This window comes from Enhydra lutris, unplaced genomic scaffold (assembly GCF_002288905.1).
Source record: "Enhydra lutris kenyoni isolate GAN:26980312 unplaced genomic scaffold, ASM228890v2 scaffoldscaffold17, whole genome shotgun sequence".
Taxonomy (NCBI): domain Eukaryota; kingdom Metazoa; phylum Chordata; class Mammalia; order Carnivora; family Mustelidae; genus Enhydra; species Enhydra lutris.
The window spans coordinates 28,846,156-29,134,513 of record NW_019154101.1 but is presented as its reverse complement, the minus strand read 5'-3'; the positions used below and the strand labels follow the sequence as shown (position 1 = coordinate 29,134,513).

General features: G+C 39.3%; 2 protein-coding genes across 4 annotated transcripts; both read left to right on the top strand.

The window, feature by feature from the left end:
• Positions 1 to 57,423: 57,423 nt before the first annotated feature.
• Positions 57,424 to 141,756, top strand: LOC111147527 (HBS1 like translational GTPase). Of its 2 annotated transcripts, XM_022503590.1 has the most exons (18): positions 57,424 to 57,632; positions 61,333 to 61,398; positions 69,042 to 69,170; positions 69,671 to 69,865; positions 106,921 to 107,029; positions 111,687 to 111,946; positions 112,406 to 112,571; positions 115,284 to 115,401; positions 119,722 to 119,868; positions 121,674 to 121,748; positions 122,526 to 122,643; positions 123,775 to 123,843; positions 126,604 to 126,708; positions 130,434 to 130,524; positions 130,950 to 131,058; positions 137,113 to 137,213; positions 140,067 to 140,211; positions 141,313 to 141,756. In XM_022503590.1, exons 1-18 carry the CDS (start codon positions 57,590 to 57,592, stop codon positions 141,322 to 141,324), a joined length of 2,058 nt encoding a protein of 685 aa, XP_022359298.1. In that variant the 5' UTR covers positions 57,424 to 57,589; the 3' UTR covers positions 141,325 to 141,756. The 2 variants fall into 2 exon arrangements, with proteins under 2 accessions (XP_022359298.1, XP_022359299.1); XM_022503591.1 differs by lacking the exons at positions 106,921 to 107,029; positions 111,687 to 111,946; positions 112,406 to 112,571; ... (9 more) ...; positions 140,067 to 140,211; positions 141,313 to 141,756 and adding an exon at positions 71,105 to 72,583.
• A 7,041-nt stretch (positions 141,757 to 148,797) lies between these two features.
• Positions 148,798 to 169,683, top strand: LOC111147721 (aldehyde dehydrogenase 8 family member A1). Of its 2 annotated transcripts, XM_022503942.1 has the most exons (7): positions 148,798 to 149,004; positions 152,972 to 153,119; positions 154,230 to 154,385; positions 155,993 to 156,142; positions 160,103 to 160,359; positions 163,746 to 163,907; positions 169,109 to 169,683. In XM_022503942.1, the coding sequence occupies exons 1-7, from the start codon at positions 148,867 to 148,869 to the stop codon at positions 169,559 to 169,561; spliced, it is 1,464 nt and encodes a 487-aa protein (XP_022359650.1). In that variant the 5' UTR covers positions 148,798 to 148,866; the 3' UTR covers positions 169,562 to 169,683. The 2 variants fall into 2 exon arrangements, with proteins under 2 accessions (XP_022359650.1, XP_022359651.1); XM_022503943.1 differs by lacking the exon at positions 163,746 to 163,907 and having other exon boundaries at positions 169,109 to 169,589.
• Positions 169,684 to 288,358: the final 118,675 nt, after the last annotated feature.

The window sequence follows — 288,358 nt, the reverse complement described above, 5'->3', positions numbered from 1 at the left end:
CAGAAACATTAGCCTTCTTGCTCCTTCCTGAACATGCTGGTGTACTCTTATCTCAGGGCCTTTGTACTTACTCTTCTTCCAGCTTGGGTCTCCCTACCCCCGATACCCATGAGGCTTTCTTCCTCACTGGCTCAGATCACTGCTCAAACATGATCTTAGAGAGAGACTTTCCCCAACTCCCCTTCCTAACCCAGTTCCCCTTTTGTATTCCCGTAATAAGTTTTATTTTTTTTTATAGCACTTACCATCTTTTGTTATATGTTTGTATATTGTCTATGTTCTCAATCAGAACATGAATTTCATGAGTTTGGATTTTGTTGATGGCCTATATTCCCAGCACTTAGAAAAAGCACTGGGAAAAAGCAGGCACCAAACGAAGTAGATGTTGTCTGTGCCCCACCCTGTATCATTGAAGCCAAATCCCAGCTGCCAATATCTGTGTCTTCAGATTAGAGGATGCTTTCCAGAAACTGTAGAAGGTCATTTTGCCCATGTAGGCATCAGGCTTGAGGATTTACAACCCCAACCTCTGCCAAAGAGCAGCCTTCAATTGTTAATTCTCAGCATTTGCTGTACAAATATTATAGTTTCCTTGTCCTTCCATGGAGGTTCAGAGTAAGGAAATGGAGGGAGGACTTCTGGGACTGAAGTAACTCTCTTAACAACACACAGTTTATTGGCTTCCTTCCCTTCCTAGTATCGTTTCCCCACTCCCCTTCCTTCTTGCACGTCTCACATAAATATTTACCCTCAAATTCTTGTCTCAGGACCTGTTTGGAGCAACCCAAACGAAGATGATAAATATTTGTTATTGTTGAATGAATTATTCACAGTGGAATCTGGATATACATTTAGAAACAAGATAGAGAGGGGACCGTTGCAGCATAGTTTCACAGAAGGTAGAAAGTTAGCACAGCAACCAAGAGATGGGGCTACCACATCCTAGGGAGGAGACAAAATGATTGTATTATGGGGGAAAAAAAGAAAAGTAAAGAAAATGAGTTCTTGGTAGCATCTGAGAATCAGTGTCTGCAACTGGGGGCTCAGAAATCTCCAAGGCTAAACACAGAAACAAATACACGTAACGGTGACTTCATGGGTGTGAAGCCTAGGGGGTTGCACAGGGCTCTGGGTTCAGAATGGCCTTGCACTTGGTTTGAAGCTCTGCTGTTGTCATCTTCAAATTGTTAACAGGGTCTTTAAATTTTTTTTTTTTTAAACATGGAGTTCTGCGCTTTGACTTTGCATGGGTCCTCACAAATTATGTAGCCAACCTAAGGTGCACACCATAGTTTCTCATGATATTTGAGGAAGAGGAATAGAATATCGAGTGTTTGGCATGAGAAAAATGGATTTTATAGAGCTAGGTGGTAGAATTTCCTTCTGGTGGAAGTTGTAAGGATCTTCCCATAGTCTGCTTTAATTAAGAGTGCTCATTTCTTATTTCAGATAATTATAGCAGTCTTGAAAGCAGAAATAATTGATCTAGAAATATTTCATGATAGTGTTACTTGGTATAAATTATTAAAACATTTTTGGATAGGTGTAATGTGAATTACTACTTACAGGTTGATTTATATAGAGAAAAAATACAATTGATATGAGTTAGAAAAAGCACTATGGAATACTTACAAAATGAACATATTTGTCATCTCCATTGACCTATAGTATTTTGTTTTTGTGATGTGTGTCCTGTTTGCTGCTGGTGACTTTTTAAATGATCGTTCATCTGCCTTTCCAGTTGGAAGGCTGCCAAGAATTTTTGATATTTCTAGTCTGACAACTGGCCTATAAGATACTATTTTTAAAATATGCCATTTTGTTTAAATACTTAAAAAAATCTTTTGATATAAAAAAAGTTACTTGAGAAAAAAATAATTAGCCCTTGTGAGAAATTTTAGTTTGTGGATTTTTAAGCAGGGTGGCAAGTAAGTAAAGTATTGCAGCATTTTCCACTAACTAAAAACAGCTGTCATGTGATGATGGGTGTTGCATGTGCAGCTGACACCCACTTCAAAGAACAGGTGCTTGTAGATGTTTTAAAAAGAAAAAGCAGCTCTTGTACCAGTCTACAGCAGCCTTCAGGAAATGATGAGTGGGAGCAATGGGAAGAGTGGCTCAACGACAGCTTTGGGTCACTTATGGCACAGAGGTGCCTCAGGGCACCTGGGTGCTCACTGCACTCTCTCCTGGGTGAGTCTTCAATGTCAGAGTCTAAATTGCTGGAAGATAACATTTATTAAAAAGTAATGACTTTACATGTAAAAGAATGAAGTTGGACCCTTACCTTGCATCATATACAAAAGTTAGCTCAAAATGGATGAAAGATTTAAATCTAAGAGATAAAAACAATAAAACTTGTAGAAGAAACCAGGAAAAAGCTTCATGACATTGGATGTGGCACTGATTTCTTCTATAACATACCAAAAGGATAGGCCACAAAAGACGAAATAGATAAACCGGACTTCATCAACATTAAAAAGTTTCATGCATCCAAGAACACAACAGAGTGAAAGGGCAACCCACAGAAGATAGACATTTGCCAATCATATATCTGATAAGGAATTAAAATCCAGAATATATAAAGAACTCCTCTAACTTAACAACAACAAAAAGCTAATGATTCAATTCAAAACTGAGGAAAGGACCTGAATAGATTTTTCTCCAAAGAATATATATGAATGTCCAATTAACACTTGAAAAGATCATCAGCAAAACTAATCAATAGAGAAATGCAAATCAAAAACACAATAAGTAGCCCTGCTTATCCATTACTGTGGCTTTTATTAAAAATAAAAAACCAAGGACAAAACCTGTTGTGAAGGAAATGGCAAACTGGAATCATGCATTGCTAATGGGAATGTAAAATGGGATAGCCACTGTGGAAAACATTATAGCAAAAATGTTAAGTAGAAAAATTAAGTAAAATTATTGTCATCCAGCAATTCCACTTCTACGTATATGCTCAAAAGAATTGAAAGCAAAGACTCCAACAGATACTTGTACACCAATGCTCATAATTGCATTATTCCTTATAGCCAAAAGGTAGAAACAACCCAAATGCCCATAAACAGATAAATGAGTAAATGTAATGTGGTATAGACATGCAATGGAATGCTATCCAGCCTTAAAAAGGAGTGACATTGACACAGGCTACAATACGGATGAACACTGAAAATATTACGGTGGGTGAAGTAAGCCAGACACAAAAGAACCAATATCATATGATTGATTCCACTTAAAAGAGGGACCAGAAGAGGCAAATTCATAGAGACAGAAGTAGAATAGTGGTTACTAGAGGCTGGAGAAGGGGGGATTGGGGAGTTATTATTTAATGGGTACAGAATTTCTGTTTGGGATGATTAAAAAGTTCTGGAGATGGGTAACCCTGATGGTTGCACAACATTGTAAACATATTTGATGGCACAGAGGTGTGCACTTAAGCTTGGTTAAAAGGGCAAATTTTATGTTATGTACATTTTTATCACAGTTTTTAAAAAGAAATCTTTATATCAGTCAGAAAAATGTAATGATTTTTAAAAAAATTTTGTTAAAAATTAAAAAGAATAGTTTTTAGGGGTGCCTGGGTGGCTAGGTCTGTTAAGCGTCTGACTCTTGGTTTCCACTCAAATCATGGTTCTGGAATAGAGCCCCACGTGGGGCTCCGAGTTCAGCAGGGAGTTTGCTTGGGGTCCTCGTTGCCTTTCCCTCTGCCCTTCCCCCACCTCCCTTTCTCTCTAAAAAATGAAAAGTTTTTATTTTGTTTTTTTTATATTGAAGTAGAGTTGACACACAATATTACATTAGTTTCAGGTGTTACTGGGTTTTTTTTTTAAGTGATAACATGCATATGAATTTTAGGCAATAGAGAAAATTACCAAGTGGAAAGCAGCAGGTTTTCTGATTATCTTACATGATGATAAGTATGATTTAAGACATCTCTGTGCATCTCATTAAGATGGTTGAATGAATGAATGCGTGGACTGGCAGTTGTGTGGACTGGGATATGGAACATAATAAGCAATTTAATAAGAATGAGATCATACTATACATATATTTTAAAAATAGACGTGTTATATTTATTTAACATGACCTAAATATAACCCAGGGGGGAAAAACTACAATGAAACTGAATTATTGAAATTCAGATTTATTTATTTTACCGTAAGAAGGCAGTTAAGACTGGTTCCAACTTAGGTTGGATCAAATTTTTTTTTTTTAAAGATTTTATGTATTTATTTGACAGAGAGAGAGATCACAAGTGGGCAGAGAGGCAGACAGAGAGAGGGGGGAAGCAGGCTCCCTGCCGAGTAGAGAGTCTGATGCGGGGCTTGATGTGGGGGCTCAATCCCAGGAACCTGAGATCATGGCCTGGGCCGAAGGCAGAGGCTTAATCCCTGAGCCACCCAGGCGCCCCTGGATCAAATTTTTTTTTTTTTTTTTTTAAGCCACATGCCTTAATTTCGGACAACAGGTGAACTGACTTCGTGCAATGAAAGAAAGGTGATTAGCACACTTATTACCTCCATCTCCACTACACCAGTCTCCCAAGTTCTGTTACTTCTACTATTTTTATTTTATTGGAGTTTAGATCATTTATACTCTATTCTGAAAAATACAGTCCCCTAAATTGTTTAGTTTTAAGTTTATATCTAAATGGGGTGTGTGCCTGGATGGCTCAGTCTTAAGGTTCAGCTTCTGCCTTCAGCTCAGGTCATGATCTCAGGCTCCTGGGATCGAGTCCTGCACGGGGCTCCTTCCTTAGTGGGGAGTCTGCTTCTCCCTCTCCCTCTGCCTGCCATTCTCCCTGCTTGTGCTCTGTCTCTCTGTCTCTCTGTCAAATGAACGAACAAATGAATAAAACCTTTGAGAAAATAAATGGGCTTAGTGATCACCAGTCTTTTCCCTCTTATTTCTCTTGTTGAGACTTGGGTTTTGATTCACTGCAAAGTTGGTTAGCTTTCATTGTTAAAGAGGGTTTTTCAGGATAAGCTCTAGTCCCTGAAGGCCTTCTTACTGAAGAATGCCTGTATCTCTATATTTGAACATCAAACTAGCAAAGTACGATATTCTTGAGTCATATTCTTCCTCTGCAGAGCACTGTAAGCACTGTTCTACTGCCTTGTGGTGTCGAATATTGCTGAGAAGATAACCAGAGGCCTGACTGATACACCCCTCCTTTCCCCAGTAGATGACTTCTTTCTTCTGCTTGGATTCCAGAAGAAGTCTACCTTTGGCTTTGAAGTTCAATAACTTAGCCTGTATATGTTCCATTGTGGGCAATCTGCATCAACCTTTTCTAGTACATGGTATATTCCATTTGACCTGCAGAATTAGCTATTCCTTCATTTCAGAAGAATATTACTGAATTATGTTTTAAAATAAGTTTTTCATGAGGTTTGTTGAGGTGGTATTTCAGGGACCAAATTATATGTTGGATAAATTCTTCTTTGTCCTCTATTTCCCTATCATTTTAATTTCTTTCTTTATATTTTGGATTCACAAGGAATATTTCAAGCTTTTTTCATTCAAATATCAGATAACTCGATACTAATATGTATATATGTCTATCCATGCATATATACTTAAATAATCCCATTTGTTGCAGCCTATAGATTATAAAAATCTTTAACAGTATAATTTTATTCTCAATTTATTTCATTGCTTGAGAGCAGGAGTCAACATGCTTTTTCTCTAAAGGATCAGAGGGTAAATATTTTAGGCTTTATGAGCCACGTATCATTTCTGTCACATATTCTTCGTTTTTTGTTTTTATAATTCTTCATAAATGTAAAAACCAATCTTAAATTGCGGGTAAAGGCCAAACAAAAAGAGTTGTAATCTGTAGACTCCTGGTCTTACAATCACTTTATCATCTCATTCTTTTTTTTATTAGCTTGGCCTTCTGTTCTTCTTATTGAATCTGTACACTTATTACATTTTTTCATATAATAAAGTGCTTGAGAAATCTGCCTCTGTTTGTTATTTTATTTTTCAAAAAAGTTTCTTCACCTAATTTTGCTGCTAAAATATTCTCCTCCCTCCCACTATCCCTCCCTGTTCTCCGTTTTCTTCCCTCCCTTCCTTCCTCCTTCCTTCCTTCCTTCCTTCCTTCCTTCCTGTGTTTGTCTAATTGCTATGACATTTTCGCCTTCCTGTTCATGTTTTAGTTAGATGGCTTAGTTCAAACACTCTGCCTTTTATAATACAGTGTGGGTGTGTTCTCCCTAATTCTCTTCCTACTTACCTCTGGAACTATTTATTATTTCCCCTCTGGACTAATATTTGAGAGTAGTTTTATTCTTTTAAACCACTTTTCAAAGAGGTAAGGGAAAAGAAATAACGAACTTAATCTGGGCTCATGCAGCCCTTACTGGGAAATCTTGTTCTGTAGCCTTTTTAGTGTTTGAAATGTCTTGTCCTGTAACTCCATCCATTTAGCCAGAAGCATAGCCCATGTATGGGTTTTGGGCCCACCCTAAGACGGCATAGTACCCTGCAGGGTGACAGCTACTGATAGCCTTCTGCCTCAGTCGAACTTCCAGTTTAATTGTAGGGGCTTCTACTTTTGAGGAATTTCTCTAGACTTTTCCCATAGCTATCAGTGGGTACCCTAATGCTGTTCTGCAGGACTTTTAGCTCCTTGCTGATTATGCCTGGGGGAAGATTTAGAAGCTATGCAGTGTCATGTTGTGCCCCATCCCAAAGTTTTGTCCTCTTCCTCATCCCTTTTCTAACTTTATAGTTCAATTTTATTTGCTATGTTTGGAAGAGACATTCTACAGTCCTGCTTTATTCCATAATTTTCCCTCAGAAGTCCTTTAAAAAAAATCTTCACAGTAAAATTCCTAGATGATCTACACACCAACATAATGCTAACTGGTGTAGGTTAATTATAAAAGCTATGATATTTTAAATCAAATAACTAGTATAATACTCCAATACCAGTACCAGACTATGAGGTACTGAAGAAATGAAAACACACACATGGAATGGCAGGATTGGAAATGATCCCTCAAAGGTCACATTTTGAGCGTATCGGCTCTGGGACAGTGGGTGAATAGTGTTTTCAGTCTGCTATAGAGAGTGGATTCATCTGGCTACACGTGCGTGCGCGCGCGCACACACAATCACGCACACACACACACACACACACACACACACACACACACACCCTCCTCAACAGCAAACGCAGTATATACCATGAGACAGTCTGATAGCTGTTCTCAGTAAAGAGAGAATTCCAATGTCTGGAGAGAATGGCAATGGCTAAGGCTTCCTGTAAGAAAGTGAATGTGATCTGAATCTTAAAGGAAGCATAGAACTCATGTCCCTTTCCTAATTTTTAAGTAAAAAAAAAATTATTCTTAGCTTCAAATTGCTCTATTTTAAACATACCATGATTCTAGACCAAAATGACATAGGTCATGCTTTCAGAAATATTGTGGGGCAAAATCAGCAGCTTTATGATGAAGTAGAAGTGAGTCAAACACATTGGTTTCATGTATATCTTCATCTGAAGGACTACCTTGAAATTAAAGACATGGGAAAAATCATTCACAGCTTTCCCTAGTACTATGTTTTATAATCTCCAACCTTGTTTTCTTCTACTAGTCAAAAGTATTGCAATTTTAGGCATTTTGTGGAAGAACAATCACTAATAGACAAATTGTGAATCCTTAGCTATAAAACTATTATTAAATTTTAAATTTATTTGGAAGAAAATCTGAATTAGACTTGCCAAGAAATTCTAAGAAATGAAAAGCAATGAGAGAGATTTGTCCCATTAGTTTTAAGAAGTAACATTAAGTCACTATAATTAAAATAATGTGGAATTGGTGGGGCGCCTGGGTGGCTCAGTGGGTTAAAGCCTCTGCCTTCGGCTCAGGTCATGATCCCAGGGTCCTGGGATCGAGCCCCGCATCAGGCTCTCTGCTCAGAGGGGAGCCTGCTTCCTCCTCTCTCTGCCTGCCTCTCTGCCTTGTGATCTCAGTCTGTCAAATAAATAAATGAAAAAAAATCTTAAAAAAAAAATGTGGAATTGGTATAGGAATGATCAGAGCAATAGTTTGAAGAGTCCATAAACACTACCAGAATGTAGTATGTGGGGGCACGTGTGTGGTCCAGTCAGTTAAGGGTCTGCCTTTGGCTCAGGTCATCATCTGAGGGTCCTGGGATTCAGTCCTCCAATCAGGCTCTCCCTCTGCCCCTCTCCCTTGCTTGTGCTCTCTCTCTTTCTCTCTGTCACACACACTCTCTCTCTCAAAAATATAAACAAAATCTTAAAAAAAAAAAGAGCGTAGTATATGAACTAAGTGGTAGTTCAAGTCACTGCGGGAAAGGATAGTAATTCAATAAATGGTGTTATAGCAAATGGCTAATTATTTGAGAAAGAAAATATAAAATGTATATTATATATATACTTTTATATAGGGATCTCTATGTATGTGTATATTCCTACCTCCAGGAAGGTCCAAAAACAGATCTCAGGGATAATAACTTCTTAAATATTAAAACTAAAACCTTTAAGTGCCAGAGAATAACTTAAAATCTTTACAATCTCTGGTAGGATGAGCATTTCTAAAATTGGTGCCAAACGTAGCAGATTAAATTACATAAAAAATGAAAACAAATAAAGGTTTGTTTGTTTCTTTGTTTTTTTTTTGGTAAAAACATTAAAAACTAAAAATCAAAAGAAAAAAGACTAATGAAAATACTGCTATTTTTATAGTAAAGGACTATTACATAAACAGTACACAGAAATAAATAGTAAAATATGTCCCATATAAAAGTGATTAAATATGTGAATAGGCCTTCACAGGATAAGAATATAAAATGAAAGACAAATATATTTTTAAATTTGGGTATCATTAGTAGGCAAAGAAATTTTAGGTTTTGAAAGGCTAGCGAGATGTCATTTAAAGAAAAACAGCAACAAAGGGACAAAGATGGATTTTTATTTGCTGGCAAGTTTCATTCACTTGACAGAAGCACTGTGGCAAGTGGTAAAAATATCTAAAACCTTGACCAAGTGATTCCACTTCCAGAATTTTATCTTAACTATATCTGTGCATAGGAATCTTCATAGCACTATTGCTCATATTAGTAAAAAAAAAATTGTAAGCAATCGTATGTTCAGTTAACTAAATTATTGTGTATTCATATAATAGAATGCCACATGGCCTTTTAAGGTGATATTATACAAGAATATTTAATGACATGAAGAAATGTCTATTACAGAAGTAAAACGCAAATAACAAATATTGCATACACTTTAGAACAGTTCCATTTTTTTCCCCACAGGCCTGTGCTTTTCTCAGTGCTGGCATTTCTGGAGAATTTTTTTTGACTGTTTTTCTTTTCCTTTGTACTTTCTAAAATTTTCTACCATAAACTCTTATAATGAGAAAAATGTTAAATTTTTTGATAGTGTCAGAAGTTTTTTGCCAGTAAGTGTCTCCTGAGGGAACCGCCCTGATAACGTTTTGTGGTTTTGATATAATAACATCTGCTTTCCAAAGTGAATTTAATCCTGATGTAGTGTCAGTAGAGTTCCTTAATCAGAAAGACCAAATTGCTTTGTTCTCCTGCAACACTGCAAAATTGTTTTTGCAATCGGGCTGAAAAACAGCACTTAAAAATGGTGTGCATTGGAAATATGATGGTAGTGTTCAGTGGATGTTTGTTATTTAATTTACCCCTAATAGCCATAAAGGAGAGGCAGAACAGTGAGCGTTTGGACAGGCTAGATTAGAAATCCGAAGACCCAGGTTCTAGTTCCATTTGTTCAACCAGCTTGAGGTGTGCTTTAGAGCTAATGAGATAATAATAATAATTGCTCGTATTATTATTATTAAGCTCTTGATTACTACAGATTACTTTCTGCAGCACTTTATTCTCTCTAATTCTCATAGCTTCTTTCTCAGGGTACTGAGTCTTCCTATTTTCCTGATGAAGAGAGAAACTGGGGTTCTGAGAGCGTGCTGACTGGTACCCAACTTCAAGAGCAAGCTGCAATGGTCGTTCCAGTTCGTTTCATTCACTAAAGCCCTTTTGCCCCAGTAAACATCAATGAAAGGTAGTAGCTTTGGTTTACTTTGGAGATAGTGGCTGGCAGAGAAAAGCTCAGTAACTTGTGTTGACCCAGACCTTTCATAGACCAGAGTTATTTATATATGACCAAAACCTGTCATAATTCTATTCGGCAAATACTGAATAAATGCCTCTACGTGCTGTGTACCATGTTAATTATGGCAGAAATGCTTCTTGCTTTATAAAGGCTTAAAATCCAGAGTTCTGTGTTTGGCTCCCAGGCCCTTCACTTACTAGCTGTGTGGACCTTGGGCTCTGACTTCTGTGTATCCTCGCTTCTTCATCTATAAAATGGGAACAATAAGAATACCAGCCTCAGAACGTCTTAAGAGGACTGAAAAATTACAAGTGATTCAACATTATTGAAATAGTGTTTGGTACTTACTAAAATACTAATACATATTTTTGAAGAATTCATAAACAAGCAGTCTGGTGCCTAATTAAGTAATGTTGATAGTGTTCACTGGTAGAACTACCAGCCTACTTTGAACTTTGTGCATGTGTCGTTCCTTCTAGTTACCTCTAATTCTCTTGAGCAATGCTGCTGTGTATATATTGAACTAACTGATGCCTTTTTTACTACCTGGTCCTCTGCTTAATTACAGAATCTGAAAAATAGGATCAGTAATATTACCAAACTCATCAGTTCATTGGCTAGGTTGAAGGTATTTGAAAAGACTTTGTATTAAAAATGCATGTTTATTACCAGTATGGATCAGTTGTTTTCTCAGTAGCTTTCTTTAAATATAGAGGTTTAAGAGAAAATAAAAGGACTAAAAATCATAATTAGGGTCAAAGATAGAATTAACTCTCACAACACGATAGTTCGTAAGTGTCTGAGACATTTTTTTAAATATGTTTCAGACATACAAGACAATGTGAATATATGTTTCTTTAAAATCTTACAGCATTCTGGACTAGGTAGTAGCTTAAGTCTTGTTTTAGTATTTTAATACACTTGGACTTCAGCCTTTTAATGAGTTCGTGACATCATACGAAGTTCTGATTAGTATCCCTACCTAGGTTGGCAGGTACAAAGAATATACTCATACATTCATAAAGTCAGAAAAGACAGTCCCATCTCACAAATAGTAAAAGAATTATTAAACAAACCAACATGAGGAAACAGAAGAGTAAGTGATCTGGTTGAGCACATGGTGTAAATTAGTAGCAGTGCTGGTTAATTAAATAATGAAATTCTTGGCAAAGTAGTTTAGCTTTCTGCCCACTAAGACAGATTAGATTGTTAAAATAGGTGTGTAGAAATGCACATTCCCCTCTCAGTGTGGTTTATTTTTCAATGAATTCACTTCAGTATAAAAAGAAAATCAAACAACCAAGTATGGTGTGCCAAGTACCATGGAAGATGTAGAGAAGTACAGGAGAACAAGGACCAAGCTCGGGGGGTAAACTGGTCTTTGGAGGATATAATTTTGCTATTCTTTAGAGCATTTCAGGTTATTTCCTTTTTCACAAATGACCAGGCATTAAAAATATATATAAATTCAGTTACTCAATGGAGAGCTCAGTTGCATCTAATCTACCCATCACACGAACGCATTTATTAATGAACAAATGTATTCAGGATACTTGAGGTGGTTAGTGTTTCAGATGATTTTCAGCCTCAGGCCAGGCCATTTTCACTTAAATGTAACCATAGTCATGCACGTGTCAAAACCTCATTTACTCTGAATCTGATACTGGTTTGGAAGTAGGTTAATACTTGTTTAAGTATAGACAGTGAGAATATCTCATAGATTTTTCCTTCCGTACTGTTCTCTCTTCCTTCGCTTATCTTTAAGTGCTCGGTGTTTGAATACATTGTTTTAATATATATTTTGAAAATTCTACTTTATAGCTAATTTACAATTTAAAAAAATCTTTTTATCCTTTCAAATAATGATCTAGAATGGAAACTCCAAATACATCCTGTATTACAAAAGTATAACCAAGTCTCATGTTAGACTTGAAAGGCCCAGAGTATTTAATCTTATTTACATTAAACAATGGAATAAAAATCCAACAAAGCCTCAAAGGTTTTAAAAAATTGTTTTTGGAAATAAAAAAACTTAATTTAAGCAGTAAAGATAATTATCATGCTTAAAAAAAATAAGTAGCAGTGAATCACCAAGGACCATTTTACTATGAGTCATAATGATATGTGGTCAGAGTCTTTGGTAGGTTTGCTTTTTTTTTTTTAAAGAATACCCTTTGGTGGTTTTCTTCTGCCTCCGGATTTTTCATAATTTGGCATTGCTTTCTGGGGCTGGGACTTTTCATCTCTAGAAGATTCACTACGCTATAAATACAGTTCTTGTGGTTCACATGGTACAACAGAGTTGTTCATACAGTCCCTTTCAGTGTCACCTACTCAGCTCCTTTCTCCACCCCATCCTGTCGCATGTGCAGACACGTAAAACATTCAGTTGGTAAACAGGATGGCTTAAGGTGAAAGGTGAGAAGGGAAAAGGATCATATGAAGGTTTTTAAGGGTAGACGCATTACATTTTTGTATCCCACTTTGTGACTAATGTACTCTGCCTGTAATAGAACATTCATAATTATTTGTTGATAGAGGGAATGAAGGGATAAAAGAGTGATCTTTGAGTATAGTTTGCAACCTTTTTCAACTGTATTTGGGAAAGCGATTTAATTGAAACAACATTATAAATAAGGACACTGGAATAATAATAACCTATGTTAATGGTACTTTATAAAACATAAAACACTTTCACATAATTTATCTCATTTGAACTTCACAAAACTCTTGTTAAGGAGGCAGATGTTATTATAGTTGGAAAATATAAGGTACAGGATCAAAGATGACAGTGTTTTCCTTCAATATCTCACTAACAAAGCACCAACTTCTGGGAGTGTCTGTCCTCTGGATAGCATATCATTAGTTGTGGTCATTGTGGTGAGCAGCAAACCATTCCAAAGATTAGAATTACACCAGTTTAGGGATGAAATAATTAGTCTAACCAGTAGCCTTTATGTAAACATGGACTCAGTGGCGGGGACTGAGATGGGATAGAAGCTTATAAACTAATATTAGGCAACAATAAATATTTAATGAGGACTTACTACATGCCAGGCACTTCGATAAGCTCCTTCTCATACATTTTCTCCATTTTGCAAATGAGGAAATTGAGGCTCTTAGATATTGAGCAACTTTTCCAAGGCCACATAGCAAGTACGTGCCAGGGATGAAATTCTAATATCTAAAAAGTATGATAAAAGTTTTGTCTTAAAGAGTTTAAATTTTGTTGGAGGAAAAACTAATGCATTACATGTACCAACTAGATAGCACAGAACAGACTCAGTTGTCCAAATTAATAATTCAAACAGTGCTGATGGCATGAGCTAGAGTGGCTCAGTTTTTAGGCAAAGTAGGAAACTTGAGCTGACCCTTGAAGGGTGAGTAGGTTACATGTAAGCAAAAGGTGTTTCAGGCAAAGTAAAGTGCATCGGTAAATTGCCAATTGAGAGGTGAGCAAAGCAGAGTCAAGGGACAATAAAAAGTCTGGGACCATTTTCACAGTCATTAACAACTGCCATCTTATATGATTTAGGGCACGGTGCTAGCAATATCAGCAAATTTGGAGGCCTTAGACACCTGATACAAGGAGTCAGAGGGGGCGATCAAGGACTGTGGTGGTTGATAATAGTTTCATGGAGGAGCTGAATCTTCAGCTCAATTCTTTATTTTTTTTTTAAGATTTTATTTATTTGACAGAATGAGAGAGTACAAATAGGGGGAGTGGCAGAAGGAGAGGGAGAAGCAGGCTCTTTGCTGAGCAGGGAGCCCAATGTGATCCCAGGACCCTGGAACCATGACCTGAACCCAGATGCTCAACAGACTGAGCCACCCAGGCGCCCCTCTTCAGCTCAATTCTAACAAAATCTTAGCACTTAGATATACATAGAGGAAGAGAGTGAGGCCAGGAGAATGCTCTTGGGAAAAACATGCTGGGTTTAGGTGTGTTTTGGTAAAGAGCAGCATCGTGATGGGCCTCAGGTGCCAGGGTGAAGTGTTTGTGCTTTTTCAGTCAAAATGTAGGACCATTAAGAGTTTGGAGTTTCCAGTCAGGAAAGACAGATGTAGATAAGACTTTGTTTAAAAAAAAAAAAAAAAAAAAATTAGCCATGTAGTTGTTTATAAAACTGACCAGAGGAGAAGAGAAATAGTAGGTTTAGAACCGCATTTCCTGTCCATAAAAGAGGACGCTGAAAGATTACACCAGGGCCCTCAGAGGCCAGGCAGGTAATGCCCGTGATCGTGAGGAGCTGGTGGTGGGGAATGGTGGGGTCTGTGAAGAGCGAAGAGCACAGTCCCTACCTTCCACATTCCATAGTTTCTATTTGTTCACACTCCAGCGTTTAGGAAATGGGGCTGTGTCTTACCATTCTAGATCACCATCAGTGAGGGGGCGGTTGTAATGTCATCGTCATTGCCTGTACATGCCTGAACTTGGTCATGGCTCTTTGTATCACGGCCGATTCCATTTAGTTACATGCATTATTGATACTACATGTGTTGATTTTAATTGTCATACGTCCTCTAAAAGGGTATGCTCTTATTCGGCATTGAAGATCAAGGTAAGTAGGTACCCCCCAAAGGGCATGCCAACAGAGCAGTGGGGCATAAGGGTGGGGTTAGCTGCATCCACTCTTTACTGCTTCCGTAACAAGTTTACACAAACTTAGTGGTTTAAAACACAAATTTATTATCTTATATCTCTGTACATTAGAAGTCTGGCACAGGTTTTATCAGGCTCAAGTTAAGGTGTCTGTTAGGCCATACTCCTTTCTGGAGACTCCAGGGGAGAATGAGGCGCCAAGTTCAGGGACTCCTCATATTCCTTAGCTCATGGTCCTCTTCCTCATCTTCAACAGCAGCGGCAGGGGGTTGACTCCTCCAATCACAGTTCTCTAACTCTCCTGTGTATTTCATACATCCCCCTCTGATGCTGACCTAGTTGGGAAAGGTTCCTGCTTTTAAGGACTCGTGTGATTAGGTTGGGTTGGCCTAGATAATCTTCCCTTCTCGAGGTCCTTAACATTAATCTTTACATCTGTAAAGTCCTCCTTTTCCATGTAAACTAACATACAGTGTCCAAGGATTAAGATTTGGACAACAGTGGAGGCCATTATTCCACTTACTGCATTGGTAATGACTGGAAAAATTCATCTTTTGAGAAATGACCGGAGCTCCAGATTTTCTCGCAAAGTAGCAACCAAGAGTTTATGAGACCCAGAAAATGAAGTTATCATAAAGTAGATGCCACTGTAATTTTTTGTACTGAGAAATAGTACACAGAAGATTTTATTCCAAGCCAACCAGTGTAACTAAATGAAGGAAAAATTGCCTAATCCCTCAGAATAAATATAAAATATTTCAAAACCAAGCAGCTTTCCTGATAGAGGTTTGGAATATCAGAGGGATAACAGACTGTTTAAAATCTAGACTGCATAACTTCTCACTGTTTTGGTGTCTGAATTAGTTGGGCATTTTTTGCCCAGTTCAACCTGGATTTGTTAGAACTGTGTTGTCCTCTCTTTGCCCCTTGACCTCTTTCTAGTATAAAAGAACAAGACAAGCTTCACAACTCAAGGTATGTGTTATTCCTGGGCGAGAATACGTTAGTGACAATTTCCAGTGTGGGTGGATTTGAGCTTCTGAAGGGTGAATATTTTCCAGTTTGCCTTTCTATCAACATCAAAGACTCTATTGTCATATCTGCCCCCATTTACTGCTTCTATCTTGTGCCTATTTTAAATGTTTTCAACCTTAAGATCTTTTACAAAGGTCTTGTTTCATATATTTAAGTTATAGTTAATTAAATGGAAGCTTTTTGAGTACCTACCTGTGTCAGAAAATATGCTATTCATTCATTCATTCATTCATTTTTGACTGATGTTAATCAAAGAATAACATAAATGAATGTAAAATTCAGCTGTAAGAGCTGTGAAGGAGAGATACATAGCATTACCAGCCTTTCTAAAAGGATTTGACCTAGTCTGGGAAGGAAGTGATGATTCACAGAGATTTAAAGGAACAGCAGGATTTGAATAGACAAAACTAGGGAGGTGCATAGTACTTGGCACACAGTAGGTCTCGAGAAAGAGAAATGGTGAGTAAGTGGTGTCCTGCTCATGTGCTGGAATCTCTGTTCAACTGTGATGCCAATTCTCTGGGAAACCCAAGTTTCTTCCGATTTCAAAGCATATCACCCTGGGATGACAGCTGACTGTGTCTTTTGACCCTTCTATAGTCTCTTTTAAAAACTGGTTTTTAAGGACCGTTAGCACCTGCTCCCTGGAAGAACGCCAGCTCTATTTGAGATCATGTGATAGGAGAGCCATGGCCTTTAGCTACACAGCAACCACACAAGTAGCTGTGGTTTGCCTTGTACAAAAGAAAAAAAAAAAAAAGAAAAAGAAATGATTCTACTTTAGAAACTGCCAGCCTCTGGAGTTGTTGTGACGCTGTCTGTCTTCATGTCTGGCTGTTTGGCTGTTTGTTCCCATGTGTCCTGTGACTCATGTTCTGTCTTGTCCCCTAACCATATGGTTTACAAAGGTGTAACTCCCTCATGGGAAAAAAAACATAATCACATGACCATTTTTAAAGTAGTGGAACTTAGGTTTTGAATCTGCTTGTAAGTGAAATGTTTTGTGGAATGTCTTTTGCTTAAAGAAATAAAACATAATCATGATAGATAATAAAGGTGTTTCCTTAGTGGTGGTGGATGGGCAGGAAGGCATGGAAAGGAGGCAGGACACAGGTTCTTATTTGGTGAAAGTCATTGCTAATATACTCACTGGGACCTGTTTGGGGAGATCCTTGCTTGCTTCATACATGAAGGTACAAAGCTCACCCCAAAAGGCATGGGGTTCTAGGTTTTACGGGTTGGGAAAGGGAAGGGGATGATTGTCCTCAACCAGCTGGTTGTCCTAATCAGCCACCTGGTCCAGCTGTGTTAATTCAACCATGGGCTAGCCCTCAGCACCCTCAGATTTTTCTTTTTTATTGAGTCTCAAAAGGATATGTAAGTTTTTGTCTTAATTCCTATGCTATGACATCACCATAGAAGCCAAAGTCTTTCTAGGTAGTCATCATAAATACTCTGGTCCAGTGCTTAACCTCTGTCTGTATCATGAGCAGAAAAAGGCTTTCCTAATACTAACAGCATCAATACATCGAGTGCATCCTGTGTGTCAAGTATGAGAGTTCCCCATCATGTTGTAATTCTCACAGCAATGCCATGAAGGAGTTACCATTTCCATTTTATAGAAGAAGCTGAAGTGTAATGGTATCTCTAGCTTAACACAATGCGCTTACCTAGGGATGTGTGTCTCTGTGTGGCTCTTTGTACATGCCAAGCAGTATTTCTGTTACTCAGGTTTTTGTCTTTTTTTTTTTTTTTTGCCATAGTCTAGTTCAACCATGATAAGAATCTGGAATGAATCATTTTTGCTGCTCTTTCCAGATCTCAGGCTAATTTTCCTTAGTTTCAACAATTAAGTAACCATTATAATATTCGAGTGATGGAGTTCAGAATAAATTTTCTTTTCTTCTTCCAGATGTGGCTGAAATTAAGTAAAAATAGGTGTGATTGTCTTTTTTTAATGCATCATTTGAATATAAAGATCTTCAAGGGTCACTGAGAGCTGGGATGTTCGAGTGAAACTTATCTGTGCTGACTTCCTGCGGATGGAATATTCTAAACGGAGCCACTGGTATTGACACTGTGATTATTTCTGAGGCTTGAAAATCCAGAGTGCAGAACCATAACAGTAGTAACAGACACAAGATGTGGAATATAGAAACACGAAGTTCAGGCTTTCACCAAATTCACAATTCATTTAGAACCCAGTCAATCTGGAGGCAATTATATTAAAAAAAAGAGAAAATGCACTAGGAGAGCTACCTCATGTGAAAGCAGTTGAAGTCATCTTTCTGTGGTATGGTTGCATACATAGAAACACATGAAAGCATTGGCCTGCATTAGGTGAACTTGCTCAGGGCATCTCTAGAGCCAGTCCAAGCAGCACATCCCTCTGTCTGCAGCCATGGGTAACTCGTGCAAGAAGTGTGTTGTGGTGTGTGGGGGGTACGACAAATCAGCTTGTGCCTTCCCAGCTCCCCTTGCTGAGGGGCTCCCCTGCTGGCCTCAAGGAAGGGTAAAGTAGATCTTCTGAAGTTGGCTAGGGAATACTCAGGCCTAAGCCTAAAGGTTAATTTGTAAAATATTAAAGACATTTATTAATATTATTTTGAACACAAACCTACCATTTTTTACTTTTTCCCCAATATTTGACTGTAGAAAGGTGCATTTCTTTTTGTAAGATCAACTACCAGGGTGCCTGGGTGGCTCAGTGGGTTAAGCCTCTGCCTTCGGCTCAGGTCATGATCTCAGGGTCCTGGGATTGAGTCCCGCATTGGGCTCTCTGCTCAGCAGGGAGCAGAGCCTCTCTGCCCCTCGCCTGCCTCTCTGCATACTTGCGATCTCTGTCTGTCAAATAAGTAAATAAAAATCTTTAAATCTTTAAATAAAGTAAATAAAACCCTTAAAAAAATTCCTCTAGAGCTTACATTCAAAGGCAGTTTGGTTCAATTCTTGCATTAATTGGCAGTAATTTTAAAGCCTCACTTGTCTTTTTGTAGAGGAGAGAGACTTCCAAGTTTGACTCAGAGTCATATACCAGTGTTGCCATTTAAAAAATGGGCTGTAATCAGCCACCACCTCATATTTATCCTGGGTAATCTCTGCTTTGACAACCGGGGTCAGCCACATAGATTTTCTTTTTTAGGGTTTTCTCGGTGAAATTTCCTGTATGTAATTTTTAGCAAAAGGTTCCTCTCAAGTTATAGTGATTTTACTCCCCATTATTTGATGATTACAGCATCTCCACCATGTTTATAAGATTTTTCATTAATTTTGATCTTTCCTTGGAGACCACGTCTTAAATTTGCAGCACAAATTTCGTTCTCAACAGATCAGGTAGAGTCAGGCTGAATTTCACAAACTGCTATTTCTTCCTTTCTTCCTACATTTTTGTCATTCTTCACCAAATTATGGTTTCCTACATTTGATTAACACTGTAAACACTACCTTTAAGGTTTTTTTCATGGCTATACCATCATAGATAAAATGTATTGATTGTCAGTTAATATTTATTTGGCACTTTTCTTCTAAGAGCTGAAGGGTTGAGGAGCAGGAAATATATATTCAGGAAATATTGCAGGAAATATATATATATATATATATATATTTCTTTCTTCTGAGAAGTTTCTTTGGTCATTGATTTTGAAAATCACCTTGCTTTACTATCTTTTTTAAATATATATTTTTTTATTTATTTGAGAGAGTGAGAGGGAGAAACTCCCTGCTGAGCAGAGAGCCTGATGTGGGGCTCAATCCCAGCAACCTGAGAATATGACCTGAGCTGAAGGCAGTTTCTTAACAGGCTGAGCCACCCAGGAACCCCAGGAAATGCTTTTTTTTTTTTTTTTTAAGATTTAATTATTTTATTTTTAGAGAGAGAGAGTAGGAGGGTAGGGCAGGGGGAGAGAGAGAGAGAAAGAGAGGGAATCTCAAGCAGACTCCCCGATGAGGACAGAGCCTAATGTGGAGCTCCATCTCATGACCCTGAGATCATGAACCTAAAATCATGACCTGAGCCAAAATCAAAAGTTGGACGATTAACTGACCGAGCCACACAGCCACCCCAGAAATGTTCATTTTAAGCCATCATACTTACTGAACTTAGCTGGCTATAAATTAGCTGGCTGAATATATCAAATGCATGAAAATACTCAATACTATTGTATATTTCCCTCACAGCAGGAAACAAGCTAACATCTTTGCTAATTACACTGAAGGGTCACCTTGAGTATTAGCCCAGTAGATAGTTTTAAGAATTTTGAGCCCTTGAAAGCATACCTTGTAGTCTAGGTTTGGTGAAGGAGAGTTCTTTATCTCTGAAGAATGTACTTACCACCAGTTTTTAGTTTATTCTTATATGAAATCTCTGGTTCATGGCAAAAGATGAGGAAATACAGTACTCTGAGAACTGACTTCAGTTGTAGTTGTTCGGGACACGAGAGCAGAATAAGGACATTTTAGGCAAGAGGATATTGGATAAAGAAAAATGTAAAAAGAGGTTTCATTATAATTCTAGATTCAAAAAAAAATAGAAAAGGAAATAATCAGCATGTTTCCCCTAGTCCATGCTGTGTGTCCCTCTCTAAGCCTGACAAGCCTAGCTTGCAGCACCCGTTTGTAGCATCTGTCACTGCCTCTGACTTCCCCTGGCATCTGGTATTTCAAACAATTTCTTTAAAAGAGCATAAACCATATTCTCTGCAGTTAATGACTATGCAAAAGTGGCTTTTTTTTTTTTTTTTTTTTTTTTAGTTTCTTTAAGTCTCTGCATTTTTTTTCTCTGTGCTAGGTCCTCCAGATAGTAGTTGTTTCAAGAATGTGCTATAAATCAGTCCTCTCATATGTCAAACCTTAAAAAGATAACCATCCGTACTCTGGATGGCCTTGCAGAAGATCTGATTATAATATTTCTTTACTGCTTCACTTTTATTTTTATTAGAAAAGTATTTGTGTATTTCTTCAAAGGGTAAAAAGTCTATATAGCAATAAAAATAGACATTTAATATGATATACAGTGACATTAGGAATAATTTCAGACAGCATCCAACACTAAGAGTATGCATGAAAGAAGGTAGTACAAGGAAATATGTGGAAGTCATGGTAATCTCATCATCTGTCAGAATAGTTTTCTTTGTTTTTGTTTGCTTGTTTGTTTTTCTCTTTAAGGAATTGATAATGGAGGAGAGAGAGAAACCAGAGTTTTAAAAAAGAGTTAGCAGTAGGTTAAGTAGATATACAGCTGTATTTGAGTAACTTTTTTTTTTTAAGAGATTTTATTTATTTATTTGAGAGAGAGAAAGAGAGCACAAGCAAGGGGGAGCAGGAGGCATAGAGAGGGAGAAGCCGGCTCTCTGCTGAGCAGGGAACCCAATGCGGGGCTCAATCCCAGAACCCTGGGATCATAACCTGAACCAAAGGCAGGCGCTTAACTGACTGAGCTACCCAGGTGCCCCTTAAATAAGTTTTTTTTGAACAAAATATGAAAAATCTCTGGCAATTGAGTAAAAAAATTGGGTAGCTGCATGTCCATTATGCAAATTCAAAAGGGACAAATAATTGTTTTGCAGACTATGGATACCTATTCTCAAAGCAAGACACAGCTTTAGAAAGAATAAAGAATAAATACTGTTTTGCAGTAATAAATCTTCAAGAGAGTTTTCAGCACATATAGGATCTGGAAATGAAATATTATTGGTGTACTATACAGTCCTTTGCTGAAATAGGTTTTTCCTGAAGTCAGAGAAACCCATTGAAGCTAGCTTAAGCAAAGGATGGATATACTACTTAACCACTCACCTATTGGTCACATCCACTTCATTTCCTGCCATCACAAAGGAGAGCTGTAATCAACATCTTTGTACATGTATTACACGGGCTATGAAACAGATTCCCAGCAGTGAGACTGTTAAGCTAAAAATACATGTATGTTTGAATTTCAATTTTAATAGATGCAATCAAAATATTTTCCCAAAGGGCATTAATAATTTACATTTGCAAATACAATTTCCCTGCATCCTCATCAGTAAGTAAGCATTGATATTTTCAAATATTAGTCTTGTATAACAGGATAAAATGAAAACTACAAAAAACTGCCAGAACTAATAAGTGAATCTATCAAGGTTGTAGAACACAAGGTCAATATACAAAAATAAATTCTCTTTTTACATTAGCAATAAACAAATTGAAAACATACAGATTACAATAGCATAAAAAGCATGAGATGCTTAGGGATACATCTAACAATATATACACAAAATCTGTATCATGAAAACTGTAAGACATTGTCCTTAAATTGGTCTATACAGCCAATACAATCCCAGACAAAATATTTACCTGGTGGTAGTGGCCATATTTAAATCATTAAAAGTAACTTATCGGAGGAGTCAAGATGGCGGAGAAGTGGCGGGCTGAGACTACTTCGGGTAGCGGGAGATCGGCTAGATAGCTTGTCTAAAGATTGCAAACACCTACAAATCCAACGGGAGATCGAAGAGAAGAAGAACAGCAACTCTAGAAACAGAAAATCAACCACTTTCTGAAAGGTAGGACGGGCGGAGAGGTGAGTCCAAGGCGACGGGAGGATGGACCGCGGGGGGAGGGGCCGGCTCCCGGCAAGCGGCGGAGCAACGGAGCACAAAATCGGGACTTTTAAAAGTCTGTTCCGCTGAGGGACATCGCTCCAGAGGCTTAACCGGGGTGAAGCCCACGCAGGGTCAGCGTGGCCTCAGGTCCCGCAGGGTCACAGAAGGATCGGGGGCGTCTGAGTGTCGCAGAGCTTACAGGTATTAGAACGGGGAGGCCGGCTACCGAGACAGAGCCGAGGAGTGACTCTCAACTCGGGGTTACCTTGAACCGGTCGCAGGTTCGGTCAGCTCGGAGCGCGGCCGGAGGCAGGGTGACGGGAGTAAATCGGCGCTGTTCTCTGGGGGCGCGCTGAGGAGTGGGGCCCCGGGCTCTCGGCTCCTCCGGGCCGGAGACTGGGAGGCCGCCATCTTCATTCCCGCCCTCCGGAACTCTACGGAAAGCGCTCAGGGAACAAAAGCTCCCGAAAGCAAACCCGAGCGGATTACTCAGCCCGGCCCCTGGTAAGGGCGGTGCAACTCCGCCCGGGGCAAAGACACTTGAGAATCACTACAACAGGCCCCTCCCCGAGAAGATCAACAAGAAGCCCAGCCAGGATCAAGTTCACCTACCAAGGAGGACAGTTTCAATACCAAGGAGAGCAGCGTAATTCCAAAGGAGGAGAAAGCAAAGCACGGAACTCATGGCTTTCTCCCCATGATTCTTTAGCCTTGCAGTTAATTTAATTTTTTTTCTTTTTCAATTTATTTTTCTTCTTCTGCTAAATTTTTTTAACTTTTACCCTTTTCTTTTTTAACGTTTTTTAACTAGTTTATCTAATATATATTTATTTTTTTCCTTTTTATATTTTTTTCTTTATTGGTTTTCTTTTTTTAATTGTTTCTTCCTTTTTTTTTTCTTCTTCTTCTTTTTTTTTTTTTCTTTTTCTTCTTTCTGAACCTCTTTTTATCCCCTTTCTCCCCCTCATGATTTGGGATCTCTTCTGATTTGGCTAAAGCATATTTTCCTGGGGTTGTTGCAACCCTTTTAGTATTTTACTTGCTCCTTCATCTACTCTTATCTGGACAAAATGACAAGGAGGAAAAATTCACCACAAAAAAAAGAACAAGAGGCAGTACCAAAGGCTAGGGACCTAATCAATACAGACGTTGGTAATATGTCAGATCTAGAGTTCAGAATGACGATTCTCAAGGTTCTAGCCGGGCTCGAAAAAGGCATGGAAGATATTAGAGAAACCCTCTCGGGAGATATAAAAGCCCTCTCTGGAGAAATAAAAGAACTAAAATCTAACCAAGTTGAAATCAAAAAAGCTATTAATGAGGTGTAATCAAAAATGGAGGCTCTCACTGCTAGGATAAATGAGGCAGAAGAAAGAATTAGCGATATAGAAGACCAAATGACAGAGAATAAAGAAGCTGAGCAAAAGAGGGACAAACAGCTACTGGACCATGAGGGGAGAATTCGAGAGATAAGTGACACCATAAGACGAAACAACATTCGAATAATTGGGATTCCAGAAGAAGAGGAAACAGAGAGGGGAGCAGAAGGTATATTGGAGAGAATTATTGGAGAGAATTTCCCCAATATGGCAAAGGGAACAAGCATCAAAATCCAGGAGATTCAGAGAACCCCCCTCAAAATCAATAAGAATAGGTCCACACCCCGTCACCTAATAGTAAAATTTACAAGTCTTAGTGACAAAGAGAAGATCCTGAAAGCAGCCCGGGAAAAGAAGTCTGTAACATACAATGGTAAAAATATTAGATTGGCAGCAGACTTATCCACAGAGACCTGGCAGGCCAGAAAGAGCTGGCATGATATATTCAGAGTACTAAACGAGAAAAACATGCAGCCAAGAATACTATATCCAGCTAGGCTATCATTGAAAATAGAAGGAGAGATTAAAAGCTTCCAGGACAAACAAAAACTGAAAGAATTTGCAAACACCAAACCAGCTCTACAGGAAATATTGAAAGGGGTCCTCTAAGCAAAGAGAGACCCTAAAAGTAGTAGATCAGAAAGGAACAGAGACAATATACAATAACAGTCACCTTACGGGCAATACAATGGCACTAAATTCATATCTCTCAATACTTACCCTGAATGTGAATGGGCTAAATGCCCCAATCAAAAGACACAGGGTATCAGAATGGATAAAAAAACAAAACCCATCTATATGTTGCCTACAAGAAACTCATCTTAAACCCGAAGACACCTCCAGATTTAAAGTGAGGGGGTGGAAAAGAATTTACCATGCTAATGGACATCAGAAAAAAGCAGGAGTGGCAATCCTTATATCAGATCAATTAGATTTTAAGCCAAAGACTATAATAAGAGATGAGGAAGGACACTATATCATACTCAAAGGAACTGTCCAACAAGAAGATCTAACAATTTTAAATATCTATGCCCCTAACGTGGGAGCAACCAACTATATAAGCCAATTAATAACAAAATCAAAGAAACACATCGACAATAATACAATAATCGTAGGGGACTTTAACACTCCCCTCACTGAAATGGACAGATCATCCAAGCAAAAGATCAACAAGGAAATCAAGGCCTTAAATGACACACTGGACCAGATGGACATCACAGATATATTCAGAACATTTCATCCCAAAGCAACAGAATACACATTCTTCTCTAGTGCACATGGAACATTCTCCAGAATAGATCATATTCTCGGTCCTAAATCAGGTCTCAACCGTTATCAAAAGATTGGGATCATTCCCTGCATATTTTCAGACCACAATGCTCTGAAGCTAGAACTCAATCACAAGAGGAAATTTGGAAAGAACCCAAATACATGGAGACTAAACAGCATCCTTCTAAAGAATGAATGGGTCAACCAGGAAATTAAAGAAGAGTTGAAAAAATTCATGGAAACAAATGATAATGAAAACACAACGGTTCAAAATCTGTGGGACACAACAAAGGCAGTCCTGAGAGGAAAATATATAGCGGTACAAGCCTTTCTCAAGAAACAAGAAAGGTCTCAGGTACACAACCTAACCCTACACCTAAAGGAGCTGGAGAAAGAACAAGAAAGAAACCCTAAACCCAGCAGGAGAAGAGAAATCATAAAGATCAGAGCAGAAATCAATGAAATAGAAACCAAAAAAACAATAGAACAAATCAACGAAACTAGGAGCTGGTTCTTTGAAAGAATTAATAAGATCGATAAACCCCTGGCCAGACTTATCAAAAAGAAAAGAGAAAGGACCCAAATAAATAAAATCATGAATGAAAGAGGAGAGATCACAACTAACACCAAAGAAATACAGACAATTATAAGAACATACTATGAGCAACTCTACGCCAACAAATTTGACAATCTGGAAGAAATGGATGCATTCCTAGAGACATATAAACTACCACAACTGAACCAGGAAGAAATAGAAAGCCTGAACAGACCCATAACCAGTAAGGAGATTGAAACAGTCATCAAAAATCTCCAAACAAACAAAAGCCCAGGGCCAGACGGCTTCCCGGGGGAATTCTACCAAACATTTAAAGAAGAACTAATTCCTATTCTCCTGAAACTGTTCCAAAAAATAGAAATGGAAGGAAAACTTCCAAACTCATTTTATGAGGCCAGCATCACCTTGATCCCAAAACCAGACAAGGATCCCATCAAAAAAGAGAACTACAGACCAATATCCTTGATGAACACAGATGCAAAAATTCTCACCAAAATACTAGCCAATAGGATTCAACAGTACATTAAAAGGATTATTCACCACGACCAAGTGGGATTTATTCCAGGGCTGCAAGGTTGGTTCAACATCCGCAAATCAATCAATGTGATACAACACATTAATAAAAGAAAGAACAAGAACCATATGATACTCTCCATAGATGCTGAAAAAGCATTTGACAAAGTACAGCATCCCTTCCTGATCAAAACTCTTCAAAGTGTAGGGATAGAGGGCACATACCTCAATATTATCAAAGCCATCTATGAAAAACCCACCGCAAATATCATTCTCAATGGAGAAAAACTGAGAGCTTTTCCGCTCAGGTCAGGAACACGGCAGGGATGTCCGTTATCACCACTGCTATTCAACATAGTACTAGAAGTCCTAGCCTCAGCAATCAGACAACAAAAGGAAATTAAAGGCATCCAAATCGGCAAAGAAGAAGTCAAACTATCACTCTTCGCAGATGATATGATACTATATGTGGAAAACCCAAAAGACTCCACTCCAAAACTGCTAGAACTTGTACAGGAATTCAGTAAAGTGTCAGGATATAAAATCAATGCCCAGAAATCAGTTGCATTTCTCTACACCAACAACAAGACAGAAGAAAGAGACATTAAGGAGTCCATCCCAGTTACAATTGCACCCAAAACTATAAGATACCTAGGAATAAATCTAACCAAAGAGACTAAGAATCTATACACAGAAAACTATAAAGTACTCATGAAAGAAATTGAGGAAGACACAAAGAAATGGAAAAATGTTCCATGCTCCTGGATTGGAAGAACAAATATTGTGAAAATGTCTATGCTACCTAAAGCAATCTACACATTTAATGCAATTCCTATCAAAGTACCATCCATTTTTTTCAAAGAAATGGAACAAATAATCCTAAAGTTTATATGGAACCAGAAAAGACCTCGAATAGCCAAAGCAATATTGAAAAAGAAAGCCAAAGTTGGTGGCATCACAATTCCAGACTTCAAGCTCTATTACAAAGCTGTCATCATCAAGACAGCATGGTACTGGCACAAAAACAGACACATAGATCAATGGAACAGAATAGAGAGCCCAGAAATAGACCCTCAACTCTATGGTCAACTAGTCTTCGACAAAGCAGGAAAGAATATCCAATGGAAAAAAGACAGCCTCTTCAACAAATGGTGTTGGGAAAATTGGACAGCCACATGCAGAAAAATGAAATTGGATCATTTCCTTACACCACACATGAAAATAGACTCAAAATGGATGAAGGATCTCAATGTGAGAAAGGAATCCATCAAAATCCTTGAGGAGAACACAGGCAGCAACCTCTTCGACCTCAGCTGCAGCAACATCTTCCTAGGAACATCGCCAAAGGCAAGGGAAGCAAGGGAAAAAATGAACTGTTGGGATTTTATCAAGATCAAAAGCTTTTGCACAGCAAAGGAAACAGTTAACAAAACCAAAAGACAACTGACAGAATGGGAGAAGATATTTGCAAATGACATATCAGATAAAGGGCTAGTGTCCAAAATTTATAAAGAACTTAGCAAACTCAACACCCAAAGAACAAATAATCCAATCAAGAAATGGGCAGAGGACATGAACAGACATTTCTGCAAAGAAGACATCCAGATGGCCAACAGACACATGAAAAAGTGCTCCATATCACTCGGCATCAGGGAAATACAAATCAAAACCACAATGAGATACCACCTCACACCAGTCAGAATGGCTAAAATTAACAAGTCAGGAAATGACAGATGCTGGCGAGGATGCGGAGAAAGGGGAACCCTCCTACACTGTTGGTGGGAATGCAAGCTGGTGCAACCACTCTGGAAAACAGCATGGAGGTTCCTCAAAATGTTGAAAATAGAACTCCCCTATGACCCAGCAATCGCACTGCTGGGTATTTACCCTAAAGATACAAACGTAGTAATCCGAAGGGGCACGTGCACCCGAATGTTTATAGCAGCAATGTCTACAATAGCCAAACTATGGAAAGAACCTAGATGTCCATCAACAGACGAATGGATAAAGAAGATGTGGTATATATACACAATGGAATACTATGCAGCCATCAAAAGAAATGAAATCTTGCCATTTGCGACGACGTGGATGGAACTAGAGGGTATCATGCTTAGCGAAATAAGTCAATCGGAGAAAGACAACTATCATAGGATCTCCCTGATATGAGGGAGAGGAGATGCAACATGGTGGGTTAAGGGTGTAGGAGAAGAATAAATGAAACAAGATGGGATTGGGAGGGAGACAAACCATAAGTGACTCTTAATCTCACAAAACAAACTGAGGGTTAATGGGGGGAGGGGGTTGGGGGGGTAGGATTATGGACATTGGGGAGGGTATGTGCTATGGTGAGTGCTGTGAAGTGTGTAAACCTGGCGATTCACAGACCTGTACCCCTGGGGATAAAAAGATATTATATGTTTTAAAAAAATAAAACTTAAAAAAAAAAAAAAGTAACTTATCATAATCAGATTGTATCAAAATGTTAAATCATAGTGCCTAATTTGCTCTAGGAGATTATAGCCAGATATATCATATGAACTAAATTTTTCAAAATACTTAAGCATTTCTCTTAAAAGCAGGGTATTGTATATCCTTTAACAAGAGACAGTTCTGACTTATGCCTTTTGTCTTGACATAATTATTAATAATTTCCTCAGTCACTCTCAAAACTACTTTGATTTTGATATAAATTTTGTGATCATCTTACCTAATAGGAACTCAGCAGTTTAATTTTATCACATTAGGCCAAAAAGTTGAATAAAATGTAATACTAATTGCCCGCTTTTATGTTAAATTGGCACATTCTTGTGTAACATTTTAATTCCCTTGTTTCTCTCTCTCTCTCCCTATATATATATACATATACATATGTATATATGTATTTGTTATTTTTCTTGGAAGTTTCTCTGGAGATTGTCAGTAGCATGTAAATTTAAAAACATTGGGTTAAAAAAAAAAGACATTGGGTTAAGAGTGAACTAATTTCAATATTATCAAAAATTTTGCTCAAATATAGCTCCATCCCCCCTTTCCATTGTGCTGTTAGAAGCCTATCAACACAGTTACATGATTGTTTATACAATTGTCTTTTAAATCAAAGAAGAAAGAGAAGAAGAAAAGAGTTACCCCCAAAATGCATGTGTGCTGTCTTTATATTCACTTATATATTTTTTTCCACTGATGGTTTTATTGTTTCATGTTGATTCAAATTACTGTCTGGTGTTCTTTCACTTCAATTTGAAGGCCTGTTTTTAGTGTTTTTAGTATTTTGTTTATTTTGTAGTGCCTCAATTTCTTCATTTTTGAAGGACAGTTTTGCTGGATATAAAATTCTCGGTAGACAGTCATTCCCTTTTAGCACTTTAAATGTGTTATCTCACTGCCTTCTGGATTTCATGAGTTCTGATTAGAAGTCAGAATGTAACTCTTACTGAGGATCCCTTGGACATGGTGAACCACTTTTTTCTCTTGGGCCTTCAAGATTCTTTCTTTATGTTTGTCTTGCAGTAGTTTGACAATGATAAATGACAGTTTACCTAGCTCTTAATCTCTTTGAGTTTATCCCACTTAGTGTTTATTGAGCTTCTTGAATGTGCAAATTAATGTTTTTCATTAAATTAGGAAAGTTTTAAACAGTTACTTCTTCAAATATTCCTTCTGCTCCTTTCTCTGTCTCCTTTCCTTCTGGAACTTCCATTATACTTATCTTGGTACAACTGATTCCACTATATTTATCTTGGTACAACTGTCTCTGAGGCTCTGTTTATTTCTCTTCATTCTCTTTTCCTCCATGTTCCTTAAACTAGATAATCTCAATTGACTTATCTTCAAGGATACTGATTCTTTCTTCTGTCGGTTGAAATTTGATACCAAGCCCTTCTAGTGATATTTTCATTTCAGTTATTGTACTTTTCAACTCCATAATTTCTATTTGGTTCATTTTTATAGTTCCTACTAAATTATTGATATTCCGTATTTGATGAGGCACCATTCTCATACTTGCCCTAATTCTTTAGCATGGTTTCCTTTAGTTCCTTTTTGTTGTTGTTTTAAAGATTTTATTTATTTATTTGACACAGAGAGAGACAGCAAGAGAGGGGACACAAGCAAGGGGAGTGGTTGAGGTAGAAGCAGTCTTTCATTGAGAAAGGAACCTGACCTGGGGCTCAATCCCAGGACCCTGAGATCAGGACCCAAGCCAAAGGCAGATGCTTAATGACTGAGCCACCCAGGTGCCCTGGTTTCCTTTTAGTTCCTTAATCTGATTTAAAGTCTTTGTCTAAGCCATCTAATGTCTGTGTTTCTTCAGAAACAGTTTTTGTGGACTACTGTTTTTCTGTGAATGAACCATGCTTTCCTGTTTTTTTTGTGTGTCTTCTAATTATTTTATATTAGGAATTGGACATTTGAAATAATATACTGTGGCAAACTGTGGAAATCTGGAAGCCCAAGGGTTTGTTGTCACTAATGCTATTTGTTTATTTGGTGGCTTTCCAAACTAATTATATAAAGTCTGTATATTTTTTTGTGTGTAACCACTTAAGTCTCTGCTCTGTTAGCCCAGTGCTCAGCTAGTGAGTAATCAGAGATTTCTCTCTCTCTTTTTTTCTTTTTTAAAGATTTTATTTATTCTTTTGAGAGAGAGAGAGACAGAGCACAAACAGGGGGAGAGGCAGAGGGAGAGGGAAAAGCAGATTCCCCGCTGAGCTAGGGAGCCTAACATGGGGCTCGATCCTAGGACCTAGAGATCATGACCAGAGCCAAAGGCAGATGTGTAACCATCTGAACCACCCAGGTGCCCCCAGAGATTTCTTAAAATGCCTTCAGCTAGTAAATATTCTACCCTTTCCTGAGGGACTGTGTGTGTGTGTGTGTGTGTGTGTGTGTGTGTGTGTGTGTATGTTAAGGCATATTTTCAGCTCTTAGGGAGAGAGTTTTTATTACGTAAAAAGGAAATTACTTTTTGTACCATATACCTTTCGTGTCTTAAGTTAAAAGCAATGTAAAAATCCATGAAACATTTTAAATGAGCAAAACTCAACAGTGCTTCTCTCTAGTCTACGGATTGCCTTTGTTTCCTAGTTTAAAAAGAAAGGACTGTCTTATGTGCTCGGATATCCTAAGGACCATGTGGCAATGCTTACAAACACCTTCTTTCTACATCAAAATACTTGCTGTTCACAGAAATAAATGTGTCAGGCATACATTAGACTAAGACTGTAAATAATTGAGAAGGCAGGAGTCTTGAGCAGATTGTCTGCTTAAATATCATTGTTAGTACAAAAAGTGTTACAGGGAAACCATGCTTCTGACAATTCTCTGCAATACTACAGTATGCCCTCCAGCATATGGAGTGGCAGCGTTTCAGAATGTTTTTTAAATGTTCTGTTGCATTTGACATCTTTTTATGTATACCCCAAAGCAAATGATTGGACATTTAATGTTCTTTAAATTAATAAAAATTCTGACTCCATAAAGGCTTACTTCCTCTAATATAAGATTAAAAGATTTTAAGGGGAACTCATGGTTAGAATTTGGTGGCATAGCTTCCATGTTTCTTTCTGGACATGTTAGCACACCACTTTTTATGGTAAAACAAAGGCTTTAATGCATGGAAGCCACTGACTTCTGTGGTTCCCTATGTGAGAGACTATGTGGGGAATGACCTCCTGAAAAAATAAGGTATGTTGTCAATACAGGCATGGTATTAAATTACTCTCGATATTTGTGACATGTGTTTCCCATATTTCACATAATTAGTAATACCTAATTTAATTACCACACATTTTAACTGAATCAAAATTTCATGGCAGGGACATGTGTTCTCAATGGATCCTACAAATGTTTCTGAATCTCACACAAGACTTTGTGCTTTAGGCTGAAAATATCAATAATGATTCAATGAACACCTCACCAAGAAATCAAAATGTTACTTCAAAATCCATTTGTAGAGTAGAGAATATTGAGGGAAGGATCTAACATCTGTGGAAGAACTTACCTTCCAGTTACACCTTTAAGACTGTTCCCCTATTGAACACTTGGATTCTCTGATTTTCAGCTTGGCAGTAGCAACACCCGGCTGAGCGGCACCACATGCAAGTCAGCTTTTATCAGGTCGTCGTGACAAAGGGTCGTTCTCAGAAACTGGGGGACAGAGCACTCATTTCCTACAGTTCACGAGATACTTTGTCATGTGGAAGTCTAAGAGCTATTCCTCCTGCCTTGTATTTTACGAAGACCCTCATGGAAATGATCTCTGAATCCTGATCTCTGAATTCGATTCAGATCCTGAATCTGAAATGAATCTCTCTCTCTCTGACTTGGCAGAGACCTTGCTAAGAATTAAATGTCGTGCTTGCTCTTCGTTCACCCATCTTTCCCCTTAGGCATTAGGTTACTAAATCCTATTTCCTCTTCTGGTACCAAAACAAATAAACAAATATGCTTAGCTATTCCTGGATCACAGCAGTGGACACAGCCTAGGCTCACACTGAAGATTCTTTCTGTACGTGCTGTCCCAGCCAGGCAGCACCCACTTTCAGGGTCTGAGTCCCAGCTCTGTGAACTTCCTCCTCTGAGCTCCTGGGGCATTAGCACCAGCCAGGCACAGCCCCTCCTCAGAGGCTCTGCTGAGCCCTTCCTGTAGGCCTCTAGGTTCTGATAACTCCCACTTCTTCCTTTTTGCCTTTGGGTGGTAGCCGCTTCCTGGGGCTGCTTATCTCCCTTTCACTTCAGTGGCCCCTTCTTGCTTTCCAGTTCTTTAACACTCATTCAGTCTCTGCGTATATTAATTTGGCATAGTTTCTGTTTTTCTGACTAGACCCTGGTGGTTAACAGTGCAGGGTCAGGGGTGGGAGGCGGTACGGTGAGGCTAACAGGACACAGAAACCTTTGCCTCTGCCAGGGTGACAGACCTTTGCTGAGACACCACCACCAACAAAACAGAAAGCAAACAGGAAGGAGCAAGTCCTTTCTTCAGCTCCAGCATCGCTGCCTCTTTCTAGTATCTTCTATTGGCTGAGCTTAGCCAGGAGTTAGATGGCAAAGGACAGTGTACTTTGCAGAGTCTCAGCCCCAGCATCACAAAACAGGGTTTTGAGCTGAAATAATGACATAATAATCAGTACACGTAGTTTTGACCATTGCTTTTAAATATTTGTGATCCCAGCTGGACTTCTGATCAATGTTAGGGAGTCAAAGTACATTAGATGTTAGGAAGAGAGGCATTCCACAGTATACACAGAACAACTCATTTTTTTTTTTGTCTTAAGTAAGTATACAGAGATGTACATTGTTATTTCATTACAAACAACTTTCATTTCATTATAAACAACTTTCATTTAGTAAAAAAGAAAAAAAAGAAGGTGATTGTGTGCCTAGACTTTCCAAGATAATTTGATAGTACTATAATCTAAAACGAGGACTCAGAAAGTAGTAAAGTTGGAGTTGTAAAACTTAGTTGTAATAACACATTGTAGAAAGATTTGAGAGGGCATGTGGACTCCAGGCAGCAGGGAGCAAGTTAAAACACTGGAGTCATGAACCAATCATGTTTTTATCTTTGCTTTAAAAAATGCTTTCTATTTTACTCACCCTATTTATTTTTATTTATTTATAAATATTTTATTTATTTATTTGACAGAGAGATCACAAGTAGGCAGAGAAGCAGGCAGAGAGAGAGGAGAAAGCAGGCCCCCTGCTGAGCAGAGAGCCCCATGTGGGGTTCGATCCCAGGACTCTGGGATCATGACCTGAGCTGAAGGCAGAGGCTTTAATCCACTGAGCCACCCAGGCACTCTCTCACCCTATTTATTAAATAAACATACCTTTTCATTTATCAATGTTGAATTGCATCTATTCATTCATTTGTTAATTCAGAAAGTATTTATTGAGCACTTACTATAAGCCTGGAAATATGAAAGGTATTAAGAATATAGTAGCAAACAACAACAACAACAACAAACAAACATGTTTCTTTGTTAAATTTCCATAGATAGACATTAAGTGAGTAACATAATAAAATGGTTGAAATTAATTATAAGGAAAAATTGCAAGGACACCTGGGTGGCTCAGTCAGTTGGACGTCTGCCTTCAGCTCAGGTTGTGATCCCAGGGTCCCGCATCTGGCTTTCTGCTCAGCAGGGAGTCTGCTTCTCCCTCTGCCTGCCACTTCCCCTGCTTGTCCTCTCTTTCTCTGACAAATAAATGAAATCTTTAAAAACAATTGCAAGTTCATAGCTGGTATACCTCACTGAGTCTGTGGAGTTGGAGAAGGTCTCCCTGAAGGAGTGACATTTAGGTGGAAACCTGAAAAAGGAATAGAATTTGAACAGGTGATGGGGAGTGGAGAGGTGAAGGAGGAACGCAGGATAGCATGAGTGAACTCACACTGGGAAGGAGTCAAGAGCAAGGGGAGTGGGCGTGAGTGTTTCAGGTAGAGAACAGTTGGTATTCAATGACAGTGTTATTTTCTTTAGACTGTATCCTCATAGTTTTATATTACTTTTCTTTTTCCAGTGTGTATCTCCAGTTTCTAATAAAAAGCTCATCATATAGTAAGTGTTAATAAATGCTTGGACAATGTATGCACGAATGTGTTTTCCCTTTTCCGAGAGTATAGAACCCCACTGATTTTTCTGTGACCAAAATGCCAACTACTAGGCACTCTTACCTTTAGGTTTAGGCATTTGGTTTTAGGAAGCCTGATTTAAAGTCCAAAGATCCCACCACCCCCCAGAAGAAATGATGCATTGAGTCATAGTCAGTCAATAATAGAAAATTTTGAAATGATACTAGCATTTGAAAGTTCACAGAGGCACTACAGGTTCAGGACCTCAAAGAGGAAATCAGATATAGTCATATTTTAGCTTTGCCTAAAACACAAATATAAAATATTAATATTATTTGCTTAGTTTTTTAAAATGGAATTAGAAAACATTGCATATATTCATTTAATGTTTTTTTTCTAAGATTTTATTTATTTATTTGACAGAGGTGACAAGTAGGCAGAGAAGCAGGCAGAGAGAGATGGGGGGAAGCAGGCTCCATGCTGAGCAGAGAGCCCGATGTGGGGCTTGATCCCAGGACCTGAGATCATGACCTGAGCTGAAGGCAGAGGCTTAACCCACTGAGCCACCCAGGTGCTCCTCATTTAATGTTTTTATGTTTGCATTTTAAATGGACATAGGAATGGAAAGCTATTAATTAGTCTGTGAATTTTTCTAATAAAATTCTTAAAGATGTGAGAAGTGAAATGATATTCCATGAATATAATAATAACAAATAACATATGAGTTCTTTCACAGGTCTATTTAATCAAATTTCTAGCTAAACAAATAAGTACAAATATACAATAACCAACCAAAGAAAAAAAAATATTAAAAAGTGAACCAAAACAGGTGCTTAGTTAAATTCTTAACCTCCTAACTAGAATAAATAACAAGAAGAAAGGAAGAAAGGAAAGGAGGAAGAGAGGGAGGAAGGAAGGAAGGAATAACTTCTATTTCTGCCAGCTAAAGTTACAGTAAGATAGTAAGGTCAACTCAAGGTCAAGTAGAAATGAGAAAAGTCAGGTAAAGAGCAATTAATTATCCATCTACAAAGCAAGGATAGAGATCCTAATTTACTATAATTAGAAAAAAATTAAGGCCCTGGGAATACTAGGGTCCCCTGATCAATATATCAAATAATATTCTTGTGTGACTGTATGCGTATGGATTTGGTTTCTGTGGTAGGGAGGGGCTGGTTGAAATAATTAGGAAAATGTAGCTTTTTAGAGCTGGACTTTGCAAACATTAAGAGATTGTTCCTACCATAGAATTGTTTAAGTAGTTTTCAGAGGAACAGATTCTCATGTGAAATTGGACATAGTTAAAGTGTTCTATTAAAGTATTAAAGAATGCACAGAGAACAACCTTCATTTTCAGTTACAGGCTATTGGACATGGCCAGTATTTCCTACAAGCAAAATCATATTGCATTATATTGACAAATAACAACAACAACAATTGACAACAACAACAAAGACTCTGGAGCAAGAAAATTGGAGAAAATGAGAAATGGTGGGAAGTTAGAACACATTTTCTGCAACTAAAAAGTTAGGAGAAAGGTCTTCCTCCCCACTAATACACAAAATTAGATACATTGTTTGAAGCATAGAAGAATTATATTCCCAATTTCAAACATACATTTGAGAATGAGTCAAAACAATATGCATAATCTCCATTTTAGAAAATAATAATAATGCCAAAGTAAATGAAACCTCTTATAAGATTTACTAATTTTTCAGGCAAGTTGACACTTTGTCTCCTTATACTCATGTAAGAAAGTCTTAAAAAACTTATTAGACAGTATTTTGCCTGCAACTTCAAAAAAAATTTCTTCTTTTCATCTTGTGGTTAATGTTTTCATATTATCAAGACTTTGCATGCTTTTAACACCCACCCAGCCCCATCACATTATTATTATTATTTATTTTTTTTTTTTTGGTTGAGGCATGAGTGACAAGTACATTGATACAACTGAATCACCCTTCTGCAGGCATGTCCTTGTTATCAGATTGGTTTTCAATTAGATGTATACATTTTAAAAGTGCATCTGCTGAACAAGATTAGTCATTGCAAGATATGACATTTATCCCAGCAATGGGTAATAGAATTTCATACTTCAGACCATAAAGGAAATTGGATAGTAAGCTGACATATTGTTAAGTAGTTCCTTTCTTTCTGGTTATCAGATTAAACCACCAAAATGAAGCTGAAAGAGCGTTATCATGAAAGTTTATTGGATTAGGGCCAAGTTTCCACCCTCCTGTGATGCCAGGATTTTCCAACAACCAGGCCAAGTTACGTCTTGCCTTAATATAAAAGAGAATTCAGAAAAACCCAACAGCAAGGAGAAGTTGATGTTTTCTTGGATTTCTATGGTGAGTCCAAAAAGCATTCCAAAGAGAATTGTGTAAAATACAAGAAAAGTTAGAAGTTGCTTTCTATCATGTAATTTAAGGGAAGATGCCACATTGCTCTATAAAAGTAATTATATTAAATTTTATTTCCTAGTCATGATGCTCTATAAACATATGTTAATTACATAATAGAGATCCAAAATGTTAGTATTTGGCAAAATGCTGGCAACCTCAATTTAGAGTCTTTTTTGAAGGATATAAAGAGTTTGTGGACTTTAAAAAAAGCTGAGAATCCCATTATACCACATAGTATAATTGTGTGAACAACTCCCGACATGTTTTATTAGCTTTTAAGGAAGTAAAAATGAAGTATGACTTCCCTCAACAGCAGAGGATTTAAGTAGAAAGAATGAAATTATTTGACTTGGAATTTGACCAGGATGTGGGGATATTAGCATACTTTTTTCTTGGAATAGTGTGTAATCTTAAATAAATACAAATGTACAAAGGGCTCAGATTTTACTTACTTTCCAGAAAAGAATTCCCTTTTGCTTAATGGAGAAATAATATAAAAACAAAAACAAAAGCAAAAAAAAGTCTAAATTCTTCAGGTCCTTTGGAAAGTCCTCTCCCTAACCTTCACAAAAACTGACCTCACATCTCCCTTTCCCTCTATCGTTTCCCAACTTCTCACTTTCCTGTCCCTCCCCTGACTGTATCTCATTCATTGGCATAAATTATGCAAAAATACCTGGTCAAGGATTTAGCCTGTGTCCTGGTCTTTTCCTACTTAAATTGCTACAATCTCAAAGTCATTGGATGCCTGACCTATGTTTAGCACTGGGTCTTAAGTGCTATTAGTCTTAATAGTCTTTACCTACACTCTTCTATGGCATCACATCGACCTTCTGATTTGTTCCCTTTCCCTTCTTGTTAATCTCTCAACTTCTGGTTACATTTTGGTGCAAGGTCCCAACCCTTACCCTGAAGGTCAGTGTTATGCCTGGCTAAACCTATTTACTCATCTTGTCTTTTCCCATTTCATATTCCCTTTTCTGCACAATTTTCTAATTGGAAACCTATTACATTCCCAAAACTGAGCTTTTCTTTCAGTGTCTATTTTTTTTTTTTTTTGCTGCAAATGTTTTCTTGCCTTTGCTTACTATTTAATTAAAAACAGAATCACAGACTAGAGATGCATGAGCTCATAAAAGGATTTGTAGTCCAGTCTTTTCCCAAATGAAGAAATATTCTTAAAATTTTCTCAACAAGTTATTTTCCATAATGGGAAATTCACTGTCTCTGAAGACACGCCATTCTACTATTGAAAAACTTCATTTAAGTTGTCCTTATATACTCAACTGAAACTTTTCCTCTTTATAAATCCCACTCTTCTGGGGCAACACAAAATAAACTGATCTGTAACCTATAGGCAGTTCTCAACATATTCAATAATAACAGCCACAACTTTCTTCGGTCTCCTTTTTCTAGACTAAATACCTCTAAGCCATTCAAAAAATTTTTTTGTAAAGCACAGTATTCACCCTCTTACAGTTAGTCCCTGAATCACTCTCAGTCTTCATTGGCATCTGTCTATAATCACCCGATTCCCACGTTTCCCTTTCATAAACTTCCCAGAAAGCAAATTTTTCAGTATTAATATTTATTTGACTAACATTTTTTATATTTTACTAATGTTCAAATTTATGCATATTGCTTATAAACAATTTTAGAACAGAGACTATGTTGTTTTTTACATTTCATTTGTATAGCATATATTAGAAGGCAGAGAGAAGTGGGAAAATTTTTCAATTCTAAAATTATTATCCAGATAGATAATTAAGATGAGACATTTCAAACAACTTTCTATATGTGGAAATGAGCACATTATTTGCCATAATCTATAAGCATTTCCTTATAGAATGAGCAGGTCATACCAGCACTAAGTGTTAAAGCTAGAAACTTGCTCTTATTTTCAGATCTAGTGAAGGACACTATATATATATTTCTTTCACATTCAAAGATGACAGAGCTGGTATTGCTGTTATTCAAAAATCGTAGAAGTGTTAAACTTAGAGGTCATGTAGTAAAACCTGCTTAAAAACAAGCAAACAGGCAATCGAGGGTAGAATGAGTTCTTCCTTAAGTTGCACAGTGACTGTTGATTAGTAACCAGAACAAAGGCTCCTAAATGACAACCAGTTATTCTTTTTTTGTGCCAAATTTCTCCTTAAAAGGAAGCAAAACAAAGGAGTCTTCCTATGCATTTCTTCTTGACAAAGTTTTCTCTAGTCACTGCTTATGTTAATAAATGAAGTCGTGTACTAGGTCCCCTGAGACCCATGCTAAATACTGGGAATCTGCTGACATGAAGGACTCCAGGATTCCATCCTACCACAGCTCAGAATGATCTAGATTCTTTCTCAATCCCCCATTTACCACCTACTCTCCAGTGCCTATACTAAGGCACATTAACTACTTCTAAATATCTCTCTTTCTTAAACATGAGTACATTCCCCAAAGGTTCTTTTCCTGAATTAGAAGCAGCCAGCCAAAGGCAAAATCTCTGTACAGGTTCAGACTTTATCAAGCAAATACCCCTGGGTCCATGGCTGAGAAGAAGAAAAGGAGGTCAATGTAAAGACTAGTCGGTACTAGGGCTCCTTCTGTTAGCCTTGTTGGCCAGATTGTGATTTTTTTAAAAAAAGATTTTATTTATTTATTTGTCAGAGAGAGAGAGAGCAAAGCAGGGGAGTGGTAGGCAGCACAGGCAGAGGGAGAAGAAGGCTCCCTGCTGAGCAAGGAGTCCGGTGCAGGACTTGGTCCCAGGATCCTGAGATCATGAGCTGAGCTGAAGGCAGACGCTTAACCAACTGAGCCACCCAGGGTCCCTGTGATTTTTTTTTTTTATCATAATTTCAGCATCATTTTCCTCTCAAACTTTTTATTGCTTTTTCTTCTTTATCAGAGGCTGCGACTTACCTATACTTACCTAGACATTAAAACAAAAATACGTACACTAATATACTCTGAGTGTGGGAATGACATTGCCTCACTTTCTGTCTAGTCTAAAATGCCTGGAGGGGACAAGTAATTCTTAAGAATCTTTTTTTTTTTTTAAAGATTTTATTTATTTATTTATCTGTCAGAGAGAGAGAGAGAGAGAGAGAGGGAATGAGAGAGAGCGCACAAGCAGGCAGAGGCAGAGAGAGAAGCAGGCTCCCTGGCAAGCAAGGAGCCCCATGCTGGACTCAATCCCAGGATCATGACCTGATTCGAAGGCAGCAGCTTAACCGACTGAGCCACCCAGGCATCCCAATTCTTAAGAATCTTACTGAAGGTTTAAAAATATTCTTACAGAGAATGTTGTGTTTATTGAATTTTATGAAGACTTTCTTGGTGATGCGGTTGGCTGTAGGCTGCTGAGTTTCTTGCCCTCTTTTTCATTCACTCATCAAAAAATGACTTAAGGAACAAATAGTCCTTGTGATGAGTCTGAATCAATTATTAGCACAATCAACATGTAATAACACTGTAGTAGTATTTTTAAGAAAAGCCGTGAAGGACCCACATTAACATTACTTGGGAAGAAGACATGTCAAAAGTTTCTTTGTTGAGCTGTGGTTTTTTAAAAAAGCATAAACCTTTGAAAAAAAAAAAGCATAAAACTTTGAATAAAGTATTTGTTCCTTAAAACTTTTCAGGCAATTGCTATGTTGGGTAACATGTGAAAGAGTGGAAAGGACACAATTTCATAACATACATTTTCCAGTTGGAAAATCAAGGCCTTGTTACACCAGCCTTCCTGAGTAATTTTAGTGTAAATTATCAACAGAAAGGAATAGAAAGATCTTTTGTGATTTTTCTTGGTATACCTAGGAGGCAGTTTTCAGAATGGTGGCTAATGATAAAAGAAATAAAAAAGGAAAAGAAATCTCACTTATCATTAATTGTGTTTAAAGATTCTTCTTCTTCTTCTTCTTCTTCTTCTTCTTCTTTTTGAGAGTAGGGAGGGGCAGAAGAAGAGGGAAAAAGAGTCTTAAGCAGACTCCATGCTAAGTGCAGAGCCCTACACTTGGCTTGATCTCATGACCCTGAGATCACTACCTGAGCAGAAACCAACGGTCAGACGCTTAACTGACTATGCCACCCAGGTGCCCTACAACAATTAACATTTTTATAAATTATGAGAGTCCACAGGCACTCTGTGGAGATTTTTTTTTTTTTTAACTTGGAGATATTTATTGCTGTCTCTGCCTGAAATATTTTTGGGTTGATAATTATTCTGGCTATTTATTGTTACATAACAAATCATTCCAGAACTCATTGGCTTAAACAAAGACATTTATTTTTGTTCATAAATCTGCAATGAGTATAGGATTAGTGAGGACAGATATTCTCAATTTCTTTCAGCATTAGCTAGGGTATCTGGAAAGCCGGGAACTGGGATCATCTGAAGCCTCAAGGTTGTGGATGCCGGCTGCCATCTGGAACCTCAGCTAAGGCAGGAACACCTATGCTTGGCTTTTTCCATGTGGCTATTTGACTTCTTCACAATATGGTGGCTGGGTTCCAGGGTGAGCATCTCAAGAGGATCAGGAGGAAGACGCATCACCTTTCATGGCTTTGCGTTGGAGGACACAAATGTTGCTTCCGCTATAGTCACAAATCCATCCAGTTTTAAGCAAGGAAATATAGACCCTCCTCTTTCGATGGAGGAGTGCCAGCCTCACATGGTAAGCGAAACAGGTTAGATGTGGAATACTGATGAGGGCATCTTTGAAAACTATAACCCACCACAGTGGTAATGGGTAATCATTAGGACTAGTTGTTACTCAGTGTTCTACTTGAAAAGAACTAATGCTTTTTCTATTTATCTAAATGCATACATGACTATAAGCCTTCTAGCCCTATCAACGTGGTTATGTATATCTCAACCAAAGTCAAAAGTAACTCTTGCTTATTAAAATCATATCTGAGAATCACAAGTCAGTACATAAGAAAAATTTGAAAAAATAACCGATCACATTGAATGCTTTCCTTAGGAGCCAAAAGTCTTTTAAACGACCTTTGGTCAAGTTACACTAAATTAATCAGTATCAAGGGGCCTCTTATCAGTGTGATTTTTTTCAGAACTGTTAATATTCTATGGGATAGTCTACAAAATCTGTGGTCCTATATATAGGCAGCACTGCTGTGTGACTGCACCATATCCTAATTTTCTAAGAGGACCAATGTCTCCAGCCTTATACACATATTGAAATGAGGGAGAAAGAAAAGCTTCTCTTCTGTTTTCCTCACTTTCCAACTTTCACCTCTGAAGGAATTCTAAGAAGAATGATCTCAAGTAGCTTAAATGGTTTTGATTTATATTATTTTACTCTTTTCTTCTGAGAGTTTTTCCAGATTTAGGTTCCTAAACAATTCATAGACACTGTACCCCATCTACTGCCTTTTCAAAGAAAACAGCATGACAAGGCAAGGAAGGGAAATTCCTCAAACAGTTCACTGTTCTAAATGACTTCTGATGAGAACCTATTTCACCTTTTCAAACCCCACCTTTATGTTTATGCTTTTTTCTCCTTTAAATTTGATTTGCAAATTTTCATTGCTTTGAATTTTCCCTTGGCATTTAAAAATGCTTTGCCCTTTGATTTGTTATTTGTATTCTATTGGTGCCTTGGAGCATTTTATATAGTGGATTTATCTCTTTCCCATGGCAAAGGAACAGTGTGTATCTCTAAGTTAAACAAATACAGGCAGCATTCAAGATGATACACATCAATGGACAGTGTATAGATCCTAAATGCAGTTGTGTGTACACTAACAGTGTATGTCTAGCAAGCTTGGATTTAAACCAGGATATACAAATCCACATTTCATCTTTTCACTGAAATACTCCCACCCAACATTTTTCTTACTCAGCTTTCTTCAACCCTTCAATCCAAACAAATACATTTTCCTTGGTCTTCCTTTTTCCAACAACACAACAATCAAGCACCTCTTCCTTTCTTTTTTTTTTTTTCCTGGTATCTTCCCCACTACCTCTGCATTATTCCTTGTATAAGAAACTATAGACTTTTAAACTGCAGCTTCTGACTAATGCTTGAAGAAGAGGAATAAAATAGAGGGAGCTGCCATGTTATTTCAGATTATTTATCTGTGACTTATCTTTTTTTTTTTAAAGGTTTTATTTATTTATTTGAGAGAGAGAAAAAACAAGCAGGAGGAGGAGCAGGGGGGAAGGGAGAGGAACAAGCGACTCCATGCAACACACAGAGTTCAAAATGGAGCTTCCTCTCCTGACCCTGAGACCATGACCTGAGCCAAAACCAAGAGTCAAACACTTACTTGACTGAACCACCCAGGCGCCCCTCTGGGATGTTTCTTATCAAAGTAGATTCAGCCTTGGTGGAGTCTTTACTTCATTTAATTTGGGGGTCCTTCTTGAAAAAAAGAAATATGAAATTATTAAAAAATTATTTCAAAAAGTATATTTAGTGTTCAGTGTTCAGATTTAATAAACCATTGAAATAAACCAGATTGAAAAAGAGAATCTCAAAAAATTATAAATTCATTTTAAAAGCTGACAAATATCACAAATATAATAAAAATCCATAAAAATAACATATTTAGGAACTCATTGTCTATCACACTTCTGTGATACTTTTTCCTACATTTTTTGCTTGCCTGTAATTTGATCTCTTCTTTCCGTGACAATGATTTTGTAATATTTTCTGTAGAAGGAATAGAAAGGTGATTCAAGCAGCATAAGCTGACTGAAATTTCCTTTCTGGTTTTTTCATTGTTGAAGATCTAGAAAAGTTTCTTTCAGTTTCACAATGCATAATGGTAGTGTCATATAATGTTACGTGACCCTGGTAATGTCACGTAAGTTTTAGGACTGACTAAAATGCACTTCAGTGCATTTTGTGACTTCTTGACTAATTGCCAATATCCTTTGAAGTGATGATACAATTAATTACCTTGTTGATGTCCTCCTCATAAAGTAGAGGTAAGTGTGAACAAAAGAAATATGTTTCGCTAAACTCAAGGAAAGCTATCCCCATCTCAACTTTCTCTAGGCAGAATCTAAAAATGTATGTGGCCACATCATTGACATCCAACATGAGAGGAATTATTTTGGAAGAAAGTTGAAGCACAGGGTCATTGAGATCTTTACCATGCATGAGAGTACACTTTAGTTTCGAAATTTCACACAACCCAATGACTGTGTGAACAAGCTCGTATGGCGCCTCCCAAGGCCTCTGCGGGCGGGGTGGGGGGTGGGGGTAGTTCATGGAAGTGAGGGCTTCTGAAGCTTCATCTTCTTAGTTTTATGGTAAACCCACATCTGTTCCACTTCTGATATTTGTAGAATTTTTTCAGTATGTATTTTTAAAAGCCTATTAGGTGCCCATTATCATGGAATACAGATATGAATATATAGTTTGGGTGAGTTCAGATTTCTTAAAAACCTACTTTAAATTTTGATTTGTTGGTATTTTCAGCGTGCTTTCAACATGTGTCTTTCAAATGCATGGATGATTCATGGTAGAATTCCACAAGTCTAATTAAAGGTGTCACCCTCATCATAAGGCAGTGAAATTCATGTATTAACTATCAAAGAAAAGTACAAAATAATTTTGTATAAAATGTGTTTAAATACTAAGTGAATGATCATTGTGCAATGAATTTATATAGGAAAAGGGTCTTGGAGTTGTCCTAAAAGAAGTGACAGGCATGGAATGAAGAAAAGGATAAGATTGATGGGAAATCAAAGAATCAAAGAAAATACTACAGAGGTAAGTTTCTCAAGGCCCTTTATGATGCATTTAGGAAATTGGGGTCCTCAGGAATCAAGTTACTTGCCCAAGAGTCTATCAGTACTAGAGAATGAACAAGTTCCAGCAGCAGTGTGTTACCGTGTGTTTTTAAGTGTCTCTAATGTGGTTTATTAAATCTGAACACTAGCTAAACCAGTGAGGCTAATTCTATAGAAAACCAGTGGATGGAAGGCAGGTAAAGGACTATTTTTTTGAGGTATACTTGACATACGATATCACAGTTGACCCTTGAACAATGTGGCAGTTAGGGATGCTGACACCCCACACAACTGAAAATCTGTGTATAATTTTTGACTTCCCCAAAACTTAACTACTAATAGCCTATTGTTGACTGGAAGCCATGCCAATAACATAAACAGTTGGTTAATATATTTGTGTGTTTATGTCTATTAGATACTGTATGCTTACCATAAAGTAAGCTAAAGAAAAGAAAATGTTATTAAAAATTATAAGAAAAATACATTTATAGTGCTATATTGTATTTATTTTAAAAAGTCCCCATTTAATTGGGCCCATGCAGTTCAAACTTGTGCTCTTCAAGGGTCAATTGTATATTATTTTCAGGTATACAATATAATTATTCAGTATTTGTGTATATTGTAAAATGATCACCACAAAAAATCTGATTAACATCTTTCACTACATAGTTACAAATTCTTTTTCTTGTGATGGGAACTTTTAATATTTATTCTCTTAGCAACTTTCAAATATGCAATACAGAATTATTGACTATAGTCACTATAGACTATAATTATGGACTGATATATTTTATAACTGGAAGTTTGTACATTTTGACTACTGTCACTCATTCAGTTCTACTTAATTCCCTTCACCAGTCTGTTCTCTGTGTCCATGAACTTGGTTGGGTTTTTTTTTTTTTTAAAGATTTTATTTTATTTGACAGAGAGAGATCACAAGTAGGCAGAGGCAGGCAGAGAGAGAGAAGGAAGCAGGCTCCCTGCTGAGCAGAGAGCCCGATGCGGGGCTCGATCCCAGGACCCTGAGAAAATGACCTGAGCTGAAGGCAGAGGCTTACCCCACTGAGCCACCCAGGCGCCCCTGAACTTGGTTGTTTTTTATTTTTGTTTTTATTGTAATAATTCTACATGTAAATGAGATCATACAGTATTTGTCTTTCTCTGACTTATTTCACTTAGCAGAATGCCCTCAAGTTCCATCCATGTTGCCATAAATGGCAAGACTTTATTCTTTTTTGTGGTTGAGTAATATTCTGTTGTATATTTTTAAACCATTTTAAACCACATTTTAAACCACATTTTTAAACCATTCATCCACTAATACACGTTTAGGTTGCTGCAATGTTTTGGCTATTGTAAATAATGCTGCAATGAACATGGGATTGCATATGTCTGAGTTAGTATTTTCATTTCTTTGGATAAATACCCAGAAGTGGAATTGCTGGATCATATAGTAATTCCATTTTAAGATTTTTGAGGAAACTCCATGCTGTTTTCCAGTTTACCTTCCTGCCAACAGTGCAGCATTCTCAACATTCTCAATAATACTCATTATGTCTTGTCTTTTTATAATAGTCATTCGAACAGGTGTGAGGTGATACCTCATTGTGCTGTTAATTTGCATTTCCCTGCTGATTAGTGATATTGAATGGGTTTTCATGTACCACCTGTAGTTCTTGTTTGGAAAAATGTCTAAGCAGATCCTCTGCCTCCTTTTAATCTTTTTTTTTTTTTTGGCTACTGAGTTATATGAATTCTTTGTATATTTTGGATATTAATTCATTATCAGATACAGGTACCCCCACTTTTTGAAAGTTCTCATTATGCCACTTTTCTTATGAGGGACCTGGATTAGTACTTGTTTCATTAACTGAAAGAAATCAGAAACGAATTTTTGTTTTCATGAAAAAAGGTGAAAAGCGAAAAAGGTGTCCATCCTTTGTTTTGTAGCGAGCCACTAGAGGGGCAGAGCGCACCCCTGGCAGCGAGTGGCACCACCAAGCTGCTACCCCAGGAACTACACTCAGCATCTTAGTGCCAAGCCGCCATAGCTTTGAACTATGTGAACATCTGTGCTTCATCTTAATTTATGTTGTGCATCCATTAGCAAGATGTGTCCTAAGGTATCAGAAAAGCCTAAGAGAGGGTTTTTAGGGTCTAAACATTTTCAAAAGTTTTTCTGTATAAATTAATGACATTTTGGTTTACGAAAGCTTTCATAAGAACATTTTCTACTTCCGGATAGCGGAGGAATACAGTATATAGTTTGCCACTATTTTCTCCCATTTGGTTGGCTGCCTTTTCGTTGATGGTTTCCCTTGCTGCGCAGAGGCTTTTCAGTTTGATGTGGTCCCCCTTTAAAATTTTTGCTTATGTTGCCTTTCCTTTTGGTATTAAATACAAAATCATCACCAAGGCTAATGTCAAGGAGCTTAATGACTATGTTTTCTTTTAGGTAAACAGAGCTTTTCAAGCACATATTGCGATGCCTAAAATATGGCAGGTGTTAAATAAACATTAGATATCTTTATCTCACTGATGATTAAAACACTAATTCTATCACATAACAAAAACACATTTAATTGGGAATATCCTCTAAATATCTCCAACTTTCTAACCGTATGGCCTTATGTGTTCTTTCAGGCTCTGCTCCTATACATTGCTACTTTAAACATTAGTAATCTACACTGAATCTTTCACATGACAACAAGTTTGGGAGAACAATGAACATAACACAATTTAAAACCGGAAATCTATGTTCAAAATGGTTGTTCCCTTCAACCTGTGTAGGAGCCATTATGTTAGAGGTTTCCAGGTGGATCGGATAAATTCAGGAATACTGAGAGCTGAGCTTTGATTTTTTTTTTTTTTTTAAGATAATTGGGAGAAGCTTTAAGTTCCTCAAGAAAGCTTCTTAGACATGGTGTGGAATCCAATGCTGAAGGTTGAGTAGGGGATGGTGCAGTATTACCTTGACAGAGACGGAGAGCTATGACTGAGTACAGACCTACTGAGTCTCACTTGCTGCAGCACAGAGCTGAGAAAACATCTGAAACTCATTAGCCCTGCCAAGGAACCGGAAAGTGCTAAAAGTTGTGATGGACCAACACACCTGTACTAAAGATGGGAAGGCCTCGTGGGGGTCTTACCATTGGAGGCAGTGGTAAAGTTCAAGACCATCAGTGGTAGATGTCACCACCAAGGCACAAAACCAGACCATCCCCATCTCCCATCTCAGTGGGGACCAACATTGCATTCAAGGGCCAGATGGCCTCTGTCCCACTTTAGGGGTAGTTAGTGGGGCCCAAGGAGAATTGCTGGAGTGCATTCTGTGTGTCAGGAGCTGTTTAGGTGCTTTGTGGAATTGAGACGTTCAAATCCTTGTTGCTATTCAAGGCAGTTCAGTTTTTATTCACCATTTTGCAGTACAGTAGCTAAGGCATCAGAAAATGAGCAATTGGGGGTGCCTGGTTGGCTCGGATTGTTAGGCCTCTGCCTTCAGCTCTGGTCATGATCCCAGGGTCTTGGGACTGAGTCTCATGTCGGGCTCCCTGCTTGGCTGGGAAGAAGTTTGCTTTTCCCTCTCTCCCTGCCTCTCCCCCGCTTGTACTTTCTCTCTCTCTCTCAAATGAATAAATAAAATCTTTCAAAAAAAGAAAAAAAAAAAAAGAAAAGAAAATGAGCAATTGACCCACCATTGCAGAGTTGGTAAATGGTAGAACAAGGCATTTTTTTTTGCTCTGGTGGCTCATAATTACTATAGTAAGCTACGAAGGTACAAAAGGTTCTCACTGCACCATTTCACAAGAGGATGACTGAATATTTATCTAAAACAGATAGAATTTCACTAAAAGAGACTTTTTTTTTTAAATAACAGCTTTATTGATATATAATTAACGTATATAATTCACACTTTAAAGTGTATAATTTAAAAAGTGGTTTTCATATATTTTCAGAGTTGTATAACTATCACCACATAAATTTAGAACATTTCTCTCACTCCCAGAAGAACCCCCCACTGCCTGTTAGCAGTCGCTCCTCATCTGCCCCCTGCTTCCTTAGCCCCAGGCAACCGCTAATCTCCTTTCTATCTTTACAGATTTGCCAAGCTGGCATTTCATATACACGCAATATATGGGGTTTTTTTGTTTGTTTGTTTGTTTTTGTGACTGGCTTGTTTTAGTTAATGTAATGTTTTCAAGATTCATCCATGTCATAGCATATTATCAGTATTTCATTCCTTTTTATTGTCAAATCATGTTCCATTTCATGGATATAGCACATTTTATATATCCATTTATCAGGTAAAGCACATTTCAGTTGGTCCTACCTTTTGACTATCAAAAGGTGGATAATGCTGCTATGAACATTTGTGTACAAATGTTTGTGTGAACATGTTTCATTTCTTTGGGGTTATTAAGAGACTCTTAGAGTCTAGAAATTTCTACTCACAGCCTCTTTCCATATTACCCACTCTCTCATTCCTTGCAAACAGTTTCTGCAGCACCCTATTGATACTGAGGTCTAAAGAGTCATGAAATTCTTCTCCCTTACAAATATGTTTTTCCTATTATAGATTCATTCAACAATCACTCAACAAAATATATTTTATTTATTCCAGACTTATACTAGCCACTATTTTGCATGCTGAAGATACATGACAAACTAGAATGTCCTGCTTTAAGAAATTTATATCTGGTTAGGGAGGGGGAGAGGGTTAGAAGCAAACATAGACAATTAGAATATTATTAATGTTTTAGAGCTGAGACAAATAAAGGGCACAGAGTAGGGGTGCTTATTCTGTGAGAGCTAAGGAAGGCGTCACAGAATGTATGATGTTATTGAAGATCCCCCTGGGCAATATGCAAAGGAACAGAGTGTGCAAATGTCCTACAGCAGGAAAAGCATGGCTGGACTCAAAACCCTAATAGCAGGAACTGTGGCCTAGAGTACCTCAAGTAAGAGGGTGGAGTGGTGACAGGTGAGGTGGGAACCAAGGCAGCAGTGAAATCACAGTATCTTTCTAAGGATCTGGACCTATTTTGTAAGTAATGTGGCTCCAATGATTTTCAAGTCTAAGATTTTTAAACTGGAGAATTAACTATTACTAGGACATTTAAAACAACATGAACTTCAGAAAAAAATGAATCTTATAAAGAAGTCCTGAACTGCATTTATTATTATATTTCATGATAAAGTGTTTGACAACCAGAGGGCCCAGGATTGGTGATTAGAAGAACCTACCTTTGGAAGAAGGTTTTCTCCAGGCATTATTGTTTTTTTTTTTTTTTAAGATTTTTATTTATTTATTTGACAGACAGAGATCACAAGTAGGCAGAGAGGCAGGCAGAGAGAGAGGAGGAAGCAGGCTCCCCGCTGGGCAGAGAGCCAATGTGGGGCTCGATCCCAGGATCCCAGGATCATGACCTGAGCCGAAGGCAGAGGCTTTAACCCACTGAGCCACCCAGGCGCCCCACCAGGCATTATTGTTTTGCTGGTACTCCCTGGTTAGTAGTTCATATCTAAATGTAGAGCTCTAAAAAAATAAAATAAAATAAAATAAAAAATAAAAAAAATAAATAAATGTAAAGTTCTTTGACTTCTATTTTGTTTTTGTCAGGAATTATTCTGCCTTATGAAGTTCATGACCCGACCATTGCCTTTCCAAGGTTTTGATATGTTCTGCACTAAGCTCCATAATACCACAGAGAAATTAAAAACCAACCACTGACTCTTCTTTGAAGATCCATTTCAGCTTCTCTAAATACCTTCTTGTTTGTTTAGTTATGCTGTGAATGCTTCTGTCAAACATAGAATCCCTGAATGGCCTCAAGCCCTTTGAGGGAAAATCTTTGTCCTGGTGATGTGCCTATTCACTGGATCCTGCCAATTTTCACTGAACTAAATTTATGCCTTAAAAATAAAAGAAGAAAAATGAAGAAAGAAAAAAATAATATGTGAGGGAATCTAGGGGAAACTCCATAAAGGAGGGTAAGAATATCATTAGGTCAGACAGAATGATCTAGAATTAATTTAGAAGGTCGGGGGGAGGGGGCACATGGATGGCTCAGCTCGTTGAGCGACTGCCTTCAGCTCAGGTCATGATCCTGGAGTCCCTGGATCGAGTCCCGCATTGGGCTCCCTGCTCGGCAGGGAGTCTGCTCCTCTAACTGACCTCTCTCCTCTCATGTTCTCTCTCTCATTCTCTCTTTCTCTCAAATAAGTAAATAAAATCTTAAAAAAAAAAAAAGGTCAGGAGGAAAATCAAATAATATCTTTATAGATACTACAGATATTTGGTAAGAACAACCAAGATGAATAGATTTATGTTATTAGTTTATAATCACAGTCACAGAACTACAAAGGACCCCAAAGGGATCCTTTTAGATATCAAAGTCATTTTATACTTTGTAGTATAGGCCACATTTTCCTAGGCATTTAATTCGAAAACTCCAGAACTTTTCTTATATACTGTGTTTAATGTCACAGTTACAACCATTCCCCTACCCCTTTTCTTTCCTAATGATTATGACCAATTTCTTTCATTCCTTTTTAAGAATGGTGGACTACAGGGGCACCTGGGTGGCTCAGTTCGTTAAGGATCCCATTTTTTTATTTCAGCTCAGGTCATGATCTCTGGGTCCTGAGACTGAGCCCTGAGTTGGGCTCCCTGCTCAGCAGGGAGTCTGTTTAAGACTCTCCCTTTCCCTCTGCCCCACCTCCCCAAATAAATAAATAAATCTTTAAAAAAAGATAATCTTGGGGTACCTGGGTGGCTCAGTTGGTTAAGCATCTGCCTTTGGCTCAGATTATGATCCCAGGTCCTTGGGATTGAATCCTGCATCAGGTTCCCTGCTCAGTGGAGAGTCTGCTTCTCCCTTACACTCTCCCTCTATGTGCACATACACTCTCTCTCTTTCTCAAATAAATAAATCTTTATTAAAAAAAAGATAATCTTGAAAATTCCATGGATTTTCCCTCCCATTTTTCTTTTAATTTGTTTTTACTGAGGTATAACTTTTGTATTGCAAGCTGCAATATATATAAATATATATATTTAATATATAAATATATTATATATAAATATATAAATATACAGCACAAAACATTTACGTTATATAAATTTTAAATATAGTATATATATTAAATTATATATAAAATCTCCTTTGCTGTTTTTTCAATGTTGTATAGTTTCCTATTAAATGGGTATGTCACAACTGATTAATCTATTCCACTGTTCATAAATATTTGGTTTGTTTACATTTTTGAACTTTTTTTTCATTTTTGGACTGTTATGAATATGATTACTACAAACATTCCTGAACACAAGTACTAATTTTTGTTGAGTCTATACTTAGGAGTAGCATCTTTGGGTTACAAGGCATATATATGTTTAGTATTTAGTGATACTGTCCGAAGTTCTTCAAAGTGGTTGTACCAATTTGCATACGCACTAGTTACTTATGAGACTTCCAATTGCTCCATATCCTTTCCAACCCCTACTATTAAGTTTAGTCATTCTGGTAGGGATATACCCATCATGATTTTATTTGCATTTATTTTTGGTGATTAATGGTGTTAGGGACCTTTTCAAATGCTCAATGCCCATGTTGTTATTCTTTTTTTGTAAAGTGCTTATTTGGGACTTTAACACATTTTTAATTTGGGGCAGAGGTAAATATTTTGAAAGGGTGCATAAGTTTTCCTTTATGTTCTAGATATGAGTTCTTTGTGAGATATATATGTTGTAGTATATTTCCTCCTAGACGTAACCTGTCTTTTTACTTTCTTTTTACTTTTTACTTTTGACTAACAGAAGTTCTTAATTTTAATAAAGTTGAATTTATGAATAAGTTAGGGTTTTCTGTATCCGATTAAAAATCTTTACCCATCTTGTTGTCATATAGATATTTTCCTATATTTTTTCTAGAATTGTGATCAAACTATTATTGACAAGACCATCCTTTCTCCTCCTGAGCTGCAGTGGTGCCTTCATTATAAATTGGATGATCACACGTGTATGAACCTGTTTCTGGATTGTCTATAGTGTTTCCGTGGTGTATTTATCTATCCTTGAATCAATATCACACTGTCTTCCTTGCTGTTACCATTAAAGCAAGTCTTAGTGATAGTGTAAATCCTTCAACTTGAGAAGGTCATTTTTTTTTTTTTTAAGATTTATTTATTAGAGAGAGAGAGTGCGCGCACGCACATGAGAGGGAGGGGTGGGGTAGAGGGAAAGAGAATCTCAAGCAGGATCCATGCTGAGAGCAGAGCCCAATCTGGGGCTCTATCTCACAACCCTGGGATCACGACCTGAGCTGGAACCAAGTGTCAGGCCCTTAACTGACTGTGTTTCCCAGGTGCCTGGAGAAAGACATTCCTTTTTGAGATTGTCTTGACTATTCCAGTATCATTGCAGCTCTGCTTAAATTACAGAATCTGATTGTCAATTTCTACCAAAGAATTGCTAGGATCTAACCAGGATAATATTAATATAAATTTGGGGCATTTGACATCTCTTCCCGTTAAAATGACAAAGTATATTTCTCCATTTAATGTGACTTTCTTTATTATTCTGAGCAATATTTTCTAGTTTCAGTTTAGTCCTTATTCCTATTTCTTTATATTAATCATAGGTATTTGATAATATTTTCTATGCTAATGTAATTCATTTTTAATTTTTACTTTTCCACCTTATTCCTATCATATATAAATACACTTTTTGGTGTATCCATGGCACTAATTAACTTACTAATTTTAATAGTGTAATTATGTACCTTTACCTTGAAATTTTAAAAATTATTATCTAGGGGCGCCTCGGTGGCTCAGTGGGTTAAGCCTCTGCCTTCGGCTTGGGTCATGATCCCAGGCTCCTGGGATCGAGCCCTGCATCGGGCTCTTTGCTCAGCGGCGAGCCTGCTTCCCCCTCTCTCTCTGCCTGCCTCTCTGCCTACTTGGGATCTCTCTCCCTCTGTCAAATAAATAAATAAAATCTTTAAAAAAATAAAAATTATTATCTATAATAGAATAAAAACACATGGAATAATTAGAACCACATTATCAAAAGTTGTGTAAGACTAGTCACTGCAAACTGGCAAGCATTATTGAGGGAAATTAAACATCCATATAAATGGAGAGACATAAGATGTCATGTGTTGAAAGAGTACATATTTGTAGCAATGTTAAAATATCAATTTTCCCCAAACTATCTATAGATCTATAGATTCAATAAAATACCAGTCAAACTCTCAGTAAGAATATTTGTAATAATTGATCACCTCATTTAAAAATTCATATAGAGGGGCACCTGGGTGGCTCAGTTGGTTAAGCATCTGCCTTTGGCTCGGGTCATGATCCCAGGGTCCTGGAATCTAGCCCCATGTCGGGCTGCTCACTTGGTGGGGAGTCTGCTTCTCCCTTTCGTTCTCCCTCTGCTTTCCATCTCTCTCTCTCTCTCTCTCTCTCTCAAATAAGTAAATAAATAAATAAAATCTTAAAAAAAATTCATATAGAATGCCAAGGACCTAGACTAGCTAGAAAACTCTGAAAAATAAGAAGTATAGAGGATTAACATTATCTAATTTTAAGAATTTTGAGGGGGCACCTGGGTATCTCAGTTCATTAAGCATATACCTTCGGCTCAGGTTGTGATCCCGGGGTCCTGGGATGGAGTCCCACATCGGGTTTCCTGCCCAGCAATGAGTCTGTTTCTCCCTTTCCCTCTGCCCCTGCTGTCTCTCATGCTCTCTCTCTCTAACAAATAAATAAAATCTAAAAAAAAAGAAAAAAAGGATTTTGAAGATACAATAATCATGACAACATGGTATTGATGTCAAGCTAGATCAATAGAATGTAGAACCTAGAAACAGATCAGACATATATGGACAACTGATTTTTGATAAAGATGCAGATGAAACTAAGTGGGAAAAGGACCTTTTTAAAAATAATTGTTCTGGAACAACTGCATATATATATCTATATGTGAAAATGAACTTTGATTCAAACCTTATACCACACACAAAAATCAACTGAAATGGATCAAATGAAAATGGACTAAAAAAATCTAAATGTAGACCATTAAACTTTTTTTAAAAATTAAGAGAAAATTTTTGTGACTTTGGGTTAGGCAAAGATATCTTAGATACAGTATCCATATTTAAAATAATATATTATTTTAAAAAATTGATGAACTGAACTTCATCAAACCTAAAAACTTCCACTATTCAAAAGACACTGTTAGAGAATGAAAAGATCAGTTATACATGGGGAGAAATATTTACAAATTGTATCAGATAAAGAAGTTTTATCCGGAATATAAAAACAACTCTCTAAAGTAAAAAATAAGAAAACAAACACCTTATTGAAAATAGACAAAAAGACTCAAACAGACATTTTACCGAGGATATAGAAATGTCAAATAAGCACATCTTTAGACCATAACCAGTGGAGAAACTGGAACTGTGCAGATGGTGGGAGCATAAAATATTACAACCACTTGGGAAAACAGTTTGGCAGTTTCTTAAAAAGCTAGAAATAATCTGTCGTATCATCCAGCTATTCCTCTCCTAGGTATTTATCTAGGAGAAATCAGTGTATGGCCATAAAAAGAACTGTACATGGATAATCATAGTAGCCCTATTTATAGTAGCCAAAATTGAAAATGACCCAAATAGCTATCAATAGGTGAAGCAGGCTACACATGAGTAGGGAGCCCGACATGGGACTCCATTCCAGGACCCTGAGATCATGACCTGAGCCAAAGGCAGATATTTAATAGACTGGGCTGCTCAGGAGCCCCCTGTTTTTTTTGTTTAAAAGGTATAAAAGCTTCCTGCTCTGGTCACTTCTTTGGATCTTCATTCTCTTGTGAAGGCTCCCATGTATGTGCAGAAATTTAAACTTACATGCTTTTCTCCTGCTTTTAGAGTCAGAGACCCAAAGAAGGTAGAGGTTTTTTCCTCTTTTACAGAACTTATTATGTAACAGCTCTTTTTTACATCCATCACTTCATTTACTTTTCACAAAACAGAAGACATATCTTTTTATGCCCCTTTTCCAGATAAATAACTTGAGCTCCCAAAAGTTAACAGAATGTGGCAGAACTGGCACTGAAATCCAGGCTTGTATGACTCCAAAGCTATGGTACTTTCAATCAAATCACAATACAAAAATCACAACTAAGAGTTCTAGAGGCTGAGAATAAAATCCCTAACACTTTCTGAGGAAGTCAGTGAAGTCTTCACTGCTGAAGAAGCTCTATTGCTTGAGACGTAGCCAAGGCTCTAAAAAGTATTTAGAATGTAAGAGTGCATTATTGATGAACCAGAGGCAAATTATATACTATCCCTCAGGCAGAAGTAATATTTTCTTCTTCATTGCTTTGTAGTACTGTTTATGTGGTCATTTTATAACTCATCCTCTTTGTACCTCAGTGAGTTATACTGAAGCTCATAACTGACAATTATACCACACTAGAAGCTGCTATTTGTATTTTAATAATGCCTAATATTTTAAAGCATCTGAGATCTGTGTGAAATCATCTTAAAAGGATAATTTATTATTCACCACTCTGTGAGTTAGATACTATTACTATCTCCATTTTACAAAGAAACAGGCTGCAACATAAAAATTATCTAAAAGTGTAAAATAAAACCCTTAGGCCATATAAAATTAGCAACTTTTTTGGGTATAATTTTGTCTTGGAGCTACATTAAACATCAATGATAGTTAAGAACAAACACTTGGTAGTCAGATACAGTCAAATGCACGTTTAAATTATATTTAGACCACTTACAAATATGAACTGCATTTGCATAATTTTTTTTATTATGTATAGTAAAGTTGAGTAAGCTTTCATTTCTAGAATTTGATGTAAATTATCACCATTTTGAAAACACAGGCTAAAACCGAAATGTAATTTTAGTATGATAATGACGTTTGTTTTTTACATGACATCATTCACTTTGTGTTTTTGTTTCCACTTTGTGTGCTAAGAAATGAGGACATGTAAGGCCAGCGCTATGTCCAAAAAGCTATATTTAATACCCTTAGCATGTTACACATGATTATGTGATCAGTGAATGCTCAAAGAATTCTTCATGATGCTGATGGTAACTGCCTGCATCGCCAAGGGCCGACCTCTGTTTCCTAGAGATGTTAACGCAGGATGGAGCATATACGTAAAACCATAAATTAACATAAACGAAGGCGGTGACCTATTGTAAACAGGTTCTCAGTTAAACCATATATACCCATTTAAACAGAGTCCTTTTTACCCCCTCTAAATCTTGGACTACTTCTTAAACTAAACGAGTACAAATTTGTGCGTGCCTACCACGTCCCTAACTAGGCCTCAAAGATTAAAGTTACCTAAGTTTCCTGCTTCTATTGTGCACACAGTCAGCTTCATTATCAGAAACCAGACCCCGGAAATAACCTGGAACGCTGACGTAGGTCAGGAACGCGGGCTCCAAGTTTTTGGTACAAACCGACAAAAACGAGGGACTGGGATCCCGCCCCTTTGAGCCCTCTGTCAGTCAACCTGTCTGTGGGCGGGCACCATGGTAAAAGCCTACGTCCACGCACATCTCTGCGCATGCGCCCCAGGGAGGCGGGTGACCCTGAGAGGTTACCGTCGTGCAGTGCGCAGATAACTCCTTGCGCGTGCGCAAGCGCTCAGCGCAGAGGCCTGCCGGAAGTCAAGATGGCGCGTATGTGGTGTCCAGGCCGCAGTTGACGCTTTATCAGTATCTAAACCGTGTGTTTTCTAAGGGGTGGCGAACGCCCTCTCCGCCGCCATGGCCCGGCATCGGAATGTCCGAGGCTATAACTACGATGAAGGTAGGTGGCAGGGCATGCCGGAACGTCACTTTCGCGGTTCCAGCTGTTATCTCAGCCCGTTGGCTCCCACTTGGATCTGTGAGTTTCTCGTTAGTGGTGCCAGGCTGGAATTCGGAGTAGCCTCAGTTGGAGAAAAAAACAATACATCTGAATGCCAGCGAATGGCATTGTTTTAAGTCATGATTTCTGCCCGCTGGGATTGATTTTATTTAGGGAGAGGGAGGTTGCTGCATGCCGTCGTATGGGAGGACATTTGGGAATGTTGGGATCTGGTGATATTTGTGCACGTAAGCATTATCATCTCTCCCTCCCATTTTCTCCTCCCAGGTCGGGTAGACAATTGTCTACTTCTAGGTAATGTCTTCCGACCCCCCTTTCAAAAATGCCCATGAAACTGTGCTAATTTGTAAAAGACGGGTTGACTTCATGCTTACATTCAACTGCTGTAACTAGATCTACGTGGTAAATCGTTTGTGTTTGTTCATACATACTTAGTACAAAACCTGGCTTGAGCAGATAACCCATTCTCTATGAGTTTCAAGTTAAATTGGAAAGTTAGGAGACGATAAAAAAATCAGAAAGGCCCAGTGAATAAGTGGATCAGATGATCTTGAGGTGTGTATACCCAATTCTTGGTCGATCATGCTGAATTTAAATGTATTTTGGAATGGGAGGAGGAAAAAAGGTGATGCTAGAAGCAAGGGGACTGTGGGTCATACTTCTCGATTTAAAAAAAAAAAAGAAATAAAAATGTGCATATGAATGTTCTCTAGGAGTTTAAAAGGAGTTAGAATTAGTTTAGGGTAAGTGCATCCTCTCCACAGTGGATAATTATAGGCATCACCAAGCATCATGCCAACTAAAATTATAAACAAATATGAAGGAGTGCAAAAAAGGAGTAAAGACCTATGGCTTTTTAAAGTGCAGGTCGTGTAAGTGTGCTTAATATGTTGGTGGTTGTTACTGGCACTGCCAGACGATTATTCTAGAACATCAGTATTGCCCTAACCACAGTGGAGGGTAGCTAACACCCTGTGCTACATTTGGAGACTGTCACCTAGTTAGCCTGTCATGTGTTATGTTCCTGGTGTTCACTTAAGATTGGAGGCTGTTTTAAGTGTTGCAGTGGATGTAAACATGGCGTGTGGATCACTGCTACCTGCGAGATGACTTTAGCCTGACAGTTATTTTTGAGGTTATGATATGAAAAATATGAATAGGCCTAATTGCAACTTATTTCTTAAATGAGTATTTATAATTTCCTCAACCAACATTAATTGAGTGCTTATTCTTCATTAATGGAGTGCTTAGAGTACTGCTCTAAGCTCTGGGGACTGATAGTTGGATGCTTGAGAGACTCTAAAGGGGGGAATATACAAGTAACAGATGAGTTGAGTATGACATGCTACAAAAATTACTCCCAAGGTGCTGTGGGAGCTATGTAAGTGAGAACACCTTATTCATTGTGGGTTGGCGGAATTTAAGTAGGATTTCTATGTGAAGTAAAGTCCTTCTGGAGGAGAGGTGCTTGGCATGTGGGAGTAAGTGCTAAATCTCTTTTCACCTAGGCAACTCCAGTTTAGGTTGTCCTTCATGTTTCTTTGGAACAATTGATGACATCATAAACAAGCTGTTGCTATAGCATAGGAAGTTCATCCCCAATTCCTGGTTATAAAAGTTCTACTCATTTTAAGGATTCAGTTTATTTCTCTTTTTTCTTAAAGTTTCTCCCCTTGTATTAATTTCAAATAGTAAATTGAAAATTCTTAAAAGTAATATGATGTTATTAGAGAGTATGTACTTTAAACCTATTGGTTCCTCTAACTTTCACTTTGTTCTTTGTAATTTGGGTAGTACTTTACTTGGCTGCCTTCATTCAGCTAATGCTATGTTAGCTACTAATTTAAAAGTGCCGGAGGGTGTAGTCCATACCTTATTGTTATATTTACTCTATTGTTATATTTATTCCAGTACCTGGAACAATGCCTTATGTTCAGTAAATACTACAGAATTTTATTGAGGAGAAGAACCACTTTACAAAAATCCTAGGAAAGAATTCTCTTCATTTTTTTATATTGTGGCACTGTTAGGATCAATTTCAGTTGAAAAACTGACCTAGAAAAGTTTCTTGGCATTCATATCTAAATATAGTATTTTGAAAGTGACTCCTTATTAATTTGCTGATAATAAAGTGTTTACTTGGGATTGTGGTCTAGTTTATTGACTGTTACATATTTTTTAAAAGATTTTATTTATTTATTTGACAGGGGGAGAGAGAGAGAGAGAGAGAGAACACAAGCAAGGGAGCAGCAGAGAGAGGAAGAAGCAGGCTCTCTGCTGAGCAGGGAGCCCAGTATTGGGTTGGATCACAGGACCCTGGGGATCATGACCTTAACCGAAGGCAGACGCTTTACTGGCTGAGCCACCCAGGCATCCCAGGCTGCTACATATTTTTATCCAATAGGAGCATTTATCTAATTTTTCTTTGCTGTAAATGTTTCATCCCTTGAACATGTGTTCCTACTGTATGAATACCGTCAGAAACTAGCTAAGGATCCTTTGGAATTTGTTTAAATACTATATTCCAGGGGATCTTTCCTTAGCCACCCCACTCCGAGTTCTGTTTTTGTTGTTCGTATGTGTGATCCCAAATCACTCTATAATCACTCTATATTTCTCATGTCTCAGACGCTTATCATATAATTTTGTAATTGCCTGCTTTTGTCTCCTTTTTTCCTGTTAGATTTTAGATTCATAGAGATCTGGAAATGTACGTGTCATTCATTGTTGTCCCTCAGATACATCTAATAGTCCTTGGCATAATCTATTTATCAAGTGAATGAATGCATTTATGTAAATATATTTACCTTTTTTGTACGTTTTAGTTTTAAATTGATTCATTAATTTATAATAAAAGGAAAACTAATTTAGTTCCAGCCATGTGCCAGGTAGTTGGCTAAGACAAAACCTTTCCTTGAAAAAGCTTATAGTCTCATGGAATGAAACAGATACAGTTTTGAAGGAGTGTGCTAGAGAGTGGAAGTGGCAGGGGGGCTTGTGGCTTTACCAGAATGGTCAGGGAAGACATATGCAAATAGGTGATGTTTTAGCTAGAACCTTACTGAGGAAAAAGAAACAGCCTTAGGAAAATCTGGGCAAAGTGCATATTCTGGTCAGTAGGAAAAAAGTCTCATTAGCATGAACAAAGAGCATAAGGGAGTTTAGGATAAGATGGTTTTTATAGAAATTAACCAGCTGGACATGAAGAAAAACTGCTTTCATGCTCTGATTGGAATTCCTTATACTAGTTAGTTGTATGGGAAACAAATGCTTTGGTCATGGAAGGGCACTTGGTGAAAAGAATGAATTGATGACTTCAGATTTTTAACACTGGAGAGACGATTCAAGTTTGAGGTCTCTGATAATATCATTTTTTGATCACATGCAGTGAAAACTTGGAAGAATTTTAAGAAAACCCAGTTAGCTTAAAAACTGAAGAACTATGTATGTCTTTATGAATATAGAAAGTAAGTACCTACATTGGGGTAAAATTTTTAGAATTTTTGGAGAAATAGACATTCCAAGCTCCTTTAATTTTGAGGGACAGTTTAGTTTGGAGAGAATTCAGATGCTCCTCTGTTAATAACTAAGAATATAAAAAGAACTTATGAAGAATTTGTCTCTTGTTTTTTTATTTTAGATTTTGAAGATGATGATCTCTATGGCCAGTCTGTAGAGGATGATTATTGTATTTCGCCATCAACAGGTGACTTTTAAAAAATAATTTGACTTCCACTTATTTGGGTGTTAAAAAATGTTAAGTATTATTGTCATTCTAGGACTAGAGTGTTCCATAAGACTATAATGTTATGTAACATTTAAAAAGATAATGTCTTTAATTTTTATAAATGTATAAAATCATTTCTTTACCCATGAATAGAACCTAAAGTTTTGATTTCATCATTTAGCTTTAAACATTCGAAGAAAACTTTGAAAACTATGTTTTTTCCAATATTCTTTGTAACTTGCAAATAATCTGAGTTGTACCGAAATGGTAATTTAGTCAGTAACGAAAATCTAGAACTTCTGAAGGCCGGTAGTAATTAATTTTATATGTTCAGCAATCTCTTGAATCTTAGAAACATTGAGGTGTCACGCATAGACTTCCCTTCATATGGTACTTCAGTTTATCTACTATTAAACAGTTTGTTAAATCAACCAAATCCATGTAGGTCAGTCTTCCCGGAGTCAGAGTGATTTAGAGTTCACGCTCCTGTAGGACTCCACATCAGAGCTGCATCTCCTATCTTACCAGCTGAAAGAGTTCTTCTTGACACCATGTAAAGGAAACATGATACATTCATACCTTCTTTTCAGCAAAGACATAGTCTCCGACTAGACCTTTTCTCCTAATTTCCGTAACAATGTATTTGTCTTCATATTTCAGCCTACTCTATAAACATTTGGTTAAAATGCCTTGCTGAATTTTAATCTGCCAGGAAAGGGTAAAATTAAATATAGTTAGGTACAATATAAATATAATTCACAAAACTCATTTTCTATGACTTCAAAGGCTTAATACAATTAACATTTATATCAAAATCCACTTTGTCTTTAATACCATATAGTCTGCAGAGCTGTCCTGTACCCCTGTGCCTGCTTTAATCTCCCTTTCAGTCTCTGAAGACCAGATATGTTCTTTTGACTTTTTTAGAATTCTTTTTTCTTTATAAAGCATAGGTGTTCCACAAGTTGTCTTAGCACCTCTTCTCTAACTGCCATTTCTTACCCTGTTATTTGTTCCTCTGAAATGCATCTAGCTCTTTATTTGTACTTTCCTCATTTAGCCTTACTAATCAAGGCCTTTCCTCTCTTTCTCTAGTGTTAAACTGTTACCAATCAGGATCCTATTAGGAGATATAAATTGCACCAGTTATTTTGTCAGAGAGAATTTAATACAAGTAGTTCACCAGATTTTAAAGAGTGAAAAATGCAAGAAAGGCAAGCAAAATATCAAGGAAGGTGGTAACTTCAGGAAGCATTTAGTTGTAGAGGAGCAAATGGGTGAGGTCAGACCCAACTTTTTAGAAGCTTGTAGAGGGCCTCCTTGGAGCTGGGTCTTAGACCTGTGACGAGGGTTCTGCTTTGCCTCTGAAATTCAGAGGAGGGACTGTGAAATGGGGGATTCAACTCTCTGAGGAGGGGGACTGCATGGCTGGTACTGCTGTCGGCAAAAGGACCCTGTGAAGCTGGGATTCAGCCTTTTGAAGAGGGAATTCTAGCTCGCTTGCTGGTCATGGTGTCTGAGGGATGTAGGTGGGGACACATGGAAGCTGGTTCTGGGAGTTTTGGGCAAACTGCTCACTGGTCCTAATTGCCGTTACTGTAGTGCACAATGTGGGTGAGGCAAAGGGGGCTGCACAAGAAGCAAAAAGGAAAGGAGCACTTGTGTTCCTCCCCTGGCCTTCCAGTCTCCCTTTAGCATCTCCCCCATTGGCTGATCCCCAAAGGAGCTAACTGTCAAAGAAATGAACTTCCTGGAGACTGCAACCCCAGTATCACAAAGCAGAATAAAGAAGGCTGGGTTTGAAGCTCAGATGGCTTCATCAGCATTCCTTTAGAGCTCCTTATGCAGGGGTTCAAGGCCACATTGCATAGGGATGACGAATAAAATAAAAGAAATAAAACAAAAAAAATTTTGTCCAAGGAACCTCTTAGACACATGCCATTTGCAATGTTAAAGAAAACTTCATGGGTTAACCCTTGCGGGCTCCTGTAATAATACTGTCACCGTTGACTAGGTGATAAAGTGATAGCTGCTAGCATGAACTTCATCACTCATATTGTTAAGCACAGTAGAGAGCATGACATGCTCATGAAATGAGATGATGATGTGGGTGTGATAATTAGATTGGAGTTTTTAAAAAAATCTTCTACAAAGTAGAGACTGGATTGAAGGCGGTACATGAGTGGATATACATAGATTAGTTTGGAGGTTATTATACTAACTAAAGATGGAGATATTAGACAACAGTGTTCTCAAAATGTCCATGTGCCATTAGCATCACTTGAGAATTTATTAGAAAAGTAATTCTTGGCCCTGTTCCAGTCAGAAACTCACAGTGGGGCACAGCTACTGTTTTAAAAAGCCCTCCATGGTATGTTGATGCTTGCTTTGAGAATCATTTGTTTAGGACAAGGGTGGTAGCATTAGATTTGGAGAGAGATTCCAGAGATAATTAGAGGAGTTAAGGCCTACAGATTTAGAAGTTGCTTGAATCTGACTTGCACAAGGGTGGGAACCTTTACAGAGGGAGGAACTACTGGAAGAAATCTTTTTTTTTTTTTTTTAAAGATTTTATTTATTTATTTGACAGAGATCACAATTAGGCAGAGAGGTGGACAGAGAGAGAGAGAGAGAGAGGAGGAAGCAGGCTCCCTGCTGAACAGAGAGCCCGATATGGGGCTCGATCCCAGGACTCTGGGATCATGACCTGAGCTGAAGGCAGAGGCTTTAACCCACTGAGCCACCCAGGCGCCCCTACTGAAAGAAATCTTAATCTTGCAGGTTAACACATTGATTTATCTAGTCTTATCTGAATAAATCATGCTTAATCTTGTGTTAGGAATTGATGATACATTCTGAGGTCAGACATTCTGAGGGTGTTTTTCTGAGATTTACACTCATGGTCTAGCTTTCTTGAGGTCAGAGTTTATCCTTGTGTCTCTCATAGCTCTTCATGTGTGTCTTGTGTGTGGTTCATATTCAGGACAGCTTTATAATTTGAGTTACTTTAGTACACTCCAAGAAGTCAGTGATGTTATTGAAGTAGGAGATAGTTAAATGGTTTTGAGTTTTTTCTGTGACAAACTGTGTTTTTCACAAAAAACATCTGGTTTGGGATTTTTTAATTTTTTAAAACATAGTGATATTAGATCAGAAACTTTTCTTCTTTAGTGGTATATTTTCCAGGTGATTTTCAGTAAAAATAATGAAGAGATTTAGAAGGATCCTCTCTGTTCTCAAACTGCCACTGTCATTGTAGAGATGATCATATTCATGGTCTTAATGAATTCTGATAATTGAGTGCTTTATCCATAGGAATTTTTCTAAAATTCATCAGCGCTTGTATTTTTTTGAACTCTACTAAGTACAGTTTTCGTGATTTCTAAATGTTACAGCTTTTTTTCCTTTGGAAAGATTGACTTTGATACTGAATATTGAACATATGTCAAGGAATTGGGGATGGCAAAAGCAACATACATATAACTTTATTTGAACAGTTATGGGTTTTGTTTTGCCTACTGAAATTAGAAGTGTTAAAAGATAAACCAAAGCATATTGAAATTTTTAAGAATTTATTTGAGCAAACATCAGTTTGTATCAGGTAGCTCCAAACTGGAGGTGGTTAGGTGTGCTCCACTGGAATGGAGCTAGGAGCAGGGGTTTTATAGAGAAGACAGGAAACAAAGCAAAGAAATTATTTGATTGGCTATAGCTTAAGGGTTGCATTATTTGGGAAAGCCTAGTTGGCTTTTGGTGATTGGTTGTTCCTGAGACATTCATAGTAATTGACTCTTGCTTCGTTTTTCATGTTATCAAGGTATTGGAGCTACTGCAGTCAAAAGGTCTTCAATGATTACTTAAGCAGTAGTAATCTTTATTCAGTGCGTTCCAACTCAAAATCTTTATTGAGTATTAATGTGTATGAAAAACCCTATTTAATAAATTTATAAATTAGTTTAAGGTAGCATGTTAGAGGTCCTCTTCAGACATGCCATAGCAGTGTGGTGGGTGGAGCCATAGTCCTACATGAAGGGGCCTGGGAAGGCTTCTGGAAGAAAGGGAGAATGGACTGGTCAATTTGGGAGGAAGAATGGCTTTGTTCTGAGGAAGAAAATAGCGCTTGAGCAGTGGCCTCTGTGTGAGGCTTATTTGAGAACACATAACGGTTGCAGCAGGGAAGAGGACTAGGAAAGAAAGTAGGAGGCAAGCTGTGGAAGGCAATTTTTTTTTTTTTAAGATTTTATTTATTTATTTGGCAGACAGAGATCCCAAGTAGGCAGAGAGGCAGGCAGAGAGAGAGGGGGAAGCAGGCTCCCCGCCGAGTAGAGAGCCCGATGAGATTCCCAGGACCCTGGGATCATGACCTGAGCCGAAGGCAGAGGCTTTAACCCACTGAGCCACCCAGGTGCCCCTGGAAGGCAATTTTTAATTGTAGGTGTGTCCTGTCAGCTTATTGAAGGGTTTTGAGTGAGGGGGCTGTATTTTGGGAAGGGAATTGATTACTGTACAGAGTGGACTATGGGGGGACTTGTAGGCCAGTATTTCCTAATCTTCCCTGATGATATTGGTTAGCTGGGAGACCAAATGCAGCTTTAAAAATACAGGTTTCTTGCTCCATTTCCAACCTCACTGAATCAGAACCTCTAGAGCAAGAAGCCCAGACAGCTGTGTCGTTAGTGAGTGCCTCTTAGATGGTTTTTATTTTAAGGTGTTAAGGAAACAATTTGGTTTTGAATTCTTAAAACTTTAATGTTTGTTAAACTGCCTTAAGTTTTAAAAGTCAACGTGGATGTCCCAATTTTTCAAAAAGCATTTCCATTAAAGTTTGTGATTTAAATTTAGAAACAAATAGCATTTTGTATTTATCCTTTTTCTCTCCATTGCTTTTTTTCTTACTATTTTATTGTATTTGTTGCCTTTGGGGCTCTCATTTCAACTTCAAAGATTTGGACTATTTTTCCCCACTAGTAGTTATGTTCCCGGGGGGAATTTGTCTATCCTCCTTCCCTCCCCACTTGTCAGCAAATCTAGCCAACACTGCTTCCAAAACAGTGGCCATAGTGTAGGTTTCTGAGTTGGGTTTGTGTGTTCATCTGGGGTAAGAACACCCCCCCCCCCCGGAAAAAATAGCTCCTCTGAGGTTGAGTTGCAGCCTGGATATTGACAACTTCCCTTTTCCTGTCAGTATTTCCTAAGTAAATATTGTTGGGGGAAATTATCTGATTTTTTTCCTCACTTAATTTTTTATTTTTCTTGGGGTTTTCCTTACAGGTAAAAGCTATGAAAGGAAGTTGGGGCAAATATATTTGTTACTTTTAGGCTAAACTGAATAGTCTATTATAGCTAGGAAAATAATTTGTAAATCACTAGGCACAAAGTGGCCCAGTTTATGTTTTTTAGTACTATCACATTTTATTAATCTAAGATGCCACAGAATGTAAGGTATATTGTAATTTTATGTACCACCTAAAGTAAATCTCCTGTCAGTCTAAGTGTTACATGATGTCGGATGCCATTTGATTGTAAGACACGTCCTCGTTCTGAGATTTTAACATGAAATTAGTGGTCATCTTAGAGAGTCTGTAAATAGGATGACTCTTCTGTTTAGCCATGCTGACTTTTTAATAGTGTTCTATTCTTGTACTGAAGGGGGATAAATAGGGAGAAATATATAAAACATAATGTGTGTATTCTTGAAAAACCTGTGGTCTTCAAAACTGTATACTGAAAATAACAGAACGTCTGGGAAAAACTAGGATCATGACAGATCAGTCAACCTGTAAAGTCCTATCAGAAACACTAATCATCTTAATAAAAATGCTTGCACATTTGAAAAGATACCTTAACTTGCTAATGAAGAAATATTCCAGTAAATATAGGGGTTTACATTTTAAAAAAGGTAAAAATCTTAATAGAAATGTGAGAAAAAGTTGAACTAATGAATAATGTTGCAAAGGCAAATGCTCACAGATGTTGGAGAGCCAAGCAGTAAGCGTGCACAAAGCGACACATGTCCTCCAAACTGAGCCAAGAGGAAGCCTGTGGGTCTCTCTGGCATTGCAGTAACATTATAGGTACAGTGTCATATTTTGTGCTGGGTATTCCCTTGTCCCTGCTGCTTTTAGGTGATGCCAAACATTTAAGTGTTGAGGAGAAAAAAATCTCATAAATCAAAGCACTTGAATATTAAGTCCTCATCATTCTCCTCTTTACCATTTGTGTGAATAGGTCTTGTTGAGGTAACGTGCCTTATAGCAGAATAGATTGAATCTCTCAGCTGTCCTGTATCTCTCTTGTTTGTTCTTTTTGTCCAACATGTCTTCCACCTCTTCTTCAGTTTTTCTGACCCTCTTACCTCATTTTTTAGAACTGTGCTGATCTTCAGTGATTACTTAATCTTCTATGCTTCTGTGGCACTTGTTATCTATATTGCTCTTTTGGCTTTTAAAATACATCAGAAACTTATATGTTTCTTCGTGGCCTTTCCTACTCTTCTGTAAGGCCATCGTTGATTTATTCTATGCATAGATAGCTGTTATGCTACAGCCTTCTGCATATGGGAGTAACACATAAGCCATAGTATTATTATCAGGTGTCTATATGTGCATTATTTATAGGCAGTAGTTGCAAACTTTGAATGGAGTTAGCTTCCCTTTCTTTCATAGATGGTGCCTTCTTGAAAACATGAACAAAAGTTAAGTGTAGGAACACTAAGCAGTATAGACTTGAGTGTTATGTGCTCTTCCAGAAAACTAAATAATATAAAATCCCTAATAACACCTTGCCTGTAGAATACTGTATTAAAATTTCCTTCTTATTCTTTAATTTTATTTCTTCACAATTGAGCACAGTCCTAGGAATTGAGTTCAATGGGAATCCAGCTGAGGTGGAAGAGTTAGCACTTGGAGTGCGTGTGATGATTTTCTTTTTTGCTCACTTGTGTTTTATTTATGATACTCGGGCATATATTGTCTTTCCTCCTTTTAATGAAATCTACAATACCAGCTATATATTAAGTGATGACACTGCTGTAGAATGGCATAGACTAATTGCTGAAAGTCAGTGAGGTATGTGACACTCGTATACCGCGTAGGCAGTGTTTGACTGAAAGTAGGAGTTGTTCAAAAGTTAAGGCCTATGATTTTGGTCAGCTGTTGGGTTCAAGCAAAATTAGCAATTCTCGGAAAGTGAAAATTAACTTGTTTTTATTATTTTCTTAATTATGCAAATAAGCAGGTTTGGTATGTGGTCTGAAATATTTGTTCCAAAGATGAGAACATTTTGCATGGAAGATGGAGTAGTAGGCAGGGATGAGGTGTTAGGAAAGGTAGTGTTCGAAAACTATGGCAAAAGTCAGCTCGGTGGAGCTGTTAGAGATAGGAAGAAAGAAGGAGGATGGTTGTTAAAGCCAGTGAGTAGTTACTGAGGACATCTGACCAGGATTTAGGATATGGTATATTTTGTCTTTGTTTTTGATTCTATCCATTATTATAGAATGTGGGTAAATGGCCATAGGTGGTAGGTCAGAATCTTTAATTTCTATTTTAACTTTTGTGGGGGGAAAAAAAGACTTACTGGGAAGTGGCTGTGCTACAGCATTTTTCCATCATTTTCTCTTCTAGCTGCTCAGTTTATTTACTCGCGGCGTGACAGACCTTCCCTTGGTGAGCCTGTAGAAGAATACGATTACGACGATCTGAAAGAGTCCTCCAGTTCTCTCTTGAACCATCAGCTGAGTGGAATTGATCAAGGTATAGTAAAGAGTAGTTAATCTGTGCTTCTGTGTGAACGTGATTGATGATCAATACACCAGAATTTCTTAGGTTTTTTGCAGTTGTTCACAGTAGTGATTGTGGGTAAGAATGGTACAAATGTCTCTTGTATCTTCATGGGAAATTTACATTTTGTTAAGTATATTTTTTGAGGAGTGTATGGTTAACTCCATGGTTGAAATATTGGTTGTGTGGCTGTTATTTAGTAACTGGAATATTTGACTGAGATCTTCATTTATTTAGGAGAGAAACTTAAGTGATTTATTTTCTTTTAGCAATATTTATTGTTACATGAGCTCTATAGGGAAAGATAGGTATGTTGTGGATAAAAATATAATCATTATAAGTAATTTTTGCCAAGGAAAGAGGAAAGTTGGACCTGCTAATAGAGTTTCAAATCCTTCTTTTGTTTTGTTCTGAAAACTGAGGGTTCTTTCATGACATCATTTATGTATGGCTTTACTTACTTTCTGTTCTAGCTCGTCTTTATTCATGCCTTGATCACATGAGAGAGGTGCTTGGAGACACTGTGCCAGATGACACTTTGATTGAAGCCGTTCTGAAGAACAAGTTTGATGTGCAGAAGGCTTTGGCAATGGTTCTGGAACAAGATAAAATGCAGAATTGGAAGGTCAAGAGTGAGGGAGCAACACCTACAGGGAAGATAGCAAAAGGTATGCTTTTACTTGTTTTCTTTTAGTTTTTTTATAGCTAATGCTTTAAAAGAGGCTTTGATTTGCTTTAGCTGTTTAGAAAAATGGGCAGAAAATTGTGCATGTTAACAGTAATCCTGATGATCATCAATTCATTTCCCCATTTGTGAATTTTTAAACTGAGTGCTGTGTTTTCTTTCCTTTGTTAAAGATTGTTTTTTGATTATTTCCCTGCCTTTTTAAAACTAGAAGAATATAGGGGGAATAAAATCAGATAAAAACAAGACAAGACACTTGTTGCTTCTTGTCAGTAGCTTAGAGAGTTTTTTAATTTTTTTTTTTTTAACTCTGATGGCTCAGGAGATGGAAATTAATAGCCAGACAATTAATTACAAAAATGCCCTTATGTTTATAGCATTTGTAAATGTATTAGTTTTATTTAAATGTCATAAGTATCATACTTATACTGTTCTTGCATTTCAAAGCCTGATCTTTTATTTTGAATTTATAGAATTTGGGGTTAGTGTTTGAATTTAATTGGCATAAGAAGGAAACTGAGGTATCTTTATAATAATTGGTATGGTGTCTGTCAGTAGGAGCATGGTGATTTATTAACTGGCTTGATATTTCCTATATCCCAAGGACTAGATTTTCACCATAACAAAGTTGTATGCAGTCTCTTAACATAAAATAAGGGTGGTTTTTAATTTTTTGTTTAAATTTTAAAAGAATTTTGATGGGGAAGTACCTGTAACTGATCAAATGAAAATGAGTCTATAGTATTTTATCTTTATTAGTAGTTTATTCCAGAAATTACAGAATGTTATTTGTTTGCTTGTTTTTAATACATTAAGAATATAGGAGAAGATGAACTAAATAAGTTCCTTTCATTGGTCTTTTAGACGTTTTGAATTTGACAGTTCTGATGATAATTTTAGTATGTTAAAACCTCACATTATAAAATTTGTGAAAATTAGAATATTGTCTAACTTGGTACTTGTATTTGCATATATCAGTGAGCAAAGTGAGAAGGTCACTTTAAGATGGTTAAAGGAAGGTAAAATTCCTTTATTATTGTTTTTTTAGATTGTTCACTTTTATTAAATTATGATCAAGTGTTTGATCACTTTATTCATGTTATAATCAAAAGAAACATTTAGTAATTAAATGCCTCATTTCATGTTTCCTTTTGGTTGCTGTGACTGCCTTCTGCATATGCCAACCTATTCATCTGAAAATTAATGGCTTTTGTAAGGTAAGGAGTCTTATTATCTTTCTCTGAAGTTTCAGCTGATAATATTCAAAGCTCTTGTCCTCAATCTGCAAACCACTTGGATTATAGTAGCAAACCCTTTGATTTTTCTGGCCCAGTAGGAAAATTTGGATTATATCCTAATTCCTCAGTTATACCAAGTCACTATTTACTCCACAAAAAAAAGAAACTTGACAGACCTAAAAGTGAAAAGAAACTAGAATCATGTAAGTTAACAAAAGAGCTGTCACTAGCTGACCTAATTGATGATATGCCAAGAGATTCTTGTAAAAGTCAACCATCAGTCAGATTATCAAACACAGGTAGTCTGGAAGGTCTGTTTTCAAAGAATCTAGGTGCTGATATGTTAAGACCTCATGAATCTGAATGCGTTTCCAAAGATGATTCTTCATTCAAAGAAATACCAGATTTAAAATCCTTAATGACAAAGGACATAACACCTAATAACTCTTTATGTACTCAGAACAGTTCACTACCTGATTTGCAGAGCATTCTAGTAAAAAACAGCATAGGAAGTTTAAGCAATCCTTCGCTCTTAACTAGCACGTTGGAAGGTACAGCTCATGATAATGTAAATCCTGCTAAAATGACTGAAGTTGGAAGTGTTTCTTCAGTTGAACAAAGTACCAAGAATAACATTTTAAAAAATGACAATTTGCAGTTTTCCCAGTGTGAAAGTCCATCCCTAGCTGAACTCTTTCAGGAACACAAAGAAAACAATCCAAGCCAGTGCTTTCCTTTATCTGATCTTTGTAACCAGTCATCTGCCAGTTTCACAGATCTAAGTTTGGGATCCTTTCCCCTGTCACAGCTAGCAAATCGGTATCCGTCTTCGACTGGAATATCAGAATTAACAGGATCCCTGTCATCTTTGGCATTTTGTAAAGCTTCTCCTACAAGAGATCTTGAGAATTTGTCACTTTCTGATTTGATTGCAGAAACAATTGATATAGACAACACTCAGATTAGGAAGGAGTCTTCTAAGCTCAGTTTATCTGAAATGAGGTCACCTGGAATAGATTCAAATATTGATCTTAGTGTCCTTATAAAAACCCCTCATCTTGTTCCAAAACATGCAGTAGACCAATCAGTTGCTCCAACATCAGAAACAAAAGTTTTAAGTTCAAAGTTAGGGAAAAGTTTCAATTCTGCTAAGGCTAATAAGAAAACCAATAAAGGCTCTTTGACTAGGAAACCACCTTTTTCTCTCTCTTGGACCAAGGCCCTTGCTGCTAGACCTTCAGCTTTTGCTTCAACACTGTGTCTTCGTTACCCACTGAAAAGCTGCAAGCGACGCACTCTTGACCTATATAAGACTTTTCTTTATAGTAGACAAGTTCAAGATGTGAAGGACAAAGAAATAAGTCCTCTTATAGCAATAACACCATTTGACTTCAAATCCGCATCTCCTGATGACATTGTAAAAGCTAATCAAAAGAAAGCTTTCACTAGAGAATAGTAACAAAAGGAAAACTTGCTAACTGTTGAAGAGCTTTTGTTTTAATTTAAAGTCTTTATAGAATTACTTGATATTATGGGATTCAAGTTGTGATTTTTACATTAAAATCGTCTTAAGTCAGTTGATAGTTTTAGTTGATATGTGTTTTTGCACTGAAAAATTTTTTTTAAACTATATCTTCTTTTAAGTGATAACTGGCTTTATTTAAGTTGATAGCCTAAAATGGGTGTATGTTTACAAAGCGCATATGGAAACTTGATATTGTGAAATCAAACCTCTCAGATATTTTTGTTTGAAGCGTTCAACTTTATAAGTTTTTACAACGAGACATTTTCTTTTATAAAGTATTTTTATGCTTCGTTCTTAAACGAAAATGCCACTTGGGATTATTAGAGTTTAGTGATGAAGATTTTTCTTACGATACGTGGCATAGCATAGGTGAGATGTAATTATATTTTAAAATATTAGTGATACCATTCCCATTCATTATTTTTCTGTAGGTGAATACTTAAAATTTTTCTATTAGAAAATTTAAAAATTCCTGACTCTTCAGAATACTGTGGAGGTTGTTGAAATACATTTTTGATGGTAATGAAATGAAAAACCTTTAAAGGACCATGTACGTACTGAAGTTGGATTAATACTAAATTATTTTTATACATTTTCAAAACCATTTGTCCTAAATGCACACTCTACAATAAGTATGTAGGAAGTGTTTTCAAGTATGGCTGCATGTTGTTTGAGTAGATAGTTTTATCAGATCTCTTACTTTTTTTTTTTTACTGTGAGTAATGAAATGTGGAATTTTCCTTTTTGATCCTGACAGCTGTGTGTACTGCAGTGACAAAGTTACAGCAATGGTAGACCAGCAAGAGTTCTTCTAGTTGCTAGAACAAGTATGTAATTCATCCCTTAAAGCAGTGGTCCTTAGCGAACAATCAGAATCCCTGGGGGAATTTTTTCAAAACACAGATACTGTAGCTTCACTCTAGACATGGTGGTCAGTCTCTGAGGGTTGGCATTTGGGAATGTGTATTTTCAAAATAGTCCCTAGGTGATTTTGATATGTTACTTTTACTTAAGAACCACTGCCTTAGGGGAAGAAATCAGTAGCATGAGAGGCATTACTAATGCTAAGACCAATGTGAATTTATACTTCGTAGTTTCTAGGAATCAGGAATACTAAGGAAAATTCGAATTAGGAATTACAGTCTTTTGCATAAGAGGATGATGATACTGTATTATTAATATTTCTTGCAGGAAAAAAATAGTATCTAGAATGTTATTTCTTAATGAAAATGCAATAGCTGGCCTTTTCCCAGTAAAGAAATATTTTTCTCTGGCAGCTACTTCACTATGCTTTTGATAATTTTTATTTTGTATTTCTTGTTTCAGTTTATTTTTAGAATGACATTCCAATATTTTTAGCTGTGTATGATGTTTTTATATCCAGTGTTTTGGTGGGAAAACTTAAGCCAGAATTATGTCTTCATTGTTCTTGACCACTTTTTTTCATGATGTCTTCAGTTTTGTTTTTAACTGTATATTTCAGTGCATATCATACTGATGCTTAGGAGATCATATAAATCACGTTTTGTTTAGGGTCGATTTTAAAGTTTGAACCATCCCAACTGCTGATTTTGTTTTCCTAACCTTAAACCTTGATAAAACATTTTAGTAATTTTGCAAAATTAGTATATGACTCATCAACTAGATTTATGTATGGGCAGTCTCCCACTTAGAATTGAATTGTATTCTATGAGTCTGTTTGGAACTGACAATAATTCCAGATAGATTAAGTGTTATGCAAGTGGTCCACTTTGCACATGAACCCACAAATACTTACTTAACCCATAGTGAAATTGAATAGTGGTACTATTATTTTACCTTCTTTTATAACAGATTTTCAAGCGAAAATACAATACTTTTAAGCCATATAGTAGATCTTGTAGAGTGAACTAGGTCTCCTTTTGTTGACTGATTAGGATTGTAACTACCACTTGTAAGATTATTTAGGGGGAAATACTTTGTTGCAGAACGATAGGTCTCCCTGTGTGCCCTTGTCATGCCTACTGGTCCATTAGGCACATACATGATATGGCCTTATTGACTTTAAGGATGTGTCACAGTTTCTGAGATTCAGAGAGTGGAACCAAGAAGGTCCCTTGCCCCTTCTACCTTTGGCCTTTGGCCATTGATAAAGAGACCAGTGCCTCTTAATGGATACATTCCCAGTGATGATGATTGCTTGCACTAAGTGCATATTCTGCACCAACTGCTAGTTTTTGACTGACTGCTGTCTTGGTAGCTCAGGTATGCTAAGAGTTTTGGATTATTTTCTAATTCCAATATCAGTTTTGTGATGCAAAGCCATTTTTATTTGCATTATGATCAAGAGCATTTTTCTTTAGGAATGTAAATGATACTGTAATTATATTCTAAGTGACATAAAATACAAAAGATATTTAAAATTACTATTTTTGCGCACTTTTTTTTGTCTTTAAATGATCTAAATGATTTAAATGGTTCATGGATGTTTTGTCCTCTTGCATTCTAAAGTCTTCAGTTGGCTTTTTTGGTTATGGTTCTTCTTTTCCATTAATTGCCAAGAACTAGGATTTCACTTGTGTACATGACATTTTGCTTAACTTTTCTTTCTTTTTTTGTTTTACTTTTTTCCTGCTTCTAGTTTAATAACTCGCATTCTAATCTCTTTTTGGCTTTGAATCCTCCTTTCTTGAACTTTTCTTTTACCCTTTTTTCTTCTGATATAAGTAGTAATAAATATTCCCAGCGTGTTATATTTCAATGTTTAGTATTCAAGTGGCAGGTCATCCAACTGATTGTCACACTAGAGATTAAACTAGTACAGTGCTTTTCTTTGTATGTAAAAGGGAGCACTGTTAAGATAAACACAGTTAAGAGAAAAGTAATGAGTTCTTATGTGATTATTTACTTTCTAAATTGACCCTGAATTTATATGTGGACCATTACAAATAAACAAGTACACGGTTACACATTGAGGAAGAACTGTGTATCAACAGGTTTTTTGTTTTGTGTTCCTACAAGTATGTGTTTGGTTATGGAGTCATTTTTGTAGTAGCCTAAAAATTGCTTTTTGTTACTTATATAAACAAAGAGAATGTTGACCAGACAGGGAAGTGTTGATAGTAATTTCTTTACTAGTTTTCTTCTAAAATTATATAAGACTCGATGTATGCAGTTGTATATTATATTTTTAATTTTTAGGGTATAAAAGACTTGTCATTTTGAGTGTATATATACATTTTTGTAAAAGCTACATTGAAATAAATTATAATTCTGGGATTCTCTTAAATAAGAAAACATAACAGTTTATCCGTAGGAATTTTTTAGATAAACTTGATCCTTCAGAATGGGATTTTAATAATTTATGCTGAAGGTACCTGCTTTTATGTTCCTATAAACAAATTAAAAAAAAAAAACCACAAAACTATCTGGTTGTAAAGAATTTTTTCTAAGATATTTGTCACTTAGAATTCTTGCTTTCCAAAAGGTAGAATTTTATAAATGTTTACCTTGGAGGACTTAACATACCATGCTAAAGGGGGGACCATTTTAAACAGCAAAATTACCAACTAAAATTATAATGTGAAAAATGTAACACTAGATAGGTCATAAAAAGGGTATTTGTTTATGGTGTGAGAGCTGAAACAAGAAGGCAGAGTATCTATCACCTTTTGACCTCAGCTGGGACTATGCATGTTGGGGGGGTTCAAATTTTTTGCCTTTCTGCACTTCTGTGGGCATGATTGCAAAAATGCCTGCCACACATAGTGATTTTTGGGGTTAATAATAAATTTTAGTGAATAGGTAAATTTGCAGATATGGAAACTGTGAGTAATAAGGATGGACTGTACATGTTTTGACCCACTAGTCTCCATCCTTATTGCTACTTTACCTTTTAAAGGCCATTAGTTTGGGGCAGAATTACTGAAACATTTGTCTGGTTTCTTTACTTCTCGGTTTATTTCACCCAAAACACTTGACACATTACAGCCAGAGTAACTTTTCCAAATTTAGCTCTTTCTAACCTCTGTATAAATTTTTAAAATTATTTTATAAGACCTTTTAGGAGCTGGGTTCTGCTCATGTGTGCCCCTCTCTCCAACCCACCCAAGAACAAACCACCTGAGTTTTTTCTGCTTCTTTATAGTGTTTTGCCCCTACTGTCGCCCCCATTACTCACCCTGGCCAACCATCCTTCAGGTTGTAGTCTATATATGACTTTACTCCCAATCTTGGTGTAGGGGAACCTTCATATGCATCCTAGTTCATTATATTCCTTTTATTACCATTCCATGTAAAATTACAGTTTTCCTCCCTGGTGCATGTAGTCCCTTTCTCTTATAACCCTGCTTTATTGTTCCTCACAGCACTTAGATCATCTGACATTGTGTGTGTGTACAGTTATTGTTTTCTTATCTGTCTCCTTACCAATCCCCATGCCCCCCATGTCCCCCATGCAGTTGCTAATGGGTACAGGGATTTTATGTGTTTGCCGCTGTCTCCTCAGCTTAGAATACATCTGGCTCATAGATGTAGGAAAGGATTTAAGTAGAAAGTGAGTGTGGTCCTTAATATAGTCCCACATTCTTGTTCCTACAGGAAGTTGTAAATCTGTAAACAATTTGCTTCTTTTGTATTATTCCTCTAGAAGTTTACTTGCATATCACATATGTGTACCTACATATACATATTTAGACAAATGGAAAGATACATGACACTTCTATATCTGTATCATTTACCAAAGCATTTTGCCTATCATTCCTTACCATTTATGTAGAGATCAATCTCATTCTTTTTAGAAGCTTTGTAGAATTCCATAACAGGGTTGTACAGTAAATAGCCCTTGTTGATACTCATTTTAAAGTATTTTCAGTTGCTTTTGCTATGACTCCAAAATGAACATCCTCCATTTTTAGAAATTGAGTTTCTAAGCCAAAAAATATAGACTTTAAATTTTTGATTGCTACTACCTAATTGTCTTTAACAGAGGTTGTTCCGATTTCCTTCTCACAAGTTTGTCAGTGTTTCTCTTCAGATTCTCACAGATATTATTACTCTTTTTGGTATTACACCAACCTGATAATTAGAAAATATTTTTTCATTTATTTATATGTCTTAAATAGAGTTAAGGTAACTGCTTTATTGTATATTTAGATACATTTATATTTCTTCTGGGAACTGTCTATTAATCTTTGCCCATTTTTCTGCTTGTTTTCTTTCGTAATGACTCTTAGTGTGTGTGTGTGTATACATACAATGTATGTATGTATTATATACACACATGCATACACATACGTGTATTTAAATGGTAAAGATAATAGTCTGTTGTTATTTGCATGGAAAAAACTTTTTCAGATTCCCAGCTTGTCATTTTTATAAGACAGAATTTTAATTTTAATACATTCAAATGCATCGATCTTTCTCTTAAAGGTTTTTGTTTGAAAATTCTGTTCCACTACAAGATAATTTTTTAAAAGATTATTCATTTTTTCTAATACATTTGACCTTTGCCAGAGTTGTCTTTTTTCTTTCTTTCTTTCTTTTTTTTTTTTTTTAAACACCTTTGAGTCTTTGATCCAGCTGCCATTAGGGAGTAAGATAGGAATTCAGTATCTTCACCGGCATCTTTTGTCTTTCGAACAGCTGGATTTGTAATGGTACCTTTTCTTGAATTACATATCCCTTTTCTTTCTTAACTTTATTTGAACTGCCATCTTTGGCATGCATTAAGTTCTTCTCTATCTAATTTGGGACTCTACTGTTCCATTTCTTTGGCTCGTTTTATGCCAATACCAGATTTTTAATTACTGTAACAGTTATTGTATAATTTTGATTATGTTTTGTAGTCTCTCTTGTTTCTTCTTCCCTTTTTCATAGTTTCTGTGAGTTATCCCACTTGATTATCTAACTTGGAAACAGCTTGTCAACTTTTCTGAAAAAAATTGTTATTTAGATGTTTAATGATATCAGAAGCTTTGTGGAGAAAATATACTTGTTTTTATAGATGGCAAGAGGCTTTTGATATTACATTATTAAACATTAAACTTTAGTAGATTTTCTAGTAGACCTGTAATATTGGAACAACCCTAGTTGGTCATGGTAAATTGTTCTTTTAATATGATGGATTTTGTTTGCTAATATTTTATTCAAGATTATTCCATCTATTCATAAATTTAATTTGCAGTTATGTGTATGTATGTATGTGTTTGGGTTTTGGTTTCTCTTTGTGATGTTTTTAGAGAGAATTTAGAGTTTTTCTTTATCCTTAAGTAATTATTTTTTTAAATAGAGATTATTTTATTTATTTATTGTTTTAAAGATTTTTTTATTTATTTGACAGAGAGGCACAGCAAGGGAGGGAACATAAGCAGGGGGAGTGAGAGAGGGAGAAGCAGGCTTCTCCTGGGTAGGAGCCCATTGTGGGGCTCGATCCCAATATGCTGGGATCATGACGCAAGGCGAAGGCAGATGCTTAATGACCGAGCCACTCAGGCACCTGTATCCTTAATTAATTTAAAGAGTATTGAAGTTATTCCTTTCATCATAGGATTTATCTTTCTCAATATTCTGGGGTCATTTTGAATGTTTTGTTTTTTTTTAGAAAACCATCTTCATGGTTCACAAATGTATTTGTTTAGCATTATAGCAAACTGTCTTTTTTTTTTATTCTTATATGCAGTTAAATCTCCATTCTTACTTAATTATTTTTGGTAGTTTATTTATTTAAGTAATCTCTACACCCCACATGGGGCTCAAAATTAGGTCCCCAAGATCAAGAGTTGCTTGCTCTTCCAACTGAGCCAGCTAGGCAACCCTATCTCCATTCTTATTTTAAATGTTGTTTTCTCCCCTCTACTTTACTCCTCTTCCCCTCTGCCCATTTTTTTTCTCTTGTTTTTTGTTTTTGTTTTTTTTAATTACCTTTGTTTTATTCCCTGAGGACTGGCTCCTGGATTAATAATTAGCTCTACTGGTATTTTTTCATTAGTTTGTGAGTTCATCTGTTTATTACCAAATCTGTTTTCCATTTTTTTTTCCCTTCCTTTATGAGTGGAACATTTGACTCAAACACATTTTTAATTCTTTACCCTTAGAGGTTAATTTTTATTTATGAGATTGCAAACAGAAAATTTCAGAAAATAATTTAGCAGTCACTCATGGACCCATCATTTAGTTTCATATCTCTCCTTGTTATTAAGAAATAAATTGTTTGATCGGAGTCCTAGCTCCACCCTTTCCTTATTCTTCCCCACTCCCTTGTAGTAGATATGCATTGTTCACATTCTGTCTCATTTTCTTAGGTCTCTGAAATTATATTTTTCCTATTGATACTGCATTTGCTGTGGCTTATGGATTCTTTTAGAATTACTGTTATTTTCTGGGTTCTTTTAGAGTTAACTTTATTTTCTGGATAATTCACAGTTTTGATTTTTTATTTCCTTTTTTTTTTTTTTTAAAGATTTTATTTATTTATTTGACAGACAGAAATCACAAGCAGGCAGAGGCAGGCAGAGAGAGGAGGAAGCAGGCTCCCTGTTGAGCAGAGAGCCCGATGCGGGGCTCGATCCCAGGACCCTGGGATCATGACCTGAGCCAGAGGCAGAGGCCTTAACCCACTGAGCCACCAGGTGCCCCTTGATTTCCTTTTTAAGCCAAGAACCTGAAAGAATTTTACAATTTCCAGGTTGTTGTGGAGTTTTGTTATTGTTGTTGTGATTACTGCTTTCATTGTACTGTTACCAGAGAATGTACTCTCTGTCCTTTACTTATTGAAGTATATTGAGGTTTTTCTTTGAGGCCCAATGTAGTTTTAGAATGGTTTCATAAGCACTTGTCAAGAGTATGAATTCTGCCTGAAGAATACAAAATATGATACATTCTGTTAGTTACTTTTTTGGGTTACTATTTATTTTTTAAAAATTATTTATTTGAGAGAGAGCACACAGGTGGCAGGGAGGGGAAAAGGGAAAGAAAGGGAGAGAAGCAGACTCCCTATTGACCAGGGAGCCTACGCAGGGCTCCATCCCAGGACTCTGGGATCATGACCTGAGCCAAAGGCAGATAGATGCCTGACTGAGCCACCCAGGTGCCCCTTGTTAGTTACTTTTAAATTGTCACAGGGTTCAGTATTCTTACTTAAATTCTATTTCCTTAATTGGTGGTTATAAGCTGAGAGAGGTAAGTTAAAATACAATAAGACCCTTGCATTTTATTTCATCTTACTACTTACAGGTTTTACCCTATGCCTTTTGAACATGATCTGTCTGGATTTGACGTTTTCATTAATATAAAGTTCCTCTATGGTCTGTTTTATGCTTTTTGACTTAAATTCATTTTGCTTACTGTCATGATTGCTGCTTTCTCTAAGTTGTATTTGTTCATCCTTTTGCTTTCAGTGTTTTGAATCACTTTGGTTTAGTTGTTCCTCCTGTAGATGCGTGTAATTGTGTTTGCCAGAGACTGTTTTAATAGATGAGTTTTTCTCATATATGAGAATGATAGGATAGATATAATGCTTTCTGTGATATGTGGTCTGTGTTTTGACTTGGTATGTACTCTTTGATAACTTAGAGATTTGTACTGTCTTTGTAACATAGTAACATACTTTAATTTTTAAATTTTCCAACCCTAAAAGGTACCTGTTGATCTCATTATGAAAGATGAAGTAATTAATTTATACCTCACCTCCACTCTATTTCTCATAGTTTTTGTTGATATTTTAAGTTCTTATTTATACATTTTATAATATGTTTAATTTCTACTAACTGAATTATTAACTTTAAACAGTTATTTAAGGAGTCTTGGGTTTAAAAGTTGAGCTCAGCAAAGTTACACTTTCTCATACCTGCCCCCTTCTCTCTTTTTTGTTCTCTATTTTTAGTTATGTTATTTATTGCCAAGATTTATAGCATTTTAATTTTATTCTGTATTCAAAACTTCCTTAGTTTCAAACCAACCATAGTTATTTTAAAATAGATTTCTCATAATTAGGCTTCTTTTTGTATCATTTGACTTTGACATATGGTTTCACAGATCACCTTGTAAAATATATATGTGTGAAATGTTTCCCAAATTTTTGAATATTTGAAAGTGATTCTGTGGCCTGTGTTTGCATGGCAACTTGACAAATAATGGTTTCGGGTCCCTCTTTCTTTTGTGGAGGGCTTTGCAGACATTGCTGTACTGTTTTCTAGTGTTGTATGTTGCTAGATAGTCTGATTCTGCTGCTTTTATAGTGTGGCTTTTATTTCTCTAGTATTATCTCCCCCTGTATTTCTGAATTCTGCAGGCTTGCTTTCCAACTTTTTCTCCTCGTGTTTTTATCATCTTCTCTTTTATCCTTAGTGTTCTCTTTCTCCTACCTCCCCTATCCCCCGCACCCTGTGTGTGCACGCGTGTGTATGTGTGCATGTGTTTGTGTAGAAAATGGGATAGAAACTAGACATTTTTTTCCTTAAAGCAGTTGACGGATTAAACACCGCCTTTTCAACTGTAAAACTAGACTGATTGGAGAGACTCATGAATAAGGCAGACTTTGTACCAAAGATTTAAATGCTTAGGTATAATGATTCCACTAACCATATCAACCTGATTTGATCATGATGTACCACTGAGCAGCATAGAAGGAAATCTGTTACTCATGTAGAGAATTTTTCAGTCTTTGTACTTTTAGGATTTTGGAACAAGAACTTAATACTTGTGTGAAAATTGGCCTTTTATTATGGTGTAATGAATTAGAGCTCTGATGTCTAAAATAATGCATTAAATGTCGATTGTCTCCTTAATTCGGCCAACATTTTAGTTCATTTTGTTAACATAGGTAATATGGAAAAATCACCAATAGCAAATATAAATGACCTTCAGATGGGTTATTGTCTAATTTTGTTACACATTAATATGAGTGGACTGCTAAAAGAGCATATATTTAGGGAGTAAAATCCTGGGTATATCTTTAAGTTTTCTGGTGTTTTCCTTACTACCTTAAATCTGCCAAGGGAGAAAACACTCTCCAAAACTGAGTAACACAGACTCTTTTTTTTTTTTAAACAAAGGCATCCAAATTGAGATACATATAGTATTGTTTGAAAGGAAAGTTCTTGGCAGAAAAATCTTAATATTTATCTTCAAAATTGTATAATTAGTCAATCTAACTTGGAAGAAAAATAGTTTTCCTCACAATGGATATTATTATGTAAGATGAGGTTAAACTCTTTGATGGCTGTTGAGGCTTTTTCTAACATTAAGTTTATTTTATTTATTTTTTATTTTTTAGAAAAATCATTGGCCTTAAAAAAGTAACCATTGAGAAAAATAGCTGTCTGCAAATCTGGTAAAGGAATCACATGTAATTTAAATTTAATGGTTTTTACAGTTCTTAAAATTGATACTTCCATTGCCTTACAAATAAAGTAAGCAATAATTATTTAAATTAATTAGATCATTCATAGAACTGATTGTTTAAAAATGTTGGAGGCTTTGGAGAAATCTATTTCAATAGTGTACTTTATAGTTGAACTACTGTTTTTGGTAAGACTTGTCTTAAGTAACATTGGCTTGCCCATACTGTTTAGAAATCTACTCATTTTCTTTTCCCTTTGCCTTTCATCTTGTTTTCCCTTCATTTGGAAAAGAAAGTCTAATTTTACATAGTGAAGTTGTATTTTCTAGCCTTGCTTTGCTAGGTTTTATAGTGTTAATACTCTATTAAACAGTCTTCATATAGTATATCTGTATTCTCCTATTTGAATGTAAAATATTACTTATAACTGTACTTTCATGTTCTTGAGTCTTAATGGTAGGTTATTCATGAAAGAAGGTACAAGGAGTTAAAAAAAAGATAAAAGCAGAATTGTAAACGCATCTGCAACAGGATCATTTTTTTCTACTTCTTTATTGTGCTGTATTTGTCTTTTCAGCATTACCTGACTAAATGGAAGAGAAAGTGACATTAGATTTTTAGGAGATGCAGCCTCCTCTTTCCTCTTGGGTAGAGCATTTTGTGAGATTTTTATCTTTGTCCTGAAAACAAATCCCAGTTTTAATTTGAAAAGTTTGTATTACAAAGAAAGCTTTAAATAATGAGATGTTATGAACACTTTTATATGAACTTTCAGTAATGTGCTTAAAATATATATTTCATTTTACTTTAATCCTTTGTTGTAAGGAGTTTAAAATAGGCATATTTAATTTAAACTACAGTATTTTTGATGTCCCTTTCAATATCTTTTTCTTTGAAAAATTTTTTTCACTAGCTTATCACTAAGTAACTTTATTCAAGCAATTAGAAGAATTTTATATTTGTATAGAAAACTTCAGAATTAATTGGCTTTCTGCTTTAAAATTATGTGGGCTTTTGAAAGGAAGTGGTTTATGTCACTGAAGAAACTCATCTGGTTCAGAATGTTTTCAGATAGGTCTTAAGATTCTCTTTGTATGTACACCTACACTGGAAAAACTTAAAACCCTAATTGCTTAATTTAAAAATAATTTGCTTTAGATTCTCAAAACAGTTTATCATCTTCTTGTTAGAGCCAGTACCTTATAAGAATTGCATGAATGCTAAATACAGAGTTTTCTCTTAGGCTTAATTACTTTTTTTTTTCCAACCATAGAAATTATAATCTGATTACAGGTGTATACTTTCATATTTGATTCCTAAGCAGTTCTTTTAGTATGTTTTTGAGTGCTTAATGTATGTACATAAGCATTGCTAAGTACTGAGCAAGGAGTAGAATGGAAGCAAACAACAAAATTCATTTTAGTATTTAATTTTCATATTCATTTTTTATGAGAAAACCATGTGGTAGCCATTGGAGACATAGATCTAGGTCACAGACTTTTCTGTGGAGCTTTATAGTAGCTCCAGTATTCTCCTCGTCTTCAGGAGAATCTGGGGGTTAGGTGGAAGAAACTGAGGCCCAAGTAAAATAAATAAATGGAGTTAATTTCACATGAGTATTGAGGGGCAAATTGTAACTCAAAATGAGTTCTTTTGAACTCCATTGCTTTTTTCATGGTTACATAGTACTCGCGACAAAGTTTTATATTCTAAGAATTTAACCTTGTTCGGTGTGTTTTTGGTAAGTGTCTTAAGGATAAAATTAAATGCTTTGTTAAGGAAGTCATCTTTACCATCAGTGAGGTATTCAGAAATTACTTTCAAGTACTTTTTCTGCCAGTAATGACTTCACTAAGAGACAAGGCATTCATGTATAGGGAATTGGTATTAATTTCCAAATCCTTGCAAATGAACAGTCCTAAGAAATGAAGCCCTTTCTCGTTTAATTTTAAGTCACTTTTTGGTCTTCCATTTCTTGAGCAACAATTCTGTTTGATTTAAAATCTTGAAAAATTTAATTTTTTTTGTAGTTGCAGGCTTGGTGCCATTTTAGAGCAAAAGCTTAAATAAATAATAGTGTTTCTTGAGCAAACTAAAAAATTCAGATGAGGAAATGAAAGAAAAAACATTGTACCTAATCCCATTATCCAGAATTTAGAGTTAATAGCATTTTGATGCATTTAAGCAATAACAGTAGACAATATTAGTGATTACTTATATGCCGGATATTGTACTTTTTATCTCTGTTTTCTCCTTTAATATTCACAATAATCATATAGAGTAGAGGTTTTTTTTTTCAGATTTTATTTATTTTGAGAGAGTAGGGGGAGGCGGGGAGAGAGTCAGAGGGAGAGGGAGAAGCAGGCTCTCCACTGAGCAGGGACCCTGACGCAGGGCGTGATCCCAGGACCTGGGATCATGAACTGAGCTGAAGGCAGATGCTCAACTAAGCCACCCAGGCATCCCATGTAGGGATTATTTTTATCCTAGTTTTATACCTGGAGGATCAGAAGCTCAAAAATGACTAAACATCTTGCTCTAGGCCACGAAACTAGTACATGGCGAAACCAAGGTTTCTAGTAAGATGCTTCTAATACCAATGTCCTTCTCTCTCTCTCTCTCTCTCTCTCTCTCTCTCTCTCTCTCTTTTTTTTTTTTTAAAGATTTTATTTATTTATTTGAGGGAGAATGAGTGAGAGAGAGCATGAGAGAGGAGAAGGTCAGAGGGAGAAGCAGACTCCCCAAGGAGCTGAGAGCCCGATGCGGAACTCGATCCTAGAAGTCCGGGATCATGACCTGAGCCGAAGGCAGTTGCTCAACCAACTGAGCCACCCAGGCGCCCCCAATGTCCTTCTCTCTTTTATACATTGTTTGTGTACCTGTTTCTATATATAGAGAATATTAGGTTTTTTTTTTTTAATGGGACCACACATCACTTTTTAAACACATTATAACTTAATCATGTACCATATACTTTAAAAATTAAAAAAAATTTTTTTTCAATTTTATTTTTAATTGGGTAAAATACACATAACATAAAATTTACTACATTAACCATTTTTTATATGCATCCCATGCTTACTGCAGCATTATTCACAATAGGCAAGGTATGGATGCAACCAAATTAACCATTTTTAAGTGTATAGTTCAGTAATGTTAAGTATATTCACGGTATTTTGCAACCAGTCTCCAGAACTTTTTCATCTTGCAAAACTAAAACTCTGTATTCAAAACAGCTCTTCATTTCCCAGCCCCCCGCCCACCCCTAGCAACCATCCAGACTTTTTTTTGTATGCCAGCAAATTTAGGTTTTCATAGTATTCTGTTATTTAATCACTTACTCTAGGAACTTAAGGTTTTCAATTTATTATTACAAAAAACGCTTCGGCAAACATTTTGTACATTTGTATATTTTTTCAATTCTGTTAAAAAGATAATTATAGAGTAATATTGGATAGAGTAGCTAGCCAAAAAAGTATGGACATTTTTAATGCTTTTCTACATATTGTGAAGTTACCCTTTAGAAAGATTGTACTAATTTACTTCTTATATTTAATTTTTAATCGTAATAGCATTTCTGATATTTTATAAAGAATAATTGTATTTCACTGATGGATTATATATTTGTATTGAAGTTTTCTTTCACTAATTGTTTAGAGTCAAAGATGGTGACTTTTTTATGCCATTTTTGGGAGGCTTGCTGTGATGATGGTCACTCATGTGTTCCTGAAAATTTTTTTGTGCTGCATTGTGCATGCTGTTACATAGGTTGGTATTGTATAAAATACCACTTATTCTTGAGAAAACAGTATCTGACTTAGAAGTTTCTAGTTTAAGTAAAATAGTCTATGATGTGCTATTGGCACATAGAAAATGCTCACCAAGGGCTAACTGACTTCATTCAAAGAAAGGAAGTGCTCTTTCACTACCAAGGAACAAGCGCAGTTAAAAGGTGATTCTATTAAAGGCTAATGCACTGGGGTGCTTAAATGACTTCTGACTTCTTAAAAAAAATCAATTAACATAGTGTATCGTTAGTTTCAATGGTAGAGTCCAATGTTTCATCAGTTGCATGTTCTCATTACATCAAGTGCCCTCCAGTGGCTACATTTTTAGACTTTTTTTTCACCATTCATGATGTTTTCGTATAAGCCCCTTTTGGCTCTTCTCTCTCCTTAGTCATTTTAAACAGCCTGATATAGATTCTCCTATATATTTCTTTATTTTCACATAATATGTAAAAAGAGACATAACAATACAAGGATTTTTTTCCATTAATGTTTTATTAAAATACTGTAATTTCATTTTCCTTATAATACATTGTTAGCTGGTATATTTCCAACTTACTCTTTTTGGTGATTTTATAATATTCCATGATGTGGCTGTGCTACAGTTTATTAAAAATATACTGTATTGGAGGATATTCATTTTATTCCCAATTTTTGTTTCTATGAAGAACGCTGTTTATAGAACATTTGCAAACCATATCCTTACAAGCCAGGGCTTTTGATGTTATGAGATAGATCTGTAGTGGGGGTGCTATGTTGAAAGGTGTATTGTTTGCTTTAAATAGGTGTGGCTATTCTTTATGAAAGTTACTGTGGTTCATCCCTTTTCCAGCAGTAGGTATTAGTACTTTTATTGATTTGGGGAGTCTGACAAGTGAGAAATTAATGTATTGTTGCTATTTTAGTTTGCATTTCTATGATCATTAATGAAGTCAAGTATGTTCATATATTCATTTGGCATTCGAACTTTCTTCTGTGGATTGGTAATTGTATCCTTTGCCCATTTTTAATTAGGTTGTCTTTTCCTTACTAATTTGAAGTCTTTATATTATACAGATACTAATTTAAAGAAATATTGAGTATAATTGACATACAATGTTGTATTACTTTCAAGTGTACTACATAATGATTCATCAATTCTATACATTACTCAATGCTTACCACAGTAAGTGTAATCAACATGTTACCATGTGACATTATTATTGACTTTATTCCCTGTGCTGTACTTTTCAACTCCATGACTGTTTTATAACTGGAAGTTTATACCTCTTAATCTCCTTCACCTATCTCCTCACCCACCTCCCCTCTGGCAACCTTTGTATTTGAGAGGGTTTGTTTGTTCATTTGTTTTTTAGATTCCACATAATGAAATCATGTGATATTTGTCTTTTCTCTGACTTAGTTCACTTAGCTTAACTTTCTCTAGGTCTATCCATGTTGTTACAAATAGCAAGATTTCATTCATTTATTATGGTTGAATAATATTCCTCTCTGTGTGTGTGTGTGTGTGTGTGTGTGTGCACACGCACGTGCGTATGTATGTATCACATCTTTATCCATTCATTGATTGATGGACACTTCAGTTGTTTCCATGTCTTGGCTATGGTAAATAATGCTGCAGTAAACATTGAGTTGCATACATCTTTTCAAATTAATATGTTTGTTTTCTTTGAGTAAATACCCAGTAGTGGAATAACTGTATCATATGATATTTTTATTTTTAATTTTTTGAGGAGCCTCCATACATACTGTTTTCCACAGTGGTTGTACCAGTTTGCATTCCCAACAGCTGTGCACGAGGGTTCCCTTTTCTCCATATCCTTGCCAACACTTGTTTTGTCCTGTCTTTTGGATACTAGCCTTTCTGATAGGTGTGAAGGGATGCTTCATTGTGGTTTTGATTTACATTTCCCTGATCCTGAGTGATGTTGAGCATCTTTTCATGTGGCTGTTGGCTATTTGTCTTCTTTGGAAAAATGTCTGTTCAGGTCTTCTGCCTGTTTTGTAATCAGATTATTTTTTGGTGTTATGTGAGTTCTTTATATATTTTGGATATTAACCCCTTGTTGGATATCATTGTTTGCAAATATCTTCTCCCATTCAGTAGGTTTCTTTTTGATTTTGTTGATGGTTTCCTTCACTGTTACTTTAGTGTATTTCCAATATTTTCTTTTTGTTTTTGTTCCCTTGCCTAAGGAGACATATCTGTAAATATATGGCTAAGGCCAGTGTCTGGGAGAGAGCTTTTTTTAGTTGTATGCATTGTAAATAATTTTCCCAGTCTTTATTTTCTTTATCATCTCTTTTTCTACATAAAAATTTAAAAACTTGATGACACTGTGTCTGTCTTGTTAACTTACCAGGTTCCAGTCTTGGATTTAACACCTCCCTCCCCCGCCTCAATCTCTAGGTTATAAACATTCTAAATTTTCTTTTGAGAGAATTACATGAATTTTTTTTTAATGTTTGACTTCTAAATCTTCTAAAATTTATTTTTGTGTGGTGTGTAAAGAAGGGTCAAACTTTATTTTCTTCCGGATTTTCAACGTATCAGCTTTTATGCTGTGATCAGTTGTGTGTGATATAGTAGGAGGGGATAGTAGCTCTCAAATTAGATCAGTATTGTTTTGCATACTAGCTCTGTCATTTGTTATCTGCATGACTGGTAAAGTGACTGGATTTTTCTGAGACTTTCTTTAAAATCGCAATAATGTTATCTACTTCAAATGTATTAAGATTTATTTAACCCAGCTTCTGCTATATAGTAGTCTCTTAAAACAATGCTTGTTTCCCGTATCTTCTTCCTTTTACTAATTGCTTTAAAATTCATTACATTTGTTATCAGGGAATTATCTCTGGGTATGGGTAATGTTCAGTTTTATCAGGTCTTCTTAAATCATTTGGGAATGACTCTTGGTCCCACATAAGAATTCACTATGCTGTCTGCAGTTAGTATATGACCTTTTGTATATGCTTTTAAAATTTCATTTTTTTTTTTTTTAAGGATTTTTCAGTGCAGTAGCCTCTTCTGTCTTTAAGGCCATGTTCTTGGAAGATCCCAAAGGTAGAATTTAGGAAAGAAATTGAAGACTAAGTAGGAATAAGGATTAAGATAAACCTATGTAGGCCAGGGTGTGTGTGTATATGTGTGTATTTTACAGTCCTCAAAATAAAAGTGTGAATAACACCTAGTTAATGAGAATATTAATGAAATTTAATACCTTTTAAATTTGAATTATAACAGTTTAATTTTTACTTACCTCTTTTTAAATTGGACCTCTTTCTTGAAGTTTTCAACAAGGTTCTTGTAAACTTTCTCCTTATTTCAGCTCGTATCTGTAGTATGAGACTTTTCCTCAGTGCCTTTTCCTCTGTCCAGATGTTTAGTGTGTTACTGATTTTATAACTGAAAGTTGATTCTCACTCCTAGTTTCCACAGTAATTTGGAGAAGAGCAGAGGTACTCGTGTAGATTGCTTGGATTTATACTCCATTTGAACCACTTACTAGCTATGGGTCTTTAGCAAATTTCTTAACCTTGTGTGTCACAAGTTCCTCATTTGCAAAATTAGGATAATAATCTTATTTTTAGGGTAGTTACAGTGTTGAATGAAGTCATATATTAAGCCATTATAGCATGTCTTGGCACAGTTAGGAGCTCATTAAATTTAGTTATTCTGTATTGAGGTGTTTCTCAAATATACATTCATGCCTAAATTTAAGATGTGAAGTATTAAGAAGATTTGTTAGGGAGAGTCTCATGGGTGGATAATCCCAGGAATAGGAGTATAGATGAAGTTTCTCAGGGAAAGCTTAGAGTAAGTGAGAGAAGGTCTAGGAAAGAATGATTAGGGACACTGATATATATATTTGAAGATTTATTTATTTATTTATTTATTTGACAGAGAAATCACAAGTAGGCAGAAGTAGGCAGAGCAGCAGGCAGAGAGAGAGGGAGAATCAGGCTCCCCGCTGAGCAGAGAGCCCGATGTGGGGCTCGATCCCAGGACCCTGAGATCATGACCTGAGCTGAAGGCAGAGGCTTAATCCACTGAACCACCCAGGCGCCCCTGATATATATATTTGAAAGATACATTTTATTCTGTAAAATAAAAAGGCTTTGTTCCTAATTCTGGTCTAACAAAATTTTTATCACAGCATTATTAACAAAATGTCAATGGCTTTTTTAAAAGGAAAATTATTAGTAGTATAGTACTGTCTTTATTCTTTAACTCTTGAAGTAGCCAGAATTTTATTGCTATAGAATGCTTAAAGTACTGTAATTTAAATTCATTATATATATTAGATTTTAAATTTTGTGGCTGCTACTTGGAGGTGTATAATCTAAAGTAATAAACAGGTTGAAATCTGTTCATCTAAAGTTTTTTAGTTTTTAAAGATTGCTGGCTCAGCAATATTTATATTGAAACCTGATCCCAGTGAATATTTTGGGGTAAAACTTTTTCTTCTGTGTGATAGCTGATGGTGCTGCATGGTGGATTTGATGAGGCAAATTTTTCTATATAAAAAGTTTTAAAGTGAAAAAATAATTCATACTGAATAAATCACAGTCAGTGCAGCTGTAATATTGAAGGAAGTGGTTTATTCTCTGTAACCTAGTTGATGTACTTTTTGAATGTACATCTGGTAACTAGAATTTAAATATGTAGTCAGATTCACTGAAATGATTTCATATCTGAAGTAGTTGTTTTTCATTGAAAATTTAACACTGGTTTCTTTGAAATTTTGAAAAATCTTCTTTTTGTGTGTGAGTATACCTATATGTACTGATGTATTTGAAACGTTTTTAGGAACAGTAATGATTGATGGCAAATGATTGATACTTACTTGGAAATCCCCCCACCACTCCAACCCCCTTTTCTTTCTAAGTAATCTTGAATGTTTTTTAAATTCACGGTGTTTTGATCCGAGTGACTTTAAATTGTAAATTTATCTTACATGAAGAGTCTGTTACAGATTTATTTTGAATGTTTCTATCTTAACCTTATAAGTCTACACAATTATTTTCTCTTTCTGAAATTTTTCAAATCATCTAGTCATCTATTTTTCTCAATATCAAAGTAATATATACTTAATTAGAAAAAAGGGGAAAAGTCACTCATGATTTTCTTACCCAGCGATAATAGTTTTGTGTTTTGCCATATTTTTTCAATTTTTTCCTGTGCATATTTATTCTTTATCTCATTGAGGTTTTTGCATATAATTATTATACATACAATTTTATATCCTATTCTTTCTTTACATTTTATATCTGTCTGGGCACACACTTTTAAATACAGAGTGAATTTTTATTCAGTGAATTGAAAAACACTGATTAAAAAATCATGAAAAGCATTTTTAATTTAAAACAAAAACTAGTGTTTTATATTAGTGTTTTTACATCTTTATAGGTACTTCAAATTTAAAATTATTTAATGCCATCACGAGAACAAGCCTACATTTTGAACGTGTCCCTTGTAATATTTCTTATGTTTAGTTGGGAATTTTACATGGGAAAAAACCAAACACACCTTTGTTATTTTTAATTGGTTTTAAGAGTATTATTTCCTAGATAACTAGTCCTCTATTTGATGTGCCCGATATTATTAAAATGTTAATAACTTTTACAGTTGGTGTTATTTAGAGATTAATTACATGCATACGGGGGAGAGATTCTCACTGAGTAGGCTAACTAGTTATTTTTAAAAATAGGATTGTGAGGGCAGGAACCTTAAAAGGTCATCTGAACTAATTTCCTGACTCGAGGCAGATCTTCAAACATCTTTTTAGGTATGAACCTGAAACCAGTCAACAAGAGGTAGGTGGTTGTAATTTGCAAAGAATGTTAATCTGGGCTGATCAAATTGTTTAACTTACATGAACATCACTTCTTTATTTATAAATTTATTTTTATCCCGATAAATTATTCTCAGTTACTTTTCTGTCTCAGGACATCTGAGAGATACAATACTTTGTCAGCATCAGTATCTTCCAGTGACAAGGATTTTCAAAGGAAGAGGGACAAGGATGGTCTTGTTCTTTCCTCCACTTTCCTTCTCTTCCCAAGCTGAGAATCACTGGCTTAGAGAATATATTACTTTTTTCCATCTATAAAATTATGTAATCTTATTAAATATTTGAGTGACTAGTATGTATGTACCAGGCACTGGACTGGATGTTGTGGAAAACATCACAAAGTACCCTTCTGGAGCTCATAGGTTAGTCGGAGAGAGAAGGCACATATTTTATATTGATATTTTACAGTATAGTCAGAAAACAATATATGCTGTATGAGAATATCCAGTAAAGGTTTTTGACTTCAAGTCATACCATTTTGGTCTGGAGTTCTCATTGGTAAGAATTTGGGAGTATCATGTGTGAACCTAAAATCGATAGCCTTATGCGATGATGTATGCTTTAGAGCCTAAATATCACTTTCCCCTCCTAAAATCAGCATCAGCAAAAGGTTAAGGAGTTAGTATGCATGTATTTGTTATTAGGGGAACATTAGCCTATCCTTCTGGTTTCCCACTGGAATTTAAAATTGTATTAGAAACTTCTTTGCTAACCAGAGAATGATTTTTTTTTTAAAGATTTTATTTATTTATTTGACAGAGATCACAAGTAGGCAGAGAGGCAGGCACAGAGAGAGAGGAGGAAGCAGGCTCCCTGCTGAGCAGAGAGCCCGATGTGGGGCTTGATCCCAGGACCTTGGGACCATGACCCGAGCCAAAGGCAGAGGTTCAACCCACTGAGCCACCCAGGCGCCCCGGCCAGAGAATGATTGAACTACTAGGCTCTAAGCAAATAGATTCTTCAGAGATTTTGAAATGCAAACATTAAAGGAAATCAGAATTACTGATTTTAACAACTTATCTGAAGCATCTGAGTAGCTACTAATGATTAACCTCGCTAAAATCACAAAATCATCATCTTGACAAAGCATTGACAGTTTATAGAGATTTGTTTGAGCAGTTTTGTATACATTTAACTTCAAAATAAACCTGGTTCAGTAGTCTTGGGAAAATCAAGCCCATGAAGTCTGGAGGCGGTACAACCAGAAATGGGAAAGGGGAACATGCCTTGGAAGCAGCCCAGAGAAAAGAAGCAGAATTTCCGTAAGACATGTGATCTTTAGAAATCTACTTAAATTTTTCATCTGTAAAAGGGGGTCCTGGACCACACGATTTCTAAAAATAAAGCCCACAAAATTGCCTTGACTGCATGAATCTAAACTCCATGGAAGGATTCTACAAGGAATGTGAACACTTACTTTCTGCCTACACCTGTATTCGTTAGAGTTCCTCCGTGGCCTGCATGCCTTGTCATCCGTCCCTTTCCAGAGGCTGCCTCATCTGTTCCCAGGCCATAAGTTGCTTCCTGTGTTTAAATAGGGCTCTCCTTTCTTCTGTTCTGCAAACGTGATTATCCAGGTTTCTATCCAATTTCTCTTTGCCTTGAAAGAATCTCAGACCCAATGTGTTCTATATTCGTATCTGATTTAGAGTCCTAGGGATTAAGATCTTGATTTGTTGCCTCCCTGACATTTAATTCCTCATCACGATGTACGGATGTATTTTGCCCTCCTGCCCGTTTGCTCTTTCTCACTCCCTGTGCTGTGGTACTTGCTCAGCTATAGTCGTAGCACTTGTCTCCCACAAAATTCTCTTTAATCTCTGTGTATTTTCTTTCAGTCTTGTCTGTCTACATGTCTGTCACATTTAGAATGAAAATTACCTGAAAACAGAGACTGTTACTCATCTTTGTGTCCCCAGTGCCAAGAACATGTTATAATTTAACTTGCAAAACTCTCAAGACCCGAGATAGTATCTAAGCAGTGTTTAAAAAAATAAGTTGGTGGCAATCCCGGTCTATTTAGGAGGAGGCAGTTTCTGTATGGACTTTTGTAATTTTGCACTTGATGAAAGGACCAATCAAGAGAAGCAAGACACTGATAGCAGATTTCTTTTAGTTCTTGGGAATATATTTTCTTTTCGGTAATGACAAAACCATCTGCTCTGTCTTCCTTGCTGGAAAATTTGGAAACTGTTACTTATCTCACCTGCTTACATACATCCAGGTATCATATAGTTCTAATTTTACCTTGTAATTGCTTGGATATCCCTTTCATTGTCTCCAATCGTTCTTATCTTGGGTCAATGCATAGAATTTCTTGCATGTGTTAGGACAACAGTTTTCTAACTGTTCTCTCTCCAGTCTTGCCTTCATAATCCATTTTCCATGCTGTGGTCAGAGTGAGTTTTAAAAGCTCTGATACTTTATTCTAATACTTTAATTCTGTTGGTCTTTTTTTTTATTAACATATAATGTATTATAAGTCCCAGAGGTGCAGGTCTGTGAATCGCCAGGTTTACACACCTCACAGCACTCACCATAGCACATACCCTCCCCAATGTCCATAACCCCACCACACTCTCCCTACCCCTTCCCCCCCAGCAAACCTCAGTTTGTTTTGTGAGATTAAGAGTCTCTTATGGTTTGTCTCCCTCCCGATCCCATCTTGTTTCATTTATTATTTTCCTACCCCCCAAGCCCCCCACATTACATCTCCACTTCCTCATATCAGGGAGATCATATGATAGTTGTCTTTCTCTGATTGACTTATTTCGCTAAGCATAATATGTTGGTGAGTCTTCTTATATTTCATAATCAAGTTAAATTCCTCCGTGTTATTCATGGCCCTCAGTGTGTTGCCTGCTTTTCTTTTCTTATGTCTTACCCACTTACCCTCTTTCCCTGTGTACCAGCCATGCTGATCTACCAGCAGTCCTATTATTTCAGGCATTGTGTCTTATTTCCCAATCCCCTTTTCCTTATTTTGTCCTCCAAGATTCATTAGGAATATTTTAAAGGAAATTCTTTCAGTGTGGGTGGGTGGCACCTTTCCTGTACATTGATTTTGCCTGCATTGTCACAGTTCCCATGGTAGTATGTGTGTTACCTCTAGTAGACTTCTGTCTCTTGAGGATAGGAATTATGTTGTATTATTTTCTGTTTATCCTAGTACCTAGCGCAGTGTCACACAGTTGGCATATTTCTTCTCCCCATCATTAATATGTGATTGCCAGAGAGTAATATGTGTCTGTGGATACCCTGTTATCAAATGAGGAAAAGGAAGTTGGTATTTTGGTGATATTAGAGACCCACAGACTATGCTGCTTTCTGTCATCACTATGGAGCACTGAATACTTAATATATGTCACACGTTGCTCTAAACAGTTTAGATGTATTGGCTTATTTAAAATCTCATAACATCTCTGTAAGGTAGATTCCATTATTGTTATTTTGTAGATGAGGAACCTAGGCACAGAAGGAAGTTCTATAACTCATTTGAAGTCACATAGTTAATAGCAGAGCCTGGATTCCACCTAGGCTGTCTTGCAGCAGAGTCCATGTCTTAACCTACTTGACCAGACTGTGGTAAGTTGGAGGATTTTGACATGGAGTGGTTATGGGCGTTCTCCTGTGGAAGCATGAAAGTATGCAACTGGATCTACAGTTATTTTATTCTATTGCCAATTACACAGAGGAGACAGGTGTTTCTACCTCGTAGGCTCTCAGTAAATCTTTGTAGGATGAATCTGAGTCTTTGATCATACAGTGCTAAAGTTGGCCTCTGTGATTCCAGCATTATCAAGAAGCCTTGGCTTCCTTGTATGAATAATTTTAATGAAAATAACGGTATTTGCATGAACATGGAAATAGCATGGGCCATGGCCCTGGATGTGAGAAGACAAGAGGTGCGTGTGCCAGAAAATGTCAGTCTGCTTACGGGAGTAGTAGGGAAGAGATGAGTTTTGAAAGGTAAATCAGCCTTGAGGTCTTAAGGGCCTGACCTAAGTAGATGAGAAAGGAAAGGAAAGGACAAATTTGAGAAATGTTTATGGAGAAAAAGTAAATAGAATTAGTAGTATATAGAGGTTTTGAGAAAAGGGGGAATCAGAAATCAATAACTGGGATTTCAAGCTTGATTGGACAGTTGATCAGTTTGTGGGCAAGAAGATGAGTTAGGAGAGGATCTATGCATTTGAGATGGTGATTATAGGGTATAGAATGTGTATTTAATGCTTTTTCAAATAACTATAGAGCAGTCCTCACCTGGAGGAAAGTGTAGACCCTAAGGGAATGCTGCAGAGGGGACTCCAGAACCCCTCCCTGCGCCGTGCCCCCCCCCACCCCAGCAGAAAACTTTCCTGCGGAAGTATCAGCAGGACCAAGGCTGGGAAATCCGGCTCTAGAGCACATAAGGTGTGCAAGATAGAGTTACCATGACATTGTTCAGAAAAGTCACATTGATAATTCCCTTTTAGTTTTCATCTTTATTCCTTTAGAAATTTGTCAGAGCATTGGAAGAGCTAGGAGGCAATGATTTTGTTTGTTCACTTCAGCAGTCAGCAAACATGCATCAATAGGGTACAAAGTATCAAATATTTGCAGAAAGAGAGAAAGAAAAAATTTGCAGCCGTTACTGTCAAGGAGCTTCAGAGTCTAATGTCAAGGAGCTTCAGAGTCTAATCGAGAGGATTTTTTTCAGCATAGTGGAGCATTCTGAATATATAGTTGTCATTGAATGACTGGCTAGATGAATTTGGCACTTTTGTTTCCAAACACGAACTTTTCAGTAGTATGCGGTATTCAGGATCATTGGTGGGAAGAGTTTGGGTTGTGGGATGCTGATTCTGTTACTGTCAAGTAGGATTTATATTATTAACTTATAAGAAAAATCAAGAGTGCCCTGAAGAACAGTGTAGAAGGAAGTTTTTAGTGTTTTGAAGTATTTGACTTAATTTGTATGCTTTTCACTTAAACATTTTAAAAATTTTATTTATGTGACAGAGAAAGAGAGCACAAACTGGGGGTGGGGCAGCAGACTCCCTGCCAAGCAGGGAGTCCTGTGCAGGCTTGATCCCAGGACCCTGAAATCACGACCTGAGCTGAAATTAGATGCTTAACCAACTGAGCCACCCAGGCGCCCCTTCACTTAAACATTTTTAATTATAAAAATAATATAGTTGTATCTTAGAAGTATATACATTTTACACTTGATCTTAGCCAAAAGGCCAAGAAGCAATGTATGTACATTTTGAAATGAAAGTTACCTCCTTTTTATTATCCCTCTCTCTAGAGAGATAATAATCAATTATTATTAATATTGATAAATCAATTATCAAAGTGATAATCATTCACTTCTAAAAGTTCACTTCCATTCTTGTGGACTTTTTAATGCCGATAATATAGTGATATAGCATCTTTGCTATTTAATATTGTACTTGCTTTTTCCACTTAATGTGTCATGGGTTCCTTTTCATGAGTGTGGGTTTACTACTTTTATATCTGGATTGTTTGGATGTACTGTAATTTGTTTAACCGTTCCCTTATTGATGTACACCCACCTTTTTTTGCCATTACAGACAGCACCACAGTAAATAATCTTGTTCATACACCGTTCCACAGTCCTGTTAATATTTCTGTAGAACACATTGCCAGAAGTATAATGTACATAGTAAAATTTTTGACTTTATCACCTTTTTCTGTGCCAAAAGTGCATCAGGCTGTGCTCTTGCTAATAGTGTAAGATAGCACTCTTCTTCCTCTTTCCCTTGGCAACTCTAGATGCTAATAAAAAAGTAGAAATATTTCTACTTGTTCCTCTGCCCTGTCTCCCTCTCTGTCCTCTCTCCTACCACCTCCACTTTTTAGTCCTTTTCCTCAGTCCCTCTCCGATTTGTGTCTCCCCTTTCCACTGCTACACCTTTCTTTGACTTGTGTATCTTGACCTGGTGCTTTTATTGTTCACTTCTTTCTCTCTGAGTTGTTTTCTCTTGTTGGTTTGTAGGAACTCTTTTATTATTATTTTTTAATTATAATTTTATTTTGTTTTTCAGTGTTCCAAAGTTCACTGTTTATGCCCCACACCCAGTGCTCCATGCAGTATGTGCCCTCCTTAATACCCACCACTAGGTTCACCTATCCCCCCACCCCTCTCTCCAAAACCCTCAGTTTGTTTCTCAGAGGCCACAGTCTCTCATGCTTCATCTCTCCTTCCGATTTCCCCCAATTCACTTTTCTTTTCCTTCTCAGGAGTTCTTTTATTATATATATTAACCCCTTATATATATGTATATTTCCCCTATATATTTTATGTTCCCTTGTGGTATATTTAATGAGGGAGAAATCTTATATAAAACTCGTTAGTCTTACTTAAAGATTATAAATATATATTTATAAAGGAAATATTTTCTATAAAGATTTTATTTATTAGAGAGAGTGAGAATGCACAAGCAGCGGGGGAGGGGCAGAGGGAAAGGGAGAGACAGGCTTCCTGCTGAGCAGGGAGCGCATTGTGAGGCTCTGTTCCAGGACCCTGGGATCATGACCTGAGCAGAAGATAGAGGGTTAACTGACTGAGCCACTTAGGTGCCCCTATAAATATATTTTTATTTTTATGTTATTTTATTTTGTTTTAAGATTTTATTTATTTGATAGAGTGCGTGTACAAGCAGGGGGAGTGGCAGGAAGAGGGAGAGAGAGAAGCACAGACTCCCTGCTAAGCAGGGAGCCCCATGTGGGACCGGATCCCAGGACCCTGGGATCATGACCTGAGCCAAAGGCAGTTGTTTAACCATCTGAGCCACCGAGGTGGCCTATAAATATATTTTTATATTTTTCTTCTTTATATTCATATCTTTGATCAACAAAGAATTTATATATGATACACCACAGACGTATAATAGAACATTTCTTTCCATGGCCAGTATTCCCAATACAACATGGAATAACCCATCCTTTTCCCAACTGATTTGAAATACCACTTTGCATATACTGAATTTCTATTTGTAACTCTCTGTATATTCTTACATATTTTTGTATATACTCAAATGCTGTTCTTATGTATAAGAAATATATTCCTATTAATTGGTCCATTTGCAGATGCTCTGTTCTCATTCATCAAACTATTCTTATGGCCCCATTTTAATTTACTCCAGCTTTATAAGAGGTCTCGATATCTGGTACTTCAAGTCCCCTATTCTTCTTTTTTTTTTTTTTTAAATTTTTTTTTTAAGATTTTATTTATTTGACAGAGAGAGAGATCACAAGTAGGCAGAGAGGCAGTCAGAAAGAGAGGAGGAAGCAGGCTCCCTGCTGAGCAGAGAGCCTAATGCGAGTCCCCTATTATTCTTAATTTAAAAATTTTATTGGTTATTCTCTCACATTTACTCTTGCAGATGAACGTCAGCATCAGCTTGGCTTGTTTCTTCCCAAAATAGTCCCTTTGGATTTTGTACTACTGGATCATTCTTTTTTGTTGTTGTTGTTGTTGATATGTACTCTTTAAACTTACTTGTGTGATACTTAAGCAAATTAAGAAAAAAAAAACCAACAACCTGGGCTCAATCTAAAGATAAAGTATACTTTTGTGTTACTGTCTGTGACAAAGCCCAGTCTTACTCAGATTTTTGCCTGGTTGACCCTTAAATATGCTTTTTCTCAAATTATTTTTGCCTTCTCTTTATTTTCAGGGTCATGTCAAATTTCATTTGTTGAGACTTTCCTAATTAGATGCGTATTTTGAATTCTCTTATTGTTTCTATAACTCATCTCTACCACTTTATAATTATCTCCCAGGGTAGTGTATAAGCCCTTTGAGAATAGCCACCATGCAATTCATGTCTTTTCCTAAGCCCAGTTATATCACAGGCCACGGTTGTATAGCCTTTGTCAAATCAACTGATACCTCAGTTTTCCTAAAGTAAAGTGGGTATGATTATACATAGTTGGCATGGTTGTTATGAAGGCAAAAGAACATGTAAGCACCTAACAGGAATGCATATGAGAATGCCCATAGCAGGGCCAAATTGGCTTTCTAGAATGGAGATCTCTCAGGTTTAGGAGGTGGCTGGTATTAAGTGCAAGTAATAGAGAGTAAGTTGAGATTATTGTCCAAAGAAGAGATTGATGACAATTTGCAGAAGCAGTAGATCATCTCATGTCTTCAAAATGTAAACTCTTAGGGATTAATAATCATTAAACTCTCTGGAATGTTTGTTGTGGGCACAACACTGTTTTCATGTGCTATGGAGTATGTGAACATATGTATAAGACAGTTTCCACCCTCCCAAGAGCTGTCAGTCTAAAATTGAGTGTGCTTTAAGACCAAAAAAATAAATCAGAAATAGGTAAATCATGTGGATATGTAAGTTTACATTTTCAGTAAATTCAGCAAGAGTATGACGGTTGTGTGATGCTGGGGAAATTGAGCTTTGTATCTTTTACAAAGGCGTATACATTAAAAAAGATCTTCAGGGCAAGGGACCTAGATAATTTTGTATTTAAGAGAAAACTTAAGACACTGTTATTTAGATCTCAGTTGAGAAAAGAAGCAGTGAAGCCGTGGAGAAAGCATTCCATGAAGGAATAACTACAGGGACAAAAGAAGGCTTTGCTTTAGAGACAACTAGTATTTGAGAATGGTGAATTGGACGGATAGGGTGAAATGATTAAGTGCGGGTCCTGCCATGTCCTGTGAAGTCACTTAATTTCCTTGTGTCATTTTTTTCGTCTATAAAATAAGCAGGTTAAGCTTGATCAGCTGGGTAAGCTGTTTTTCCCATCTGAATGAAAAATCAAAATGATGATTGAGTCTCCTCCGTTTTCCTAGAGACTGAACACTAGTCACTAATACGTGAAATTTCAGAATGCAGATCTTTTTGTGATAGGTTTTACATGACTTGGGGGAGGACATTGATTATTTTTCTCTGGAATGGCACATTTTACTTTTACCTCCTAATGGGCTATTTGATTTAAAAATCATTTTAGTGGTTTGGGAGTCAGAGACCTAATACTGGACAGAAATCATTTATTTCGTTGTAACAGATGGTTTCCCACTTACAATGGTTCTACTTAGATGTTTTGACTTTACAGTGTTGCTGAAGATATGCATTCATTAGAAACCATACCTTGGATTTCAAATTTTGATCTTTATTCAGTTGATAATGTGGTGCTGTCTTCCTTCATGATGCTGGACAGTGGCGGTGAGCTGCACCTTCCAGTCACTCACCTGATCACGGGGGTCCACAGCCAGTATGCACACAGCCATTCTGTTTTTCACTTTCTGTACAGTATTCAGTAAATTACATTGGATACTCAACACTGTACTAAAAAGTAGGCTTTGCATTAGATGAGTTGTCCCAACTGTAGGTCAATGCAAATGTTCTGAGCATATTTAAAGTAGGCTGGGCTAAACTGTGAAGTTCTATAGGTTGGGTGTATTAAATACATTCTCAGCTTATGATATTTTCAGCTTCTGATGGGTTTATTGGGACCTGACTCCATTGTAGGTTGAGGATGATCTGTAGATCAGAAAACTGAAGCTAGCAAAATTAAGGTGCTTAAGCTGTAAGGTAGGTAGTAGCTAAGTAGTGGCAGAGCAGGAACCAGAAGCCATGCCTCCTTTTTCTGTGCAAGTATTCATTCCATACTGACATTTTTTGGACTTTCTGAAAATTTAATGCTCAGTTTTTTGAGGTATGTTATGCAGTGAATGAATTTCTAGTTGGTTGGGGAAGGTTGGAGAACACAGTAAACATTTCATACTTTTATGTGATGGCTTCAAATACTCATATGTGTCTCTTTGTGATCCATGACTGGTTATTTGAGTTATTAGTTCACTTCTGACCTATGTGTAGATTTTGCCTGGCATCAGTCTGATGGTAATTATGAGAGGAACTTTGTAATATGGTTGGGTAAGTGGAAGTGTATCACATTGCTGTTGACAACAGCTCAGTGGGAATTTATTGAATGTATCTTTTTTCTTTGTGGGTAACACCAAATTGAAATTAGCATATTTCCAAAATAGTCCAAGTCAAGTTTTATCAAAGGGAGGATTCTATAGGTAGAATTATTGAACCCCTTGAAATAGTGTGCAAAATTAGTGTGTATGGTGAGTTTTTCTGGCAAGTATTTCTCATTGTTTTTGTGAGCTTCTTAAAGGGGTGTGTGTCCTAAATAAAAAGATTTCAGAATTACTGCTCTAGTGGGTGATAGAACTATAATACTAGACTTGTAAAAAAAAGATTTTTTCACTTAATTGAATTTTTGAAATACTACTTATTGTGTTTGATATCTTATAGATAAGAATCACTAGAAATGAAAAGGTTTTGTATTTATTGCATCCCACAGAAGTATTATAGGATCATATTGTGATTTTTGTGTTTAAGACCTTCTATGTCATTTTAGTTTTAGTTTTAGTTTTTTTTTAAAGTCAAAATTACAGTGTTCCAATGTACTACATGTGTAGGAAGTGGGAATTAGTCCTGGATAGCTTGGATTAAGACATTTCTGTGCTTTATGACTCTTCTCCCCTATTTGATAGAGGCCAAAATCCACCATGCCTCTTTGCCTTGCCCTAGGATGTCTTCCCTACCTACAGACACCAGCACTACCACCAACATCATCATCATCATCAGTACGGTGTGTCCTCCTTTTTTATCCCTGTCTCATCTCTCACTCCTCTCTACTTTTGCTATAACTCTGGAACTGCTTTTTTTCATAAAAATCAAACCTCTCTGTAATTTTCAGTGTTTTCCAAGTGGTTTTTCCACTTCTTGCCTTACTTCACTTATATTCTCTCAAACCTTAGGGCCTGGAATGTCAACTTTGTTCTCTTTACTGCCTTTTCCTTATTCCTCCATTCTTTTTTTTCCCCCTCAAGTCTCTGCTCCTTTGAAATTCCCATCTTTTGCCTAAATCACCTGTTCATTAGTCCTTACTGCTGTCATTTACTGAGCAACCTCGTTGTCCACTCTTCCTTGTTCATTGAATACTGGCAGTTGGCCTACAGTACTCTTCTTCAGCTTCAGTTCTTGATGATCGTAGCTTATTTGTGCATCAGTGTGGGAAAACACTGACAGAAGCCCCACCTGGACTTTCAGTTTCTTGACCACTTGATTTCCAGTGACCTTTAACTCCTTAGCAATTCACTCTGATTCCCCTCTTCCAGAATCATGAATTCACAGTCCTGTTCTGACCATGACTACCTAGTTGTGCTTCTCAGGTCATGACCTTCTCTTGACCTGTGGACCTCTCTTCTTTATCCCAGTGCTTCAGTACTCTTCCTTTGTCATTTTATTTGTTTAATCCCACTTAGGATTCCTGTTTGATTAATTTCAATAACTTTTCCTCCCATTTTGCCAGTACCTTTAACTGCCTTATTTCTTTGCTTTCTCCTTGCACCTGTTGGGTAGAAATGTAACCCTGAATGAAGTAGTTAATGCCTTTGCTGTGCCTATTCCTAAATGACTGATCATTGCTAGAAAAAGTCACAAAGAAAGGCAGAGTGATTCCATTATAAATTTATTATCACTGATCTTTTTAAAAGATGTTTTTATTTGAGTATCATTGACCCACAATGTTACCTTAGTTTCAGGTGTTACCACAGATCTTAAGTGGGCCTTCACTACTGTCCAGCCATTCCCCCTTGTATGATGACTATTGAAAACCATTTGCTTCACCAGTCCTTTTACTTCCCTTGTTCACCCTCAGTCTCACCAGGTCACTGGCTCCTTGTTACAGAGTAAATAGAAGCTAACCGTTAGGAATTTTCATCTTCCAGCTCCTCAACACACAAACCTACCTCCTGTATAGTAATATCTATCTTAATTTAGATTCGGCCTATGCTTCATATCCTATCCCTTTCTGCTTTCCCAGGAGTTCTAAAATATGTAATGTGATGTAATCTCTTCCTAATATTTTCAACCAGTCCCTCTCAGTGCTGTACTTTCTATCAGCTGACCTTTTTTTTTTTTTTTTTTAAAGATTTGTTTGAGAGAGAAAGATCACAAGTAGGCAGAGAGGCAGGCAGAGAGAGGGGGAAGCAGGCTACCCACCAAGCAGAGAGCCCGATGCGGGGCTCGATTCCAGGACCCTGAGATAATGACCTGAGCAGAAGGCAGAGGCTTAACCCACTGAGCCACCCAGGCGCCCCTCAGCTGACCCTTTTTGCTACCATTCTACCATAGCCCTCCCTTTCCACCAAACTTTTTAAGTGAGTCATTTGCACATGCCTGTAATCTCTCATCTAAAGCCGTTGGGACCAGAGTTGCCTCAGGAATCTGAAGTTTTGGAATGTAGAAAAGCATTACCATGTATGTACTACCTATGGTGTGATAACCTCAGTGGAATGGGGGGCTGCACCCTGTAATCATCATATTGTGATTTCTGACCTTGAAATGTATGACTTTTCACTTTAAGTGGGATAAATAAGGGCTATAATAGCCTTCATGTCAGTCCAGGTCAGGTTTTGCTTCCACATTAAAATAAGACAAAAACCTTAATTTTCCAGAGCTTTCACATTGTGGAAATGTGGATAGGAGATTGTGGCTAGGTACTGCCTCTGTTTTCTCATCTTCACTTTTTTAAATTTTTTTTAACCCATTGTGATGTTTCCTTCTCTCACTTCTCTCAGATGGCTCTTATGAACTCTACCAGTGACCTTTACTTGAGGCGATTATGTCACTAGTGAATGTTTCCCGAGACTTGGGCGGTGCCAGCCCCATCAGCCACTCTTCCCCTGGCTTCCTTGGCACCGCCCACCCCGGCCCTCCTCAGTCACCTTTTGCAGGCTCAGGGTCCCTGTAACGATTAAAGGCTGGATTTCTTTCAAGGCCCTGTCCTAGAACCACTTTTGTTCTTAGTCTGTATTCACTTGCTTTGTGATCTCACTTAGGTGTGTGCCTTCAACTACTAATCATGTGCTGATGAATCACAGATAGATGCTCCAGCCCACACCTGTCCTTGAGCTTGACTCTGTCTTCTCCTCTCTCTTGGTCTTCCTCTTACTTGCTTACATCATTTTGGTGGCTTCCTATTTTGTTAGAACAAGTGTTAGGCTCTCTGGCCTGGCCTGAGGGCTCCTGCGTGGCCTGGCTGCTGTCCCCGCTTCAGCTTCAGCTAGTGAGCTGTGTTCCCTTTCCCTTCTGCTCTTACTTCCTCTGAGGTCCACGCTGCCTCCCACAGCACAGTCACTGTGCAAGCTACTCTCTCCGTTCACAGTGCTCTTCCTTCTGTGTAGTTCACAGTGCTCTTCCTTTCTGTGTAGGTCTTTCCTTTTGCGTCATTGCTAAACTCTTAGCTTTCCTGTGGAAGCTTCTAATTTGTGTGCCCTGCCACCAAACCTTATGGTACCGTGTACATATTCCAACACTAATAATAGTTTTTTATTTTTGGTCACTTAGTACACTTTGTCCAGTCGATTTAAGCTCTCTCAGCACTGGGATTATGTCTGCTTTTGTTTGCCATTATATTTCCAGCATAGGGCTTGGCATAGAGTAGGCAAATAGCAAGCGTTTTGTATGCATTATATACATTAATTTACCTTTTCTAACTTAAAAAGTAATTTATGTACATGTATTTACCAGTGTAGCATGTGCAGTTTCCAGTTTTAAGTGGACCCAATCCTGATGGTAATATTACTGAAAATTACAAAGTTACATTCTAAAGAATTCCATAAATCACAGGTCTGTTTTTTAAATATCAAATGCATTAAAGTCTTTGACCTAGCTCATAATTGATCTTGTTCTTAATTCACTTTTTCTATATTGACCTCTTCCCCCATATCCTTGTTAGATATCAAATATCTTCCTAAGCCTAGTATTGTGTGCAAGTAAAGTATGTACAGTGTCCAGCACAATTCAGCAGCCTCTTAACTTGCTCATCAGTTTATAGGTATCACGGGATTAAAAATAGCTTAGCCATCTGCTAACTGACCAAACAATTTTAGTAGCATGAAAGGGCGTGGTAGGAGACAGGGACCTAGGGTCTAGGTATTCTGTCAGAGCAAGGCTTAGTGCAGAAACCACCTTGTAACCTCTTAATACTGAAACTTAAGAGTCAGTTCAAAATTAGGAAGAGATTTGGTGGAGGTTAAGCATAGCAGCATCCCAGTAGTAGGGGATTTCCCAGAATATAGGTAACAGAAAAATTTCAGCATTTTAATGTTCACTGAATTTTTTTAGGGAAAAGAATATGTATAAAGATACAAATTCTATAACACTAAATTATCATGCTGTATATTTATGTAGTATATAGTATGTAACATTTTCTAGAAATCAGCTTTAACTAACTAGCCCTTTACATTTTACTCTCTAATTAGGAAAATCAGTAGACTCCCAATCATCTCGAAGTGAATCTGAAATTGTGCCAAAAGTTGCTAAAATGACTGTGTCTGGAAAGAAGCAAACTATGGGATTCGAAGTGCCTGGGTAAGTTCTTAAGCCCTCCCCCATCTTTTTTTTGAAATCAGTATTGTCTTCCACTTGACTGTAAGAAAGAGAAACTACCTTAATAAATTTTGCATGATGTGTCAGTAAGGTTAAAGTAACATGGGTCCTCAGTGTGACATGGTATAAAGAAAAGGGGTTGAAAAATTAGGATTGATACTAAATATGTATGTTACTCAATCTAGCTCACTGTCCATTTCCTCATATAAATTAAATAAATTTTAACAAAAATCCTCTGTTTTGTGAAATCTAGCATTCTGAGCTCGGGAACCCTACCACTAGATGGCGTAGGTAAGCAGTGTTTGGGAATTAAAAGTGGTTGGTGAATCATGTAATCATTAATTAAAAATTTTTTTCTAACTCTAATCTTTAAACTCTCTTAGATTTTCAGGTTGAATGAAATGGATCACTAGAACAAAGTCACAAAATATAAAGTGAAACATACCTAGAATTTCAAATCTGGTGAGAAATTATAGATCCTACATTAGTAGCACTCATTTGTTCTTATCATAAGAGGATTCCCCCCCAATTTTTTTTTTTTAATTTTATTTATTCCAGTGAGAGAGAGACAGAGCACAAGCAGGGGGAAAGGCAGAATGAGAGGGAGAAGCAGGCTCCCTGCTGAGCAGGGAGCTCTACGTGGGCTGGATCTGAGGACCTAGAGATCATGACCTGAGCCAAAGGCAGCCCCTTAAACCGACTGAGCCACTTAGGCGCCTCTCTGGAGAGTTTCTGTAAGCAAGGGAAATTGGTTGCTTGAGACTTAACAACACAGTAAACTTTAAACCTCTTTGAAACACTAACTTTCAACATTAACTTTAAACCTCTTCAAGAATTTTCAGATTGTTTATTTCTTAAATCCTTTACTTATAAATTATACATATATTTTGTCTGTCCTTTAGATAGATAAGAATCAATATTATGAAATATAAACAACAAAGTAGAGGATTTTTTTTTAATTTCAAGAAATAAAAACTAAGCAGCCTTATTTTTCTCCCTTTAACATTGCTGTATCTAAATTAATGGAAGTTTCAAAAAAATAAAAATTTAAAAATAAATAAAATCTTTTAAAAAATGGAAAAAAATAAATTAATGGAAGTTTCACAAGTCTTGGTTGTAAAGAATCTTTATGATCACTTAGTTCAATTATTTTGATTTTATATAAGCAATACTTGATTTAGATTCTAATTTGGTGAAGGAAAGTATCCCATATCTAGAACAGAATAAGTGTTCAGTGTATGTTGAATGATTGGATGAATGAAATTTTAATGAGTGACATTTAATGAATTAAAATGAATGACATTTAATTTGGGTAGTAATTGTAGCCCACTACAATAATTTTGAGTCCTCATTTAGTTATCAAAAACTTAATATATGTCTTTTCTCTCTGAATTGGGGTTGGGTTGTCAGAATCATAAATTTCTTTTTTATTCTTGTGTTTTGGGAACCATACAGTCCTATAATGGGATTATTTCCACTAAGAAGAAGAAAAATAAATAGAATATACAATTCCTTATTTTAAGGATTTTATAATCTTATTGAAAAATGTTTCAGAAATCTTAGCAACATACTAATAAACCCAAACTAATGTATCACATTAGAAGTAAGTGCATAGTTATCTATGGGAATAATTATAATAAATGATCAAGAAAAAAATAGTAAGTACAAGTAAATAATTCTTGACAACCTAACTCTCTACTTCACAAGTGTAATACAAGCCTTTCAGAACCTTACAAGACTATATGCTTCATGAGGACAGCGACCATTACTGTTCATCATCATATTTCTTTCATAGAATAGCTTATTTATTGATCAGAGTCCTTGGGGAAATATATTTTATTTTAAAAATAAACTTGGAGGGGTGCCCAGGTGGCTCAGTCGGAGAAACTTCTGCTTTCAGCTCAGGTCATGGTCCCAGGGTCTGGGATTCAGTCCCACATCGGGCTCCCTGCTCAGTGGGGAGCCTGCTTCTCCTGCCCCCTCTTTTGTTTCCTCTGCTTGTGCCCTCTGGCTGTCTCTCTCTCTCTGTCAAATAAATAAATAAAATATTAAACAAACAAACAAACTTGGAAAAACATAAAGGTGATAAAGCAGCCTGTGCATCAATATTTTGTTACGGCTCTAGGAGAGAAGTCATCAGAACATGAGAGGTCTGTAGGTAGAGATCAGGATACTCAGAAATGCATAATATTGCTTAAGGACCAAGCTATATTGTGTCAAATACTTATATAGGATTTTTCAGAAAGTTTATACTAAGGATAAACTTAAGCTGTAATTCTGATTTGATCTTGAGGAAGCACAGAGAAGGATAACAAAATGCTTCTGAGTCAAGATTTCAGTATCATAGATACATATGTAGTGTGATTCCCAATGGCAGCTCATAAAAAAGGGGTAATGCATTGCTTAGAAGAAACTAAAACAGCAAACTTTTTCTTCACTAATATTAAAGATGGTAAATACCGCTCTAGAAGAAGCTTATTTAAGTATAAATGGTTAGAACCTTACATAGACAATAAATACTCTTGAATTTAAATTAGCTTCCCAGTCTCATTTAAATAAATGAAGAAGAAAGATTAAGTCTCTATATTCCTGTAGAAATATTCCTACTTTTGGAACAATGGCTTAGGAAAAACACCAGAGTAGTTATTTTATAATAATAGGTAAGTTTACAAAATTGTATCAGAAAGCACCTGAAAAAATTCAACCAACTTACTTTTTTTTTTTTTCATATCAATCAGTAGTAGGCCTCATCTTAGAGATTTTTTTCAAAACTTTAAAATACTGAGGTTTGCTTGGTAATATATAGAAGTTTTTACTAAGTACAGACTTAGCTAGGATGCTTTTCTAATTACTTGGTTCATTTCCTTCTAACACTGTACAATTCATTGAACTAATTTGTGTTTTACCTAGACTTTATTTGAATGTTTTCATGACACCAAGAGAAAAACAAGCCCTTCATGTGATTGAGTTGTACATGAAATAATCCAGTCAGACCCCTGCTTTGTGAAACCCTTCCTCCGCTGGGCCAGCAGAGCTTCAGGCCTCTACCTGCTGTCAGTCATAGCTGTTCTGCTTGGATCTCTTCTCCGTACTGGAGTTAACATAAACTTTGCTTTGGAGAAAAGGTTCTGTAACTAAAAACAGAGATTTGAAACCAGAAACTGTGATTTCTCCCGGGTCTGATCGGAACCAGAGCCCATGTCTAGTTACTTTGGTTGAGCACTTGAATTATAATTTATAGGGTTTTTTCAACTTGTCTAAATGCAGAGTTGTCATGTTTGGTTTTAGAACTAACTGTGGTCATTCAAATGTTTGCAAATTATAGTCTAAGATTTCACTTAATTTACCCTGTTGGAATCCTTTAAAAGACTTGGAATCTTTTTCACATGCTTAAATTTTTTTCCCCTGTGGGTCTAGATGAAGCTAATCTGTCTACATGGTGTCGACAAACACCACCAAAATTGTTAGTAGAGACTGACGAAAGTGAGAGAGAAGGGGAGTGGGTACGAGGTTTTTAAGGAAGTTGCAAATGTAACTAATGGGACTTTTCCCTGAGGACTAGGATGAAGGGTCAGTGTTCAGCATATGAAAATGCCCCGAGAGGGGAAAAATGAGTCCGTTTTTTTGTTACTGTGGACAAGAAGAAAATAATGTACTGTTCTCACATGAACTGCTTTTTGTATGTAATTCTTTGCCAGTTCCAAATTGGATTGGATAGAATTGGTTTCATTCTTAATAATTTGCATTTTAACCTGTTCTTTGTCCCATTTTTGTTTATCTCTGTCCCTGAAAGGAATGTAAACTATATTGTAGTCTGGTTGATTAGATCCCATCGCTGCTAGCTGTCCATGGGATAGATAGTACTGATATAGTTTCTGTAGATAACAGTCAAAGAGCTAATGAACTAAGGTCCGTGTTTACTTTTAGGGGCATCATCATTATCAAAGAGCGAATAGGTTATGCTACATGGCCTTGGGGTCTACTTTACGTATTTGAGTCCCTCACTAGATTGTAAGCTTTTGGGATTAGTAGATAAATTTCTCATCAGCATCTTCTTTTCTTTTCAACATCAATGCCTAGCAGAAGTTGTAGTTTTTAGAAAATCAAGTATTAGTTGAATTAATGAATTAAATAAAAACTTCTTTGCTGAAATTATTAAGAAAATGTAGACAGAGTTAGCTCCCTTAAGGATAGTGTTTGAACAGAAAAAGATTGTTAGTCTCTGTCCTGTTAGAAGAATGAGTTAGGGATGAAGCTTTTTTTTTCTTTTAATAGTACTTTATCTCTAGAAACACATTTAGTACCAAGTTTTACAAAATATCTCCATTATGCATTTGTTCTGATGGGATTATATGGCTAAGGCTATGTGGCCTTGAATTCAGTTATTTTATAGGCTATTTTCTTCTTATCTTAGTGTTTGCTGGACCGTTTTTCTCCTGGGATCCTCCAAGTCTGTATTTGTGTGGTTTGGGTCTAACTACTTATCATTTCCACCTTAATAGAGTGGCCACTTAGAAGAGATCATTGTTGGTCTGCAAGTATAAGGAATAAGAAAAGGCAACTTCTCTGCCCTTCTGACCTTATAGGGTGTCAGTTGAGTTGGTTGAAACACTTTTTTTCCTATCTCTGCTTTCTGTAGAGTAACTGAAGAAAATGGTCATAGTTTCCACACACCTCAAAAAGGACATCTTAGTGAAGGAACTGGCATTGCTGCTTCTGATGTTCTTGACACTGTTTCTAAACCAGTTCTTCCATCCCACACCATTCAAATATCAGAAGAGCAGAGCTCAACACCAACGCCGGTGAAAAAGTCTGGCAAGCTGAGGCAGCAAATAGATGTCAAAGCAGAACTGGAGAAGCGGCAAGGAGGGAAGCAGCTCCTCAACTTGGTGGTCATTGGTAATGCCCTTTGTTCCTCTGGATGGGTCACCTCTGCCTTAGCCTGGCCACTTCCTGGTGGCAGCATGTATACTCGTTCCCACTCTGAGTGTCTGTCTGGGTGAAAATGGACACAAGCAAGGAGGCATCACATCATAGTGCTTTCTAGTCACCCTGGGGAAAATAATGCCAGATTACCAAGGAGGTCATTAGACTTGCTTGTGGCATTTTCATTTTGTGACTGTTTTGAAAATGCCATGTCTTACTGACAGTTCGAATGTCCAGAAGTCAAGGAAATTTCCCCCCTCTCTAAAGAGACTCTTTTTTTCTCCATTTACTTTAACTATCATTTGATAAAAACTGGTATTTATTACTCTAAACACTGACGTGAACTATTGGAATACATATTCATGTAATACCTCAATGTGAACAGCGTCTGGAAAATGTACCTAGTATTAATCCTAAATCAATTTTCCTTAGGTCATGTTGATGCTGGGAAAAGTACTCTGATGGGCCATATGCTTTATCTTCTGGGTAATGTAAACAAAAGAACTATGCATAAATATGAACAAGAGTCTAAAAAGGCTGGCAAAGCTTCGTTTGCATATGCATGGGTCTTGGATGAGACTGGCGAAGAAAGGGAAAGGTAGTCACTATATTTCAAAATTTTTAGTTTGAAATGATATATAGTCTTTTAAATAAGTATATAGTATGTGTTGAATATGTATGAAACATGCCCTGAAATATTTTAGAAACTTCTTTTAGAGAAAAGCTTTTAATTGTGAGGGAAATATTTTTATTATAGTTTCATTATATCTACATACATTTTCTACTCTTCCAAATTCTATGAGAATAGTTGAAAAGAATGTTTATCAAAAAAAAACTTAAAAAAAAAAAAGAAACCACACACAGGAAAATGGTAATAAAAAACCTTAATTGTTCTGTGGGAGAAGTTTCAGTTGTCCCCCCTAAGTATTTGTTAAATTGACTTGATTTTGAATTAAAATTATGAATAAGACTAAATTTTATATAAGGTAACTTTAAGGGAAGGTAACTTTTTGTAGTAAACTGTCTTCTGTCTGGAATTAAAATGACCAGTAAATTTAAATTATCAGACTTAATTCATCTTTATACTTTCTGTAGTATGTTTTTATGAGATAGAATCAATGAACTAGTAATTAGATCTACTTCCTACAATAGAGATTTAATCTAGTCAGTTACTGTGCCCATTGCTAACTCTGCAGGAGAGAACAGCTATTCATATACCCCAGCCAAAGTATTTCTTTCAAAGTATTCAGAGTGGTTGTTTATATCATGTCACAACTGTCAGAGATGGGGGAACCAGTGGCACCTTTGTCAGAAAAGAATGAGGACACCTAGTAGATGAAATGGCAGGTATATCAACTGTGTCAAAATAATGACTGAAGACTCTGAAGTCCTCCCAAAAGTCCTAAATCAACAAAGAAATTATTCCATGTTCCCTATCTTCCTTCTGAGTATAATTAGAGAATATATTTGGATTTTCATACTTTAAAAAAAAAGTGTGTATTTATTTTCTTGGGGAGTCTTAAATAGTCTACATTATAATATATAAGGTAATTCTCAATAAAGGGGGTCATAATATTCTTTAGCTTTTTTGATAAACAGAATTTTATGTCATGGTGGGTTTTTTTTTTTTTTTTTTCTTATAGGTGGTCTTTTTTAGTCTATATCACATCATAAGTTTCTTTTCCAACTAGTAAGGAAAATTAGTTGGCTGCAAATTTTTGGAACATGAATGTTCGAAAACAGTGGAATTCTTGTATGATTCAGTGTTAGAAGACTAAATAATTTCTACCTACTAGGTTACCAAACAGATTATTAAAATATATGGCTCTTTAGTTATATTTATGTCATCTGTTAAGTGGGTAAAGAGAACAGTAAAATTTAAGTTAGAATAACTTAACTTGTTAATATCTGAGTTGAGCTGGCAAGTGAGCTAATTATCTAATTCCTAGAATAGTCAGTAATTTTCATGGGGTTTTTTATTTTTTATTTTTGATAATACATCTACTGGTTGGCTGTTATTTTTTGCTTCTGGTAGTTTTCTATGCTCAGCATGATGCAATTTTAGAATATTCTTTGGTTCTGTAGATAACAGATACGTCTAGATACCTAATAAGAGTTTTAACTCATCACTGTATGTTTCTTCATAGTATTTCAAAAATACAGTGTGTTACTTATCCCACCATGTTAAATATTTATAAGTTGTCTCTTCTCATGTTGATCAGAAATTAGTAAAGTGAGTGACATTTTTATATCCTTAGGGTTACAAATGTAGACCAGAGCTGGCTCAAGAGTATATTCTGGTCAAAACAGTATAGGGAGGAGCTCAGAATAAGTCTTAGTTCATCAGTATTCTGGGTGATTATTTGAGGATTTTTAGAATTAAGCATCATTTCCACCAAGTCAAATGGCCCATTGTTTTAGATGAAGCTAGAATGACTTGATCAGGGAGACCCACAGTTACCTCAGCACTCTGCTAGGGGAGACACATAAATTACTTTCATTGTCAGAACGCTTGGCAGTAAAAGGGATGGCCCATCCATTATTCTGGACTGTTTGGGGCAAACCAGGATAAATGATTACCCAGTTTATTGCCCACCCGACTTCCCTTTCCTGATGTCTGGAAAGACTTAGTACCTTTGTAGACTCTTCCTGGGCTTTCTTATAAACCGAACCTACATTTTTGTGGCTAAGAAGCGGTACTGTGTTTGTTGGTCTCCAAGAAAGATGAAATGGGATGTGAAACAAACTGCTGTTTATCTTCCTCAATTTTTTTAAAAATTTGCTATCTCCTTTGATATTTCCTTTTTTCTAACTGTGTAACATACTGATCTGCCTTGGAAATGAAAGTTTATAAGTTTATTTTTATAATTAGTGAAGCATCTACATATGAACATGAGGGAAAACTGCCTCCTGATAGTAGTCATTCTCCACTTTACCTTCTCTGGTGTGCAGTAGTTACTGTTTCCTCCTCCAGAGGTATCCCCATATATCTTTCTCTGTTTACAGTCTACCTAGCCTTTTACCAAAAGAAAAAAAAAAAAAAAAGAAATGGGAAATAATCCAGCATTTTGATTAAGTTCTTGCGGTATCTACAGCCTTATTTTAAAGACACAACACATAATTTTGTTAACAGCAGAAATTCTAGCCCCAATTGGTAGCTTAATTCATCAAAATAGTAGACTGTGTAATAAAACTCCCATTATTTCTTAAGAATTTAGACTGTCATTTAGCCCATATTATTAAATAATTTAGTCCATAGCACTGATAGTATTTCTATAGTGTGTTCTAACCATTTTATGTTTTCTTTAAGGGGAGTAACAATGGATGTTGGTATGACGAAGTTTGAGACCACAACCAAAGTTATTACGTTAATGGATGCTCCAGGCCATAAGGATTTCATTCCAAATATGATTACAGGAGCAGCCCAGGTATTCAGATGTTTCCTGAATTATACTACACTGATTGTACATGCAGTTTCCTGATGCTGAGCTTATAATTCTAGGATTAGAAGTTCTAAAATATTTTGAAATTAAAAATTTTAACTTTTGAAAAAATTTGAAAACATAAAGATTATATTTTTATGATCTTATTGGTCCTATATAAAACTTCTTTAGTTATTATATAACTATATATTAATTATGTATTACTATATATTATATATATTATATTTTTCTAGTTATTATATAAAAGCCATGAATTTCTTACAGTAAAAATACTGGCATGGTACTTGATGAAACATAGCTTTATATTATATTAATGAGCTGGAGAGAATGTTTCAGTGTCTGCCTTTTCACTGCATTTATTTTCAAGGCCTGTATCTTTTAAAAGCAGAAACAGTGAAGCTTGGGAGTTTTGCCCCTGTGGTTTATTTACTTTTCTTGGAGGATTAAAAAACAGTTGCAATTTGTAGAGTTATATAATTCTTTTTTTTTTTTTTTGTAGAGTTATATAATTCTTAAGGATACTGAAAAAAAATCAAAGATAATAACTTTAAAAAAATTAAAACAATGAAAGTAGCACTGTACATAGAGGCCACAGCTTTTTTTTCAATAAAAAATGGAAAATATAAAGAGTTCAAAAGTTTGCCTGTGTCGCTTGGCAGAAAGTGTGACTTAAGCAATTGGCATTTTCGGAGTTCTTAACATCTGTTTAAAGGGAATGTTAATACGAGCATTCATCAACCTAAAAAGGATGTTCTATAAATAAATTAGAATATTTTGAAGATGAATGAGAAAATATTCTATTTCAGGAAATTGATATATAATTTCAAAATAATAATTTAAGATCCAGGGACTGAACAAGATATTGAAGATTAAAAAATATCCTTCTTGATTGAGTACCAAATATGGGCTAGACACTATATGAGGTGTTTTGTATACATTTAGTTTACTCCTTGTAAAGAAGGTGTATATTATTCCTATTTTATTTTACTTTTTTTTTTTTTTAAAGATTATATTTTTAAGTAAACTCTCTACCCACGGTGGGGCTCGAACCCACAACCCAGAGACCAAGAGTTGCATGTTCTACCAACTGAGCCATCCTGGTGCCTCATCCCTAGTTTAAATTAGTGTACTTACCATTTCATGTACCAAAGGAAACAATGTATTTTTCCCTTTGTTTCATTGTGTATGTGTGTGTTTTCATTCAATGAATACTTGCTGAATGCCTGCTGTGTGCCAAGGACTATGGTAAGCAATATAGGGGTATGAACTAAGAAGCACATTTTGTTAATTTAATGGGAGAGGGAAATATCAAAACAAACAGTTACAGTAAAATGTTTTTGAATCCTAGAATCTTAGACTCCAGAATAATCATAAAGATCATTTATTCCAAATGGCTAATGGAATTAGGATAGGAAAGGATTTCAGAAATTATCGAATTGAATTTTATTATATGACAAAGAAATGGGCTGAACATATTAGGGAACTTAGTGTGCAAAATACTGGGGTGGGCTTTTAGGGATACAAGCTAAAATGTGCAATATGCTGCTTCTCCTCAAGGAAATCACATAGGAAGGTGAAACATACAAAGATGAAAGGTTAACACATATGTACCACAAGAAGTATATACACAGTATACGTGATAAGGAAAGATCTCTTTGTCATGCTAAAAGCTTCCTTGAAGACCGGTAGGCATTTGAGCTCCCAAAGACAAGCTGCTGCAAGAAAAAAGAGAAATTGCCCCCCAAGATTTTGGAGATGGTAATGGGAAAGAGAATTAGGAAGAGTATTTATTGCCTTAGATATCTTAATGTCAATTCAATAAATTTCAGGTTTTTTTTTGTTTTTTTTTTTTAGATTTTATTTATTTGCCAGAGAGAGAGCACAAGCAGGGGAAACAGCGAGAGAGAGAAGCAGGCTCCCCGCTGAGCAAGGAGCTTGAAGTGGAACTCGATCCCCGGACTCTGGGATCATGCCCCAGCCGAAGGCAGATGCTTAATCAACTGAGCCACCCAGGCGTCCCAGTGATTTTCAAATTTTAACCTAAGAAAATAAATACAATTTGACAGTTATTAGTAAAAACTGATTAGGAGGAGATTTACAGTTATTGAGCCTAGGATTTGGAAGGTCAGGGCAGGGTGCTTTATATAAACTACACTTACTCTTAAGTGTTTCTGTGAAGTGAGCAATTTTTTTTTTCTTTTTAAGTTTTCACTTACATTCCAGTTAGTTAAGATATAATGTAATATTATTTTCAGGTGTACAGTATTGTCATTCCACATTTACAGCAAGATTAAACAATTTACTGGAGGTGTGAGGCCTCAGTGAGTACACATGAGTGAAGCAGAGTCAGTTTCCAAATGGATTGCTCCAGTTTGTGCTCTTAACCAAGAATTCTTATTCAAAGAACTGGATCTCATTGAAGAAATTAGGGTTCAGTGTCTCAAGTCATGAAGGATTGGAAATGAATGCTGAGTTTAAGATGAGAAGAAAGGCAGGAGTATTTGGGTAAGCAAAAAGGAATAGAAATCATGGTGTAAATTGCCCCACCAGAGTATGTGGGTGGTACTTCTAATTTAAAGTTCTGTTCAGAGCAAAGTATCTGATAAATTCTTTACTTTTGGACCATTTTATTTCTCATTATGGTGAAGATTATATGGCAATATATGTGAAATTCTTTAAAAACTCGATAGCACAAACTTTAAATGTCATTGAGGAAACAAGGAAGAGGAAAGCTATTTTGGAGACTGTTCAGAAGACCAGAGCACTTCCTGTGGATGGAATGTAAAAGGATCCTTGAGAGAGCGATAATCCAGTACCAGTCTGAGCTAGCTCTGGAGGGCACTGCTAGAGTTCGTCATTACATCCTGGATTATAGAAAAACAGATTTCTGTAAGAATAGGTAGGCCTGCAAGGCAAAAACCGCAAAGGGGGAAAAAAACAAGAGTCCTCCTTTCAGGGATGTCCTGACAGGGCATTGACAGAAATACTTGATGAGGATGAAAGTAGAGGGACACCTGTGATTGCACAAAGCATTCTCTGCAAATTTTCAAAGACTGCATCCACATGATGTATGTGGAGTCACAGAAAGAAGTATCAACACAGGGTGCCTGGGTGGTTCAGTCGGTTAAGCGTCTGCCTTTGGCTCAGGTTGTTATCTTGGGGTCCTGGGATCGAGCTCAGCATTGGGTTCTCTGCTCAGCGGGGAGCCTGCTTCTCCCTCTGCCTGCTGTTCCCCCTGATTGTGTGCTCTCTCTCTCTCTCTCTCAAATAAATAAATAAATAAAATCTTAAAAAAAAAAAGCATCAACATGAAAGAATAGTGGGAACCCATAAAACTAGTGTCAATAAGGCTAAAGAGGAAAAGGAACTAAGGCGAAGGCTAGCTTACTTCTTTCTTTGTGTGTAAATGGCGTGTGAGAGGAAAAATGTCTTTCACCTCATTCTCAAAATGCTCCAGAAAGGTTCAGAACCTTTGTTAAGTTCTTTTTCTCTGCCTTAAAGGGTGAATGTGCTGTTTTTGGAGGACTCATTTGTTCACAGTTTTTCATTATCGTAAATAGTACTCTGGTAAACATCCTTGTTGGTTTATAATTCTCTAGGATAAATTCCAGGAAATGGAAGTGATGGGAAGCAAAATATATATAATTTTAAGACTTGATACTTACTGTGAAAATGCCCTCCAGAAAGCTAGCTTCCTCCCTTAAACAGGCGGTGCTGTGCCTTTGCCTGTAGTAAATCATTCTGTCTTTTAAGTCTTGCTTATGTGATTTCTGAAAGTGGGAGAAGGAAAGAATATGTTCATGTATTTCTAATGTCCTTTGGTTTCTAGTGAATTTGAATTTTTTCATGTTTCTCGGCCATTTGTATTTTTTGAGCAAATTGTTTGTACCCTTTAACTATTTTTCTACAGAGCTGTGTCTATTTTCCCTGTTTTAGTAAAGTTCATATTGATTATAACTTTTACAAATATCTGTTCCTGTTTTATTTATTTATATTTATTTTACTTATTTTTTATGTTTTAACTGTGTTTATGTATTTCCTTTGCCTTGATATTTTAATTGGTATGTAATCAAATATGGGAATTTTTAAAATTTTTTATGTCATTATTTTTGGCCACCTGCTAGTATTTTTTTTTATATTTAAATTTTAATCCATCTGTATAAGTCTTTTGTTTGGTTTGCTTTGGGGCTTGGGGTCAGGTTAAAGTCTACCTTTAAAGTCTGGCCATAGTTAATCAACTAATCTGTCCTTTGAATTAAAATGCTGTGATGTTATTCCTAGTTTTGATTATTTCTTCTTTCTTAGGCTGATGTAGCCATTTTAGTTGTGGACGCCAGCAGGGGAGAGTTTGAAGCTGGGTTTGAGACTGGGGGACAAACACGAGAACATGGCCTCTTGGTTCGCTCTCTTGGAGTCACCCAGCTTGCGGTTGCAGTCAATAAGATGGATCAGGTATTTGAAGGCAAATGAGCATTCCTTTCATTTCAGATGTTAGTTAAGATGTTATCCTGCCCTATCGAGGACCTCAGAGGTCACTAGAGTACATCTTATCAGTCTAGTGACCATATTTAAAGAATTCATGATCCTCATATTAAATACATAAGATAGAAGTAATTTTTAAGCAAAAAGATGTCTTCTCTAACTTCCAACATTAATTTTAAAATCTTATCCAAAAACTAATGATGTACTATATGTTGGCTAATTGAATTTAAATAAAAAAAAATCTTAAAATTGTTTTTAGTTATAAAATAATACACAATTTAATTTAGTATAAAGAAACCTGAAATAACCTATTTTCCAACTCCCCCTTTCCCTCTGAAATCTTTTGACTTTTCATTTTGCAGATCCATCTGTTTATTTTTATATGTAAAAATATTTTTCTTCATAATGCTGTGTTATGTTATGTTATCTGTTTTGTTATCTCCTTTTTAAAAAAATGATAATGTTCTTGTGCATGTTTCCAAGTAATTAACTTTTGTATGAACAGGTGGTTTTTATAGCTTTTTTCTAGTCTGTTTTAAAGATATATGTAACTTAGTCAAATAATCCCGTATTTGTGAATATTTCCAGACGTGTGTGTGTGTTATGTGTGTACTTAGAAAAAGCTTATTCTTTGGGAATTTCTGCACCTAAGGTCATATGCATTTTTAGGACTTGCTATATGTATGATCAAAATGCCTTCAAGAAAAGTTCCAGTTACTTACTCTCAACACATATAGTATATGTACTTACCCGAACATTTATTAACACTGCTATTATTAAGTGATTATTTTCCAACTTGATATGCAAAGCATGTCTCTTTTTTTGTTAACTTGAATGTTAATATTTAAATATACTTTATATATTAACCATTTATGTTTTTAATTTTGGAATTATTTATATAATTCGCTCTTTTTAAAACTTCTCTTAGCAATTTTTAAATATAATTTATTTATTAAAAATATTAGTCCTTTATCTTGTCTTAGATACTTTCCCAATTTGTTATTTTACTTTTCATTTTGTGTGTTTTGACATATATTCAAATTTATAAGTATTTTCTTTTGATTCTTTTATGATTAGGTACTTTCTTATCTTACCCTGGGATCAGATACTTTTTCACCTGCATTTTTCTACATAGTTCTTTTACAGTATCATGATTACATACACCTTTTATTAGTTTGAAAATTCTCAAATACAGAGAATAGAAAAAAGGAAAGAATAGTAGAAAGAATTCTATAATAAATACCATATTATACCCATTACCTAAGATTCTCCTATGTACTTGATGGCATCTTTGTCTGTCTACTCCGTGTCCACCCATTAATTCATCTTATTTTGACAAGAATTTCCAAGTAAGTTATGCCTTGTTACACTTAACCCTAAATACTACAGCAGGCAGAGTTCATATCACATATACATTTTTAGTCTCTTTGGCTTGGGGGGGTGTATCAATAATTTTATTTTACTTCAGTAGTTGGTCTGAGCACAGTTTAATAAATTATTCACTCTGTCTCCTTAAATTTGAAATCACTTACAGCATATACAAAACATTCTGTGTGTATTGAAGTTTGTTTCTGGGCTTTCTGTTGTAGGAAAAGTTATTTTTAGATGATGTTAATAGTAAGATCTCATACTCTGAGTTTAAATTTTAATAGATTTCATATTTAATAGATTTTATGCTTATATTTTACTGTCTTGCTTTACATTTTATTGCAGAAATTTAAATTTTATATATAGCATGGTCTGAAGTGTAGTTTTAAAAATTGAATCTTTATCAGGTTAATTGGCAACAAGAAAGGTTTCAAGAGATTACTGGAAAGCTTGGGCACTTTCTTAAGCAAGCAGGTTTTAAGGTAAGATAATTTTAAATTTATATAGTTAACCTCAAGTCTCATCTTACTGATATGGCAGAAAAACCCAATATTTGGTGTTCTTGTCTTACTAAGTATGTTTAATTTCGTTTTTTATTTCTGCCTGGTAGCAAATATAGCTTATGTTTTTTGGGTTACTTCACCATAGAAAATGCACATTTTATGTAAATAAATTTAATGTAAATTTAATGTAAATAAAAGACTTTTCTGCAGTTAGTAAGTTAGGTGGATAGGTTTAGGGAGGTCACAGAGGAATGGAAACTATACTTCCATTACAGTGGAAACTAGTGGGGAGGAATTTCTCTAGCAAAGTGTGAATGAAATATGCCTATGTTACCAGGTTAAAAATGCTTTGAGTGTTTTGGAACAAATTTTTTAAGTTTCCCACAAAATCAAAACAGTTGAAAACTGTTGGTTCTTTGATTTCTACTACTTTTAAAAAAGTACATTGTTGGGGCACCTGGGTGGCTCAGTGGATTAAGCCACTGCCTTCGGCTCAGGTCATGATCTCAGGGTCCTGGGATCGAGTCCCGCATCTCTCTGCTCAGCAGGGTGCCTGCTTCCCCCTCTCTCTCTCTCTCTGCCTGCCTCTCCGTCTACTTGTGATCTCTCTCTGTCAAATAAATAAATAAAATCTTTAGGAAAAAAAAAAGTACATTGTTGCATTTACAGACTAGGTGCAGCATGGTAATAGTGAGCCTTTTAACTTTTTGAGAGCAGTGTTGTACTAAGTTTCATATATTCAATCCTTTTTAATAGGAAAGTGATGTAGCTTTTATCCCTACAAGTGGTCTCAGTGGTGAAAATCTAATCACAAGATCTCAATCAAATGAACTCACAAAATGGTATAAAGGACTTTGTTTATTAGAACAAATTGGTAAGTATACTGCCATACTAATTTTGATGCATTTATAAGCTTGATATTGTTATTTACAGTTCTTGTTGGGAGGCATTGTTGTATGTGAAAAAGCATAGGATTTATAATCAGAAGAGCTAGGATATTATCTTTATATAATAAATATAAATATATATAATTTTTTAAAATATATCTTTTATTTCTCAAACTCAAAGCTTTATTTCATCAACTTCTAATACAGTTTGCATTGACAAGTGATTTCACCTTCATCACATAAGAAGGTCAGTGACATCACACCAAAGAGGAAGCCTCACGTATTGTGGGCATCACTAAGAAATTTGTATTTCAAAGGCAAATCAAGAATAACAAAATGTTTTCGATTCATTCTAATGAGTATCTTACTTTTCATCTCCATTAATTTGGAAATGACTGGATAAATACTCTTCATTTTCCTAAAGCAGCTATTTTTCTTTATCCTTTGGGGTTGGTGGAGACCAGATAGCTTGAGTTTTAAGATGCCCACATACCCATGTTATTTAACGACTTCCTCTTTAGTGGACCATCTTCTCACCTTCCTATGCAGACACACGTGACAATTTTTACCAACTCTCACCAGCCTGCGCAAAACTCCAAGCGTTTTCTTTAGCTTAAACTATTTTTGAAAAAGTGATACGTAAACAAGATTGAAAACTCACCAAAACAAAACAAAAACAAAAACACATTTTCTTTCCTGATCCTCACCTTCAGGAGTCTCCACAAGTAATCCTGAAAAGTTGCCAGGTCTTTTAAAACCCATCTTCCCTACGCACCTATGATTTTGAAATCATCTGCAGTATTTAAACTAATACTCCATTTTCTTTCTTTAGTTAATGAGGCTCAGGCCTACCCTACTTAACCTACAGACTGTTGTTAACCTTAAATGTGATAATGTGTATGAAAACATTTTATAAACTAATGTTTATAAACATTAGTTTATATGTTATATAAATGTGTTATATGAATGAAAGTGTTATATGAATGAAAGTCAATTTGCTATTAGTAATTATAAAAGAAAGTTATTTTCTGGGAGACTCGGGTCTATAATGGGTCGACTGGACCGGAGTCAAAAATTACTTTTAAATTAAACCTTGGTTTTTTTGCCATTTTTTCCAGATTCTTTCAAGCCTCCTCAGCGATCTATTGATAAGCCTTTTAGATTATGTGTGTCTGATGTTTTCAAAGGTAAGTGCTCCCTCATCAGTGCTGCTTCATTCTGGCCCCTGCTTTTATTTTCTCCTGACCTCTTTTCTTAGACGAAATTATTATACTGTCTTGATATTCTCCCTTCTCTGTGGCAGTGTCAGGATCATTGCCAAATTAATCTTGAAGTGCATAGTTCTAGTTCTTTAGCTCTCCTGCCCAGAAAACTCTCCAGGTTGCTTCAGTTTACGTCATTTCCCCTGCTCATACTCATCCTCCCGGTGTGGGCCTCCAGTGTGGACCTCTTTATCTTTTCTCTTTCTAGCCTCCTGTGTTTTTGTCTCTCTTCTCATCTCTTTTGTTTCTGTATTCTTCAGCCAGACCTGATTGGTAACTGTCTCTTAACCACATGGAGTTTTTGCCACTCTTGCTCCCCAGTGTTCTGTTTTTCTTCACTTGCCCATCTCCTACTCCTCTGTAGCGGTCTGGGTCCAGTCAGGAGATAGATACCATACATCGGTAAAAAGAGAAGCGGATTATAAAGAAATATTAGTAAGGTAAAAGAGTGACTGTAAGATGAAAGGAAACTCTCTCTGGTACCGGAGGACTGAGAAGAGTATGCAAAGGAGGAAAAACTTAGAACGCCATGCTAGAGAAGGTGTTGTATTAAATCCCGAAGAGTACATCCAATCTAATGTGTACAAGATCCTCTTTAGAAAACTATAAAACAGAAATGAAATAAAGGTCTTAATAACTAAAAGGATATAGTCTGTATGTTGGAATAATCATTACAGTTCAGATGTCAGTGGTCTCCCAAATCTCCGTTATCACAGAATGGGCAGTGCAGAGTGGATTCAGAACTGAGCAGCAATAAATTGGTAACTGATGGGCTCACCCACGCACATATCTTACAGCGCCCCTCTGTGTTCTCTGTATCCTCTGTCATTGCATTGTTTGTGTGGTATTATAATTGTTTCTGTGCATTTTATTTAACTTAGATTGTGAAGTCCTTAAGGGTGAGTACTGTCTCTTCTATGTCTTTATCTGCAGGACCTAGCTCAGTGCCTGGCACATAGTACATGTTTAATAAATGTTTAATAAGTGGATGAATGAAGGTGCTTCCCTAAAAATCGTTCAGTGAAATTGATATGAATCATTATTATTGGCTTCCCAATTCTAGAAGTAGAAGAAATATTATAATGCTTTTTTAGAATGCCTGTTATCTATTTGAAATACAAAATACAAAAATAATGTTTTGATTAACAATATTTGCTGACTCTGCTTTTTCATCTTTTGTTCTCTCCTTGGGCTGCTTCCTGGCTTCTTCTTACACTCCTCCCTGTCAGCGTGTTCCCACTGACATTACCAAATGACCCTTTGGTTGCCAAAGCCAGTACTCATTGTTCAGTTCTGTCTTACTTCCACCTTACTTGAATTTGGCATTACTTCCGAGACTGGTAGCCATATCTGCCTTAAAACTTTCCTCCATCCGTTTCTGTGACCCACTTTCTCCTGCTGTCCTGTTTCTCTGACTTTTCTGTATCTTCTTTGCAGGCTCCTCTTTTTCTGACTCCTAACTAGTGTTCTATCGCATCAGTCTTTTTCTTAGTCTACCTGCTGTTTTCAGACAGACATCCATGGGTCCTCTACCTCCTGCGTCTTGATGGTTCCCAGATCTGTATATTACTCTCTGGGTACATGTGCTAACCGCTGCTGGACATCTCCGCAGGGATTGTGCTCCTGGGCTCCCATTTCCTGGAATTTGATGTGATTGGTGCCCTCTGGAATGTCTTGTAGACACTTTACATTCACCAAGCCTTAAATGGATCTTGTTCCTTAATTTCCTATCTCACATTAAATGTGAGATAAATCTCACCATCATCTTAAGGTTTCTCCCTTTTTGCCATTATCTGTCATCTTCCTCATCACCCAAATATCTACCGTATTCCCGCATTCTTGAGTTTGCTTCCTATCTGCAGTGTATGCATTTCAGTCAACCTCCCTTCCTCTCTGACACAGAAATAACATGTCACTTCTCTGTTCACAATTCTTTACTGCCTTCCTATTCTTTAACTGAGGATGCAGTTCTAGCCCTGAGCATGATTTATGAGGGTCCTTTATTAATTTGTCTCTTGCCTATCCCTGTTGCCTCATGTCTTGCCTTTTTCTCCTTCTCCCTGTGGTCCCATAAACGTGTCATATGAGTGACATGTGGGTGTTAGCACATCTCACATGCAGTTATGACTCCGTGCCTGCGCAGTGTCCTGGGTCAGCAGTGTTTTCCTTCTCACCCCACCCCCCAACCCATATGCATAAGTACCCGGTAAACTCCTGTTCTTTCCCCTTCTTAGTACCCAGTTAAAGTGCAGTCATTCCCCTCATCATGGATTCTTTTGTGTACCTTTTTCTATTTTCATTGTGCATTTTAAATAATACTTGTTTCTGGACAGTGTAATTGTTTTTGTCTTTCTCTTTGCTGGAGTAAACCTTTTATGGGTAGGGGCTTATATTTTCATCTTTTAGGTTAGTACATGACTTGGTACTTAGTAAGCATTCAGTAAATATTTGAAAAAAGAATGAATTTCACTTTTTATCACATGAATATTGTGATTTGTAGGAAAGTCTAGAGTAGAATGTGGTATGCTGTATTTAGTATATATGTTAAAAATTCTGAAATGATCACTGTTTAATGTTCATGGCACTGCTAGTCTTATTTAACTCCTTGTAACTAACTGTAGCTGACAGCAGCAATCATCAGATAACACTGCTGTATGAATTGTAAGATTTGGGCATGTTTTGCAGATCAAGGATCTGGATTTTGTGTAACTGGTAAAATTGAAGCTGGTTATATCCAGACTGGTGACCGACTCCTAGCAATGCCTCCTAATGAAACTTGTACTGCAAAAGGTATTCCTCTGCAAGATTCTTTTGCTAAAAACCTTTAAGTTGAGACAGCAGATTTTTAAAAAGTAGTTTAGTTATTAACTCCTGAGTAAATAACCTCTTAGTGAAATTGTAACTGACTGTCAAAGTGATACTAACTGTTGAAGATAAAAATGTGAAAACATTAAACGATTTTTTCTGTTGTGACTATGTGTATATAAATGTACATAGAACATTCTAACTGTGGTAGCATTTCTTCTTCTTTTTTTTTTTTTCCTGATTCTTAAAGCCTGGTTAGGATTTAACCAGATGTATAGACACCTGACAGATACATTTAAAGTAGTATTCGGTAGCAGAAATTAAATCTAACCCCATCCTGGCGCTAGACAGTAACAAAGCAGACTGCTTGCTGTGCTGTGTTGTTTTGAAATGTGTATTTCAGAATTACTATAAGTTAACAGCTATGATCATGTTTATACCAAAAAAGTTTTTTTTGCACAAACCTAAGAAAATAAGATGCAAATGCAGAGAATCCTAATGTTGAAAAGAGAAATTGAGCTAACATGCCACAGTCCTGCTTTCCCACCTGTAATATATGGCCTTTCATAATGACCGATAACTATTTCTATCTTCAAATCCTTTGTACTTGCAAGTACAAGTGTTATTCTTCCAAATTCTGCTTAAAAGTTTAGAATTCTGTACTTATCTTAATCTAACTTCCAACTAAGCCTCCATCTTCAACATGAAACTGATGATCTGTTTTATACTATAGAGTAATAATTTGTAACAATTTTAAACTAAAGTATACTGAGAATGCTAAAAGTTTTTAGATTTCAGTACTTTTCTTCTGTCTTTAAAAAAAAAAAAAAGATTTATGTATTTGTTTTGAGAGAGAGAGAATGAGTGGGAGTTTCAGAGGGAGAGGGAAAGAGAATCCTAAGCTGATTTTCCCCTGAGCATGGAGCCAGTGTAGGTCTCGATCTCCCCACCCTGAGATCACAACCTGAGCTGAAACCAAGAGCTTAATCGACTGAATGCTCAACGTTGCTTAATCGACTGAGCCACCTGGGTGCCCCTCCTCTGTTACTCTTATTTATAGTTTATATCCAGAGTTGTACCTGACTGGTTCATAAATTTGAATGTACATTTTGTTTGAATTTATTTTCTTACTTTAAAAGCTGATTTCTTAAAGATTATAAGAAATTAATATCTGTTTAGATAACAGAGTTTAAACTAAATTTAAAAATGAATAAGGGAATGAAAGCCGAAGTTACTTCCATTTTACTTTTTTCTTTTTGCCAGCCTAGAAATCATGAAAATTCTGTTTAGATAAAAAGTAATTCACACATATTTTTTTAAAAATTTATTTTTTAAAGCTTTTATTTATTTGACAGAGAGAGAGCGAGCACAAGCAGGGGGAGAGGCAGAGGGAGAAGCAAACTCCCCACTGAGCAGAGAGCCCGATGCAGGGCTCAATCCCAGGACCCTGGGATCATGGCCTAAGCTGAAGGCAGATGCTTAACCCAGTGAGCCACCCAGGTGCCCCAAGATTTATTTATTTTAGAGAGAGAGCTCAAGAGTGCAAGCAGGGGGAGGAGCAGAGGGAGAGAGAATCTCAAGCAGACTTCCCACTGAGTGCGGAGCCCCACAAGGCTCGACTTCACAACCGTGAGATCATGACCTGAGCCGAAACTGAGAGTCGGACGGTCAGCTGACTGGGGCACCCACGCGCCCCAGTAATGCATGCTTTTCGTAAAAGAATCATTTTCTGTTGATGTATTGTTTACAAGTTCACATCTCTGCTTTTGTTTTTTAAAGTGATCAAGAGCTACAACACTTTTGAAATATGAATTTCTTTGTATGTTAATGAGCTTTTTTGAGAATAAGAATTTTTAAAATAATCAATAGGCATGAATTAAAACCATGATCCTAAAATTATCGTGGACCTTACAGATTGGCTCTTTGTGACCTCTGAAATCATAATTTACCTCTGGAAGTACCACATTGTTTTCCTTTCTCCTTCCTGTCTCTTCCCCACCAGAAAAGCTCTTAACAATTTATCTTTAATCATAAGGGGTAGCTGTATCAGAAGCACCTGAGCTCTCCCCACTCCTTGACAGCCACTGTTGTAACCCAACTTGGAAGTTCTCAGTCCTCAATTTCTAACTCTTGCTTTTGCTTCATTTACTTGATTTTTCAGTGCACCCTCTATCTCAACAATTCTGTCACTAACCCATAGTATCCTAAAAGAGAGAAGTGACTAAGTCTGCTACCAGCAAATGAAAATTCTAAATTAAGTTTTCATTTTATTAACATATCAGGTTCATGGATTGTTACAAAAGAACTTCTTTGTGGGATGTCTGTCCAGTGAAGAAGGTCCTTAAGAAGATGAATATCCTATATAGGACAGTGTAACATGTTTGGAGGGAAAAAAATCAGTTGATAGATTGCCTCTAAACAATTTTATATTGCTAATTGACTTCTAGTATGAAAGCTCTTCAGAATCTTAAGCTAAAGGCAATCTCTGTTGTTTGTAAGTAACTAGCCCCTGTGTTCAATTCCACATTTCAGAGCAAAAATCAGATATGGTCACTTTAAGTTTACATTTTAAAACCAAATTTAATTAGTTGAAAATTTAACAAACATTTCTTCATATCATAATTGTTAACATTTTTTAGAGTCAAGAACTTCTCTGATGCCTTGTTGAAAGTTATGGCCCCTCTTAGATTAATGCAGCTGTGTACATACATTAAATTCTAAATAAAACTATAGGTTGTCTCAGAGTTCTTAAAGTTCTCCTTGAACTCATAAAAAGTCTAAAAGAAACTTAGTTAAGAGTTTCTTAAGAGTATGCTACATGGAAAAAGTAAGTATTTTGAGAAAGATATGGATGAGTTATAATTTACTAAAAACACATCAGTCCACTGTTTCACAGTGGTTGGCCTGTGTAGTGTCTTCATCAAAAGGTTCAAGTTCTAGTGGAAAGGAACTTACCCCTTTTATTGCCCCTTAGAATCAGAAAATATGAGATACCTTTTAAAAGCTTTTGAATAAGGTAGCTGAGTAATGCCCTTTGTAATTGTTCTCCAGGATTATCCCTTGGTAATAAAGGTATATAGCAACACCTGGGACCGTTTTTGAATTCAATTTCCTACACTTTTCATGTAGTCAGTTATCATTGTTCACCTCTCTCTCTGGGAAGCATTTCTTTTGAGCCAGGAGTAGTGAAGGGACCTGTGAAGAGCACCATCTGACTGAGCACTGATGCCCTAAGAGTTCCTCAGAGAACTCAGGTGACTGTTGAGGTGGTTGTCTAATTAAAAGCAAAGTTCAAGAGAATAAAATACTGCTGGACACCTTCCTTAGTCCCATATTTTATGTTATCAAATAATTTGAATTGCATTATTACGCTTGTACCTGTTAATGTAAGTGAACTGTTTGAATGAGGTGTGTTTAAGGAATATACCGGTTGTATAAATGAGTTTTAAAATTTTGATTAATTAAGCTGAACTCAGCCTCTTTTGGACAAATAAGAGTCACTTTATGTTTAGGGTGGTGTTCTAGAAGAGTCAAGTGTAGAGGAAGTGTGTTTTCCTCAACGCTCACAGTTACACTTCTCATTCTCAATCCATTCATATTGAAAATGATGAGTAGTGACTGATGAAGCATAAATCAGCCAAGCTCTTTTGGTTGTTATGATTTGATATCGAGGTGTTTCACCGTATGCTTTGGTTCTTACTCATTTCCAGGAATCACTCTGCACGATGAACCCGTCGACTGGGCGGCAGCAGGTGATCATGTTAGTCTTACGTTGGTTGGCATGGATATCATCAAGATCAAGTGAGTGAGAAAATGAACTTAAGCAACCATTGTTTTGGATATAGGACCTCAAAACATAGATTTTGCTGTTCACTCGCTAAACTGAAAGAATGAGTATTAATTTTGAATTTCATTTGGCCAAAAATAGGCACTTGTAGAAACATACGAATGATGAGCAAAACCTGTTTAAAACTGAAATTAATACATGTAGCATGTGTACTTGACATGTCCTTTGAATGAAAACTATAATGTATAAAAATGGTGTAGGGTTAATAATTGTATAAAGCTATGCTTTAACCCAAAAGGGAGTGTTTAGTAAAAGTCTCCAATCTACTTGATTGTTTTACTTTGTAAATGGTTTTAGAGGTATTGCTATTGGATGTATACTTATCTTTCCTCCAACTACCTTCTCTCTTTCTCTTTTGTTTTGTTTTGTTTTATTACAGTGTTGGCTGCATATTTTGCGGCCCCAAAGAACCTATTAAAGCTTGTACTCGTTTCAGAGCTCGAATCCTCATCTTTAATATTGAAATTCCTATCACTAAAGGATTTCCTGTAAGTTTCGAAATGTTTGTTATCGTTGATTCAAAGTAAACTTCAAAGTAACTTCATCCTAAAAAGTAGTAACTTACTTTTCAAGTGATAATGCTCTAGTTATTTTCAACTAACATCTTAATATTCTAATCCAGAGAAACATGACATTAGACTTTGAAAGTCATTTTTACTTTTTTATTTTGGTCCTTGAGGCTGGGGATTTTTTCAAAGAGGCATTAAGAAGAACTATAATCAGTAGGATACAAACTAATGATAATAATAGTCAAATTCATCTGGGGAAAATGGTAGATTTTTTTATTGTGTTTTAGGGTTATTTGACTAATCTCAGATTGTGTCTTTCTGTTCATGCTTTAGTATGCTTATTTATAGTGCTTTCCTATCATAAAAGTAATATATATAAAACTTTGGAAAACACACAAAAGATAAGAATATTCTGTAATTACATAATACATAATTATCTCTACACTTTACAATTTAGTGATTTTTTTTTTTTTTAATGTGTGCACGTTGGTATTTATGAGTCTATTCTGGGGATGCTTGCCATAGAGTTAACTTTAATTGGGCTGAAGCAACACGTTCAAACCCTGCAGGCTGTGAGGTTAGTTTGGTAGATTATTATTGTCCAGCATCATTTAAACATACACATTAATGGGGAGGAGGGGGATTTTATACTATAATATTACTTAGCCAGAAGACATAATGCTTGTGAATTACGTGGGTTCCTTCTCTTACGTGTAATTTTTTTTCAGATGTTTGGGGGCCATACTCTGTTTATAGTTTGATACTTTGTTTTTGCCACTTAACAGATGAGATTTTCCCCTAGACTAGGCTTTTCTTTTCTTGATCAGCCTATGTAGCACAGATTTGCAGGACAAAAAAATGTGTCTCCATGGAATTAAATGACTTGCCTTTGGAAATACAGATTGTTTTCACCATTTGATGCATCATTGCAATAAAAATAAGACAAGAATAATAATTGACCTTTAAACTTAATTTAGTTAGTGGTAATGTTTTAGGGGTCAGGAATAAATTTATTTAGCTCATTTAAATTCATTTTATACTTATACACCTTTATTTGAGATAACCATGTGCTTTGATTATAATCCTTTGTAATTATTTCTATGTAAGTTTGATCAGATAAAAATTATAAGATACTGTTGAAGTATTTTAGTTTTATAATCCATATTCCATTTCTCCCATATGCTAAAAAAAGGAGTAAAAGTTTCTCTCCCAAAAAAATGGCTTTAGTTGAAAATATTTCATTTTTAAATATTTAGAATTCATGTTTGATAGGCAAGAAACTACAGCTAATTTGCTATGAATGAATGGCCCCCGTTCTTAGAAAGCAATGTGTCCAATGGGGAGAAGCTGGAGAGGTTGGTTACTGCGTGTTTTTACTCATGCAGCAATAATTTTTTTGCCATTGGAGAGGCAGAGAGGTCGAGAGGTCAGTAGTTACTTTCTATAGTAATACTGTCTTCCTGTCTACTGTACTTTCTTAAAAATATGTATGAATTGAAAGTTTGTCAGTGCTGTTTTATGCAATTCCACCCGCGTATATTGATTGACGAATCCCCGGATGAAATTTGTTTCAGAAAAAACAGTCGTGTTTCGTCATTTAATCTACCCCTTGTGGGAAGAAACCTTCAGTTTTTGTTTGTTTTGTTTTTAAATCACAAAAAGGCTTCCTAGGCAATTAAAATAATACTGTTTCAGGGACTAATTTCTTAACACTACAGAAATAGATTTGTGTCTCTTGGTTTATATGATAAACTCAATTTAAGAAGAAAGAATAGAAGAATGTGTTAGACTTTAAATTCATGCTTTTTTTTTTATTGTGGTAAAATATTTTGTAAACATAAAATTTACCATTTTAATGATTTTTAAGTGTTCAGTTTAGTGGCATTAAGTACACTCACATCAACGCCATCCATCTCCAGAACTTTTTCCTCATCCCCTCCTGAAACTCTGTCCCCATTAAACAATAACTCCCTGTTATCCCTTCCCCTTTTCCCCTGACAACTGCAATTCTGTTTTCTCTATGAGTTTGTGTATTCCAGGTGCCTCCTATAAGTGGACTCATACAGTTTGTTCTTTGGTGTTTGACTTACTTCACTTAGCATAGCATAATGTTGTCAGAGATCATTGGTGTTGTAGCATGTATCACAATTTCATTTCTTTGTAAGGTTGAATGTTGTTCTTTGTATGTATACGCCCCCTGTTGTTTATCCATTCATCTGTTGATGGACAGTAAGATTGTTTCCATCTGTGGGCAATTGAACATCAGTATTTAAGTATCTGTTGGAGCCCTTACTCTCAGTTTTTTTGGGTGTATACCTAGGAGTGGAATTGTTGGATCACACAGTCATTCTGTGTTCAACTTTTTGTGGAACCACCAAACTGTTTTCCATAGTAACTGTGTCAGTTCATGTTCCTGCTAGCAGTGCACAATGGTTCTAATTTCTCCACTTCCTCATCAACACTTGTTAGTGAGTGTGTGTTTTGGGGGATGTGTGATTTTTGTTGTTTGTTTATAATAGGCAAACTCTAATGTGTGTGAAGTGGTATCTCATTGTGCTTTTGATTTGTACTTCCCTAGTAGCTAGTAATGTTGGGCATCTTTTCACTTCTTTATATATTTTGGATATTAATCCCTTGTCAGATAAATGCTTTGAAGATATTTTCTTCATTCTGTGGGTTGTCTTTTTGACCTTTTAATAGTGCTGTTTGATGTACAAAAGTTTTTAATTTTGATGAGGTCCTCTTTATCTTTTTCTTTGATTGCCTGTACTTTTGGTGTCATATATAAGAAATCATTGCCAGATTCAACATCAAGGAAACTCTCCCCTCTGCTTTCTTCTTTGAGTTTTAGTTTTAGTTCTTTCGTTTGGCTCTTTGATCTATTTTGAATTAATTTTTTGTACTTGAGTAAAGTAAGGTTTCATCTTCATTCTTTTGCTTGTGGATATCCAGTTTTCCCAGCACCATTTGTTGTAAAGACTGTCCTTTCTCTGTTGAGTGGTCTTGGCATCCTTGTTGCAAACTAAATGACTATACATTCATTGATAACTTTGTAATATAGGTTACCTGGAGGTATAAGGAAAATAATAATTGGCTCATTTTGCCACCTAACAGATTACGTAGCTCATTATAGTTTATAATTTTATTTTCACAACTGCACATGATGTAGAGTCCCAACCCTTACCTGAAACTTTTCAAGCTACTGTGTTTCAGAATGCAGAAATATTCAGATGATAGAAGAGTGATGTGATGCATGTATGTTACATAAAACCCCTAACAGAGAATGGGGAACACCCTATAATCAAACATACTAATCATTCTGTGCCAGGGCTTATTAATATTAATGCTAAGTGAAATAAATAAGGACTGTAAGTTGCCTTACTGCTAGTGCTGTTTTACTAGTTAAATGGGTGTATAGCAGAATTAGGAAAACTTAGGTTTTCAATCTTTTGGATTTTGGAATTGCAGATAAGATTGTGCACTTCTGTTAGTGTTGTCTGCACTTAAGGATGAGGAATTGGAAACTCAGGTGTGGTGACTCTCCGAATGAGAAGTGATGAAGCCAGGACTCAGACTCAGTACTGTCCACTTTGAAATCCAGTACTTTCTTTTCCTTTTACATTAGGCTGCAGACTGTTTTGAATTATAGATGACTTTGGTTATATATAATATGAATTAAATGTTAAGATAATATATAATTACTTTCCACTTACTTACATGTAGATTTTTTTCACTCGTGTGTTCCACAAGGGTTGGTTTTTTTTTGTTTGTTTGTTTGTTTTTGAGCTACTACCTGTAAAATGGTGTGGAGATAAATAACAAATAAAACTTAGCCCCATACTGCCACAACCCATTCTTTATCCACTTCATTGGATGGAACCCACACATAGTTCACAAATAGGTTAGAAGAAGCTTAACTAGGTTTGTGTGCCTCTGTTTCAAATTTGGCAAGCCGTGGATGGAGACCAGTACCAATTTCTTAGTCACACCTGAGCCAACATCTGCTTATTTACTTGTTTGTTGCAAAAGAAATGTTTCTTAGATTTGTAGACCTACATTGATGTTATACATTGGTGCTCTTTGACCCCTGAATCTATTGGATACCCAAATGTGACTTTATCATGCATTATGGATTTCCCCTAAGGGTTGATTGTTAAATTTTTCTAGAATGTTTCCAGTTTATAATGGTCAAATGCCAAAAAACGAAAACAATACAAAACAAAAACAAAAAACAAAAACCCAAAACTAATTTGCCTTTGCAGAGTGATAGAGGTTCAGTTGTGCCTTAAAAAAATGAACACCACAAGACTGATTTACTCCATGTGTTTTAGGTTTTCTTTTCTTTCATACTTTTATTTATTTCACAAATATTTACTGAGTGTGGATTAAATATCTGGCACTGCACTGGTGTACATAGTTCCTAGTCTTATGCAGTTTATATTTACCTGGGATGACTGACACTTGAAATAGCAGTTACAATAAAGGTGAGATGTTACATTGTGAGATTACAGAACACAGATGAAGGGATCTATCTCAGACTAGGGGTTCGGGTTTCTTGTAAGAAGCAGTGCTTTACTCTAAGAGAGGTAGAGTAAGATGAGTAAGAGTTAGCCAGATGAAGCTGATGTGTTCTGGCCAGAAGCATAATACGTGTAAAAGCCTGAAGAAAGGACTTGGTTCATGTAGGGAGTAGAAGTGCTATGTGTCTGGAGCAGAGAATGTGAGAGGGACGGAGAAAGATGAGGATGGAGAAGAAAGTGACGGTCAGGTTGAAAAGAGCCTTGGTGCCTTGTGGTGGAATTAAAGTTTCTGTGATTTTAAAAAGCAAGGAGGTACCATTAAGTTTGTCTTTTAGAAAATCAGTCTGGTAGACATATGAGAAATGGGTGAGGGGGGCAAGAGTGGTGGCAGAGAGAGCAGGAAGGAGCCTGCATCTTAACGCGGGTGAGAGCAGATGGTCCTGGACTGTGGACACCATTGTCCTAGAAAAAGAAGTAGACAGAATTAACCAAGAGCTGATTGAAAGACTCGGTTTTTAGAAAATTACAGAGTTCAGGATTGTGGATCTATAGGTCCCCCGGGTATTTCTGTTCTCTGAACATGCAAACTGTTTGAGCCAGGCAGTTTCATAGTAGAAGCGTCCGTGTTTCTTCAAGCAAGCAGCATAAAATGGTACTTCAAGCCAGTTAAACTTTAGCTTTGCCACTTCCTTAGTGTTTGGTCTTCCCACTACCCTACCGCAGACAGGTTGCACACTCAGCGCTTATTATTTAAATCAGGATAGCTAGTCCGGCTCTGCTTCCAGTTGACCTCAGCGTAAAATTCACCTCTGAAACATGTCGCCATGGCCACATGAAGTCACTTTGCCTTTTTGATATTAAACTTCCTTACACATAAAACATGAACAGTAATAGCAAATATCTGAGGTCATCAGTTAACTGAATGTTTACCATGTCCTGGGCACCACTTCAAAATACCATCATCTGATTTTCCTCACTGGTGGGGAGCCTGAGGCTGGAGGTGTTGGGGGTAAAGGGCCTTTAAGGACTTGCCTTAAATCATACCCCTGGAAACTGTAGAATCAGTCCCGACTTCAAAGCTTGTCTACCCTCCCACATAGTCTTTTATTCTCATTATCCAACAGTGAATACATTAAGTCCTGCTGAGTATGACAAGATCCCCCTTCCCTCTTTCTCATGAGGGAGCAGTTTGCATCTGTTGAGCATCTCCTCAAGCATCTCCTCCACGGGGCGCTGTCTGATGGTGTCCTGTAAAGAAAGTTGTGTGATCTACTAAGGTTCACACAGTGAGGTGTGGTGGAGGAGAAGCTGGAACTGGCTCCGTGACCTCTTTACCTTAGTAAGTTAGGGAGCACCCTGGGCAGACTGCTGGGACTTAGAGGAAGCAGCTGGAGACCCTGGAAGTTCCCAGTGGGAGCGCTGGCTGTAATAACATGATGACAGGTGACTGTCAGAGTGAAAGGCCACAGATGTACGGTAAAGGGTGTTTTGATGTGACAATTTTTTGTTTTAGGTGCTGTTACACTACCAGACTGTCAGTGAACCTGCCGTTATTAAACGACTGATTAGTGTCTTAAACAAAAGCACAGGTGAAGTCACAAAGAAGAAGCCAAAGTGAGTGTTTTAATGCACAGAGTGAACACAAGCAACTTAGCAGATCTTTTACTGGTCAATTCATTTTTATAGTATTTCTCTTTGTGATAAGTGAAGTCTATTTTTACTTGCTTCTGAAATCTGACCCCCCCAAAAAAAACTAGATTAAAGGAAACACAAAACATCTATTTAAGCTCCTACCTAGGTATGAATGCTAGATATAATTTCTGTTGTGGATGGTGGCAGTGGGGTGTGAATTGTGTATAAAAATTTAAGTATAAATTTATATGTTTGCATCAGGCCCTAGATACTGAGGATGTAAAAACAAAGGGCACTTAAAAAAATCAGTTCTGCATTTTAAAGAATGAATTTGAATTATGTCTAGCCACTAGTTCCAAATTCCAGCTGAGTGTTCCTCTTAACTATCTTGTCACTCCCTTAATGAGAATCATTCCCTATGCTAAGAACACTCCAAGAAGAAAGTGAATTACATACTGTGTAGCTTCCAGGAATTATTTTCTTTCTGCTCAGAATCCACTTGGAGCTTTAAGCTGAGCTATCACCACCATGTTGTTTCCCTCTGATTTTTTTTTTTTTTTTAAGATTTTATTTATTTATTTATTTATTTGTCAGAGAGAGAGAGAGAGAGAGAGAGCGAGCGCGCGCGCCTGTGCACAAGCAGGGGGAGTGGCAGGCAGAGGGAGAAGCAGGCTCTGAACTGAGCAGGGAGCCCGATGTGGGACTTGATCCCAGGACCCTGGGATCTTAACCTGAGCTGAAGACAGCTGATTAATAGACTGAGCCACCCAGGTGCCCTGTTACCCTCTGATTACCATTAATATCCAGGCCTAAATGTGGACAGGTCCCCTTGGCTGGGATGAGGTTGGGATTTTTCAAGGGAAGTGCTTCCTGAGAAACTTAAGTTTCTTATCCTAATTCAATAAAGGGTAACCACAGTTTGGCTTGGCTGCTCTAGCTTTGGGGTTTTCCTCACTTCAGCCCTCTGGGGAATCCCATCCAAAATCCCCCTTTTTTAGTCTTTGGGTGTTCCTCCTCGTTTGCACCTGTGTAGGAGGCCAGAGGGGGTTAATGGGTTCAGAGGTTGGCTACGAGAAGGGAGTCTTCACACTGCTCTGAACCCAGGCCTGTTTCTCCATTAGTTACGAAGAAAGGGCTTCTTAATCTCTCTCTTACAGGTAGTCCTTTATTTTATTTTTTAAGATAAATTTTAAGAACTTACTGAACTGTACAATGTTGTGTTAGTTTCAGATGTGCAGCTTAATGACTCAGTAGTCTGCGCATTTTTCAGTGTAGTGACCAATCTTTATTTTTAACCCGAATCTTTAGCTTCTGGCGTGAGTGTGGCTCTCGTTCTGAGAACTGTAACTAATGGCTAACATTACTTGAGGACCACTGTTTCCTGGGCTCTATCATGACTGCTTTCACATGATATACATTCTTAGCAACCCTATGAAGCACGTGCTATTTTCCCCATTTTTCAGATAAGGAAACTGAGGTGTAGAAAGGTTATATAACATGTTCAGGTTCACAGAGCTAGTGAGGGGCACTCAGGATTTTAATCTAGTACCTTGATTCATGTACACTGTGTTATTTTTGGCAGAAGCCAGGTTGTTTGACCCATCACACAAGTGATTTGGAGAATTCTTGATCTAGAATTGACTCATCACATCTAATCCTGAATTTTCCCCTCTTTGCTTCTGCTACAAAGTCCTTGCTTGGTGATGCTAGGTTTTAAGATATTTTCATAGTAATTTTCCCTGGCACCTTATTTGTAGCTTTTCTTTTATTTTGCACCAATATAATTTGGTCTTTCTCCTTCATTTCCACTTCAAGGATATTATAGACTCAACTGCTTTATGTGGAATGGAATCAAGCTTTCTAAAAACAATATTTAAGTGCAAATAATGAATATATTAGATGCTCTCCTTTCTCCATTCCCTTTCTTAGGAATGGGACTTTGGACTGAAATTGCTCAAAACCAATATTTGGAAATTTTGGAATACTTTCTTAGAAACTTGAGTTTGGCTAATTCTAATCTGTCTGTCCCTGAACTAATCTTGCAGAAGGAGAGTCTATAATTGCTATCTTCTATCCTTGCAGAAGGAGAGTCTATAATTGCTATCTTCTATCCTTTTAGAGCACATCAGAATTAAACTAGAGAACCTTTTCAGAGTGCACCAGTAAGTTTACATGAGCCCATACACAAGGATTTTTGTTATGTATTTGTATGAAACTGTTTACAGTCAGGCTCATGTCTCCTGTGTCTGTCCCCTCCCGCCACCTTCATTTCCTACAAACACCATATTGTGGAACAATCTTATGTGATTTTCTTCTGAACCCCTGTTAAAGAATCACTGTTCTATGTGAGAGAGAGAGGAGGGAGGGAAAGAGAAATTTAGAATAGTCTGTTGGCACTAGGAGATTGTCCTCTTCATAGGTAACTTTCCTAACACATAATCTACCTGTTAGAATTTTATATTGTATCCCTCTTTTAAAATGACAATTCTTTACTTTCTTTATTAATTGAACCTCTCAGTTCCATGAGGAATGAAAGGGAAAGCTTTGGTGGAGGGTCCTTGAGCATTTGGTTATAAGATCCTTCAAGAGTTGTATTTGGAAGATTGGTTAAAAAAAAAAGTATGTGTAAAATGAACCAGCTAACATTTCTTCTATCTAGATCAACTAGCCCAGAAAAATATAAAGGCATATATTTTCATTTAAAAAAAACCTTTTCTTTTGAAGTTTTTGAAAGTTGATTTGTTGATCGAATGTGAAATACTTATTTTTCAGTTGTTACTGCTTTATTCACCTGTATGGGCCATCCCTGTTCCCCACCCACCTTTTATTTGACAGACTGTTGACTAAAGGCCAGAATGCCTTGGTGGAGCTGCAGACACAACGCCCAGTGGCTCTGGAGCTGTACAAAGACTTCAAGGAGCTGGGCAGGTTCATGCTGCGCTACAGTGGCTCCACCATTGCTGCAGGCGTGGTCACGGAGGTATTGGGAGGGGACTGGTGGCTTATGGGTCCCGGTGTCTTTTCTGTACCTACTTCATAAGAATGATGCCTGAGAGTTTATGACTTAAGGGGAATACAGTTATAGTAGTAGAACAAGATTTTTAAATTTATATTAGATTTTTTTTAAATGATGGCAAGAAAATGTTGGGTTTTAGAACTTTTCATAATGACACTTCTGAACTGTCCTCTCCACAAATAATGTTTCTCAGAATTTAAGTAAGTTTGTTGAAAAATAGATTTGTAAGTAAGCAATCCAGATTATGTGAACACAGTCTTTAAGAGTCAAATGAATTGGGTGAGGTGATTTCGTTTGCTGGAAGAGCTCTCATTACTTTTTTTTTTTCTTTAAATAACTGGTTCTCTGTGCATTTAAAATAATCCATTCAGAAAGTTCAATGAATGTTTCTGAAAGGGATCTTTTGTATCATGTAAGGTGCAGTTGAGTTTTGAAGAAAATAGCCAGTGGTGAACCAGCAGGCTTCAGTAATTTACATGTTCTTCCACACAATCATGATTAATCTAAAATCTTAGAAATATTATATTTATAATGAACTTCATGTGGCTGTTTTCTGCATAAAAATTATTCACTGTATTTAATGGGATGTCTACTTTGAACACTGGGCTCTGTTAAAATTGCATCAAAATTTAGTTACACATGCAACCTGTGAAAGGCTTTGGCATTCAGCTGCCCAAGTTTGTTACTGCCCTACTGAGTCCTAGCAGCAGAAGCATGTTTCTCCTTCAGTTCATTCACCTGTAAAAACTGAGTGAGAACCTATCTCCCACCGTTGCAAAGTGAAAGGGCTGTTACAAAGCGCTTGGCACAGTAACTGGCACGCACAGTCTCACAGTCAGCCAAAGCATTCTTTCTAAAAGAGCATTCTAGAAATAAGATAGTTTCTTGTGGAAAATAATGGAGAGATTGTAGTAAGTCTTAGAAATAGCATGACTGGAAAAGGGGAAAAGTTACAGGAAAAAAGTTTCATCTTAACATAATGATTATATTGCTGCCATTTTCCTTTTGTTTTCTTAAAATGTGACTGATTAAATTATAGCACCTTTTCTTTTTTTTCTTTTACAGATAAAAGAATGATGGGTCAAAATTTCTACCATGTTTCCAAATACAATGAAATAGCTAACCTCTATTTTTAAAGAATCCAGTTGTTCAAGTTAAAGGAATAATGTGCAGTTGGTTATTTTTTTAAACAAGAGAGAAACTTAAAATGATATAACCAGCTGCAAAGAAGTATTAATCATCACTCCTGCAAAAATTTCAAGTTGCTAAATGGCAAAGAAAGGCTAATACTACACTTTCATTAAAACAACTGGCTTTCCCTTTGAAATGTTAGTGAATGGATTTGCTGAGGTTTATGTAAACCATCAGAAGTATGTATTAGAAGACATTCAGTCGTCATGAAATCAACTCTACTTCCAGCCATACCACAAACGTTTACAGTGTTCAACTTTACTGCACACATTTTAAGGAAAAGTAATAAAATGGATTGTTGAGGCAGTTAATACTCAACCTGAGTGGTTTTGTTTGTTTGTTTGTTTGTTTTTTAGTTAACTAAGAAAAGATTTCCTGAAGATTATAGGAAAGGTGTTTGGTGTTGAGCATAAGAATATTCTTCTTCTACCCAATGAACTTTTGAAATCTTAGTTTGGAATTAGTGGAAACTGTCCCTTTGGTAACCAAGATATTATTTAAAGTATAAAGCCAGCTTTAATAAAATGCCTTAGTTTGAGCATAACAGCAGACTGTGTTTTGTTTCTTAGATTCTGTTGAGATTCTCTACCACCATTGCTAAGAATGACTTAAGGATTTTATGGGATCTGTTTCACCTAAGTTTCTTGGCTCTTCCACATGAATTGTTGTTTTTTTGTTTGTTTGTTTGTTTTCCTAACAGCAGGTCAAATTTAATCTCCTCCATTTCTCACCATAATTTTATTTCTCCTATTTATGTATTTATTTATTTATGTATTTATTTATTTAGAGGAGGGGTAGAGGGAGAGAGAACATTAAGCAGGCTCCATGCCCAGTGCAGAGCCTGGCACAGGGCTCGATCTCGTGACCCTGAGATAATGACCTGAGCCAAAAATCAAGAGTTGGAACTTAACCGACTGAGTACTCAGGCCACCCTCTTCTGCTCTCATTTAGAATTACGTATATGATAACTTTATCTCGAATACCTTATAGACTGCAGGTCTCCTGGGAGTAAAAGTCATGTTTTTGTTTGAAGTTTCAACAGCAAACTCCAAGGTATATTTAGTTAACAGGTATTTGTTGAGTTGCCTCCTGAGTACGAGCTGCTTTAGAGCAGAATTCGTGCTCAGCCGAGCCTGGAACTCTGATCTGATAGACTGTATGCTAAGCTTTCTTTATTGGGAAATAGTGTGATTTGTACATTGGTGACTTACCGTATACAACAGCATGTCCTTGGTTCTGCGGAAGACTGCATCCGTGTGCTAAAATGCACAGAGAGTAAATGTGCTGCTTGGAGAACGATCACAGTGAATACACCCAGATCACACATTTCTTTACTGAAAAGTATTGGAGTAGTTGTTATTTCAGATAAACTTGCTAAGATAAGAAAATATCTATTTATATATTATGTTAATCAGGAATGTAACTGGTAAATCTGGCAAAACCTAACTTACAGTGACTTAAGCAAAAAAGAAAGACTAGCAGCAGACTTGCTTTGACTCCGCCTAGATCAAGCAGCTTGCAGTGTGAGCAAAGACTCATCTCTACTCTGCCTTCCCCAGGGTTGGTTTTGCCCCTAGACTCCATACAGAACCCCTTGAAGTTTCACACATAAATCTTCAGAGGCTTCGTCAAGAGTCAAGAGCAGGTTTAAAAGAGCAGGTGTTTTCCAGAAGTTCTAGAAATATCTTATCATTGACTATAATTGAGTCTAATTTCTTTACCTGGGGCATCCTTGTAGTTGAGTGTGAAGTGAATCACCCACAGCACATAGCTGAGATTCCTGGGAAGGAAATTGAGGGTGCTTTTAGGAAAGGGAAATGGATTGAGACCTGGTAGGGCTGGGGGCCAAGAACAAGAAACAACCACCGTGTTATGTAAGATCATGATAGAGTTAACTTTAAATAAGAATATAGCATAAAACAAATGGTAGTAGCAGTAGTAGAAATGAATTTTATTCCTTCTTATATTGTGATTCCTTCTTATATAATGTCTTCTTATTTACATTATGTTTACAACTGGTTTTGCAGAAGGGGGATTGGTGACATTAAGGGGACCACCTGTGGGACAGGTGTGCTGGCAGTGGGAGATTGGGGCAAGGGGACAAGACATACAGCAGCAAGCATGCCCAAGTTTGGTTTTGGTGGAAATCCTCCCCGTGAAATTTCCACCCATATTCATAACCGTACATTCCTCTGGGGTTACTCTGCCTCCCATACTGTGTTTCTTCTTGCTCTGTGTGGTTTTACTGTTTGGTCACACAGGTGGCTTTGTTCTCTGATCTCAACTCTGAGTCTTTACTGCTCAGTTGCCTGTAGAGTAACTGGGCTTAACAACATAGATCCATGTTTGACTCAGTGTTATTTCACATGTTCATTATGACTATTTGGGCCTCTCTGTGATCTTTTTATAATATAATAAGATTTTCAAAAATATGTATTAGTAGCTTTTAAAAAAATGGTGTAAAAATACAAAATTATTTGAATGTCCCTAGCATATTACTGATCTATAGGAGTTCATCAAGGTTATACAGCTGAAACACACACACACCTTCCAGAAGAAGACCCAATAAAAATTACTGAGTCATCACTTTCTAGTTTTCCTCTAAAATATCCATGGAGATATTAATGTAAAAACATTTCCTCCTTAACATGAGCTTGCCACATTATAGGCGCAGGAGAGAGCCCTGGAGTGCAGGTCACTGTGCTGCCAGCCCAGCCGGGGTGGGAATGGGTTCTCAGTACCACAAACTACGAAGGAGAATTAACAATATGAAAGCATCCAGCAGGAATGTACCGAAGGACAATGCAGAAGGGTCTAGATGGGGAGGGAGACCATTAATGCTGAAGTAAAATTTTACTTCTATAAAAGATTCTCTTGGGTTAAAGTAATTCAGTCTGTAAATTATAGTCTCCCACCTGCCTGTTTAGAAATTAGTGGGGGAGGTGGGGGGGGGCAGGTTTTGCTTTGGCAAAATCATCCAAGAGGGCAGCTTGTGGCCTCCAAACTAGCAACATTTAAAATCCCAACAGTGAGAACCATTCTTTAGAACCCACCCACCTCCAGGAAGAAGAGCCACATGAGTGAGAATCTTCTCAGTAGGACCAGAGCTGGCACAAGCCCGCAGCGTCACGGTGACATGAAGGACGGGTCCCAGGGGCAAGATGAGCCCAACGGTAACCTTTGAGCCATCAAAAGCCCTTCTGTATCAGAGATCTCAGAAGAAGTAGAATGGATGAATAATAGTCTGGTTCTTTGAAAATGCCAAAGCTATTCCAGATTTTAGAAAACACTGATGAGATGAGGCATGTAACTGCATGATAAGGATCAACTGGAATTCGAGGTGAAGCGTGAGGTTCGGCTCTTGTGGACCAGCTCTGCACCACCTTCCCAGGGAACCCCGGGACTCTGCTCACAGTAGTAGAAGGTGGGCTGTCATGTGCTTTCAGAGGACCCCGTTCCTCTCCCTGGAACACTTTCAGGGCTGCAATTTCACATTTATTTGTATAATTCACTATTTTCTCCTACTGAAATCTGAGTCCCAAGAGGAAAGAGATCTTTTCTGTTTATTATTTCATTATCCGTCTTAGTCCCTAGCACATAAACGATTGTTAAATGATTGTGAGAATTAATGCTGGTGATAGCAATATGAATGATCTTAATTTCCTTATGCCTGCGTTGTCTGAAAATTACAAGTTTTTACTTCTATTCTAATGCTGTGTGTGCAGCATTAGAATGGCTATTTTTATAGTGAAGGAAAAAGAAAACTTAGGGAAGCAAACTTCAGCACTGCTTCTGTCTGTCCTCTTGTCTGTTAAGACACAGCCCTACTTTGGACAGAGTCTTTCCTGACCTGGGGTGAGCTCGTAAGCCTTGGGGATTCAGCTGTGCTTGTACTTCAGAATCGGGCCAGGAAATCAACTGGCTGCCAGGGATTCATTCTACCAGCACCGGCACGGACGTTCGATGGCCGAGATGGCCGAAGGAACTCACTGCATTCTCGCCTGCCAGCACTGGGCTTACCTAGAATTCTTTTAAAGATGACTATGAAACATAGTAACAGGCCCGTGGAAAAAGCAGAAGTACGTGTAGGGTTCTGAGCAGGTGGAGGCAAAAACCTTTCTTTCCTGTGCATTGTAGGTAACAGAAGTTTTCCTTTAACTGCTGCATGGTGTCCGTGAGATGTAGGAGATTTGATGGGTTGAGAACAAAATCAGAATAGGTTAGAAGAGATGGCATGGGGACCCAAATCATAATAGCAACATCCGAAGCCTGTAAAAATAGATACTAATTGCAGACAGTGAATTGATGATCTGGAATTTTCCTTGGAAACCAGTCCTAGATACAGATGGATGAAAATGATAGACCCCAAGATTGCAGTTGAAGACAGTATGACGTTTTTATGCAAAACATTACAAAGGGATTACAATCACATTTTTTTCTGTTAAAACTTTTACATTTCTAAGATTAAAACAAATCTTGGGACCAAAACAAAGCTCCCCAAAAAGTCATCTTCAAAGAAACAAAAAATGAACCCCAGTCTTTTCTGCAGCACTAAATTTTAAAAGACAAAGGAACACAGGAGCTAAATATATAAAACTTTAAATTAGAGGGAATGCGACCCATGAACCCATTCTTTAGCTGTGTGTTGTTTACAAGTGAGGGTAAGATGTCCTTGTGGGAGAGGGGTGAAGGAAGTGGGGAGGCAGGATGTAAAATGCTCAGATCATGGAGGTAGTCCAAAGCTTTAAGATTAGGGAGGTCGTGACAGAATATTATGCAGCAAGCAAAGGCTGGTGCCCATCACTTGTAGATGTCATCGGTCAAAGACCACTAGGGCACAACTAGTCAAAATTATTTCTATTGATGCTTGCTACTGCAAGAGAGAACACAGACCACAGAGGATGAGGAGCTCAGTAAGAAGGTGTAAGGTGGGGCTGTTAAAGAATTGGCACGTGGAAGTAGGTAATTTTGAGGAGGCTCAAGTGAGCAAGGGTTTCTTCTGGATTGGGTGCTGTCAGAAAGGGAGTAATTCTGCTGCTGGGGGACCCACTTTTATCTAAGAGGTCAGGGCAATGAAACACGGCACAGCGACGGCAGTCACTCAAGTTAGCCACAAGAGGGGGTAGTTTCATCATTTTTAAGGTTTACACAGTCCGTGGGTTTTCGCTCAGGTGTGATCACAGAGCGACCTAGTCTGACGTCAGAGATTTAGGAATTGTTAATGTTTGACAGAACACCATGGCCTGCCTGTGAGGCCCAGGCCAGCTTCGAGTTCTCAGAAGTGACTTTTTCTTACATGGAAATCACTGAAATAGGTCGAAGTAACCGTGTAAAACCGACCACATAAAGAGGTCAATTAAATTATACCTAACTATGAGGATACGAAGTAGCTTGCGGCTTTTGTAATATCAATTCAGCACCCCATCAACTGGGTTTAATTTTGTGATTCTTGGAGCAATGTTCTGTTGGAGAACTTACACACCTCCACTGCCAAGCTCCTGCTTTCCTCCACCCTGGTCCCACGATCCGCTATTATAGTGGAGAGACGGGCTCTTTGAAAGGCTGCAGAACCAGGAGGGAGAAGAAGGACATGGGGCCGGAGAGGAGATAGTCTGCTGGTCAAGTTTCTTGTGGAGACAAGGCAGGTGGGGTTCTGAATAGATATTTCCTCTGCCTGGGATTACCCACTTCTTGGCTGCCCGTTAACTTCCTCCCCATCCTTCTTCCTTAGCCATCTCCCGAGTCTCCCGAGTCTCTCGAGTTCCATCTTCTGATCCCTCCAGGGAACTCACATGGGGATCTCCATCCTCACACCTGGGAGCGCTCTACATCAGCGAATGCCTACCCTTCTCAAAAGGAATGCTTTTTGTCTATGAGGTGAAAACTATCTTCTTCGAAATATTCTGGAACTCTTAGTCTTCAGAATATGAGTACGCTCCATAGATCATGTTTATAGTTTTCGTCAGTTGAGCTTACAGTCCTGAGTCCTCTATTCTCACTGTGCCAGACTTGGCACTAATCCGTCCACTGGGGGGTGGTGGGGGCAGACCATATGGTGAGCCATATGCACCAGAGCAAGAAATTCTCTGGAAGAGATTCTGAAAAGGGGAATTACTAGCCTCAAAATGGGCACATTTTGTTTTTTAAAGTTTTTTATTTTTAAATATTTATTTATTTGAGAGAATGAGAGAGAGAGAGAGAGAGAGCATGAGAGGGGAAGGGCAGAGGGAGAAAAAGACCCCCTGCTGAGCAGGGAACCCAATGCAGGACTTAATTCCAGGACTCCAGGATCATGACCTGAGCTGAAGGCAGTCGCTCAACCAACTGAACCACCCACGCGCCCTAAGTGGGCACATTTTAAATGGTGATGCTTCCAGACTGCCCTAACGGGTGTTCTGTGACCGCACCGCTGCCCCCCTCCCCCCACCCCCACTGCCCTGAATCGGGAGGAGGAGAGCGCGTGCTTTCCCACGCCTGCACACACAGTTGGTGTTACAGTTTTCCAGTCTGACTGCGGAATCAGGGCACCTGTCTGTATTTCATATCCTCTTGATTAACGTGAGGTGGAGCACCTTTCAGGCCTTCATTAGCCAATCGCATCCCTTTTACTATGAATTGGTTTTGTATAGACTTTGCTTATTTTTTTTTTCAATTGGATTGTTCATTTCCCTTACCAATTTATAGAAATTCTTACATGCATCGTGGCTATAAATCCCTGTAGGTTACTTGTATCTGTGCATGGACACGGCTTGTGCCCTTACTGGCGTGGCACAGTGGGGAGGATGTGAGCTGCTGATTTCAGGATGGAGGAACTGTTCACGAAGAGGGCAGGAAAACAGACGAGAGACGGAAAGAGGGAGTCTGTCTTCAGTCACCTCTGCGGAGTTAGGGCAGTGATGTGTTGAAGAAAATCACATGATTTGAAGATAAACAGATTAAAGTTCATGCCTTACTAACAGAGATTTTGGACAAATTCTTTGAGGCTCAGTTCCTTGTACCATTCAGGGATTTAATGACTTCACTTTATAAAGCATTGTTGCGTGGAATAAATGAGTGGATTCATGTCAAGGACTTGCTTCAGGGTCTGGCCCTCCATGTTTGAACAATAAATAGTTTATAGTGTGAACCCAATAAAAAGAGTCACACAGGTGCCTTCTGACATCTTAAAGGGCCATGGACACAAGCTTACCATATTATTATCTTTTTCTCATAATATACTGGAAGTCTGTGAAATATTCCTAAATCTTCTTCACTCGGAGTTTGGAGACTGGAACATTCCTGAGCGTCAGGCCACCTCCCACTTTCACTGATTGGCAAATGAGGACTTTAGGACTGGAAGCGAGGGTGGGGCTAACTCAGGGTAGAGAACCGTGCAGGGAGAACCGAAGGAGACAACTGCCAAGGAGAAAGGCACGAGCCGCGTTCACCATGGCTGGAACAAAGGCACTTCTGACGCTAGAAAACTTCATTAATGGAAAGTTTGTACCTTGTAACTCCTATCTTGATTCTTATGATCCGTCCACGGGGGAAGTATATTGCAGAGTGCCAAACAGTGGGAAAGAAGAGGTGAGTGGGGTGCCTGGCTGGGGCAGTTCGTTGAGCATCCCTTGGTCTTGCTCAGGTTCTGTGTGATCACAGGGCCGTAGGATCGAGCCCCGCATTGGGCTTGTGCTCAGCGCAGAGTCTGCTTAAAGGCTCTTTCTTCCTCCGCCTTTGCCCCTCCCCTCCCCCTCTTTCTCTCAAATAAATAAATGAATAAATCTTAAAAAAAAAGAGAGAGAGAAGAGGTGAGTATATTCACTTAGGGAAGATGGAAATATACCTCATGTGCTGATGAATTATGTGTCACTTTTCTAGGAGCAAAGGGAGTCGGGAAAAGGTGTAGAATTGTTAAACACTAGCAGAGGGAAGATTTTAGTGCTGGGAAGGTTTGCTTGGTAATGGGACTTTTAGGGTGCAGGATTCCCAGGCTATCCGAAAGCGTTCTTATGACACCTTTTGAAATGGTGTAAAGTGAAGACTATCCTCCATTTTCAGGAAGTCCGCGTTAGGCAACTTGGCTTTTGGGAAAGAAATAATAAGTATGGTAGCGGCTTTTTTCATAGAAGTGAAAATCCTCTTCGTATTTCTTTCGGTGAGTGAAAACAGGTGCTAACGTAAAAGCGAGCGGCCTCCTGTGAGCTTTCAAATGGGGATGCCTGTGCCTGGCACAAAGCCCATGACTTCGTGCAGAACGCAAGTGATCAATGAGGCGTCTTAATACACAGCTACATTTCTCAGACATCCCTTATTAGCGGTCTAGTAAAAAGTATTTTTTGTTAAGAATGGTCCGTGTTTCTGTTTCCTTTTCTTTACTAAGCGTTGCCTAACTTTGCCACTATATTCATGGATTTCTAAAAAAAAAAAACCCAAAAAAAAAAAAAACAAAAAAAACTTGTTGCTCCACTAAAACAAGCAAAAGTGAAAAACCCAGGGATTGATTTTAGATTATCCTCTAATAATGCCTTATGTCTTTAAAATATCTAGTGATTTAAAACTGATCGTTTGATGAAATGCAAAATCAAATTCCCATGTATTCTTGCATTTAAATTTAACACCATCACTCAAAGTGCTTAATGGTACAAACATTAAAATTTTTTTTAGTGATGCAAAATTTTATTTAAGAAGTTTTATAAAATGTTGGATATATTCAATTAGCTATCAGTTATTTCATTGACAATGTAAAAGTGTCTGGGGTGATGAATATGGCTAATGTGTGTATGCTCATCTAATGCCTAATGGGTTTTACTTTTTAAGGCACAAAGAACTAGATTATTTATTTATTATTTAAAACAATTTTTTAGAACTAGATTATTTAAAAGCCAACTGTAGTCTTCATATACAAATAAGTATCTATAAATAAGCCTTCTGATACTAAGCCACTATTTCTCTTTTTTTAATAATATTTTAAAACTGTCTTGCATTAAAAAAAAAAACTTTAGACTTGTGGACAAAAGTTTGCAAACATTGGCTAATCTGTTGGTTAAACTGTAACCCACAATTCTGTTTCAAATGACTTGGGATAGATGTGGGAAATCCAGCTTTGTGTTATCCAATCCTCCTGGTCTCTAAGTGTTTTCCAAAGTGCTGTTAAAAATGACAAATATGACAAATGTTGTTGAAATATTTTCTGCGGCTAATGGTTCATGCCTTTTCAGAAGATAGAATGTAGTACAGAGGCATCTGCTAGGAGAGGAATAAATATTTTGGATTTCCCAGCAATTTAACTTGCAGATATTCTCTCTGATCCCACAAGTCTCAGTTTTTGCTCGCTTGAAAAATATCATCAACACACAAACTGCACACCCAGTTTCACAGAAAGTCTGTTAAAGAAAGTGCTGCTGGTGTTGCTAACAGGTTTTGCTGTGTGCTCCACATTGACTAAGCCCTCTAATACAAATCACACCCAATGGGAGTCATAACAACCTACTAATAAGACTCTATCATCACCCTATTCCACAGATGACAGTGAGCTAACATTCTCATCTCTGATGCCTAGATCTCACACACACACACACACACACACACACACACGCACATGCACAGACACACACAGAGATTCTCGGTGGCATTTACATGATAGCTTTGCGATCATAAGCACAAACCAGAGTCCGACCGCATGGCTCCGAAGACCAGCTGTACTGCTCAGTATCTACTGTCTTGACTTAGAGCTGAACTTCCTTGTGCCTCAGTCTCCTTACCTATAAAATGGGAATAACAGTAATACCTGTCTTCTAGTGTGGTTCTGAGGATGAAACAGACTGATGCAAAGCCCTTCTTGTTTGGCATACGTAAATGCTTTCCAGGTGTTAGCTTTTGCTCATATAGATTTAATGTGTATTCTATACTACACAGACATAAGCCACCTTAGAACATATGACTGGACCTGAGTTTTCTGCATAGCAAAAATCTTAGATTTTGTATCGACAACCTCAGGAAGATGAGATTTTACACTGAGCATGGGAGGAAGGAGCCCTTCTCTTGTTGGCTGGCAGCCAGGCCCCTGGGAGGAGGCGACTTCTGGTGGTGAACAGCACAGCCCACCTTCTCCCTTCATCCCGTCCTCCGGTCCACAGTAGAGATTCAGCTTTTCAACAGAAACCACCACTTTTCCAGAAATGTATAATGAAGAGGAGAATCACGTCATCCTTTATTCAGCTCAGCTGGAAGTGACTCTGTTTATAAAGGAAACAGAGAAGGAGTGTGGATCAGATTTGGGGGGAAAGGGTGGCTGAATTATCAGGTCACGTGACACAAGAAAGAGGCTTGTGGTTGCCTGAAGCCTGTGGAAAAGGATTCTGAGGCTGGGCCCGAGCCCAGGGTTGGAAGAAAGCTGTGAGTAATTCTGGAGTCTTGTCATGCGTGTGATGGGGGAGAAAGCTGAGACACAGGCTATGGATTTGCTATCTCCGGGAAAGACTGCTTCGACTTCGCTGAAGACCCCAAGACTCATTTTGCCTTGCAGGAATTGGCCTTGCTCGAACCTTCCCATATACTATTTCCTTTTGGATTTTCTCCAAAGCCAGGTTTCCAAGCTATCTGTTCAAACACGGATGCCCTCCTTTCCCACAGAGGCCTCTTTCACTGGGCAGAGCCAGGCAGGCTACAGGGACCGTGGCTCTGCCATAGCAGGCCAGCTGTGGTCTTGGAACCACAGAGATCTGGGTTTGAGTCCTGACACTGTCACTTATTAGCTGTGTGACCTCTGCTGAGTTACTTGAGTTCTCTGTGCCTCGGTTTCCTCATCCGCAAAATGGGTATAGCAATAGTCAGGGTACAGAATTCTAAAACAGGTGAAATAAAATAATTTGTGCATTTAGCATATTCTTTATATATAAAAATTAGTAATTTTTGAGTGGTCTTTTTAAAAAAATATTTATTTATTTGACAGGCAGAGATCACAATTAGGCAGAGAGGCAGACAGAGAGAGGAAGGGAAGCAGGCTCTCTGCTGAGCAGAGAGCCCGATGCGGGGCTCAATCCCAGGACCCTGGGATCATGACCTGAACTGAAGGCAGAGGCTTTAACCCACTGAGCCACCTAGGCGCCCCTTGAGTGGTCATTTTCAGTGGAAATGACAATCTGAGGATATGATTTCAAACAAACTTTCAGACTTTGTCAGATATGTTGGATCTGGATTAAAAGCTGAGGGATTCTACACATCTTAGTGATGTTTTCTCTCTCATACGCTACTGAGAAAAATTTTTGTATTTTAACGTGATTAAAAATGTGCATCTGTTAAAATTCAAATAACTTTCTTCTGATGGTTGCATCTGAATACCCTGGTCAAAATGGAGCATTCTTCTCTGTTTTTGTGGTGCCCCTGATTCTCTGGTCACATAAACACCACTTTGCAGGTAACTCAGCATGAGGAGGCCTTGAATATTTGAAATCAGGCAGAAGGAAATTAGGCGGGGGTGGACCTGTGTATTCTGGATTCATCCAACCTCGAGAGCAACGGTCTTAAGCTGACCCTCTCCTCTTGCTCCTCAAAGATTGAAGCCGCAGTGGAGGCGGCCAGAGCAGCCTTCCCGGGCTGGTCGGCCCGGAGCCCCCAGGAGCGCTCGCAGGTGCTGCACCGGCTGGCGGATCTGCTGGAACAGTCCCTGGAGGAGCTGGCCCAGGCAGAATCCAGGGACCAAGGTGAGTTGCGGCTGGCCCGTCCTGTACCGGCCAGTGCAGTGCCTAAGGAAGAGTGCAATACTAATCCTCAGATGTCGGCCATGCCTGCCCTACTTCCGATTGGTCAGGTGACCTCCAGCCTCTTAACTACAAGGGATGGGACTCGGGTACTTCCTCCATAGTAGCCCCCCCAAGTTGCCCCCCTCTAGTAGATGTGGGGCAAAGGGAAGAAGAGGATCCTTCTAGGTAGGCCATCCAAAGCAAAAATAATTGAAGAGCAGGTTATTTAGAAAGAATCTGTATGTCAGTATCAAACTCCCAACACAACTTCCCAATTTTAATTCCTTCCCAGAAGCGTAAGTAATGGATTAAATGTCCAATAGTAATATCTATTGGGAAACCCCGAGATCTTTTAAAATGATACGGATGCTTATAAATTAGCTTAGAGTTAGAAGGCAGCCTGAATCCAAACTCTTAAGGAGATGCTTCCTGCCAGTGCTGCTGACACTGGGGGTCCCCCTGAATCACCAAAGACAACTAAGGAACAACCCAGAAAAGCTATGTTTCTCTTTTTGTTCAGTTCAGAAGCTAGGGCATACATGGGGCACGTGGTGAGTGAGTGAGGGCCACACGGCATCCTTGGGGTCCCCTCAGCCTTTCTGGCACGTTCCCATCTTAAGGACTCCACCCCGTGTTGGGAAGACGTTTAGTATACATCATCTGTTTGTCAAAGTGGTTTCATTGTGTCGTGCAGCTACAGCTGTCTTAATACCCATTACTCCAAGCCCTCCTAGCAGCTACAAAGCTTGGTGATTTTGACTTGAAAGAGCTGATGTGAGCGGAGTGGTAGCCTCTGGCAGATTCATGATAGCCACGAATTGTTCAGCCCGCAAAGCAAAGATGGTTTCACTTAATTTTAATGCCCCCCCCATTTCATCTGATAACTTCATACCTAATTATTTCACGGTTCTATGAGACCATGACCAGCTCTCTGTGTCGTGAGGGGATGAAGTTTCAGGCTGGAGAGGACCAACGTTCCGTCCGCGTGAGCTGGGATACGGGTATGATCATGTCTTCTCCATCCCCCGGGGAAGCAGGCGGACGGTGCTTTCTGTTGTTGGCTTCTTTCAGGGAAAACCATAACACTGGCCAGAACCATGGACATTCCCCGGTCTGTGCAGAACTTCCGGTTCTTCGCCTCCTCCATCCTGCACCACACGTCCGAGTGCACGCACATGGACCACCTGGGCTGTCTGCACTACACCGTGCGGGCCCCGGTGGGGATCGGTGGGTGCTGGGGGAAAGCCTGCTCTGCGGGGGTGCCCAGGGATGCTCCCTCCATTCTGTAGAACTCGTCTAAAGGAACAGACCGAGAGGAAGGAAAGAGATGACTTCTACTTCGGCTGAAAATGAATGGGCCTCAAAAATCTATTTCTAGTTTATTTTCTTTGTCTCACATTCCCTACTTATTCCTGAAACACTGTTCTTGGGAAATTAGCAGGAAAAGAAGGATGCCGGGAGGAAATTCACATACGAAGGTTTCCACCGCCCCCAACATTAAAAAACATTTTTTTTCCCCCAGAGAATTTTGTAGTCAAGAGCAAGGATTTTGGGTATGTGCGGGGGCCAGTTTCATAACATTTCTATACCTCAGGATTCTTGTCTTAAAAGCTGGGAGAATAGTTTTAATTTTATATTTATATATGTTAGTGTGAATTAAATTAGTACGTGTAGAGCACTCTGAATTAACTGCTTCCTGCTTTCTTTTAGAGGATAAGTGAACCTGAGCAATGACTCAAACTGTCCACTAGATGTCACTGTTCCTCCAACCCCCAAATATGCATACTTAACTAGTTACATTTTATGATGGGATAAAAGTAAATAAATTCAAAGGAATGAAAACAGGACACATTACCACTTTGGTTATTTGAACTCTTTGGAAATCATATTTTGAAGGAATTAGGAAAAACTCAAACTTCTCTCTTAGAAGTATGGTGATATATCATGCTGAAAAAAAACTCTGTTATCCTATAAAGAAAAGATTTTCTAGTGAGAAATATAATCATATAAAATATATGTTGACTTTCACAGCATAGGTTTAAGGGAAGAGTATAAATAAGATGAATCCATTTACAAATTCATAAAGTAAATTTTTTTTTGAGAGTTTTATGGTTGGAAGTTTTATGGTTTCAGAACATTGCATGGAGACACATTCTAGATGCTGGTTCTGTTACTTATTTAGCAATTCTATCTGGTCATGAAACAGGTGATAACCCAGAGAGAATTTTTTATTAAAAAGTCCTCTGGCTGGCCAAAATGGATTTCATAGTCTATGCATCAAGTTTCCCTGGCTTTACTAATCAGAAGGCCCCCACATGGCAGACTAAGAATTCATTTGCTCTTATTTTACCACTAATTCTAAAAAGCTTGAGATTTTATGCCTTAATCCACAACAGGTTAGAAACAGTGATGGAAAAACTTAAAAGAAATAGTAGTTAGACAGTTGGATGATGAAGAAGGAGAGAGAAGTTTAAAAAAAATGTAAAGGCCAGTCTATAAATCTCAAAACTCATCACATTCTGGAACTGTTTAGTAATAGGTGACAGCCTCTTGGCCCTGGAGCTTACATTGCCCTTGTTCATAAATACAGCTGTTACATCAACAAGAAAAGAGTAAATTGTATTGCTTTATAGTTTTAAGAGGCACAGTTGCTTATAATACATTTTAGAGTTATTTCCCCAAAGTTGGCTACAAGTAAGCCAAGGTGGAGGTTTTAGAAGGGTAAGCCCAAGTTTCATGCAGGGTGGAGGAGTTCCACGTCAATAAACCCAGTGTGGCCAGTCTAGTTTGAGGGTCCTGCCTTTGGTGGCAGTGTTTCTGTTCTCCTCTTGTAGCTGGTCTGATCAGCCCTTGGAATTTGCCACTCTACTTGCTGACCTGGAAGGTGGCGCCGGCCATCGCGGCTGGCAATACCGTGATAGCCAAGCCCAGCGAGCTGACGTCAGTGACGGCGTGGATGATGTGCAAACTCCTGGAGAAAGCAGGTAATGAGCGGTGGCTTTGGAGAGGTACAGGACTGGCTTTGGGGTTGCAAGTTTTGTGGGTCTCAGCCGCCACAACGTCGCTGACATGTGAAAAGTTGTTCTGACTAGAAATCTGCTTACCAAAATTGATTCCATTGACATCTTTGGTTTTCCTCTCTCTGATCCTTTTCTGAGAAATCCCCTTCACACACAGGGTTGGATCACACTCCTTCCTTTTCTTCACCCCTGTCCTCCCGGCGGGGGTGGGGTGGGGGTCTGGCAGGCAATGACATGATTGCACACCTGTGAGTGAGAACAGGCTTAAAGATCCCTGTCAACTCCCACACCAGCCTGTTCCAGAGATCGTCTTCAGCTGATGGTTTAAAATCTTCTATTTGAACCACTTGTTAATCTTGATGCAAATAAGACTGCCCTTAAGTACTTCTCTCGTTTGTATGGTTATACGATACCTGCTAGAAATGGGCATTTTTAAGAGATTTGAATATACCTCCCTCAGTTTTCTCTACATTTGGAGCCACCGTGTGGAAGCTGATATAATACGGCTCCTTGGCCTCTTTATGTCAACAGTGTCCTGGCCACGTTCAAGGTATTTTCCTGGGTAGGTTCTAGGGTATAACTCAGCATGGGTGCAGTCTGACTCTGCACCAGGGTTGTGTCAGGAGAACCTAGCTTGCAACCTACAGGAAAGCCCCTCGTTGTTAGGTCCCTCTGCTCAGGTCTCCATATCACCCTGCTCTGTGTACTTCCTTCAAGTCCACAGAGAAGGTAGTATTGGGCTCACCCATATCCATAAAGTAGGTGCTTGGAAAGAATCCATACCTCCCTCTTCTGGATACCTTATCTCTCTAAGCAAAAACATACATATTGGCTTCCAAGAAAGTTGAGCCAGTTTTTACTCCAGGATTTAGATGGCAGAGCGAACTATGTGGCCTTATGACCCTAGTCTAGCTGCCCATTTCCCTTGTATTGTACAAAGGAATGATTTGATCCATTTTTGCCTTCCCTTGTATTGTACACCCCAGCTTCAGCCTTTGGGGTGACATTTATGGATGCCCTAGGCTTCTAGAGGGTTATGATAGAAATGTGCCTATCTCTCTAATGTCCCAAGGGTATCATTCCTTCTTTACATGAGGGATCACTTTCTAATGCCATTCTTTGCAAAATTAAGTGCCTAGTATCTACAGAGTTCCAAGGCCTTTCTTCCCTCTCTGTTGGCTATAGGTTCCCTGGAGTAGAGAGAAGGGGCCGATGCTGTGCCGTGATCTATGTTGGGGAGGGCAGCCCTGCAGGTGGGGCGAAGCCACAGAGCTGTGTTCCCAGAACCACTCTCTCTTGAAGTCAACCACATCTTGATCTATGAAGATTTCTCTTCCCTAAGCACTCTCCCCTTCCATACGCCCAGCTCCTGGGCTACAAGAGAGTTCTACATTTCCATGTATTTGCATAGCGTTGATCTTATTTCTAGTGAATGAATACGCTTGTTATACCAAGACAGTTCTTCCTTCCTTTCCTGCCTCTGCTGGCTTTGCTAAACTTTCTTCCTCTGGGGACCACGGAGAGTGTAAGGCTCAAATTGCACCTGTCTTAAGCCCTCAGTTTCTCCATTTGGATTGAGAATCTGTACGAGATGTGTTGAATACTATACACAAAAGAAAACTAAGACGACCTGCTGGTGCATTCTTGATATTTATAGAGCCAGTCCTTGGGTCCGGAGCATTCAAACAGACTTGACAGTTGACCCTCCTGTGAAGTAAAGTAATTTTAAAAGTATACAGTGAGTGCCCCTTTTGTAGTTCTAGAACAGTTATTTCTTCTTGACAGCACCAGACGCCTGCCTCATTCCTGCAGTGTCCAGGGAAAGCAGAATTCTGTCCTTTCCTAGTTTTGTTCTGCCCAGGGGAAGCTTGTTGCCATCCTTCCCCATCCCGGTCCCTGGTGCAGGGAATCTATGCCCTGTGCTGTCTGTTAGCCACCTATTCTGAGTTTTACTGAATTATCATTTGCCAACGTAGTGCCTCCTTTTTCTGGTAACTGGCATATCTTAAGGGTAGAAAAATCTCATTACTGTCTCGATCAAATTGGCAAAGTGGTGCTGAGAATTACTGGCCAGTAGGTAAACACATTAACACCAAAGCTCAAGGGAATGTAAAGTGTTAATGCCGTTGTGTAGATCGCAATTGGCCTGCTGAAGTGAACTCATTTTCCTGGGATGATAAATATGTGGTGTTTCTGAGTTTTCTTCACTCTTCATTAAAATGCTGTTGTATACATTAGCTGTGATTTGATCCATTTTTGCCTTCAGGATTTATAAAACCCAATAATCCACCTTCTCTTGCCCCCAAACCCCAATCAGAAAGTATTGGGCAAATATTCACATGCTCACTGTCTGATGGAGATGCAGGACCCCCCAGCCTGCAAATGGTGGGAAACTTGACCTTGTTTCTCCCCCATCAACCACCGTGAGGGCCCCTCTCCTGAGCCCCCTCTTTGCCCCAACACGGGCTTAGCGGCTGTCACATGGTGTCTGACTCTGGGCCTGTCCTCCATGGCAGAGTGACCTGTGATCCAGGACCAACCCGAGCTAGATTTCAGTATGTGTGCACCTGCGGGTAAAGGAGAGGCCATTAGAGGGGAAGCTCCCCCAGATACCACCAGGAGTCATTGATTCCCCACACCTGTCTCCGAGGCTCACGTGAGGGGGGTGATCCCCTCAGGTGATCACACCAGGGCTCTGGCTTGATGGAAAGGTGTTCTGGTTGATGATGGATCATCAATGCCAACTTGTTATTTGTACTCTAAAAGCATATTCTGGAAGAGATGGTTTGAATCCAACAGAGCATGTTTCTTTAGAAAGAGAATGTCTAACCTGGACAGGGAAAGGTAGTGGGAGCAGGGAAGTAGTTAAAAAACCTTACACGTTGGAGGTTTTCTGCATCTCTGTACTTCCAGGCTGGAGAAATATGGGAAAGAAACTCAGCTAATCTTCTAAACCCTAAGACACAACACGATTGCACTTAGATTTTCTTTCTGGACACATAAAGCTTTCCAGAGTCAAGGACCATTTCTGATTTGGATAATATATACTAAGTCTCCATTCATTCATTCACGTAATTATTTGTTAACCGTGTGCCCCCGGTTTTGCCTCCTAGTGGTTGTCCTTTAGCCTCATTCTGCCTCAGATTGGTTGAGGTGAGGATATGAGTCCTCCCTGCCTCATCCAGTAGCTAGGAGATCTAGATCGCTTCCAGCAGTGACTGGCCCACAGTGAATGCGGGCACTTACTGGTATTAATCTATCTGGCAAACTAGGGCCTTAGCGTAGAAGGGCCAGTGGGGAGCAGTAGGGTCTCATGCTAGAAAGATGGGGCTCCCGTTTTAGGATGTATTTGGCACTTTAAGTCAGTTCTAGAGTGTATGTCTGTACCATGGGACACAGGACCTTTAACTCAATACTCACCTTCTTGGAGGAGCCCAAGAGAGCCCAAGGGAGCCCAAGGGAGCCCTCCCTCCCTTCCCTGGGCCAAGCCAGTCAATCTCTCCTTCTGTCCACTTCACATTTTCACACTGAATCGTGACTCCTCAACGCCCATGTGGAGCAGGGTTCTTCTACCTTCCAGGGCTTGACCTGCCTGAGGACATCTCTGTGACCCGAGCCCTTGATGCCCAGTCAATATTATGGAATGAATTAATTAGACGGTTCTACTCTTCATTTTTCTAAGGCAAAGCACCTGGAAATAGCTCACCTAGGGCACACTGGATTTGAGCTATAGTCTTTGCTTTGCCATTAAACTAGAGACAGCCATAAAATACGCTCCCCTCCATTCGAACTACTTCACTTCCAAGGAGAACCTCCTTGTCACTGAAAGTTCTCAACACACGGAGAATTACTGTTGTAATTTCTGTTACTGTTTCTGTATCCCATCCAGATACAGACCTGGACACTGTTCTGTTTCCTGTCCAGGTGTCCCACCAGGTGTGGTAAATATTGTGTTTGGAACAGGGCCCAGGGTTGGCGAGGCCCTGGTGTCCCATCCAGAGGTACTTCTCATTTCCTTCACGGGGAGCCAGCCCACTGCCGAGCGGATCACACAGCTGAGTGCCCCACACTGCAAGAAGCTGTCCCTGGAGCTGGGGGGCAAGAACCCCGCTATCATCTTCGAGGATGCCAACCTGGAGGAGTGCATTCCAACGACTGTCAGGTCCAGCTTCGCCAACCAGGTATGTCCTCTGGGTTGGTGTGTTTTGTTCTGAGTTTGTTTTTTTTTAAAATTCTGTGACCCAGTCAGCCTGGATCCGTTTCATCACAGTGCCAAGCCAGGAGTGAGTGGGTCAATCTGGGGCTATTTCAGGGAAAGGAGATTTTGACATTGTGCTATGCCATCGACTCTGTTTTGTCTCAATGTCCATCTGTGGTTCTTGTGGAATCACAGCTTCTATTGGGCAAACACCTGTTCTTGAGCTTTATTGGGTATAAGCCATGGGCAAAATGATTGACTGTTTGCTCCTCTAAGCTTTTTCATCCCTGTATTCATAGAGTCACCCCCATTCTCTTCTTGCTCTCTGAATGTCCTATCTCCAGTAAACCTTGTGCTCCCCAAAGCATCCCAAATGTAGCACACACTTAGAAATAAATGCCTAAACCAGTCTAGGGGACGTTGCTGATGTCACAGAGTCATGGGCAACTTGGTATCTCCCGAAATTGTGTAACAGATGTTTTTCTGGAAGCCACAGTTCTCAGCAGATTCTTCGAGGCGGTGGCATCCCAAAAGATTAGGAACACTGACCCAGATAGACCGGATGGTAAACCCCACAGAGTCTGCTCTGGGGCTACATTCGACTTTAAACGCCCCAGCATCAGGTCTCGGGTAGAGCAGGTGTGCACAAATACTGAATGATTTTCTCCAAAGGGCCTGCTTTTTAAAAATGTTAGCAGTGAACAAAGAATCTACTAAAGAGTTAGAACTGCCATAGAAAGAAAGATGAGTGAAATGAGATATATCTTTATTTAACTTGCCCAATTTGCTTTACGTAACCTTTTGAATCTTCATTTCCTTGCCTGGAAACTCCTGGAAGCAGTAATGATATCTTCCAGTAGCATTTTTGTGAGTTGTAGAATGAAAACCATTCTTGACAGTGGTTATTTTTGTGATCGTTATCATTGTAATTATTTCTCTCACAGTCATTCTTAGAGAAAGTGGCTTCACTGCGTCTGTAGAGAGCGTTTTTCCGGATCAACAGACTTAAATTTTAAGATTTTAGAAAATAGACTTGCAATTTTATGATGCAGCTATTTCAATCATTAAAGTAAACAAGTATCCAAATGAACAATGAAATCAAGCGTTTTGGTGTCTTAGTGACAAAACAGGGGGGGTTAGGGACAAGCTGTGGACTGCGAAACAGCCCAGAGGACATCAGGTGAACTCTGCATGAAAAAAAAAAATGTACTCTGAGCGCCGAGATGGACTGTGGCTTCTTGGCTACCAGGATTGTGCCAGAACTTGAAATTGCTAAGAGAACCTTCCTCTTGGGGGGGGTATTTTAAATGTCCTTGGGGAAGAGGACAGGATCCCAACTGGCTAATTCAAGACAATAGGCAGATTTTAGGCAAACTACAGGGGCTGGTTTCTTTTTCCTTAACCAAGAGCTGAGTCCCATGTAGTGAACACTTCTTCCTCAGTTGGACATAATGGGCCCCTTTGAAACATCTCTGCCACACGTAGTCTCCTTCGGCCAGGGGCGCACTCACACTTCGACAAGCTGTGAGACACTGAAGAAATGAATGGACTTCAGCATCACTCGGCCTGAAGTTGAAACTTCTGGTGCCTGGTGGCCCTGCGCTTGGGTTCGTTCAAAGCTCCATTTCCTAATTGTAAGCTGGGAAACCTATGGCATCGTAGAATTATTATGAAAAAAGCACCCTGCACAGTCTCTGGAATGCAGTAAATAATATTTCCCTTTTCTCATTTCCTCAAAAGTCATGCTACCAGAGATCCTGGCATTACCTAGGCTTTCCTGGCACTAAGTAATCAGGAAAACACTGACTGTGTAACCCCCCAACTCTCTTTACCACACCCTCCCTCCCCACACGGCAGGGGACACTTGTGTCTAGAGAGTTCCCAAGCCAGATACACAGATAGTTCTTACAGTGATGCTGGGTTGCAGAGAGAATTCTTTTTTCCAAAACAATGACTGTTTGATTTGGACAATACACCTTTGCACAGCTGTCAAAATAATTAGAAATATTCCATTGTTAGGATGGTTTGAAGATCAAATATAAATGTGGTGAAAATCGTTATTTATGCAGAAATGTACTAACCATACATACATAATGATTTGAGATGTCTAGACTTTTTTTTGTAAGTGACCGCACGCTATATTCAGACGATAGTAAGGATCATTTTTCCCTCAGGCTCCTGTTAGCATCTCTGCCCCGAACAGGCAGTATCTCTGTTTGGATGTCTAGGAGGCATCCGAACCTTAACCCGTGCCAAGCAGATCTCTTGCTTTCCCTCCATCCCCTATCCCTGCAATACCGCTCCTCTCCCTGCCTTAGGCTTGCCTTTGGGGGCTAAAGCACTACCATCTGAGGTTCCATCAAAAACCTGGGACTTGACCTTGTTCTTACCCCAACCTCCTATCTCACTAATCCATCAACCCATATTTTTGGTTCAATTATTCTAATATATCCTGGAACCCCCCCTGCTTCCGCAGAGCACCAATACCAGTTTTCTCGCACTTGGGGGTTCCATGTCCCTTTATGAATCTGGTGATGTCGGTGGATACCTATCACTTCGCCCAGCTCCGCTGGTTCTGCACTGGTACAAGCTACCTCCGCATGCCTGGACTGCTGGAATATGCTGTGAACTCTACCCTGACCACACTCTCGTTCTCTTCCATTCTACTCCCCATGGCTGCTGGAACAACTCTTTAACAATGGAAATCGATCATATCATGCTGCTGCTTAAAGCCTTCCACCGGCTTTTCATGATCCCGGGAGCAAGATGCAAACTCCTTGTGAGTCTGTGGGACTCCGTATGGTAGGGCCTTGCTCTCACCTCCTGCCTTCCTTTCTTATTCTCCCTGCCCCCATTCCTGCCTCCACTCCCAGCCTCAGCCCTGCCTGCCTTCTGCCTTGCCTCACACACCACACCCCTGCAAGCACGCTCCTGCAGCAAGAAGCCGGTCTACCCTGCCTCCTGAGAATTGCCTTCCTTGGCATCTAGCCCAGTCAGCTCCTCCCCACCAACCAAGGGTCAATTCAAACAGCCCCTCCCCATAAGAGCCTTCCAGAACTCCCTTTACTCCAAGGGACTAAAAGCAGCGCTTTCCCATTGATTTCTGTTCCCATCCTCTGCTTAGTTTTCTTGTATTGTTTTGCTCATGACCTGAAATTGTATTGTTGATTGAGCTCATTGACCTGTGCTGTTGTCTGACTTCCCCACGAGAGTGTGTGTTCCTGGTGGTGGGACTTTGTTTTGTTTATCAGTGTCTCCCATGGCCTCGAGCAGTGCCTGGCACCTGGCAGGTAGGTGATCAGAGATGCAGGGTGACCTACTCATGAAGGCGTGTGTCTCGTCATTGTCTTCATGTGTCATTCTTGGCAGGGCGAAATCTGCCTCTGTACCAGCAGAATCTTTGTCCAGAAGAGCATCTATAGTGAATTTTTGGAGAAGTTTGTACAAGCTACCAGAATGTGGAAAGTTGGCATTCCTTCTGATCCATCGGCCAGCATGGGAGCTCTGATAAGTAAAGCTCATTTGGAGAAAGTAAGTCAGTTTTCTGCAATGGGAGTTTGGGGAGAAGCCCAGTGCAGGGAATAACACACATTTCTGCTTTGAAATGTTGTCATTACCACCCTGTTCTTAAAAAAATTCTGACCTGTAGGAAATGGTCTCTGGATACAGTGTCTACAGATGTTGTCCAGGTTAAAGCCATGTCTACACGGAATAAATGAATTGGAGATGTCAGCATGTAGATACCATTGAGAGCAAGGAAGAGAAATTTTAAACATAAGGGTCAGCGGATAAGAATGACGTGGATTAAGGGTGGCAGGAATTTCCATCGATAAAAGTTCCCAGTGGAATGGGTTCTGCCTGTGGCTTACAGCAGATGCAATTCTGGATGTGCCATGCCTGCTGGTTACGTGGTCCTTAGTGGGTAGAGTTAGTGGTGGTCTACGTGGGAGAAGCCGTTGATGGCCTCTGGGTGGTTTATGGAATTTAGGTCTTTAAGGTCATCTTCATGTATTACCTGATGTGACTCCCAAAATAAGTCACAGAACGCTGGAGCTGGGGGACTTTGTTTTCAGCTGTGGTAACTGAGACCCACCAAGGAAGATGTACCCCTGTCCGTTAGCCAGTGAGGGACAGAGCCTTTACTTAAGTTTGTAGAAATCTTTGACTCTGTATAGAATTGGGAGATTTACTACATTTTAACTTTGTTCTTTACAGCATTGTGAAGCACAGAGGCTCTTAGCCAAGGGTATAGCAGCTCAGTGGTCTCCTCTTATTTCTTCAGTTTTCCCAGTGAACTACGAAGCAGGGTGAAGAGGGGAGAAGGTGCTGAGGGCTCAGGAGGGAAGAGAGGGTTTGAAACAGTCCTGCAGGACATCAGAAGGGATTCCCGTTGTTTCTAGCATTGTAGCCACAGAAGGTGTAGACAAAATCCAAGAACCCTAATAGATCTAAACCACAAATGATATTTGATTTTTTTTTAAGACTTGAAACATTGACGAGGTTTTAGGCCCGGTGTCAACCGCTCCCTCACGAATCCTAGCCCAGAAATACCATCTTCTATGAAACCAAATTATGCTGGAAAGACAAGTGTTTATTTAACATGTTGGTTGGATTTTGTTTGCTTACTGTCCTTTCAGTGTAGTGTACTTAAGTGCCATGAATAACTCTGAAAATGGTGAAGCTTACAGTTAGCAGTTTGCTTTTTTTTTTCCTGACCACATTCAAACATAAGCCCAAATTTATCTTTCAAACAGAAGTTTTTAAAAACTCCCTTGTATTTTTACCATGATATATTTTCTATCTCGGTCAAATAACTAAGAAAAGGAATAAACTTTCTATTTTGGAATAACTTAAGATTTATAGAAAAATCTCAGAATCTCAGGGCAGAGAGTTTCTATATCCACTCACGCAGCTTTCCCGTTTGCTAACATCTTCCAAGTAAACGATACAATTGTCCACACTAAGAAACCAATGTAGCACATGACCGTATGCCAATCTGCAGATTTTTCAATTAACCTCTCTTGACTTTCTACTTGATCCTTATAGAAAATAATTTTTCAGGCACTTGCTTATTAAAACAAAGTACAATTAATTACTCTGTACTCATTTCAGAAAGCTCCATGGCTCTGCTGCTTTTAGGGAGAAAGATTTTGTACACATAGTTAAAAATTTCAAAATTGGGGCACCTGGGTGGCTCAGTGGGTTGAGGCCTCTGCCTTCGGCTCAGGTCATGATCCCAGGGTCCTGGGATTGAGCCCCGCATCGGGCTCTCTGCTCACCGGGGAGCCTGCTTCCTCCTGTCTCTCTGCCTGCCTCTCTGTGTACTTGTGATCTTTGTCAAATAAATAAATAAACAAAATCTTTTAAAAAAATTTCAAAATTTTTTAAATCATTGGCCAATTTATTATTATTTTTATTATTATTATTAAAAGATTTTATTTATTTGAGAGAGAGAGCAGGTAAGAGAGCATGAGCAGCGTGGGGAGAGAGAAGCAGGCTCCCAGCTGAGCAGGGAGCCCCATGCTGGGCTCCATCCCAGAACCCTGCGATCACGACCTGAGCCAAAGGGAGATGCTCAACCGGCTGAGCCACCCAGGTGCCCTGGCCATTTTATTTTATTTTTATTTTTCTAGGGAAGAACACTAAAGATCGTATTCCCATTACTCCACCACATATAAACTTGCTGCGATCAGTGGAGCCCTCTTGTTTTGTCGTCCTACAGACTGGATCTCTCCCTGCTAGAGTAGAGCGCCCCGTAGGTGGGCTTACATTGCCTCCCCCATGTGAGGCCACGGGGCAGTCCTACTAAGACTTCGATGGCTCCTGGACATCTGTCATCTTCACTGCTCCACCTTGAGCACAGGTGCCCAGATGCAAGGAGTCACGACTTCCCCCTCTGAGTCTCCCACCAGGTGGACCCATGATGGGGGGCTTGCAGATGGATTCTTGTGAGGAGGCGCTGGGTATCTTGGCCCTTGAGAGAGAGAGAGAGATAATGGAAGCAGCTAGGGCAGTGTAAATGTGGCCTTTTCAGTGGGACTCTTTTCAGCTGGGTATGCTGCTTCAGAGATCAAGAAGGGCATGCAGACGTCCCACCAGTGGTCATCTGTCCTCGACTCTCACCAGAGAGCTGTGGAGGCTGCGTCCCAGGGGAGGCCAGGCGGCCATCTTCTATCCCACTTCTCCTCTGCAGCTGGTCTGTGTCTGCTTTGAAGCAAACTAGCCCTGCAGAGTCTGGGGTCTTTGTGTCATCTTGCTTCTCTGTGGTTGTCAGGATAGATGGCAAGGCAGTGACCCAGGAGTCCAACTAGAATATGCAGAAGCTGTTAAGCTGTTTGGTCATGGCAAAGGGCTCAGAACCTCACAGAGATGCAGCTTGCTCCTAAGTGGATGAGTGACTGGCCTGCCTCCCAGGGATGCAGGCGACTCTGTCCTCAAGGAGGGTAGAAAAGGCTCTCTGCCTGTTTCACAGGTTGCTTTTTGTTTTTGTTTTTCTTTTTCCCCCCTCGAATGCTTTTCCACGCGACTGTCCAGAGAATCTGGCTCGATGCCAGCCTGCCCAAAGATGCAGGAAATCGGAAATGGGATTCTGAGTGTTAACAGAGAGGCTGGTGGAGCGCAGGGCAAATTCACGGGTGCATTCCCCGATAGGGCCAGGCTGCAGGCTGTTAACAAAGGTCCATTTTTGCAGTAGGCTAGCTTCTTTTGTCGGATTAAAAAACAAACAAACAAACAAACAAACTAAAACAAACTGACTTGCAGGGTGGGCATGTCTCTGAAATTTCCCAGCTCGTAAGCCTCAGATGATGTGTGATACCATCACCTTCCTCACCAACAGCACCAGTGGTGGCTGGCATTCAAAAGACTTACTGCGTGCCAGACATTATGCTAAATATTTTACATACATTTTATCTAAGCTTATGAATAGATGGGAGTGTTATTCCCATTTTTCAGAGGGGAAACTGAGCATTGAAAATCCCTCTGCGAGCAAGTGGAGGCTCTGGGATTTGAACTCTTGGGGCTCCCCGCCCACCCACCTGACCTCTGTGCTAGGATTTTATGGGCAAAGCTACCAAGTACTAGCTACTCTCTGCTCTTAGAGAAAGTTTTGTAGTTATAATTTATACATTTTACGGCATATTAGCAGTCACAACATTTTCTTTTTTCACATTTTCCTGAACATCTCAGTTCCTGAGCTGCTAGTTGAAATATCATTCTATCATCCAGAAAATAAATTTAGTTTAGTGTGAGTTTAATATATCTTATATATTAAAATTTTTGAAAGGTTTGCATTTTGAAAACAGACACTTTCCTTCATATTTTGTTATCCAAGAATGTCTCCGAGATAATCATGAAATTCCACGTAGATGAGATGATCTGAAGCCACTCTGTGTTTAATCATGGAAAAAAGTTCTGGCCCTGCATTCAGCAGGTGCTCCTGGAAATCTTTACCTCGACTTCCCCTGTACACACATTATGCTGCCTTTGGCATCTCTTAATTAATCTAAGTGGGTTGTTTCAAGAGGAGTAAGAGAATAGGGGAAAGAGAAGTCCAGACCTAATTTAGTTTTCATCTGCAAACTAGACAAGGGCTTTTTCTGGGAGAGCTTTGAGATCATTGCACATGTTGGGGGAAAATGTGTAGCAGAGCGGAATACGAAGTTGTTCCAAATATTCTATCTTTTAGAAGTCTTTGACCTCATGGTTTATTAACTGTTCTATAAGCTAGAGTAAAATTAAAAATAAGACAACAGTACTTTTTAATTTTTATATGGCAAACACATAACTCTATGTTGAGCATGGTTCTACAATGGAGAACTTACTTAATATGGGACAGAATACTCAGATGAATATGTGATATGTAGGGATCCAAAGTATGGTTTCAAAATTTACCCTGCCTTTGATGTACCGCTTAACTGTTGTTTTATACTTTTAATTTTTGAGATCACTTTTCTACTTCTCCTATGCTCAGGGGTAGGATAATGTTATCATTGTGACTGCAATGAAATTTCCATACATAAACGTACATATCCTTTTATAAGGAGTCATTTCTACAACCATTGTGAATAAACATCTGTCACTGTCTCCAAGTTACTGGGTTTACTTATTACATAATTTATTTCCCATTATAGTTAGCTATTCTATATTAACTAGATATATTTTCAGAATGCAATCAGTAATGAGACTAGAAGTTAGAAATGATTTGTTCTGGAAGCCTTTCTTGGCCTTTCATGAAATCTTATGCACCATTCAATCTCCCATATTCTGCAATGGACAGAGCCCCCTCCCCCGCCGCCCCGCACAAGGAGTAACTATTCTTTTGTGTATCTATTAGTGTGAATTCTAGCTTTCCTGTTTACTAGTGGTATGAACCATCTACCTTTTCTGAGGTCCAATTTTATCATCAGCAAATAGGCGGTAATAATACATAGCTAATAGAGTTTTGAGAGAATTAAATGAGAATGTATGAAAAGCATTTATCTATGTGCCTCGGACTTAGATAGTAAAGAAATGACACCCCTCCTCTTCCGTCTGGGGGCTGACTGCCCAAATGATGGTCAGAGCACTTCTGCCCTCAGGCTTAGCAGCTGAGCAATAAGACAATCAACTTTAGATCTCTTAGCAGTGGCCTTATCCATATTTCCTAGATGATTCAAAAATATCGAGCTTTCTGCTGCTTTGTGTCAAGGCAAATGGTAAGATGTTGCTAATCATGGTTTTCACCCTCCCAGGTCAGAAGTTACATCAAGAGAGCCCAGTTGGAAGGGGCCCGGATTCTGTGTGGTGAGGGGGTGGACACGTTGAGTCTCCCCCCCAGGAATCGTGCAGGATACTTTATGCTTCCCACAGTGATAACAGACATTAAGGATGAATCTTGCTGCATGAAGGAAGAGATATTTGGTCCAGTGACATGTGTTGTCCCCTTCGAGAGCGAAGAGGAAGTGATTCAAAGAGCCAACAGTGTTAAATACGGGCTGGCAGCCACGGTGTGGTCCAGCAATGTGGGCCGTATCCACCGGGTGGCTAAGAAATTGCAGTCCGGCTTGGTCTGGACGAACTGCTGGCTCATCAGAGAGCTCAACCTTCCTTTTGGGGGGATGAAGAGTTCTGGGGTAGGTAGAGAAGGAGCCAAGGACTCTTACGAATTTTTCACTGAAGTCAAAACCATCACCATTAAACACTGACCCTGGCTAGTGGAGAAGCCGTGGTCCATGGCTGCCTGCAGAGAATCAGTAGTCCAGTGCGGCGAGCAGATATCCCAGCATAAATTCCTGCCACATCTTTGCTCAGCGGGGTTTCTCTACCTCTTGCTCTGCAGTTTGTCCTTTTCATTCATTGTCACAGAGAGGCTGTCTGTTTTCCCTGTGGAGTCAAAGAAGAGACTTCTGAGCAGAAATGCACAAAAAGGAAGCCAAGTAATTGTCAGGTTCCTTCTCTATTGTGTCCTTGCTGTAGTTTTTTTCATTGTTTTGATTGAATTCTTGGAAATTCACAGATAATCATTTTTTTTCATTTTTAAGTATATATAAGAATGTCAATGATAAACATAGCATAGAATTTGTCCAAGCAGGCCTAAATGGTAGGTCCCACTAAATACATCTGTAAAAGGACAAAGAAAAATAAAAATAATGACTACTTTTGGAGGAAATTTGAAGCAAGAAGAGGAAATAGTTTGATCCATTTCTACTCGAGTGTAATCAATTCCAGTTCTTCGGGTCTGTCTCCCATGAGGCTTACAACCCACTAATCCTAAAAGAATAAACGTTAAGCAATTTAGTAGCCAGTATGACGTATGTCTTCTTCTTGAATTATCCTTTATTCCTCTTAGGGGTATGGACTTCATGCAAAGTGATAGAGGTATTTCTCATGGCATTTTTTTTTTAGGTCTCCTAATGATCAGAGAAGAAAACTGAGGTTTACAGAGATTAAAGTAGCATGCTCAAGGTCACACGAATGCTAAGGGGCAGAGGAAGGATTTGAACCCAGGGCTGGCTCTCAGTCTCCATAGCAGCCACAGTGGCTTGCATAGCAGCCACAGTCTTACAGTTCATCGAACACATTGTGTTGGGTCTCCTCTCCGTGTCTCCCTCCCTCTCCCCCTCTCCGCTGTCCCTCTCAGGCATGCAACTCAGGAACTCCTCAGGCACAGCCCTTCCTACACCAACTGAAACCAACCGTTTGCATGTCTGACTGCCCAGCTGGACAGGAATTGCCTGAAGGCCCAGGCCGTGCTGCTCCCCACCCACCCCCACCCTCCAAAGTCTTCATTCCCAGCACAGGGCCTGGCACACAGAAGGTGCACCAAACAACTTCCAGGGATGGAATGAGGTCTTCCTAGTGCTCTGGGGTGTTTGTTGCACAGTGTTTCGGGATGTGGGTTGGGCCAGAGGGGGGCAGAATAGTCTTCATGGTTTGTGTAGGTTTTCGGATATGTTGGCTTGTTCTCAAATGCTGAAAAACACAAGCCCTTTGGAGGTCAAGCAGGTGCCGAATCATATCTGGTTCCCAGCTTCTCCCTCCCCTCCCTTCTCCTTTTCTCACCAGCCCTGTTCTCCAGCTCACACCCCTGAGTCTTCATTAGTTAAATCTAGAAGCAATTCCAAGAGGCAGTAGGAGGAATTTCAGTACCTCCTAGTCTCTAAGAACCCACATCTTTGGTCTTAGGCCTGGTCTAGCCCAAGCTCGTCCTTATTTCTGAAACCTAAGCCATATCTTGATTCCACATTCTGGCGACTGAACATCTTTGCTCCCCATGCCTCAGGACCCACCTCCCACCCTGCTTGTGTTCTGCCGCCAAGACTGTTCTCTAGGACATGGAGCTGGCCCTGCTCCTGTCCCTTCTTGTCTGGGCTCTGGATCTTGTCTTGTGGAGGGGGCTGCTTCCTGCGGACAGCCATTCTGGATGCCAGTTCCCTCCTCTGTGCCTCTCTGGAGCGTCAGAAGCTTCTCCTGGGCTCATGAGGCGGTCCCATTGACCAGATGCCGTTCTCTATCACCCCAACACGGGCCCAGTGCTCAGTTGTGAACACCAGTGGCTTTGATTTCGGGTCCCCTGTGGGTCTGCGCCAGCATGATGACAGAGTCCCCACAGAGCAGCACCTCTGTGGCTGCAAGCCCGCCAGGTCCCCCGCCTGCTGGACGTAGGGCCACTCCAGAAAACCCTCAAAGGGGACGCACGAGGGTTCTGATCCTATCCGTTGAGTTTTATTTCTGAGCTGGGTGATGGGGGCTTGCATGTTTGCTGTGCTCTTTCACACGTAGGAACTACATACTGAAAGGAAAAAGTGAATCGTGGATTGTGGGTCGTGGCAGGGGGACAGCCTGGCCCCTGCACGGGGAGCTCAGAGCACGGTGAGCCCCCTCTTCCCCACAGAGCCACTGTGGGGGGCTGATGAGAGGTGACCCAGATGGAAAGCAGGTGCTGGGGGGGCAGGAACAGGGACTCTGAGGAGCCCAGCTTCTGAGTGTGCCTTTCAGTGCTCCCCAGTCCGGGAGGTCTCTGGTTCACATGCAGATTGAGTTCCAGTAGGTCTGGGTGGGGCCTGGTTGTACTTGGAGTGTCAAGGACTTTGAGAACCCTCTGTAGGAGCTGAGGCTCCCATGATCCCTCCTCCCCACCTTCCCAGCTCTCAGGAGCAGCCCCTCCTGCACTGGTCCCCTCTTAGACCCAGAAGAAGTGCTCAAACACCGGAGCTGACCTTCCTGGGAGAAGGTCTCCAGTGCGGTTGTTGGCACTGAGGCTGAGATAACTTGGGACCCTGAAGCTTCAAGGAGGAGAGACATCCACTGAACCATTTCCCCGTCCAGGTAGAGCAGGTCCTCCCTCCATGGCTCCTTTGGAAGGTGCACACTGAGCCGTCTATGCAGCCCCAAAAGAAGCCTGTCTCTGATCCCTTGCACACAGAAACGTAAGGTTAGCCCCTCCATCCAGGGAAGGGGGTTACCAGTAAACTGCTCTTCCAAACCCCAAAAGATAACTTTGCCCACTACCTATAATAATCAACCAGTACACTTTTTATTCAACATTATTACAGGTCAGTCAAGGCTCATGAACTGTTTGATGACAGACCAACTAACTGGGGGAGGAAGAGATAAAAAAAGAGGTGGTTGAACATTGAATTCATCTCAGAGATTTGAGCACCCAGCACGTTAGTCACCACAGAGCGCGGCTATGCCAAAGGAGCGAACCAGGAGCGTGAGAGAGACCTTGAAAATGAAACATTGGCTTCCCAGATAAAATGAAAAATCAATAGAATGGAACCATTGGTTTGGCTGACAGCTAAAGTACTAATCTGGAAGGTCAAGTTGAGAGAATAGCTCAGGATGCAGAGAATGACAGAAAGGAAAAATATGAGAGAGAAGTTGAGATGGGGGATCGATCCGGAAAGCTGATAATTCATCTGAGGTGAGAGAACAGAGGTGGAGAAGCAAATAAATGATAAAAATGAATATCTCTGAACGAAAAAACTTTCCCATGAAAAACACTCACCATGTGCCAGGAGCTATTCTGCTGAAATTTAACAATTCCTAACATAAAGCTTGCAGTGAGAATTACCAGGATACCTACAAGCTCTGCCCCCAGCCCCCCAAACCCACAAATACAAGCATAAGGTGGTCATCATACATTTTCCATTAATAGTACTGATTTTGGAAGACAGTAGAGCAAGATTTCAAAGTTCTCAGGAAACGTTATTTTGAACCTAAATTTTATAGCCAGCTAGCCTGTTACTCAAGGATCCAGGCAAAATAAGACAATGTCTCAGGAGTTTACTCTTTCCAATGTGATTTGGGTTGTAACTCAGGAGAAGGAAAAACGAATCCAACACACAGCAGAACTTCTGAGGAACAAAATGAAATTTCAAATTAGCAGCAGCAAACAGGCCTAGAAAGCAGTTGGCCCAAAGTAGAACACTGTAGACAGGACGTGGTGGTTGATGAACCCTGGTTAAAAAGATGTGTAACAATCCAGAAGATCTTCAATCTGTAAAAAGGTCCCCCAAGTCTGTTCTCTCCATTACAATAAAGGGAACAAAAACTATTCAGAAGTGATGATCAGATGAAGTAAACTGAAGTACTATGTGACTTGGAAAAAAAGAAAAGGTCTAAATAAAGCGACTCCATTTTTCCATTATTTTTTGGATGGATTTTTTGGTGACATAAAGTTGCATTTCCATCTTTATGGGCCTTACATACTACTTGGTTCTCTCTCTCTCTCTCTTTTTTAAAGGTTTTATTTATTTACTTAATAGAGAGAGAGAGAGAGACAGAGAGAGATCACAAGTAGGCAGAACAGTAGGCGGGGGGGGCGGGGGAAGGAGGCTCCCCGCCGAGCAGAGAGCCCGATGCAGGGCTCGATCCCAGGACCCCGAGGTCACCACCTGTGCTGAAGGCAGAGGCTTAACCCACTGAGCCACCCAGGCGCCCCTCTCTCTCTCTCGCTCTTTTTTTTTTTAAAGATTTTATTTATTGATTTGCCAGAGAGAGGGTCTCTCTCTGTGACCCCAAACCAAAACAAAACAAAACAAAGTTGTTTCTGAAAAGTAGAACTATGGCCAGGCAAAGGGGTATTTAGCATAACAGAGAGAGGTTCATCTAAATCATGAGGTACCCTTTGAGTTTATTTTTTTTAAACATGTTTGAACAGTCTTTTGTAAATAATAGCATATATATTTAAAAGCTCTCCCAGCGATGCTTTGTTATACATGTGGGAATTGGGAAGAACGGGCTCTACACAGTCTGGAGTATTCTAAGTCGATGGCCCTCTGAGCCCTGGTTGCCTTAAGAGATCTGAGCTCCCCCGAGGTCCTGGAGGCTCAGCCTGACTGCGGAGAACCTGGGAAACCGGGCCCTGGTCAGGTCAAGGGAGGAAGCCTCCTCTGGTGCCCCTGGCTTGGCCAGTCTGCTCAACCGGCATTCCAGAGAGGAAGAGGGCAGGAGAACCTCCTTCCCCCCGCCTGCGCATGGAGGGAGAGGGGCAGTTTCGGATAATTCACCTGCCTCAGGCCATCCCTACTGGATCTCCCCTGAGCCTGACCTGAGACTTTTAAAAGAAAACGCCAAAGCTTTGGATTTCCTTATCTGCTGGGAAGTTCCCATGTCCTTTTCTCGGACATGGGTGTGGCTGCCTGTGACCTACATTAGGGCTGAACCCACCCCTAGGATGTCCCGTGGACAAGACCCTCACTTCAGGCTTTTCAGATGAAGGTTTCAGGGTGTAGTTTTAGGAAGACATTTTGTTCATGGGTGTTGAAAGCAAGCCTTCTGGAACATGTCCTCATGGTCATTAGCCTAACGGGTCCGAGCATTCATATTGTCAGTCTCGGCTGCTTTGCTTGTCAGGACCCGACTCAGTGCTGACTCGCCCCAGGGCCTGTGCAAAGCATCAGACTCACTTCTCGGAGGCCTTGCCAAAGATATGATGGGCAGGCTTTCTGGGAAGAGTCCTATTTCCGACTGCAACCGGCCATTCATCAAGCATCGGGAATTTGCCTAATGTTGCCCGTTAGCAAAGGATATGACATGTCCTCACTCGCATTTCACTTTCCCATCCCACACCTCATTGCATTCCTTGTCCACATTCCTCAGTCCAATCTTTTTTCAGGAGGTATCATTACACTGCAACCTCATCTCGTAATTGCCTTTCCAGTGTGACTCAACGTTTTCCAACATTGCACTGAAAAATACTCCTCGGAATATTAAGGACCGGGGAGGTCATTGAATCATAGTGAGGCAGCATTGCCAGGGATCCCGAGATCACCCTGTGTCACTCCCCATTTCCCGATGGACCACTGAGGCACAAAGAGGCTAACTGGCTTGCCAAAGATCCTACAGCAAACACTCCCTCCAAGTGGAACTGGAGGTACAGAAATAGACAAGCATCTGAGAGAGGGGTATTCTGAGGACAGTGAAAGATAATTGCAAATTCTCGTAACTATTTTGGACTTGCCTCCCACAGATAGTAAGCAGCTGGCCTCTGTATCCACTGAGGCCAAGATAACGGGGAGAAAAGGGTTTTAATTACCATTTGAGTTTATATGTAAAATTAGAAGTACTTTATTTTAATGTTTCGAGCTCAGAAATAGTGGGCGGTGGAAAAGGGCGGAAACCCCTTTTCCAGAGGACCCCAGCACAGGTGGTGCCCCTGAGAAGGGGTGTGGGGTGTGGGGTGTGGGGTGGGGGAGCAGTCACTGATTCTGTGTCACTCCTGTTGGGGGCTCCGTTTCCGCAGCACCAAGTGCTGCCTGCCTGAGTGGGAGCACATCTCTGGGCCGGCACCTCATCAAGGTGTCCACGCATCAGACACAGGGTCTGTCACTGGGAAATAAGGCCCCAGAGCGCACAAACTCCTAAAGAGGAGAAATCAGATTTCTACGTAACATCCTTAAGAAATCAAAGCACGTGGGAATCGTCGAGATAGGTAAAAACCTGACGATCAGCCTGTTTATCCCTTTTGGAAGCTTTGGATTTCTCTGATGTGTGAAGTGTACCAAAGTACATGCTCCTCGTGTCCTTTCTGCATTAATTTTAGGTATCTTCGGGGAAAGGCACTCTATCGGTTTGTAGTAATACATCAGCAGAAAGCAGCTCTGAGGGGTTATTTTTAAGCCTCTGGGATCCCGAGGCCACTGGCTGGGACCTGGCTGTTGGTGGTCTGCAGTCAGACCGAGCTCCACCATCAGAATGGATATTGTCCTGGTCCCCACAGCAGCGACAGAAAATGCTTACTGAGGCACCTCCTCTGAGCTGAGCAGACTGAAACCCCTTCCCTGTCCTGCTCCTTCCCCCGATATCCTAAATAAAGAGAGAGAGAGTTCACAGCCCCGGGACAGTATTCGCAGAAAACGCACTGCACCCTTTCCTCAGGATGTGTTTCGTGCCTTCTAATCTTGAGAGAGACTAACTCCCTGAACTTAAGGTTAGAAATCATTAGGCAAGAAAATCCCTTCTCTTGATTTCTTGTAACTGTCCAACTGATGAGTCGTGGAAAAATCGCTGCAGGTCAGACCTCGCACTCTTCCTGAACCTTTGCACCGTATTGTTTATAGAAAGAATATGACATCCCTTGGCATGATAAGGTGAGTGTTGCTATTTCTGCCTTTGGACGGTTCATTATGCTTTGCTATCATAAGTGGAGGGGGCAGATAGCTGCAGAGACCTAAAAAAATACCATGATTCCTCGGGATTGTTAAGCAGGTTGCTACAGAAAACACCTCCTTTTGTTTTGGCAAACCCATTTTGGAAAAATGACTTAAATCTTGGCAGTGATAGAGAGCTTTTTACATCCTATTTTGATTGCCTCAGAGGTCAACCACACAATGAGCAACATCTAATTTTTAAGCTCGGAAGGGCTTTGGGTGGCCCAGTCTTCTTTTTCTTTTTGAGTGATCGACATATTTTGAAACCGATATAAACCTCATCTCCATGCTTCATGTAAAGCGCTCTGAAAATAAGTTCCATTCTCCGGAGAGTGCCAGCTCCTGGAAATCAGGGATTGGACTCTCATATTAGTCATGCCAAGATTTCTTTGATCCCAATGGCAGATCAGTGTAGACAGAGTGGAGCTTGAATACGTGTTTGCTGGACTGAGCTTAATAAGAATAAAAATCACCATATGACACTATGAACTGTCTCGCATCCTGGGGAATTAACACACTTGTTTATGATGAGGCTGAAGGCAAGTGGTCATAATTATGCTAGTTTTTACTGATATCTGAGTAAGCACATTCACCCCACAAACAAAAATATGCATCCGAATCTAATATTACATTGTATGTTCACTGGAATTTAAATAAAAACTGTTTTTTATAATAAAAAATAAATGTTAAATAAATTTTAAAAATTTACTTTTTTATTTTAAAAATTTAATAGAAATTTAAAAAAAAAATAAAAAATTAAAAAAGAATACAAAGGGCAGGTGTCTTGGTTCATCAGACAGTACAGAATCTGATGCCAGGTTCTTATTTCTTGGCTGAGGGCTGTGGCCCAGGTGGTGAGGAATGGGGCCGGGGGCCTCAGGCTCCACTCAGACAGGTATGGCCTGGCCCCGCCCACAGTTCCAGTCAGAGTTCATTAAATGTGACCCCTTGAGAACCACTCCCCAGAAATCTAGGCTAAGGGTGGCTGGACTTCTGGAATAAATTCTAGACTTTTTGTAATGCTCTTCAAAGTGTGTGCCTGGGGTCTGACAGAGTAGAAAACACTTTACACCTGAAAAATTGAGAGTGACAGTAGGGGCCAATAAATCCATCTAATAAGAAAAAAGTCACTTGGGAACATGACTAAAAATTTTACAGGAATTTGAAATCAGAAATGTACTAACTTGAGAGCTTTGGATTAAATTCACTAAAACGATGAATTAATACCTGACGAAATGAAGCCTTCTAGTAGGATAATCTGGCCATTTAATGAGGAGATGACATGATGTATCGGGAAAGTCTCCAGAGCCACTGCTTGGACGTGTCATCTACAGCTTCTACCTTTATTTCTTAAAAACCCTGAAGTCATCGGTCCCCCCTTTTTCTTTATTCCTGTGGTAGTTCTGTTACTGTGGCAAGTGTAAAGTTTTGAACTTGATCCCCACCCAAGAGACAAAAATTAGGTGAACGTGTTTTTCCTCTTATTTCTGTAAGGTGGAAAAATGTTTCCTCTACCTTCTTATGTTCTGTCCCTGTGGCCTGTAAATTAAACTTACAAAGGGCAGATTAACAAGAGAAAAAGCATACAGATTTTATTTTTAATTTTGCATGCATGGGGGATCCCCCCACCTCTGCAAAAATGAAAATGCCAAGTAGCAGTTAGGCTTGGGGTTGGGGGAGTTATATGCCGTTCAAATAAAGGGTGACACATTGCGGAGATGAGACTATATGCAGGAAAGGGGGTTTGAGCCTCTAGGGATGATAAATTGTGGGAAGGTAAACAAATGGGGAAAACTAATGTTAGATAAGGGGTATTTAGTAAAATTCATTTACAGAGACTCGCCTAGGTCCTGTCTCCGTTTCTGCTGATAAGGGTTGCTCTCGTCTTCCTGGGATGGGAGAGGGCAGAGGACACCTTCAAAAGGGGAATTTATGCTCTGCTTTTAGGTAGATACGAATAGGGCAGAGAGCACTTCCTGTGTCTGCTTTTTCTCAAGTGCTTTCAGTCCCAAATAATCATCCTGAAGTGATATTTTTTTGAAGCTTGAAACAGCACCCCTTTATTAGCTCTTAAAGAAAGAAAAAAAAATAACCATGACAGTCTAAGTGAGTATTTGGATGTTGTGCTTGAGTGAATATGTTCTGGGAGAAAAACATGACCAGGTGGAAGAAAAGTGATGAGATGCTGTGGGTAATTGGGTTTTCTAAGCACCAGGAGGATCCTTAAGACTGTATTTACAGCGCAGAATGGGGATAAATGGCAGTGCTAGGATAAGTTCCACATTTTGGGGTTCCAGGCTTAGTCTAGAGAAGAAATGAAAAAGGCAAGTTCCAGTGGGTGGTGTTATCATATTAAGAAGTTCTACGGAAAAGGAAAGGCCCTAACCCACCAGGTGTCTACCAACTCAGTCTATCGTGATCAAGTGGTCAGGAAGTTCAGGTATGAGTTTAGAATGGAAATGGACACTTTTCATATCTTTCTTAAAGTATTGTATCTGAAAGGAATCTTTTCAATAATAACTTAGAACAAAGATTTCCTCAAGCATTTCATTTTAAATGTGTGATACTTAGACTATCCAATGAGATTATTTCAAATGCCCGTAATATTTGTAGGCTCACACAATGGAGCACAAAAGAAAAGCAGATTCTGAGTGTGTCCCTTCACAGAGTTTCCAAGTGAGGGAGCAAGAGAGAACAACCGAAGAATGGAAGCAAAACTAAATAACACAAAGTCAGGTAAATAAATAATATATAACGCAAGGTGGAAATTATCACGAGTTGGTATTTCCCTCGTGGGATAATGTCGGGAAGTTCCGAAAGAGCACAGGGTTTCATTGCTGGTGGGAAAGAGGCAGACTGGAATTCTAGAAAAGGAAATTATTTTTGAACATGGAGGCACTTTTAATAAAACCTGATTGTGATGGTGTCACCCTTTCCTGGAGGATGACTCCACTCCTCAGGCATAGGTGACCTTTCTAGCACCTGCAGAAAAGAATTGCCTCTAAACAGATATGTCTTGGGTCTCTGTGGAGCCGAAGTTGCTGGGAGTGATTTCTGGCCATTGCGCCTCCTTAAAGAAGCCAAGTGCATTGAGGGAGGGTAACAGAAGCAATGCATCCTGGTCCTGCGATTCTTGTTTATTTTGGGCACGCTCACTCCGTTCCGTGGAGCTACGGTTCACAATGAATTTCACAGCTTTATTTTCTTTCTTCCGGGAATTTCTGATCTCCTGTTGACCTTTGATTGCCCTACTAGATATTTATTTTCTAGCATGGAGTTTTCCCATTCAGGTATGTATTCTTGCCTTGATTTTTAACAAAGCATAGCTTTCCTGGATTAAATAATCACATCCCTGAAAGCAAATGTTTTATAAGAAACACTTTCTTTTAACAATGTCTTAAATCCTTTATAGCCTACATTTGCAAACTGTTACATTTCTCCAGCAGGGCTTACCTTAAAAATATCAGCCTGGGATTTCAAAATGCAAATATTTCTAAAGATACCACCCACTGTTTGAGCCGGAGGGAGGTGGGGAACAATGCACATATTTGAACTGGCCCAGATTTGGGGGCACACCGTGCCTAAATCCTGTTCGATCCTAGTCAGCCTTTGCAGACACTCTGGGGTGTCAGTGCTGTGTGCCTCTGGTGGATGGGAAAGGCTGCCATGGAGATATAGCCTGGGACCCTCGGAAGCTCAGAGGGAGTTCCATTATCAAGTCTGGGTACTGCTGAAGCAAAAGGGCAAGCTTTAAGCTAAAGGGAAAACGGAATCCTGAGTTAGACTAGCTATCCCCAGCCCCCACTACTCCCCAGTCAGAATGACTTCCATGTGCTGCATTCTGCAACTATGGGCTGGGAGGGGCCCGGGGGTGTTGTGGGGGGACCGGGACCATAGCTCTCATCTTTGTTTGCATCTGGAGCTTTGCCCATCCTGGTGACATTTGCTTGCCAAAATTTAGCAGGTGGGGGTTGATCATTTAAAAAAAAAACATTATTAAACTCTGTGGAACCAGACTGAAGGCTTACAGTGACAAGTGTCACAGCGACTGTAAGGCCCATGGGGACCCTTCACCCCAGAGGGGGGAGAAGGGGACTTCTTGCTTTGTCTCATTTGCATTCCTTTCCTGCCTCCTCTTCCTCCTTTTCCTTCCCCCCTCCTTCTTCTTTTTATTTTTTTGATATGTTTTATTAATGTGCCAACTCTGTTTTTTTTTTTTTTTTAATATCTGCATCATCAAACGTTCCCCACCTCACCTCTCTCTATCTCCCCCACCTGTAGGTATTTCTCAGATATGGTCAGAACAGCCTGCACTCAGAGCTCCTATCATGGGCTCCCCAGAGCTCTATGACGGCATCTCTGTCACCGAGGATTGCAAAGCAAGATGAAGTGTTAAGATTGTGGGGACGTGTATTAGGTTACAGGTTCTGAGACATCATGTGAAGTGGGGTGACAGTTAATGTACCCTGGCACATTTTCTGAGCTTGGCCTCTCTTGCAGCTTGGACAGTGTTCAAGGAAATTGTTGTTCTGGTCAGGTGGTGGGGAAGGGGGACATGGTAGGGGACACCCATCTCCTCTTCATATTGTGCCAGGGAGCAGGAACAGGGGAAAAGTCCAGCTTGGCGGGCCATCCTTAGTGTCGACCCTGTGTATGAGCTAGCACACGCTGACGGGCTCTTCTGGTACAGGGATTGCAAAATGGCATGGGTGGGGGGCTGGGGGAGGCTGGAGGGGGTTGGAAATACGAGCTCCTTGTGAGTGAGGGGTTTCCTTCCACAGGCTTGCTCCGTAATGGGAAGCCCTGATGCTATTTCCCTCCCTGCCGCCCTGAGTGTCCTGGTGTGGGAGATTCTGGGGCAGGAGACAGGAGCCTTGAGTGCTCAGCGGAGAACTGCAGCCATCTATAACCTTCCCCACTAGAATCCTGGCACCACCTCTGGCAGGGGGCGTACGTGCGATGGGGGATCTGTTTGCACGCACTGATCTAATCATCACGGATCCTGGCCTCTCGGTTTACGGTCACGGTCTCCGTCAGTCCGCAGACGGTGTGAATGACATCAGCCGAAGACGGTGTCGTTACGAATCCTTCTTAACCAGCCAAGGAAATGCATACTGATGATAATAGTGCTCTGCAAGTAATGAAAAGAAAATCATTGTCTAATCACAAGTTATTTTTTACATATGAGTCAGAGTTCCTGAGTCCTAGTTAACAGAGCTAGTTTCAGTTACTAGTTATAGGATGTGGGCGGAGTATGAAAAGCTCTGGATTAGAGGGCAGGGTGGTGGTCCGGCTGTGATTCAGTGTGGGGTCTGCTACGGCTGTGGTATGGCCTGGTTAACTGCGGGAGACTAGAAAGAGCCAGGACCCTGCACTGCATGTCCCCAAAAGGAGTGGGGCTTGTGCTGAAGGGGCCCGATGCCCGGCACCGCGGGGCTAGGAGGCGAGAGCGCGGTGTGTTAATGACCACCAGGGGGCAGTCACTGCAAGCACCTGGAAGCCGGAGGGCGCCTGCCTACCCGGGGCCACCTGTTACCTTTGGAAATAGAAAGTAGAAGTTCCCAAACTATGGCGAGCTGGGAGTGGCCTCAGGACATGTTGTTATAGACAGAGGGGCCCTCCTGGAATTCCCAAGAGGGCCTCTGATTCCCAACAGGGAGAGAGGAAAAAACAAGACAGAACCCTGATGCCAGACAGTGCTGGGAGCAGCAGGAAGGTTACCCAGAGGGGTAGCTGTCACCAGGCCTGCAGGCAAAACAGAGTCTTATCTCAGTGACGTGGTTATCAGAACCCAGACACAAGGTCAGGATGAAACTACCCACCACATGGACTTGAGCCGGAAGCTCCTTTAATCCCTTATTTTTCAGCCCAGAAGATGCTCTTCCTAGCTGGGCCGGGCTGGTTGATCAAGAGCCAGGGGATGGCGCATGCGTGGAAGAAGGGAAGGAAGTGGATGGAGAAATGGGCGGCAGAAGCTGGGACCCAGCCAAAACCGGTCTAACACGGCTGCTGTTAGATAGGGTACCTTAGATAGCGTGCATTAGATAGGGTACATTAAGGCATTAAAAAAAAAAGTCCATGGGAAAACTCTTAGGTAAAATAAGAATGGAAGAGCTACAGTTTTCTGAGACAGAGATGCCGGGTTTCCCAAACATCCCAACTTTTGCCTGTACCTTTGCCTGGGCTGCCGACTGCCCAAACCCTCAGCCCCCTGCTGTTCCACTTGGACAACCACTATGTACTCTATGTATCTTCCGAAACTCATCTCCATCACCCTTTCCTCCAGGGAAAGCCTTATCTGCAAACCTGACTAGGAGACATCCTCCTTAAGAATTTCTCAGAGCGCTCAGCTGAGTTTGAGTTAGAATTTTACAGTTTTCTTGATTAGTACATTGCCTTTGGTCTCTCTCCCACGAGAAGGCGAGCTTCCCAAGGACAGAGAGTATGTCCTGTTAGCTGCTGGATCCCTAGACCCTAAGAACCCCAGTGTCTGGTATATTTTAGGTATTCAACAATTATTTATTGAATGAATGAATGTTTTGAGAGAAACAGGAGTTTTTTGGTGGGCAAAAATGGGAGCTTGACTGTCGTATTTGATTTTGTGGATGATTCTCACTGATGAAAAGAGATCATTCTGTAAACAACTATCAATGCCCTTCAGGGCATCTGGGGACACCAGATTAGAGGGAGTTATAATGCCTCTGAATACTGATGAATGACAATTAAGTATTTACATAGTAGGCCCAGGTTTGACATAAAAATAAGCAATAATGAAGACCAGTAGATTCCTTAAGGAAACTCAAGTTCATTCATTGGGCAAAAACATGGCAGCAAACTCCCAGCTGATTTTTCCTTCTCCCTACCCCCTACACATTGTATCCTCTCCACACAAATCTATGTAAACAAATAATATAAAAATAAACACAGAACACATTCTTTTAGGGGAAAATAACTCATGCCCATAGCCAGAATGGAGGCTGTGGAAGTGGGGTACCATTCACTTGGTTTTGATGAATGTTAGAGTTCTTTGATTTCTAGCAGCAGAATCTAGTACTGGCTGTTGAGTAAGTCACATAATCAAAGGGAAAACTGGAAGGCAGGGCTTGTGAATAAATACAAGCTGAAACATTTCTATGTAGCCCAAACTACTACTTAGTTTTGCTTGGTAATAGCTGTGTTTTGAAAAAACTATCACATTTTTATTCTATTTATCATATTGCTTGGGTTTCAATTCTAGGAGAGTAGCAGCTTGCTAGCTGTTCCCAGCCCAGAGCATTTTTTTTTTTTTTAAGAGAGGGAGGGAGAGGGAGAATCTTTTTTTTTTTTTAATATTTTACTTATTTACTTGACAGACAGAGATCACAAGTAGGCAGAGAGGCAGGCAGAGAGAGAGGAGGAAGCAGGCTCCCTGCTGAGCAGAGAGCCCGATGCGGGGCTCGATCCCAGGACCCTGGGATCATGACCTGAGCCGAAGGCAGAGGCTTTAACCCACTGAGCTGCCCAGGTACCCCGGAGAGGGAGAATCTTAAGCAGATTCCATGCCCAGTGTGGAACCAACCCAGGGCTCGAACTCACAACCCTGAGATCATGACATGAGCAGAAATCAAGAGCTGGACACTTAACTGACTGAGTCGCCCAGGTGCCCCCGGCCCAGAACATCTTCAAGCTTCCTGCAGACTTTACGCAATGGGAGGAGGAAATTTCACAAAGGAAAATCAAATTGCTATTTCCCAAAGAAGGACATAAGAGTTCAGGGAACTATCAACAGATGAACGTGTGAACAAAATGTGGTATTTACACACAATGCACTATTATTCAGCCTTAAAAATAATTGAACTTCCAATATACGCTACAATATGGATAAGCCTTGGAAACATTCTGTGAAGTGACATAAGCCAGAAGAAGAAGGGTGAATAGTGTGTGATTCTACTTACAGGAGGTCCCTATGTCTCATTCATAGTGACAGAGAGTAGATTAGCGGTTGCCTGGGGCTGAGGGGGTGGAGAGAGGAAATGAGGAATTATTGTTTAATGGGTATGGAGTTCAGTTTGGGTGGGAAGAAAAATTCTGGAATTGGATGGTGATGATGGTATACAACAATGTGAATATAGCTCATGCTACTGAACTGTACACTTAAAAATGGTTAAAATGATACATTTTATGGTTTGTGTATTTTGCCACAATAAAAAATAAAAGAGTGCAAGGTAGCCAGTGTCAACCAGTGTCAAGGCAGGGAGAGAGTGGAGGTCATGGTCTTTGGAAGTAAAGGCCACTGGGGTGCCTGGTGTAGGGACCAGAGAGCTGGACTTAAGTCCCAGTTCTTCTGTGTAACCTTGAGCGGGTCACCAAATCTCCCCAAGCCTCTTTTTCTCATTGGTGGATAAAAACACTAGCACCATTACCTATCACACAGGACCTGGGCTATCCCATGAATGTATTTTTGTGAGCTTATAAGATTCTACAGAGATGACGGCATTACGATGTGAGGGAACAAAAAGCCCTTTGTGAACCCGTTTTTCCGCGATCTGGGTGAGAAGCGAAGACCATCACTTTCTCAGGTTAGGAAGTGTTCTTGAGGTGGCTCTCCCAGATGGAAGGCAAGGATTGTAATAAAAACATGAGCAGGACAGCTGTTCGTGTATGTGCTGCAGAATCTAAATGAGCCTGGATCACCCTTCTGGGCTCCTGCTCCATTAAGATTTCGCAGCCCTCAGTGAAAGGCTCAGACATATCGTTAACCAATGAAGCAGCCAGTGTTTCCAGCTGAGAGTCTCTAAATGGGCTGCCAACAATGGAGCTCTTAACTGATGTCCATAAAACCAACAGGGGGTGTCTGTTGGATACATATGACCTATGTCTGGTACAGGGTTAGGACAAATGCAAGGATGACTGATTTCAGGCCAGATTCCAAAGATTTGGCATTAGAAGCCAATCATCTATTTCTATGCCAACTGCTTATTGGCTAAACTGAGATGTAAAAAAATAGGATTAAAGCAGGTTTGGTTGCAAGATTCCTTTGGTTCTGTCATTTCTCCAGATTAAAACCTTCAGAGAGAGTCCACTGGAGTTATAACTTGATCAACTTTAAAGGTTATTGGAAGAAATGCTGGTAGGTATCTTAAAACTTTTGGGTAGAGTGTTCTGGGCACCCAACAGGCACTTGGCTTTTTCACCTTGGCTGTCTGTAAGGAGCCTAGTTCTAACCACCTGCTGAGTAGGGGCTCAGGGATTCACCTCTAGAACTTGTGTCTTCTGGAACATGTCTCCTCTCAAGACACCTGAGTACTACCTGGCTTCAGTACCTTCTCACAGCTATGTCCTCAAAGGTCTTGTTCCCAAGGTTTTCCTCCTTTTGAATTGGCTGTGATGTATGTGTGTGTGTGTGTGTGTGTGTGTGTGTGTGTGTGTGTATCTCGACACTTTTTAAAAAATCTGGTATTTCTACCCATTCGATGTGTTTAAAGTAGAAGGGGTTACTTCCTACACATGTTCAGCTTGCCATCTCAACTGGGAATGGAGTTGGGAATTTCTGTTACTAGATTCCAATGATGTTGATACTTGGACATCCACGGAACTAGGAATGGACCAAGATGGCGCTGCCTTTATGGGACCTGCTATCTCCTTGCACTGGTGATCTCCTGGCAGTCAGCTCATGACCATTCAGACTCACTACAGCTCATGACCATTTAGACTCACTACAGCCTTTTAGAAGGAAAGGACAGACCTCACTCATTACCATGGGACTAGTCTTTTTGAGGCATTGGAATGATTGACTTATACTGATGTAAAGTGACTTCATTTTCATATATCCAGTAATAGATCAGAGCTGGGGTTGAGGATTCAGGGAAAGAGGCATGATAAATGGAAAACTAGGAAAGAGGTAGAAAGAGGAGCAGAGAGAGAAGAAGAATGGAGACAAAGAAAAAGCAGAGGAGGGGGAAACTGGATGGTCCGAGAGAAAGAAAAGAGGAAGAGAGGAAGAGAAGTAGGGGCGGAGACTGGCCTTCCTCTGTCCTGTTCTCTCTGGGAGGGATAAGCTTCTAGCCCTGTGGCTTCCAGCAGCAGCTGAGCCTTGGTCTGATCCTATCTGGAGGTGACAGCTGGCAGGTGCATGCACCCTCAGGCTTGCGTTCTCTAGTCCCTCCCCTTCATTTGTCAGGCACGCTCAAAGTCCAGCTCAGACCCTGGAGCCTGCTTCAGTTTGACCTGAGCGATGCTTGTTTTCAGTGAATACATCCCCTGGGAAAGCAGCCCGTTCCTATTTTTCACAATTTCTAGGCACTAACTTTAGGGCAAGGCTGCTGTCACTCCGTTTTCGTTTTAGAAATATGATGGGAACATGTTAGGGAACATTTTTAGCCAACCCACTTGCTGTGTAACAGGGAACATCAGTGAAAATCCACCGTGCAGATGTTTGTAATGAAAGGATTTTGACAATATTCTTGATGCTCCCAAAGAACCAAAGAATCTCTCTACCTGACTGATCTCCTGCATTCACATGACCTGCCACACGGGTTTTGCTCTGATGCACAAAATTAATGTGGGACCTTGGAATTGTGAGATTGATTAATTCTAATTAGTTTTCTCTTTAAATAGCCATGTTTGCTGTGCGGTACTATTTAGAAACTTCTATCACCTCATTCTATTTATAAATTGCTTTTATAAGCATAGGATCTAAAGGCTGAAAGAGACCTTAGAAATGTGTGATGAAAAGAGCACTTTCCAGTTCTAGTTCTGAAACCCAATTGTTCGTGACCTTGAATAAATCACTGAACTTCTCTGGGTCTGATTTTCCTTCTCTGTAAAATAAACTGCTTGAACTGACTGAGCTTACATCAGTTCTCACACTCCTTTACGTGTCTCCCATTGCTGCTTCGCAGTGAGAAATGGAGGCTCTGTGGTGTGAGTGTCCCACTGATGAAGGACAGGCTCACCCCCGTCTTGCCACCTGCTCTCCCTGCAGGACATTCCACACACTCTGGGGTGCCTGATGTCTGGCTGGCTTCCACGTGCACCCAGGGAGCCAGAGCAGACCCCTACCAGCTCCAGAGAATCAGCTCGAGGGTGGGTGGGAAATGGGCCCGGCTCTCAGAACTCCCCATGTTGGTTCCAGTCTGAATACAGATGTTTTTCAAACAAGTGTGACATTTCTCAAGATTTGCTCACCTGTCCTTTCAGCCTATTTTTGATCTCTTCAGCTTTTCTTTCTAAATGAAGGCCAGACTTATCCAAGTAGGTGGAGCCCAGGGCGAGGACCAACCGTGGAAAACACGGACCCCGTTACTTCTGCCGCACCCTGACCCAGCGGCTCTGGCTTGTTTGTGCTCTGCACACATTACCACAGTTCACAGCATCAGCGTCTACACAGTGGCCCGAACCTGACATGTCTACGTCATGTTTGACTTTTTCCTCCTCTGGACCACTTACACCAATTGGCCTCTGTTAGCTTCTCCGGCTGCCTTAAATGACCACAAATGTTGTTGCCTAAACCAACAGGAATTTATTCTCTTACAGATCCGAAGGGGTCCAGAATCAAGATGTCTCTGGGTTCGTGCTCTGTCTGAAGACTCTAGGGGAGAAGCTGTTCCATGCTTTCTTCTTAGTTTCTGATAATCTCAGCATCTCTCGGCTCATAGAAACAACTCTCCAATCTCTGTCTCCATCGTCATATGACATTCTCCTCTGCTTCTGTCTCTTCTCCTCTTCTTATGAGACACCAGTCATACTGGATTTAGGACTCACCATGACTAGTGTGACCTTACCTAAACTTGACTACATCTACAAAGACTTTATTTCCAAATAAGGTCACATTCATGCATGCTCAGGACTTCAATATATCTTTCTGAGGGACAAAATACAACCCACGACAGCCTCTAAATCCGGTTAATTCGACCTATTAACGATCTCTTATGTCCATCTCCCCTTCATCTCCACTGTCATTCCTTTAGTGCAAGCCCTTGTCTGGACGTATTCAGAGTCTCCCAACAGCTCTTAGAAGAATATTGTGGTTGTTTTGTAAGACGGAGGGCTGGAAGTGGAATTACTAGGTGAAAAGGCATCATGTCTTTAAAATTTTGATAGATTCTACCCACTTTTCTCTAAAGAAGATACTTAAATTTCTAATCCTACATATAATGTCTGAGAATGGCCTTTCCCACTGACTATCGTCAACACAAAATTTTCTGAATTAAAAAAATTTTCCTGCCAACCCATTAAACAATGATGTTTCAGTATTTGCCCCTGTATTTTCCTAATCACCAGGGACTCAGATCACACCTCACTGACAGTGGGTGAGCCCCTTGCTCTGACCCTGTCCTCTCCCCTTGCTCTGCCATCACAGGCAGCCTCAGTGGCCTCTAAGCAGTAGGTGAGAGGTGAGAAGCAGGTTCTCAGCTTTGTGTGCTTATATGCTAAGGAACGCATAGTGGGCTCTTTCATGCGGTCACATGGCTGAGTAAGCATGCTGGCTGACATGCTCCTTCCCTAGGACTGGTGCTCATGGAACCCTCCTTGTATGGATTGTGGTGGGGACTGGAAGCCAGCATCTCAGTTCCTGTCAAAGCACCTTTCCCCAGGCTTACACTTCACTACCCAGATGACTCCCTTTCCCCTGCCATGAGCCTGACATTCTGCTTCTGGAGGATGGATGGAGTGGTGGGGTAAGTCTAGAAGGACCAGTTTGGCCAACTCTATAAGGCTGAAGGGAGTTGGGGCAGCTCCTCGACACTATTTACAGTGTGTGGACTTGCTGAGATGACTGACCTTAGCTTTGGAGCTTTAGCCAAGATGTCAAGACTGAAGGAGAAGGCTCATGCAGCATTTTGCTACATACATGTTAGGGATGTGTGCATACATGGGAACATGTCTGCAGGGGCACTCTCATGCTCTTACTGTGGCGAATGGGACATCTGTGTCTTTTCCACATTATTGTGCATGCATGGCCCACTTTTACTCTATGTTTTATACAGTTTAATATTGCTTAAGTTTTTAAAACAAACATTTGTAACTTTTGTGTGTAAAAAATTTAAATACTAAGAATTCACCTTTGAGCATCTTTTTGCTAGGTTGTAGAAAGTACAGGTATCCATACATTGAAAGATTTTTCTTTCAAAAGGGAAGGGCTAATTTTTAAATTATTTTCTGAGTGCATGTCCTATGCACACCTTTGGAACAGGGCTTATTGTCTTATTATTTCGAAATCCCACAATACCTTGTACAGGTATTCCCAAATAGGAGGCTAAAGGCGGAAAGAAAGGAAGGAATGGGAAAGGGAGGGAAGGAGGATAGGAGGGAGGCAAAGAGGGAAGGAAGCAAGGAAGGAGGGAAGGAAACTGAGTAGTCAGTGATAAGGGAATCCTGAGGACTGCTCAGAGGTGAGCCGGCTGCCACATTCTCCAGCCTCCTCTTTAACTTTACACAAGACTTCATTGTGATTTAAATGTATCTTGCAAAGATTCTATTGCAAGCCTGATAAGGAGGTACTTACCTGATTACAACCTCCAAGACCTCTGAGCTTGTCTTTCTCTTCAGAAATGGCAGAACTCTTTGCAATTTCTAGGAAATTATGTGTCCAAGAATATGGTGCAGGAAATTTGACTGTGCGTTAAGAGTCGGTCAACTGCTTGAAAGTAATGGAGAATGATCCAGAACTCCTCTGGCCTGAATCACAATCCTGCGGTCTGGTCTGTTTTGCTGGCAGGTACTTGGATTCCAAACTCTACTTTGAGCCTGAGCTCCAGGGGAGCGGAAAGTGAATTGAAGCTTTCTTTTCAAAGATTCAAAGATTATAAGAAAAAAAATTAAAAACCAAGAATTAAAGATAGAACAACATGACAACACACATGGCTACTAGATATGGAAAAATTATCCAGCCTCAAGAGTATATGAACAGTTGTAAAAATTCTCTACCTTTCAAATTGACAGGGATTTTTATTTTTTATTTTTTATATTTTATTTTAGTTTAGTTTTTGACAGGAATTTTAAAAATACTATCTGATGACTAAGGAAGCAAACACTCTCATATTCTGCTGCTAAGAGTTGATCAGCACAAAGTTTTTAAGAGTGGAATTTTTCAATCTATGTACCTAGGTGCATGGATTTGAACCAGCAGTAACACTTTAAGGAGTTTATTTCAGAAATTTGCATAATGATTTAGCTACATGCTGCTTACTACAGTCTTATTTAAAATAATGAAAACTGGGCATAAACTCCACGTCCTACAGAGGAAATACGTTTGAAAAGTCACGGTTCATCCATAAATAAAATGCTCCTTGGCCACGAATGTGGATGTCATGATCATGACCCTTCCAGCTGTGTCCGCAGAGCTCAGGGGTCTCATGCCTGGGGGGGGGGGGGCTCCCAGCACCTCACACTCCTGTCCATCTAGAATAGCAAAATGGTGTGAATTCTACTGCTAAAGCAAAACACAGGTTCCGATTCAAGGAAAGATGTTTGTGATGTGATATGAAAAGCGAAAAAGACAACAAGGTGGTGTGAACACTGTGAGTTTCCTTATGTGGGTGGGATGATGATTTGGGCTTTTCCTCCCCAATTTTCTCTTCCTGAAGCATGTCTGTCTCCCCCGAGGGACAGGATACACACAAAGCCTAACAGAAGGGAGTCCTTATAATGGAACTCAGAGTGGGAAGAGAGAGTCTTTCCAGCATAGTAACAAGTACAAGTAAGAATTATGCTAAGATCAGTCACATTGGACAGGGGAAGAGATCCAGTGGTGTTTCTGTTTTTGTCAATGTCGAACTCACCTTTAATCAGAATTAGAACTCTATGTCTCTCCTTCCTAGGGACCCACCGCATTAACTAGCAAATCTTTCTTTCTTTTTTTTTTTTTAAAGATTTTATTTCTTTGGAAGAGAGGGGGCAGTGTGAAGCACAGAGGGAGAAGTAGACTCCCTACTGAGCAGGGAACCCAATGCAGGACTCGATTTCAGGACCCTGGGGTCATGACATAAACCGAAGGTGGACTCTAAACTAATTGAGCCACCCAAGCATCCTTAACTTGCAAATCTGACACAGGAATCCAGTTGATGTGCTCATGGAAAGATCTGCAATGGGGGAGCGTGCCGAAACCCAGAGCACATTTTCCTTGGGTCTTGTGGAGACAAAACCTTTCCAGTGTTGCAGATGCTGGATGGAAATTTCAACCTAGGTATAACAGAGAGGCCATTAATTATTTAGGGGGTACTGTGCTCTTCAAAAGCCTCTGTGCTCTCTCCATTCAAAAACTACCTCGCCCATGAAAGATGTTCATGTCTGCTTGGAACTTCATGCAGCCTTAAAAATGTCAAAAAACTTGCAGAGACCTAAACTGACTTAAAAAATATTGTCATGGCATATTTTGCATATGGTATCTTCACGCCCTTCAAGTTATTCTTTAGTAAATTTACCAAGTTGTGCAACCCTTAACATGGGTCTATTTTAGAACATTTTCAATCTCCCCAATATACACATTTATTGCTAATCTCCATTGTCCCCCTTGCCCCCCACCCCCCACCCCTAGCCACCATGAGTCTACTTTTTGTCTTCATAGCTTTGCCTTTTCTGGATATTTTGTATAAACAGAAGAACTACATAACCCGTGGTTTCTTTTGTCTGTTTTTTGTTTTTTTTTTTTCCAGTAAGCATAGCATTTTTGGAACTCGTCCATGGCACAGCACATACCTGTAGTTTGTACTTTTTTTAAACTCTTGAATCATATTCTGTTGTATGGAGGTACAAGTAAATTGACTCTTAAGTACAGGTGTAGTTTCAGTAAATGATATGAACAAGAAGAGAATCTACCTGCTGCCTATTTAGTAGCACCATAAAAATAGATCTGAGATAGTATTTCTAATGAAAATAGAACATTCATTTTATGATACGCTGTCTAATCCATCAAGAATTTGTGGGGTGCCTGGGTGGCTCGATGGGTGAAGCCTCCACCTTAGGCTCAGGTTATGATCTCAGGGTTCTGGGGTCGGGCCCCACATTGGGCTCTCTGCTCAACGGAGAGCCTGCTCTGCACCCGCCCCCCCCCCCCACCTCCTGCCACCACTGGCTCTCTGCCTGCTTGTGATCTCTGTCTGTCAAATAAATAAGTAAAATCTTGATTAAAAAAAAAAATTTGCACTACTATTTTAAAAATTAATTCATTAGCTCATGTCAATTGCCGTGTCAGGTTTTGGTGAAATGGGCGTACTAAGACACAATCATTGCCCTAAACAGATTTTTATGGGGAGATAGAGCTAGAATGTAAGGGGAAGAAATGAAAAAGTTAGTTCTTGGTGGAATAGCGAAGCAACCAAACTAAAAATTTTATATTGGAACATTAAGTATTTATTAAATATTTACCGAGTACCGAATCCAGTGCTAGGTCTGAGCTGAAATGCTGTCTAAAAGAAAAAAAAAAACTTTATAGGGAATAACATTAGAGCATATGCTGTAGGTTTAGCACGATCAAGGGCCCAAGTGCAGTACTAAAGTGACCTTGCTCATTAGGAGGAGCTAAGAAAAAGAATCCCAGCCGCGAGTCCAGTGCAGACTCCGACTGAGTCTATCACAGGCTTTGGTCTGTGGACTGAAGGAGGGAAATGTTACTGTCCTGTTAAGCCCTCTTACTTTCAGGGCATTTTTAGAGCAGTATTCTAGAAAGACATTGGCAAAATAGACTATCCAGAATGATTGTGGTTATCTAGCCTTAGGGAAAAGAACAAGCATTGGGGGGCTGGGAAAGACATACGAAACTTGCGTCTGAGTGTTCACAGAAATCTCTGGATGGCCCACCTAGCATGGGAGTGAGCTCCCATCACTGGACACAACCCTGAAATTGGAAATCTATTTGGGAGGATGTAGCACAAATGGTTACTGCTTCAAGAGGGAGATGTTTCTAAGCTTCCTTCCTGCCCAAATCTGAATAATGAAAAAATATTAAGCAACCAATCAGTTAGCTCATTCATTATTGATGCATTATTTTATGTAATAATTACACATTATTATGTGTAACCATGTTTAACCACATTTAGCCAATTCTTTTCCAATTCTTATCCTTCTACATATTTCTGGAGTCTTAACACCTTAACATTGCTATTGCTTCCCTTAGGCTTTGGGTCAGGATCCTTTTCCCTCAGTAGCTCCTTTTTGGCTATGTGTGTGTGTGTGTGTGTGTGTGTGTGTGTGTGTCCACAGTAACTCCTTTTCTTCTTCCTTACCATATAATGGGCATTCCCTGGGTTTGATATTCAGAGTAATTTTAAGTTATTATGCATTCTTGATACAGAAAACCGTCAGAGAGCCAGATTCCTTTTCTGCTTTTCGGTACACATCTGTGACCTTGAAAACCCTCCTTCTTCAGCTCTGGGTTTTTTTTTTTTTTTTTTTTTTTTTTTTTTTACACATTCAAGGCATCTTTTCACCTCTTTGAATCATTCATCCTATATCTGATTGCTGGGTGGGTTTTCTTAAAACACACTTCTGATCATTTTATTTTCTTTCCCAGAAATCTACAGTGCTTTTCAATGGCTTACAGGAATGAGCTCAAACTCCCTATCCTCGCATTTACGAAATATCTAATCATGTCTCAATTTCCCTTTCCTGCCTTATCTCATTCTATTCTGAAAAGTCTTACTCAGGTTGAGTTAATCTCTCTGGTGTTTCTCAAGTATATGACACTTCATGGTTTTTCCTTTTCCTTTTAGCCAAGAACTTTTAACATGTTTTCTGTCTCTCTGTTTTGTGCATGCCCATTTTTTCCATCATCCCTGAATTTATCCAAATCCTAGTAATTCTGCAGCTGCAGCTCAAGACACATTTCCTCTCTAAAAGCCTCTCCGGCTGCCTGCCCAAAGCCTGGCTCACCAAGCAGCTATAGTCCATTCTACCCTGGGACATATTTTCTTTGTCGATCATTATGATTATTTACTTGTTATAATTGCTACTTACGTGTGTATATTTTCATGCCAGTTCTCCACAATGACAGATCAGGAATGTGTCTTACCGGTCTCTCTATCCCTCAGTATATGAAATGTCCCAGGTCCAATAGAACTCAACAGATAACATGATTTTCTCCAGGTAGTTGAATTTTAGAGCTGGTGGGAGATTTAGAGATCTGACCGCGTTGGTTGAATGACTAATGGAGTTTGAACTAAAGGACAGTTTAGATCTTCGAGCCTAGCCAGGCACTCGGAATAACAGTTTTTGACTGAGTGGCTTTTATTAGCACACATCACTGAGGCTGATTTATAAAGAAAGATATGTAGCATGTCTGAAGAGTTTGATGCAAAAGTAAGCCTAAAATATGGCTGAAATTAACCTGTGGAGAAATCTTTCCAAAGTCTGATAGTCTTATCAAAGTTTAAAAGCTCAGCTTCTGATTAAAATTGATATTCCTGATTCCATATTCACCGAAGCCCCGGACTGGAGATTGGTGAAGATTTGTATTGACGAAGTGCAGAACCACTGAACAGCAGCAGGTGGCGCTGCTTCTCTGCGGAAATTTTTCGTGATCTGCTATCTAGCCTCTGACTCCTTCACCTTGCTCCTGCAAAGGCCTGACCCAGAAAAGCAGTTTGAATATTTTATGCTAGTGGACATAAGATTTGCTTACGTTTGTTATATATTCCTTGATAGGCGAGGGTTTCAGAGAGCCAGGTCTTTATTTAGTTATTTTTTTATGGCTTTCATTTTCCCATTTCTGACCTTGAAGACCAGGTTCCTGGTGATCCCTGAGCCCTTCACACACTGAGAGGATATTTCAGATCTTAGAGTCAGCTGAGGAACATGAGTAGGCATCTAGGTCCACCCTTCCTCTCTTCAGTGAGGATCTCTTAGCCCAGATCCCTGGTCAAGGTCATTCATAAAGTCACAGGCAGAGTGAGGAGTCAAACCCAGATGTCCTCAAGTCACAGGCAGAGTGAGGAGTCAAACCCAGATGTCCTCCCAGTCATCTTGGCTGTCCCATCCTGTGGTGGTCTTTAGAAAGCCACTTGATATCAGGTATGCCATGCCGCTAACTGCAGCGTGACAACGGGCAACATTGATTTCAATCTGAGAAGCTGCCAGGGCCAGTCAGCAAATAGGAGAGTGTGTGAGCAAGTGTGAGTGAGCGTGTGTGTGTAACAGGTTTTGTACAGTTATCTTTCTCTCATTCTTCTTTGTCACATCTGTCCTGAGGTAAGCCCTCAACAAGCGTTTGTTGAATAAATGAAGGATGGAAGGGAATGAAAAATTAAGAATGAAAAGAAGTGAAGAAGGAAGAGAGAGGAGGAGGAACAGAGGAGAAGGAAGGGAGGCAAGGAGGGAGGGAAGGGAAAGAAGGAAGGGAAAGAAAGCATGAATGGGAGGATGGGGAGGGAGGAAGAGAGAAGGAAGAGATAGAGGGAGAGAGGGAAGGGGAACAGTGGGAGAAAGGGAGGAAGGGTAGGGGGGCCAGAGGAAAGGAGAAGGAGTTGGGGGAGCAGAGGAAGGGGGAGCAGTGAGGAAAGAATGGGAGGAAGGAGGTGGGGGAAGGAAGGGGGAGGAAGCCCAGTGCACTTGCAGGATCTCAAACCACCAGTGACATCTGGTAGATGATCCTGAGGTGATCCTGAGGTGATTTAATATGGTTTAGAGCACTTTTTAGAAATAAGATGTAAAACACTTTCTGGCCAACTGGATTATTTTATTAACTCTCGTTTCATCCTATTTTGACTCGGACCATATATTAAAAGGTGAATTCAATGCTTGCTTCCCTTGGAGAGGATGAATCTTGATCCAGCACGGCCAGCACGTCTGACAGCAGTGAGAGGGCATTGTCTCCCTGCATTCCCTCTGTAGACATCACAGAAATGACCCATTCGTGAGGGCACATGGAACATGGAAGTTTTTGGGAATGAGTCCATATTCAGAGTCAGAAAAATTCCAGGAAATCCAGACCCATTATTTTATTAGATTCCTGTTTAGAAGGAGAATTATCTCTGTATGTAGAATCTGAGCCCATGAGCGATGCCCGAGAGAGGAAGTACAGCTCTTTGGTTTCTGACTCAAACAAGAACAACTGGCTTTTCTCTCTTATGATGTATCTAATTCTAGAGGTAAAGCCTAAATGCTGAATTTTATTTCTGTGATTTTTCCTTCAGGCCCAGTCCCTCCATGGGGTAGCATCTTATGTCATGGATCTCATTTCACCTAACCAGCTGTCAGAAGTCGCCTGTCTCCTGTCCCTTTCAGAACCTCACTGACGGACCAAAGAAATTGATAGGATGTGATAATTCTTGTCTTAGAGGACAAGATTTGATTTTTAAACACAGGCCTCCTGAAAGCATAATGCTTTAGCTCAAGAATTACGTCTCTTCTGCCAGTGGAGATTTCTGGCATTAGATCACGTTGGGAGGGAGGTGGGTTTAAATCACTCCTGTCCTCCATTTGGTTGCCTGCCAGTCCTACCACCTGGGCGGCCATATGTTCCTGCAAATGCATGAAGAGGTTGTATCAGAAAATCATCCATTTAGCAACTGTGATTGAAGACCCGCTAGGTGCCAGGCACTATGTCGTCAGGGCCCAAGGCACAGAGATTATGTCAAGGCAGGTCTGTACCTTGAGGGAAGAGACAGGCGAGGATTTTAGTGATTCAATTGTACAGAGCTGGGTGCTGGCAGTGGGGAGCAAAGTGGATGGGCTTCAGGGTTGGAAAGGAGGTAGACCACAGCAATGGTAACTGGCCAGTGCTGATGGAGTTGGGGGAGAGAAGGATCCAGGGTGACTCCCAGTTTTATTTGGGAAACCAGACAGATAGAACGAAGGGCACAAGAGAATGTAGTCATAGGGGGAATCAGAATTACACCAGGTGCATGTATGCGTGTGTAGAAGAAAATGTGAGTGTGTGGCAAGTGAAGATGGTGTATTTTCAGTTTAGGGATGAATGAATGACTTTGAGCCTAAAGAAAGGCAAGTCCCAGAAGACCTCACTGTTACCAATCAGGATTACACTACACACCACAGTCTTTATCATAATCATAACATTTCAATCATTAAAAGACCATGCTTAATTTTTCTCTTCACCCTTCAGGAGGTTAAATATGCAGTTCTTGCATTGGAAGCTCCTATGGCTAAGGAAAACCATAAGGACCACAGGATAGCTGAGCATACACAGAGCCCAAACATGGATGAACGGGAGACGTGACTGACCCCCGTGGGAGCCCTGCTCTGCTGTGGGCATCACCTGGCATTGGACCAGGGTGCTCCAACAGGCTGGCATGCCATGTGAGTTCTTCTCTCACCTTTCTCAGGTGCTAGAAACTGACCATCCTGGATGGCAGGTGGGTCTACGGACATCTGCCCCCGAGCAAGAGAGAAGAGAGGAGGTACCCCGCTGGTACCTGTGCTGCACTGGGACCCTCCACCCATGTATTTATTGGAATCCAAAGTAAAATCTTCACTGTCCTTCATGCACTCTCAGTTTCAGCTTCAAAGATTCCAGAAACTCTTGCCATGTTAGTCTTTTTTTTTTTTTTTTTTTTTTTTTTTTTTTACCCTTTCATAACGACATTGTCCTCAGAAGGTTTCTGTTAACCTGGGATATACTTACTTAAAAACTGAAAAAATCAAATAGCAGTTTCTATCTTAGATAGTTTGCCTGTGATGCTTAAAAGTAGAAGGTGTGGACTGAAAGACAGGAACCAAGGAACCAAACGTTTTGAGTGGGCCACCAGGGCAAAGAACGTCCATTCTGCAGGAGGCTATGGCAGGATGGGGTGGGAGAAAGGAAATAAATATTAATGGTTAGGGGCTGAATGGTGTCCCCCTTAAAATTCCTGTGTTGAAGTCCTAATCCCCAGTACCTCAGACCGTGACTGTATTTGGAGGCAGGATCTTTAAACAGGTGATTAAATTAAAAGGAGGCCATGGGGGTGGGTTCTAATCTAATCTGACTAGTGTCCTTATAGGAAGATTAGGATACAGACTAGTACAGATGGAAGGCCGTGGGCAGACACAGGGACAAGGTGGCCCCCCACGAGCCAAGGAGAGAGGCCTCAGAAGAAACCAGACCTGGGTTTTCAGCTTCCAGAACTCTGAGGAAATAACTTTTCTTTTGTTGAGGCCCCCAGTCTGTAGCACTTAGTGAGTCCGCCCTAGCCAACCGAAACACGACCCAAAGGCATGAGTGGGAGAGTCTGCGTGGTCTGCGGTGATTCTTACGCCAGATTGGTTGCTGTTATAATTTTACCGAGCATTTACTGAGTGTTAGGGCTAGCACATGGTAACAGTTTTTATGATCTTAAAATGCATTTTCTTTATCCCTGCGCCTGTAGGGGGGACGTGAAAGCTGTAGCGGCTCATCCGTGATTCTGTGCCAAGCTGGAGTGAAGAAAACGTCCTTAACACATTCCTGCGGAGTGATCCAGATTCTGGAATAATGGTCCATTTGTCGGGCCCGGCAAAACTGTTGGACCGGCATTGCTCTTCTGTGTCAAGGAAGGGTCTGTCTTAGCTTCCTTTCACCTGTTAAAGACGGTTTTAGAGTTGACAGCATGGACACCGACCTTCTACTCTGCACTTTGAAATCTATATGGCTTTTCTAAGTAAAATGTGAAAAATGCTTTGGGATTGGAGTTGTTTGGAATTACAGCCATGGTAGGCTAAGCTCCTCCAAACCTTTTCTTTCTCTCAGGGTCCTTCTTTTCATCAGAGTGAGAAAAACAAATCTTTTTATTTTTCAAAGCATGGCTAAGTGATTCCCTTCCCTACTTGTCTGGGGCTACGTGGAGGTAGAAGAAGGAATGTAAAATGAAGAGAGGAAAGGAGAGCCTAGGAGCCTGGGGGGTTGGGTGGTGGTATTTGCTTTCACCTCTGCTTTTGGGTGCCGTGCCCTATGCTCTGGGACATGACCTCAGTGGACCCTGTCACCAGAGCTCTTGCCCTTTGCTTTCTGGCTGGTTTGGCTAATGGTTGAGGGAAGGAGGCACAGAGAGAGAGAGGTCTGGGCATTTATCTCCCCCTGCCCTTGCATGACTTGCCACAGTTCTGGAAATTTCTCTGTCTGTGGTTGGCTCCAGGAAGTGTATCTCCTCTCGTTTCCCCTCAGGCTTAGGAGTTGCAGTTGCTCCCATCCTTCTGTTGCTCCATCATTGCTAATTATTTCTTTCAGGGCTACCTACTGCTTTGCAAATAGTCTTCATTGAGTCAGTTAAGCCTTTGAATAGGCCAATGGTATCCTCAAATCTCCATCCTCACAGCTCAGAGGACATTTGCTTTCTCATATTGGCTAACTAAAGCAATAGCACGTATTCTGGAAAACTCTGGTGTCCTCTCTCCTTCTGCTACTGTATAGAGAGGAAGTAGAGTCTAGGTCACCATCGCGCATCTCTCAGTGGACTCTTGTACCTTTTTAATCATTCATGCATGCCTGTGCCTTCTTGTGGTTTCCACCAGGTGCATGCAGGCTAGGCTAAGATGGACTGGGGTTGAGGTTCCCTGTGAGACATAATAACAGATGTAACAAAACAAAAATAAAAACAAAAACCACAGGCATGTATGTATATATCTCTAAGGGTATGCTGGCCAGTGTTTTAAGACTACCCCTCTTGGTGGGGGGGGGGCTGTTTTATGGCATTTGTCATTTTCTGTGGTGTAACTATTTCCACCATGGCCAATTTCAAACCACCAGTTTGACCTCACTGAATATAAATTGGGGAGAGATGCTCCCTAAGCATCAGCTCTTGGGGGCTGATACCAGCCGGTTCCAGCAACCCACTGTTTATATCCAGCTCTAGACAGATTGGGATGAACACATTGGTCTTACGGTGGGAACGTAATAGGTTAAAATATTAGCCATAGTAAAGTTGTTTATCAGGAGAGTCACTGTGCGACAAAATGGGGGTACTAAGTAGTTAGCAGGTGAACATAGCAGGTGTGTTTGTGTTTTTGGTGGAAGGTACAACTGTCGTGTAATCACTCCAGGTTTAAAATGCAAATTGGAGGCAGCCTTGTGATTCTGGGATCCTCGTCACAGTCTCCAAACTATTGAACGTGTTGGCCTCTTATTTCAAATAAACCTGAGTTATAGCCGGGGGCTGGGGGAGGGGGTTGGCTTTTCTCCTTTCTCAGTTCATTTTTATGTCTCATTAGCGATGTGAGGAAAAGGTGAAAATATTATCTAAAAATGAGAGAACAACCTCCTTGGTTTCCCTTGATGTTCTCTGAAGATACTTCTAAAATGTGACCAAGACTGTGTAACTGAATGATGGAATCCAGAACCCACAAGTTGGCCATTAAAGCTTGAAAGAATAAAGTCTAAAGAAAACAATAAGTAGAAGTAGTAAATAAATAGCAGGTATAAAAGTACAGTACTTGTAGCCCGCTAATTGGGGCCCTGATGAAAATATAAATAGGTCTCAAAAACATTTGGAGAAATTCTGGGATGAAAGGAGTACTGTATGGAAACGAGCTAAATTTTCAGTCGATTCCAAACCTCCTGAAGTACGTGCCATGATCCCCTACATGTTATATCATTAAATGAAACTAAAACTCTAATGGGAATTTATCCCATTGGGAATTTATTCTGGTATTTTTTAACTTGCGTGCAAATTCAGTTTCTGTAGATACAGGCTCTTTCAAATCCATTCATGGGGGACACCTGGGTGGCTCAGTCTGCTAAGGGTCTGCCTTCGGCTCAGGTTATGATCCCAGGGTCCTGGGATGGAGTCCAGCAAGGGGCTCTTTGCTCAGTAGGGAGCCTGCTTCTCCCTCTGCCTGCCGTTCCCCCTGCTTGTGCTCTCTCTCTCACTGACAAATAAATAAAATCTTTAAAAAATCCATTAGTGGAAGCCAGTGGTATTCTGAGTGTGGGGTGCTATGAGCGGTCAGGTCTCTGTGCAACAATACGGGAGTCCATTGTGTATAGAGAATTTAAAAACAGTAATAAAACTGACTACAGGTCAGCCTGCTTTTTATCACCACCATGTGCTAGCAATTCTAAACAATGTCAGTGATGAAATGCTCCTTGGAAAAAAAAATCTGTTGCTGGTTTAAGTTGTAAACAATTTTTATGCTTACTACTAAGTTTTAATAATATATACATATATTAGCTCTAAATTCACAAGTATTTATTACTTGTCCTTTAATAAACATTCACATTGTACATAGAAATTAATTTGGAGAATTTCCAGTGATCTCATTGACCCCCAACATAGGTGGGTTCCGCACACATGCTTTTTCTAGATTAAGTTCACAATAGTTTGGATTTGTTTGAGCTTGCTCCTGACAAAGTTTGTGTCTCCAACCCCTGAAGTACTAATGCTCGTTGCACTGAAGTAGTAGATTTGAAATAGACAATGAGGTATAGAGGTTATAAAGAGGAAGAAACAGAACTTGAATTATTTCAATTCTTTATCCTTTGTCACCACTTTGTCTTTATTTATGTTTAAATGAGAAACAGCGAAACAGTGCTGGGTGCAGGGTATAATAATTTTGTTTGGTTAGTAGAGATTTCATCCTACATGATATAGTTTTCTGAACTTGACAAATAGCTTTAAAATAGAATTTTCTTCTTCTTTTTAATTGTTAATTGTTTAGAACTAAACCCCAAAATGAAGAAATAAAACATTAATGGTACGATTTAGAAGCAAAAATTTAACTTCTATGGATGTTTCAGCTTTGTCCAAATCACTTCTTTAATTTTTATGGGCATGATTATGTATACAAAGTTCAATAGAAGACATATTTAACCTCTGGATTTATTTTCTGAGTACTATTGTTATTTATTTCATTTTGTATTTGTACTCAAAGTAATATCGTTCTATAGAGGAGGAGAGTTAAATACTCTAAGTGTGTACATGAAGTAGATATGCTAGGTAAATACGAGAGACTTGTATCAGTATAAAGTCACTCCCTAGAGGTGACTGGGAGGCTCAGTAGGTTAAGCATCTGACTTCTGCTCAGCTCATGATTCCAGAGTCCTGGGATCAAGCTCCACAGCAGGCTCCCTGCTCAGCTGGGAGCCTGCTTTTCGCTCTCCCTCTGCTCCACCCCCTGCTTATGTTCTCCTCTCTCTCTGTCAAATAAATAAAGAAATAAAATCATTAAAAAACCCACCCTGTAAGATATCTGCCCTGTTACTACAATGTTTTATACATTCTTTAAGAGAAAACCACCCATGGTAGGTGTTAAGATCCTAACCTAAAGGATGCCAACTATAATAGACTCCAGCAGCATAGACGTAGAAATGATATGCACTCCCAGGATTGTCTGGTAGATACCAGGGAGCACCTGAGTTCCTTCTCCTGCACACAGTGGTCACTGCAGGCTCTGAGACCGAATGTCCCTCAGACTGTAAACCCATGCCACATGGCTGGAGTCCGAGAATAAAAGGAGCACGTGAAAATGTCTTTCTAGGCTACTTGCTGAGCAGCTCAAGTGCACGCATACACGCATGCACACAGACACGGACACACAAAATCCTCCTGGATAAGACAGCGTCTTTTCCTCCTTTGACAGCGTTGTCACCTGAAATGCACTCTGCCCATCTGTAATTTACAAGGGAGGAAAATGAAGACTCAGACTCTCTCACCCCTGAAACTACTGATCACACTTCAGTCTGTTGCTTCCTGCATGATAAAAATACCTGGAGATGGAGTTCATCCTCGGAATGAATCCTCTTACTGGGTACCAGTAAAATGAAAGGGTTGCTGCTATCGTCTTTTAAAATTTGCTTACTCAATTTGCTGTCTTCTATTTTTGAATGATAACCACTTTTTTATGTCCTAGGTGAGGGCTTACAGCTGTATAGCTGTGTTCCATTACTGGAAAAACACTAGTTGTGCTGAAAAGCATTTTTCGGAACAAAAAATGGCATGCCCAGAAAGTTTATACTCAGGACTTAGTTTAAAATTTTTTATTCTTTCTTTTGAAGAAGACTTGTTTCTAGGGCAGTATGTTAAATTCCTACTACTAGCTGAGGCAGGTTCCCTGCGTCTCTAACTTAATATCCTTTAATTTAATCACATATGAAATCTGCATTCTTTCTTTCTAAAAACTAAATCTATCAGAGGTTGGCAACATCTCTTGAATAATAGAGATTAAGAAAAAAATTCAACCTCTTGGTGTGTCAGATTATTTTGTAAAGCAGTGGATGGAAGGCAATATTTCTTCTAAGTTTCTGGAGTAAAAACTCCATTTCTCTAGTTTCTTTCCTCAAGCAGTCTCTGAAGGTAAATTCAGAAGTTCAGGACAAAATGAAGTAATTTTATTTATTTTTTTAAAAAGAAGTGTAGTGTAGATCAGGGCAATGAAAGAAGTATCCAAGGTTGAACTATAGACTATGGGCATATTTGTTATGTTGATCTGATCCAATATGCATTTCTGGCTCCAGGTTAGTTCCTTCTTTATATCCTTTCTGGCTGCTGATGATAACAGGGTAGGAAATTGTTCAGGAATTGGGACAACCTGATATCCTGGTTCAAGTAAGACTGAAAACTAATTTGTTTAAAGAAACATTCGCTCTGCAGGTTGATGTCTGTGGTGGGATAATAAACCTGAGAAATCAACCTGGATGTTCTTTTTTTCTTCTTGTGCCCATATCTCACTGTGGTTGAGAGATTTGGGGAAATTGTCAGGACTGCACTTGAGAAAAAAGACAGTAAACTCTTGATCTTCTAAACTTAAAGCTAAAGGTCCAAGTGCAAGATAGAAAGATATTGGAAGTGAACCATTATGCACCACGCCCCCAGCTCCCCCAGACAGGAGAAATGGAGAAATACCTCTGAACCTGGGGTGGGAATGAGGACAGAATTTGGAAATGAAATTGGACATTGAAGTGTTATGGAATGCTCTTTTTTATTTGGGGCTGTAAAAATGTAATAGATCTGTGTCTTACTCCTGGTTAAAGCCCAGGCCCTGTGGCCTTGAGGGGACCGTCCTCATGCCTTCACAAAATGGCAGGCGTTCCAACATTGGAACCCTGAGGAATATGTCTTGGAGAAGCTACTGAGGTTCCTGGAGACCCAAAGGTGAAAAGACCTTTGGAAGTTTCTGGGGGGAAATTCACAGAAGTGAATGAAATACAATTCTATCCCAAATTCTTGATTGTTGTGTGGCAAAGTTTAAAGTGAGAAATTGATAGAATTGTAATTAAACATGTGTCTTCTGCTTCATTCTCCAGGAACTACACAGTACATATGAACTTTCAGTGCCTCTCTGAGAAAATTAACTAACAAATGAGGGAGATAGTCAGAAACATGGAATATGTTTATTTTTGATATGCAATAAGCCCTCATTTGAGCACTCCATGTCAGGAAATTGCTTATTTAACTGTTATCTGAGGACCTTGTAGATAGTTCACAATGTTTCTGGGCTGTTACCATAAAAGACTGCCGGTTTATAAGAAATGATAAGCTTAAAACTCTTCTTTTCAAATTGTGTAAGGGTAAAACCTTAAAAATTCTATATAATTTATAGTTTCAGTAATTTCAAGTGGGAAATTTTTCCTTCTTTGGTTTTCCGCACATATAAATTAGAAAACCTGAATGAGCACTGTCCAGCAGAACTAACTTTCTTCCTCCATCCCTCTGTCCCCCTCTCCCCTTCTCTTCCTCTCTCTCTCCTTCCTTCCTTCCTTCCATCCTTCCTTCCTTTCAACAGAACTTTCTGTGTTGATGAAAATGTTCTGTTGCTACACTGTCCAATACAGTAATCACTAGCTGTGTGTCACTCTTAAGCACTTGACATGTGGCTGGTGAGACTGAAGAACCGAATATTCAATTTAATTAATTTTAATTTAATTCAATTTAAATTTAGCCACATGTGGCTAGTACCTACCACAATTGGACGGTACAGATCTAAACTCTTAATTTATTTTCCCTAAAAAGACTATATAGAAAATAATTAATGAAATACCTGTAACAACAATAAAGTCTGTGTAACTTTTTATAACATGTATTATCTCTATCACTCAGGTTTCTTCTGGATTTATCATTTATATATAAGTGTTTGATTCCCAATAATCTATGTACTCCTTGAGGAAAGCTATTGTAAGTTATATATGTTTTTTCTCTGAATATCTACCACAGAACCCTGTAGCTGATAATAAGTATCAATAAATATTGATTGAATCATAATAAAACTATAAAGTAACGACACCAATTTTATGAATACACATACATGCACAGGTAACCCTTATTATTTGCTGACTCTGTATTTGCGAATTCACCTACTCATTAAAATTTATTGGTAACCCCAAAATTAACACTCACAAAAACAATGAATACTGTTATGCTGAAAATAAATAATAGAAAAAAAAGATTAAAAAAAATTAACACTCACAGCGCTTTTGCTATCATTTATGGACATGCATGGAGGGGTGACAAATTTGAGTTGCTCACTGTTCATGTCCCAGCTGAGGGTGAACAAAGGCAATGTTCTGCCTTCTGTTTTAGCTCTGATACAATAAATAAGTGTCCTTTACATGCACTGTTTATTGCCACATTTTTGTGCTTTTTGTTGATGATTTCACTGTTTAAAACAGTTCCCAAACTTAGTGCTAAAGTGCTAATGTTTCTAAGCACAAGAAAGTTGAAGTGCCTTTCAGAGAAGATACATGCATTTGATAAGCCTCATTCAGTCCTGAGGTATAGTGCTGTTGGCTGTGAGTTCAATGCTAATGAGTCAACAACACATAATGAATAAGGCATTTTAAAACAGATACACACATAAAACAAAGTTATATATTGATATGTTGATGAAAATGTGACCAGAGGCTTGCAGGAATCTAACCTTGTATACCGTGTATTTCTCCTTTGGATCAATGCTTCGGTATTCATGAATTCAGTGTTGGAGGTGATTTTATAGAGCATCATTACCATGAATAATGAGAATCAATGGCGTATTCTTGTCTGTATGTGTGTGGATATATATGCATGTATGTATATATACACACATGCACGTGTGTACACACACACACAGTCTGTGGAGCGTATGGAACAAGCTCATTCCTTTACAAGTCCACCATGCACATTATTCTGAGGCAGGGGAAGGACTGGTTCAAGCAAGGGACTTGTAATGGCACTAAAGTGAGGGGACATTCTAAGGGATGACATGTCACTATTTCTAATGGCTTTGAAATCACTGTCATAAAGTTCACTTGTATTTTCCTTCACTCCTTCCTTCCTGTTCCTGAAGCTCTGGGTCTGCACATTTGTGCTTTTTCCGTTAGGTTCTGTAATTGTGAACGAGTGAAAAGAACACTTGAAGTGTGTAATAAGCACGGAACCGTGGCCAGCCTTCCATAGTTAGGTTTATCCCAGGGAGGTTTATAGCAAAGATAAACACCTCATTCCTCAATGGTATCACCTTTCCCAAGAGAGTGCCTACCATTTTTACATTCCTCTGGAGAGAAGGAGGGCTTGCCTGCTCTTCTTTGGTGATGGTGGTTGTGCTGGTTGAGGCCGATGAGAAGAGGACCTAGCAATCTTCCATTCTGTACTAGCTCATCAACAAGAACAGAGAAATGAGGTCTCTTGGAACAATCCATGTTGTCTTCCCTTGCCCCAGAATACCTTATTTTTGGAATCAAGGTGAGAGTTGTGACTAGTTTTGGTAGTTGTGAATCTTTCATTCATAAATTAAGATTCTGAGGCTCAAAATGAAGAAATGGAATCTACGAGAAGCTCTGTGGCCGTAGCAGAGAACAAAATAACTATTTCTCCATCACAGTTCAAATAACCTGCGTTAAATTCAGAAGAAATTTAGATGGAAGCATGCTGGTTCTTGAAGAGGTAGGGTCAATTTTCACCAAAATGAACTCCCAGTCTCCAGTAAACAAAACTTTGAAACTATCTTTCATGATATAAACATAACATTTATTGGCTCTTAAGACATTCCAGAAAACCAATCCTTTCTTTTCATTGCAAGAATTAAAAACAAGAAACTAGCATTCTTTACCTCCACAGCTTGCATTTATCAACACATACAGTGTGTGAATAGTTAGGTTTGCTTGAGCAACTTTGAAGTGAGCCAATTTTAGTGCCCTTGTCTCAGAGTTGAGATGAAGTCACTATCTATATCCCTAGCATTCATTTGACTGGAAATTGACAGTCCGCCAGGATTGTAAGCAGCTGCCATTTCATTTGTATCTATGAGCCAATTTTATTTATTTAGGGGATTTTTTTTCTTTGTTAAAATGCATATATCTTTTTTACTTGTGACTTAGTTTTATTTTAGGAGGGCATCTGCTACTTCATTGAAGTCTGGAAATAATTTCAAAAGTTAGTTGTCAAAATTTGTCAGTGGCCCTCATTCTCCCTTCTGTTTTTCTTTCTTTCTCAACTTTGGAGCTGGGTGAGCTCTGAGCCAGAATTTTCAGGTGGAGGATTCTGGGTCATCCAGCTCAACTCTCCCATCTGGAAATGGATTTACCATCAACCAAATGAAACTGAAACTTTAGGGCCTGTCCCTTAGATGAGCTCCCCCCAAGGCTGTGGAAGGTCCGCAAATAGTGTGTTCAACTGAATTTATATATTTCTGAAGAATTTTGTTATTTTGGATTCTTTTTTTTTTCTCTATGTATGGTTTTTCTACCTTTTTAAAAAAATATATTTTATTTATTTATTTGACAAACAGAGAGAAATCACAAGTAGGCAGAGAGGCAGGCAGAGAGAAAGAAGGGAAAGCAGGCTCCCTGCTGAGCAGAGAGCCTGATGCGGGGCTTGATCCCAGGACCCTGGGATCATGACCTGAGCTGAAGGTAGGGGCTTAACCCACTGAGCCACCCAGGCACTCCTCAGACTCTTTTTCTTAAAAAAACCTCCTTCCCCCACAACACACATGGTCTGAGTTTCAAGTCCCACAAAACCGGTCCATTTCTGCCCCTGTGGATGTGGTGACCTGTAGACCTGTGTGTCATTTCCTTCCTGTGATGTCAGCAGTCCCTCTTGGGCTAAAAACCTGAGGTGGTTCATACATTCTGTTTCTGCTGCGCTTTTCTCAGGGGCTGGGTCAGTTGACAGACCTATCTGTCATGCTCCCCTAGGGTCCTGTGATGGTTGGTAACTCTTCTTTGCTTACTCAGGGCTCTCCAGACAAACAGACCAACAGGTTCATATTCATATTTGAATGAATGAATGAATTAATTAATTAATTTTAGGGAGTTGGCTTATGCTGTTATGGAGATTGTCGAGTCCAAAATCTGCAGAGCTGAAGTCCAAGTTTAAAGTCCATCAGGCAGGAGAATTCTCTCATACTTGGGTCAGGGTCAGACTTTTGTTCTAGTGAGATGACAGCTGCTGGGATGAGGCTTGCCCCCATTAGGAAGGTTAATTGGCTTTACTCAGTATACCAATTTGAAGGTAATCTCATCCTGAAAGACCTTCACAGAAACACCCAGAATAATGTTTGGCCAAACATGTGGACACCCTGTGGCTTAGTCAAGTTGTTACATAAAATTAACCATAAATCATCTGTTCTCAACTGAGTAAGCTCTTATTCCCACGACTGGCCTGTTTATGACTGGGTTCATAATAATCCATTGTTTGTTTTTTAACTACATGTGCAATTCTATTTTAGCAAGCATTATTTGAAAAGTTATTATATCTCTTATAGCCAAAAGGTAGGGAATAAAGAAGAAAAAAATAGGGTCTTGTCCTTGGGGAACTTGTCCTTTAGGGATGACCCTGTGACTCACCTACTCTTTGGAAACTTTCCTCAAGTTTGAGGAAAATGAAAAGGCAAGACATTGGTTTTAGTTCAGCTCAATGCAGAAATTCCAAAGGCCCTAAAAGAAGGCAGAACTCTTTCTAGAGAGAAATTCTCAGGATAGACATCAGGCGAGTTTGAGGCTAAATTAAAAATAAAACCAAACAACATGGCAGTTGACTTGATGGGGAAAAGAAGGTGGAAATTCCCATCGGACAGAGCCTCTGTAGAGAATTCCAAAGCACAGTATGTGTCCTGGGTGACCGAGGTGGTAGGGTGCTGGAGAAACTACTAAAAATGAGTTAGATGGGTCATGGATTGATAAGATGGGAATTCAGTGTACTCCCTGGTTGGTTTTGAACTGAGAGGTGACTTCTCACAGCAGAGAACTGATATTTAATGAGGACTTCTAACCAAACTACATGGAATAATGGCTCTGTACAATAAACAGTATTTTCACTGCAGTCATTTTTACTCTTTTAAGAACTTCAGAGAATTGTTCTTCCTTATAATGTTAGTCTATCCTTCTCTTAGAATCTAACTATGAATTTTTTTCTGAAGCTAATTGAGTACTTGCTTTATATAAAAGTAGTCCTTTTGAACTTAAAGTCCTCAAGAACCTTACTTACAGTATTACACATTGTGTTGTCTATAGTAACTATAAATTTGAAAGTTTAATTCTCTTCTCTATGTCAGTGGTTTCAAACACTGCAAGAACAGCTTCCGGGGGAAGAGGAAGAGAGGAGCCTTATTTCACATGTTAAGTTTCTGTCTAAAGAGGTGGTAAGAGAGAGATTCCCTGATTTTTTTTAAAAGAGAACTAATGCCATAGGATAAAATTAATAGTTATAGTAAATCAAAACTAGATTAATAAATCTCAAAAAAAAAAAAAACCCACCTCAGTGCCTGTGTCTGTGCTGGGATGGGAGGGAAGGAGAACAAGGTGATAAAAAGAGATAATTTGATCTGCCTAGGTACTTGGATATGGAATCTTATCTATTGTATTTATAATACACGAAATGAAACACAATCATACATTTTATTAGTGGTAGAGATATATTTGGAAAGTCACAAACCAGTCATCAGCCTTATGGGATTAGAGCAACAGCCTAAGAAATTAATGATTTAGTCTTTCTCATTTCAGTCTTCAATATGTTCTAGAATGCCAAAAGCAAAACAAAGGACCAACTTTATATTTGGTCTAGAATTGGCTTGAATTACTTTTTAGTGGATTACTGAGGGTAAGAAACACGGTATCTAGAGAAGGATAAGCACAATTTATTTCATTCTTTCAGATAAGTCCATTGTTCCTCAGGAGTTTGTGAAGCAAGACTGTGTTGTGTTAACAGAAGCTCTGCATTAGAACTCCTAGCTTTCTGTACAAATCTCACTTTTCTTTTGTTTCTAGAATGGAAAATGTTTTGATTCCTAGAAATGGGTTTCAGATCCTTTAGCAGGTTACTTTTCTACACCATTCCTCCTCCCTCCCAACAAACAACAAGAAAATATCCCAACATCTTTTCATCTAAATCAGTGCTTGTCAACCAGGAGGGATTTCATCCCCCAGAGGTATTTGGCAATGTCTAGAGAGAGAGAGACATTTCTATTTGTCAACGGGCATCTAGCAGAGAGAAGCAAGGATGTTAGTAAGTAGCCCACAGTGTATAGGGGAGTTCTTGCCAAAGAACTATCTGGACCCAAGTGACAATAGCTCCCAGGATGAGAAAGCTGGCCTAAATGGATCTATCAAGTCTCCTCTGGCATTAGAAGCCTGGTTGCAGAGCTCCTGGGTGGCTCAGTCAGTTAAGTGTCTGACTCTTGGTTTTGTCTCAAGTGGTGATCTCAGGGTCCTGAGATGAAGCCCTGCACTGGGCTCTATGATCAGCAGACAGTCTGCTTCTCTTCCTCCACACCTCTCCCTGCTTTGTGTTTTTTCTTTCTCTCTCAAATTGAAAACAAAAACAAAAACAAAAACAAAAAAAACCACACACACACAAAAAAACAAAAAAACTTTAGATGCTTGGTTGGTTGTCCATTTTTCAATGCATTCTTTGCTTTAAAAAACAAAAGGCAACATCTGTAATCTCAGCAGAAAAACATGCACGCAAGCACTTAGCTTAGTTTCAGTTGATAAATGCTGCCCCTCTTGTACATACTCTTAAAATAATGAAATTAAATCACTCCAGTGCTTGCAAGTAACATTACTTGCATCCTCCCCAAGAGGGATAAAACTGATTAAGGAGTTTCTAAGTACGAGAGTAGCAGAGGCATGATCAGCCCATTAAGACGAGATTTGGTGCTTTGTACTTTTCCTCTGTTGAACTTTACTGGAGGATTGTTGACAATTATTTGATACTCAGTAAAAATTGATCACCCTGAATCCTTGAAAAAAGGAGACCGGTTTACATAAGATTCTACCACCTGCTCCAGTGTAAACAGCAATAACCCCCCACAAGCCATGTCCTTGCTGGATTCAAGGAGAACCTTTGTGTCTTGTTTTCCCAGCAGCAAACGCAGCAGCTTCCCTGCAGATGGCAAATTGGGTGTCAGTCAGTGGGGATTCAATGAATATTGTTGATGGACTGACTTCAGACCCAGAGTGAAGTCTTCTCTGACTCTAATTCCTTCTCCTCTCACAACGATCACTTTGACACAGTCCCCCTGTGTTCCTCCAAGATGAGGAAGCTTATGAACATGAGTAGAGGGAGTGAGATTTTCAATTTTGGGCATTTGCAGTAAGACAACTCTTGGAAGACCAAAAATTGTGTTTGTTACAATTAAAGAGGAGAGATGTTGAAGACAACCTGCTGAGAACCATTTTTTGACCTTCAAGGTTGCTTGACCTTGTTTGGACATCATGGATACCCTCTTATCTGGCTCATGAGGAGAATTTTCTGTAAGCTCATGAAAATATTTTGGCTACGGTGAAAGCTGATCTCTCTTGTTTTGCTCAAATGGACTGGAAAACAAAATCATGTGAAAATCTGAAAAGAAGCCCAAATGGATTAGGGCTCTGCTTTTAGTTTGTGAATTCTATTGATCTAAGTCACTGTTTATAAACTGGAAATGCAAGTTGCTTTTAATCTCCAAGAGCGGTTTAAACACATGTGTGATATTCAGATCTGTTCCCGAACGTGTCCAGAGTGCTTTGGAGTCTTGGTTCTAGAGAAGTTAGAAACTGGGGCAAGTCCCAGCCTTAGAAGTAGGTACAGTGTGTTCAGTAGGCTTCTAAGCCCTTTTCAGCCAGAGTGTAATGTGACCTCACTGCTTATTGATGGCCTCAGTGCTGTAAAGGAATGAATGTGCAGAGGTCATCACTGGGTCCTTTGATAAAAAGATCTGATCTAGAAGAAAGAAATCCCAGTTGGCCTGAGGAATCACGTAATCAGAGAAACCACACAGGCCATGGGGCTCTTGGCCATTGGCACAAAAGGCAGAGTCCACTCAGGTAACAAAACAACATTTTCCAAGTCAGCCAATAAGAAAAGGCAATGAGACACTGATGACAACCAGCCTGATACTACTAGGGCCATTTTATAATTAGCTCTGTTACTTGGGCTGAGTTCCACAGTTTGTGTTCCATGCTCCTTTCTGCTATTTGACTGTCAGTGGGCTTGGACTTTACAGACTTCAGATGGATGTTGGTTTTCCGAAAGCGATGTTAGAATGTGGCTGTGGTGACAACCATTAAAAAGCAAAGGTGGGTTAAGCCTCTGCCTTTGGCTCAGGTCATGATCTCAGGGTCCTGGGATTGAGCCCCGCATCAGGCTCTCTTCTCAGTGGGGAGCCTGCTTCCTCCCCTCTCTCTGTGCCTGCCTCTCTGCCTACTTGTGATCTCTGTCTGTCAAATAAACAAATAAAACCTTAAAAAACAAACACAAAAACACTTTCTATTTCAGTCAGATCCCCATGTGGCTGAACACACCAGTGGCATTTTGGGATCTATTAGTCAATTCTCAAGCCCAGATCTGATGAGTAGGAGCTCCCAGACCGGAAGTTGCCACTTAATCTTTCCTTCCCTGGACTGAGGTCTGACTAGGTGAAAGTGCTTAGCAGAGAGATTTCATGTGGGTGCTACATTCAATTAATTAGTGAGATTAATCATGCCAATTAATTAGTGAGAGAAACTTGGTTGATTCTTAGAGCTGGAGGGGTCTTGTGGTCATCAGTGTTTTGTATCTGAAGAAGAGCAAGACGGAGAAACACAAGTAGCCCCATCAATCCCCATTAGATTGAGAAAGCCCAGACCTTGATGCTGCCATCCTCTGTGAACCCATGGCTGGACATGTACCTCCATGTCCTCCCTCAGTCTTGGGATTCTCTGCCACAAAACCTCAAAGATTTGAGAAACTAATGAAATGTACCTTTGTTTTTTTCTCAAACTGGTAATGAGAGTGGGGTGTCTTTTATTCTGTATTATTTGTTTCTGTCTGAGAGAAATGCTGGAGTTTTCTTCCTCATATGCAGTTAAATAAATGGCGCCCCTCAGGCCAAAGGAAGGTCTCAGTGTATTTTATTTTATTCTTTAAAAGAGATTTACTTATTTGCTTGAGAGAGACAGAGAACCTCAAGCTGATACCCCACTGAGTGCAGAGCCCGGCTCAGGACTCAATCCCAGACCCTTGAGATCATGATCTGAGCCGGAATCAAGAGTTGGCTGCTTAACCCACTGAGTCACCCAGGTGTCTCTGGCCTCAATATATTTTAAAGGAAGAACTGCTTCCAGTGTATTTAAGCCCGTGGGTATTCTCAGCCTGGGTTTCCTTGAACCTGAGCGGTTGGTCATCTTATGAAGCTATCGCAAGTTTCTCCTCCAGGTCAGGTCTGGGGGAGTAGGCCTCCTGTCACGGGAGGGAGTTGGTTGATAATGAGTTGGAGTTGTCTGGGGAACACTGCTGATCTTTGCAGACGGACTAGGGAAGAAGCAGGTGGCACAACAAAAGGGGCTGCTGGCTTGTGTTTCTGCTGTGAGATGTGGAATGGAAAAGGAGCTTCCAGCTCAAACCATTTCTGATCCCCGCATCAAGCAGAGCACCCTCCTGGCAGCCCTTTGAGAAGCTGTTACTGCAAGCCAATGTGGCTGACACTTCCTTATTGTGGGGAGGGAGGCTGGTGGGAGCCTCCTCTTTCCCTTCCAAAGTGTAAAGCCTTCTTTTATAAGATCATCTTTGGGGGCGCCTGGGTGGCTCAGGGGGTTAAAGCCTCTGCCTTTGGCTCAGGTCATGATCCCAGGGTCCCGGGATCAAGCCCCACATCAGGCTCTCTGCTCAGTGGGGAGCCTGCTTCCTCCTCTCTCTCTCTGCCTACTTGTGATCTCTCTCTCTGTCAAATAAATAAATAAAATAAAATAAAATAAAAATAAAATCATCTTTGCCAAAGGCCACATGTTTTAAGATTCCATATATAGGAAATATCCCAAACAGGCAACTCCATGGAGCCAGAAAGTGGATTCCTTGGTGTGGGAAGATGGGAGGGTGACTGCTTTGGGGATGGTTTCTTTTGCAAATAAAAAAACACCTTGGATTAAACAGTGGGGATGATTGCACAATGCAGTGAATATATTTTGAAATGGTGAATTTTATTCTATGTAAGTTATATCTCAAAAAAAGTTAACATACAGGGTGTCATGTTTTTTAATTTTTTTTTTTTTAAAGACATTGATTTATTTTAGAGAGTAGGAGAGGGACAGAAGGAGAGAATCTCAAGCAGATTCCCTGCTGGAGCAGAGCCTGACAACAAGGAGCTGACTCTCAAGATCCTGAGATGGGGACCTGAGCTGAAGCCAGGAGTCAGATGCTGAATGGACTGAGCCACCCTGGATGTTCCTCCACTGTATTATCTTAAGATGAGGACTGATAACAGTGTCATGGGCAGTGACAGGTCCCGTGGTGCTCTGGGTGATAGGAGCTCAGGCTTGCTGGGCCCCAGCCATTGTTCTTCACCCTGCTCATCCTCACGACACCCCACTGAGCTGGGTGCTATCGTTACCCGCATTTCACAGATGAGGGCACTGAGGTCCCGGGAGGTCAGTTGACTTGGGTCAAGGTCACACAGCTGGGACAGGGCAGAGCCAATCTCCTTCCTAGGCGGTCTGGCTCTAGAGTCTGCCTCTGGACCCCAGGGCTGTGCTCCTGTCTGGATTCTATCAAGGTTACTGTAGGGTATTAAAACAAACAGACAAACAAACAAACAAAACCAAAAAAAACACCAAAAAAACAAAAAAACCCAAACACCAAAAACCAAAAACAAACAACCCAATGCTAACCAAACCAAAATAAAAATCTGGAGAGGCTACGTGAGTGCAGGAGCTCAGGGCAGTCCATTTTGAATGCTGGAATGGGCTTGGCCTGCAGCAAAGGTTATCTGCCCCCGCAGATTAGCCCACCTGGCTGACGTACCAACCTGGCGGCTGACGTCAGCCTTCTGTGGCCACTGTTTGCTCAGAGCTGGGGCACTCAGGCGTCTCTTGCTGCAGATTGGTCTGTGCAGACACACCTCTACCTCTCCAGATAGCTCTCAGTGGGCAGGATGGAGGCGGCTTGGCATGCACTTCGGTTGTAATGCTGGCAAGCCGTCTCAGGGCACTTGACCTTGAGGATTCATGTGTGCAAGCAACACCGTCCACTTTAGTTAGGTCTTTGGTAAGAAATACGCTTTAAAGCAATTTTGCATCCGGCTTTTTGCTTTTTAAAAATTAGACACACTGATTTCTGAATGAAAGAAAAATGAGTCACCTTGGCTATCTTAAAAGAATCCCAACTTTGAGTCAATAATACATAGAAATCATGATCTAGATACTTTCTATTGGATCGAATACTTAAAGAAATGTAATTTAATTTCCAGTGTTCTAATTTATCTTTAGAATCTATCTTTTTTTTTCCTTAAGTGAAATGTAAGAACATATTTAAAATCCGGAGCTCTAGGCCCTGTGGGCTGAGAGACTAGATAGAGTAGTTGGTAAGAACCCACCGTCCGGGTCTGACCGCTCAGCGGCAGCCTGCCCTTGGACAGCTTCACCGAACTTCTCTTGCTGCTGTTTCTGAGTGTAAGGACAATCACCACACCCACCCTACCGTGGTAGCTTGGGGTTTAAATGGCCTATCAAGGGTGAAGCATTTAGAGAAGAGCCAGCACAAGTCATTTACCATGACCCAAGTTCATACTAAGTCTAAATATTTCAGTCCAGTCTACTAACATTTAAAGTGGCAACCGTGAGTTGTACATTCATCCCAACCCTCATGTGATTCACAGTGTTTCCTTCAATACCCCAGTGGACTCAGTATGGTTCCCATTTGACACGCAGGGAAAAGCGACAGATGTCTGTTCAAGATCACTGGGTCTTGGGGTGCCTGGGTGGCTCAGTGGGTTAAAGCCTCTGCCTACGGCTCAGGTCATGATCTCAGGGTCCTAGGATCGAGCCCCGCATCAGGCTCTCTGTTCAGCAGGAAGCCTGCTTCCCCCTCTCTCTCTGCCTGCCTCTCTGCCTACTTGTGATCTCTCTCTCTCTGTCAAATAAATAAATAAAATCTTAAAAAAAAAAAGGTTAAAAAAAAAAAAGATCACTGGGTCTTAGCAGGGTCCAGAGCTCAATTTTCCCCATTCTTAAGCCAGTTTTGCATATTTCTGAAAAGAAACTTCTCATATAACATATCACTAGTTTCTTAGAGAGAAAGTTTTAAAAAAAGGAAAATGTGTTTCGAGAGTCAAGAATATTTAAAGATCAAAACCAGAGATGCATTGTTTGAGAGACGGAGACTGAATCCAGAGCCAGAGCTTATTTGTTTCACGGCTTCTCAGGAAAACCCCTGTTCAGCTGTATGTGTTCATGGGTTAAAGACTGTTCCAGGTAGTAGGGGGATTAGGGCTAATCGATGTTGACTCTGCATTTTATGGATTAGGAACCATTTCCAGAGAGCTGATATGACTGTATGGAAACCACTAAACAAGTAAGTACAAACCCTGAGAATCCAGCGCACTGGTCTAGTCCAAGTCTGGTTTCCTACCCATTTAAACAAATTCCCTCTCGTGGGGGACAGAAGTCACTTTGCCTGCATCAGGAGGAGGTGATACCTCCTTCCCAGCCTCCCTGTTCATTCTTCTCCCCATTCCTAAGCACCCTGTTGTGATGCCCTGCTGGAAGCAGGGGATCAGACAGTGATGACTTATAAGGCCCGAGACGCTCATATTCAAGCAGCAAGTGCATGAACAATCCTTCTGTCTGCGGCTCCAGGGGAGCCCTTCTCTTCTGCACCCAGTCCTTTTGTGGCATCTTTCTACCATCTCCTAGCAGATTTGGCAATGCAAATCTGTTTTCTGGCTTGACAAACTGATACAGTTCCACCCATTTCATAATGGTATAATGAAATAATAAATGCATGTGACTTAGCACAGCATCTGTTAGAGTTTGTATGGCTGGTATTATTATTATTATTATTATTCAGGACTATTCTTTGGATTCATCCTAAAATGAGTGGCAGTGGGGTTAAGAGATTGGATCCAGGCTTGGGTCTCCCTTAGGCTTGGGTCTCCAGGATTCCTCCTCTCTGGTTTACCCACCATTGGTCCCCAGTGTCCTCAAGAGAAGGCTTCACTAGCTCCTTTCTGCTGCACCCTGAAAGTTACTGGTTTGGTTTCTCCACTGATGAGAAGGTGTGATAAGAGCCACAAATCAGACTGATCCAGAGTGCTGCAGAGAACTGCTCATGTCTCCTGTTGGAATGAAACATCTATGTGAGGACACTGAGCAGCGTCCAGGACCAGTGGTGGGGTAGGTTCCATTTTTCCAGGCCACACGCTCCCAGCGTACTGCCCTGAGGAGAGAGAGCCCCCCAGCGGGATGGCACACACAGAGGCCTTTCCTCAGGAGGGGTGTGCGGGTCTCTGCTGAATTCCCCACATTCTGTCGCCCAGCTGCTCGTCATCAACAGCATGCCATTTTTTGCATCAGGATTCAGGGCATTCAGGACTTTTCACACTCTACTGAATGATTCCTTTGCTTGCCTGCATCTGCCCCAGACATAGGCTCCTTCTCCGTAGATATTATCTTGTTCACCTTTGCACTGATAGCTCCTAGCACACAGTAGGTGCTCCATAAATGCTTTTAAAATAAATCACTGATCAGACAAACCTCAAAGCAAGGGAGGCCTCTGTAAACAGGAAGCAGAGGATGAACCTTATTGAACTTGGCAGGCTTAGAAGACAGGATTCAGTGTGACCTGGCCTCTGTCTTGTCTTACACTGCTCTACCCTTTGCCCTCTGTGGGACGATGACTGATCTCCTCTCACTGACCCCTGCTCACCGTGTCCTTTCCTGCCATGTGGGGCACACAGCATGGTTTGCTAGGTTGTGGAGCACAGAGGCCACTCCACCAAAGGGTGTGTCAGCGTTGCCCAGTAGAAATGTCATGCGAACCACAGACAGCAGCTGCATGTGTAATTTCAAATTTTCTTGTAGCCCCATTAAAAAAACCTAAAAAGCAAGCAAAAGTAATAAAATATCTTGCCTTACCCAATATATTGAAATGGTACAGTTTCAACATGTCATTAATAAACATAAAATGCATTGAGGGATTCTGTATTTTCTCTCACTGAATCTTTGAAATCCAGAGTGTACTTCATACCTAGAGCCCATCTCACCTTAGATGAGCCACATTTTAAGTGTTCAGAAGCCAAATATGACCAGTCACTATACTGTTGGGTAACATATAGTCATGCCATTAATAGTCCAGATAATGTAGAATTGTATAAACAGGCTTTCTGGAAGGTGAGAGTAAAAAATCTTGTTCTAACAAAATTAAGCAAATTATGATAATTTTTCAAAGAAGCAAAGTGTCTTGAGGAGTGGTACCTTTTTTCTGATTTGCACAAAGATGCTTCTGGGCCAGTAGAGGACTTGCTACTGCAGGGCTTTTGTACATGATGTTCCTTCTGCCTGGATATTCGTCCTCGCTGGGGTCAGCATCTGCTCATGTTTCATTTGCATTTGTGATGATATATTCATGTGTGAGATTATTTGGTTAAATCCTGTCAACACCACAAAATGGTAAACTGTAGGAGGGCAATTCCTCTTCACTCATGATGGAATCTTCGATCCCAAGCATGGCACTGGGTGCTTGGAAGGGGGTCCTAAAGATGCAACGAGAAACTTCCTGGCTGAACACACGTGGCGTGTCAACCAGCCCCATCTGTTTTAGATGCTCAACATTCTCAGAGTCCCAATTACACCTTATTCTCTGCCTTTGGGATGGGGCTGAGGCTAGAATGTCACTCCAGGCCTCTCCAGGGAAGAAAACTGACTCTTCCCTCTCTCATTATTCAAGTGTGTTTCCTGTTCAAAGTGTGTGAATTCATCTTACCATTTTCCTCTGAATCTACTCCCAATACAGCCACCTTATGTCTCGGGAGAGCTGAGTGACCTTGAGCTTTATCTGGAACTCATTCAAGAGACTTCCTCTTCAGTGGCCACTTTAAAACAAACACATTTTAAAAAGTGGGCTTGTTGGTAATACGGAAAGCCAGCAGTTCAGGCGATAAGACACTCTGTTTTGAAACATATAGGATTGTGCAAGTGCTTATCTGAAATCCAAGAGCTGTCAAGCTGGGAAATTTACTTAGTTGCTTCATATTCTGTCTTCTCCCTTCCCATCTTCCCGGAATTCTCACCAATAAATAAAATCCATGCATGGCACAGTTAGGAATAAAAGCTATAAAATGAATAACGAACATAAGGCAAAATGTTTGCTAATCAGTTAGCGTTAATAATATGTGTATAATGTTAAGTGTTGTGGGGTTAAGATTTGGAATTCTGATGTCATCGGACTACATAGATTCAAATCCCAGCCTTGGGGTCCATTAGCTATGTGACCTTGGGCAAGTTACTTAATCTCTCTGTGCTCAGTTTCATCATCTGTAAAATGACGGATTAAGAAAACAGAACTTGCCTCATAAGTGTGTTTTGATGCTTCAAAGAGCTTCTGACCATACAGTGCTTGTATAACGCTATTTCAGAAGTTACGTCTAGTGTTTTTTCTTTTTTTTTTTTAAAGGGGTTTGTACCCATGTGACATTAAAGAGCTGGTTAAGAATGACCCTTTGGGTAATTATTGTGCAGACAGGGCCTTATTTGAGAGGAAACAAGTAAGGTCCAGTACCCACTAATGTTTGGATGATTCCTTTAGTCTTCTTTGCTTAGGCCTTATTAAAAAATGATGTTCCAACAAAACAAGACCTTCTATGAATAAAGTAAAAGAAGGAATGATGGCTTCAGAGTGTAGGGTGAGTTCTCACTGAAATAAAGAAATCTTTCATGAGGTGGGAAGTGCTCAGGGCTCATACCAGCCATTCTATTCTAACCAACTCTCATGTGCCTGGAGGATAATCTGGCTTAGCCAGGGAGACAGAGGCACACAACACTTGCTTTCTGCTCTATTTTCTGCTGAGTTATCAAGATGGATGTAAGGTGGTTTCTCAGACAGCCAGAAATCAAGGAAGCTGCCTTGAAGGTGTCCCTGCTCAAGACTGAGTCTCACAAATCTGTCAAATCCCACCATTAGAGACATGGTCCTTTGCATTGAGGAACTGGGTCTCCAACAATGCCATGTGAAATGAACATTCCCCTCCCCACCCCTCCAAGAGAAAGCGCACACTAAGCCATCCCGAGCTACAGCCACCTTAGTTTGTCTTTGACAACTGGCAATGGGGATGGTGGAAAGGATGTGGAGTTTTAGGTCAGCGATACCTGGGCTCAAAACGGGGTCTTCAAAAATTGTATTATCTCTACAAATCATCCACGTTACTGGAGCTTGTTATTTCTTTGCTTATAATGGGGGGTGATGCTAATATGCTACTCTGTAGGGTTGTCATGGGGATTAAATTATGGGATGACTTTAGTGTAGGGAACACACTGTTCCCCATTATAGTTGTCATTACCCTGAGAAAATGGACAGGTAAATTATGACGGAAGAAGGCAAAATCCAGAGGCGTGGCTCCTGCCTGGACCTGAGGCTCTGGAAGATGGGAGATGTCCCGAGGCCATTCAGGCACCTTGAATGGGGTGTCAGGTGGAGAGGGAAAGGGCAGAGCATGGGACAAGGGGAAAAGGACATTGAACACAAGTGTCACCAGACTTACAATGCCAAAGGGATGTATATGTAATAGAATTCATGGAATAGGGATGATAATGGCATTGCTTTAATCACAAGGCAGGAGAAAAAGAATGTACTCCATGTATGGAAAGAACTTGATGTGCGTCATAGCTATAAAGTGTCATCCAGATATGAATATATAGTCACATATTTATACACTTCTTTTAAGAGCTTGCTTCATGCCAGGCACTGTTCTGAGACTGAGGATACACGCAGAGGCGAACGTAACAACCTACTGCCAGTGAGCTAATCGGAGGGAGGTAGACAAAAACCTACAGAGAAATACAAAATGTATCAGATGATGAATGCTAAGAGAAAAATTAGGGGTGAGGGGTGGTATGTGAGATAGGGTGATCAGGGAAGTCCTCTTTGATAACAACAGAATTAAAAAAAAAACTTCCTTATTCATTTCTTTCAATGTACCTTTATTGAATACCTGCTATACGTTAGGTAGTTTGCTAACAGATGGGAACATAATGGCTGACAAAATTGACAAATTCCCTTCATTTCATGAAGCTTTCATTCTTATGAGAGGGGGAAAAAGAAATAGGAACACATAAATCAGCAAGATAACTTCATATAGTGTAAATGTATAAAGGCAATAGACGATAAAATTGTAGACTATGATAGGAGAGTGACTGTTTGGGGGCTAGGATAGAAGTAGATGGCCAGCATAAGACACAATTAAAACCTGCAGACAACTTTAACATACAAGTGTGCAATAAAAATAATCACTTATTTATTACATATAATGTGTGTTTTTAGCCCTCGGACATCTTTAATACATTAAAACACATTAATAAAAATTCAATCATAATTAGCTTCTGTGTGAGAGAATATGAAAAATTTTTCTGGAATATTTTACACATATATTCCTCTTTCTTATGATCTACCTTGGATGAACCCAATTTTCCCTTCTTCATTATGCCCTATGACTTGAGTATTTATGGTTATCACCCATTTAAAGTACTCTAGAGAGCAACATTCTTCATATACATCACCTATTTGAACCATTTCCATACTCCACCACTTCTTTGATCACTAGCTAAATGAAATATGCTTGATAAAATAGTTTAGGGCATTCTGTTTATTTCTAGAATTATCTCAGGATCTCTACACAAAACTCTCAGTCTCTTAAAATGAAGGCTTAAATTTGTCCTCTTCAGATGTATTCTCTGATATTACAACAATCTAAAAACCATTTTATAGCTGACCCCAAAACAACGATCCTTCTAAGGTCTTTTCTTAACAGAACTGGTTCTAGAGCTGCAGAACGTATTTCTTCTAGTCATCTTTGAGGTTGACTCCAAGTACCTTTTTTTTTTTTAAAGATTTTATTTATTTATTTCAGAGAGATAGAGAGAGTACAGGCAGGCAGAGTGGCAGGTAGAGGCAGAGGGAGAAGCAGGCTCCCCGTGGAGCAAGGAGCCCGATGTGGGACTCGATCTCAGGACACTGAGATCATGACCTGAGCCGAAGGCAGTCGCTTAACCGACTGAGCCACCCAGGCATCCCCTAAGTACCTTTATAAGAGGATTTATTCGTAAGCTATTTGTCCCCATGACTTCATCACCTAAAGACATGGTAATTTCTCTATCCTATTTCTCCTTGGCCTGTCTTTTGAAAGTTTCTCTTGTTTTCCTTCATTTCTCCTCTCTTCAGGCTTTATTTGCTCTCCCAGATGGATAGATCTCTTTCCTTAGCTTCAAATCACAGTGAGTAATATGCCATCGTTTTCCATACCTGTGAGGGCAGCCTGCGCCATGTTCATCTGTCAGTAGCCCTCAGGAAGCCCAGAGCCTGAGAACCTCTCCAGCTCAGATGAAACTCTTATTTCCCCTCCAACTGGTTCTACTTCCTGTGCTTCCTTTCTTGGCTATGGGTTTCCCTTCTTTAGTCACTTCAGCTGGAAATCAAAGGGTCATCTTCAACCCCCTCCTTCATGTCCCCTCCAACTGCTGGGGACCAAGTCCTGCTGTCCCATGTCTGTAATATCCACATTGTCTGTACCCGCCCATCAGCCCCCAGCTGCCGTCTCAGTCCAGCTCTTGTCAATCATCCTGCTACTTATTACTGTGTCCTTCACACCAGATCGAGAGCTTGGAATGCAGATCTGATGATTTTGCACTTTATTACTTCAAATTCTTCTAAGACTCTCTATCAATGACTACCGACTGAAGTCCATGCTCCACAGCATGATGTAGAAGTCGCTGCTGGGGTGGGGGGGGGCAGGCTTTTTGGTGTAGACTTGTCTTGGACTGTGCCTTTGTGTTGTAGTTCCTGCCATCAGCTGTCATCATGTTCCAGATACTGCTCCAAGGACCTTCCAAATGCTATTTCACTTACTTTTTGCTTAATTGTACTTAATGTTCCCAACCCTCCTATCAGGTGGATACTATTATTACTTCTCTTTTACAGCAGGTGTAGTATTCTTAAGGTCACATATATTGAAAGGTCACACAAATTGAAATTTGGACACAGTCCTGACTTCTAGAACCTGGGTTTGTAACAATTTTTCCTGAAATGATGTCCATTTCACTTCATTGTCACGCCCTTGTTCACCTGCCTGGCATTGACCCGAGCCATCTCCCATGGTTGGCTAGGCCTTCTTCTGACTTGTCCTCACCCTACATTTCAGGATGCTCCCTAGGCCATGCTTCTGCAAGGAAGCCTCCCCAGTAGGATACACGCAACTTGCTGCCTCTACCCACTGTAGCTCCCATGGCTCTTTATGGTGCTGGTGTTTTACACATCTGGTGCATCCTCTGGGCTCTCAATTCATTGAAAGCAGGAAGCAGATTTTATTTGTGAAACTCCTGTGCCCAGTACAGCACCTGAAACATGCAGGCACTCAACTAATGTTTGTTAAATGAATGCGTATGCATGCGAACGCACCAAGTGTGGGACCAGGGTCAGGGCTGCACTAAAGTGAATTAATTAGTGCGTTAGCTGCACTAAAGTGAATTGATAGAATTTCTTTACTTTTTGCCTGGTAAACTCCGTCCCTGGATTTCTTCAGCACCTGTATTCATTCATTCCCTCATTCATTTCATCTTTGAACATGCATCAAGTGCTGCTAACCCCCAGCTAAAGCCCTGGGATGAAGAGTGAAAAAAAAAAAATAACTCCTACAGGCTAGGGGACTGAAGCAAACTGGTAATAGAAGATGAAATACAATGAGATATACGCTACAAAAGGGTTTTTATGGAAAGTGTAAATGCATAAAGAAGGAAGTTTCTACTACATTTGAGGACACCGGGGGAGGGGTTTATAAGAGGACATAGGAGTAAATCTTGAAGGATGTGTAGATGCTGAGTCGAAAAGGGAGGAAGGGGAATGACTTCAGGGTTGTGGAAATGCTTAGACCAAAGTGCATTTGAAGCAGCAAGAGCATGAACACAAAGGCACGAGGTATTTGGGTTCAGGAAGTGGGGAAACGGCTCTCTCCAAAGGTCGGGGAGACTTGGAGAGGCAACCAGGGTCCAGGCGCAGACTGAGCTGGGGTACTCCTAGCAGTGTGGGCTTGGCTCCACAAATGCCGGAGCGCTAGGGGAGGAGTGTGAGCAGGTGAGTGAAGGACCAGTGTTGTTGGCTTATAGAATGGGCACCTTAGGACCTGGAGGCAGGGCGGCGGGAGGATTGATGAGGGCCTGAGTTGGGACAGCTGCTGGGTGAATGGAGAAGGGGTGGGTCTGGGAGATCCTCCAGTAGAACAAACAGAACATGGTAATGGAAGAAATGTGGGTCGAGCACAGAGATGTGGAAGGAAAGTGAAGGTTGGTGCCATTAACTGAGTTTGGGGCATGTGATTTTATTTTCTCACGAATAATAGGGATCTAGAGACAATCGTAGCTGAAGAATTGTTTTTAAAGTACTCATTTAATTGAATAAAATCATTCCCTTTAAACCCTTTTTTCAGTTTCATTTTATTTTTCGCCTATGTTGTATTTTAAATATTTGGTGTTAGGGATATGTTTCAACCATCCTTTTGACCATTACAGTCTCTCTAAATTAATGACTCTTTGACCCAGATTCCCCCATCTTAGGGCCCCGATGCCTCCGATGGGAACAAGAGAGGCCAGAGCAGGCAGAGTTCTGGGCCAGTTCTCCACTATCCCAACCACAGAGCCTCTAGCCTTACTCGTTCCAATACCGGGCTTCCACTGTGAATTTCACAAAGAGCTCTGGGGCTGTACTACCTTTGAAATCACTAGTCTAAATGTCAGTAACTCCTGCAATATGTTTTGCTAACCATAAGTGCTTGGCTGCAGTCCTGTGTTACAAGGTGATTCTTTGCGTGGTTCTGTTTGTTTTTGTGTATTATTTGTTTCCATCTTGGGCGCTGTAGATCACGTCAGTGAAGGCAAATTGGTAAATCTGGTATATTGTGCCTGATTGCTCTTAATTGCAGATAAGATCGTTTTCACTGCCACGGATTTCTGTTTCCGGATAAACAGACACCTCACCCGCCGTGGTCCTTGTTCCTCTTAACAGTGGAATTAGAGGAAACCACCTGTACCCAGAGCCGGCCACAGGGCTGTACTGCCTTCTGCCTTTCCTCTCAGTGAGGTGAAGAGGGAAAGCGAGCCACGAGTCAGCTGAAAATTAACACGAGCTGTTGTTTTTGAGTTTTCCAAATATTTTCCAACTTCCATTGTGTGTTTTGTGTTTTGTACTCAGAAACCCCTGCCAAAACCTCCCCCAACAGCATTCCTTCCTGGGCCCTCAATCGTTTGGACTGCAGACAAAACTTCTCATAGATCATTCATCTCAGGGACATACACTTGTTAAATATGAAGAGATGCCTAGAAAACACACACACACACACACACACACACACACACACATATTTTTTTTTTTTTTTTTACCACTTTTGGGTCCGCAAATTTATTTTTTTTAGAAATAAGAACTTTGCTACTTGCATTTGTAATTTACTTCCGATTTGTGTCTTTAGGACAGTATTCAGATACTCAAAATGGATCTAAAATGAAATTCTCCTGCGGAGTTAGTAGGTATAGATGTTGAGGGAAGGTTGACAGAACAAGAGAGGAGAGAAGGCTGGGTAACCTTAAATAGAAAGTACAAACTTACACATGTTGCTGTTTTCCTGATATATGTTTATGTCTGTTTATATATGTGTGTTATCTGTTATATGCTGTTTTCCTGAGACAGATCTATATATTAAATATTTATTTATATATAAATAAAAATACTTATTTTTTATTTTATATTTATTTTATTTATATTATATATAAATATGTACTTATATGAATTTATATATATATAAGTATATATTTATATATACATAAAGTTCCTTTCTTTCTTTCTTTCTTTTTGTTTTTACTGCCCACAGACAGACTGATCTTGGGAAAAGTGCTCTGCTTCTAACCCTTTTGTTAAATACCATGAATTTTCAGTATGCCTTTTTCTCCATGTGACGATCATTACATTCTCTCGATAATAGCAAGACAGTTTTCCTTTTTTCTACCTACATATATGAGGACTGTATTAAAATTGATTATAATAAATCATGTGTGTTAAGTACTAATCTCATTTCTCTTCCTTTTTATTACTGCGACCAATGGGATGCCGTAGATACTGATGCCTTCGTGCCCCAGGGAAACAGAAAACAGAGGTTGTCCATCTTTGCCAAGGAGATTGATGTCTTAGTCGATATCACTGTGGGACACATGGGAAAAGCTGCCTCTCTCTTGCACCACCACTCATTCCTGATTAGCAGCTCAGCAGTGACTGTGATCTTATTCCTTTCATTATTTCAACAAGGGAATGTTAAGCTTTACTAATTCCTTATTCAAAATGTCCTTGAAGAAAGACAATGAGCTGTCAGAAAATAATAGACTCACGTTATAATTTCTCCACAAACCTCTTAAATGTCTTTGGAAATGCAATTGTATTTGACTCAGTTTCCCTCTTTCTCAGGGATAGTAGGAGTTATAGGCATCTAAGGTCAGCTAGATAACTAGATGCCTTTGATGCCTAGAACGGTCTACATAATAGTAAGATCTTTTCTATAATGTATCTTTCACATTTCATATTGTCTCACTAGGGTTCAAAATATCTAATAAAAACCACTAACACCATAATTTAGTGTTAGCTTTGGCTTCGCAACAAGCAAATTCTATCCTGCAGCAAAAAAAAAAAAAAGGAGGGCGGAGAGGAGAAAGAGGGGTGTTGTTCTACATGGTAGGCAGTTTATTCTTTATTATTTAAAATCTATGTTCCATTTTTTTCTTTGTTGAGTTTTAAACTTGAAATCTGTTTTGTGATATAAAGAATATGAAAAGGTTTGGAAGGAAAAAAAATCACATCTTAAAATACACTACTCCAAATATTTTAAACCCCTGTGGTATGCCGAGATAAAATCCATTGTCATTTGTGTGTGGGATCTTGATTATGTAGCTATGAATTATGTAAACAAAGTTTGTGCAACATAAAGAACAATTGTCTAAAATATGAATAATTGGTTTCTTCCCTTTGAGTTGTAAACTCATTGCTGCCACTGTCATGGAGGAATATTTTATTGTCTATAAGCCTAGTTTTCTGCCTTGCTTTTTGGTTAGAATTTTGGCTCACATGAGCAGGTCAATTAGTGAATTTCCCCACATTCAACCTGTTATTTGACAAAACCGTGACCCCACAGACCACAAACTTCTGGTTGGCCTCTGTGACATTTGAGCTGACTCTTGTGTCAACAAATGCTTAAAATTTTAGTCTCTAATTGATCACTTTTCCACACGGGAAACTGTATAGGAAAATAGCCCCAGGCTCTGAAAGCTGCCAGACTTTTCGCTTTGGTTGGCCTTTTTAATATTTTAGGGTCCAGCTTAGCTCTGTGCTAATACTGCATTTTTTGCTTTATCCTTTCTAAAATATCTCATTATATCTGTGAACTAATTAACAGGCATTTGAGTTTTTTTATTGTCTATAGAAATGATTCGTGGGTGGAATGAACACAGTAATATCACTCTGCCTTTGTCTCTGTTTTTCTGTGGGCTTAAAGAAGTAGCCATTCATTAGAGATAAATATTAAATCCTACATTGTGTTTAAAAGGACAGCTTAAAAAAATATATGATAGGGGAAGTTTGATCTGATGCAAGCTTAATACAAAGAAATGTTTCCTCTGGACTGGAAGTGGGTTACCCATCAGATGTGAGCAACGAAGGCAGAGGCTAGCAGTTTTGCAGAGCAGGACTCAAGGGACGTGGTGGGAAGTGTTCTACAGTTAGAGGCAATCCTCGTGGCCCCTTCAGGCCTTCTGATGACTGTCTTTGTTTGTAGGCCCTACCTTTCCAATGAGATTTGCCCCAAACTTAGAAAACCCACTGAAGAATGACCAGGATAATTGGATCTCAAAATAGTGGTCCTTGAGTGATGAGCAAGGGGCTAGGAAGGATATAATTTAGGACGGTGGGTAACTGTGAGGAAGGGGTTTTGTGTCTTCATTGTGGCTTCAGAGAGTGGAGTTCCGCCAATAAGTAGAAATATAGAAAAGTACATTTCAGTTCAAGGAAAGGTCTGAGCTCTTTGAAGTGGGAGTGTGGCAGGATCTACTGAATTCCTTTCCCTGGGGGTGAGCAGAGAGAGGGCGGCTGCTCCCCCTGGGGGGAGGGTGTGCAGTGGTCATAGGACTGGGTGCTCTCTGTGGAGGCTTTCGGCGCAAAGATAGTCTGAGTCTGTTAGATAACACAAATTCTCTGTGTCTCTACACGTGTAAAGATTCACTTCTAATAGGCACTTTACAAGAACAAAGTGAAGATGTACCTTAGGAAGGCGTCGGCCAACTTCTGGGGTTCTAGAACTAGGCTGGCTGGGTTTACCATTTAGGAGACAGCGTACTTAACTTCTCAATTTCCACATGTATAAAATCAGGGGGTAGAAGAATGCATCTCATAGGGTTGTGATAAGGACTCAACAGGCGTATCTGTAGAGCCGTTAGATCAGGGCCTGACACAGGGAAGCTCTCTCTGTCGGTTGCCAGCTTTTTATGTCATTGGGGCGCCTGGGTATGCTAAGTTCACCCCATCTTAACCGACTTCAAGTAACCACACATTCAGATTGTGGAGTCCTGATGAATGAGAGTCTACCAAGAGGGCTGGTCCGAGTTAATCCTCTGTAGTTTGTGAGACTGAATACAGAACAACTAGCCAGATAATTTTTTCTGCCATTAACGGACAATGATTTTTCTGACTAAACAGATACTGAAATGTACGATACTCTTGTTCAACTTGTCACTTTCACGATGAGCCAATAAACACCTTGGTCAACACGAGGTCCCATATAAAGCATCAAGTTTTCCAGTTTTCTTGAGCTGGTGAAACTCCTAATTATTACTCTAGTAACCAAACTGGAGCCTCTTCAGAGATCAGTTGAAATAACTTTGAATTTTAATATGAATAAATGAATAGTGTCTGATTTTAGAGATACACGTCTATTTAGCTCAAGCAGGTGCTAAAGCACCAGCAGAGGAAGAAAGGGGCATTTTGGATCGAGGGAAGAACAGTAGCATGGGTAATAGGTTATTAACTCCGCACCATTTGCCCACTCCCTTACTAATGTTTAACAAGGCTTTATTGATCACAATAGCCTTGATTTGTTCATGGTAACAGAAGATCACATTGTGGGCACCAGACCAATCCTTATATACAACATCTGTCAGCCAAAGACTTCATTAATAATTGATTTTAGGGGAATTGTACAAGCCCACATGGGCCTGGCTTTTGCCAGCATGCTCCATCATAATATACAGATTGATTTATGAATAATCACAGCATATTAGTTCTGGAAGAGACCACAGATTGGAAGTTGGGAGACCTAATCAGTGGCACAGGCAGAGGGAGGTTTTCTGAGTCCTTTTGCCAAGGCTTTTACATAAAAAGTATGTTGAATCATTCACCAACAGAATCTGAACCTTGGACGCACATATAAAACCTTACAGCCCCGTAGTAAAAAGCACATCTCCAAGCAGCTCACTCCAGCTGACCTTTAAAGCACTCTTGACTGCATTTTCTGTGAAGCTTCCCCATGAGGTTGAATCTCTATGTTAGAGACCATGAAGACCGGGTTCAGCAGTTCTTTGTTTAGTGAGACATGCAGAGTCCCTAGTAGGTATGAAAAAGTCTCAGATAGCCCAATTCACAGTCCAGAACTTCCTCCAAAATCACAGAACAGCCTCTCCTGGAAACTAGTTTTACTACTCACTAACACCCAGGATGTCAAGTAGGATTAGCAGATCATGATTCACCCAGATATCTGGCTTGCCTTCTCTAATAGCCTGCCCATTCCCCTACAGAGAAGGCCACAGGTATGTCCCAGAGTTTGCCTCTCCTAGCTCTGTCTTCCAGTGTCTCTGGTATCCAATTTCTAACCTCTTGCCTTGAAGGTTTAAGGATCACATTTCTACCTTGGCCATTTCAACTTCTATTTCACATGGACTGCCTGCCTGGTGTTTGGTTTGGCTCTGGTCTTCCTTAGCTCTATGATTTGTGGATCACCACCAAGTCAGTCTTGGCCCTACATGGCCTGTGTCTGGCAAGCTGGACTCTTGCTTATCTAGGAGGGGAGTTCAGGCCTTCAATCCCTGAATCACCCGTTGTGTGAATTTATCATAATTTACTGCCTGTGGCTGTGGCTGCTGCGGTAACATTCCTTGCCTGGGGTTCCTTCAGCTGGCTGGTTCTGCATGTAGCCAGAGACTCTAAGCTCAAGGAATCCCAAGGCGTGGGGTCCACACCCTCCTGTGCTTGGTAGCAGCCTCTGTCAGCCAGAGATGAAGATAGAACTCATACTGTTAGGGGTTTGCCAGCACCTTCTCATTACAGGGCAGCCAAGAGCTTCCAAGACTACAAAATGCCAAGGATCACCTTGACAAGAGGTGGCCAACCATACCAGCCACAGGCTCCATCAGGGGTGCACAGAAGCACTACCTTGGTGTGAAGCCTTGAATAAAAATGGAATGCAAACTGGGACAAGTAAAGCCCTGAGAAGACCTCCTGAAAACTTTGGAGAGAGCGGCTCAATGCCCCTTCCTTCCTAGCTTTTCCAAAGCTCACATCATGAGAACACGGTGACCCCTTTTTCTTGACCCTTTTTCCCTTTCCCAGCCTGGCAATTCCCTGCTCCTTCTCCTCTCACAAGAGGTTGTCTTGCTGGCTATAAGTGCCCACAGCCTTCTGATGTCTGAAATAGGGACCCCTTGCCATGCCGGGTGACCAGTCTTTGTCGGGTAAGGGTCCCTTTTGCATTGCTTAGCCCTTGGAGGTCCCCCCACTGCAATGGTTCCTGCCCTGGTCATACCCCAGTTCTTAGTCTCAGGAAGAAGTGTGTCCCATTGCATTGAAACAATAGACTTGGGTGGCATCATTGACCAAAGTCTGGTCAGACTTTGTTTCTACCTACTGGTAGGCATGGACCCAAAGACCTCCCCAGGGGGGACACCAGTGGTCTGTGGGGAGCTGATGTTGTAGGGTTTAGTCACAAGCAGCCCATGCTTCTGATCCCTCCAATGACCCGGCTATATTGTGGAGAACCATACCCTTGCCTTCTGTCACCATGATGCTTCTGTCTCCCGGCAGCTTTCACCCTCACTGAAACCATCATGCCAGGGTATCCTGGTCAAGAATGTCCCTCACAGGAAGGCATTTCTCATTGTAGAGGAAGAAAAAGTGACTGATTGTCCCAAGTATTATTGTGAAATGACTCTAGTACTATGGCCAGATTTTCTGCTAAGTGGATACACTCTTCTGGGTCTGACATTGATGCCCTCCACAAATGTGTGAGTGGCAGCTCATGGAAGGGGTTCATCATGCTCTCCATCTCTTAAAGCCAACATACAGCTTGTGAGGTCGCTTGCCTTTGAGTGTCGTCAATGCCTAATGTTTGTCATATGACCTCCTGGTCTTAAGGGCTGTGATGTACTTAAGAATGCCTTCCTAACATTTCATAAACTTGGTTCACATCATCTATCAGCCATCACAGGGGCTGGAAAGCTTTCCAAAAAGAACAAGATATTCCATATCTTAGGCTTTATGGGCCATACTTTTTATCTTGAAACTACTCAGTTCTGATGTTATAGAACAAAAGCAGCCATAGAGAATATGTAAATTATAAAATCAGGTGATAATCTATAAAATCTATAGTTTGCAGATAGCTGAGATATTACAGTCCCCTTCCAGGTTACCCCTGAGAAATATGCTAGTCAGACTTGATTGAGTAGAGTTTTGGGGCTATGTTTTGTACAGGTAAGCAGACCATATAAGAGCAGACAAGTGGAATGTCAGCTGTTCTAGAATGGCTATCCTGCCTAGGTGAGTCAAAGACATCTAATAATTTCTGGAATTCATCCCTTTGTTTCTGTGTCATGAGGACTCTGGTTCCCTCTACCCCTTTCCTTTAGTCTGTTTAAACACTAATCAGTAGAGTCAGACTCTAGATCAGATTAGCTTCCTTTTTTTCTTTTTCTTTTTCTTCTTTCTTTCTTTCTTTCTTTCTTTCTTTTTTTTTCCTTCTGTATATCACCTGTAAGTTCAACGAGAACAGGACATTGATCATTGTCTAACACAGTGCTGGGCTCATGGTAGATATCCATTTTGCATTTTTTTTTTTTTTACAGTAGTTCAGTTGAACTCATTCCGCACAAATGCTTCTCACAAATGGAGGTGAGCCAACAGGGCCACAGGCCGACATCTACATATTCCAGGCTTCAGGTCTCTGAGGCAGCTCTGAGAAGGGCAGAGTGCCAAGGGAGCTCATTCTAGTAGAGTAGGAAGCTGGGAGGCAGCCTGGCTGTAGGTTATTCTCACCTCCCTGTGGTCCACTTGGCTGCTACTTTTCTGAGAGGAGAATTGAGAAAGGACACACCCAAATCTACAAGTTGACTCTTGAGCTGGGCCAAGGAGAGTAAGTAAGTAAGTAAGTCCAGTTATGCTTTGTGGTCTGGCAGCTTCCGAAGTATGGCAGTCCCATTGGGTGTTCATTTGATGAGTGGAATGTCAGCCTCAACATAAAATACTATGGTAACGGCAATGGACAATGCACTGTATCATATGACTTGAGCTTTTAGCTCTATGTGAAATGTCTGGCATTCATTTGGAGAAGAGTGTCAGCACAGATCCATTGCTCCTGTTGCCTAGTGCAAAGGTAGTCAAAATGGAGAAGAGCTTTGTAAGACCTGACACTTCAGTGAGCATGGTTAATAAGAGAAACAATTGCAGGATTAGCAGGGTTATCTTCTGAGTCAAGATTTCAGTAGGTAGATGGACTATTTTTATAAGCAAAACAGAAAACCCTGGCGCTAGTTCAGAAACAAAATTCTTGAAAAGAAACGTTGACCTCTTAATTACCAACTTAGAATTGGTTGCCAAGATTGTCTCATAATGATACTTACTGGCATTCTATCTTTTCCTCTAGCACCAATGGGACTGGTGTCTTCACAAAGCCAAGGGAAATAGACTTTTCTAGAAATCTTTACACAGCTGTGCTTTTTTGATGCTTAAGATGACCTTTCTCACTCCTTTATTCTTTAGCTCATGGTAGGTTTACATTTGCCTTACTCTCCTTTATCACATCTTTTAGTCCGAAAAGTTTCTCTCTTATGACTGCTTTTCAATAAGAGGCCTATCAAATAATTTTTTCCTTTATAAAGCTGGCACATGTTGAATGAGGGTGATATGATTAGAAGGGACCATTATGAATATCTAAATGTGCTTTTAGAGAATTTATACAAGAACGAAATTGGAAGACAACCCAGAAAGTTTCTAATTTAAAATTATTTTATTTTCCTAATTAGTATTTCATGCTTTCGATTAGCTCTTTATAGAAAAAAATGAATTGAGATTCAAAAGGTCTGAGTTTTTGCCCTAACACGTAATTCCCATCCAGAGTCTCAGTTATACCAACTCTTCAAGGAGGGCGCCATTTTAGAAAGAAGACAGCTTCAAAATGACTGGAATAAATAAAGTACTTTGTTTCTTGGAGTCCTCAAAACAGTCTCTTTGTTGTGGCACATAATGTGATATCTCATTGCATATGAAGTCCGGGCTCCCGAGGATAGCTTCTAAGCATCTTTGTGTTCTAATTCGTACGACTTTGCCACTTCACTTCCCATTTGTCTTCTTGGGCTCTTATTTTTTTGTGAATATAGTGGACTCTTTGCTGACTCTTTATTATATCATGTACTTTCCTGACTCGACACTTCTGTTCCTGCTGCTCTTTGTGCTAGCCTCAGCAGAATGATTTCCCCTTCCCTTTGAGCTAACTAATACTACAGCATTTTTCATACAGGGCAATTTTTGTTGACTTATTTTGTCTTCCATTTCCAAAGGTAGATTCCTGAGGGCAGGGGACATGTCTGGCCTCTGGAACCTGTTAAGATTGGTAAATGGTTGAGAACATGAAAGGTGAATGAATAGATGCACTTGACTGATAATAAGCACAGTCCCCATGCTTATTCACAGAACTGTCCTGAGCAATACCTAGAATTATTTCAAAGGCAACAAAAATGCCCTTTATCTGTCAGCAGGAGGGGAAAAGCAAGTGTTTTTATCAGCATGCCTGAATGAAATGCATAACCCGAAGATTCAAAAGAAAGGAAGAAATTTCTCTGATTAAACACATCAATTGGCAGAAGGCCTGAAATCATGAGTAAGAGTGTTATTCTGCTAAACACTTGAATCAAGAAGCACTCGAAGGACATCAGCCACCTCGGAGATGGTACCTGAGGGAGATGATTCCTGATGCCTGTCGAAAGCTTGGCATGAGAAACCTGAGAAATATAAATGAGCAAGGGAGGGGGGGTTGTAGGAAAGTGTCCCGCTGGGAAGTGCTTGGGCTTTGGAAAATCTAGGGAAAGGAAAATGCCCAAAGTATTGTCTGTGTTGGGACAGCAGAAATGGGTGAGCAAGATGTTGCGAGGATTTAATCAGGGCTCGGCTAGATGACTGATACATTGCCACTAGATGACGCTGTTTCCTCATGAGGCAAGTGCAACTTGTTCCCCCCGCAACCCCGCCCCCCCACCTCGAGGCCCACACCGCAGAGGCTAGAGCTCCTGGTTGGCTTGGGATCCGTTCCTTCTCTGTCCCTTACTAGGAGGCCTGGAGGCAAGGGACCTCTGAGTTTTCCAAGGAGTCTTCATTTGGAAAACAAAGAGGTCCCAGACGGGGTATTTCTGAAGTCTCTTCAATGACTTTTTGGATAAGTTGTTTATTTTTAAAATTCAAACCTTAGAAGATGTCTTCTGTGTAAGCATGCTCTTTTTACACAAATACTAATTTTTATTGAACCAAATATCATTTAGATAATTACATGCTGTATCAGATGCACAACGGCACACCTGTGTGTATTGGTATACTTCTGGGCCTCAACAAGAATCTCATGTTAAATCTTAGGTCTGTACTCAAAGAAGTGTAGACCTAGAAAGAATCTTAGAGGCTGTACAGATCTATCCTTTACTTTTCCTGTCTGATATCTAAGCATCGCCTTCTTGGGGGATGGGGAGGGACAATCTTATTTTTTCCTGTTATCTTTCCTTTTGAGAGGCTGCCATTCTAGAACTCTGTACTTGCCTTCCAGGTCAGCTCTGAACTACATTTTCTTATGCAAGCTCTTATATATGACACATGCATTCCGAAAGCCCTGTTAAAACGTGCAGGATCACTGAATGAATGAATGACATGGAACCCCCCAGCTGTTGTGTTGAGCTACTGCTCTTGCCTTCTCTTGGAACAGGGGTCTAGAAAGCACGTGCTTTGCTCTGTGTTTACTTCAGATGTTTTCAGTTATATGGGAATGCAACTCCAACGCAAGAATATGGTGGTAGATCAAATGTTATAATTGTGTTCTTCCCTTCCCCCAATCCAGAGGAAGTATTCAGCTCCACGTCTCTGCCTCCTGCTTACCCTGTGGAACCCAGATAACTTTAACACATAGAGGGTTCATTACTCTTTCTGGCAAGTCTTGAAGGTCATTTGTCTGCTGTTTCTTGCAGTGACTGTAACAACGATTCATTGTAAACAAAGTAGCATAACCTGAACCTATAAAAAGTAGTTAAAACACCGTCCTAGTAGGACAAGACAATTGCTATTAGAGAGAATTGGCAAAATGGTGTGTGTGGGGGGTAATATCAAGGTTTGAAAACTCACATGTTCTAGTCTATATCTTACAAAGGTGGGTGATACAGATTTTTACCTGAAAAAGATGATGGGCCTCAATTTTGTTCTCCCGCTTTCCTTATATACCAAAAGGAGGACAATTTGTTGTAATTATTTAAGGTCTCTTGCTTTAAGAAGACAGCCAAGAATGGTAGTGATCTCTGAATGTGTCAGTGACCCCTAATAACCTCCCAATGACCCAGCAAGTCCTCTCAGTAAATCAGTTCAGCTGCAATGTTCAGTGTTAACAAGGTTTCATTAGGGCGGAAAAAAATTTGCCTTTGCTTCCAAACACGAGCTCAGCTCTGATAGGTCCTCAGCGGGGAACAGATTTCCCTTTTTTATCTTTCTGCCTCCCTGGTGTGTAATCTTGTCTTTTGAAATAGTGGCAATCAGAACAAATTACTTAAAGAGCGGGGAATGAAAAGATTTCACAGTCATTTTGGGTATTTTTGTTTTGTTTTGTTTTCTTTAACAATTGGTACCTTCTCTTACTTATCGAAAATGATCCAAGAAATCTGTATGTACTTGGCAATGCTTTTCTAAGTGTGTGAGCGGGAGAGAACACTTCAGGTGACAGGGATTGTTTCAGCTGGGGCTCAGGGCTCTGGAAAACCAGCAAACTACTGCCTTGCCTGGTTCTTTCCCTCAACGGGGACCAAGAGGTTTGGGGATAATGACTTTTGAGGCTGGGAGGGAGTCAGAGCCTGGAAGAGGACAAAGTTCTGTGGCTGCTCTTTGGCTCACATTCCAGAAAGAGAGTTCAGTGTGCTTATTGTGTTCTTTGCAGTCTTGAGAAAAGATAAAGAACAGTGTTACTTAGAATCCAGCCCCGGGTCCTGGTTGGTGCCCCCCTCCCCCCCACCATGATCTGGGTTACTGGAAGGAAGGTAGCTGGACTACACCTCTGAACCGGGGGGGGGGGGGCACTCTGCACTGGCTACTTAATCATTACACTCTGCCCTCACATGTATACTGGAAAATGTGTTCGCTTCCAGAGGTTCAGGGAGGTGAAGAATGTGCCCCAGTCCACTAGGACTAAGACAGACTTGAGGCTCTGAGAGGAGAGACTGCAAGGTTAGGGTGAGGGTGAGGGGCTGACGTTCCTGGGGAATCCTTGGAGGGACACCTGCCACGTTAGGTGTCCTTTCTGGAGGGAACAGCCAGTCACTTGAAAGGCTACCTTCTGGTCAAAGCAGCATCGCCTCAGCCTCACTCAGAAGGCCACGAGAAGTTCTATGGCAAAGAGGTCACGCCGCTGCTTGAGAGTCAGGTGGAGAACAGTGAGCATCTTGTGCCTCACTCATATTCCTGTTCATGGGCGAATAAATGAACAGAGGTTGGAAAGACCCTTTCTAGGACTTGGGACTTTCTGAGACTCATGTTATCCAAGACGAAGGTGCTTGGGGTATATCTGCAAAGTCTGGGAGACTCCAAGAGGCGATGAAGGCTCAGTTGTGTGTCATGGTAAGGATTTAAACAAGAAGAAGTTTCCAATAGCAACTCAAGAAAGTGAATACCAAATCAGTAATTTCTAATGGGTAAGGACATGAGCCCCTGGAGCTCGAGAGCCTATAACAGCCCCAGATGGAGGTACGTGTAAGTGGGTATCACTGCAGGCCATCTCTGCAGCTGCATTTAATCCAAAAAAAGTGTCAGGGAGTCGGGAGAGTGCTGGGTCCGAGGCACAACACTCACCTCAGCCTTAGTGGTGAGGAGACTGGGCGCTTGCCAGGGATTTAGTCATTAGGAAAGGAGTGCAGGGTGCATAGCCAAGCCGTTGGTGTGGACTTCAAGGTCAGAGCAGGACCATTTTTATCTAGACCAAGTTCAAAATAAAGCCCAGGGACCTCTCTTCATCCTTGGAACAATGCAGAAAATATATTTACTCCCTGCGTTATTTTATTTTATTTTTTTTAAAAGATCTTGTTTATTTATTTGAGAGCTAGAAAGCACAAGCAGGAGGAGCTGCAGAGGCAGAGAAGCAGACGCCTCCTTGAGCAGGGAGTCTGATGCGGGGCTTGATCCCAGGACACCAGGATCCTGACGCTTAAGTGCTTAACCGACTGAGCCACCCAGGTGCCCCCTCCCTGAGTTACTTTAAAGCTGGGTGATTCAAATATTCATCTCTGCTTTCCATTGGTCAACCCCAATTTTTCATGTGCTTGGCCAAAAGCTATTAAAAAATCATTATAATAGCCCGGGTTCAGAGTAATTCCTAAAATATAAAACAAAATATGTAAGTTATGAGATCACTCCTTAAACATAAAAACAAGTAACATTACCAACTTACCTTCAAACTCTGCGTCATAAAAAGGAAGTGTAATTGTAAATTTTAACAGCTGTGTGTGACCTGCATTTTGCATGGATTTGTAGAACAATGTGGGCAACAAGAGCTTGTGAGTCACGAGCATGTCTAGTCAGATTATGTGTAGCTTGTCAATTTCTAAAATTGATCTTGAATATATTCATGTCATAGTCATCTCAAGGTGCTTCTGATGTGAGTCTTGTGCTAAAGAGTGACGTTACTTTGAAGATGGTCTAACTAGGGGACCCTCTTGAAGAGGTCCCTGAAAAATCCTCTTCTCTTTGCTGTGATGATGGCTACACGTTCCATCCTGTTTCATAAAAAGTTGTTAATGTCTGGTGGGTCACGGAGGTGCTGGTGGTGGAGACGAAGAATGAAGAGGCGTTTTGGACATCTCTAAACAACTTTTTGAATTTACTGGTATTTCCCTTTCCATACATTTTCTTCAGGGGAAAAAATAGTGACAGAGGATTGGCAATTATGGAAGCTTTGTGGTTGGTCAAGGGAATTCATTATACTGTCTTTGCTGTTTAAAATTTTCTATAGTAGGACTTAAAGTAGTTCTCCAAAGTAGTTCCTAGGAATTTTCTTTTAATAAGAAGAAAATGATTTAATGATTTAAATGATTCCTGTATTCTTGTATTCTTCATTGAAAATCAACTTAAAAAGAGAAATAGACTAAGTTACATATGCTTATTATTTTGCCTATTTTGCACATTTATAGATGCCTCATATTATTTATATTTCTAGGGTGTAAGAGAATGAAAGTGAACAAATGAGGCTTTTCCCTAAAGACATGATGTATTTTTTTCTTACTGCCCTCGTGCTTATGATCTGAAAAATTCCATTGAGATATGGAAAGTAGACAACCAGCATCCACTTTCCACTTTATGCAATAGGCTTAGGAAATGGCTCTTAATTAAATACTCACACAAAAGTACACACGCTTGCCTTGCATTATATTGCCACCTTCAATGCAGGAAAACTCCAGTGAGCATTGATTCTAACCCTGGGGTGTATTCTGAAATATTCCTTGCAGCCAGGTTTCCTGATAACTCATTCAAGAGGGAATAGCCCTTGATTTAGCCACCTACACATGGTCTTCATTTAAATAACTATGTATAGCTTATAAATTGCAAACCACGACCTCTCGTGTCTGGTTATGTATTTTAAAGATCTGTGTGAAAACTCATTAAGACTGGTTGTGTGTGTGTGTGAGAATTTTTTTAAGATTTTATTTATTTATTTGAGGGAGAGAGCATGAACGGAGCGGGAGCAGAGGGAAGGGAAAAGCAGACTCCCTGCTGAGCAGGGAGCCTGACATGAAGTCTGGGATCATGACTTGAACCGAAGACAGATGCTTAACCCCCTGGGCCACCAGGGCGCCCCTTGATTGTGTCTTCTATTCGTACAGAAACTATAAGGGCTTGGAGAACCGCATTGGCTGTATTTTACAGAATATTAAGAAAAACTTCAGAGTCATTGATTTAATAGTTTAATAAAGTCATTCAGTGAAGAAATATTTATGAAGTATTGTTCTGAGTCTGGTGTAGTGGCAGGAGCTATGAACACAGCAAAGAACAGAGCCAAGTGATTACTGCCTTCATGGGCTTTCCAGACTAGAGCGGGAGTAAACGTTAACCAAAAAAACCATCCATATAACTATGTAATAATAACTGCCCCCCAAGTGCTATGAGAAAAGCATAGGGTTTTTGGAGAGTATATCAAAGTCATCCCCACTGAGCTAGGATTCAGGAAAGACATTCCAGAGGGGATGCTATTTGAACTCACATCTGAAAGGGATGAAGGATGCCAGATTGAGGGAAATGAACACGAGAAGTCCCTGATTGCAGGAAGAAACATGGCACACTTTGGAAGTACTGGAGGCCAGGGTAGCTGGAGTGTAAAGGGCAGAGGGAAAATGGTGAGCAATGAAGCTAGAGAGGTGAATTCAAGCTCGGTTCCGCAGGGCCACGTGTGCTGTGGAAAGAATTTGGTCTTTATCTTTAGAGCAATTGGAAAGTCCATTAAGGATTCTAAGCAGGGGGGATTACATGATCTGATTTATGCTTTTAAGGAAATCACTTTGACTGGAGTCTGGAAAATGGACTAGAGTAGGGCAAGCATGCCTGCGGCCCCTGGTGATTAAACGATTAGGGCCAGCCTCTTGGCCATCACTTGGGAATGTGGGGGTGAGTAGAAATTCTCCTGTCCTCTTCAAGATCACAAGCTGTGGGAGTCAGACTTGTAAACAGATAAGGATGATACAGCGAGATGAGCTTCATATGAAAGGTGAGTAAGACCCATTACGTGAGCACCGTGGCTAAGGCAATTAATTTTGACTTGGAGAATCAGAAGAGCTGTGCAAGGAGGTATTATCTGATCTTCACCCTGAAGAGTAAGTAAGAACCAAAGAAGAGATTCAGAATTATTCCAACAAGAAGGCCTAGCAAGAGCAAATTTAAAAGTAGTTTGAAATGCCCTGAACTTCTGTGAATGGAAATGATAAAAAGTCTGGTATGATTGCCTCGTTGCCAATAACCACACTCCCTCCAACTCAGTTCAGAAGCTTCCAATCTGTTGCCTCTAGTATCTGGACCTCAGTAATTCTTTGATCACACTAGGGCCAAGAATCCATAAACCTCCACAGATTTTCACTGTGTCTCACTCTTCTAGCGTCCTCAATTGTCTGAACTAAATTTCGTAAGCCATCATTAGCATCATTTCCCGGTATAAATCTTCAACTCCCCTGCCCTTCTCTAACTTTGTCTTAAAGACTCAATGGCCCTCAACCTTGGTTAGCTCCAACTCTGCCTACTCCACTCTCTGCTTGAACAGCTGCCCTTAGCTGGAGAAAAACTCCTGTCTACAGGCTCTGGTCTTATCTGGGGTCACTGAACTCAAGGGAGCACTCAGTGTAGCCTTGAGTTCTTAGCACATTTTCGCAACCAGTTCACTCCAACCCCCTCTCAAATGGCCATTGTTCACCTTTTACTCTCTCCTCAAAATAGCCACACTTTCTTCCTCACTTTCAGTGGATGACTTAGCCTTTTGTTTCAGTGAGAAAACAAGCAATCAGAAGAGGGTCTCACATGCTCCCTCATTGTATCTACTCAGAAACCAGGATCTGAGCTCGTAGGCTTCTTTCTTTCCTACTGCTATAGAAAAAATGCCAACCCTGCTCCTGTCAAAAGCTAGCTCCCTTACCTACGCCCAGGTCCTTCCTCCTCTTCAGGGACAAGACTCCATCATTTCTTCTATTCCTTTACTCTATCATTAATTTCCCCCTCTCTACTGAATTATCTCCATCAATATGGAATAAATTATAATATCTCCCGTCTTTAAAAAATATAACTCTCTCGACCCTATATCCCCAAACATCTGACCATTTCTTTTCACCTCCGCTGCCATGATCCTAGCCTATACCATCCGCGTCTCTCACCTGGATTTTTGCAACAACCTCCTTACCGCTTCCACATTTATTCCTTTCAACTCTACACAACATAATCTCAACTCAACATCCAGAGTGATCCTCACACAATGTAAATAATATCTTGTCACTCTCGTGTTCAAAATCTCCCAATAACATTCCATCTCATTCAGAATAACGTCTAAAGATCTTATGATGTCCTGTGAAGCCCTATGCGATTGATCTCCCTGTTTCCTTTCTGACCTCAACTCCTTCAAGGAACCCAATTGTTTGCTCTACTTTAGGCATCCTGAACAGTCATGTTGTGCATGTTCCCTGGATATAGGCAGCATGTTCCCCTCTCAGAACCCTTGCTCTCACTATTCCTTCTTTCTGAAAAGCTTCTCCCAAGAGCTTTCCTTGACTTGCTCCCTCACTTCCAATCTCTGCTCACTGAGGATCTTCCTCAATCACCGAGGTCTTCCTCAATCACCGTTTAGATTAGCAGCTCTTTAGCTGTTGCCTTCCACATTCTCCATCTGTGCATTATTTTTCTCCAGAGAGTTATGGCACCTGATATTCTATGTTAGTGAGATTAATGATATATCCTGCAAATATTAGTTCCAACACGTCTATAATTTAATATATTCCAGGTGCAACACACGCTCCCTTAAGAGTTCAATGCTAATGTTCTAGCTAGTGGGTGGATTACCTTCACCTGGGATACAGGTGCCCAGATCCTTTCATTCTGAGGCTCTGTCTTCAGGACCTCAGAGTCTTCTGTGTGCAGCAGGAACCAGGGGAAGAATAATAAGTGGAGAAGGCCCAGCAGGTTCTTAAAAACCCTGTCCTGAAAATGATACACATTATTTCTGTTCATATGGCATTGGCAAAAGTTGGTGATATGGACACAGTTGGATGCAAGGCAGGCTGTGAAACTAGGGGCAGGGCCTCTGCCTGCCAGTGACAATTCCACTCTGAAAATGTTGGTGGACAAAAGGCCATCTCTATCGTACACATTGTACATTTACTTGTCTACGTTTGGTGGTCCTTCGTGACAATGGAAACTCTATGGAAAAAGTTTTGTTTATCTCTCTTGTAATTCCGGGACACAGAATGGTTCCTAGTTCCTGGTAGATCCCCAATTTTATTTTTTTAAAGACCACGGAGTGGAGGGAAGGAGGGGTTACTGATAAGGTGGGAGTGGAGGCAGAAAAGATAGAGTCAGATAACGAAAGACTATGGCTATATGTACTTGTAGTCAGCGTGAAGCATAGGCTTCTCCAAAACTTGAATATGACCAGATCACAGGCAAATTGGACTCAAACCAAAGGATATGGCCCCATTTTTTTTCCATAAAACCATTTGGACAATAGTTGCACAACAGGAATTTTTCTATTGCCATCCTGCGGCTTTGTAGATAAGCGGCCGTGAATCAGCCAGGACCAAAAAATGTAATTCTGTTTGATTTAACTGCTCTTGTATACACATGGACTATGTTCCTCCATGGGAAAGTTTTACTTTGTTCAGTGGACTGTGTGTTAAATCGGTGGCATAATTCCAAATTATCTCTTTGGTTTTTTCCTCTACATGCTCTCTTAATTTAGGCTTCATCTGTCATTACACAGGTAAGTATAAAGCATTAAATACCCATGAATGTACTCTGGGTTGAAGTTCTATTATGAGAGTGACTTTGGACTTCAAGCCAGGTTCTGTGACTCCTGTGCCACCTCCCTGTTATGTCATCATTTGAGATCAAACATGGAATTGGGTGAACTCTGTTTTTGATTTAGTAATTCATGTTGGGTTCCTTTAAAATACAACACGACCATGATATATCAAACTAAGAGAAGGCACATGTATATTTGGTCAACATATTTCCAAACATTCTGGTATTTGGAAATGTTACATAATCAACTGAACACTAGTTATGTTGACATAATCTCTGTACACTGTAGGTGTTATTAATTGGTTACATAGCTTATCATAAAAACTACTTGCATCATAAAAATCACTCATAAGATGTGTCCCCAAATCAGGTTATATAATGTGAATTACCATATATGTCTAAAACACAGGTTTTATAAAACAATTTTATTAAACACTGGAAAGTATGCTTATTATTTGAAGAGAAATCAATCTAAATGACTTGTCAACCAAAACAATGGGTATGTTGTTGCAAAGATGCCAAACGGAGCTATCTGAGAGAGAGAGAGAACTTGGCAAATGTCTGACAAACCCCTCCAGCTCTTACTCTGGAGTATTTTTGTTTGGAGATATGTTAGGTTCAATTTATCTTATTAAATAATTTGTATCTTTTTTAAAAAAAGATTTTATTTATTTATTTGACAGAAACACAGCAAAAGAGGGAACATAGGCAGGGGGAGTGGGAGAGGGAGAAGCAGGCTTCCCGCTGAGCAGGGAGCCCAATGTGGGGCTGGATGCCAGGACTCTGGGGTCATGATCTGAGCTGAAGGCAGATGCTCGACAACTGAAACACCCAGGTGTCCCAGTATTTTGTATCTTGAGACAAAAATTTTTCTGAAACATCTACATGGACTTTGGGACCCATTATGTGATGTTTACTATATATTTGAAGAGTAACTACTTCTACACCCCCCAAGTGGGAAATGTGAACAAATATGGATTCCTGTTACCCCAGAAGCCTGGGAGTGGCAGGATACATTGAGGTTAAGTGGAATGAGGCTTTGGCTCATGATTATCAATATTGTACAGATTCCTTAACTGTGGTAGACATACAAATTGATGTTTTTCTACTAAATAGTCGGGAGAAAATGCTAAGGGTAGGATGTGTGAGGACATTTTTTTCCCTACTTTTTCATTCTTTTGCTGTATTGTTTTTCAAGACACCAAATTAGAAAGAAAATTACATTGAGCAAGCTATTTCTTTGAGTTAATTCACCGTGGGGATACTTATATCTTCCAAGCACTCTGACGATCATAATTGCCTTTCAAACATATTTTGATAGGTAAACTTATTTATTGAATTTTTTTCCTCTATGGAAATCTGAACAAGAAATCTGTTCATGGAGGTGCGAGTTATTTCCTATTTGTTAGTTTGCTAGGGATGCTATAACAAAGTACCACCAACTGGATGGTTTAAACTACTGAATTTATCGTCTCACAGTTCTGGAGGCTAGATGTCTAAGATCAAGGTGTCAGCAAAGTTGGTTCCTTCTGAGACTGTGAAAGAGAATCTATTCCATCCTCTGATTTTGTTAGTTTGCTAGTAATCTTTAGCATTTTCTTGGTTTATAGAGTCATCCCAGTTTCTGCCTTCATCTTCATATGGTATTATCTATATGTCCATGGGTGTCCAAATTTTTCCATCTTATGAGGATACTAGTAGATTAGATCAGGGGCCCTGCCTACTCCAGTACGACCTCATCTTAACTGATTATATCTGCAGCAACCCGACTTCCAAATAAGATTACAACCTGAAGTACTGAGGTTAGGACATCCACATACAAATTTTGTAAAGATACAATTCATCATCTAACACTATCCAACCAATTATCCCAGAGAAAGGAGAAAATGGAGGGAAATCCGGTGACATTTGTATTCTTAATGCTGTATATTCAAACCCATTTGGTTCTTCTAGGTGATCCATTTCTACCTAAGAAGGTGGAAGAAGATAATCTAAGTTTCCCTCCTTTACTGATCTTGGTTTCTGCTTATATCTAAGGAGGATAAAAATATCTGCCCCATATCCTGTCCAGTAGGTGTTTATGAGGATGAGATGAAACAAAGGAAGTTATAATACTTTGAAAAAGTATAATGCATTGTGTCTCCAAGTTTGTCTCTACTGCTGTAGGAATCAATTGTTCCGTAATTGGCTGATTATGAAAATTGTCTTGAGATAATTCTACTTAGGGAAATTCCTGGGCCGCTCTTCAGAGATTCTGACTCAGTAGTTCTGCAATAGGGCCTAGGAAATATTTTAAGTGCTCTCCAGGTAATTTTGGTGATTAGCCAGGTGTGGAACTATAGGTTTTGGAAAATTTCTCCTTTAAGAGTGAGCATTGTTGATAATGTATGTTTAACTTTATTATTCACATGAAAGGAAAAATATTGATTGATGGTTTTAATAATAGCACTACCAGTTGGTTTTAGGAAGGAAATATGTGTTTAGTGAAAAAGGTCTGAGTTGGGTGTTCCCGGATTTGAATGCTCATTCTATATATAGCTTTTAGTGCTTATATATCCATTTGGTAAATGGGATAATTTTCCTGAGCTTCAATTTCACTGCCTGTAATGTAAGGATAGTAATGCATACCTTGCAGGGTCTTTGGGAGAATTAAATCAGATAGCTTATGAAAGGCTACTGGAATAAACAAGTCTTTATTAGAAGGTCATTTCTTTCCTACTCTTCTAAATATTTGATTTATTTTGAATCATGATGTCTAAGTTTTTGGCAATGGGAAATAGTTAAGATAGATTAATTAGAACTATACACAGTGGTCCCTTTTGCTCTACCTTTTATCTTTGCAATTAATATTTCTTGGACTCAAAAGTTTAAATGTAGAATTATGATTGCTGGATGTTTTCAGAGTACACTGGGTCCTAATAGGGCTCTATTAATTTTGTGGAAGAGTGAGAATGTTGGCAGTAAATCCTGGATTCTAGGGAAGCAGGTGAGCTCTAGTGCGATGAATGACCCATTAATTTGTGAGAAACTTGGGTACATGCTGTAGGGCAGGACAGAGCTGAAGGCACTGGACCATAACATGGTTAAGTATTAACTTTGAGTAGCATGTAGAAGAGGTCTCCATAGCATTACTGTGGAATGTTTTAAGCAAGCATCTGGTTTTTAATGAGTCACCATTATTAATGAAAGGCCGATCTTGCCTCCTTAGGATCTTCATGTTGTTGGTCTTCCAACAATGCCATTTGTGTACTAAGAGTTCCCAAAGTTGGAAATAAAATAGTAAAAAAACAGGAGGGAAGTACAAAGTTTATTTGCAATTGGGTCTTAGAGACAGAAAATCAATCTAATTGTTGAACCTAGCGTCTTTCCAAATTAGCTCAGCCACACCTTGAGGCAGCCAATCTGAAATTTCAAGAAAATCTATTTGATTTCAATTTCCTTCTATGCACATTAATGGCAGGTGTTAGCACCTGTTTTTGTTCCAAAGCCCCTCTTAGGAGATTCCTCTGCCTCTTGTGGTATTTGCATTCTTGCGTATGACCACACAAAACCAGCAGGAAGCCTACTCAGAATATGGACTAGCACATTGTTTCATTATTGATTGAGAGATAATTATAATTTGGCTGGAAAAATTCAAATATTGTAGACCCTTCCATTTTTAACGGGTAGTTCTAGTGTGCATTTTAGAAGTTACTACTCCATCTTCCTACATGTGATCCATAATAATGGATGTGGTAGGACAATGTTGATAGATGTTAAAAAATGTCATCAGGTTCTTCTCCAGTTATAGGCAGCCTGTGGTGGCCTTTCTTTCCTGCTGGCATACGAGAGTAAAGGGAGAATTTTTGTAAAAGAAATGGGGGAAAAATCAAACACAAAAAAGGAGCAGATGATCTTTGTAAGAAAACTCTGAACTAAAGCAATTTTTTCCTCTCTAAATCCATAGAGGCAAGACACCTCTAGATATACTGAGAAGAGTCAAGCAGGTTATGGGGACCCAGAGTCCAGAAAAGAATCATACTAGTTATTAATGATACCAGAGATTGGAATTTTCAGATCAGAAGAAGGTAACAGTGTGAGACAAATTTTGAGGTAAGATGGATCTACATATGTTATGTATGCATTTCAGGCAGAATACTTTGGGTGTCACCAACAAGACAGAGAAGTTTGATCACTGAAGACTTTGACACTGTGGAGTTAAGGGTAGGGCTCTTTCATTGACCAGGTGGCCTGGCGTGTCTTTACGTGGGAAGGAGTCAAAGTAAATGCTTCTCAGAGGGTCCAAAGAAGAGCACATGAGGGAGCTTGAGCCCATCACAGGGTCATAAAATGTTTGTTGAGATGAACTGTTCACCTGGTCAGTAGCCAGAATAGCAGAAGCAGAGAGCCTCTCAAGGTCAGGCTCGGGGAGGGGGGGAGGGGAATAGGGAAGCAAGGACCTTTACAGCTTATCCACATCCCAAATCTTGACAGCATAGGTTGGAGATAGAAGGAAATCATATCCAGGAACAGGTCCTAGAGTCTTGCTTTTAAATATTGGCTTAGAAAAGTCAGGGCTTAATTTTCCTCATTTCAGAAAAACGGAATTACTGGTTAAAGAAGGTGTCCTACCACTGGAAGTGAGCAGATTGCTTCTGGGAATGCTGCAGATGCAACTCTTTGCAAGGCAGATTGACTCCATGGGTGCCTTTAGCTCAGGCGCCTTTTGTCTGCTATCAAATACCTGTGAATGTCTGTGATATTGTACTATGCCTGTTAAGGGGAGAGGTTTCCATAACCACCTGGCTTGTTATATGGGGAAATAATAACTCTTAGGTTAATTAGTAATAATCACGCCTCGGATAAACCTCATTGGCTACGATACTGCCACTGCGCAAAGCTAACTCTTAGGTTAAATATTATCTGCAAAGTCATCTCTTATTATTCCCAAGTGAAATATGCTTTCTGCTAATACAACTCATTGCTTCACTGTTGAACTGTTTCATTTGTTCTTTCGTTTAGCAATTCATTCATTCATTCATTCAACATTTAATCTGGGCACTCGCTGTCTAACAGGCATGGTGTTTTCTTGTACTTGCAGATTGCATTTGCATTGATTCTTACCCTGTGATGAGACCTCTAATACCATTGAGACAGGGTCAAGATGCAAATATGGGGGCAAGTTGTAGATGAAGCCTTTTTTTCTTAGGATGATGGGTTCTAGAGATGTCACAACATCAATTAATTTTTATAAAAAGCCACAACATAAAAGGCTATCTTCTAAAAATGTGATTTGAAGAAAGAGACTTATTTATATGTTACCAGGGCTCGTGATCTGGCTGTATAATTCATCTTTCACAAGGAAATCTCTGGAGAGTCTGCCTGGTTTCTAGCCTCTTCATATCCACAGATGGAGGATCCATCCAACTTTATATTTACTTTGCAAAAGTCTTTCAACCACGCATAACCTTTCTAGAGCACAAACCTCAAAATGCTTTCCATGCCTCTAATGCAACATTAAAATAAAAGAAAACATGTAAAAACAATGAACTGTTTAAATTCTGCCTTTTCTGTTCTTTTTTCTTTTTCTTTTTCTTTGTTTTTTAATTTGGAAAACAGCAACCAGCAAACTTTACTGGCTGAGATCAGCCCTTGTCTCCCCTGGTGTAACAATAGTCAGTGTGTACTGTGGATTACCATGTGCTAAGTGCTTGACACACATTAAATCATGTAATCCTCCTAGAGGCCCTAAGGGATTGGCTTGTTTCTTCCCCTATTTTACAGATGAGGACCAAGAGTTACAGAGGCCAGGTAAACTGGCCAAGTTCTCAATGCTAGAAGGTATGGTTTTGGGGTATGAACTTGAGCAGCTTGGGTCCAGAGTCAGTGCTCTTGACCACTACCCTAGGCTGGGAGAGGCAACAGGGACAGAATGGGTGGTTATTAAGTGTTAGTTCCCTCTTACACACACTCACCTCTGCTTTTGTCTCCATAGGCTAACTCTGCTTTGTTAAAAATGAGAAGCAAGTTAGTTAAAATGTAAGAGCTAAAATGACACTGGGTATTCTTTTTTTTTTTTTTCTTTTTAGATTTTATTTATTTATTTATTTGAGTGAAAGAGAATGAGAGAGAGAGAGAACATGACATGGGGGAGGGTCAGAGGGAGAAGCAGGTTCCTCATTGAGCAGGGAACCTGATGTGTGACTTGATCATGGGACTCCACGATCATGACCTGAGCTGAAGGCAGTCACCCAACCAACTGAGCCACCCAGGCGCCCCAACACTGGATATTTTTATTATTCTTTGGTCAAGGGCTCCAATGTGGGTTGGAGGCTGGAGTGGGGTACAGGGTGGAGGCTCTCTAACAAATCTCTTCAGGCCAGATGTCAGTCCCAGATGTGATAATGTACATGTGAACCTTCCAAATTGAATAAGTATTAGGCATGGTCTTAGCTCACTGACTTATCTCTGACTTTCCTTGACATTTACCCTGGTGGTGATAGTGGTGAGGGATTGGGGATGGGGTGGGGAGAGGAAGAGAGAGAACTGGCAGAGGAGGAATTCAGATCAGATTTCTTCAAGAACAGAGACATATGGGAAATCCAGAATGGATTGGCATAGCAGAACTAAGGAATGTCTGTATTCTAAAGATACTGAGATAGAAATGTCTAAAGAATATCTCTTATTTCACATTTAGGAGAGTTGAAATTAATCATTGGTGAGCATTGGTGAGGCTGAACCCTAATTTCTCTTGGAATAGAAATGTGTGTGAGGAGCATTAGGTTAAGGCAAATGCCTTCAGTATTTTCTAGAAAGGAACGTGAGCAGGCTACTGGGTTGTCTGGACCCAGGCTCATATTGGCAAGCTGCTAATAGCCAACAGCATCACGGCCTGAAGTGACTTCTTCAATAGAGGGCTTATTGAACTTTGCAAGTAGCCTCACCAAAAGGAAGCCTTCCGGTGGCTTCAGAAATACCCACGCCAGTCAGCAGGCGTGTGAGTCTTGCACATATTACCCACATTACATAAAACCCCTTGAAAGCACAGCCAGGACCTTCTGAGCGCTCCAATGGCTTGCCTGGCTAGCAGGGCTGTGGGCTGACATTCTGGGCTCTGAGTAAAAAGTAAAGTAATGGATGTGTTGTTTTCTGTAACCCGCACAGCCAACAGACTTCCGGTAGGGAGGTCTCCCCCACTTCTATGCGTCTTGAACGTATTATCCGCACCGTCTTTATGTAAAAAGGAAATTTTCATCCCTGGAAGTGCATTGTGTGACCTGCAAGAACCTGGCCTCAAATCTGGCAGGCAGGCTTTTGAACAAGGTTATTATCACTGAGTAAAGAAAAAAAGCCAAATGTTTGTTTTATTCTTCATTAATATCTACAGTGTTTGACTTTTGCCATTCAGGATTTAAATAAATCTACTTAGGGATGGACATTTACGTCAGTCACTTAATTTTCTCCTTGGTGTCATTCAAACATTTGAGTGGGGCCAGAATGAGAGCCAACTGTTTCATCAAGGTCCTCCCCCCCGCCCACCCGACTGCCTCTGACCGTCTCTGATCTCCTGAGATTTGCTGTGCTAGGAAAAGCCAGCTTCAGTGCTCCGCGTGTGCCTCATTTTAAGAGAAAGGAGAATGCTACAGTGTTTACCAGACTTTGGCTTAAAGGTACTTGGGACTGGTCTGTTCTAAATTAAGCTTCCCTTTGGCTTCTAAAAATCATTTGCATGCACTTTTTTAGGAACAAATTTGTGTACTGTGTGCGGCTTGGACACCAGAACCTGTCCTTGTACAGGAACTCTGAGGTGATCTGAAGGACACACGTCCTGGCTGAGGCCTGGCAGCTCCGTGATGAAATCCCAACAGGTCAGCATTGTCCTGCCCTCCCTTCTGACCAGACACTTCCATCCTGTTACATGCTTCTCTGAGGGCTGGGAACAGGTAGAGAGGTGTGGTGCAGCTAGATGCCTGGTGTGGCACAAGGAGCCAGCCCAGCTTTGGGCTTCGATTGTCCTGAGGACCAAACCCATACCCACCACTGACTGAATTTGAGACCCTGGGTCTTTCACACCAATGGCTTGATTATCTCCCTGGGAAGATAGAACCAGTCACACATCCTTCACAGGGTTCTGGTCAAGATTAACCTCTACCCTTCCCTCCCAGTCCTCAGTTTCATTTGAATCATTCCTGCCCAGCTCTCAGTCCCCAGCTGAGATGGCATCTCTTCCGGAAGTCTTCCCCATGACTGGGTAGGACTTCTTCAATGGACTCCGACATCATTCTTCTCTCTGCCATATCACATCGCGTCTCTTACCCATTGAACGGCAAGCTCTGTGAGGACAGGAAACAGATGTATCTTGCTTACTTGGCATACATCATCGTGCCAGGGACATGGTGGCATGGGAGTCACCGCCTAGTGACATGCAGCTGTGGAGGTGGCCCTTAGCCTATCCTTGCTCTTTCTCGAGCCCATCACAACCATAGGTGGGCGATTCATACCCCAGCGGCCATTTGCTACCAGGGATGGATTTCTCTTCTGCCCACACCGATACCTAAAGCTAGAACTTTTTGATTTCTTTGTCACCATAGAGCATTTGTATATAAAACTGCTTCTGTTTGCATCAAACTGTCTTGTTTTGGAGACTTCCTGAAACTTTATTAAAAACTGGGTTTTTGATGTGGCTGCGAGACTCATCCTCCTAGGAATGAGTGGTCGGGTGGAAAGACCCTGGGTCAGTGGTGGTGAGGTGGTAAGATGTCAGTTGGGACAGAGTCTCAGTGCTGGGAAAATAAGGAGACCGGGGGCGCCAGAGGGAGAGGCTAGAGGAGATTTGGGGGCTGGGGGGATGCCAGACTGGAGAGAGGGGAAGAAGTCTGACACCAGGAAAATTTACCTTGGCATATGTGTTTGGCAAACTAAAATATTGAAAATAAGATGTTGTGTTGGTTCATCACTGAAGTTTTCTTCTGTATAAAAAGGCTGAAGAAGAGGAAAAGGTTAGATAGGGGGATTGTGGCAAAGAAGAAAGAGGAAGACTTTGCTAGGCCACCCTTTGGCCTTAAGACCAAAATGAGGCCTGTCTTGGAATAACTGTGGTGCTGATTTCCCTCACCCCATATTCCTTGGCCCATACCTAGCTCATTGTAACCTCACCTGGGCCTGCCTGTTCTTGTAACCTGTCTCCCACGGCTGACTAAGGAAAAGCTGTTTGGATTGCTGCGAAACTTGGCTGGGTTTGAAGGGTTTAGGTTCTTTTGAGAAAAAGTTCAGTTCTAGTGACAATTCTAAGTTATAGTGAACTTCTTTAAGACTAATGATTAACTTCATGGCTAAAGATCACTGAGAGATGAAAATTCAAGTAATTCTCAGACTATTTAAAGTAATCCCCACCTCTCCCCAAGGATTACTGGGAAAATTCACTGAGGAAAGGGAAAAGGGAGAAGGAAAATAAGTCAACATGCCCTCAGAGGTTGGAAAATCAGGAGTTTCTCTGTAGCTTAAGTTAATAAACAGAGTTGAAACCTATATTAAGATCCAGGTCTTAAGAAAAAGCATATGTTGAGGAGGAATTTAAGGTTTCAGTGACCAGGACTTAAGGCTGCTTGTGGGTGACAGTTGATAAGCAAGCACTCAGCTGTTGGAGTATGACAAGCTGTATTCATTTGGGGGGTGACTGCACCCTCTCACCCCCAGACGTGAAGTGTAGGGAGTACCATCAGCCCAAACAGGTCTCATTTGCTTGCTTTGGTTGCCTTTACCAAATGCTTATTTCAACTTTGTTTTGTTTTGTTCCATGAGTTTTATATGTGCTACTAACTAAAGTGATCTTCTGTGTATTTGTGTATTCCAAGGATTATCCCCTCCCCCCATCCAAATAGTCACTGTTGTTAGTTAGCCCCTAATATCCTCCCACCTTCCCTGACTCTGGGCACCTTCCTACCCGATACTCCTTGAAATGTCACCTTTAGAGAGTGGTTCCTCTGTGCTAAAGGCACTGAATCTGGTTTCCAATGTAAACTTCAGGGACGGCTCTTTTGGCTCTTATCATCTTATCACATCTGTAAATCACTTGCTGGCTATCTCAGATCTGGGTACAGGGAGAATGGGCGGGGAGAATGGGAAGAGAGAGGTAACTTTGGAATCTGGAATTCTTCCTATGAAAAGTGCAGGGCTGAGTAGGCAGAATGTGCTGTGATCAGCATAAGAACCGAGGGCCAGCGGCACCTTGGAGACAGGCCAAGGAGCACTGGGCAGGAGGCGGGGAACATGGGAACAAGCAGAAGGGAGTGACTTTTTTTTTTTTTTTTTTTGCCTCCTTCATTTAGGACAGGGAATACTGCATTCAAACCCATCTGAGAAATGGAGGGTGTGAATCAGCAGCAAAGTATTGGGTTTAAGTGTGGGTCAGTAATTATCTATGAGGATGTACACCGCTGCATACAAATGAATGGATTTCAACACAACTTCTCAATATTTCAAACAGAAAAGGCTTCCCCTTCAAGGCAGCCATTGCTGACATTTTCACGTTAGTGTTCTCTCCTTCTTCCTCACCGTCTCCTTCAGTGGAATCCACACCGGCCTCCTCTTCCTCCTTCTCAAGGCCGCAGGTTTGACCCCTATGTGCCAAGCGTGCCTCTGTTCACTGGCATGTGGGTGAGGACACGGGGGGAAGGACAGTTTTCTGAGGCCGTGAGGACATAGCTGCCCTTCAGAAGGGTGTGATCTCACCTCGCAATTCTCCCTGCAAATGGCCTTTCTCTTTTGGATCAGGAAGGGTTAAAGGAACATTACCCGCTCACTCTTTAGCTGGATTTTTTTTTTTTTTTTTTTTTTTTTGGTTCTCCTGGAGTGAGAAAAGTATTCTAAAGTTTTGACATCCTAATTAAAAAAAATACTGATCACCTAAATGACTGAAGATTGAGGGGATTCTCCTTTATGTACATTGGAGAAAAAAATCCAAAGAGTGGGAAAATGTCAGGGTCCTCTGTCGAGAAATTAAGTCAGGAAATAGGAAAATATGAGCTCTTCATTAAAGGGATATCCCTTGGGACGCCGGGGTGGTTCAGTTGGTTAAGCATCTGCCTTCTGCTCAGGTCATGATCCTGGTGCTAGGCTCAAGCCCCCCGTTGGGCTCCTTGCTCAGCAGAGAGCATGCTTCTCCCTCTGCCTCTGCTCCCCCTGTTTGTGCTTGCACGGTTTCTCTCTCTCTGACAGATGAATAAAAACCTTAAAAAAAAGGGGGGGATATCCCTTGTTATACTTTAGCTCCCCGCTGTATTGGGTGTAAGGAGGTAGAAGATGAGAGACAGAAGATTGAAGAGAGGAGGGAAGGATCAGGGAGTCTGTGTCTCTGGCATTCTCCAGGGTGGGCACAATCCCAGAGTGAAAAAGCAATTCACTCCATACTGGATGTAATTTAATTGTGAGGCTTCTTCCCTGTCAGGCCCTGGGCTCCTCGGAGTCAGGCCTCTGTGTCCTACTTCATTGTTTTTATTTCTTAGCTAATGCACTTCTCAGCATCATGCGGTGGCTTCCTCCTGTTCACTGTTTACCAAATAGTGGTTAACACACTAAGTGCTTGCTAAATCAGAGCACTAAATCATTTCTAACTAAATGGTTTTAACTAAAATATCAGCTAAAATATAATTAAAAATAAGCAAATTATAAGTGAAAATCACGATCAACTTTCTCTTAGTTTCCACCATTTGGATTAAGGGTGAGATAGACATCGGGACGCTTGCTGTAATGTTCCCAGCTTAAATTTTCATTTTTCAGTCAACAAACGTTCATTGTGTGCTTGGCAAGTGGTTGGCCAGCGCAGGACACAACGGTGTGCAAGTGAAACACTCCGCTCACCCTTTTGGCACAAAGGTCAGACTGGAAGAAACAGACGTTGATTAAATAATCATACCGGTCTATGATTACAAACCATTACACGGGCTATAGAGGGAAAGTGTTCGGAACCAGGGGGCAATGCCAGGCCCTGGATAGAACCATCTCAGCTCCATGGAAACCTATACCTGAAGGTTATCCTTTCTGCTGTGAAGTTGGAAAGAGAAGAGTGAGGATGAACTCCATCGCTATGGGCTTGGATGGATAGTAAGAATTTTACTAGACTCAGGCAATATTGCTTTGCCCCATAAAGCTGGTGGTAATCCTCTTCGTGGGTTACTAAGCATCTAAGTGAAACTGACCTAACTTTGGTTCCAAGTCTGCGAGGTTGAAGCATTTTTAAGATCCATCCTTGGAGAAAAATTAACTTTACAAAGGCTCCACTGAGTTTTGGATGATATTAAACTGCTTTCCTTTCATTAGGAATAACACTCAGTGCATTAAAATGAGCACTAGCAGTAAAAAATTTAATTAAAATAATAACTACTGGAAGAGCCCAAATAAAAAAAATGATAAAAAATCTAATTAAAAGAAGAGTGGCTATAAACACATATTTTAACCCTTCTGTGGGATTTTAAAAACGTCTTCGATAAATTCTCAGGAAATTAGAGTTCCAATTTTATGGCAAAATGATAAATTCTTAGTACATAAAAGTGATGATATTTTGTTTAAATTCCAGTGTTTATACATAAAGTTTACAATAAATGAAAGTGGTCATGCAGAATTTTTCATACCCCAGACAGACATGAGAAAGTTGATTTGAAGACAAAAATCTTTGACTTCCTTTATGATCATCTTTTCAGAGGATTTTGAAGATTTAAATTCATCACGTTTACATTCCCAGTGTCAATTTTTCTCTTCAGGCTGCCAAAACTTCACTCTCCCTTCCTCCTGATGTCCGAGCCCACGCCCACCATCTCTTTACTGTTCACCTATCCCTCTGTTACTTCACACGCTAATCTGTACACCTTGATTTCGATGGTCTACAAACTAATAATGCGATAAAAGAATTTGTCATTAATTTTAGTGGTAGACTCTTTACTATACTTCTCTCCAGTTCTTAATGACGGAAGAGCATGTTGACTCTTGATCTCTAGGTGGTGGGCTCGAGCCTCCCATCGGATATAGAGATCACTAAAATAAATAAATAAATAAACCTAAAAAATAAATAAAAGGTAGCTGTTTAAAATAAATAGCCACATCCTGAACCAACTAAATTCCAGTTTTTGGAGGCGGGCCTTCGGCACTCTCCTCAGTGATTTTTTTTTTTTTAAAGTCACCCAGGCAATTCTGGCATCTAGCCATGATGAACACTTGGCCTTATAGTGTGGATTCCACACCAGCAGCTTTTATACCACCTGGAAAGTTGTTAAAAATGAAATTCTGGGGCCCGGTCTCAGGCAGACTGAGTCAGACACAGTGGAGGCAGGATTCAGCAAACCGATGGGCATTTTAACAAGCCCTCTAGGAGATGCTGATGTAAGCTAAGCTTCTAGAAGCCTGCAATGGAATAAGGTACTAAAGATTCCAGTTAAAACTCAGCAATATCTAGAAATGGTAGCATGTTAAAGTGCTGGACAGACACGAGCACTTTAGATGACATTAGCTTACCATTTTAATATCGGACTCATTTAACCTACTCCGGAAAGAAGGTGACAGAGGATACATAAGCTGAAATGAAAACAAAAAAGTAGAAAGGGGGAGTCTAACCAGCGCTGTCCAGTACAAACATAATGTAAGCCACAAATATGAGCCACAGAGGCAGACCACTCTGTAATGTAAACTTATCCAGCTTCAACATTAAAAAAGAAAAGGAAACAGGTAAAATGGTATTAAATAACATATTGATTTAACGTCTCCAAATGTTGTCATGCCAACCTTAATCAATACAAAAGTTACTGATGTTTTGCATTCTGTTTTCATCCAAATCTTCAAAACCTGGTGTGTTTTTTATACTTACAGCTCATCTCAATTTGGGCTAGCTACACTGTAAGCCCTCAGTAACCACATGTGGCCAGTGACTATCATACTGGATAGCATAGCTTTAGATCAGTGCTTCTCAAACTTTAATGTGCAAGTGAACTATCTAGAAATCTTGGAAATAGACATTCTGATTTAGACCTAGGATGGGGCTGGAGATTCTCTTTTCTTTTGAATTCCCAGGCCCAGCCAACTACTTAATTTGTTGGGCCAAATGCAAAAAGAAAATGCTGAGCACCTTGTTATTATCAAAAAGACAAAAAATAACAAGTGTTAGCAAGGATGTAGAGGAAAAGGAACCCCTTACACACTGTTGGGTAGGAATGTAAATTAGTGTAACCATGATGGAAACTGTATGGTGTTTCCTCCAAAAATTAAACATAGAAATGTCATACAATCTAGCAATTCCACTTCTAGGTATTTATCCAAAGAAAATGAAAACACTAACTCAAAGAGACATATATCCCCTATGTTTGTCGCAGCATTATTTATAATAGCCAAGATATGGAAGCAACCTAAGTATCAAATGATAGATGAATGGATAAAGATGTGGTATATATACACAATGGAATATTACTTGGCCATAAAAAGAATGAAATCTTGCTATTTGCAACAACATGGATGGACCTCAAGGATATTATGCTAAGTGAAATAAGACAGACAGAGAAAGACAAGTGCCATATGACTTCACTTATACATGGAATCTAAAAAAAAAAAAAAAATGAACAAAACAAAACAGTAACAGACTCATAGATACAGACAACAAACTGGTCCCTAAAAGGGAGAGGTGTGAGTGTATGGACGAAATAAGTGAATAGGATTAAGAGGTTCAATCTTCCAGTCATAAAATAAATAAGACCCAGAGAAGCAATGCACAGCATAGAGACTATAGTCAAAAACAATACGACAACCTGGTAGGCTGACAGAGGATAACTAGACTTGTGGTGACCATTTCATAATGTGCATAAATATCAAATCACTATGTTGTATACTTATAACTAATACAATGTTGTATGTCAATTACTCTTCAATTCTAAAAAAAAAAGGAAAAAAGAAAATGCAGAGTTTCTTGTTTAAAAATCAGGGGAAAAGTGCTTTTGAGGGTACTAATCTGTATAATTTTCTCCTTTCTTCTGTGGTCCCCCTTATACCTGCCATGGTATGTTTTATTTTCTAATTAAGTCCCCACCTTGGGGCATGGGTGGGATGGGGTGGCTGGGAGGGATACTCGGAGACTGAGTGCAGAGCTCCACAGGCGAGGAGGCAGTGTCACTCTGGAATGTGTCATGTGTAAATGTGCTTCTCCATCCCAGACACTTTTTGTTGTTGTTGTTCTTTTTGTTGAAAAACCTGGAGCTCTATATATAGAAGGTGTGAAACTATGAAAGTAACTCCAATCTTCCTTTCAGACAAAATACAGTTTTTTAATTAGGTTGACTATAGAAATAGGAAAACAAAATAATCCTAAAACTTCCAACATTTTATACCACCAAAGTAGGTTTTTTGGTTTTTTTTGTTTGTTTGTTTTGGTTTGGTTTTTTTGCTTCCATAGAGGACATAAATTGACTCTTTCAAACCTCAGTCCCTTTACTTCCAAGATAAAGAGGCAGGACTCCGTGAATCCTGGCAGTTTGGCTCAGAGACATATGATCTGTCCTCTTAAATAATGGGAGTTGTCAAGAGAAACACATCAGAGAACTCAGACTTTTTCTCTCCAGCCTCCTTCTCCTGACATGATGATCCAAAAACACACAGGACCAGACCATTTGTCAGCAATGGTTCGGTAAAACAACCCATGAGAATAATCCAAAACTCCTATTCTAGCTTTTTTATTAACTGATTGACAGGCTTCTTTAAATCCCAAAAGTTCTGAGATGACCTCAAAGTAATATGTGCCATATAAGAATAAAATTAAAATAAATGCCAAGGAAAATATAAATTGGATTATATTGTTAGAATCAGAGGGAAAAAATAGGACTCCAATTCATAAGCCAAAGGGTCCAACAGAATAGCAATAATCTGGTTCTGCAGTGTTTCTGAGTTTCTTGCCACCCAAAGTGAAAATGGAAATATTGTCAGTTATATTATTTTCCTTGTCCATGAGGAGAATAACACCAGTTTCCTAGAGAGAGCAAAGCACATTCAGTACGTATGTCAGAAAGAAATTACTCAGCTGGATTCGAAGAATCATGATGGACAATGTCCTCGATGATATTAGTCAGGGTTGGGGGGAAGATGCCAAAACAGTCTACTTTGGCTGGTCCTTGTGGCTTCTTTCAGTAAAAGGCAAAAGACAACTGAAAATATAAAACAGAAATAATACATCTATACTCCTTGCTGTTTCATATCACTGATTCAATTCTGTATTTGGTGATTCATCTGTAGAACTACAGCCACGGTACATGTTTTCCCACAACTGGACTTGACAATCAGTGCAAACGGAAAACAGATAGACACAGAAGTTAAGACATGGAGGTCTTGCTGGTAAGCATCGTACAATCTCTCCAAAGGGACAAAGTCTACTGTTGATTGGTTATCGGACACTTTGTCAAGCTGCAACAGAAACAGAATTAATAGGCATGGTCCATGACTAAGGAAACAAGATGCCATGTAAAGATCAAATCCTTAAAACCCCTCATTACTCCTCATGCAGTTAGAAATCATCTTCACCTTCCATCTTTTGGAAAGAAAGTCATTCCTTTCTTTACACATAGGGAAGAAGTTGGGTAATGCAAAGGACAGCAGACATTGCCAGCCCTGCCCCAATGACGACAGTGACTGGTGACCTCCTGAGACCAGGTGCAGACCTTCTGGATTCATGTAAATGATTCAGCCTATAAATAAAATGTCAGCCTGGCCAGCATGAAGCTACTAATGGTAAAGAAGTTATTAAATAGAGCCCTGAGACAAAAAGATCACTTTAACATAAGCAGCTGTGACTTAAGCCCTCATTTCAGCACTAAATTAGTGCCTCTTACAGACATAGCAACTGAACCAGGAGGGCACTCCAGGTAAGGATATTTAAAAAAAAAAACAAAAACCCAGGTGATCCTATCACAAAGCAGGGTTGAGAATGAAGGCCTTAATTCAAAAGCAGTAGTAAGTGGGAATTGGTATTGGGGACAGGGCCAGCAGAGGGATGCTTCTCTCTTTTCTTCTCCCTTTGGGGGAATAGAGAGCAAACCATATGTCCAATCTTCACCCCAAACTGATGGGACACGTAGGATGATTTGCACCATGGTGATGAAGACGGCTCAGGGAGATACAGTGAGTTGCCCACATTGCACAAGAAGGCAACAGGAACTCAGTGCTTCCTCCTCCTTACTTCCAACACCCTGATAAGCCCCTCATGTGTTGAAAGGGCAAGACTTGGCATTTGAGGTTTCTCTCCTGTGTCTTCCTGTGTGAAGGGCTTCCCGCAGAGGCTCCAGCAACACACGGCTCAGTGCGTGTGGTGTCGAGATATTTGATTGACTTCAGGCAAACTTGGCACCAAACAACGCTACCCTTTTCATTTGTGAGTCTGATGTGTTTGTCAAGAAGATGCATTTAAGAAATAATTTAATCTCTTGTGTTTGCCTTCAAGTGATGAGAAAAACATGAATATGAATTCAGTTTAATGATGAATCACCAGCTTAGCCTAGCCCCGGATTTGACTGACTCACTGGGTATATGACTCATGTGTTATTCGATTTATATTGTTTAAAGATGGATTGCTGTGACTCCTGGAAGCGTTGTGTTTTCCTCTCAATTTTTGAGAACCGTTCTTTACAGTTGATAAAAAAAGACAAAGCAAACATGAATGGTTAATAATGAGCCAGTACACACACATACACGTGGATATACATGTCAGGACTTTAGCAGGGAGAAATACTGTAGTTTCCAAGCTTACAGCTATAAGGGAAAGCGGGTTATTATATTGACTAGATTAATACGAAGTATGTTTGTTTCTTGACAAACACGATTGATGTGCAGAGCCCATCCTCCCCAGGTTGTATACTTCAAGCTGCTTCTCAAGAGTTTGGACAACTTCGAATGATTGTTCATTTGTTCCTGCTGTTTTGGTCTCAACCAGTGGTCAAAATTCCCAGGGACTGTGAGCATGGAGAATGCAAGACTTTTTTAGTTCACATTTGTTAAGGTTATTATCTTGAGTTTGGGCTTAGATCACAGGGATTAATTCTCAATACTTAAGGATATTTTTGTTATGTTCTCTTCTATTTTAGACACACACAAGTGAATTCTGCATTTCCTGGGTTCTAAATTGAACGTCCTGCCACTCTTTTGTGTCCCCTCCTTTTGAGCAGAGGACAGGTGTACACCTCAAGCCAGGCGAGCTTCCTATTCATGTGGTACCGCCCATGGCTCTGTTCTTCGGAACAGTTACTGTTTTTTTACCTTGATGATTATCCACAACATGCTGAGAGGATATCTCTTCACATGCCAGATGGTAGGTTATTGGATGGCAGAAATCGATCTTGCAGATCAAAGCATCCAAAAGTCATATGCTCATAATTTTAATAGGATCCCTTAAAATGACCGGAAATTACATATGCTTTTCTTAGGACAACCCATAACATAGAAGATGTTTTAAAATACCTGATCTTTCCAAATATTAGTGTGGCAGAGGAAACTACATTGATTGGGGAATCTGAGATAAGCACCCTAAATCAAACGATGTAAAAAATTTACCATGTCTAATATAATGGGTAAGCAAATCCCTAAATAATACAGAAAACACATTTCAACCCATAGTGTTCTCTCTTGATACACTGTTTTAAAAAGTTAACAAAAACTGTGGAATGGTTGGTTTTAATTTTGTCCCTATTCCTTCCACACATTTCTATTGATGAAGATACTATCGATCAGTAAAATGTTTAAAAGGACTCTGGTAAGTATGCAAAGAAAGTATGTATTTTTTAAATTAATAATTTAGAGTTTATCTAAAAGAATTGAGTGTGAAAGACTTGGCAGACATCATCAAAACAACTCAATGTAAATAATTTGTGAAAATAGTAAGTGTAGTCAAACTATCCGGAAAATCCTTAAAAACTGTCTAAGATCTATCTAACTGTATACACAGGCAGATATCTTGGATTTTCCCAGAGTGAATATTTGTTTTCTGTGTATTTGTTTTCTGATCTATAATAGACAGAGACTTTTAGCTGCAAATAACAGAAACCCAATATAAACATTAGAAAGCAGAAAAAGAAATGTTAGGAATTCAGGGTCCCAAGTTTGTTCTCAGAGCTCTGTCTCCATCCTGCTTCTCTTGACTTCTTTTTTAGGTATTAGCCCTATTTTTATCTACTATCTAAATAAAATGGCTTCTGGGGAACCTGGATGGCTCAGATGGTTAGCGTCTGCCTTTGGCTTAGGTCATGATCTCAGTCAGGGTCCTGGAATGAAGCCCCATGAGTCAGCTTGGAAGCAGAGAGTTTGCTTCTCCCTCTGCCCACCCCCCTCTTGCTTATGTTCTCTGTTTCTCAAATAAATAAATAAAATCTTTAAAAATAAATAAATAAATAAATAAATAATAAAATGGCTTCTTTGTTATGGTTAGGAAAGATGGCTATAGGCCACTCCCTAAACTTCCAACCCTAAAGGATGGCAGACCATTTCTCATATTACTTCTGTGTAGGAAATCTCAGGGAAGACCCCCTGTAGATTCTGCTTGGGTTACAGGTTTATTCTGGAATCAGTCCTAATGGAAAGGGGAAGGCTCACTGTTTCTTCTCCTGCTAGGGACTGAGAATGGGTATGGTCAGCCTAATTGAAACCATGGAGTTTCCTTTTAGGAAAAATGTGTACTGTTATCAGAAGGAAAGAGAGACAGGGGTTAGATAGATAAAATACAACAAACGTCCACTATTAGGCCACTTTAAGTTGTTTTTGTTTTTATAAACTCTAATTTAGTGGCAAATTTATCTTATCTGTTTAGTGATTTCTACATATGTTTTTGGGTGCATGAGTATTTATGTGTGTGCACATTTTTTGTTTTGTTTTGTTTTAAATATAGGATCATATTCTTTAAAGGCAAGTTCAGCTTTTACTGGGAAATATATTCACCCATGTCCTGAACTCAGCATGTGTTTAGAGTTTGTCCTTGGCACTGCTTTGGAAGCTCTGAACTGTGAATAATCTGTTTAATAACCACATGGAAATGGAGAAGAAAGAAATAGAAATATACGGTAGAAAGGGAGAAATAATTCTTCATATGGTTCTATAATGCTGCCTTACAAAAAGTCCTCAGTTTGGGCAAACCCTTCTCCGCCACTGCAGATGCCCCCAGGAAGCCTGCTCGCGTCCCCTCCTCTCCTACTAGAACTGCGATCCTGACTTCCATCCCCAGAGATACATCTGCCTGTTTTTCAATTTATGTAAATGAAATCATATAGCATGTACTCTTTTGTGTCTGGCTTATTTCACTCAGCATTATGTTTGTAACATTTCTCTATGTTGTTGAATGCAATTTGTTCAATTTCATCACTCCTCGGGATTCCGTTGTATGCATATGCCACATTTTGTTTAACGTTCTGTCATTGATGGATGCTTTGGTTGTTTCCAGTTTGGGGCTACTATGAAAAGTGTTGCTATGTACATTTTCCCATGCTTATAGGAAGCATATGTATCCATTTCTCTTGTTTATATACCTAGAAGAGAAATTGCTGGGTCGTAGTATATGTATATATTCAGCTGTTAGTAGATATGTCAAATTTATTTTTCAGGGTGATTTGTACCAGTTTATACTCCTACCAACAATTAGCAAGAATTCTGTTTTCACATACTTGGTAACATTTGATATTATCAGAGTTTTAAATTTTAGCTATATTCAAGGGTTTTCATATTTCTTTTTCTTATTGTGATTTTAATTCACATTTTCCTGATGACAAATGGGGTTGAGCAACTTTTCATGTGTTAATAGGTCACTTGTTTATTTTGTCCTGTGGAGAGCTTGTTCAAGTCTTTTGCCCATTTTTTCCCCTGGGTTTTCTTTTTCTTATGAATTTGTAAGAATTCTTTGTATACTCTGGGCACAAGACTACACAAACACACATACATATTTGTGGCTTGTTTTTTCAGTCTTAATGGTATCATTAAATGAAGGGAAATTTTTGTTTTATTAGATTTCAATCTACCACTCTTTTTTAAATCTTTAGTATTTTGTACATTTTTAAGATTCTTTCTTGTTTATTATTGGACATTTGTATCTCCAGGTATACTTTGCAACCATCTTGTTAATTTCCATAAAAAGCCTGCTGGGGATGGCTTTGAATCAAAATTTTTAGAAGATCTCCCTTAGAAAGTCATGTTTAGGCTGAGGTCTAAAGGATTAAAAAGATCCAGTTATATAAGGAAAGGGTGAGGAGAAAGAATTTTGTAGGGCAACACAGTGCATGAAGGTCAAAGTGTAAAGAAATTTAGCAAACTTGAGAAACTGAAGGTGGCTTCCGTGGCAGAAGAGAGGTGATGGGTGAAGCTTGTGTGTGGGTCAAGGCCCAGATCCACAGTCTTAAAGACTGTGGTAAGGGGTTTGGTCAACAAGTGATTAACAGAGACTCAGAAACTGTTGCTTTGTTTGCTTGCTATTATAATGGTGTTTTTGTTGTTGTTTGGTAAGACTTTACGTTGACATTTATTCAACTCTATTTTTGCTCTTTTTATAAAATAGGTGATTTAATTTGAAAAGCCCTCAGAAGTTTACAAAGCTATACTTTGATTCTCTTTGGCTGAAGACAAAAGTGTAATATGAGTTTTGTTGGGATTCCATGACTCAAATTTGGGCTGAATACATCCATGGGGACTTTCTGAACCCATTTAACTCCCACAATTCCTTGTATTTGAATTCAGTGCGTTAAACCGTTTCTTTGAAAACTAGGCAAAACGTCCCCCATATGACTCAGTATATGTTCACTTCATGTCTACTTTCATTCTTCTTTGTTCACTGGGAAGAATCACAATAGAGATGAGTCAATGGTAAATGCAGGAGTGTGAATCTCTGCCCATTATCGTCAGGCATCCATAGAAACACTTGTAGCTTAGAACTCTTATCAAAAGGACTTTTGTTATTTCAAGGGCAGCACTAACATGCACAGTGACTGTATATTTTTGAATACTTCAAAGAATCTTTACAATTCTCCAGAAAGAATACAGCTGCCTTAGCAATTGCAACACCACTCCATGTATAAAATGCTCTCCAAGTGAGTCCAATCAGTTATATTTATGTCAAAATGGCCAACCTTCACAATAGTACTTTATAACAGAGTGATTGCATGTGGCTCTAGAAAGTAAATCCTTGTTACTTTGTCTTACTACCATCAAGAGAATGCAGTTCAATAAGTAGTTGAGTACATTTATGGACAAGTCACATTGTTAAACTCTTCTGAGCACGCAGAGATGACCAAGGTTGGAAAACTCATATGGAGGGCCTTATCCATTCCTGAGCACAGGGCTGTGGGGCAGAGTGAGAAGAAATGGGAGATACAATGGGGGAGAATTTAATAAGCATGAGTGAATTATAAATAAAATTGTGTTAACCCTTCCTTTCCCCAGCTCCGCTTTGTCTTGGCAGCACTGGCTTCACCAACAGGTGTGATCTGGAAAAGCCTTGTCACTTGAAGTCACTTACTAAGTAGGTTGGGGTAAATTTTTTCAGAGTACGTAGTTAATTCTGGCTCTGAGCTCCTGAGCCTTTGTCAGGGTCTAGCCTATTTTCTGAGGGTATGATCCTGTTACCCAAATACTCAGTTGTAGTCTGGGCTCTCTAACAAATGGGACAGCCTCTGAGACTCTCATGTTTCTTCCTGCTTGATTCTAAATGTGCTGTCTAGAAAATGAAGCACCTTCCCTATTTGGAAGAGGTTTCATATTGGGCTAAGCTTGATGAGGGCAGTACCCTGCTTCTTATTAAGGATGCTGAGAGGCCTATCCCATGAAGGTTTGTGCACAAGATTGTCACCTGGCTCAACCAGTCAGAAGTTTATCGAATGGTATGGAATCCTGAGTGAGTGTGGCAATGATGAGATGATGGCTAGAATTCATTTGCATCAAGTGTCCCATATTTTAGGTATTTTCAATAATGTGGAACAATGGACATAATCCAGAAACCTACTTGATACTCCTTAAGATTGTCTGGTAGATGTTACATATTAGGAATATTTTTAGTTATTCAGATTTTTATTTATTTGTTTATTTATTTTTATTTATTTATTTATTTAAAAGATTTTATTTATTTATTTGACAGAGAGAGAGATAGCAAGAGTGGGAACACAAGCAGGGAGAGTGGGAGAGGGAGAAGTAGACTCCCCGCTGAGCAACGCCCAATGTGGGACTCGATCCCTGGGATCATAACATGAGCTGAAGGCAGACACTTAACTACTGAGCCACCCAGGTGCCCCAGTTGTTTTGATTTTTAAAAAATTATCTGCCCCCCTCCCCAAAGTAAAGTACGGTATAAGCAAAGTAATTGTAAAACAATTCTGACATGCATGCTGGGTTTTTTCTCATTTATTCCCAACACCTGATCTGATGTGTTATACCTACTTGATGAATGTTTGTATAAATGGATTTCAGGAGAAAGGAAATACAGATTATTAATGAAAAGACCTAGTTTGTTGCATTCTTCAATTAGATTTCTTATAAGACATTCACTGTTTTATTCCAATTTTGCATATTTGTCAGTAGTATTATCAACTTTATTATTACTGTTTATTTCTACAACAAATACCCTTTATTTTTAAATTTCCTAATATTTTACCTTTTTGATTTGCCTCATAGTTCTAAAGAAAGTAATAATTTTTCTTCAATTTAGAGACTAAACTGGTGAAATTTATTGCCAGAATTCTTTTAAATATGGATGGCTCTGTGATGCTATTACATATTGATGAAACCAACATTGATTTGGAAATCATTGGTGTGTCATTTTGGCTCATATCTTTAAAAGCATTAAAGTTCACAGCTCATTGGCTTCAAAATTTCATAGAACAGTATTACAAGAACAGTTTGATTAAAATGTCTGAGAGCCATCAGACTGAATACTCCCATCACCTCCCTGAGAACAACCTTTTTGAGAGATATGGTAGTTTATGTACAACTATACCATATCAGTCAAAAGAAGCAAAATGGAAAGAAGCAAGATTTGAAATAGGTATCCCACTGATTTAGTTTAATATTTTAGTTTAAGTAAAGTTTAAATATTTTCCTTTTCAAAAAAGTGCCAGGATACTAAATGTAGAAGTTGTTCTCCACAACAGATAAACCTAGTTGGTACATTGTGGGCTATAGGAACACTAATTAGCATTGGATCACCTTCCCCATGATAGGTATTTAGAATGAGATTTTTAATTCCAGTCAATTTGTTTGAAAATGGATATGTAACTTGATCAGGAAACTTACAAAGTTTCATTTTTTCTTCTTTTTGATTATACTTAATGACATTTTATAAACTTTTCATACAGAAAAATTGCTAATAATTTCAGTGTTAAAATCTGGATTAAAAACTCAGCACATTTTCTTTCTAATGCTTACCTACTATCCAGCACACATTATACAAAAGTACCTAAGGGTTGAAGAGATTGGTAAAAATCCAATAAAATGCATGACTTGAATATACTTTTCCCAACAAAAGAAGTAATTGTAGTGAAGCAAAAGCAATTTAATTCCAATCATGGAATTTGCTATTGAGCTGCTCCCCGATAAGTGGTGGCAATGTTTGTTACAGGACTGGAGGGAAAAGAGCCAGTAGAAACCACTCCTGGCAACTTCTGACCATCTTCAGTTACCTCCTAGATTCCTATTAAATTACACCATCTGATCTGCAAAATTAAGTTTTCTTTTAAAAAGTGGGTAAGAGGAAGAAAGAATCAGTTAGAGGGAAAATGAGGTCTCAAGCAAAATCAGTCTTTGCATCGGAGAGGCACAGAGAAGCCATTGAAGGATTAAAGATGACCTTCTCTGAGGACACGCTCCTCTTCTCCCAGACGGCTCTCACTATGGCCCCAGCAGATGCAGAAACAAGTCACAGGGCCACGGTCATGGGCGTGCTGGGATGTGGGACTTGCTGGCCTAGTGTGCTCAAGGAAGCCACATTAACACCCTGCATGGGGTCTGTCCTGCAGCTGGGCTGAGAGGGAGGGCAGCTTGGCTCCACTAAGAACCAGTGGGAGAGGCCTGGCACTTAGATGTGCTTCATTCCCATTCCAGCTCTATCCTTCTAGCTAGCCAGCCACACAGGCAGTTTGTTTCGTCTCTTAAAGTATCAGTTCCCCGGAGGGGTTGATGTGAGGATTGGGTATAAGGGATCCAGCACAGTGCCTGGAGTTAGCAAAGTTTTGAATAAATGGCGATGATGATTTTCTGGAGGTGATGAGAAAGAGGTTGAGGGAGAGAATAAACAGGAGAGAGAAGATGATGATGAAAAGAACCAAGCATTGGGGCACTTGGGTGGTTCAGTCAGTTAAGTACCTGGTTTTGGCTCAGGTCATGATCTCAGGCTCTGGGATCGAGCCCTATGTAGGGTTCCACACTCAGTGGGGAGTCTGCTTGTCCCTCTTCCTCTGTCCCTCTTCCCACTCATGCTCTCTCTCTCTCTCTCTCAAATAAATAAAATCTTAAAAAGAACAGCAACAACAAAACACCAAACATTGCCTAAGTCTGGCTTTTACCTCAACTTTAGATGAACAAGGCTCACTACCCAGATGAAAGTATTTTCTTCGTTACACTGAGTTAGACCAAGAATTACAATGCACCTTCCTGTTTTTATAAGAAGATCTCATACACACACTTGCTGTCATTTCTTATCTCACATTAAAACTCATAAAAACACAGAATGTTAGTCTTCAAACAAAATTGAGTTATTACAAAACACATTTGAATAAAATAATTTTAATTTTAAATTAGACTCTCCTCATTTTTTTAGGAAAGGGAAAGGATTTGCCATGTGTAAGGAATTTTAAGCATTCTAATAGAATAGGAAAATATAATAGAATAACTGATGATCTTGGTTTTTGGCTGCTTTCTGCATTAAAAAATAAAATTAAAAAACATTTTTACAAGTGGAATATTAAAAAAATATTAAGCCATGCATCATTCAAGATGATTTGTACTAGCATCTTTTTTTTCTGAGACATTCTTAAATGAAGGTACTAGCTTCATAATTGTGGTGGAGAAATTGACAACTGGAGAGAAAATAGAACTTACAGCTTTCATTTTGGAAATCCTGAAGGGGGATATATATAGAGATATCTATATATATAGAAAGAGATGTGGATATATAGATATTCTATATTTAGAATAATTTAGAATATATTTAGAATTCTCTCTCTATATTCTAAATTATATAAATACATTCTCTATATATTCCAGATATAGAATATCTCTAAATATTCTGAGATCATAATGCAAGTTCAACTTAATTTTGCTCTAATCGTATTACAGCTCATATTCCCATTTGTGCTCATGAAATGGCGTTGTAACGAACTGTTTTCTCTTCCACTAGACTGGCAGCTCTTTGCAAGTGGTGTTTCAGTGTGGGATGGGGCAAAGGGTCTAGAAGGCAAAATTGTAGTTAATTCAGTATTCTATTTCCTAGATCCAGGCTGGCCTGGCATATAGTAGGAGCTCAATGATTACTTGAATACTTGAATTAAATAGATGATTGATGGAAGAAAGCTTTTGAGAAATTTGAAAATATTCTTCTTGAAATGAATAGAAGCAACATGCTTTCCTTTGAATTTTTTTCCCCAAATACACAATTTGGTCTCTGGTTGGCTTAGGTGAGGCTGGTAGCAGCCCAGAACCCACCCACACTGGGTCATCTTGCAATCAGATTGCTTATGAATGTGATTGGAAGCTGGTGGTGAATTCTATGAGACCAAATACATGACTGTAAGCTAACTGTAAGCTAACGGGTACCATTTAGGAGGGGGTGAAAAATATTTTGAGGAAATTTAATAATAAAATTCAAGATTTCCCTCAAGTTTAGTGACTCCTTAAAACTCAAGAAAGTTACAGTTTTCCAAAAAAAATCTTATTTTTTTTTCACATTGTATACTGACAGTTAAAAACGTAGCAATAAAATTGGTAATTAAAATCACTGGGAAAATAAAACTCACATGTAAGGTTATTACATTAGAACTTTTTGAATGAGTCATGTACTCATACAGATAAGCTTTATTGCAGGAACCTGATTAACAAGCTTATCTTCTGTATAGTAGATGTTCTTTCTGCATGCTGAGACCACTTGGAAAACAAGCAGGAAGAGACATTGGAAACATTCTTTTTTGCATTCTTTGATTCTTCCTTGTTTGCCTCAAACCCTTATTTATGGATAAGATAATGTCTGAAAACTTCCCCTTCTATATCTTGAGATACAAGTATTTTCTCCTTATGGCCTAAGTCAGTATTATTTTGGAGCGCCATACAAACTATTTTGAATGCGTTATATTCCTTAGTCACTTTTAGACTGCTGTCAGCTGTAAATTTTCAGAGACCACACTTTAGGACTAAAGAAAAACAAATGAAGAAATGAAGCTTGAACATAGGCTGTGATAACCTTTCTCAAGTACCATCCCCTGCCCCCAATCAGGCATTTTTTAAAAGATTTGTTTATTTATTTGAGAGAGAGAGAGAATGGGAGAACATGCATGAGCCGGGGAGGAGCAGAGGGAGGGAATCCTCGAGCAGATTCCCCGCTGAGCATGGAGCCCAAAGTGGGGCTCAATCCCATGACTCTAAGATCGTGACCTGAATTGAAATCAAGAGTCAGTTGCTTCACTGACTGAGCCACGTAGGCCTGAATCAGGCATTTTGAGGTTGTCAGTAAAAATTAATTCTTAAAAGACACTTAAGAATTAAGATTCTGAATCCCTCTCTATCAAATGAGAGTGAGATTTGGGCTATCTCTAAAAACAGTATAGCAAAATGTCTATCATAGTATGATTCAAGGAAGAACTTTGAGTAGAAAGCCATGACAACTCAGAGCAGAGGACTAAGAATATGGTTAGTAGCTCACGTCCTTTGGAGGGCTACCCACAGGGTTACTTTCCCTTGCCGAACTTTTTCATGCCATCAGGTTTGTTACAAGGTGTTTGATTGTTGCCTAGTGGCATAAGAAAGATCTGAGTAGGGGCTCTGGGTGGCTCAGTTGGTTGAGCATCTGCCTTTGTCTGGGGTCCTGATCCCAGGTTCCTGGTATAGAGACCTTCGTCCAGCTCCCTGGTCAGTGGGGAGCCCGCTTCTCCCTCTCCCTCTGCTTTCTGCTCCTCGTGGTTGTGCTCTCTTTCTCTCTGTCAAATAAATAAATAAAATTTTAAGAAAGAAAGAAGGAAGGAAGAAAAAAAGGAAGGAAGAAAGAAAGAAAGATCTGAGGAGAGGGGATAAGTAAAATCACAGAACCGGACTATAAACTTAATTAGTTCTATTTAGGCCTCCCCTTTTATGAGACGACAACAAGCTATGGGGCAATAAAAAGATCATCATCCTTGAAATTAAAGTATCAGCGTTCTGGCCCTACCTCTGCCACCTGGGAACCTTGGGCAAATGACTTAGTCACGCTGAGACTCAGTTTCTCCATCTGTTCTATCAAACAATAAGATTATCAAAAACATTACATTAGATAACATATCTATAATTACTCTGTGAAACATAAAAGTTTGCATAAGTCCAAGGTATTATTTTTCTTAAGTTATAGTGAATCATATCTTGTGTATATATTAAAAAGTTATGTAAGAATGTTTTTAAAAATTTCCTTTTTCTGACACATCTACTTTATCTTAAAGAAGATTCCATGGTAATCTGCTTAGGAAATTTCCAAAGCAGAACTAGAATATTTTAATTTCTCTAGGGCTTTTGGAATCACTGTGTGAGAGATGTCTCCCTGGGCCTTTGTCACAACCCCATAGACTTGTTCGAGGAGCCAGAAGACCTAGGTTTCTGTCCAAATCTATCATTAACTGCATGACTTTGGTCTGGTTCTATAACCTCTCTAAGCTTGTTTCTCAAACGGTTCAAAAAAAAGAAAGGAATAGTGCTACCCAACTTTCTTATCTCACAGAATTATTGTGGAAAGTAAATGAGAAAACGGATGAAGGCCACTTAGTAAGCTATAGTAAAAATCTGCTAAAACGTAACATTCTGCATTATTCTTCTGACATCACTGATAATAGTTATATCATAAATGAACTTGGCTGCAATAACAATAGCTTTTTATATGAGGAGTATTTTTGTCAAATGTACAGATGAATGAAACCATGATAACAATGTTTGCTTACAAAGGCCAGCAAGAAATGGCAGTAAACTATGTAACAGCTTTAGTGAAGGAGCTACTCAAAGGGAAGTAAAATGCATTATCTCAAAGTACTTGAAGATGGACCATTAGCTGGTTGGTTACTATTGCTAAAAATAGTTTTTTCTCCATATAGAATTATCTCAGTATTATAAGCTATCATTTTAAACTTTAAAAAAGCTTGGCACAGGTGACTTCTTTTATACAACATGAGATGAAATGGAAAAGGATGCATTCCCCAGAAAATCCCAGACAACTAATATAAATAATTTAGTACCACACTCCACTTACTCAAGTTCATGACATGCCTTTTGTTTCCTAAGTAACCAATTCAGATTACCATTCAAAAGGCTCGTTGGGCCCTGCATTATCCAAACAGACTGTATTGATCTAATAAATCAGATAATTGGTGAGTAAATACAAAATTTTCTTTGTTTCTACTGATAGACCTTCCCAAGTGAAATTTGTCTCAGAACAAAGGAAAATTCACACAGAGTAAACAGCACATATGGAAAACGATTTCTCTACCTCAAATAATCTGGGCCTTTGACATTTTCATTTTAAGAAGAAAGAGCATTTAATAAATCAAAATTACATATTCATCTTCTTTTTTTAGAAAAGTAGTTTACTGGGAAAATGCCTTGCAGTGATACGCTGACAGGTTCTGTGTAAATGCATACTATTACCAAAAAAAGTTATATATCCTACGATATTTGGCACCCTGCTATTGACTAGTTTTCATTGGACTGTGTGGGAAAGGGCCATAAGCAATATCAGAATGTTTTGAGCACTTAACAGGGAACCGAGGGGGATGTTAAGTAAACCCAACAGCTTCTTCTTCTTCTTCTTCTTTTTTTTTTTTTTTTGACAATTATTGTTTTTTTTAATTAACATATAATGTATTATTATCCCCAGGGGTACAGGTCTGTGAATCGCCAGGTTTACACACTTCACAGCACTCATCATAGCACAAATCCTCCCCAATGTCCATAACCCCCCCCACTTTCTGCCTTCCCCCGCCCTCCGGCAACCCCCAGTTTGTTTTGTGAGATTAAGAGTCTCTTATGGTTTGTCTCCCTCCCAATCCCATCTTCCAACAGCTTCTTTTGAATATGCCAGTTCATACCAGATCAGTTCTGGGTAGCAAGAGATTTCCTTTCTTATCAACTGAACACTCTTTCCAATCTCTCTCTTTAATAGGCAGCACCAGGCATGAAGACTTGATCCTCCCATCTATTCCCCTGTGCCACTGATGGTCACAAAGAAGTATCAATAGCTCCCAGGGAGTACAGACTAGAGGAAAGAGAGTAGAGTAAGCTGTCATTGGCAAAGCAGGGTGTCTTCTGCTAAGCCCTGAAAGGAGTTCTATTTTTTTTTTAAAGATTTAATTTATTTATTTGACAGAGAGATAGAGAGCACAGAAAGGCAGAACAGCAGGCAGAGGGGGAGGGAGAAGCAGACTCCCTGCTGAACAGGGAGCCCGATGTGGGGCTCGATCCCAGGATCCTGGGATGATGACCTGAGCTGAAAGCAGCCGCTTAACCAACTGAGCCACCCAGGCACCCATCCTTTAGAAAGGAGTTCTAAAAACAACCCTTGCAACCCGAGTTTGAAATGTTTCAAACAGGGCAGATCGTGGCCGTGGGGTAAATCTTCTCCTGGCAATACTTTTCCATTGGCTTTGGAGGAAGAGACCCAGAAACATGGTTAAAATTATTCTTTGGTTATGTTTATATGTGAAAATCACAAAACTGATAGCATTTCTGACCATGCTGTGGGATAGAAAGTTAAATGCAATATTTGGATTATTAAAGAATTGAGTAAATCACCGGGGTTCTCTTATATATGATAAAATCTGCCAATAAGCATGAAACTTGCCATCAAGAGAATTTTTTTTTTAGAGAGGTTGGGGGAAGGAGGGAGAAAATCTTAAACAGGCCCCATGCCCATTGTGTGAGCCAAAGGCGGGGCTTGATCTCACAATCCTGAGATTATGACCTGAGCTGAAATCAGGAGTTGGACGCTCACTGACTGAGCCACTCAGGTGCCCCACCATCAAGACTATGTTGCACTCTAAGCTGCCTATAAAATAAAGATCACATGGTATGGATTCACTGAAGCCAGAAATTGTCCACAAGAACTCCCCATGTGATGGACACGAAGCAGGAACTGTCATTTAGATCCTTCCATTTGATAGTGATTCTCAGTTTTTGAAATGTTTGAAACTGAGGCCTTTTAAGTAAAGAACTGCAAATGTTATATTCTGTTGACTTCTTGCTTGTCTTTGTCTCAACAAAGCCTCACTAAAAGCAGACCAGGAATTTACTTAATTAGTTTAGTTTGAGACAATTGAAACTCTAGCTCTAGTTTAAAATTCCAAATATTTGTTAAAACCCTACATTACCCGTGTCAAGTAAAATTTCACCATGAAATGTTGAAGATGGCCTTTGGCCCCCTGGCCACTTCACTTAAGACTCTGTTGGAGAAATTCTTTTGCTCTGTCCCGGGATTTCTGGGACAGCGCTCTGGCTATACACCACTTCTCAAACCGTCCTGTGTACACGACTCACCCAGGGACTTTGTTAAAATATGGATTGTAATTCAGTAAGGATGGGGTCATTTCCAGGAAGCTTTCAGGTGATCCTGTTACCCCAAGGATCTACTTTGAGTACCCAGGCACTAAACTTTGGCCTTTTTCTCCATTACTTACTCCGCCCATGGGAGGAAGAGAGATTTATCTAATTGGGGAAGTAGCCAGAATCTGGCAATTACTCACCCATGACCATCCTGTCGAGGGAGATATGGGGGGGCAGAGGCCACTTGTGGCATGCAGGTGGCCTCCCCTTTTGCTCTCTCCCCTTGTAGGTGCCTTGCCAAGGGGTGGAAGGGTTCTCCATCTGTTGCAGTTCCTGGGAAGTGTCTGATGGTAGGGCAGAGAACACACCCCAGGGCCTGTGATAGCCTGGTCTGGAAAGTCAGCGTACTTGGTGAGGTTGTCGATTACTTAGCCCCTTTGGCATTGGATCCAAATATTGTTCCCAGTCTAGATCCACCAGCAATAAAATCCAGCCTCCTTCCGATCTTCCCTTTGAGTCCTGTGTATGTTTCTTAGTTTGTGACAAACCTAGTAGAGAGAGGAATGTAGTTAATTGGTCCTTTAAATTCTAAAGCATGTTGTAGAGAAGACTGCCTTCTGGTATGGGAGCCCATCCTGGCTTCTTGGAAAGCAGAGAGTAGTTATCTACTGTAGAGGATCTGCAGCTACCCTTTCCTTTGAGTGTCAAGGGAAAGGCAAGGATGCGGGTTATTTTGAATAGGGGTTTAAAAATGGGGTCGAGTGTCCTGTTATTCTGGGCTTTTTACATCTTCAGAACCTGCTGAGCAGGTTTAGGTTCCCATTAAAATACTAGAATTCAGATAAAAAGAGGGGTCTGTTTTTACCTTGGGACTCGCTGGGAAAGCCTTGAACTCAGAGCAATGCCGGCGTGGGACTTCTTCAGAAGGGAAAATAAGATGCTGCTTTAAGGAGGTTGGAGGTTCCAAGAGTTATGCCCTAACAAGAATGACTCAAGTTTGATTTAATTCTATCCCATTGAGTCTCCTATTTGGACACTGTAGTGCTCTATTATTCTTCCATCAGCTTGAAAGTTTGCCTGTCACTCAGCCTTACAGAGTGGCATTACCTTTCACCCTTGTCTGAGCACAAGTCTATATCCTTAGGCAACCATGGCCAATCACCCAGGTCTGCATTCTCTTTTGTGGGAATTATCTTGGCCCAGATGAGCTTGCAATGCAAGGACTGATGGCATATTTGAAAGTATATTGGCTATCATGTCAAAGCAAGATTCAAATACCAGCCCTGTCAGTTATTAGCCAGGTGCTTTAGAGTTTAGAGCTTGTTTAATCCCTCTGAGGTTTAACTTTTCTCCTGTTTATTCATCTAAAAGGTGAAAACTGTTTAGGGTTAAATGAGATAGCAGAAATAAAATATCTGGCATGCAGTAGACACACATAACGGGGGCATACTATTAATATTACAGCATTCAACCTTTGCTTCCCTCCATCATCTCCTCCAATATCTACTTTTGGCCACAATACCTGGGAAAACACGTATATGCATATCTATACACATGCATCGCCTGAATTCAATTGCTTCCCAATCTTAATATTAACCTATACAAATAAAGTCAAGTAGTAATGTGCCTCAGAAGATCAGGTATCCAACTCTGGATTATCTGTTGTGTTAACAATTCTATTGCTTTCATCCATTTTCTTGAACTTTGAAGCAAGGCAAAACTGTCTCTGAGGACTTACCATTTGAGGTCAAGAGCAAGCCTATGATTTCCAGTGTTACTAGACAGCCAAGCTCATGTAAGCAAACTCATCCTCCAGGTAATTTGAATCTGTCCATATTGAAAGAGATGCTCAAGTTTGGTAACAGGATTTAGAACCATGAGGAAGTTCTTAAGTATATGAAAATGTGGCCTGGCAGGTTTGATAGTCATGTCTAAAGGAGTGTGTTACAGTGGGAACCATCTTTCCTTTCCTTCTTTAAATGACCATAAGGAAAGCCCATAACTGATCTCCACACTTCTTCCTTGTTTCAATTTCTTTGACAACATGGGCTGCTATCCCATCTTCATGGAAAAGAACACCTATGGGAACCAACAATAGCATTTGCTTCTAAAGACTTTTCGGTCAGAAGATATAAATGGTTATAATCACTCCAAGCTGAAGCTCCAATTTCATGGAAAATCAAGAAGCACACACATCTAGGAAGATTTCTCTTTGAAGGTAGAAATGTGATAGATAATGCCATTTGATAAAGATGATACTGAGCATAATATTTGAACTGCTGGAGATATAGCTTCTTTCTTAAAATATTTAATCAAGAGAAACATTTTACAAAGGGAGTTGATTTAAGATAATTTGACCACTGGCAGGAATGCATGTTCCTTCAGGGCTGGGCCTTTGTTTTGTTCTCTGATGTGTGCCGAATGCCTGTAACAGGGGACGCTCAGTGGGGTTTAATAGACATTTGCTGAATGAGCTCATGGACTGTTTCTTTTTTAAATATCTATGACCAGTCATGCTATTAAGTCATCAAAAGAAGAAATTATTATTGTTCAGTCACTTTAGGACAAAATGCACTTAATCTGTGTTTTTCACTTGCTAAATTGCTGGCTTCTTTTGCTTTTAAAAAGAGAGAGAGGAAAAAAAGGAGATTTAAGCGTTCACCAATGTGACCATTTATTCCTTTAAGTGAAGAGAAATGTGAGCACCCATTCAAATAAGTTCAAACCTAATTGCAGTTCAATTCTGCCCAGCTCTTGACGGAGGGTGAGGCAAGTCAGGCAGGTGTGCTCAGAGCTTCTCTTCCAACAGTGTCAGGGATCTGGGCGGCTTTCACCTTGAAGCTCTGTCCCCTTGAAGGTCTTGACTTTCAGTCATGTGGATAGCAGAGAGGGAGTGTGGACAACTCACAAACACTTTAATTGCCTTGGACCAGCAGGGATGTACCACTTCAACTCACCTCCCCATTGGAGGTGGAGGCTCAGTCCTATGATTTCTACCTCACTGCAAAGAATCCTGGGAAATGTAGTGAATACTAACCATCTCTTCCACAGTGAGCGTCAATGGTTTGGCAACAGAGAATTGGTGTTGATGTGGGGTTTAAAATTTACATTGTTACATTTTCCAGGCAGAATCTGGTAAAGGGCAAGGAGAGATTCTATCATTTGCATATACTGGTATATTCTGCTTTTTTTTTTTCTTTTTTTTCAGCCAGTTGTCAAATGATTTCAGATTTTTAGTTTCACTGATTGACATTTCTTTTGGTCCTGTTTAAATGTATCCTTTCCAATATGCTAGTGTTTTACTGTTAGCTCCCAGTCGTGTTTCGTTTTTTTTTTTTTCCTCTATTATATTAACAGACTAAGCTCTTTGATTTCCTCGATGCTGATTTCAAGCAGCCATACTGGCATGCACATTGGACAAATGTGATATTAATTTCTTTAACAGATCCTGAAGCTTAGCTAATTATGTTTTTGTGGCAGATATACTTTGCCGCCAGAATATGGAAAGAGAGACTAAAAACATGGTATTTAGCAATCCAAGAAAACATTCAAAGGTTAAACAACAACAACAACAACAACAACAACAACAACAGTAGCAGCAACAAGAACAAAAACAAGAGCAAACAATTCTTTGTCCTTGAAGGCATGAGATCAGAGCACACCTTCTCCAGTGCTCAAGGATGTTTATCTTGGTATAGACTGACTAGAGTGGTTTGGGTGGTTTTGTAACTTGTGTCTGTCCAGATCTCAAACTCTGGTTTTATGATTTCTTGTTTTTTTTTTTATCAATCTGAAACTTTTTCCTGTGTTAGTGGAACTGATTTGCAACAGTGATAAAATATATTGCCTTTTCCTAGGTTAAATCCTGATCCGATTACTGTGATCATCACATCTTTACCCTACAGATAATTTTCATGGTTGTGTAGAGGCTGTTGGATAATCCCTGAACTCCAGAGAATCTGATCTGCACAGGAAACTTTGCTTACATTATTTGGAAATGATCAATGACCCCAAATATGAGGGTTAGCTGGCAGATTCTCTTCTCACCTTTCAGTTGATTACATGAAACCTTTTTCCTGTTTTCATGATGTTATTTTGACTTTCTAAGTTGAAGGACAATTTTTGGTACAAGAACTCTGGCTTTCAATTTCCTGGATGTTTTCTTGTTTTAGAAAATTTAAAGCCTTGGGTATTTAGGGCTATCTCCTCTGGTTATATTTTGAATATCTCCTAGATAACTTGCACAAATATTTTGAGTTAGGTGCATGTCTATACATTGGAAACTTGCTGACTTTCATGTTTCCTCACTTCTTTTCTTTTTAAAGTTAACAGAGTATTTTTACTTCCAGAGATTTCCTCTGTATATCCTGTGCATTGTCAATGCTGAGACATCCTGTATTTTAAACTATGTACCGCAAGCTATTGAAAAGATACTGAAGTACTTTCCATAAATCACAATCTGGAATCTCTAGGGAACTAAGGATTGGGCACATTTACTTCTCTCGCCCTCAGAATAGTGGTGGTAGAAGGGAAAGAGAAATTGAGAAACAATGTGACAAATTTAACATAGAAATGTGCTATGAAGATCTGATGAAATGAGTAGAAGAACTTGAAAGTTGTTAACTTCAAAAATGTTAAATAACATGACATATAGATATATTTGCAGTTTCTGGCTCAGTGGTAATAGATTTTTTTGATGTGCTGAACAGTACTTTCTTTTTAGGCAAAGGGCAGGAGCTGGAAGGGAGACCAGGAGTACAAGGGGAAGGCAGGTTAGGCCGGCTTAATTTCTGAGCAATGTAAGAGTGTTTTCTCTTAATCTACTTTCAGTTGCCATCAAACAACACATATAGTATATGTTTTGTTGGGTCCTAGTAAGGCCTTATTTATTTTATTGACTAGGAGGCAAGTGGTGGACATGCTAGTTCCTTACACCATGTCTTTTTCCTCTGTCTTCTTTGGTAAAAGAATTCCATGCTTTTGCTTAGAGTGGCAATGAATCCAGAATTACTTGCAACTAGTGGTGGCCATATGACCCAGTTTTAGCCAATAAAATGCAAAAGAAAGCTTGCTGGTAGAGCTTCCAGGAAATCATACTACTTTTTCTAATAAAAGGGGGAAAATGTCAGTTGGCGTGTGTTGCTTATCCTCAGCTCTTCCTTCTTCTTCCTGCCTGGAATGACAGCTTTATGTATGTATTTATTTATTTAATTTTATTTAAATTTTTAAATTTTTTTTATAAACATATAATGTATTTTTAGCCCCAGGGGTACAGGTCTGTGAATCGCCAGGTTTACATACTTCACAGGACTCACCATAGCACATACCTTCCCCAATGTCCATAACCCAACCACCCTCTCCCAATCCCCCTGCCCCCAGCAGCCCTCAGTTTGTTTTGTGAGATTAAGAGTTTCTTATGGTTTGTCTCCCTCTAGATCCCATCTAGTTTCATTTTTTCCTTCCCTACACACCAAACCCCCCATGTTACCTCTCAAATTCCTCATATCAGGGAGATCATGTGATAGTTGTCTTTCTCCAATTGAGTTATTTCGCTAAGCATAATACCCTCTAGTTCCATCCACGTCATCGCAAATGGTAAGAGTTCATTTCTTTTGATGGCTGCATAGTATTCTATTGTATATATATACCACATCTTCTTTATCCATTCATCTGTTGATGGACACCTCGGTTCTTTCCATAGTTTGGCTATTGTGGACATTGCTGCTATAAACATTCAGGTGCACGTGCCCCTTCGGATCACTACATTTGTATCTTTAGGGTAAATACCCGCAGTGCAATTGCTGGGTCATAGGGTAACTCTATTTTCAACTTTTTGAGGAACCTCCATGCTTTTTTCCAGAGTGGTTGCACCATCTTGCATGGAATGACAACTTTATACTCAAAGGTGTGGCAGTGATCTTGAGATCATAAAGCCAAAGGTCACAAGTGAAGGGTGACAGAGCATGATGTAGGAAGAGTTTGGTTCCCTGAACAGTTACCTCAGCCTTGGCCGTTCACCTTTAGTGTCCTTGTAACATGAAAGTGATAGCCTCCTGTATGTTTCATCTGCTCCAGTTGGTCTCTATTCTATTTAACCTGCTTAATTAGATAGTGGTATTTTAAGTTCCACCATTTAGGATCCTATCTGATACTTCCATAGTGAGATTAGAGATCAGCAATGCTATTGTCTGCCTCTGTGCATAAAACTGGATTTAGGAATATAAAAGACAAAGGAGCATCTCCTCTCTGGTATCTGAAACTGTTCACAGGAAGAAATAAAAACACAATATTTTTTGTTTGTTTGCTTGTTTGTTTGAACATCTTTCCCACCTTTGTTTCCCCTTAATTGTGGAAACTGTTTGGGAACTGACTCCTTCCTTGTTCTTTATATCCGTCTTTGCCGCCCTTGACACCCCCTCTCCCACCCTGCCCACCTTTTCACCCTGGGTTATTAAAAACACACAGTTCTCTGCACACTTTTAGAACCAATTTTAGAGCTGAATGGACCTCAGACAGGGTCTGTTTCAATGCTTTCATTTCACTGAAGAGGAAATGTGGAGAATGGATGGTAAGATAATTGTCTAGATGAAAACCTCCAAATAAAACATGAGTTACCAGCAGTCAGTCGAGCGCAACAATCACTAATTACCATGGCAAACTTTTATGGTATTTTTAGTCTATGCCTGGCCCTGTCCTAAGGATCATTCATACTTTATCAATATTTCATCTTCCCAACAACACTGTGAGGAAGCATTTGTAAGCATCTTCATTTCACAGATGAAGTCACTCTGGCATAGCAAGGTGAAATAATGTCTCAAAGTCACGGATGTAATTCTACTTTGCTCCATGGGAGTCTGGGGAGTGGAATCCTCAACCGTTCAGCCTTCATCCTCACAGATGCCAAGCAACTCAGCTTATATCTGCCAGAGCAGAGGTTAAAAATAGCATATAATTTGTCTGTCACAGATTAATAATAATTGAAAAAGTTGACCTGCCACATGTTAATCACTTATAGCTAGCTTGAGGGTGGTAAGATTTTCATTCATCCATTCTTTAAATGAAAGGCTACTCTATTTGAGGCATTAAGCCATACCCTGGGGCTTTACATGCTACCCCTGCCCGTTCTTGTCTTCAAGAGACTTATAGTCTTCAGCCAGAGAGTGAGAAGGAAACAATCAGGAAAGTCTATATACTACAGGATTAGGCTGTATTTCATAGAGGATGGTTTTGAAGTGCAAGAGGAGAAAGCTCATGGAAGACATCCAGGAGGGGTAACATCTAAGCCATGGCCTGCAGAAGAAGCTGAATGTCAACCAGTGAAGTGAGGGAAAGGGCATCGTATGCCTGGAAAGCACCAAAAGTAACGTCAAGGACCAAAAGTTAGAAAGAGCATGGTGCTTTGTGGGATGTCAGGTGGGGAGAAGGGCTAGCACCTTCATTCAAAGGATCATATGGCCAGAAATAAGCTGGGGTTTGGTTAGAAAAGAGAAGTGGGAAGCTGTCAAATGGCGTTAATCAGGAGAGTGATGGGATCAGATTTGTAGTATAGAAAAATCCACCCCGGCTCTTCCATGGAGGCAATTATCAAAAAAAGACTTATGATTCTGTGTTTCAAAGACTTTTTTGTCTTTGTTTTTCACATTCTTTGTTTTCATAGCTTTCACATCAGAAAACTGTAGAAGAAAAAAGCAGATTCCTTGCTTTATCACAAACACATCAGGACCCTGGGATCAGATAGGAGTTGGGTTTTCTGTGTGTGTTTGGACATTGTGGCATAAATTGCTTCAAGTGAATACTCTTTTTATGGATTTGAGACAGAGCAATATGCTGTACTTAATTCATTCATGCACAATTCTCTGTGTTTGTTCAAACCTTTGATGGTTGAGCAGGAAGTGTGATAGAGTTGGTGCTGACGAATAATACACTCATTTTTCAGATTTATCCATATAAAAATGAAAATCCTGTCTTGCTTTTTCTGGAAGGTCAAATGCTCTACCCTGAAGGTTGTCTCTAAGCCAGTTCCAAGATATTCTTATCACAGTTGAAGACATTTCCTAAAATAATAAAGAAACATTCCAGCGACTTCTCTGTGTTATGTCAAAGTTGCAAGACAAAAATGATGGTAGGTAATTATGCAAATGGAACTGCTCCACTTGTGCTAAATGTTAATGATAGTCATTGCGGTCTATGATTCATTGTTATGCTCAGATCCATTCATGTGTTTGTGACTGCCCTTTCTAAGCAAACGTGAAAAAAGAAAACAAAGCCCCATTTTAAGCATCATTTCCAATAATGATGAATATTTTCAATCAAACCCATAATATGACACAAAGTATTTATGCAATAAATACCAAAAAATAAGGAGGCATGCTGAAGAGACATAGTTGTTTCACTTAATGTCAGATTTATCTGCAGCAAATGAGGAACATTAAACTTGATCAAATTCTAAAATTTGCATTCTTGAGTCTAATTGTGTTGTACATTTGCCTTCTCCAGGTGGTGGATTTATTAATTAGAATATTAAAAATTCTGTGATTTAGTGCTAATTCTATTTAAAAAAAAAAACAAAACAATGTAATGTCTCCCTGAGAGGGGAAAAGGAGTCTCAAATGATTAACTACATCGTGTACAAAGTTATTAAATTTTTCTTAAGATTCACAAAGGTATTAACTATTTCTTAAGGTTCAGAGTAGGTAAATGAAAATAGTTTATGTAGTTCTTATTGTTTTCTTCACTTTGATATTTTCATGAACATTAATGATTTATTATTTTTGGTGCTTGTGTCTTCTCTAAGATCTGTCTTTGCTATATTATCTGTGAAGTGACTTTGAACAATTCAATCTCTTTAAGATCCTTTTCTACATTTCGAATCTATAAAATGTAGACTATGAGGGGTTGTTGTGAAGGTCAAATAAAATAATGTAAGTGACAATGTTTAATACAATATCCAGTATGTATTAAGTTCCTGGTGGAATGTGAATTAAGTCACTGCTCTTTAGAAAGCAGGAATAATACCTCAAAGTTAAATGAAGTTTAAATGAAAGTTTAAATGAAAGGCTACTCTATTTGAGGCTTTAAGCCAGACCTTGGGGCTTTACATGCTACCCCTGCCCATTCTTGTCTTCAAGAGACTTATAGTCTTCAGCCAGAGAGTGAGAAGGAAACAATCAGAAAAGTCTATATACTACAGGATTAGGCTGTATTTCATAGAGGATGGTTTTGAAGTGCAAGAGGAGAAAGCTCATGGAAGACATCCAGGAGGGTAGCATCTAAGCCATGGCCTGCAGAAGAAGCTGAATGTCAACCAGTGAAGTGAGGGAAAGGGCATCGTATGCCTGGAAAGCACCAAAAGTAATGTCAAGGACCAAAAGTTAGAAAGAGCATGGTGCGTTGTGGGATGTCAAGTGGGGAGACACAGCTAAGTTCATGGTATTTTTGTTTCCTCCTTTCAAATTCAAAGTGAGAGATGTCAACAGAATTCTTTGTCAGTAGACTTAGACACAATTTTGGGAAAGTTAATGAATTTGAAAGAAATTTGGATTAGTAAAATGAGCAGTTGCTGTATGTTGTGTGATTATGCTACATTTTTCCTAGTATTGTGGATATGCATTTCAAGGAGAAATGATGTCACATTGTTTTACTTTAAAAACATCAAATCTGACTCTGGGCCTCCAGTCTCTGCCCAGTCAGGTTTTGCATGCCTGGGATCACACGAGGAACTGCAATGAGACTTTGAAGCCCGCTTGCAACTGTCTTTACAACCATTGCTGCTTTGGGGCTTGGTCTCCACTCTGCTGGAGCTCAGACCTTGTATGATGTTTTAGATCCTCCCAGTTGCCTCCTCCCTCATCTCACTTGACTGGTGTCCTGCCCAAAACTCATTGCCCCATTGTTTCAGACTTGGATGATATGCCATCTGGCACGACAGGGGATACGAATTCCTGAAAGCCATCAGTGGGTTGGTTGGTGGTGCAATGCAAAAGTTCAGGGAGTTATGTCTCTTTGATGTGAACCTTGACCAATGAGAAATGGGAAATGAGAGGGAGCCAAAATCAATGCTTTTCGGTTCTTGTGAATGGCTATAAGGTGCAATTCCTCCTTGCAAGCCTCACTGGAGGAGACCCTCATGCCAAGTGAAAATGCCTGCTGAACAACCTGCTCTCTGTCTTCATGGCTTCCACAGTGGTGTTCAGTGGGTAACCCCCTGCATTGCCTTGTCTCACGTGTCCCATGCCTCCTCTCCTTTTCCCCTTACCTTTCCCACTGCCCTAGACTGGCATCTCCCAAATAAAGTTTGATCACCTTAATCTTTGTCCCAAGCTCTGCTTTATAGAAAATTGGACTAAGACAGCCATACCCCTTCTCCATCATGTGCTGCATGAAATTGGAGCATGAATCTTTGCTACAGGAGGGAAGGCCCTACTGAAATTGATCGAAATTGATCTCTTCCCAGTCTTGGGTTACTCATCCTCTCCAGGCCAGGGCAGGTTCTTTCCCTTACCTGAACCTCAACATCAACCTTTTTTTTTTTTTTTTAAAGATTTTATTTATTTATTTGACAGACAGATATCACAAGCAGGCAGAGAGGCAGGCAGAGAAAGACAGGGGGAAGCAGGCTCCCCACTGAGCAGAGAGCCCGATGCGGGGCTCAATCCCAGGACCCCAAGATCATGAACTGAGCCGAAGCCAGAGGCTTAACCCACTGAGCCACCCAGGCACCCCAGCATCAGCCTTTGTTAATGAGTGCAGATTCCCAAACAAAACTTGGATAAAGAATTGTCTTCAGGGGCTTCACATCATCAATTTTCACCCTTGAATACCAAAGTCTTACATTACTTCCTGTGGTAAGGAAGACCAGACTTGGGTCTCAAGGTTATCTATTGTCTTAAGATGGAGATAGAAAGGGGCATCTGGGTGGCTCAGTCAGTTAAGCATCCAACTCTTGATTTTGGCTCAGGTTATGATCTCAGGGTCATGAGATCAGATTGAGCCCAGAGATGGGCTCTGTGCTCAGTGGGAGTCTGCTTGTCCCTCTCCCTCCCCCTCTGCCTCCCCATGCATCTTTTTTCCCTCTCTCTCTCTAAAATAAATGAATAAATAAAATCCTTGGGGAAAAAATGGAGATGGAAAAAACATTTCCTTCTTATATCTCTGAGAATACAAAAGAAGATAAAAAGAAAATAATTTCTCAGTTGTTTATCTTGTTACACTAGCAGCTCTCTGTTTCACCACTCCACACAGGCATCCATGCAACTGAAGAATAAAGGAGATGCGTTAAAATCCCATAGAATGTTTCCAAAGTGCCAGAGGTTTTTCTCTAGCTTCTTGGAACTCTAAGATTTGTACTTTCTCTATGGAAACATGAGCTTTACATGTAATCTTCCAAAATAATTGCCTAACAATCTTTTGCCTAAACAATTTAGGTACGACTGGGAACATATCCGGAAAGAAGAGTGTCAGACAGTGAAACACCATTGTTGGAGAGAAAAGGCAACAATACTCCACTACCTAGATATTCACTAATGGGATGTTGTTAGGGGGTTTGGCCTACAATGTTTAAAGTCTAAAATGTTTTTGGTTGGTGTTATTGTTCTAGAGATACTAAACAACGCAATTAAAGAAATTAGGGGTATAAAATTAGAAAGGAGATAAAGTGATGGTTACTTGCAAATGATGTGAACATTTACTTGAAATATTCAAGATAATCAGCTGAAAAGCTAATGTTAATAGGGGAACTAAGAAAGACATTTACAATTAATAAATTAAAATCAAGAATTTTTTTACACATCTGGTGAGAAAATATATTGGGAGGCAATGTCCCATTTACAATAAAAAGAAAGTGATAAAACACCTAGGAATAACAACAACAAAAAAGAAAGTATGCAAGACGTACATAAATAAAATTTCAAAACTCTACCGAAAATGTGAAAGAAGTGGAAGAATGGCGTATCCTATTCTTAAATGGAAAATTCCATATCATAAAGGTATTGATTCTCCCTAAGTTTTGAGATCTAGTCAAGACTATTTTGAAGTTCCTATGAGAAAATGGGCATACAAGAATTGCCAGGACAATTCAGAATCAAAAGGCATAAGGAAAAAAAGAACTAGCCCTAGAGAAAATAAAGCCTACCCTAAAATTATAGTAATTTAGTATTGTGGTACCTGCCAATAGAAGAGGCTGGGGTCCAGAAATAGAGCCAGATACAAAAGAAGGGATACGGCCCTCTGAAGTGTGGTTGGTCCTGTAAAAATCTTTAACATATCTAGCTAACTTAAAAACGCAGATTCTGCCCCCGCAGTTCTATTTTTAGGAAGATATCATAGAGGCGTACTCAGAAACATTAAAGTATTTACAGATGTATTTGTTGTCCCATTTCTGTAAGGATTAAAAACAAACAAAAAAGCCAATAAAATCCAAAAGCAGACAACCAGTTAAATAAACTGAAATACCCATGGAATGAAATATTAAGCAGCCATTTAAAAAAATTCATGAGGCAGATTTATAGGAACTGATTCAGCTTTGACCTTCAATAAAGTTTAAGTGGAAAATTAAAGAGCAGAAATATATATATTCACATAACACATCTCTATATAAAACTATACATGCATTCACACTCACATACATACATACACACACACACACAGTACACACACACACACACACACACACACACAAGACTTCCATGTTCTAAGATACCATGGAATGAGTTTGAAAATTCCTAGGCATTTGCTTTTGATAACAGCAAAAATTCACAGCCAGCCATTCTAGTTTGCTCTCCATCCC

Excerpts from the sequence above, each read along its gene's own strand:
- LOC111147527 (XM_022503590.1), top strand. The coding sequence starts at position 57,590 with ATGGCCCGGCATCGGAATGTCCGAGGCTATAACTACGATGAAG. Across the intron at positions 57,633-61,332 it reads AGGCTATAACTACGATGAAG|ATTTTGAAGATGATGATCTC; the intron begins GTAGGTGGCAGG and ends TTTTTATTTTAG. Across the intron at positions 122,644-123,774 it reads TTGTTTATTAGAACAAATTG|ATTCTTTCAAGCCTCCTCAG; the intron begins GTAAGTATACTG and ends CATTTTTTCCAG.
- LOC111147721 (XM_022503942.1), top strand. The coding sequence starts at position 148,867 with ATGGCTGGAACAAAGGCACTTCTGACGCTAGAAAACTTCATTAATGGA. Across the intron at positions 160,360-163,745 it reads GGTCCAGCTTCGCCAACCAG|GGCGAAATCTGCCTCTGTAC; the intron begins GTATGTCCTCTG and ends CATTCTTGGCAG. Across the intron at positions 163,908-169,108 it reads GTAAAGCTCATTTGGAGAAA|GTCAGAAGTTACATCAAGAG; the intron begins GTAAGTCAGTTT and ends TCACCCTCCCAG.